The 253,489-nt window shown below is 44.5% G+C and overlaps 1 protein-coding gene across 3 annotated transcripts; it reads right to left on the bottom strand.

The window, feature by feature from the left end:
• Positions 1-42,861: 42,861 nt before the first annotated feature.
• DAPK1 (death associated protein kinase 1) lies at positions 42,862-252,571 on the bottom strand. 3 transcript variants are annotated; one of them, XM_060014994.1, is made up of 27 exons: positions 252,248-252,571; positions 251,224-251,393; positions 147,382-147,603; positions 108,786-108,924; positions 106,936-107,065; positions 106,718-106,766; positions 106,605-106,631; positions 105,740-105,892; positions 105,337-105,382; positions 104,098-104,187; positions 102,421-102,513; positions 100,007-100,126; positions 99,450-99,548; positions 98,513-98,611; positions 96,612-96,710; positions 95,515-95,712; positions 93,980-94,177; positions 89,975-90,073; positions 82,404-82,481; positions 68,710-68,932; positions 62,849-63,037; positions 60,588-60,785; positions 58,939-59,077; positions 57,691-57,811; positions 55,205-55,393; positions 44,136-45,364; positions 42,862-43,680 (listed from the first exon to the last, which is right to left on the bottom strand). In XM_060014994.1, the coding sequence occupies exons 2-27, from the start codon at positions 251,283-251,285 to the stop codon at positions 43,647-43,649; spliced, it is 4,323 nt and encodes a 1,440-aa protein (XP_059870977.1). In that variant the 5' UTR covers positions 251,286-251,393; positions 252,248-252,571; the 3' UTR covers positions 42,862-43,646. The 3 variants fall into 3 exon arrangements, with proteins under 3 accessions (XP_059870977.1, XP_059870979.1, XP_059870978.1); XM_060014996.1 differs by lacking the exons at positions 42,862-43,680; positions 44,136-45,364; positions 55,205-55,393; ... (2 more) ...; positions 60,588-60,785; positions 62,849-63,037 and adding an exon at positions 66,334-66,555; XM_060014995.1 differs by lacking the exons at positions 42,862-43,680; positions 44,136-45,364; positions 55,205-55,393; ... (2 more) ...; positions 60,588-60,785; positions 62,849-63,037 and adding an exon at positions 67,345-68,149.
• Positions 252,572-253,489: the final 918 nt, after the last annotated feature.

Below are 253,489 nucleotides of genomic sequence, written 5' to 3'. Positions count from 1 at the left end.
AGTTTAGGGGTTCCCGCTTATTCCACAGCAAAGGTGGGGCGGGCTGGAGGAATGCGGAGCAGTCAGGCAGACGCCTTACCTCCCGGGCTGAGGGTGGTACAAGCTGGGTTTGAGAAGAATCAGAGCGGAAAGGCAGTTCCTCAAAGCTCGGGACGCGCTGGTCACTCCCCAAATCCCGGGAGGGAAAGGGGATGGGCTGGGTGGGTCTCCAGAGAAGGCATGGCATTTTGTAATGCCCCTTTCCTGTCTTCCCGGTCAGGGGTTCCTCTCACCTCTCAAGCTTTCCTCAAAACCAACAGAAACGAGTTATTTACAGAAAAATTTAGTTTAAAAAAAGGAAAGGTGGAAAGTAGAAACTGTTTTACCTTCCCACACTCGACATTAAGGATTGTTATGTCTTCCTTAGTATCTAAGGTGCTTTTCTTGAGATTTAAGAAATTTAACTTTTACTTCAGTGAGTTCTACTTTACATTTAATGTCAGGATTTAAATGACAGTTAGTGAAACGTTTTAAATGGAGGAAAATAGATTTATATATTAAATATTAATTTATATAATTAATAATTTAAGGAACACAAGCCAGAAAAGTTGTGCATGTTTGTCCTTTACTACGTAAAAATATATTCATTGTAGAAAATACCTTTTATAAAAAAATTATCATTACCTCATGTCCCTTTCCACATTACCTTTTTTCTCTGCATATTTTGAATTTTTAAAATAAAAATGTAGTCATGGTTCACTGGCCTTGTAAACTAATTTCTACTTAAGATTAAATGGATAAGCGTTCTGGAAGCACAATCAGACACAATTTTACTGTGTTAATTTGTACATAACATAAAAATGTCTATTTTAACCATTTTTAAGTGTGCAGATAAGTGGCATTAAGTCCATTCACATTATTGTGCAACCATCACCGTCAGCCATCTTTGGAAGTTTTTCATATTCCCAAACTGAAACTCTGTACCCACGAAACAATAATTCTGCATTTCTCCCTCCTCCCAGCCTTTGGCGACCACTATTCTAATTCTGTCTCTCTGAATTTGACTATGTACCTCTCATAAGTGGAATCATCTAATATTTGTCCTTTTATGCCTATGTCACTTCACATAATGGCTTAAAGGTTTATTCAGGTTGTAACGTGTCAGAATTTCTTTTTTTCTAAAGGTGAATAAAATTCCCTTGTATGAATGTACCGTGTTTTGTTTCTCCAGTCATCCCTGGATGGATATATGGGTTATTTCCACATCTGACTATTTTGAATGATGCTGCTGTCAACGTTGTTGTACAAGTGTTCAAATTCCTGTTTTCAGTTCTTTTGGGGATCTACACGGAAGTGGAATTGCTGGATATGGTAGTCCTATGTCTAATTTTTTTCTATGTTTTCCATGGTGGCTGCACCATTTTACATTATACCAGCATTGCACAGAGTTCCAATCTTAAATATTTTCTTAAATTCTCTGAGCTGCCTTTCCGTAAAGTCAGTACTGTCTTTTGGTGCACAGAAGTTTTAAATTTGGATGAAGTCCAGTTTACCTATTTTTTCTTTGGTTGCCTGTTCTTTTGGTATCGTATCCAAAAAATTATTACTAAACCCAATATCAGGAGGCTCTTCCCTTGTGTTTTCACCTAAAGTTTTATAGTTTTAGTTCTTATGTTTGCATCTTTGATCCATTTTGTGTTAACTTTTGCATATGGTGTAAGGGAAGGGTCCAATTTCATTCTTTTGCATGTGGATATCCGACTTTCCCAACATCATTTGTTGAAAAGACTATCTTTTCCCTATTGAATGGTCCTGGCAACCCCATACAATTTAGAAAAATCAATTCGTTAAATATTTTAAGATCTTTGAGGAAATAGAAACTTTTCTTTCTCAGACAGGACTAGAGGCTGTAGCTCTTAGGTGGTTACAAAAGCGTGTTGTATTATAAATGACTGGAGGTTAAAAAATTTTTTAATACACCATGGAGTTCAACACAATCATTCACTCAAAAAATCTAAGTACATAATCTAATATATGGGTTTTACAGTTGCCCTTGGATCACAGGGTGGAAAAACCTGCCACTGCATGACCATGAGTACCTGGAGCAATAGCCTCTCTGGAGGCTGTTCCGAAGAGTGGCGGCTACTTTGTTTCTTGGAATGTGATGCAAATGCATCAGAGAACACTGGACTTTTTAAAATACTGAATGTGCCTCAAATCTACAATTAGACCAAGAAATATCTAAATGCCAGAGAAATATGGGAGAAGGCCATTTAAGCAAGAAACTGCAACATCTATTTATACAAAATCTGTTAAGTAATGTATTACAGAAAGACATTAGCTTAGCCATTTTGTTCTTATTTCTACTCTTCTATCTCATTTCTTTGCCAAATAACTTAGATGAGTGCTCATTATTAAAATGGTCACAGTTTAGTCAAGTGACCAATCCTTAACTCTGCCTTTGATAAAATGCAGTTAGCAGAACTTCCTGATTCCTATTTAAAATGCAATACCTGTGAAAGTATATTCTTTTTTTTTTGAATTATATTTTATTTTCTTATACAGCAGGTTCTTATTAGTTACCTATTTTATACATATTAGTGTATACATGTCAATCCCAATCTCCCAATTCATCCCACCCCCACCCCACCCCCCCAGCCACTTTCCCCACTTGGTGTCCATACGTTTGTTCTCTACATCTGTGTCTCTATTTCTGCCCTGCAAACCGGTTTATCTGCACCATTTTTCTAGGTTCCACATATATGCATTAGTATACGGTATTTGTTTTTCTCTTTCTGACTTACTTCACTCTGTATGACAGTCTCTAGATCCATACACGTCTCTACAAATGCCCCAATGTCGTTCCTTTTTATGGCTGAGTAATATTCCATTGTATATATGTGCCACAACTTCTTTATCCATTCATCTGTCGATGGGCATTTAGGTTGTTTCCATGACCTGGCTATTGTAAATAGTGCTGCAATGAACATTGGGGTGCATGTGTCTTTTTGAATTACGTTTTTTTCTGGGTATATGCCCAGTAGTGGGGTTGCTAGGTCATATGGTAATTCTATTTTTAGTTTTTTAAGAAACCTCCATACTGTTCTCCATAGTGGCTGTATCAATTTACATTCCCACCAACAGTGCAAGAGGGTTCCCTTTTCTCCACACCCTCTCCAGCATTTGTTTGTAGATTTTCTGATGATGCCCATTCTAACTGCTGTGAGGTGATACCTCATTGTAGTTTTGATTTGCATTTCTCTAATGATTAGTGATGTTGAGCAGCTTTTCATGTGCTTCTTGGCCATCTGTATGTCTTCTTTGGAGAAATGTCTATTTAGATCTTCTGCCCACATTTGGATTGGGTTGTTTGTTCTTTAATATTGAGCTGCATGAGCTGTTTACATATTTTGGAGATTAATCTTTTGTCCATTGATTTGTTTGCAAATATTTTCTCCCATCCTGAGGGTTGTCTTTTTGTCTTGTTTGTAATTTCCTTTGCTTTAGAAAAGCTTTAAGTTTCATTAGGTCTCATTTGCTTATTTTTGTTTTTATTTCCATAACTCCAGGAAGTGGATCAAAAAAGATCTTGCTGTGATTTATGTCAAAGACTGTTCTTCCTATGTTTTCCTCTAAGAGTTTTATAGTGTCCAGTCTTACATTTAGGTCTCTAATCCATTTTGAGTTTATTTTCATGTATGGTGTTAGGGAGTGTTCTAATTTCATTCTTTTACATGCAGCTGTACAGTTTTCCCAGCACCACTTATTGAAGAGACTGACTTTTCTCCATTGTATATCCTTGCCTCCCTTATCATACAGTAGTTGACCATAGGTGCATGGGTTTACCTCTGGGCTTCCTGTCCTTTTCCATTGATCTATATTTCTGTTTTTGTGCCAGTACCATGTTGTCTTGATTACTGTAGCTTTGTAGTATAATCGGAAGTCAGGGAGTCTGATTCCTCCAGCTCCATTTTTTTTCCCCTCAAGACTGCTTGGCTCTTTGGGGTCTTTTGTGTCTCCATACAAATTTTAAGATTTTTTTGTTCTAGTACTGTAAAAAATGCCACCAGTTATTTGTAGGGATTGCATTGAATCTCTGGATGCCTTTGGGTAGTGTAGACATTTTCACAATATTGATTCTTCCAATCCAGTAACATGGTATATCTCTCCATCTGTTTGTGTCATCTTTGATTTCTTTCATCAGTGTCTTATAGTTTTCTGAGTACAGGTCTTTTACCTCCTTAGTTAGATTTATTCCTAGGTATTTTATTCTTTTTGTTGCAATGGTGAATGGGATAGTTTCCTTAATTTCTCTTTCTGATCTTTCATTGTTAGTGTATAGGAATGCAAGAGATTTCTGTGCATTTATATTGTATCCTGAAACTTTACCAAACTCACTGATTAGCTCTAGTAGTTTTCTCGTGGCATCTTTAGGATTCTCTATGTATAGTATCATGTCATCTGCAAGCAGTGACAGTTTTACTTCTTCTTTTCCAATTTGTATTCCTTTTATTTCCTTTTCTTCTCTGATTGCCATGACTAGGACTTCCAAAACTACGTTGAATAATAGTGGTGAGAGTGGACATCCTGTCTTGTTCCTGACCTTAGAAGAAATGCTTTCAGTTTTTCACCATTGAGAATGATGTTTGCTGTGGGTTTGTCCTATGTGGCCTTTATTATGTTGAGGTAGGTTCCCTCTATGCCCACTTTCTGGAGAGTATTTATCATAAATGGGTGTTGAATTTTGTCAAAAGCTTTCTCTGCATCTATTGAGATGATCATATGGTTTTTATTCTTCAATTTGTTAATATTGTGTATCACATTGATTGATTTGTGTATACTGAAGAATCCTTGCATCCCTGGGATAAATCCCACTTGATCGTGGTGTATGATCCTTTTAATGTGTTGTTGGATTCTGTTTGTTAGCATTTTGTTGAGGATTTTTGCATCTGTATTCATCAGTGATATTGGTCTGTAATTTTCTTTTTTTGTGGTATCTTTGGTTTTGGTTTCAGGGTGATGGTGGCCTCATTTAATGAGTTTGGGAGTGTTCCTTCCTCTGCAATTTTTTGGAAGAGTTTGAGAGGATGGGTTTTAGCGCTTCTCTGAATGTTTGATAGAATTCACCTGTGAAGCCATCTGGTCCTGGACTTTTATTTGTTGGAAGATTTTTTTTTTTCTTTTACGGTACGCGGGCCTCTCACTGTTGTGCCCTCTCCCGTTGCGGAGCACAGGCTCCGGACGCGCAGGCTCAGCGGCCATGGCTCGCGGGCCCAGCCGCTCCGCGGCACGTGGGATCCTCCCGGACCAGGGCACGAACCCACGTCCCCTGCATCGGCAGGCGGACTCCCAACAACTGCGCCACCAGGGAAGCCCTGTTGGAAGATTTTTAATCACAGTTTCAATTTCATTACTTGTGATTGGTCTGTTCATATTTTCTATTTCTTCCTGGTTCAGTCTACCTTTCTAAGAATTTGTCCATTTCTTCCAGGTTGTCCATTTTATTGGCATAGAGTTGCTTGTAGTAGTCTCTTAGGATGCTTTGTATTTCTGTGGTGTCTGTTTTAACTTGTTTTTCACTTTCTAATTTTTTTGATTTGATTCCTCTCTCTTTTTCTTGTTGAGTCTGGCTAAAGGTTTATCAATTTTGTTTATCTTCTCAAGGAACCAGCTTTCCGTTTTATTGATCTTTGCTATTGTTTTCTTTGTTTCTATTTCATTTATTTCTGCTCTGATTTTTATGATTTCTTTCCTTCTACCAACCTTCTACTTGTTTGTTCTTCTTTCTCTAGAGCCTTGAGGTGTAAGGTTAGGTTGTCTCTTTGAGATTTTTCTTGTTTCTTGAGGTAGGATTATATTGCTCTAAACCTCCCTCTTAGAACTGCTTTTGCTGCATCCCATAGGTTTTGGATCATCGTGTTTTTATTGTCATTTGTCTCTAGGTATTTTTTGATTTCCTCTTTGAGTTCTTCAGTGATCTCTTGGTTATGTAGTAACATACTGTTTAGCCTCCATGTGTTTGTGTTTTTTACGTTTTTTTCCCTGTAATTGATTTCTAATCTCATAGGGTTGTGGCCGGAAAAGATGCTTCATATGATTTCAATTTTCTTAAATTTTTCAAGGCTTGATTTGTGACCCAAGATGTGATCTATCCTGGAGAATGTTCCGTGTGCACTTGAGAAGTAAGTGTAATCTGCCCTTTTTGCATGGAATGTCCTATAAATATCAATTAAATCTATCTGATCTATTGTGTCTTTTAAAGCTTGTGTTTGCTTATTAATTTTCTATCTGGATGATCTGTCCATTGGTGTAAGTGAGATGTTAAAGTCCCCCACTATTATTGTGTTACTGTCGATTTCCTCTTTTATAGCTGTTAGCAGTTGCCTTATGTATTGAGGTGCTCCTATGTTGGGTGCATAATATTTATAATTGTTATATCTTCTTCTTGGATTGATCCCTTGATCATTATGTAGTGTCCTTCCTTGTCTCTTGTTACATTCTTTATTTTAAAGTCTATTTTATCTGATATGAGTATTGCTACTCCAGTTTTCTTTTGATTTCCATTTGCATGGAATATCTTTTTTCATCCCCTCACTTTCAATCTGTATGTGTCACTAGGTCTGAAGTGGGTATCTTGTAGACAGCATATATATGTATCCTGTTTTGTATCCATTCAGCAAGCCTGTGTCTTTTGGTTGGAGCATCTATCCATTCACCTTTAAGGTAATTATCGATATGTATGTTTCTATTACTATTTTCTTAATTGTTATGTGTTTGTTTTTGTAGGTCCTTTTCTTCTCTTGTGTTTCCCACTTAGAGAAGTTCCTTTAACATTTGTTGTAGAGCTGGTTTGGTGGTGCTGAATTCTCTTAGCTTTTGATTGTCTGTAAAGCTTTTGATTTCTTTCTCGAATCTGAATGAGATCCTTGCCGGGTAGAGTAATCTTGGTTGTAGGTTCTTCCCTTTCATCACTTTAAATATATCATGCCACTCCCTTCTGGCTTGTAGAGTTTCTGCTGAAACATCAGCTGTTAACCTTATGGGAGTTCCCTTGCATGTTATTTGTCATTTTTCCCTTGCTGCTTTCAGTAATTTTTCTTTGTCTTTAATTTTTGTCAATTTGATTACTATATGTCTCTGTGTGTTTCTCCTTGGGTTTATCCTGCCTGGGACTCTGTGCTTCCTGGACTTGGGTGGCTATTTCCTTTCCCATGTTAGGGTAGTTTTTGACTATAATGTCTTCAAATATTTTCTCAGGTCCCTTCTCTCTCTCTTCTCCTTCTGGGACCCCTATAATGCAAATGTTGTTGCATTTAATGTTGTCCCAGAGGTCTCTTAGGCTGTCTTCATTTCTTTTTATTCTTTTTTCTTTATTCTGTTCCACAGCAGTGAATTCCACCATTGTATCTTCCAGGTCACTTATCCGTTCTTCTGCCTCAGTTATTCTGCTATTGATTCCTTCTAGTGTATTTTTCATTTCAGTGATTGTATTGTTCATCTCTGTTTGTTTGTTCTTTAATTCTTGTAGGTCTTTGTTAAACATTTCTTGCATCTTCTCAATCTTTGCCTCCATCCTTTTTCCGAGGTCCTGGATCATCTTCACTATCATTATTCTGAATTTTTTTTCTGGAAGGTTGTCTGTCTCCACTTCATTTATTTGTTTTTCTGGGGTTTTATCTTGTTCCTTCATCTGGTACAAAGTCCTCTGCCTTTTCATTTTGTCTATCTTTCTGAGAATGTGGTTTTCCTTCCACAGGCTGCTGAATTGTAGTTCTTGCTTCTGCTGTCTGCCCTCTGATGGATGAGGCTATCTGTGTGAAAGTATATTCTTGTGTGCATCTGTCTAGATTTCTTTTGCTTACTAGTTAAACAGGATATGATTCTTTACCCCATCTCTGGAAGTTTTAAACCATAAGGGAGTGAACAAATCTCATGTGGTGGTATTCAACACCCTGAGACCACTTAACAGCTCTGCCCAATATAACAACTCCCTCCAATTTGATTAAATTTAATGAGCCGAGAATTATGCTTAAGAAACAGTATCCAGACAACTGTCCATTTGTAAAGTGGTTTATTATCACTTATAATTTTATGGAAAATAACCTGTTTATGACAACAGACTGTTGATATTTATATGAAGCCATTTATGAAACAACTTACTTTTCTGAGCTACTGTAACATTGCTTTTCCTGTAGGGTTAAACAGTCATCCAATTCATTAAATCAATCAATCAAAAAGAATTAATTAAGCTCTGACCTTCTGCTCATTCTCCTTTGCTTGGTGTAGTTTGAGAATTTCTATAGAGACAATCTACATGTTCCTTCCCTGACAGTTTTCTCAGACTCAGCCTCTCCATTTTAAAACCTAAGATTCCCACCACCATCCTGATTTTACAGCAAATGGGCACAGAGCATGATGGATATATATCAATGAAATTATGGCAAGCGTCTTGGAGCAGTAGGTAAACTTGTGACCTTGTGTCACTTTCCCCACATTCCTCATCCCTACTCCCAAGTCTATAAACAACCCTCTGAACACAGGAGGATCTCTTCTGCAAATCTGACCTGGGTGTTCTGCCATCCACTTAACTTCTCCTCCTAGAATGAGAGAATATCATCTGGGCACAGGGTGCTATTAATAATAAAATGCATTTAAAAGAAGCAGTTGTGGTTTCCTTCAACCAGAACTCTGTGTTCTCTACTGAACTCTTACATGCTATTTCATCTGGCCATGTTAGCAGTGCTCCCCAAGAACGATCAGATTTTTTATTCAGAGAATAAATTAGTTCTCAAAAATAGAGGCTGGGTTCCTCAGTGGAGTCTATAGATTTGAGGATAAAGTTTAGATATGCTTGAATCCACAGCTACAGGTCTGCTTCGAGGCTGATGAAACCAGGATAGGGAGGCAACAAGCATTAGGCGTTGAGGGGGGACATACAGGACACAAGGAAAAACAAAAATAAGCCACACAGTGGAGTCAGTAACTCAGTCAAACATCTAAAGTTTACATTGAGAAGATATCCTTTGTTTTGGTTTTTGAGGTAATCATACAGAGAATTGGGGATGCTTGATTACACAGTTGTTTTTCTTTTTTGTGGTCTTAGAATTTTTAAAAGCATGTTTCAGTGTGCCTTTAGAATTGGTGAATGAATGAACCTCATTTTTTAAAACTTGAGATTATCATTGGAGGTAAGTTGCAGAGCGTTTGTCACCAAGAAATGATCAAGCAAAAACACCCAGGAGGCACAGGGCAAAACACCTTCCTGGAGGCCGATGGGGTGGGAAGAGGCTCAGCCCAGGGCAGGCAGCATGCCTTCTGTGTGGCTCACCTGTCTTTTCCTCCTTTCACGTGACACCAGGTAAGTCAGCACTGGCACTGAAGTCCAGAGCCTGGCCCTGGGGAGCTTTCGTTCTTTATCTCACCATGTCCTCAGTGCTCATGTTTCATTCTTCTGGTGCCCTCTGGCATCCAGAGTCCAGTTTGCCAAATGAGTGATGGGGGCTGGGGCGTGAGGGATGAGGGCAAAGTTCCCAAGGCTCAGATTCCTTTTCTAAGCTCTGCTGGCCTGAAGCACATTTATTTTTTCACTTTAGAAGGGAATCTGGCACCACCCTTGATTTTGTTATTTCCCACTGCTGTGACCATCTTCCTCTGTAAAATGGGGCATACAATAGCACCCATCTCCTGGGGCAATGGTTCTCCAAGAGGGTCTCCTGACTGGTAGCATCTGCATTACTTGGAAACTTGTTAGAAAAACAAATTCTGGAACCCCCTCCCAGACCCACTGACTCCGACACTCGGGGGATAGAGGTCAGCAATCTGACCCTGAGGTGATTCTGATGCACCCTCAAGTTGTAGAACCACTGTCATAGGGTTGTTGGGAACAGTAAATGAAGGAGCACATATAAAAAGCTCAGAACATTGCCTGGCACCTGTGTTATTTAGATATGGGAATCATGATTATCATCGCAGGAATCTTTTCTAATCATGCTGTAATTTCCAGGAGTACCAGGTACTCACAGGTGGAGATGCCCTTCCTGTGGAACAAACCCCAGGGCATTTATATACGCAAGTTCTCCCCAAAACACAAAGATTTCCTCTGTTTGACTACTTACCTTAATGATATAGGAATTGAATTTTACTTATGTCCTATTTGTTTTTTAATATATAACATTATTTTAACATATAATCCACCATTTTAAAGTGAATATTTTATAGTTTTTTAGTATATTCACTATGATATGCAACCATCACCACCATCTAATTCCAGAACATTCGCATCACTCCAAAAAGAAACTTCGTACTTATTAGTCTCAGTTAGTCCCAATTCCCTCCAACTCCAGTTCCCATAATCTACGTTGGGGCTCTATGGATTTGTCTATTCTGGACATTTCATAGAAATGGAATCATGAAAAATGTGACCTTTTGTGCCTGGCTCCTTCAGTTAGCATAAAGTCTTCAAGGATTTTTCATATTATAACATGTATCAGTACTTCATCCCTCTTTATGGCTGAGTAATATTTCAATGTATGAATACACCATCTTTTTAAAATTCATTCATCAGTTGATGGATGTTTGAGTTTTTCTCACTTTTTTGGCTATTAAGAATAATGTTGCCATGAACTTTTGTGTACAAGTTTTTGCATGAAGGTAATTTTTTATTTCTCTTGGGTATATACGTAGGATTGGTATGTATAATTTTCTGAGGAAATACCAGACTGTTTTCCACAGTGGCTACATCATCTTACTTTCTCACCAGCATCATATGAGGGTTCTAATTTCTCCACATCCTCTTTAAGACATCTTATTGTCCATTTTGAAATGGTGTCCACGCTAGTAGGTAGAAGTGATAGCTAGTGGTTTTGATTTGCATTTCCCTAATGAATGATGATGTTGAATATCTTTTCATGTGCTTGTTGGCTATGTGTATATATTCTTTGGAGAAACATCTATTCAAATCATTTGCCCATTTTTAAAATTGGGTTATTTATCCTTTTATTGTTGAGTTGTAAGAGTTCTTTATATATTTTGGGTATTATGCATTTATGAGCTGTGTGATTTGCAAATATTTTTTCCCATTCTGTTGTTTGGATTTTCACTCTTTTGATAGTGTTCTTTTTCAAAATTGTGGTAAAATACACATAACATAAAATTTACATTTTAACCATTTTAAGTATACAGTTCAGTGGTAATAAGTACATTCACATTTTGTGCACCCATGACCACCATCTGTCTCCAGAATTATTTTCAACTTGCAAAACTGAACCTTTGTCCCATTACATAATAACTCTCCATTCCTCCCTTCCCCAGCCACTGGCAACCATCATTCTAAATTCTGTGAATATACTACAAACCACTGAATTGTCCATTGTAATATGGTGACTTTTCTGATATGTGAATTATATCTCAATTTAAAGAAAAGCAAGGAACTTCCCTGGTGGTGCAGAGGATAAGACTCCATGCTCCCAATGCAGGGGGCCCAGGTTCAATCCCTGGTCAGGGAAGGAGATACCACATGCATGCTGCAACTAAGAGTTCACATGCCACAACTAAGGAGCCTGCCTGCCACAACTAAGACCAGGCGCAACTGAATAAATAAATAAACATTAAAAAACAAAAAGAAAAGAAAAGTGAGAGAGATTGATTGAAATCATTGGACATTTTATGATGTCTCATAATGTCGCTATTGTCTCGTGGATTTTACTAAGAATTGTCTGCCCTTCTCCCAAGAGACCCCCTACCGGGATACTGAGGAGGAGGAAACAGTTTGTGGAAAAATGGTAAAAATGAGCATGGAGGTAAGACTCATCTTAACCAAATGTCTCATCTAATGATTTCCACGTGTACCAGCATAATAAAATCATTGGCATTTACCCCTGCTGAACACCCTCCGGATCTAGGCACTGAACCCCACAGTCAATAAAACCTGTAAACACAATGGGAAGTTTTCACCTCAGAATGGATAGTTTGATCATTTGCCCAGTGGATGAAAGGGCAGAAAATTGGGACTTGTTTGAACTTTTATTTCTGTTTTATCTTTTTGGTTTTCCTTTTGGATTGAAGAAGCAGTGAAAATCATTTATGCTTTCTCTTCTTCCTGTTTATCATTTTGATTGAGGTGGAAGAAAGCATTAATAAATAATCATGTTTTGCTGGACATAGTAAACTTTGAAAACACAAATTACAGAGCATCCCAAGGCTTCTATTTCAAAACTTTTCTATGTTACTGCCATGTTTGCATTAAAACAATCACAGAAAAATGACAAACCAACAGAAACAACAATTTTTATAGCCCTTGACTTCATGGTTTTACCACTGATTGCACTGGCTTTGAAACATAGATAACTCCAATCTCATCTTTGGTAGTCATGAACTTTGTACAAATAACTTATCTTGGGACTTCCCTTGTGGGTCAGTGGTTAAGAATCTGCCTGCTAATGCAAGGGACACAGGTTTGATCCTTGGTCCGGGAAGATCCTACATGCCGTGGAGCAACTAAGCCCGTGCACCACAACTACTGAGCCCATGCACCTAGAGCCCGTGCTCCGCAATGAGGGAAGCCATTGCAATGAGGAGCCCGTGCACTGCAACAAAGAGTAGCCCCCACTCGTAGCAACTAGAGAAAGCCCGCGCGGCAATGAAGACCTAATGCAGCCAAAAATAAATTAAAAAATATAAATAAATAAAAAAAAAAAAACCCAAACCCCAAATAACTTATCGTCTCCAAGCTTTGGTTTCATCCACTATAAAATGTGGATAATACTAATGACCGCATAAGACTGTATTAAAAATTAAATGAGATAACATGAGTATTGATATAAGCAGCCCCTTACAGAATTTCTCCCTCGAAAATGGACATATCCTTGAGAAATGACATTCAGTCCAAAGGCACACTATCATTGCAGTGAGCTCTGTTGCCACTGTCTGTTGATCATGTCATTGCTTTTACCATTCATCTAGAACCCTACTGTAAGGCAGTAGAGAAGTTTGTAACTCGATTCAGGGAAGCAGTCCTCAATCACCATAAAACCATGGGAGCTGGCACCCTTCCCATTCAGCGTGGTCCTCTGCCAGATCTCCTCCATTTTTTCCACATTATTGTCCTAGTCTCCCTCCAGGGACTCATGAACCTATGAGTGGATTTGAAATACTCTAAGAGGGCGATAGACTTGTAAAGTATGCTTCCAGTTGAGTGGTAGGCATGAGACAAAGGCTATTGAGGAGTTAAGGCCTCATGCACACAGCACTGGCCTAGAGTGCCAGGCCTGTGTCTAGAGTGACACGAATGACCAAGCATTGCCTTTACTGCCAGCCCTTTAGCCAGATCTGTAGGACTGGGTGTTGGCTCCATTTCCTCTCCACTCTGTTCCTCCTGCAGGTACTGTATAAGGTGTTGGAATGGAAGGGCAGGAGCCTTGGGATAATAACAGCACAATGGCTAGATTCAGGAAGTGATGTTTTGCTATTCATTCTAGGAAACCTTGCTGAGTCTGCTTTATGTCAGGCCCTGTGCTGAGGAATCAGTGATGAACAAACACTGATATTTCCCTACGCTGGAGGAGCTCACGTCCATGCAGTAGGCATGAATCAAATATTCCCTTTGGATAATATATAGACTTGCGCTTCCTTTCTTCCTCTATTGACCTAACAATCTGTCACTTTCTCATGTTGTGCGTCCCCAAGTGATGAAGTTTCCATGTAGCCATCCCATCCCCCTGGTGGAGGGAGGCTCAGAATGTACGGCAGCCTCCTCTTCTCCGGATTTCATCAGGAAAAGGAGGAATCCAGAACGACGTTTAATAAAAGACCTTCTGACCTAGTGCCCTTCGTTACAGATCAAACATGCCTGGAGGATTCAGGTGTCTCTGCCGTAATCACAGGGCCCAGCATCTGCCACCTGGCTCTGCTCCAGCTCACCCAGTTGTGACCTGATGTTTGGTCTCAGTCTTCAGGGAGTCGTCTGACTGCACCATTGACCCTCAGGCTGCCCGCATGGTGTCCCTGTGGTGACCTCACTATTACCCTCTGCAGGTGCCCCCGTATTAACAGAGAAAACAAGGGCCAATATTCCAATCAGAGAGGACAGGTAGTGGTGGAATGGTGCAGCCTCACCACTTTGGAGTTATTTCTCAGGGGGGCAAAATGTTTATTTTAACAGAATGGGTAGGGAACCCATCCCCTGTCCACCACTGAGGTATTATCAATACGTCTAGGATCATAAATGGCATCAATAATACAAACACTTCTATTTTAGATCCAATACTATACCATGGATATCTTACCTTGTCAATACATACAGCCTTCCATTGTTCAACCGTAATTCCCGTAACAATCTCCTTTTTACCTACTGATGGACAGTTAGATTATCTTTCGTTTTTTCTTTTATAACACTGCAGTCGATACCTTTGCACATATATCTTTGTAGATGTGTATAAATAGTATTATAAAATTAATTCCTGGAAATGGAACTACTCGCTGAAAAATGTTATTTCAATGTGTAATCCCACCTGTAGTGAATTTCCTCACAACTCGTAAACCAGCTCTTTTAATAGGCAAAATGTGATCTAATTTGCATATCTTTTGGGGGGGGGTGTTCTAATTTCAACTTTCTTATTATAAAATCAAAGTATTATTATTTTCACCATTGTGTTTATCATTATCATGGTCATTACCCTAAATAATTGATGTAAACTGTATTTACCATGTATTGAGAACCCATTCCATGCAGAGTTGATTTAATATAATTTAATTCGCTCCTCACAACAATGATATGAGGTAAGAGTTATTCATTGTACAACTGAAAAACAAAATGTGAGTTACTTTGTGCCCTTAGGCAAGTAACTTTAATTCTCTGTGCTTCTATTCTAAGAACAGAAAAAGGGAAATAATATCTTCCTTATCTACTACATAGGGGCGAAATATTTTTACAGTATTAAAGTACTATATATCTGCCAGACATTTTATGGTGTCTGTGAATTGTTCGGGTGACAACATGAGACTTGATATGTTCACAGTTTAAAAGTGCTGAGAAAGATGGCAGAACAGAAATAAGACTGAAAAGACATGAGGTCTGAGTGCTGGGATGTGGCCTAACCACCAGCAAGCTGTGTGACGTAAGTCACATAATCAATCTTTCTCTGGACCTCCTTTTCCTCATTTCTTTTTCTTTCTTTCTTTCTTTTTTTTTTAAAGCAGGCACAGCGTTTATTAGAAGCACAGTACTTGTGGGAGAGCACATGGGCAACCTTGCAGAGTGAGTTGCGCACTTCCTCATTTCTAACATATAAAATATAAAAGTAAGGAGTTGGACTAGATGGAGTTCAACTTCTTCAGGGTTAAAATGTCTAGAACTATTAGCTGGCTTAAATCCACAACTGGGCTTTAAAATCTTTTTTTGAGCAACATGGATAGACCTAGAGATTATCATACTAAGTGAAGTAAGCCAGACAGAGAAAGACAAATATCATATGATATCACTTATATGTGGAATCTAAAAAAAAAAATGATACAAATGAACTTATATACAAAACAGAAATAGACCCACAGACATAGAAAACAAACCTACGGTTACCAAAGGGGAAAGGTGTGGGGAGGGATAAGAGTTTGGGATGAACACATACACACTACTATATATAAAATAGATAACCAAAAAGGACCTACTGTACAGCACAGGGAACTCTATTCAATATTTTGTAATAACCTATAAGGGAAGAGAATCTGAAAAAAACCAGGTATATATGTGTGTGTAACTGAATCACTTTGCTGTACACCTGAAACTAACACAACATTGTAAATCAATTACACTTCAATAAAAAGAAAATCTTTTTTTATTGTCAGCTTTGAGGTATCTTTCACAAACAATAAACTTCATCAGTTTTAAGTGCACAGGTTGATGAGTTTGACAAATGCATCCAGTTGTGTAGCCACCACCACAGTCATGATACAGAACATTCCCATCACTCCACTAAGTTCCCTCCCGCCCCTTTGTAGTCCATCCCCTCCCCCAAGCCCAGCCCCTGGCCCTCAGTCATCTGCTTTCTGGCACTGTAGTTTTGCCCTTATTAGAAGTTTATATAAATGGACTCATACAGTACGCTTTCCCTGTGTCTGGCTTCTTCCACTTAACACTATGCTTTTCAGATCCATATCTTTTTTTTTTTTTTTTTTTTTTGCGGTACGCGGGCCTCTCACTGTTGTGGCCTCTCCCGTTGCGGAGCACAGGCTCCGGACGCGCAGGCTCAGCGGCCATGGCTCACGGGCCCAGCCGCTCCGCGGCATGTGGGATCCTCCCAGACCGGGGCATGAATCCGTGTCCCCTGCATCGGCAGGCGGACTCCCAACCACTGCGCCACCAGGGAAGCCCCATATCTTTGATTATTAGTGCATTTTGTTATAATTTGTATAGGTTCTTTGTATTTCATCTAAAATAGACTGTTTACGTCTTTGCCCATTTTCTATTGGCTCATTGCTCATTTCATTGTAAATTTATAGAAGCACATTTTTTAAAAGTCAGTGAATAACATGGGAGTTGATTTTATTTATCTAAAGCTTCTTGAGTGTCTTTTTCCACCCAATGGCCTACTTGGAGCAGCGATGGCCATAGATGTCACGTTCTTTCTCTCTTCTGCCACCTCTGGAGGTGCTTCCTCCCTTCCACCTCCCAGCTACCCACAGAGGAGCACGCGCTGCCCATGTGGGACTGAGGGGCCCTGGAAGGGGAAAGGAGAGGACAGAGCCCCTGCTTCCACCCATCACTGCTCCTCGGCGCCCGTCTGGGGTGATGTCCCAGCCGCAGACTTCTATCTCCCGACCCAGTTCGTTGTCCCTGAGCCTGGGCACCTGGTCCTGGGACCAGACACCCCGCATGGCCAAAGCCTGGATTTGCTCTTACCTGCAGCCAAGCCTCCTTTTAGTCCTGTGCAATAGGATGAACCAAGGGGAGGAGGAGGGACTGTCACCCTCATCACGTTCTGCCTCATTTTCCCCCCAATAAAGACTCAGAAAACCTCCGCAGGGAGGGGCGTTCTCCACGTTGGCCACTTCCAAATCCTTAGCGAAAAGGGAAGGCTGGGCAGGTGTACGGGGCTGGGGAACAAAGGGTGGTGGGAAACCTACTGGGATAGACAAGGTCACTCCAGCCGCACTCAGCCCGAGGCCGCCTGGATGCCACTCCCATGTCTCCTCTTTCCCAGGCTGCACTGTCGTGTTGCAATGATGGGAAGAGCCCGCCATCTCTTGCTGCCCCGAAGGCCTTGATCTATTGCACTGGGACATGTGTGTGCCCGGCTTCCAGGGAGACCTTGCTGCCCACAGGGGTGAGGTTCTACTGGGTACCATCAATGTGGCACCGCCTCAGGTGTACCCAGGGTAGTGAGCTGTCCTGTACCAGCCTCAGTGCCTAACCACAAAGCACTTGACACCTGGGGGAAAATACGACTTGTTTTCCAATCAGCCCATTGGCCAAACACTAAGGGCACACGACCTGCTTATAATCAGGGGTTACCCTGTTTAAATCTCATAGAAGGCTTAAGAGTGCTTCTCAGTCAGGCATAGGTGCATTTTGTTCAGTGTTCCTTTTTATTCTGACTCTATCTAGTTCAAGATGGAATTGAAGAGGACATACTGTAGCATGGAGTAATTCAAAATGAGGATGGTGACAATGGTGAAAAAACAGTCTTGATTCAATTCCAATGCCCACCTAAAACCTCTTTTATTAAAAACTGTTAGCTGGAAAATATGTACATAACTGTCCTCCTATGATAATTTCAAATGTGTTTTTGTCCGAGAATTTCTTTATGGAACTCTCCAAAATTCCCAACTCTTAACTAACTGAATCTTCCTTAGAATCTTCAAATTCCCCAAGTCTTTAGGGATTTTGATGGACCTCGTAAAAGGATTCTGGAGTTTTCGACTCAAGAGTCCACAAAGGCCCTCCCAAACCTTTAGTCTGACTCTTGGCTCCCTAAAGAGACTGGGAGCCGTTCTCAGCATCTTTCTGTGGAAGGACAATCTGCTCCATCCTCTGCTGCAACACAAGTAAACATTGTGAAGCTCGATGGTGAGTTTCAATGAGTATATTTTACCACGTGTGACCCAGGTAGGCTCGGACTTAACAGGTATGTTTGCGCTGTTTCATATTCAAATGCACAGTTCCAACAGTTTAGTTTATAAGTTGTATTCTTTGTCTTCCTTGTATTCTGTCAAGCACCAGGTACAGTGTCATCCCTGTGTGGGTGCTCTGCAAACACTAATTGGTTGGTGATCAGGAAAATGATGTTGACAAATGACTCCGTGAAACTGATGAATCATTTGGTGGACGAGGCCAGGTACAGCAATTATGTATTGTTGCTTCACCCAACAGGTAATGTTTCATAACTCAGAGCAACATAGAATATTTTGCCTGTCAGTGTCTGGTCACTATTTCCAGTCGGAGCCAAAAAGGCTTCTTTGTAGAGTAAAACTTTTCAACAACATTGACCCTGTAGGCAGACTTTTAATATGAGATATAGCTGTTTCCTTTGGTTCAGGCTACTACCAAAACCTGGCTCCCTCATACGTTGGCAATAGAATAAACAAAAAGATGAAGCAAGAAGTTTGAATCAGCTAATGAAAACAATCTAATCCATGTGAGTATTAACACTTCAATGGTACTGTTCCCATCCCCCAACCCCGCGGAATGATCTGGACTTTTTAAAACAAATTGGTTGTGGAATAGACAAATTTACAGAAAAACTTTTGATTTATCCATATGAGATTGTTGATATTCGATGACTTTTGACCTTCAGAATGGCAATTTCAAGTGGTTCAAATTAATAAAAGATTTAAGAATTCTTGCTTTGTTTAAACCTCTAAGTCTTTTCAAATGTTTTTTCACCCTATATGACATCTCTCTTTCCACCTTTTCTCTAACGAATACATTTGTATTTATTCTTTAATACCCAGTTGAAATGTCACCACCCTTAGAAGGCAGTTTATTTTTTTGCTTTCCCGTAGGTCATAATGCAAACTTCCATTGCAGGCACTTATTACACATATTATTGATATTTTATTTATGTCTATTACTCAATTATGTTATGAAGTTATGCAGTAACTGGACTAAGTTTTGTAATTGTATGAATACTTTATTAAATGTAGGTAAAATATTTGCAAAATTATAAAGCAGTATTCAAATTGTAAAAAAAAAAAGAGAATTCTTTTACTCAGAATATATCTATATAAACATAAATAAAGACTAAAGTAAAGAAGCAAATTCTTAATACTTGCTTCATGGACTTCCCTGGTGGCTCAGTGGTTAAGAATTCACCTACCAATGCAGGGGACACAGGTTCTATCACTGGTCCGGGAAGATCCTGTGTGCTACGGAAAAACTAAGCCCGTGTGCCACAACTATTGAGCCTGTACTCTAAAGCCTGCAAGCCACAACTACTGAACCTGCGCGCCTAGAGCCCATGCTCCACAACAAGAGAAGCCACCACAATGAGAAGCCCGTGCACCGCAACGAATAGTAGCCCTCCTCGCTCGCTACGACTAGAGAAAGCCTGCATGCAGCAACGAAGACCCAATGCAGCCAAAAGTAAATAAATTAAAAAAAAAAAAAAGAAAACTTGCTTCCTGGCAAATTCATAATTACTTTCAGTTGATCTTCCTTTTCAGGTCTAAGTGAGGTGAAAAAGTACTTTATGTGTTTTCTTTTTTTTTTTTTTAATTAAAATAATATTTATTTTATTTATTTATTTTTGGCTGTGTTGGGTCTTTGTTGCTGCATGAGGACTTTCTCTAGTTGAGGCGAGCAGGGGCTACTCTTCGTTGTGGTGCGCGGGCTTCTCATTGCGGTGGTCTCTCTTGTTGCAGAGCACGGGCTCTAGGCACATGGGCTTCAGTAGCTGTGGCACGTGGGCTCAGAAGTTGTGGCACATGGGCTTAGTTGCTCCGCAGCATGTGGGCTCTTCCTGGACCAGGGCTTGAACCGGTGTCCCCTGCATTGGCAGGCGGATTTTTAACCACTGCGCCACCAGGGAAGCCCACTTTATGTGTTTTCTAAACATTAAGTTTTATGTTAATTTTGAAACAAAACTCAAGACAAAAACTTTAACTTAAAATTTAAAACAAGAAAAGAATTTAGGAAAAATTTAGAATTTTAAACATGAGGACTTTTTCTACAGAAGCGCAAATCTGGTACTTAGATGTATTTCTTTGGACAATCAGACTTTAACATTTTAGGTCAGGGACAAGATATTGGGTCTGCACAATCATTAACACTTTAAAAAATGTGAATCCTTTAGATCAGGGTGGCATCCTGCACTCAACAAAGGCCTCACCACTCTCTACTGTTCCCCTTCAGCATTTATTTACATTTTCCTGGGGGCCCTCCAAGGCATTTCGATTTGCAACCTCTGTCTTGGATGAATTTATGTCTCATCGCTTTTGCTCCTCTGATGTGATGAGAACATTCTGAGTCAAGGAGTTCAGAGGAGAGACCCTGCTCCCACCATAGATTCCATCTCATGACCTGTCTTGTTCTCACAGTATAAGCAAAAAGAGATGAAATACCAGAAGGTGCTCACTCTCTCATAATCCAGGAGATGCAAATTAAGATCTTTTTCTATTTTTAACCTCTCAGCTATGTGAAAGTGTAAAAGACTGATGATATTTACGGTTGGTGAGAGTGTGGAGAAATGGGTCTTCTTGTTTGCTTTTGTAAATTGATACAATTTTTGGTTCAGCTACTGGGAAATCTTCATCAGTTTTTAAATGTACATACTTCACATATTCAAATATTTTTATTGTAGTACTGTTTGTGATAGCAAGCTTTGGAAGATAAACTAAATATTTGTCAGTTGGGGATTGTTTAGTTATGTTGACATGTGTCCAAACATGGAAAAATGTCCAGCATTTATGGCTGAGTACAAAAAGCAAATTCCAGAACAATGTGCATAGGAAGATCCCATTAAAAGCCAACATAAAATAAAATAAAATAACTGTATCTATGTATTTTGATAAAAGAATATAGGTTTATATAAAGAGAAAATCTAGGAGAATATGTAGCACATAGAACAGTTACCTGTGGCAATGAGAAAGAATGGCCTATGTTGGACACATCAAGTTTTTACTTCATGTTCTTTTTTGTTATTCACCATTATTTGATTTAAACAAAAATTTGAGTAACTTTTTTACAAAAGTCACATACTGAGACCTTTCTCCACCCCCAAATATATGAGGGTATATAGACAAAAGTTTTCTTTCATCTCAGTCCCCATCCCACCCATGTAAATCTACTGTTCATTTCTTATGCATCCATCTGGAATTTCTTTATGTATATGAGAACACATGAAAATATAGATTCTTATTCTCTCCTTTTCTTTTTCCACAAAAGGTAGCACATTATGTACTGCTTAACATTTTATTTTTCTCACCTTCAACGGTATACACTTTTGTACTCTTTGAAAAAAAACATTTCATAGTGATACTGATTCCTTTGATATTAAAGCCTATAAGAAATGTTGGGCCTTGTGTGGAATGTGTGGAAGGGAGTTGCCGTTGTAGGGTGGGATTAGTCATCTTTCATAAAGATGGCCAGGCCACCTCTAGCAGCTGGAAAGCTAAGCAATATTCCTAAAACTGAGACATAAACAGCTATTTCAAGCAAAGAAGCGTATATCAGTAGATCTTGAATTTGCCCTCTATTGATTTTGCTCTACTTAGAAGCACCTTTTCATATCTCTAAACAGTTAGGCACCGCCTGCTTATCTTGAAATACCTCTATGAAGGCAGCCTGTGTTCTTTCTTCACGTCTGTCTTGAACACTTCTCTGCAGTGTGAGAGTGGTGTACAGAGAGACTCAGTATGTGGGCTCAGAGTCAGGGCTGGGGCAGAGCAGCCATTCTAGCTGTGGGGTGGTAGGCAGCTTATGTAACTCCCCTAAGCCTCAGTTTTCTCACTGAGGAAATGAGGATACAAATTATATATTTTTCATAGGATTGTTGTGAAGATGAAGTAAAGCATTAGCTTCTATAGTAGGGCTAATATAATACTGTTTTATTGTGAGGTCAAAAAATCCTTCCAGAGGTCTTGCTTAATTCAGAAAACATTTATGCAAGGATTTGATTCACGGACAATCCCTACTTACCTCTTTACTTCCTATGAGCCAGGTTACTAAATTAGTGAAATGAACCATAAACTATAGCGGTAAGTAAGCCTATATGTTAAAAGCCAAGGTACAGTTAACATTATTAAACTATACCCCCCCAACTGATAAAATCAGGCCTACATGTCCTAAGACTATACCCACAGAACTTAAAATAAAATCCATGGTCTCATATGTTTGACCTGTATGTTACAGATAACTTTACTTGCCTTATTAGAATTTAGGAGGTCCTTTGAAGGGGGCTAGGATGGCTTAAGTTTTCTTAAAAACTGTATGCGATTACAGTGAGATGATATTTCATACCCAGCAGAAAGGATACAGTTCAAAAGGAGTGCAATACTTATTGTTGGTGAGGATATGGAAGAAGTGGAACTCTCACACATTGCTAGCGGGAGTGTAAAATGGAAAAAACCCCTCTGGGAAGGTATTCACTAGTTCCTCATAACATTAGCCATACACCTATCCACTGACTCTGCAATTCCAGCTTTAGGTATCAATATTTACCCAAGTGAGACTGTTCATAGTAGTTTTACTGATAATCGCTCCAAAGCAGAAACAGATGAACAGGTGTCCATCCACAGGAGAATGGATAAACACACTGTAGTATATTCAGACTCAACAATTAAAAAAAGAACAAATTCCTTTTACATGCAACAATATAGATGAATCTCAAACACACTATGTCAAGCAAAAGAAGGCCTATGTAAAAGGACATATTATATAATTCTATTATATGAAGTCCAAGAACAGGGGAAATGAATCTGTAGTGATATCAGAACAGTGGTTACCTCAAGGGGAAGTATTGACTGGAAGGGGACCTGAGGGAACTTTCTAGGACTATGGGAATTCCTATATCTCGATCTGGGCATAATTCCATGGGTGTATGCTTTTGTCAAAACTTAAGGAGCTCTACATTTAAGATGTGTGAATTTTACTCTATGTAAATTGTACAACCTCAAAAGAAACTTTGTTAGCATAAAAATGTCAGAGATCAAGGCAAAAAATGTTACATTGTAAAGTATAGAAACCTGTATCAAGATATTGGGCAGATTTCTTCCTTTTCTCTGGGGAAAAAAAAAGCACATCTGCATAAAGTATCCAAGAATCTTTCTATTGATCCTAGAGCTGTGCCCAAAATAGGACTACTAAATATCTGTGCTTGTTGATGCTTAGAAAAAAGGGGGAGACAGTAGGCCTCCCTCTGAAAAGCAGCTGGGAAAGGAAAGGTTGACCTTCAACTCCTCCCCTTCACCAGTGCCTGCAGCTTGGTTTCACTGAAAGCCACGGGGCTGCCACTCCAGCAGAGCAAAGCTGTCTGAACTCAGGATGAGCTGTTGAGAAGCCTATTTACCAATCTGGCCTTACTTTCTTCTTCTTTAAATTATTCTAAAATACTCAGCTGACATGGGGTTTAAATAGCATTTTTTGGCCCTCATTTACAAATAATAAATGCTGGAGAGGGTGTGGAGAAAAGGGAACCCTGCTACTTTGTTGATGGGAATGTAAATTGGTTCAGCCACTGTGGAGAACAGTACGGAGACTGAAAAACTAAAAATGGAGCTACCATATGATCCAGGAATCCCACTCTTAGGCATATATCTGGAAAAAATGAAAACTCTAATTTGAAAAGATATATGTACCCCCATGTTCATAGCAGCACTATTTACAACAGCCAAGCCATGGAAGCAACGTAAGTGTCCATCAACAGATGAAAGGATAAAGAAGATGTGGTATGTATATGTAATGGTATATTCTCAGCCATAAAAAAGAATGAAATATTGCCATTTGCCACAACATGGATGGGCTTAGAGATTATCATACTAAGCGAAATAAGTCAGACAAAGACAAATATTACAACACTTACATGTGGAATCTAAAATATAATACAAATAATCTTATTTACAAAACAGAACAGACTCACAGACATAGCAAACATACTTATGGTTACCAAAGGAGAAATTGGGGGGAGAGATAAATTTGGAGTATGGGATTAACAAATACACACCATTATACATAAAATAGATAAACAACAAGGATTTACTGTATAGCACAGGGAACTATATTCAATATCTTGTAATAACCTATAATGGAAAAGAATCTGAAAAAATTATATATATATAAAACTGAATCACATTGTCACCACTTTTCTGTATGGAGAGTTTGTTTCTCTGCTCTGCTGGGAGGGACCTTGTCTCTACTAAACTATATGCCCCAAGCCATTCCATACAAAATAAACACTTTCAAAGACTTACAGTGTTTATCCCTCTGGGGAAATCTTTCTTTAAAAATGTATGGTTTCAGTCACCATTTATTTAGGGTAGTTATCTGGTCTAGTACTCCAAATTTTTTTGAGTAGATATAATTTTTTTCCCTCAGATTAGATTTTAAAAAAAATGGTTAGTGTCTAGAAATTTGATGTTTGATATTCATTTAAACTGCTAATGTCTAATTGAATTCAACATTATTTGTTGATGTTAGTTGAAAATAGATTAGGAAGTGAAAAGTTCAGAGATGTCTAGTTTAGTTCTTTTTTCATCTTAGACTAGTAAATTATTAACCATATCTCTCTTTAAATGCCTAAATAGAAATCATTATTTAAAATTAATTTTTATTGCCTTTCCAACAGGAAAAAACTCTTCGGTAACCCTGTGCCTTGGCTAAGAGAAATATAAACAGAGAAGAACTGGGTCCCTCCTTCTCTTCCCTCATTCTTCTGCATCCTCAGGGGGCCTGTGGGCAGGTGGCTGCAGGGAGAGAAGTCTGAGAGGTGCAGTCATTTGGAGGCTCAGTGAGGGCAGAGAAGGAATGGTGGCCCAAGTGCTAGGGGTACACTGGTGTTTATAGCACTGTTTCACCGGGTGCACACCCTAGGTCAGCCCACGTGAACTTCCCAACCACCCAGGGAGGGGGTCAGTCATTAGGGCAGATATGACTGTTTGTACTTTCCGAGCAAGGAATCCAAAGAGCTTCCATGAATGACCATATATTTCTTGTCTTGAGTTGGTAACATATCTGGGTCTACCCACCATGGCTTCTGCCTCAGTCCAAAGCTCCTTCCAATTTGTGATGTTGAGAATGAGAGCTATGAAGATTGAAATGGCATCTTAATCAATAAGAATATCAGCTACAGCACCAGAATGGTAGCCTTAGATGCTACCTTTCCAATCACCATTTCCCATTGAACATTTCTGGGCCCAAACCAAAAAATAGTGTCTTCCTTTACCGCATTCAGTTCTTCACTTCTGGAGTGGAGTTAATTCCACCTATCCCAGTGCATTCTGAAGGCAGCAGTGTGATTACAACTTGACAGAATCATGTTAGTAATCCTTTTACCTTCCCATTCCTCCACTGACTATACCTCCTTTATAGATTTGATGAACAAATGTGGCTTAGCAAATACTGTCATCTGGCCCCTCTGCTGGGATCTTATGGGCTTTTATCATTTTTTCTGTCCTTTATTCTAAAGCAACATCAAATGAGATAGAAGTGCCAGCTACACAGCTTTTCTCCCGTTACTGTGTTGGCTCCTTCATTGAAAAAGCATAGGAGGGCTTCCCTGGTGGCGCAGTGGTTGAGAGTCCGCCTGCCGATGCAAGGGACACGGGTTCGTGCCCCGGTCCGGGAAGATCCCACATGCCGTGGAGCAGCTGGGCCCGTGGACCATGGCTGTTGAGCCTGCGCGTCCGGAGCCTGTGCTCCGCAACGGGAGAGGCCGCAGCAGTGAGAGGCCCGCGTACTGCAAAAAAAAAAAAAAAAAAGAAAAGAAAAAGCATAGGAAAGTTGTTGGGTTTTACAGAAAGTCTTAAACCATTTGGAATGAAGGTTACAAAGATACAAAATTGGGGCAATAAATCCCTTCTGAATTAGGAGCAGCAGAGAAGAGATAAAGTATCTTGAACTAAACACCTTAGCAATTTAAGTTAAATCTCTATTTGACCAACTAAGAAAGGTAAAAGCTGTTAATGACTTAAAGACTTCACCTCGATCACCTTCCTCCCCCAAAATACATCAGAAATACATCTACCTGTGGAACAACTCCTACAGAACACCTACTGAATGCTGGCAGAAGACCTCAGACCTCCCAAAAGGCAAGAGACTCCCCACGTACCTGGGTAGGGCAAAAGAAAAAACAGAGACAAAAAAATAGGGACGGAGCCTGCACCAGTGGGAGGGAGCTGTGAAGGAGGAAAGGTTTCCACACGCTAGGAAGCCTCTTCGCGGGCGGAGACTGCAGGTGGCGGAGGGGGAAGCTTCGGGGTCACGGAGGAGAGCGCAGTAACAGGGGTGCGGAGGGCAAAGTGGAGAGATTCCCGCACGGAGGATCGGTGCTGACCAGCACTCACCAGCCCGAGAGGCTTGTCTGCTCACCCGCCGGGGCGGGCAGGGGCTGGGAGCTGAGGCTCGGGCTTCGGTCGGAGCGTAGGGAGAGGACTGGGGTTGGTGGCGTGAACACAGCCTAAGGGGGCTAGTGCGCCATAGCTAGCCGGGAGGGAGTCCGGGACAAAGTCTGGACCTGCCGAAGAGGCAAGAGACGTTTTCTTGCCTCTTTGCTTCCTGGTGCCCGAGGAGAGGGGATTAAGAGCGCTGCTTAAAGGAGCTCCAGAGAGGGGCGCAAGCTGCGGCTACTAGCGCGGACCCCAGAGACAGGCATGAGACACTAAGGCTGCTGCTGCCGCCACCAAGGGGCCTGTGTGCGAGCACAGGTCACTATCCACACCGTCCCTCCCGGGAGCCTGTGCAGCCCGCCACTGCCAGGGTCCCGGGATCCAGGGACAACTTCCCCGGGAGAACGCACGGCGTGCCTCAGGCTGGTGCAACGTAACGCTGGCCTCTGCTGCCTCAGGCTCGCCCCGCACTCTGTACCCCTCTTTCCCCCCCGGCCTGAGTGAGCCAGAGCCCCCGAATCAGCTGCTCCTTTAACCCCGTCCTGTCTGAGCAAAGAACAGACGCCCTCAGGCGACCTACACACAGAGGCGGGTCCAAATCCAAAGCTGAACCCGTGGAGCTGTGCGAACAAAGAAGAGAAAGGGAAATTTCTCCCAGCAGCCTCAGGAGCAGTGGATTAAATCTCCACAATCAACTTGATGTACCCTGCATCTGTGGAATACCTGAGTAGACAACGAATCATCCCAAATTGAGGAGGTGGACTTTGGAACAATGGTATATATATATATTTTTTCCTTTTTCTCTTTTTGTGAGTGTGTATGTGTATGCTTCAGTGTGTTATTTTGTCTGTATAGCTTTGCTTTTACCATTTGTCCTAGGGTTCTCTCTGTCCGTTTTTATATTTTTAAATTTTTTTTTAGTATAGTTTTCAGCATTTGTTATCATTGGTGGATGTGTTTTTTGGTTTGATTGTTCTTTCTTTTTTTAAATTATTTAAAAATTTTTTTTGATAATTATTTTTTGTTTTTTATTTCAATAACTTTTTAATTTTTTCTTATTTTATCTTTTTCTTTTTTTCTTTCTTTTTTTCTCCCTTTTATTCTGAGCCGTGTGGATGACAGGCTCTTGCTGCTCCAACCAGATGTCAGGGCTGTGCCTCTGAGGTGGGAGAGCCAAGTTCAGGACATTGGTCCACCGGAGGCCTCCCAGCTCCACGTAATATCAAAAGGCGAAAATCTCCCAGAGATCTCCATCTCAACGCCAGGACCCAGCTCCACTCAACAACCAGCAAGCTACAGTGCTGGACACCCTCTGACAGACAACTAGCAAGACAGGAACACAACCGCACCCATTAGTAGAGAGGCTGCCTGAAATCATAAGGTCACAGACATCCCAAACCACACCACCAGATGTGGACCTGCCTACCAGAGAGACAAGATCCAGCCTCATCCACCAGAACACAGGCACCAGTCCCCTCCACCAGGAAGCCTATAAAACCCACTGAATCAACCTTAGCCACTGGGGGAAGACACCAAAAAACCAGGAAATACGAAGCTGCAGCCTATGAAAAGGAGACACGAAACAGAGTAAGTTAAGCAAAATGAGAAGACAAAGAAACACACAGCAGATGAAGGAGAAGGTAAAAACCCACCAGACCTAACAAATGAAGAGGAAATAGGCAGTCTACCTGAAAAAGAATTCAGAATAATGACAGTAACGGTGATCCAAAATCTTGGAAATAGAACGGAGGAAATACAAGAAATGTTTAACAAGGACCTAGAAGAAATAAAGAGCAAACAAACAATCATGAACAAAACAATAAATGAAATTAAAAATTCTCTAGAAGGAAACAATAGCAGAATAACTGAGGCAGAAGAATGGATAAGTGACCTGGAAGATAAAATATTGCAGAACAGAATAAAGAAAAAAGAAAGAAAAGAATTGAGGACAGTCTCAGAGACCTCTGGGACAATATTAAACACACCAACAATCGGATTATAGGGGTCCCAGAAGAAGATGAGAAAAAGAAAGGGACTGAGAAAATATTTGAATGGATTATAGTTGAAAACTTCCCTAATATGGGTAAGGAAATAGTTAATCAAATCCAGGAAGCACAGAGAGTTCCATACAGGATAAATCCAAGGAGAAACATGGCAAGACACATATTAATCAAACTATCAAAAATTAAACATAAAGAAAAAATATTAAAAGCAGCAAGGGAAAAGCAACAAATAATATACAAGGGAATCCCAATAAGGTTAGCAGCTGATCTTTCAGCAGAAACTCTGCAAGCCAGAAGGGAGTGGCAGGACATATTTAAAGTGATGAACAGGAAAAACCTACAACCAAGATTACTCTACCCAGCAAGGATCTTATTCAGATTTGTTGGAGAAATTTAAAACCTTTAGAGACAAGCAAAAGTTAAGAGAATTCATCAACACCAAACCACCTTTACAACAAATGCTAAAGGAACTTCTCTAGGCAAGAAACACAAGAGAAGGAAAAGACCTGCAATAACAAACCCAAAACAATTAAGAAAATGGTAATAGGAACATACATATTGATAATTACGTTAAATGTAAATGGATTAAATGCTCCCACCAAAAGACAGACTGGCTGAATAGATACAAAAACAAGACCCATATATATGCTGTCTACAAGAGACCCACTTCAGACCTAGTGACACATACAGACTGAAAGTGAGGGGATGGAAAAAGATAGTCCATGCAAATGGAAATCAAAAGAAAGCTGGAGTAGCAATTCCCATATCAGACAAAATAGACTTTAAAACAAAGAATATTACAAGAGACAAAGAAGGACACTACATAATGATCAAGGGATCAATCCAAGAAGAAGATATAAGAATTGTATATATTTATGCACCTAACATAGGTGCACCTCAATACATAAGGCAAATACTAACAGCCATAAAAGGAGAAATCGACAGTAATACAGTCATAGTAGGGGAATTTAACACCCCACTTTCACCAATGGACAGATCATCCAAAATGAAAATAAATAAGGAAACACAAGCTTTAAATGATACATTAAACAAGATGGACTTAATTGATATTTATAGGACATTCCAGCCAAAAACAAGACAATACACTTTCTTCTCAAGTGCTCATGGAACATTCTCCAGGATAGATCACATCTTGGGTCAGAAATCAAGCCTCAGTAAATTTAAGAAAATTGAAATCATATCAAGTATCTTTTCTGACCACAGCACTATGAGACTAGATATCAATTACAGGAAAAAATCTGTGAAAAATACAAACACATGGAGGCTAAATAATACACTACTTAATAACCAAGAGATCACTGAACAAATCAAAGAGGAAATCAAAAAATATCTAGAAACAAAGACAATGAAAACATGACGACCCAAAACCTATGGGATGCAGCAAAAGCAGTTCTAAGAAGGAAGTTTATAGCAATACAATCCTACCTTAAGAAACAGAAACATCTCAAATAAACAACCTAACCTTACACCTAAAGCAATTAGAGAAAGAAGAACAAAAACCCCCCAAAGTTAGAAGAAGGAAAGAAATCATAAAGATCAGATCAGAAATAAATGAAAAAGAAATGAAGGAAACAATAGCAAAGATCAATAAAAGTAAAAGCTGGTTCTTTGAGAAGATAAACAAAATTAATAAACCACTAGCCAGATTCATTAAGAAAAAAAGGGAGAAGACTCAAATCAATAGAATGGGAAATGAAAAAGGAGAAGTAAAAACTGACACTGCAGAAATACAAAGGATCATGAGAGATTATTACAAGCAGCTATATGCCAATAAAATGGACAATGTGGAAGAAATGGACAAAATCTTAGAAATGAACAACTTTCCGAGACTGAACCAGGAAGAAATAGAAAATATGAACAGAAAAATCACAAGTGCTGAAATTGAAACTTTGATTAAAAACCTTCCAACAAACAAAAGCCCAGGACCAGATGGCTTCACAGGCGAATTCTATCAAACATTTAGAGAAGAGCTAACACCTATCTTTCTCAAACTCTTCCGAAATATAGCAGAGGAAGGAACACTCCCAAACGCATTCTAAGAGGCCACCATCACCCTGATACCAAAACCAAACAAAGATGTCACAAATAAAGAAAACTACAGGCCAATATCACTGATGAACATAGATGCAAAAATCCTCAACAAAATACTAGCAAACAGAATCCAACAGCATATTAAATGGATCATACACCATGATCAAGTGGGGTTTATCCCAGGAATGCAAGGATTCTTCAATATACGCAAATCAATCAACGTGATACACCATATTAACAAATTGAAGGAGAAAAAACATATGATCATCTCAGTAGATGCAGAGAAAGCTTTCGACAAAATTCAACACCCATTTATGATAAAAACCCTCTGGAAAGTAGGCATAGAGGGAACTTACCTCAACATAATAAAAGCCATAGATGACAAACCCACAGCGAACATCTCCTCAATGGTGAAAAAGTGAAACCATTTCCACTAAGATCAGGAACAAGACAAGGTTGCCCACTCTCACCACTATTATTCAACATAGTTTTGGAAGTTTTAGCCACAGCAATCAGAGAATAAAAAGATATAATAGGAATCCAAATCGGAAAAGAAGAAGTAAAGCTGTCACTGTTTGCATATGACATGATACTATATACATACGGAATCCTAAAGATGTTACCAGAAAACTACTAGAGCTAATCTATGAATTTGGTAAAGTAGCAGGATACAAAATTAATGCACAGAAATCTCTTGCATTCCTATGCACTAATGATGAAAAATCCGAAAGTGAAATTAAGAAAACACTCCCATTTACCACTGCAAGAAAAAGAATAAGATACCTAGGAATAAACCTATCTAACGTGACAAAAGACCTGTATGCAGAAAATTATAAGACACTGATGAAAGAAATTAAAGATGATACAAATAGATAGAGAGATATACCATGTTCTTGGATTGGAAGATTCAACATTGTGAAAATGACTATACTAACCAAAGTAATCTACAGATTCAATGCAATCCCTATCAAACTACCACTGTCATTTTTCACAGAACTAGAACAAAAATTTCACAATTTGTATGGTAACACAAAAGACCCCGAATAGCCAAAGTAATCTTGAGAAAGAAAAATGGAGCTGGAGGAATCAGGCTCCCTGACTTCAGACTATACTACAAAGCTACAGTAATCAAGACAGTATGGTACTGGCACAAAAACAGAAATATAGATCAATGGAACAGGATAGAAAGCCCAGAGATAAACTCATGCACATATGGTCATCTTATCTTTGATAAAGGTGGCAAGAATATACAATGGACAAAAGACAGCCTCTTCAATAAATGGTGCTGGGACAACTGGACAGCTACATGTAAAAGAATGAAATTAGAACACTCCTTAACACCATACACAAAAATAAACTCAAAATGGATTAAAGACCTAAATGTAAGGCCAGACACTATCAAACTCTTAGAGGAAAACGTAGGCAGAACACTCTATGACATAAATCACAGCAAGATCTTTTTTGACCCACCTCCTAGAGAAATGGAAATAAAAACAAAAGTAAACAAATGGGACCTAATGAAACTTAAAAGCTTTTGCACAGCAATGGGAACCATAAATAAGACGAAATGACAACCCTCAGAATGGGAGAGAATATTTGCAAATGAAGCAACTGACAAAGGATTAATCTCCAAAATGTACAAGCAGCCCATGCAGCTCAATATCAAAAAAACAAAAAACCCAATCCAAAAATGGGCAGAAGACCCAAATAGACATTTCTCCAAAGAAGATATACAAATTGCCAACAAACACATGAAAGAATGCTCAAGATCACTAATCATTCGAGAAATGCAAATCAAAACTACAATGCGATATCATCTCACACTGGTCAGAATGGCCATCATCAAAAAATCTACAAACAATAAATGCTGGAGAGGGTGTGGAGAAAAGGGAGCCCTCAACACTGTCGGTGAGAATGTAAATTGATAGCCACTATGGAGAACAATATGGAGGTTCCTTAAAAAACTAAAATAGAACTACCATATGACCCAGCAATCCCACTATTGGGCATATACCCTGAGAAAACCATAATTCAAAAAGGGTCATGTACCACAATGTTCATCGCAGCTCTATTTACAATAGTCAGGATTGGGAGCAACCTAAGTGTCCATCGACAGATGAATAGATAAAGAAGATGTGGCACATATATACAATGGAATATTACTCAGCCATAAAAAGGAACGAAATTGAGTTATTTGTAGTGAGGTGGATGGACTTAGAATCTGTCATACGGAGTGAAATAAGTCAGAGAGAGAAAATCAAATACCGTAGGCTAACACGTATATATGGAATCTAAAAAAAAAAAAAAGGTTATGAAGAATCTAGGGGCAAGACAGGAATAAAGATGCAGACCTACTAGAGAATGGACTTGAGGACGTGGGGAGGGGGAAGGGTAAGCTGGGATAAAGTGAGAGAATGGTAGCGTATATATGGACATATATACACTACCAAATGTAAAATAGATAGCTATCGGGAAGCAGTCGCATAGCACAGGGAGATCAGCTCCATGCTTTGTGACCAGCTAGTAGTGTGGGATAGGGAGGGTGGGAGGGAGGGAGACCCAATAGGGAAGAGATATGGGGATATATGTATATGTGTAACTGATTCACTTTGTTATAAAGCAGAAAGTAACACACCACTGTAAAGCAATTATACTCCAGTGAAAACGTTAAAAAATTTAAAAAGAGACTTCATCAAAGTAATCTCTTCTCAATTTTGTCTAAGATATCTACTTGAGGCAAAGATAGTTTTCTATGGTACATTGCTTGCCAGTGTTTACATGCCTGCTTTAAAATAGCCAGAATGCTGTGTAAGTGTCTTGTAACACATTCTGCAGCCTTGATGATTCATCCACTTAACTATTATACGTATCCATTGTTAGTTTCCAGCTGCAGTCAGTTATATAGGTACATTTAAATACTTTGGCCAAAGAAGATCAGGCACTAACAACATCCAGAGAGGTTAACTAAATTTGGGTGGATTGTGAAAGGGACATATTTTCCAGTCTAGACATTTTCTTTGGGCCATTCAGCACAAGTAGTTCTCTCCAGATGATGACACCAGGATTTGTCTGCCTCTCCTTGGCTGTGTAAGTTGTCAGGATGGTGTCTGACGCAGCTCCAGGGACCACTGACCATAGACCAAAAACACTGGATGTGGTATGGGATTCTTAAGAGTGAGATTTTAAAATTCACACTTTATTGTTTTATACAATATACATTATAGTTTCAAAGAGTTCACATCTTCTGAGTAGCACCAGAAAGATCCATTAATGGAAGAAGAAATCCTTTCCAGGCAATTTAACAGGAAGTGGAAGAAGTGCTCACATGACCACTTGTGATGTTACTGGAGCCGGCAACTTCCTTCCAACCTTTATAGGATCCGGGCAGGAAGTGTTTTATTTGGCATGGTATAAAGTGATAGCAGCTGGTTTCTGATTGATTTTCTGTGGCTGTTGAGCTACTCGGTTCTTCACAGTGTCATCGCTGGGCTCTTTTGTTCCTTGTATCTTATTCTGGTGCACCATCTCCATCATCATCACCTTCCTGCGCCCTCATAACTGGCCCTAAATGGCCTTTCCAGGCTCATCTCTCTCTCTCTGCCATGAATGGTACGCTCCAGGAATACTGCCCTGACTACTAGATGTTCCTATGAGGAGCCCTCCTGTGCCTCTGTACCTTTGTCCAAGCTGTTCTGTTCACCTGCAATGCTCTTCCTTCCCATTTCACCTCTTTAAATGTCTGGTGAAATCCTGCTCTCCCCTCAAACCCCCTAGCAAATGCCAGTAAATGGATTTCCTCTCTGTGCTTCCATAGCCCGTGGACCTTAAAAGCTATGAGAGTGCCTGCTACAGTGTTTTAAAATTTTTTGGCCGTCTTTGCTAGGCTGAGCTCCTCAAAGTCATGCTCATGTCTAATACACCATTGAATCCATCCATGATCTCAATGACTTTGTCAGTAGGTGTTTGATTAGTAAGTAAGGTTTCATACTGCGTGGAAAATGTGGGCAGCAGAACTAAACTATGACTTCCAATTGCCTTAGATTTTCATGTTTTTCTGATTTGAAAAGTACATCCATTCATAAAATTGCTCTCATTCTGGTCATTTTAAAAATGAGAAAATGAAGTGGAAATATTCACATTTATGTCTACATTTTTTCTGTTTTTTCTTCCCCCCAGCTAATAATCTGTGATAATTCAACCAGGGCAGGAGAAGTTTTCTTCTATACTATATATGAAGAAAGATCTTCATGAATATATGAATAGTCAAACAAGTACAGGAAATGTCTTTGAATTCTTAAGAAGGAAAACACACTTACATGTTAGTATTATTATTATCTGCATTCAGATGACCAGAAAATTACAAGTATATCATCTAGTAATTAAACTAATCCCTCTACTTGATTTCTCTCTATCAGCAACAAGGACAACAAAAACAAGTTACTTGAAACGGTCAACTGAAAAACACACATAACGTAAGAGCAATGAGTTTCAGTTTTATTCAGGGACCTTACTGAGGGCTAGAGCCCAGGTGACAGTCTCTCAGCTTTTTTGGCTGGGAAATACAGGTGGTCAAGCATCCATCTTGGTAAAAGTTTACTGCTAATCACAAAAACCAGATACCTCAAGTTAGTGATGTTAGTGCTTTTTCTATGTATGGAAAGAATCTGGGATCACTGAAATTCTTCCTTAGATACGCATCTTAACTATGTAGGGGCCATATATCCAACATGCAGACTGCTTCATCCTGTATTTTTCTATCCTGAATTCCCCTCAGGGTGCACTGTCAGTGCACGGGTGACTGTAGTGGGTTAAGACATAACACTTTGTATGACTGAGTGATGAGTAAGATTCTCTGTTCTTTTTGTTTACAAAGCTTTCAATTCAGATATTCTACAATTCAGGAAACCATCATCATTACCTTGGTACAGACAACTAACAGTGTGTAAGATATTGTTAATAATGTTGTTTTTTTTTTTTTTTTGCGGTACGCGGGCCTCTCACTGTTGTGGCCTCACCCGTTGCGGAGCACAGGCTCCAGACGCGCAGGCTCAGCGGCCATGGCTCACGGGCCCAGCCGCTCCGCGGCATGTAGGATCTTCCTGGACTGGGGCACGAACCCGTGCTCCCTGCATCGGCAGACGGACTCTCAACCACTGCGCCACCAGGGAAACCCTAAGTGGCTATTTTGGATGACAATCAAGATTTCTATGTAACCTGGAAGACAGAACAAGGATGGCAAGTGTCAGTGCACTTATGAATCAAAACCTGCTTTTGTAATTCTCCAGCCCTGGGGCTGTTGGAGCAGAGACCGACTGGCCCTTGGCCATTCCTGGCGGGGTCATGCCCTGGCCAAACCGCCTGACTTCCAGGTTTCTCCTAATGCTGAGATCCTGTGACCTTCTTTCCAGAGCAGCCAGAATTTCCATGCTTCCTAAAGCCTGGCCTTGCCTGGAGAACAGTAGGTGAGTTTTATAGTTTTCAGGGGATGGAATCAACATGGCCTTGAAATATTTCACAAGAAGGGTCCTGTGGGGCTCTCCCTGCACTTCTATACACAGCAAAGAGCCAAGGCTTCTGGACAAACAAAACAACAAAAGCCACACTGCCCATGACCAACTGGTCACTAGTCTTCTGACATAAGGAGAAAATAAGGGCCACTGGATGATTTTTTTCCCCCTAAGATTAGATTATTCAATGGAAAGAAATGTCCTTTGTTCTAAGGCTCTAACTTACCTTCTTTTCTTTTCTTTTTTTCGACATTACAATGTTTAAAAACTTTTTTTGCAATGACTGATGGCATCATTTGGTAGCTGTTGCTGGTTCTAAGTGGTCTTACTTTGCAAAACAAAGTGTCAGGCCCCCATGACCTTTATGACATTTTACTAGTGCATGAAATTCTCAAAGTGGAACCACTGACACAATAATGCAGGGTTCAAGAGTCAGTAAAACGAAAAGCTACTTATTATGGGAAAACAGCTTCAGGCTACAGCTTTTGGGGACAGAGAGAAGTAAAATTCACTTTCATTTCTCATTTGCAGGATGGCATTCTTGCCAAAATGATGAATGAGAATCAAATCAAGTCTGCCTTTGTCCGGTTTATGGAAAGATAAGTAAAATGTCATGAGGCGAAAGCAGTCAGCTAAATTGACAAATTAGAACCTTCTACAAAATAACCGGATTTGCATGTTTGCCCTGGGGCTGGGTGTTCTCTGCATGAAAGGGTCTTTAGTGGGGATCTTCACTGTCTACAGCCTGTTTTGACTGATAAGTTCGTCCAGTAGTTTCCCAACATGCTGGACAGAGACCCAGCTGGACGGCTGGCTCCCAGGGTCAGTAATGTCTGTTGGCTGGAGAACTGGGACCCCTGAGCGGGATGGCAGGGGGGCCACACAAATAGAAGAGACCAGAGCACCAGGAAGTGCCTCTCCACTGACAGAAGCCTGCACAGAAACTCAGGACATCAAACCAGACGGAGAAGTATGTCCACCATGACAACTGGTTAATGAGTGTTTACAATTGCACGAACATATAAAATAAGTTACTAAATGAGAAAAGTCAACATGTCAGAAAATCCTACAGCTCATATGTGTATATATATATACTTGATAGAGGTTCCCCAGATTTGAAAACAATTCTCAAAATGTATATGGCATTAACTAAAAATGAGTTTTGAAGCTGAGAGTTTTCTAAACAATCAATAACTATAATTATTAACTAATCATTTTCGTCTCTCATGATGGTGGAAAGATCGAATTTTCTTTCCATTCTTGCTAAAAGAATGATATTATAAAAGCTGTTATAAGCAGCAAAAAAAATGTAGTAAGAAAGCATCATGAGGTTGGTAGATAAAATAACGTTTTTCTGGGAAAATAGAAATCTAGACATTAGATTTCTATTTTCCCAGAAAAGAGAGCAACACAAATGCAATTTTTTGCTCAGCAATAAATGCTTCTGTCCTTGGATTTTTAATTGTCATGTGACCACATCCCACCCGACCCCCAAATGTTTCATGTCTAATCCAGAATGTAGGGGGAAAAAAGTACCAAAAGATGTTTATCCCAATTTTATTTATAATGGGGGAAATGTTTGAGTATTTATTTATAATGGGGGAAAATGTTTGAGTATTTCATGGTAAGGAACAGTTAGTTCAATCGGGATATGACACTATTTGAGTATTATGAGCCATTAAAACTAATGTTTCTGAAGAGCTTCTAGTAACATTGAAAAAGAGCCGTCATGTTACATTAAAAAAAAAAAAAGCAAGTATACCAGAAACTAATAGGATATTATACATCAGTATACTTCAATTTTTTAAAAAGCAGCATATAAAATTGTACATTTTGTATGATTTCAGTTCCATTAAAATATTGTATGTCTAGGAAAAAGGTGAAAGGAAAAAAAAAACTTTCATTGCATTGCAATTGCCCCGAAAGCCAAAGGGGCACTGTTGAGCCCCAGGTAGGGCTGGCAAGGAAGGACCTGGCTTGCTGCCTTTCAGCACAGAGGTGGGAGCATGGACTGTCAGTAATAAATGCCTGGCTTCTCCTTCCCATGCGAGTACTGGTCACAGAATCACGTGATTTAGAGGAAACAGCCCTGGCCTCCCTCTTGGGTGACTGGCCTTCCCTTCTCGGAAGACAGGAAGCTCATCACTGACTCTGGCTGTGATGTAACCTGAGGGGTGTGCAGAACCCCATAGGGCTCACACTGGAGGATGGCATGGGGTGGGGGGTAAGAAAATTCTCGTGATGCTCTGTTAGTCACCCCGGTTGTGGGAAATGGGCACTCATGGCTGAATCAGTGGCAATCCAGGCTCTTGGCCAGAAGAGCAATTCTTTATGGCCAGGGAATCCCTTACCTCATGCATCACATATACATACACACACTTATACACAATACACACATCACACACATACACACACACACTTATACACATATACACACATGCATACACTCATACACAAACGTAAACATGTATATACACACATACACTTACACACATGCATATACAGTTACATGTATGCGTGGGCACATGCACACGCCACACACATACACATATACTTACGCAATACACTGGTGCACACACACACAGTATACACACATACACATGCACTCACAACACACCCACTACATTACAATATAAATACTTAGCAGAGGAGTATAAAGGGCCCCAGTTGTGGTCAGAGGGCCTGACATTTAGTCTAAATTGTTAATAATTGAACCGTGCTGTTTGGTCTAAATCTCTTAAACTCTTTCCTTCCAGCCTCCAAAGAGCGTGGTTGAATCACACCATCTATAAGATCTCTTTTCATTGTAAAATTCTGTGATTTCGATGGGACAAGACACATTATTCACCAGAAGCTTGTCCCGGTCCTTTTGCTGTACTGCTGACAGGAACCCCACAGGCTGGAGTCACAGCCTTTGGCGCCTGGCCAGGCCACCCTCACCAAGCGTCAGCCCCTAGTGACGGGCATCAGAGTCCGAGCTCAGGGAAGCCTCTACTGTAGGTACCTGTGAAGCTTCTTTCCTGTCCCTCCTCCCCACTCCCACACACTTCTTCGATTCTTCTGGTCAAAGAATTGCCTTGTGAACAAGAGTCACGGGCAACCTTCTGAGGCTGGGCGTTTCAGCCAGGACTAGCCGCCGTTTCCTGGGGTCATTTCCTGCTCCGCCACACGCATTTCCAGAGATGCAGATGGAAGGGGGCTGACGACTCCTTCAGTCCCCTTTCAGAGGCACCTCCCTGACCAGGCATTCAGTGGGAACAGAAGTTTCTGTCCCTGACGTGGCCCCTGCCTGGCAGCTGCTGAGTCCTCTCACCAGCATGTGACCCTTGGTTGCAATGATAAAAGTGACCTCAACCTCAGGTGGCCATCCAAAGTACAGTCACAGTCCCTGAAAATAGCCCCCTGAGAGCAAATTCCTCGGACAGTCGAGTTGAGCCCCAAGGCTGGTTAGGGGAGCAGGTTCCAGCCCACCAAGCTTTGAGTCCCTGCTGTGAGCGTGGAGCTGGCACCCATGATAGGCAATAGGTGCTCAGCAAACGTCTGGGGAATGATGAATCAGAGCATGTTGCCCTCATAAATGGTGTGGCCTAAGTCGCCAAGAATCCAAAGTCCTGGGGCTTCCCTGGTGGTACAGTGGTTAAGAATCCGCCTGCCAATGCAGGGGACACGGGTTCAAGCCCTGGTCCGGGAAGATCCCACATGCCACGGAGCAACTAAGCCTGTGCGCCACAACTACTGAGCCTGCTCTCTAGAGCCCACGAGCCACAACTACTGAGCCTGTGAGCCACAACTACTGAGCCCATGAGCCACAACTACTGAAGCCCGTGCACCTGGAGCCCGTGCTCTGCAACAAGAGAAGCCACCACAATGAGAAGCCCACACACGCAACAAAGAGTAGTCCCTGCTCGCTGCAACTAGAGAAAGCCCACGCACAGCAACAAAGACCCAACATAGCCAAAAAAACCAAAAAAGCAAAAAGAATCCAAAGTCCTTAAAAGACTATTGGTGCCATCCAAGGTATGAATTTGAACGAAAAACAAACAAAAAAACCCCAAAACACTGAATAAACAAAAAAAGAAAAGAAGCCAAACAAAATTCTCACTTCTTCCTCCCATGATAACCATTTTACAGGTTCTTTTAAAATAAAAAAATATCAAATCTTCTTAAAAGCAATCCTTCATTAAGCAATCCTTCTTAAAAGCAATCATTCCCCCCCCATAGTGGGGGGCACAGGCTTTGCTGGGCTGCTGTGAACACATGGGTAGTACTGTATATTACTCAGCAAGCTTTACGGTTACCTGGATAGTTTTAGGTTCCAGCTTTCTCTTTTTTCTCTTGTTCTTAAAAAACTGTGCTAAAATAAATATAACATAATTTATTTTCATTTTAACCACTTGTAACTGCATAGTGCAGTGGCAGTAAATACATTGACATTGGCGTGCAACCGTCACCACTATCCACCCCCAGAACTTTTTTCACGTTGCGAAACTGCAACTATCCTTTTACTCTTCATGAAGCTTTTCAGCTCAGAGCTACCCTTCGGTTTTACAGCCTGGCTGGCATCTAGCTGCTGTTGAGGCAGGAGTAGCCAGGCCCAGCCTTTCATTTTGGAGTGGCTTTTCTGGGATCACACCATCAGGGTTTGCTAAGACTGGGGTAGACTCTGGACACTGATAGGGCCAAATGTAGTTTTATGGTTTCAGGAAATCCTGTGGTTTTAATTGTAAAAAAAAAGACCACCCAGAGTTCTGATTCATTTCCGAAGGTGTGGGATCCAGCTTCTGGACACAATCAGAATTCTCGGAAGGGCCCTCCAGCCCATGCCAGGGAGGCTTTGGGTCCCTGGGATGCTCTTGTCCATAGGGGAACCTCAGGCACCCCAGGGTAGCCACAGCTCCCAGGGGATGAGGAACATGTTGCCCGAGTGCATTTTACAGCAACTCTAAGAAAAAGGGTCCATGAAAGGCCGCTTCTGGCTCCTAAGAACCTGTACCTTTTGATTCCCACTGTGGCTGCAGGAAGTGAGCTATGAATGGCCTGGTTTCTCCCCTTCTGCAGGAGGCAGAGCCGGCTACATATGCTGGGGCTTTGCCAGGCAGTTTCAGCCTAACCAGAGTTCACGGCACTGAAGACTCCGAGATGCCGCCCGGAATGACCCCACAGCAATTCCCAGGGCAGGGCAGTGAGCTCAGTGGAACTTAAACTCTGCAAATTTGTGTAGTAATGATTCCGAAGTATGGCTTCAACATTTCAGGAGCTTAGGTGGCCCCATAAGCTTATGGACAGGCACCTGCTTAAAACAAAAGTATAAAGACTCCTGCAGTCCTCTGCTTCATTTGCACAGCATCCTCCCTCTGCCCCTTTCTCCTATTAACAGAACTCCCTTCTTGGGCGAAACTGCTCCTTTCCCAACACTGTCCTAGGGTGCCCAGGGCCAGGCCAATCTTGTGACTCTCTCTCTCCCAACCACTGGGATGGCTCCATGATCCAGACTGGAGCAGTCAGAATCCTTCTTAGGGATTTTACTTACTGAGGCTGCCAGAGGCAGCCCTTGCCTCCTGGGTCCTAGGTCCTGGTGCCAGATACCGTGATATGAAGCACTTCTGAAGCAGGAGAGATGAAGCTGACGTTCAGGAGGGAGTTGACTCACGAAAAGCAGGTTCTACTCCTCTAAGGCAATCACGATTTCAATGTCAGTGTCATCCTTTTGACGCATATTTACGTGTAGCTTTTAATTTTACTCCATTAATATTTCTTTTCTCCTTATAAAAGTAAGTCATGTTTATTACAGACCATTTAGGCAAAACAGAAATGAATTCTACTCCCACAACCGTAGAGAAAATCACCCACATCACTGTAGTCTTTTTCATTCCAATCTTTTTTCTTTGCCCATTTTTTTTTAAACCAGTCTTGAGATTTTACTAAAAATGGGTTTTGTCATTAGAGCTTTTGTCACTTACAGCTACCATGCAGGTCAAAACTAGGGTTTCTAGTTGATGGCCTGCAGCAGTGTGGTCTAAGTAAAGATGGGCGGGAAGGTATGTATCTTTTGTAGCAAGTTTTCTCTTGTTCTGCAGGAGCTCCCTCCACCTTTGTATAGGAATAGAAAGCTTCCTCTGTTCCCCCATTGCTGAGCCTGAATGATCCAATTTGGTTTGGGGGTTCACCCAAGGAAAATGGAAGGGGCCTCTTTTCCTTAAAGCAAAAATACACGTGCGGGGCTTCCTTGGTGGTGCAGAGGTTAAGAATCCTCCTGCCAATGCAGGGGACACGGGTTCGAGCCCTGGTCTGGGAAGATCCCACATGCCTCGGAGCAACTAAGCTCGTGCGCTACAACTACTGAGCCTGCCCTCTAGAGCCTGCGTGCCACAACTACTGAAGCCCGTGTGCCACAACTACTGAAGCCGCATACCTAGAGCCCGTGCTCCGCAACAAGAGAAGCCACCACAATGAAAAGCCTGTGCACCGCAACGAAGAGTAGCCCCCGCTTGCTGCAACTACAGAAAGCCTGCACTAAGCAACAAAGACCCAACGCAGCCAAAAATAAATAAAAATAAAAATAAAAAAATTAAAAAGAAATACATGTGAAATCATCTGAGTTCCTTCTGCTTCCCCACACCATTCCCAACTTTAGTAATAATTCAGTACCTAATAAACTGGGTTGATTTCCACCCCTGAGAGTTTAGGTTTAATCACTTTCTGGACTGGTTTGTCCCACGAGGTGGGGTACTGGCAAATGAAAACAAAACAAAGAAAAAGAATCCCTTTTGAATTAAACACCAACAAACTAATGCAACAAGCAACAGTTTATTTATTAAAAAAAAAAAAAAAGGAAAAGAAAAAAAAAGAACTAAAAAGAAAAGAAAACCTTTTTTACTACATCTTATAGATTAAGTAAAAATACCTGTATTAATATATATGTATATACATACTGCATATATATATATACATATGATATAACATTAAAATTACATGCTTCTCAGGACAGAAGAATTAGGACATGTTCCCTTATTTCGATTTAAAACTCTATCACAATTTAAAATCACTGCAAGAAAACTTGCTTCCTTTATTTTCTTTTTGAGACTTCAAGTACAGGAAGTTATCAAACCAGGATCTAAATGTGGAGAACCATCTGCTATGCACAAATGACAACAAACTGCCACAGATCATGAGTCGGGGGTCTTCTGAATTCTCACACAGGTCTTGGCTCCCTAAAACAGTGTCAGCCTTCTACCTGAGATGACAGGGGATGATGAAGCGTGACAGTCTGCAGGTTCCACGTGGATGTTCACACGGACGTTGAAACAAAAGCAAACACAAACATGTCTTATCGTAGCAACAACACTGGCCATGAAATTGCTCTAGAGGAGGTTTCTTTCTCCCCTTTCCTTGTCAAAGGAAACACAAAAATTGCCAAAAAAAAAAAAAAACCTCGGGTGCAGCACCTCTGGCGATGATCAGCATACAGCAAGAGACAGAGAGGGAGCGTTTCTTTCGCGACAGCTCCGGGCTGACTTGGATGATTTCAAACACACCCTCTTCTGCAAAAGGCACTCACATATTGTCTGTTTATAAATCATACAGTGGGATTCCTTACATGGGAGTTTTTCCTACAAATATAAAAGAGATAAGCTGAGGACATGGTATAACAAAGAAAAAAGTATAAGAAATACACATTTTGGATAAATGTGCACTTTTTTTTTTAAAAAGGACAATCAATATTATAGTTTAAAAAAATTTCATTGAAAAGTTAGGAATTCCAGTAAAATTATCAGTAAGAAGCAAGGAACTAGAGGATGAGAGATGGAGGGCGGCTAGCTTTTCAAATGGCCAAAGGAAAGGATAGGGTCTGCTCTTAAACTAGAAAGACCCTTCACACACAACGCAATGTGTGAGAGGAGGGAGGTAGTAGCAGAGAAATAGGTGAAGCGGAAGGGAGGGTGGCGTCCTTCAGGATGTGGGCGTAGGAAAGGACGCACCAGAATCTGCAGTGGGACAGATGGGCTGTGTCCCCCTTGCCTCTGCAGTTGGAAGAGACCCTGCCCAAGCCAAAGGCTGCCCTCACCGGGACACGACCGAGCTAATGGAATTATAAGACGTGCCACTGTTGCAGCTTGAGGCGTAGGCCTCCTGGCCGTTGCCGTCGAGGTTGATTTTGAACACAGAGGACGCCTTCAGTAGGAAGTCCGCCGCATCCCGGCGCCCCAGCTCCCTCAGTTTGGACATGAGGATGCCGACCGTGCTCTCGGGGTAGGAGGTCCATTCCCGGAGCAGGGCGTGGACCGGGCTCGGGAGGAACTCCTTGGGAGACCCGTTATTGGTGTTGTACTTTGCCACAAGGTCGGGGAGACCCAAGTTCATGGCGAGAAGGCACCAGTCCTTCCCCATGGGATCAGGTGGGTCCAGCAGGCGACTGAGTTTCCTCCGGGTCAGGAGGTTCAGATCTGACGCATGGATGTCCATGCCCAGGCTGGCCTGCGAATAGACGTCGTGACAGCCGAAGCACATGATGCTGCTGAAGCTCTCCCTGTACCCGCCCATGGTGTTAGTCAGCGAGGTCTCCTTGAGGGTCTGTGCCCGGAAGAAGTCTCGCGGCTGGTAGATCATGACGGGCTCGTGGTGCTCTCTCAGCTGCTGGGGGCTCAGGTAGTGCTTCACCGTCAGCAGCCCGGGCAGCGTGGTGGCCATGACGTTCTCGATGGTGCTGCACACCGAGTCCAGCAGGAGGCAGCACTTGATCTTTTCCGTCTCCAGACCGCGAACCTGGACCTCGATGCCCTGGCCGTGGTTGACCAGAAGCACCAGCAGCTCGGCCCCACGGTTGGCAATCTTGCAGCCGTTCACCCACAGGCGGATGTCCGCGTCTCCCTCCGCGCTCTGCTGGTGGATCCACCTGCACAGGTTCACCTGCACCTTGTGAAAGATGCCGCACGGGAAGGGCGTGAGGTGCTCCACGGGGACGACGCGCACGCCGCCGTAGACCCGCACCTCGTCCTCCTCATCCGTCCAGGACCGGTGCAGGTTGTCAGTCTTGATCAGGGCGGGGATGTCCACCATGGTACCGCTGCTCAGGTCCCGGGCGCAGATATCCATGGCATCGAGAATCTGCAGCAGCTCCTCCACGTCGCTGTCGGGCACCAGGCGCTGGACGTCCTCCATGGTGTAGCGGCCCCGGTAATGGTGCAGGGCCCGTGGGGTCTCGACGGAGAGCAGCTTCCCCAGAACGTTGGAGCAGAGCCAGCGGGGGTCTAGGAGCAGCACGTCCTGGACGGTTTCACTCTGCATGATGTTGATCTGCCAGAGGGGACAACGGGAAGTCACTCATAGGAACCTAAATGGCCAGATGCTTCAGCTGCTCAGAGCACTAAAGGGCCTGAGCAGGGATGAAATCTGTGCAGATATTGTAAGGAATGACTCAGCACATTCATATGGACAGATCTCAAAAATCAATACTAAGCCAAAAAACCAGCTTGGCAATGTCAGAAGGGAGATTCTGAAAAGACTACCTTTGACCCTTATAAAAGGTCAATGTAATAAAAGACAGAGAGAGAGAGAGAGAGAGAGAGAGAGAGAGAGGGAGAGAGAGGGGAGCCAAATGCAATGGGTGAGTTTTGACTGGATTCTGAGTCCCCAGATAAATACACAAATGAATAAAATTAGCTATAAATGAAATTACTGGGACAAGTGGCAAACACTTGAATGAGGACTATAAATTCAACAATAGTATTATATCAATGTTATGTTTCCAGGAAGTGATAATCAATTATATTGTGGTTATGTGGGAGAATGTCCTTTTCCTTAGGAGGTACAAGCTAAATTTTTTAGGGGTGAAAGGTCATGATGTTTGCAAAGCAAATAAAGAAATAGAAGAGAAAGAGATAAAGCAAAGGTAGCAAAATGTAAACAACTGGTTAAATTAGGTGTCGAGGATATGAGGAGATATTGTACTAGTCTTCTAAGTTCTCTGAATGCTTGAAATTTTTCAAAAAAGATTCAGAATGTTACAATATTAGACTGTTAGGTAAATTTTTAACACACACACATATAAAAAAGGTCTAGAAAGATACGCTACCATGACAGTGGTTGGCCCTGGAGTGGGGAGAGAGGAAAGTGGCGAGAGGTGGCCAAAAGGGACTTAAGCTTTTCCTGTCACATTCATTTCTTTAAAAAGCAGAAGTCAGAAAGAAAAAAGTGGCAACTTTCCCCTTCACGGAACACTTACCCCTCCCTCCCTTCCCTCCCTACTCTGGGCTAGTTCTACAAAGAATGGTGATCCAAGGTGGACTCCGTTCTCACGTGGAGGCTGAGACCCTGGACCTGTTTGCACCAGAAGTACTTTTCTCCCCACAGTCTGGTTTAAATCTTTGAGATGCCTTGTAGATATGATTCTGTTCAAAATTGAGACTTCGAGTGTACATTTCTGGAATGTAGAGCAGTGTCTACTTAATTTTTGATAAGGCATTTGGTGGAATACTGCCTGCAATTCAGTCCTAGACACAACTATCTCCTCAGGGTCACAAAAGACAGACTGATAAACTGTCCCGTATTGGAGGAGACTAAGGAGACAGATGACTGAGTGCCGTGTGGGATCCTGAGCCGAAAAAAGACAGGACAACTGATGAAATCTGAAAAGATCCTTAGATTACTTACTAGAGAGCAGGAATAGTACTGGAGGAGGGGCTGGAGGCCAATGAGAATGGGGGCCACCTGATTTAGATTTCCCTTCTTTTTCATTCTGCCTTCATTTACTTATTAACGTCTCAAGGGCAAGGAGGGATGTGTTGTCAAATAATGTGGATTAATCACTATGAGCTAGAAAATTACTGGCAAATGCCACAAGGCAAGAGAATACTGTATTAAAAAGAGTGAGTTTATTATTATGGTTACAATATATATTTTTATATCTAGCACTATATTACAAGGTAAGGTTTGATCCCTTGCTTATCCCCACCCTTGGATTCGATCATTTAAAGTACCGCTGGAGAGACCTTCAAGATGGCGGAGGAGTAAGACATGGAGATCACCCTCCTCCCCACAAATACATCAGAAATACATCTACATGTGGAACAACTCCTACAGAACACCTACTGAACGCTGACAGAAGAGCTCAGACCTCCCAAAAGGCAAGAAACTCCCCCATGTACCTGGGTAGGGCAAAAGAAAAAAACAGAGACAAAAGAATAGGGACAGGACCTGCATCTCTGGGACGGAGCTGTGAAGGAGGGAAAGTTTCCACACACTAGGAAGCCCCTTCACTGGAGGAGACAGGGGCTGGGCGGGAGGGAAGCTTCGGAGTCACGGAGAAGCGCAGCAACAGGGGTGCAGAGGGCAAAGTGGAGAGATTCCCGCACAGAGGATCGGGACCGACCAGCACTCACCAGCCCGAGAGGCTTGTCTGCTCATCCGCTGGGACAGGTGGGGGCTGGGAGCTGAGGCTCGGGCTTCGGAGGTCAGACCCCAGGGAGAGGACTGGGGTTGGCTGAGTGAACGCAGCCTGAAGGGGGCTAGTGCGCCACAGCTAGCCGGGAGGGAGTCCGGGAAAAAGTCTGGACATGCCTAAGAGTCAAGAGACCATTGTTTTGGGGTGCACGAGGAGAGGGGATTCAAAGCACCGCCTAAACGAGCTCCAGAGATGGCAGCAAGCCGCGGCTATCAGCGCAGACCCCAGAGACGGGCATGAGATGCTAAGGCTGCTGCTGCAGCCAGCAAGAAACCTGTGTGCGAGCACAGGACACTATCCACACCTCCCCTCCCGGGAGGCTGTGCAGCCCGCCACCGCCAGGGTTCCGTGATCCAGGGACAGCTTCCCCGGGAGAACACATGGTGCGCCGCAGGCTGTTGCAACGTCACGCCGGCCTCTGCCTGCCGCAGGATGGCCCCGTATTCTGTACCCCTCCCTCCCCCCAGTCTGAGTGAGCCAGAGACCGCTAATCAGCTGCTACTTTAACCCTGGCCAGTCTGAGCAAACAACAGACACGCTCAGGCGACCTACACGCAGAGGCAAGGCCAAACCCAAAGCTGAACCCCAGGAGCTGTGCGAACAAAGAGAAAGGGAAATCTCTCCCAGCAACCTCAGGAGCAGCGGATTAAATCTCCACAATCAACTTGACGTACCCTGCATCTCTGGAATACCTGAATAGAAAACAAACCATCCCAAAATTGAGGCGGTGGACTTTGGGAGCAACTGTAGACTTGGGGTTTGGTTTCTGCATCTAATTTGTTTCTGGTTTTATGTTTATTGTAGTTTAGTATTTAGAGTTTATTATCATTGGTAGACTTATTTATTGATTTGGTTGCTCTCTTCCTTTTCTTTTTATATATAGATATATATATTTTTTTCCTTTTTCTCTTTCTGTGAGTGTGTATGTGTATGCTTCTTTGTGTGATTTTGTCTGTATAGCTTTGCTTTTACCATTTGTCCTAGGGTTCCGTCTATTTTTTTCTTTTTTAGTATAGTTTTTAGTGCTTGTTATCATTGGTGGATTTGATTTTTTGGTTGCTCTCTTCTTTCTTTTTTTGAATATTACTTAAACTTGTTTTAAAATTTTTAATAATTTTTTTTATTTTAATGACTTTATTTTCCTTCCTTCCTCCCTCGCTCCCTCTCTCTCTCCCTTCCTTCCTTTCTTTCTTTTTTTGTGCCTTTTCTTCTGAGCCGTGTGGCTGACTTGGTGCTCCGGACTGGGTGTCAGGCCTGTGCCTCTGAGGTGGGAGAGCCGAGTTCAGGACATTGGTCCACCAGAGACCTCCCAGCTCCACATAATATCAAACGGCGAAAGCTCTCCCAGAGATCTCCATCTCAACGCTAAGACCCAGCTCCACTCAATGACCAGCAAGCTCCAGGGCTGGATACCCTATGCCAAACAACTAGCAAGACAGGAACACAAACCCACCCATCAGCAGAAAGACTGCCTAAAATCATAATAAGTTCACAGTTACTCCAACACACACCACTGGACGCGGTCATGCCCACCAGAAAGACAAGATCCAGCCTCATCCACCAGAACACAGGGACTAGTCCCCTCCACCAGGAAGCCTACACAACCCACTGAACCAACCTTAGCCACTGGGGGCAGACACCAAAAACAACAGGAACTACGAACCTGCAGCCTGCGAAAAGGAGACCCCAAACACAGTAAGTTAAGAAAAATGAGAAGACAGAGAAACACACAGCAGATGAAGGAGCAAGGTAAAAACCCACCAGATCAAACAAATGAAGAGGGAATAGGCAGTCTACCTGAAAAAGAATTCAGAGTAATGATAGTAAAGATGATCCAAAATCTTGTAAATAGAATGGAGAAAATGCAAGAAACGTTGAACAAGGACCTAGAAGAACTAAAGAGCAAACAAACGATGATGAACAACACAATAAGTGAAATTCAAAATTCTCTAGAAGGGATCAATAGCAGAATAACTGAGGCAGAAGAACGGATAAGTGACCTGGAAGATAAAATACTGGAGATAACTACTGCAGAGCAGAATAAAGAAAAAGAAAAAAATGAAAAGAACTGAGGACAGACTCAGAGACCTCTGGGACAACATTAAACGCACCAACATTCGAATTATAGGGGTCCCAGAAAAAGAAGAGAAAAAGAAAGGGACTGAGAAAATATTTGAAGAGATTATAGTTGAAAACTTCCCTAATATGGGAAAGGAAATAGTTAATCAAGTCCAGGAAGCACAGAGCGTCCCAAACAGGATAAACCCAAGGAGAAACACTCCAAGACACATATTAATCAAACTGTCAAAAATTAAATACAAAGAAAAAATATTAAAAGCAGCAAGGGAAAAACAACAAATAACATACAAAGAAATTGCCAAAAGGTTAACAGCTGATCTTTCAGCAGAAACTCTGCAAGCCAGAGGGAGTGGCAGGACATATTTAAAGTGATGAAAGGGAAAAACCTACAACCAAGTTTACTCTACCCAGCACGGATCTCATTCAGATTCGACAGAGAAATTAAAACCTTTAGAGATAAGCAAAAGCTAAAAGAATTCAGCTCCACCAAACCAGCTTTACAACAAATACTAAAGGAACTTCTCTAGACAGGAAACACAAGAGAAGGAAAAGACCTGCAATAACAAACCCAAAACAATTAAGAAAATGGTAATAGGAACATACATATCGATAATTATCTTAAATGTAAATGGATTAGATGCTCCAACCAAAAGACATAGACTGGCTGAATGGATACAAAAACAAGACCCGTATATATGCTGTCTACAAGAGACCCACTTCAGACCTAGTGACACATACAGACTGAAAGTGAGGGGATGGAAAAAGCTATTCCATGAAAATGGAAATCAAAAGAAAGCTGGAGTAGCAATTCTCATATCAGACAAAATAGACTTTAATATAAAGACTATTACAAGAGACAAAGAAGGACACTGCATAATGATCAAGGGATCAATCCAAGAAGAAGATATAACAACTGTAAATATTTATGCACCCAACATAGGAGCACCTCAATACATAAGGCAAATGCTAACAGCCATAAAAGGGGAAATCAACAGTAATACAATAATAGTGGGGGACTTTAACACCCCACTCTCACCACCGGACAGATAGTCCAAAATGAAAATAAGTAAGGAAACACAAGCTTTAAATGATACATTAAACAAGATGGACTTAATTGATATTTATAGGATATTCTACCCAAAAACAAGAGAATACACTTTCTTCTCAAGTGCTCATGGAACATTCTCCAGGATAGATCATATCTTAGGTCACAAATCAAGCCTTGGTAAATTTAAGAAAATTGAAATCATGTCAAGTATCTTTTCCGACCACAATGATATCAATTACAGAAAAAATCTGTAAAGAATACAAACACATGAAGGCTAAACAATACACTGCTAATCAACGAAGAGATCACTGAAGAAATCAAAGAGGAAATCAAAAAATACCTAGGAACAAATGACAATGAAAACAGGATGATCCAAAACCTATGGGATGCAGGAAAAGCAGTTCTAAGAGGGAGGTTTATAGAAATACAATCCTACCTCAAGAAACAAGAAACATCTTAAATTAACAAGCTAACCTTACACTTAAAGCAATTAGAGAAAGAAGAACAAAAAACCCCAAAGTTAGAAGAAGGAAAGAAATCATAAAGATCAGATCAGAAATAAATGAAAAAGAAATGAAGGAAATGATAGCAAAGATCAGTAAAACTAAAAGCTGGTTCTTTGAGAAGATAAACAAAATTGATAAACCTTTAGGCAGATTCATCAAGAAAAAAGAGGAGAAGACTCAAATCAATAGAATGGGAAATGAAAAAGGAGAAGTAACAACTGACACTGCAGAAATACAAAGGATCATGAGAGATTACTACAAGCAACTATATGCCAATAAAATGGACAACCTGGAAGAAATGGACAAATTCTTAGAAATGAACAACTTTCCGAGACTGAACCAGGAAGAAATAGAAAATATGAACAGACCAATCACAAACACTGACATTGAGACTGTGATTAAAAATCTTCCAACAAACAAAAGCCCAGGACCAGATGGCTTCAGAGGCGAATTCTATCAAACATTTAGAGAAGAGCTAACACCTATCCTTCTCAAACTCTTTCAAAATATAGCAGAGGGAGGAACACTCCCAAACGCATTCTACGAGGCCACCATCACCCTGATACCTAAACCAGACCAAGATGTCACAAAGAAAGAAAACTACAAGCCAATTATCACTGATGAACATAGATGCAAAAATCCTCAACAAAATACTAGCAAAGAGAATCCAACAGCACATTAAAAGGATCATACACCATGATCAAGTGGGGTTTACCCCAGGAAGGCAAGGATTCTTCAATATATGCAAATCAATCAATGTGATAAAGTATATTAACAAACTGAAGGAGGAAAACCAAACCATATTAACAAACTGAAGGAGAAAAAAAATATGATCATCTCAGTAGATGCATAAAAAGCTTTTGACAAAATTCAACACCCATTTATGATAAAAAACCCTTCAGAAAGTAGGCACAGAGGGAACTTAGCTCAACATAATAAAAGCCATAGATGACAAACCCACAGCCAACATTGTTCTCAATGGTGAAAAACTGAAACCATTTCCCCTAAGCTCAGGAAAAAGACAAGGTTGTCCACTCTCACCACTATTATTCAACATAATTTTGGAAGTTTTAGCCACAGCAATCAGAGAAGAAAAAGAAGTAAAAGGAATCCAAGACAGAAAAGAAGAAGTAAAGCTGTCACTGTTTGAGGATGATATGACACTATACACAGAGAATCCTAAGGATGCTACCAGAAAACTACTAGAGCTAATCAACGAATTTGGTAAAGTAGCAGGATACAAAGTTAATGCACAGAAATCTCTTGCATTCCTATATACTAAGGAATGAAATACCTAGGAATAAACCTACCTAAGGAGACAAAAGACCTGTATGAAGAAAACTATAAGACACTGATGAAAGAAAAAAGATGATACAAACAGATGGAGAGATATACCATGTTCTTGGATTGGAAGAATCAACATTGTGAAAATGACTATACTACCCAAAGCAATCTACAGATTCAATGCAATGCCTATCAAACTACCAATGACATTTTTCACAGAACTAGAACAAAAAATTTCACAATTTCTTTGGAAACACAAAAGACCCTGAATAGCCAATGCAATCCTGAGAAAGAAAAACGGAGCTGGAGGAATCAGGCTCCCTGACTTCAGACTATACTACAAAGCTACAGTAATCAAGACAGTATGGTACTAGCACAAAAACAGAAATATAGATCAATGGGATAGAAAGCCCAGAGATAAACCCACGCACATATGGTCACCTTATTTTTGATAAAGGAGGCAAGAATATATAATGGAGAAAAGACAGCCTCTTCAATAAGTGGTGCTGGGAAAACTGGACAGCTACCTGTAAAAGAATGAAATTAGATCACTCCCTAACACCATACACAAAAATAAACTCAAAGTGTATTAAAGACCTAAATGTAAGGCAGACACTATCAAACTCTTAGAGGAAAACATAGGCAGAACACTCTATGACATAAATCACAGCAAGATCCTTTTTGACACACCTCCTAGAGAAATGGAAATAAAACCAAAAATAAACAAATGGGTCCTAATGAATCTTAAAAGCTTTGCACAGCAAAGGAAAACATAAACAAGACGAAAAGACAACCCTCAGAATGGGAGAGAATATTTGCAAATGAAGCAACTGACACAGGATTAATCTCCAAAATGTACAAGTAGCTCATGCAGCTCAATATCAAAAAAACAAACAACCCAATCCAAAAATGGGCAGAAGACCTAAATAGACATTTCTCTAAAGAAGATATACAGATTGCCCACAAACACATGAAAGGATGCTTAACATCACTAGTCATTAGAGAAATGCAAATCAAAACCACAATGAGGTATCACCTCACACCAGTCAGAATGGTCATCATCAAAAAATCTACAATCAATAAATGCTGGAGAGGGTGTGGAGAAAAGGGAACCCTCTTGCACCGTTTGCGGGAATATAGATTTATACAACCACTATGGAGAACAGTATGGAGGTTCCTTAAAAAACTGAAAATAAACTACCACACGACCCAGGAATCTCATTACTGGGCATATACCTTGAGAAAACCAAAATTCAAAAAGAGTCATGTACCACAATGTTCACTGCAGCTCTATTTACAATAGCCAGGACATAGGAGCAACCTAAGTGTCCATCGACAGATGAATGGATAAAGAAGATGTGGCACATATATACAATGGAATATTACTCAGCCATAAAAAGAAACGAAATTGAGTTATTTGTAGTGAGGTGGATGGACCTAGAGTCTGTCATACAGAATGAAGTAAGTCAGAAAGAGAAAAACAAATACCGTATGCTAACACACATATATGGAATCTAAAAAAAAAAAAGAAAATCGTTCTGAAGAACCTAGGGGCAGGACAGCAATAAAGACGCAGACGTAGAGAATGGACTTGAGGACATGGGGAGGGGGAAGGGTAAGCTGGGACGAGTGGCATGGACATATATACACTACCAAATGTAAGGTAGATTAGCTAGTGGGAAGCAGCCGCATAGCACAGGGAGATCAGCTCGGTGCTTTGTGACCACCTAGAGGGGTGGGATAGGGAGGGCGGGAGGGAGATGCAAGAGGGAGGGGATATGGGGGTATATGTATACATATAGCTGATTCACTCTGTTATAAAGCAGAAAATAACACAGCATTGTAAAGCAATTATACTCCAATAAAGATGTTACCAAAAAAAAAAAAAAAAAAAGTACTGCTGGAGGGGCCAGTAGATTAGCCAGTAGTTTCATTGGAATTTAAAGACTGACACAATCACTGCTTGAGGCTCTAGTTTTTAGGGTCGCTGGCTTCTTGATTCAAGTAGAATTTCAAACCTATGTAATCCATGGCCAAGGGCCACACATGGCACCTGAGACTGGGCAGGGAAGCTTCTGGTTTGCAAAATTCCTGGAACTGCTTCTGGTTTTTCATAATCAGAACTGTCTTAGCCCATACTAGCTTACACTGTCTCCTGATTTCACATGATGGAAGAACGTGAAGGCTATGCCCCGTTGAGAGGAACAGGCAGCATATGAAGCAATTAGAACAGGGTTCCCAAACTGCACCCCAGAGCTGAACCAGGAAGAGAGATTCCTATCTCTTGGTCATTTCTGGGGATCACTGCTTGCCGTGTCTTAGTGTCTCCACACGTTCTCTCCCTGAAGATACGTCACTACTATTTCTTGATTGTCTGTGAGCCCAAGAGGTCTGTTTGGAGCTGATACACTCCATGGAGAGCAGCCATCCTGAAGGCTGCAGGAATCACAGCTAAGCATCAGCTGCCCCAGGGAGAGAGAGGAGAGGCCCCGTCACCCAGTGTAGCAGGAACTGTGCTCCCAAACTAAGAGAAGCCGGAAAACAAACCAACCAAAGCAAGACGAAACAACAGCTCTTAAGGTGAACAGGAGAGCAAAGAACCGCAGTTCGGGGAATCACTGGAGCCTTCCTGTGATAGTCGCACGTCTGGAAACATCATGGGTAGTGGGCAGTTGCCACTCGGCCTCCGCAGCTCAGCCCACTTCTCAGCCCACTCAGACACTGGAAATGCATCCCAGGGCCCCCTCCCAGACCCTTGCCAGGGCTGGAGCCCTCACCTCGCCGGCACTGTGGAGCTGCTGGGCGATGCGCCGGAGGTCCACCTCGCTGGCCAGGGGGTTCAGCTGGTCCTGCACGTCGTACACAAACTGCTGCAATGACATCAGCTGGTTGGGCCCGTTGAGCTTCCTCCAGGAGGGCAGGGTGGAGATGATTTTCTCACACAGGTGAGTCATTGGAGGGCAGACCTAGAACATGCGGTACAGGCAGGTCAACGCACAGCTGTGGGGACTCAGGAGGAGCCGGCACAAAACGATGCCGCTCACATCTGCACTGTTGCATGTAGTTCTTCGGATGCGCCAGTGATTTTTGGTTAAGTACTGGGGCAGTTTTGTTTTTTCAGTGTTGCCTTTAAGCAGAATCTATTTAACAAATATAAAATTTTATAGAGGCTTTCATTTCCACTGCTCGTCTTAAATAGATGGCAAGGATTCACAAAAAATGGCTTTGGCATTGTGGACTCAATTAACTAACGTTCATGAAGTCCTAATGTTTTCCTCCCTCCCTCTCTTGGAGTGAGGGTTTCAGCCAGGTGATGGCCGCTTTATGAACAAAGAGACAGGAAAAGAGCGTATCATTATCAACATTAGATGGCTTTTTACCAGTAAATTAGGTATTCATGGGGATTACTGTTGAAATATTTCAAATTTGATTAGTTCTTGGTAATTGGCTTGAAATGAGTTTTTAAGCTCTTAACTTGGTTAAATAAATCAGTCTATGTTACAGACTCATAATCAGCACACTTTCCTAGTTAAAAACGCCACGAGCCATACACTGCACTGCATCATTAATCAGGCAGTCCCTTCTCGAATCTCATCTTTTACACCCCCTAAATTCCACTCCCTATTCAACGAACAATATTCCCAGGGATAAAGGCAGTTTGTTTGGTGAGCTTCATCTGCCTGACCACAGAAGTTGGGGGTGTGCGGGATGTGAAGCAGACATCATGCCACACCCCAGCTCAAGACTCTTCAGGGAGCACAGGCCCTCATCCCACCTGGTGAGCAGGCGCTGAGCCAGCCACAGACCACTGTTCCCGATCGCCACCCACTGGTTTCCGCGACCAGGTTCTCCAAAGCCCTCTAGGCTTTACCCTGCCCACTGACTCTGCCGTAGTGTACGTAGTGTACTCTCCCCTTTAGAGAGCGAGGGTCAGGCTTCATGAGAGAGGAGAGGGTTCCTGAAAATTCCAAAAGCATGTCTAGAATTGGAGCCTGGTATTGTAAGCACAGCCCTTCTATCAGGCAAACGGTGAGTTATTACTAAAGACGGCACCTGCCATGCAGGGGAGCGAGAGCCATGTCCTCCTTGTTACACTCGAGCTTAGAAGCAGGAACAGTCCCTGGAGCATTTTGTTTTAGGAGTTTTCCATTGGGATATTTGCCCATTTCTTACCCATTTCAGACAGCTTTTTGAATATTATGGATAGCAACCTTTTATATGCCAGGTGCATTGAGAATATTTTTTCCCCAATCTCTCTCACCTTTTAACTTTGTTTATGGAATTTATTGGCCAGAAAAATCTTCTATGTTGTCAAATGTATTTGACAAAATATTGGTGTATTTTCTTTGAAAACTTCTGAGGTTTTCTAACTTGGCTGAAAAGGTTTCTCAAAGCACTTCTAAGTTATTTTAAAAATAAATGATCTTGCATTTCCATCAAGATATTACTTTATTTTTTACATTTAAAAGCTTTAATCTGCCTACAGTCTATTTTTGCGCTATGTAGTAAGCAGGAGTTCAACCTCATTTCCTTCTAGGCAAACAGCCAGGTGTGCCAGATCATTTATTAAATAAACATTTTCTCCATTAACTTTAAATAACATCTATGTTGTCTATTAAATTTCTGCAGATGTTCTGATTTACTTCGACACTCACTAATCTATTCCAATTATTTATTGGTTTATTGATTACAGAGCCTTTATAACATGTTTCATTTATTCTTCTATTGAAATTTTAAGACAAAAACCCAATCTCCTCAACCCCATTCAGATGCTGACTGGAACTGTATGAAGTTTATATAACTTGGGAAAATGAAACACTTAGTAATAAAGTCTTGCCATCCAAGAACACCACCTTATTCCATTTGGACAGTTATTATGTTATGCTCTTCAGTGAATTTTGTTGGTGACTGTTTTCTTACTTTTCTGCATTTCCCAAATATTTCACAATAAGTCACTTTTGCATTGCTTTTGTAATTTCTAACAAACAATTTTACTTTTAAACAAACAACCCAAACGGTCAGAATTTCATATACTCTAACCTTGCCCATAACAACGCTTCATCTCATGGCCATCTCTCCTTGTTTCTCTACTCTTCCTTCCTTACCCCAGGGTAACAGGATAAAAACATGGCCACGCAGACACCGCGTACTGGGTCCCATGAAAATCAGACCAAACCCAGAGGGCCACACAAAGAGGCCCAACTCCTGGGTCACTGGATGGTCCAGGGGAAGGTTGGGTCCAGCCCTCCCCAGGTATACTCACCGAAACGATCTGGCTCCGTATTTCTTGCAGGTGATTTCGAAGTACCTTCATGTCCTTAGACCCAGAAGCCCCGGCATCCAGAACGAACAGCTTATTTGAAATGTGAAGATCGTTCCCAAACCTAAGGAAAGAGCAGTGACCTCCTCAGAGTGACACAGTCTCACCGGGTGTTTCCACAGAGGGCCAGGCTCCTCCTGGCCCAAAAGGTTGGTGGGAGGCAAGGAAGTTCTGGTGGCCTTGTAGAGACACCCCACACCTGCTGTTGGCTGGACTCTGTAACGTCACCCTGGGGTGGAGGCCTGGGGACACCGCCTGCTCCGGGTGCAGACAGGTGCCCCAGCTTCCACAAAACGGGGGAAACAGCTTCCCCCGATGCAGGAAAGGGGAGGCCTAATGCACTCACTTTACACGGCAGAAGAAGAGATGCTTCTGCAGGTTGATGGAGTGAGAACAGAGGGATGAGTATGAAATAACACCTTAGATCTAAAATATTAGTAGAAGCCCTATTTCTCACATCAGGAAGATAACAGAGAAGGGTTGTCAGTTGATAAACCAAGAATTCACATTACCAGCATATTAAATAGAACTGCAGGTTCAAACTGTTTTGGGGATAGACACTAAGTAAAAATAGATACGTTTACATTGTGATTCTGTGCACATCCATATTTATAAGTGAAAAAGAAGTTCTCCAAAAATACTTGATACAAAATGCACTCTGATACTTTCCATCACGTCCTTCTCCCCTCCACTCCACTCCAGACCTCCTAAATGAATTTCATGATCTACTAGCAGGTTGCAAGTTACATTCTGAGAAATACTGATGGATGTTCTCACCAAAAAAAAAAAAAAAAAAAAAAGATAAATGGGTGAGGTGACGGATACGTTAATTAACGAGATGGAGAGAATCCTTTCACATTGTACACACACATCAAATCGCCGCTTCATACAATTTAAATATCTTACAATTTCACTTGTCAATTATTCCTCCCTAGAGCTGAAAAAAAATACATCCAACAACTAAAAGGAGTTACCTCTGGGCAGGGGTACTCGGGGGCGAGGACAGAAGTGAGAAGGCTGCTGGTTTTTATTATGTGCCCTTTACTTCTGTTCGATTTGTTATTATGTGTATTTGTGGCTTTGGTGAAAGAAATTCGACCAAGCCAAAGAGGCCTTTCAGTCCTTTAATTCCTTTCTCTGGGTCACATGACTTTGGCTGTATCACCCCTGAAGATGCAGCAGCCGACTTACCTGTTCCTGACCTCTTTCAGCAACGAGGTGTCTTTGTCATATCCGAACTCGCCTCCAGCTGGACGAGGAATGTTCATGATGTCGGCGTGCGTGGCCACCAGGACAACTCGGAGTGGGTTCTTCAGCTTGCCGCCAAAGGCTGAGGGCAGAGAGCAAGCCGTTTCACAGGTGGGTCCTCTAGCCTGCCCAGCTGAGGTTGCGTGCTCTGCCTGAGGCCTGGGCCGTCTCGCCAGGTGGACATGCAACTTTGCCCGCAGACCCGAGGGCCCCAGGCCTGCTGCTAGGAGTGACCTCTGGAAGGCCTAGGCCTGGCCCAGAATGGAATGAGCCTATTTCCTGGGCCTCCGGGAAGATTGCTCAGAAGTGGAGTAGAAGCGACCACAGGGCATAAGGCAGCTTCTCAGATCTTCCTCCAAATAGGCCTTGTTTGCATGGTGAGGAGATGACCAGGGGGACACCCTTTACGAGACGAGAGCAAGCCCGCTGAATGCAGCACCAGCACAGAAATGGCTCAGAAGGGAGACTCCTGCAGTTCACACAGGCAGAGAGCCTCTCACTTATGGGCATGTTTAAAACGAAAACATGAAAAAGAGTGAGAAAGAAAGAGGCAAGGGCTTCCCTGATGGCGCAGTGGTTGAGAGTCCGCCTGCCAATGCAGGGGACACGGGTTCGTGCCCCGGTCCGGGAAAATCCCACATGCCGCGGAGCGGCTGGGCCCGTGAGCCATGGCCACTGAGCCTGTGCGTCCGGAGCCTGTGCTCTGCAATGGGAGAGGCCACAACAGTGAGAGGCCTGCGAACCGCAAAAAAAAAAAAGGCAAAATTGGAGGTACCCTGAGGGGAATTAGCCCAATTTATTTTATTATTGTAAGTTTTTCAAAAACAAAATGACTGCTGAGTTTTGCATTTCATCAAGGAAGGCTGCTTCTTGTTTTGTATGAAAAGATGAAAATAAGTCTGTCCATGCTGTCTTTTCCTTTAGGGATAAGGCTAAGATAATGCATTCAGTTAACACGGTTCCTTTTCTTTCTTTCTTTTTTTTTTTTTTTTTTTTTTTGCGGTACACGGGCCTCTCACTGTTGTGGCCTCTCCCGCTGCGGAGCACAGGCTCCGGACGCGCAGGCTCAGCGGCCATGGCTCAAGGGCCCAGCCGCTCCGCGGCATGTAGGATCTTCCCGGACTGGGGCACGAACCCGTGTCCCCTGCATCGGCAGGCGGACTCTCAACCACTGCGCCACCAGGGAAGCCCCCTTTTCTTTCATTTTTGATGGAACTACAGAACGAAGGAGAGCTCATTCTATTAATTATGTACCCATTAGGTAAGGCACAGTAGCTGTCAAAGAGGTATTCCACTTTGCACCTAACAAAAATGACCACAGCCCTAAAGTATAGAAAGAAAGCAAGAAATGGCTCTCAAGGAATTGCTCAGAATTGAGTCTTTGTGGCAGAAATATGCAATCATGAAACAACTGCTTGCAGAACAAAAAAAAACAGCTGAGCCCTAGGAAACTTCCAGAGTTGAAATCTCCTGATAGGAAGGAGGAACAAGGGTGCCCGCAGCTGTTGGCCACAAGCTGTTGGATCCGGGCGTGACCAGGGTGTGAGGTCAGCAGGAAGGGCACGCCCTCCCTGAGGGGCACCTCGGCTTACCTATGGGTTCTTCAACCGGGACAAGAGACTTCAGAAAACTGAGCCAGAAAACCACTTGATTCAGCTGGATCTCATAGGGTTCTTCTAGACTGAAAACGATGACATGGATGGACGTGGGATCATTTGCAGCAAAATAGTCATAACAGCAGAAGTATACAGGATTTCCAGAGAACTCCCACACACTGAAATCGCCAACACCTACAGAGAAAAAGAAAAAGATTATGATTGTGAAACACCACCACCAAATTTCAATCACAGTTTTTCTCAGCACTTTAGGGATGACGAGTAGGGACAGTGACATTCATCTATTTATTTATGCATCTACGTAAGTATAGATCTACATACGGAATATTTACATTTCCCTATTTCTTATGTCTATTTTTACATCCATGCCTTTTATAATATCTATATCCATAAACCTACTTATATCTGTATCTGCTTATCAATTTTCCTTAATGCCTTCATTATTGTATCTGTATCTCTCTCTCTAGCACATCTACTTATAATACCGCAGAGTGGTACACACAAACACACACACACACACACACACCCAACACCCCACACACGTGTGTGTATATGCACGCCTATAAGCATACATGGAAAGGTGTACGTGGACACATATATTATGTTTTTCACCCCCAAATATTGGTATATTCACTATGAAATGTAACCTTAATTTTGGTTAAATGGTCACTAAATTCACCTTCCACAGGTGAGTGAGAGACCTGTTTTGGCCGGTCAGAAGGGAGCAGGGTGCCGTGCACAGGTGTAAGGTGCAGTAATTGATGAGTGGCTTTGCACAGGAAGGATGTAAGAGGAGCTGTGAGAAAATTGGGTCCAAGAGGCCACTTCTGCTGGGGAGGTGGCCGAAGGGGCGGGGGGAGGAAGGCTGTGGGTGTGGGTAGGGGGGCAGCTACTCTCCCACACAGGAGCTCTGGGGACGGCTGCTTTTCCCGCAAGTCTCATGGGTGAGATTCTGACCTGGAGTTCCTAGGCACCCGGAACCTCCTGATGACTGTGCAGACACATGGACACAGTCACCTCTACGCTGCCACATCCCACCAGGTCAGTGACCACCCACCCACTGGCCTCCGGGAAGCCAGGCAGGACCACTTATGTTATAGGATTTCAGGCTCCCTTTCCCTAATTTTTCCCCTTGGTGCTTATCCTGTGCCAGAAATTCTGCAGTTGAGAGTCATTTTGGAAGATCCATAGGGCTTTTCTAGAGCACAGGCGCTCCTGGGGAGCATGGCCCTCTAAGTCCGGCAGCTAAGGCCTTACTGTGAAGAGTTCTGGAACACAGAAATAGGCCCTTTGAGCTTGGGGAGCACTGCGAGGGACGTGGGACGGGGATAATGCCAGGGGAGGACGAAGGATGAGGGTAGGGGTGATGGGTGCTCTCCCTATGCTGCGGGGCCAGCTTTGCTCCCGGCAGCTCAGAGAACACTCAGCTTTTAAGAGAGCAGAATGCACACGGACTTTTATTCTATTTCCTTAGGGTCCCTGGCCCAGCAGCAGCATCACCAAGAAACTCCCCAGATGGGATGAATCAGACGCTCGAGGGCGGGCTGGCAGGTCTGTGTTTTCACATGCCCTCCAGGGGATTTGTGCGTATGCTGGAGTCTAAGAACCACTGCTTTAGGTAAACATCCTGAGTATTCTATTTTTCACTGGGTTTAGTATAATAAAAGGGCCTTCATGAAGATGCTCCCAATTTCCACTTTTTGAGAGCCTCTCCCTGCTAGACGTCATACTAGGACCTTCAATAAACACGAGCTCGTAAAATCCTCGCAGCCGTGGGAACTCGGCCTCAGAGAAACTGCTCTATCCCTGCTCCGGACCGTGTCTCGAAGAGGCTTGTGTTCCAGTGCCTTGGGCCCAGCTGGGGGCCCTGGGAGCTCCGGGGGAGCAGCCCTTGTGTTTCGAACTCGAGTATGTCAAAAAGCTAGTGGGACCGTATTTTATGAGATTTCCCATCCAAGTGGAAGTTCGGCAGTACTTTAAAAAATGTACTAATGTACTCAAGTCATTTATTAAGCACCTCTGTGTGCCCAGTGCTTTGCCAGGTGCTGGGGACACCAGGGGGTTTAGTTTTACTTTTTGGGGCTGTTAACCGGCCATGCTTCAGCCCTGGGTCACTCCCAACATCACTCTGCGCTGGCCCTTCTTCCAACCTTTGTGCGGCTGTGATGGACGCCCGCTGGGCCAGGCTCCCCGGGGGAAACTCGAGGTTCTTCCCATTTGGGGTGGGAGAGCCATACCGTTCAAATAGGCGTTCTGGATGTCGATGGCCTTTGTGGACTGGTCATCGGCGGAGCAGTGCGGGTGGTGGGACGGGGCCCCGAACACCTCTAGCATCCCCTTGGTGAGGCCCGGCTCGAACATCATGCTGCGGCTCCTGACGTTCACATTCTCACAGCCCGGGTACAGGTTGTTGATGCTCACGGACACTGCAGGCCAGAGAGCAAGCACGTTAGACCTTGCCCCCTGCCCTCCTTCCCAGACTTTGCCCTCTGCCCTTGCCCCACCCCTGCTTCAGCCTGCTTTGTGCGTGTGCCTCTCGCGTATGCTGGGCAGCAATGTTTCCCAGGGACCCTGTGTTGATTGTTTGCTTCACCTCCCGCATCCTTTCCTGCGCTGCTCTGTGTCCCGAGAGGCTAACCCCATGGACTGCATCTCCTAGGCTTGCTTGCCATTTGCCTCCGGTGAGGGTCCACCAATGGGAAGCACTGTAGAGGCTGGGAGGAGAGAAAGGTCGAGGTATATATTTTCCCTCCTCACTGCCTGCTGCTTTTCTGATAGCAGTTGTGTCTCTGACCCTAGACGCCCTGGAGGCTTCTCCCCTGGAGCTCCAGCTTTCCCAGGATCCTGACTTCCTCCTCTTGCCTTTTCAGCCTCAGGGGTGGTAACTAATGGCTCCCCTCTGTTTCTAGCCTCCGGATGCTTCACCGTCTCCTGTATGTTCTTGTGAATTGCGCCTGTGACTTTGAACTTCCATTAAATCTCCACCAGGACCCTGACTGATACAGATGAGATGAGTACCACTCTGGTACACGAGATTGTTAGGTTGAATGCAAAATGCATGGCATTAAGTAATGCTGAATCACACAGTGAGAAGGCCATTCCTTTATAAAATCCCCTTGAAGGTCTTTAAATTGCTCTAGTAGCAAGTCTCAATGCGTGACATTAAGTTTTTAGCATGTCTTCAATCCTTGCTAATCTTCCCTTTTAATAAGAGGGAGTGTAAAAAACTATACCCCAATTAAAAAAAAAAAGAAAAAGATGGAAGCATGTTCTTCCTCTTTCTAGAAAAAAAAAAGAGGGAGTGGGCAACAGTATATAGCTAGATTTTAATCACATTGCTGTTCATTGCACTTATTTTTATTTATGGGTAGTAGTGATATGGGTTTTCCATTTATGGTAAGGACATTAGCGATTTCACTTTCAAACCTATGTCTTTTAGTAAATAAAAAGAATCAGTTTTTAAAATTTTACATAAATAATAATGGTAGAACTTTGTGGGGCAGGGGAATCAGCTGAATAACACATTTGGGTCCCCTGGGCCAGGAGCGGTGCCCTGTGTGCCCTTGGTCCTGACCTCCTTCCGGCTTTTGCCCGTCTCTCGCAACAGACCCCCGACAGCACTGTGAAGGCAGACCTGGCCTCTCCGCTTCAGGGCTAGAACTTGGGTGGGCACAGGGGGAGGCTCCGTGAGTGCATCAGGGAGGGGCTCAGTGAACCGAATCGCACCATATAGTTCGTACCTTTGGTTCAGAGTTAATAGTGACAGTCACTGCAAGAGACTAAAGAAATGACCATTTCACCTGAGCCACCTGACTTTTAAACTTGGTGATCCAAACACAAAGGTAGCCCTTGTTCAAAGACCAAAGACTTCAGACTGAGGACAGGACAATGGGAATATCCAAGGGGTTGGCAGGGAGGAGGAGAAAACTGGAGCTCCCCACTGCCCCGGGTTATAAAAGTAGAAAACTTGGCAAACAGAAGTGCAAATTAGAAAACAAAATGACTCAACTCTCTAGGCCAATGTGATGGACATTTTAGTGTATTTCTTTAGAGATTTTTAGTCCAAGTCTGAGAAAAGCCATGCGACTTCACAAGAATGGGTTTGTCCATTTCCCTGTGCGTGGAAACCTGGGGACGACCCCTGTTGGGAATAAGCTTTGTCTTAGTGGCACTGTGGGCTGGGGCTTGCTGAGGGAGACCAGAATGGATTCGGTAAATGACAGGCGCTCCGGCACCTCACGGACAGTTTTTGTTGGGAGGATGAAAGGTTAGGACAGAGTTTGTATACGGTATTATTAAAATAACAATTTCACAGGGAAACATTAAAATCATAGGAGGAAAACTTTTTTGCTAACCACTGACCCCTAGTGGTAAAAAGTGGCAGGCCCCGAGGGAGAAGCCGCTTTTGCACCCAGGTCAGAAGAGACTTCCTGCAAACGCTCCTCTCTGGTGAGCAGGCAACAGCCTCCTGCAGTGATCTTCCTGGCTGCGTGCTCCTCCACTGGCACCGGGGGTTTCCTTCCTACCGCAGAACCACAGTGCAGCAGCTGTGGCCACAAAGGCAGTGTGTGCGTGGTAGCCACGTGCTGTGAGCGGCTGCCCCCAGGTCCCCACACCACCCCATCCTGTCTCCTGGCTGGTGGCTCAGCCTTTAGCCTCCAGTGCAACGCAAAGCCAAGTTTCTAAAGGCAAACGACCTTCCTGCTGCCTGAGTGATGGAAATGTGCCCACGTGGGCACCTCTCCCAGGGAAAGGAAGAAGGCCTGACCATTCTAGCAGAGGTCAGGGGCGTCCAGAGCTCTTGCCTAGGACACAGCAGAGCATGGTCCCCAGGCACTAGCAATGCCACTGTGAAGGGACAATGCTGCTGTTTCTGGAGACGGACTTCCTTCCCTGGAGGCCACACTCCGGAGTAGGCTTTCCTCAAGTGCCTAACAGAAACGCTGCTCCGTTCATTCCCCTACGGCACACGAGGCCCCTAGGACCTGCCAGATGCCTCTGGCTGGGTCTCCCGCAGGTGGCCCTCCTGCCGCTTCCTATTTGCGCTACGCTGCTTTTCCCAGGACTCCCTTCTGCTGTTTTGTTAGGGCCAGGCCCAGTCGAGGACTGGCGGGGTCCAGGCCCTGCAGGCGGCTGCGCTCCCTCAGCCCAGGGTGTGCTCGCCCCGCGCTGGGCAGGGCAGGGCAGGAGGAGGGCCTGCTCCGGAGCCTCCTGCAGACACAGCCTCCTGGCTCTTCCCAGCGTCAGGCAGGACTAGAATTAACTGAGGACGAATCTTGTCACCTGCAGGGGTTGTCTGGATAGAAACTTCACCCACCCCCTTGGAGCAGACCGGCCACCTGGGCATGAAGCAGCGCGGGCCTCTTCCGTCCTTGCCCAGGCCCTGCGGAAGGCTGCCTGGCTCTGGCCAGACAGCTCTGGGATGAACTAGGTGTGACCTTAGTCCAGGGGTCACACACTCCAATGCACTCCTGAAATGTCATTTCTGCCACAGGGCAAACCTTCGGACACGGGCGTGGAGGGGTCTGCTCCTGAGCTCTCCCGCCTGGAGTTAGGGCGCTGTGTGAGACAGGGTGAAAGGCAGAGCCAGGGCCCCTCTACATGGGGTAGCCGCTCCTCTCCACTAACCGGCTCCAGGTGGAAATGTGAATCCAGTGTGGCCAGAGCTACCAACTTGTTACAAGAAACCAAATAGCCAACTTTTTAGGTGAGACCTCTTGATTTTATTTATTTATTTATTTTTGGCTGCATTGGGTCTTCGTTGCTGCACGCGGGCTTCTCATTGCAGTGGCTTCTCTTGTTGAGGAACACGGGCTCTAGGCTCGAGGGCTCCGCAGTTGTGGCTCACGGGGTCTAGAGCGCAGGCTGAGTAGTTGTGGCATAAGGGCTTAGTTGCTCCGCGGCATGTGGGATCTTCCCGGACCAGGGCTCGAACCCGTGTCCCCTGCATTGGCAGGCGGGTTCTTAACCACTGTGCCATCAGGGAAGTCCAGACATCTTGACTTTTAAACGTTGGAAGCTAATTCAATGTTTCTCCTTCCCCTCACACTACACAACGCTGCAGCTCACCAGGCTGCTGACCTCTGACCTTATTTCCCAGCGCCTCGAGTTACTTTTCTCTCTGCTGAGTGTAGTGGGGGAGGTTCTCCTGGTCCAGAGCACCTGTTGTCCTCGAGAGAATCTTGTGTCAGGCAGCCCCATGACCCAAGTCTCTCTAAGCCCTGGCTGAAGGACACAGTGAGATTTGCTGATAATGCAGCCATCCTGAGCTGCATTTTATCAAGAATCTACTTCTGGATTCTTCCAGATGTGGGAAATTGACCAGAAGGAAGATGAATGGAGACATTACTTCTGAGGGGTGAGGGTTGAGCCGTTCTCCCTCCGGGGGAACCCAGATGTCACTTGATTTGTGGCTGCTTCAGGTTAGCCCATGGGCTCCCGAGGTATAAATTCATATCCAATACGACTTATAAAAATTCCAGGTCACAGATCTGGATAGCTCTCATCTCTTTGTCTTTCTCTGTCTCTGCTCTTTGTCTCTGTCTCTCTGGCCCCCTGCCGCCCCCCCGCCCCGCCAGAGTCAGACTGGAGTGACCTTAACCCACAGCAGGAGAGAGCTGGTTCCCTCTAGGGGTGACACGAGGAACTGCTAGAGAAGCTCACTTTGAACCTTGAAGCAATACTGGTCTGGCCCACACATGAGAGGCTCAACTTAATCATGAAACCTGGAAAACTATCGACTTCTGAGAAGGGGTAGACCTATCTTACATACTGAAATTGAGCAAAATTACAGTGGAAAATGGAAAACATGAGCACATATATGCCCCAAGGCAGACGGAGTTATAAGTATCATGAATAAGCCCTGGCTCAGAAGCCAGACACTTCCTGAATCACCAGCTGTGTGACTCCGGGCAGTCTACTTGACCCCTCAAGGCTTCAGCAGAAGGGTGGTAAAAATGCCAATAAGTCTGTCACGTGGATTAAATGAGGGTCACACATACCACATTCTGCCCAGCTCCTGGCACGTCGTTAGTACTCAGTACGCATTAGCAACACGTGTTAGCAATACTGTAATCATTCTAATTGTATATCCATTTTGGTTACACTTCTCCCCCTAGTTTCAATTCTATTGCTGTGTTCGGAGGGGAGAAGTGGAAAGGGGCATGCAGATCTCGGTCAGCTGTCCCTCACTCCAGCTAATGCTGCCCAGGCATCCTTCCTCACGGAGACAGAAATGACATAGAAACACAAACTTTAAAACATTTGTTTTCATCCTAGGGAACAGATATGGCACCTTCGTAATACGTACAGAAAGTGAGTCTGGGGCACAGAGTTTCAACACTGACATTGTTTAGGAAATTCTCTGAAGGTCTCTATTCTTACCTTTGAAAACCTTAATTTCCTCACTCTAAAAGGGTGGGTTTAGGAAAAATGACACCCCAGACTGCACCACTTCCTCTTGCTCGCTGCAGGTGTTTCTCCCTGGGGAGGGACAGGCCACCCTGGAGTTCCGGGTGTGAACCCGTTGATAATCGCATCTGTGGGAGGTGGAGGCAGACGGCAAAATCGTCTTCCCGACTAGGGTCCAGGTGAACAGACGGGCTGACCGAAAAGCCATAAAGGAGCCTTTCAAAGCCACCACCCCACTTCCAGATACACGAGGACGGGCTTCCCCGTGCACCCAGCTTTGTGGCTCTGTGCTCTCGCATTCCTGGATGTGCCCGCAGCATTCCAAGAAGAAAGCATAAGGGGTGAGGACCCGTCCTGCGGGCTGATATTCCATCCGTGCAACCTTGAACCTATGTCAGTCCAAACAAGCTCTTTGTGTCTTCAAGGGCAGAGTCCCCGAGCAGAACACGACTGTGCCATTTTGCACGTTCGTGATTGCGGACCGTGATTTCAGTGAGGCCCTTTCCTCGCTAGCACCAGGGCAGGGTGCACTCACTGGCCAAGAGCCAGGAGGACCACACCTGGAAGCCACCAAGGCGGCGGGAACCGGTCAGCCTCAGGCCAAGTGCTCCAAACAAAGCCACACCTCCTCCCAGACCTTGACCTTGGAAGTACCCAGTGGAGAGACAGGGGCTGGTGGGGTGCCTACCTGCCGGCTTGGAGGCCAGGGGTGAGGGTGGGAACCGGGTGGAGTTGGTGGAGGACAGCCGGGGCCGGCGTCTTCGGAAGAAGCTCCTCAGCAGCCCACACTTGAGAGATTCCACCAGGGTGGTCTTCCCAGACCCCGAGTGGCCGAATAGCTTCAGCTTGATTCTCGACTGCAGGTTCTGTGTGGGTCTCAGTTGCTGGATGAAGAGTCCTCGGTGCGTGTCCTGAATATAGATGAGAGAGGGACTGTTAGTCACAGGAGAAGTGCAGCCCCGGAGCAAAAGGCACACGCTGATTCCCACGGTTCAGGACCGCGCTGCTGCATCCTTCCGGTCTGCGAGTTTTCTTTGCCTTTTTAAAAAAACTGAGGTTATAAGTGACCTATAACGTTCTATTAGTTTCAGGTGTACAATGTAAATGATTTGATGTCTGTATATATTGTGAAATTATCACCACAGTAAGTCTAGTTACCATCCATCACCACACATAGCAACAATTTTTTTCCTTGTGATGAGAATTTTAAAGATCTATTCTCATCAACTTTCAGATGTGCGGTACAGTCACCATGCTGTACGTTACATCCCCAAGACTTATTTAACTTATAACTGGAAGTTTGTACCCCAACCTGCAATTTCTACCCAGGTGGCAGATATAGTCTGTTCTATTCCCACTGCATTAAAAAAATTTAACTGTAAAATAAACATACAATTCACCATTTTAAAATGAACCATTCAGAGGCTTTTGGTGCGTGTACAATGTTGTACAACCATCACTGCTATCTGGTCCCAGAGTGTTTTCATCCCCCCACAAGGAAACTCTGTGCCCACGAGCAGCCACTTCCCAGGCCCCTCTCTGCCCGGCTGTTGGCAACCACCGATGTGCTCTGTCTCAGTGGATTTGCCTTCCTCCATTGCATTTTGATACACAATGAATTGGATGGAGCAACTCCTGCCAAGTGGTCCATTTAAAAGTGAAATGGGGTCAGCCCCGTTAGACAGGTCAGGTCACCTCCTCCTCCTGGGTGGAGGGGTCTTGTTCCTTTACGACGCTCTGAAGGTACGAGATGATGAGAAGAAGGGCATCACGTGGTACAAAGCTAAATGCTGGGGAGGGGCCTGGGGGCCATGACAACCTTTCCGCTTTCTTCTTTCTCAGCCCTACAGGGGAGAAGCAGGAGTCTCCGCAGCCCTGGATAATTCACACATTCATCATCAAACATTTATGGAGGACCTCCCGTGTGCTGGAATGGGAAGGTCTACACCCGCCCCAGATCCACAGTTTTGGGGGGACACAGACATGCGAACAGTGTGACATCAAATATAACATGGGTGCTTTTGAAGGGATGGTGCTGCTGAGGTGCTCTGTGCCCCCAGAGAACCCACCTCAAGGGCTACGTGGGGGGGGGGGGCATTGATCACGCCACCCTGGCTCCATCCCAGACTCACACACCCGGCCCGCTTCCCAGCTCCTAACCCAGTAATAACAGCCTGTCAGAGCTGTGGCTTGCAGCCTGAAGTCGAGCCCTTCTCCCCTACCCACGATGATCCCCTTTGTTTTAGCTTGTTAACTTCCACGCATGCCAGGAGACCTATCTTGCTGTGGCCTCTCCAGGAGGTTTCCTCACAGGCAGGCTCAAGCGCACGTGTGGCTCTCCATCGTCACCCCACTAGACTGTAGGGTAATCATGTGACACTCTTCTCCTTTAGACTCAAGGGCCAGACCTTGAGGGGAGAGATGGCATCCCCAGCACCTGGCACAGGTAGGATGCCCGATAAAGAGGTGTTGTGTCAATGATGTACTCAGGGGGTGACCCACGCAAGAGCGTTTCGGAGGCAAGTGTCTGCCTTTCCCTTTCAGTGTGACCTCAGACCTGGCCGGACCACTGCTTCCAGACCCAAATCCTGGGAGGCGCTGATTTACTGCTGATCTCTTCCAGCTGAGCCACCGTTACTTTTTTCCACCAACGACCAAGGACGGGAGCGTGCTCAATAACAAACACGGCTCTCCTGAGTTCCTACCCCCATTTTCTCTTGGTAAACTCTGACCCCTCTTTCTCAGCAGGGGCAACACTGTCCCCTAGCTGGCATTTTGGAAATGGACGGTAGCAGCTTTAGTTCTCAGTGTTGGGGGATACTGCTGGCGGTGGGTAGGTGGGTGCTAGGGGTGCTGACGTGTACATACAATGTCCTGAGCGGTAAGCATTCTCTTGAGTCGGCCTGACTTCTGAGTGTCTGCTGAGCATTTATATAAGAGAAAAACCTTGTTTATGATCATCTGAGCTTAGGACTTAATTGCTTTTACATATGACTCAGAGGGTTTTAGGAGGGCTTGGATTAATACATAGTGACTTTCCCAAGAACGCAACTATTTTATACGCTGGTGGAATTACATATACATGGGTTTTTTCCCTAATCTTTCAGGAGCTGTGATCCCCACTTCTGAAACGTCAGCCTGTTGCTGCTGTATTTGAGTTGCCATCCCTCCCACATCCGTGGCATCTGTAGGTGTTACATTCAGTGATTCTGCAGATGGGTCCAAGTATCTGCCAATTTCACAATGTCTCCTCTTTGCCTGTGCTCCACATTTACATACACATTCTATTATACTATATATATTCCTTCGATGTCTTTGTTATATTATAGTTAGGGCACTCTATTGATCTTTTATTTTATTTGTATTTTTAAAATATTTATTTATTTGGCTGTGCCAGGTCTTAGTTGTGGCATGTGGGATCTTCAGTTGCGGCACACGGGCTCTTAGTTGTGGCACGCGGGATCTAGTTCCCCGACCAGGGGTCGAACCTGGGCCCCGTGCATCGGGAGCACGTGAGTCTTAACCACTGAACCACCAGGGAAGTCCCTCTATTGATCTTTTAAAATTACCTGTGTAGGTACATTGTTACCTTTGAATTTTATTTTGGGAGAGTAAAGGGGCAACACAATATGTACATTATAAAGTATTGGGTCGGCTAGGGTTGGAAACCATGGTTGGGACAGTGATCTGGTTTCTTTTTCTAACATTAAGCACTGCATTGGGTGGAAGAAGCTGGGGCATCTTGCCAGCAATTTCCCTGAATTATTACCCAAGTCAGCACAGAAGCTGAAAAGTTCTATCCTGAGACAGTGACTCACTGGGGTGTTGCTGAGCAGGCATGAAGAAATCGGGTGCTGGCATTCTCCCCCATGCCATCTACTGCTGCCGATGAGTCCATGACCCCCTGAAAGAAATCTACCATTTCTCGTTCTAATTTAATCTCCGAAACCAGCCCATTATCTTCCCTCTAAGTCAGGGCCCGCTACACCTCCACCCACCTCACGCTGAGTGTCTGAACTGGAAGCATCCCCTTCTGCTAGGAGTACCTCACCGAATAAATTAAAAACTTCTCCACCTATTTCATGACCCACAGCCACCTAATACGCCCAGCCCCTTTGTGTGAAGCCAGTATCTGCTTCTCCCGACACAGTGCAAAGGCACTGCTTCAGTCCCGTCATTAGGTCTGGACGCACTGCGCAGTGAATCGCTCGCTGCTCTCTTCTGTTTCGTGCCTTCCTAGTCCTGGCACTGTGAGTTTGGCCAACATGTCTGTCCCGTGTGAAGGAGTGAGGGCACTTCTGCCCTTTCTGCACGAGTCCCCGCAGGCCCTTCCTCTCTGAGCAGACATGCACCGAGGGACCCGATGGACACAGGTGCTACCCTGCGTGCTTCCAGCAGCAGCTCTGAACCAAGATGGGCTTGCCCTACGCAGCTGACAGACGGTATGTCTCCACTTTGCTCAGGGTCGCCTGAGCCTGAGAGCCCCGCTCACTCCTCCCCACTCCACGCAGGGCAGTGGCGGGCCGGCAGTGGCTGGCAATCTGTTTGTCTGCTTCCCGGGTCAGCCCCAGAAATAGGGGCAAAGAGGGACGAGAAGCCAGCGACAGTGGGCTGTGACCTTGGTCCGGTTAGTCCAGGTTAAACAAGAATCCTGCAGGGTCACGTTTACAGAAAATCCCCCACCCCTGATATCTGAGCAAATTCTTCATGCCCAACCTTGATACCTGATCACCCTGGCGCGCCTTCAGCAAGAATCCTGATGACTATTATAACCTTTAAAACTTCCTATTTTCCCGCTGCCTCAACATCCCTGCAAACAGGCTGTGAGTGCCGGCCTAGGTGCACCCGTCTGCAAGGTGGCCTCAGCCACAAGTTCCCCTTCCTACCCTCCCAAGGGTGACCCCGTGACGTTCAAACGCACCAGTGACACTGCCCCCCGCTCCCCCTGCCTTTCCTCATGTACCCACCTTGATCCCTAGCAAAGGCACTTGCCACGGGGGCTTGCAGCTTGCCCCTGGCTTGAGTCTGAGCTCTGTGGCAACGCTCTAACCCCTGTCTCTCTGGGACCTATGATATAAAAAGCTATGTTTTGCCCTGAGCCTCCCCTCTGTCTCCTCTTGTGGCCACAACCGGCTGACCATCTCATAAGAGAATCTAAAGCACTCAATCCAGCAAGAAGCCTCCCAGCCTTTGGGTTTCCTCTTAGCAATTTTCCACCCACTGACCTCCCCCCACCCTTGCTCCTTGGTTATAAATCCCCACTTGTCTTTGCTGAAGTTGGGGTTGAGCCAGTCTCTTTCCCCTGCTACACGCCCACTGCAGTACCCCTGGAAGGGTCATGAATTATTCTTTCACGAACGGAGGAGTTGTGACAGATGCATTTCCTGTCTGCAGGAGTCACTTCCACATTTGTATCTTCCAGCTTATGCTGTCTTTTCACTCACATCCCTTATTAAACCTCAAAGAAACCTTTGTGGTTAATGTGGTCGTTCTCTGTTTCAGATGTGGAAACCAAGGCTCAGAGGGGCCAAGACACTTGCCCAAGGCAAAGACAGAACTCACCACCAGGTCTCTTTTCTACCACTGCTGTCAGTGAAAGGGAGGTGGTGGGTTTCTCAGAAGGGGACTGGGGAGCAGGGAGCGGGAAACAAGGATTTGCAGATCGAGAGCAGAATCTCAAAGTGGGGATGTCTTGAGTTACAAGCACTGTGAATATCCAAGGAGGGCCATTTCCAGTTTGTCCCACTCAGAAGACACTTCCCAGTTAGTGCAGGGTCCCGATTTAAAGTAAGATTTATCAGTCATTGCGACGATAAAGGCAAGTAGAATGAGAAGGGGCCCCCCTGCTCTGGATTTGCATGGACAAAGGGCACATTTCGGCACCTCATTTTTCCTAAGCAAATGAGTTGGATTGCTGGCCCGTGTTAACAGGCTCCACATCCTCGGGGAGCCTCAGGGAGGCTTCAAGTTTCTTTTTTTTTTTTTTTTATGAAATTGCAGATTGAGCCTTCATCTGGAGGGGCTGTGCTCATCTCAGAACCCATCACTAGCTCACATGTTGTTTCCCCAATAATAACTGTCCTCAGGAAATCTTTTGTCCAAGAAAATACCGCTTCACTGGACTGACAGCTCGGCTTTTACAATGTCCTCAATTCCAGACGATCATACGAACACACGTGCATTCTCACCTTTCAAGTGGAGGTGAATGGCGGGCAGATGAGAAAAATAATTCGCAGGCCAAAGAAAGGGGTACAGGGGGTGCAAGCCATCCCACGTTCCTGCCCTCTGCCCAGGGCCTTTGCACATCTCCTGGCCCTTCCTTTCCCCTTCCACCAGGACCTGCTGGCCTGGGCTGGGATGGACTCATTCACCCTTCACCTTGCCCTTGGGAAGATGAGCCAGGAAACTTCTCTCCATCAAGACTGACAGAATCCACCATTACCTTGAAAGGCAAGGAAAAGCAAGATATACTCGAGATTTCCTGTCTAAGGAAATTTAACCTCGTCCTCGGGGATGACCCCTCTTCGTGCTCACTAAGAACTTTGGAGAATCTGAACACAACTGAATTTGATATAGCAACCTGAGACAGAAGTTTCTGAAATCTCTTCCCTCCTGGTGGGTGATGCGTTTCCACTTTTCACCACTAGATGTCGCAGCAGGGACGCATCCAGACCGGGGTCCCCGGGAAGGCAGCTTGCATCAGCCTGAGCGTGTGCTCTCCGAGGCAGACTATGGTTTTGATGCGGACAGGGGCAGAGGAAGGTACGGAGTGTGCTCTTGGCTAGCTCTAGAAGGTGGTAGGATATCGATTTCTTTGGAGGGGGAGCACTGAAGTCCATCCGTGGTCTATATTTAACAGAAGCTCTAAGACCCTCCCTGTGCCTGGGCTGGTCAGGTCCTCACTGGCTGGGCCGGGGAAGCATGAGCAGGGACACTGCCCGAGGGAGTGGAGGGTTCTTTGTTACCCAAGTCTTGGCTCATGCGTTGAAATATTCTCGTGTCCTGTCCCCCTCTCCCCCAAAGGCTGGCGGATGTGGCTGGGACGTGGTGGGGCCTCTTGCAAGCGGGCTGGGAAGCTGGGGGGAAGCAGCAGTGAACCCCGAGGAATCAGAATCCTAAACCAGAACCTGGGCTTCCAGGTGCTCACAAAGGTGCGTCTGTGAGAGTGGGAGGCTAGAGCACATGTTTCCCTGTTAGCTTTAACTATATACTTTAAATATTTACACAGGAAAGTGAGCTCCCTTTTGTATTCTTGCCCAAAGCTCACAGAGTAACTGAGCCTGGACAGCTCTGGTCCAAGCAGCTGTCCTATCTCACCTGGCTGCCAAGACCACCTTCTATCTGGTCTCCTGGTCTGAGCAGAGGGAAATTCCTAACCTACTTACTTAACGCACTTGGACCAATACCCAATCACCTTACCAAGATCTGTAAAGTTGGGCCTATCTTTCAGATCAGATCTCCTCGGGCATCATTTTCTGCCCCAAAGACCGCACTCAGACTCTGCTGCTAACCCCATCAGCCCCTCCTTTTTGATCTATTTCCTAGAAGGCACCTGACTCTTTACCGCCTCAAGCCCTTTTCACTCATTCCTTCTGCCTTCTCCCAGCCCTTCCTCCGGTCGGCTCCTCTTTCTTGCCTTTGGGTGTTGGTTTAAATGTCACCATCAGAGAGGCATCCCCACACCCGTAAGTGGAAAGCAGCCACCACCTGCCATCCCCTTACTTTCTCTCATTTCAGCCCATTTGAATCCCCTACACTTACACCAGGGGGCAGCAAACCTTTCTGTAAAGCACCAGGTGGTCTCTGTTGTGACTGCCACGTGCGTGTCTAGAAACCAGCCAGAGACAGGAGTAAATGGAGGGGTGTAGCTGTGCTCCCATAAAACTATATTTACAAAAACAGGCGATGGGCTGGTTTTGGCTCTATGACCATTGTTTGCCACCCCCTGACCTATCTGGCATTTTCTTATTTGTTTATTGGCTGGTCTTGCCTCTTTTGTTCGCTGTGGTCTCTTTGGGGCCTAGAACAGTTCTTGGCCTATAGTAGATACTGTGACTATCTTTTAAACGAGTATTATTTGGAAACTGCATTGCTTTTTGAAGGCCTGGTTAATTTGGGTTTCTAGTTTCCTTTCTTCCAGCACCTTTTGCCCCCTGGCAATTTAGCTTTCACTTTCTCATCTGCAAAGGTAACTAAACGTCAGCAGATTGACAGGGAGGACCATCTCCAATCTGGGAAAGCCAGATAAGAGCATGGAGAGATGACATGGCTTTCCACACGTGGCAGGATGCAATTAGACCCAGCAGGATGGGAGCAGCAACTCTTAATTATGCAAATGCAGTTTACTTGTGGTGAATTTTAAATTCTGGGCAAACTCCCAACTTTGTCCTATTTTTCAAAATATTCCTGGGCATGTTTCTTCACTGTCTAGTCTCAGGCTTAGGAAAAGCAACTACTTTTAATATCAGTTTACAGAAAAGCTGATTAGAAGGACAATCAAACAAAATAAAAATAAGCCAACTCCCCAAACCCCCTTGAAAGTAGTATTTTAAAATCAGAATGGACCTTGCAGTGATAGTAAAAATGGATGCCAATGCAAAATCTAAGTGCAAGCCCTCCCCGCCTGTCACAACACGCACCCCTCCTTTCTCTAGGAGAAGGAGAAGTGGTTTGGCTAAGTAACAACACAGTTCTTGGGCAGGTTTGGAGGGCCGGAGGGGGCTTTTTTTAGTAGTGGGGGTGAGCACCGGGGACAGTAGAGGGTGCAGCTCCTCTTTGTAAGAAGATGGTGCCTACAATGCAAGGTGGAATTGTGGGAGCCTCCAGAGACCCCGTAGCAATGGTGTGCTGGAAAACCAGCTCATTGCAGGGGGCTTGGGGCGGGGGTGGGAAAGGCCTGATCTGTAGTGTTTGCTGATTCCCGTGGTGGAAATACCACCTCCACGGCTGGTTTCAAGCCCCGAATGTGGAAGGCACTGGACACGCAGTTGGGGAGAGATGTGTATGGGGGGCTCTCCCAGACAGTACCTGGGGCCCCAACATGCCACTACCCCCAAATCGTCTCCTGCTGAACTGGATCAGAGAGGAAGATGGACTGTGTTCTTCCTACCCTCACAAGCCCCAGCTCGGCCGCCCTCTCCCCGCACCTGCCCAGATGTGCTGGCTGCAAGGGTCTCACTTCCCCGAAGTCAGCCCCCTGCTCAAAGGATCAAAATCTTCTCTCAGTTTCCTCTGGCCCACCCTCTGCTGTCCCAAGCTGGTCAACACGATGACTTTTTTTTTCTTTTTTTTCCAAATTTCTGATTTCCGTGATTGGAAAGAGTCATGCATTCACTAGGGAAGAACGGACTAGAGAGGAAGATGAAGAATAGACTTTTAAACACATCAAGTTTGTGAATCATCAGATGGAGATCAGAAGATCTATGGACATGGGCTTCCCTGGTGGTGCAGTGGTTAAGAACCCACCTACCAATGCAGGGGACACGGGTTCGAGCCCTGGTCCGGGAAGATCCCACATGCGGCAGAGCAACTAAGCCCATGTGCCACAAGTACTAAGACTGTCCTCTAGGGCCCACGAGCCACAACTACTGAGCCCGCGTGCCACAACTACTGAAGCCTGCACACCTAGAGCCCGTGATCCGCAACAAGAGAAGCCACAGGAATGAGAAGCCCGTGCACTGCAACAAAGAGTAGTCCCTGCTCACCGCAACTAGAGAAAGCCTGCGTGCAGCAACGAAGACCCAATACAGCCACAAATAAATAAATTAAAAAAAAAAAAAAAGATCTATGGACACGCAGGTGTGGGCTTCTAGAAGGAGATGAGGGATGGAGGGAGGGTTGGAAAGTCCTCAGTACGTGTCAACAGTTGAAGTCAAAGGCAAAGATGACACTACCCACTGGGAGGGGGTTAAGAGTGAACAGATGAAACCCTGGGAACGTACCAACACCTAGATCAGGCAGAAGAACAAGATGACTTTGGTTCTATTTCCAGAAGGGAAAGCTCCATGGCTTACCCCTAACAAATGTTTAAAAATATGTCCCTAGACTTGCCAACTGATTAAAGGTGAAAACACAGGGAACATTTCTGTTGCTAATTTGGCCCTTAGAAACCAAATGGCATAGCAAGGCAATTTAAGGCCAACCTCCCTGCTGTCCCAGATGCAGACTTCTCCCCATGACTGTGCTTAGGATCCACGTGGGGTGGGTAGGACTGAGGGTGGCAACACCCTAAGGGGTGTTAGGAAAGGTGCAGAGGCAGGTTTTTTGGTTTCCACAATGAATGGGGGAGGGAATACCTTAGACATTAGACGCTTGGGGGTCCTCGCATCCTCCAAGGACAGGAAGTTCCACCCACCCCAAATGCTGCTTCTGTTAACACTCTGGTGAGAAACAGTGGCAAATACGGGGGAGACAATGACATTGAAAGGAAATGGTGATAAGATGTCCCTAAGTATAAATTACCCTCTTCCCGTTCCCCTCACCCATTGTACCGGGTTGTGGACAGTCTCTTCCTGCAGATGGTCCAGGTTATGATTGCACATAAATCTACTTTCTTGGCTTTCTCTGCAGGTAGAGCCTGCTCCTTGAGGCAACCGCCCACAAGTCCTCTGCGATGCGTTCTCCAGGGATGCCCTGGGATATCGCGATCATTTTCAAGAATCAGGTTCCAGTGCTGGGTGTCCCCAAATCCCAAGCAGTTATTTATTTGGGGATTTATTTAAAAAAAAAAAAAAGATAGAGGGCGGTTAGAAATGCTTGGCAGCCGACTCCTCCCTTTCTGGAAACTCAGAAAGCTGAGGTCTAGAGCCGTTTGAGGGAATGACAAAGGCAAGCGAAAACGCACGTCTCGCTGAACACAGAGCTGGGGAAAACTCTGCTGAAGGCAATGGGGCTCTGGGTGACCCCGCGGAAGGCGACCCATGCCTGCCACAGAGCACGTGAGCTCACTGGGGGAAAGGACCGTCCCTGGCTGGTGAGGATTCAGCACCGAAGAAGCCCTGAGCCCCTGATCGAGCCCTGAAAGCAGATACTTCTGTTTTGGTCTGGACCTCTGCTCTGCACTAATTAGTATGTTGCTTAACCTTGTGGAGTCCAGGTTTCCTGCAGGAACATCCCCATCGCAGGGGTGTAAAATTACTGTGCTGCCACACATACCGAGGAGTAAATGGTGGCTGTTACTAAAAGTGACTCTCAAGTGTACCCTGCCACATTTGCCATTGCTGACGCCCCAACATCTGCTCCTGGGGGGGTGGGTCACAAGAGGAGCCTCAACATCTGCTCCTGGGGGGGCGGGTCACAAGAGGAGCCTCCACGGAAACCTCCATGTTTCCCCGGGACTCAGAGAGTGGTCCACAGGATGCAAGCAAGGGTGCCGACTGTGGCAAACACATGGTGCTTACTGTGTGCAGGCAATGCTCTAAGGACATCATTTACATCACCCATCCGACCCTCATCACCATCCCGTGAACAGCACTACATTCAGCCCATTTAACAGACAGGGAAAGTGAGGCCCAGGGCTGTTAAACTGGTGGCTAGTTCATCCAGCTAGGTGGCAGCGTGGGGACTCCTGAGTCTGTGCTCTCTCAGCCTTTACCCCATATTTTGCCTCTCAAAGCAAAGATGAGAGGTGAACTTTTAGGTAGGTTGTGGGCTCTAACAGGGATGACGTACTCTATTCACAGGCATTGAAATGACTTTCTTTGTCTCCTTACAAAAACCACAGGATAATGGTAAAATACTAAAGGTTGTCATATTTCCTCTTAAAAAAAATCTAGACACCAAAAAACAAAGTGCAAATTAATGGAAGAAAGAAAAAAAGGGAAAGCCAAACTGGGACCAGGCAAGAACCCACGCCACCCGGAATTCAAAATTCTGGTCTGGAAACAGCCACCCTTCCCTGAGATGCATGGAGCGGCACCTCCTCTATACGTTCCTAATTATAAAAGCAGTCGAAACATATTACACCCATCCAATCCACCCAACCTCAGCTACTGTGTTAGGTACTCTCCTTCCTGTCTTTTTTTCTGGGCATTTATCCGTTGTTTCCAATCTGCCATAATAGATATCTGGGTTTGCACCCAGCGTAGCAATCTGTTTTTAAAGAAAAGGAAGGATCCTCCTAAGGCGTAGATGGGCAGTAAAACACAGCACAGTCCAAGGAGAAGCCTCGTCCCTCGGCCAAGGGTGACCCTCAGACCACTGGAGATCGTGGTTTGCAGTTGATTTTTGCTTAAAGATGAATAGACTGCACCTTCCCCTGGGGTCACTGCCGTATAACAAGCATTTCTGAGGTGGTGAACAGCACTCCAGGAAAGTATGCGGCAATGGGATTGTCCAGAGTGCTACACTTGTGAGGGGGCTCCCCGCGTGCCAGCTGAGCCCACAAAACACCCGCAAGGACAATGCTGGGGCTCCGATCAGGACGATGGTGCCGGGAGTGGCAGGTGGGCTAAAATCCCCGTCTCTGGAATTTGGGAAACCTGAGAATACCTGACTCAGCATGTGTATAGACCTGCTAAGGTGTTAAGCCTGATAAAGTGTTGCTTTCTACCAGTGGTCCATACTAGAGGCTAAATAATTAACTGTAAAAACGTGTGCGCATCCAGCCTGTGGACCAGATTTCGTTTCAGTTTCTTTCCTCTATGGATGAATACTATAATGGGGAATCAATTTAAAACAGCTCTTATATTGTGACACTTTGTCTATGAACGTAAGACTCCACACACACTCAAACGTGGGGCTCCCTACTATAAAATCCAGCAAAAGTCAGAGGTTGCAAACCGGTGGCCTGAGGTTGTGTTTCATTTGGCTGAAAATAGCTTCAAATAAAGTGAATTTTAAGATTAGGAGATTTTATGTGAAAGTTCATTATTGATTTGCTGACAGACTCATAGGCTCCCCTGTACCCCCCTTGTTTTGCCTGTAAACAAAAAGTTTTCCCTTGTTTTTCTAGTTCAAATTCTCCTTCACAATGAGACAGTCTGTGGTGGTACAGAGTAGGAGAATTCGAAGCCCAGAGTTAATTTAAGTCTTTCCTGTAAGAACGTGTGAATAAGGAGGGATCTCTCTGTAGAACCTCTAGATCAAAGGGGAGACTGAACCCCTGCAGTGGCCTGGGGGATCTCAGTGTTTATCAGTTCACAGGATCCAAAGCACAAAGGTGTGAAAATGAATTATCTTCCCCAGGTCGACTCCGAGCACTGGGGAAGAAATCATTCCAACCTACGGATGTGTCCCTTCTCACTCCCCCCCTCAACCAGGACCAGGAGACCAGGGGACCACTATGAAAATTCAAACTTTCAGTAGCTGTGAAAGTTACTGTGATTATAAGACATTATAATCCCTCCCCCAGGCACTTTTCAATTTATATGGCAGGATCTTTGTAGGATACCCAAGCTTATTCTGGACAATACCTTTCCAATGAGCACTTAACTGAGCAATTTTTTTTATTCCTATAAAGTTTGTCTTTTGAAAAATTATTACATGATTATTATAGGAAATTTGGAAAAAATACAGTAATGTTTAAAGAAGAGTGTTAATTAAAAAAGCAAAATCCAAAGACACCACTGTTACCCTTTTCTTTCCATGCATTTTAAAAAGACATAGCTGAGATTACAATGTGCACATAATATATCTTCTGCTTTGAAGCCCAGGAACATCCTAAGCAATAAACTCCTGTTACTAAAACCTCTTCAAAAACATTTTAACGGCCCCAAACCACTCTCTTTTATAGCTGTCTGTCAATTTACTAGACTTCATTGTTGGTCATTCAATGTTTCCAATTTTTATTACTGTATTATAAATAATACTGCAATGGACATCTTTGTGCATAGAACTTTTTTTCTCTGCGTTTCTTCCATTTCTTCAGGAGAGAGTCACAGACATAGAATCCCTAGCTTAAAGGGTTTGACTATTTTGAAGTCTCTCAGTACATACTGCTATGATGTGGGCTGGAAAGGTACACCTGCATTTACTTATTTTTGTCATGTTTCCTCAAACCTTAGAGCAACAAGGTTTGATAAACTGGAGCACAAGTGATATCTTGGAGCTCGAAACATTAAGAAAGAAAGAAGCAGAGTCAGCTTTCTCATTTCCCCTCTACTTCACGGTGGGGAGGGGACAGGTATTACAAAGCGGGTAGGAGGGAAACCAGGCATAGCGACTGCAAAGAGGCCAATGATTTCCAAGTCTCGATACAGAAGAAGAAATCAGAGAGGTAGCCAATGTGTTCATGCAAATCGATATGCAAACCACAGCACAGGACCAGTGCCTTTTGGTACCACTTGTGTGTCCAAAGCCTCTTTTGTTCATCCTCATAGTTTACAAGGGAAAAAACAGAATCTTCCACATAAAAACAGAGCACTTCAGACCACAATTTCTCACCTTTCGGAGTCTTGTGAGGAGACCTGCTACCTGTTCATGCTGTTCCGATTTAGCAAGATCTTCTGCTGTCTTTCCATCCTGTTGGAGAAAAACGATTAGTATTTTCCTTCACGACAGAGAGCTGTGTGTTCCATACACCAGTACTGCCATCTGAGGCAGAAACAGGCATCAGAAGCAAATAAGGTGAACAAAAGACCATGTCCTGGATTATTTCCCTGTCTGTGGAATCCTTATTTCACTTGATTGTCCAAAAAAGGAAGATAAGAGGTAGAAAAAAACGTGCATCGGTGCTTTGAGGTCCAATGGCGAGATGTCTCAGGCCCACAGGCTTTAATCAAACCGGGCACCTCGTTAGCGGGCAGATTACCCTGTGTCCTGAGCCTCCTCTCTTCAGTTAGGCCAACGATAAAGACTGCCATTTGCTGGCGAATTCTAGTTAGTGTAAGCTAACATCTTAAAATCCTTCCATAGGGCTTCCCTGGTGGCGCAGTGGTTGAGAGTCCACCTGCCGATGCAGGGGACACGGGTTCGTGCCCCGGTCTGGGAAGATCCCACATGCCGCGGAGTGGCTGGGCCCGTGAGCCATGGCCGCTGAACCTGCGCGTCCAGAGCCTGTGCTCCGCAACGGAGAGGCCACAACAGTGAGAGGCCTGCGTACCGCAAAAAAAAAAAAAAAAAAAAAAAAAAAAAAAAATCCTTCCATAGACAATCTGTAGCACTCATATCAAGCTAGTTACTGTTAATTACTGTGCATTTCAAAGGAAAGGCTGAGTTTTACAATATTTATCTGAAGATTTTCGGTGAACATAAAAGGAGGAAATAAGGGTCCACAGCACCTTGGTGTTTGCTTTTTAATTAGAGAATTTTCACAGGGCTGCAGTTTCACACTGAACGAATTCCTTTCTGTTTCCAGGCCGTGAACATGCACGATGATGGCTAACATTTGTTGAGCGCCTCTTAATATCTCAGTGTGTCCTGTGCAGTAACCTCAGAGCCACTCCAGGGCGGCAGGAACGCCGGCTGTTCACGCACTACCAAGGAGGGAACGGAGGCTGAGGGATCTTTCTGCTGCAGTTTTAGGAATTACTACAAATTTAAAAGTAGAAAAGATGGGAGGCAACTTCAAAAGAAATAAAAGCAGTATTTTTTTTAATAAGAAGACTAAGGGGACTTTGGCCCATCTCTCAGTGTTCACCAGTGACAGTTAAAGTTCTCTTCCCCGGGGAGGCTGGGGGAATGCCCGGATCTGACGGACAGCACACCTGCCAATCTCTCAACCCAGGTCACAATCCCTGCCATCAGATCAGCTTTTCTCAGCCTCAACACTACTGACATTGTGGCCAGGCCGATTCTCTGCTGTGGAAGGCTGTCCCGTGCGCTGTGGGATGGCTAGCAGCATCTTGGCCTCCATCACTAGACACCAGTAGCATCCCCCTTCCACCAGCTGTGACAACCCCGTGTTTCTGGACATTGCCAAACGTCCCCTGGGGGGTGAAGCTGCCCAACTGAGAACCACAGCCGTAGGCTGTGGTCGAAGCTCAGGTGGGCACTCCGGAGGAGGCGTGCTTTACAGTCATGCCACCCGCCTCTCTCTGCCCCCCCCCAAGTCCTGAAATGGCTCCAACGGGCAGACGAAAGCTTCTAGTTTGCTTTGGGGTGAATTAGGTAATTTGTCAGACATCACATCCAAACCAGGGATGCATGCCAAACTGTCTAGATCCTTCCTGACGTGATAAGAACAAGCCTTAGTTCCCAAATCTCACAGCACGTTGGAATCACCAGGGTCTTTAAGAACTCCTGCTGCCGGGCTCCCACCCGTATGCTCTGCTTCTACCTCTCTGGGGTGCGATCTGGACATTAGGGTTCGAAAGCCCTCCCACGTGATTCTATTGTGCAGAGAAGTTTTGGGACCGTTGCCTTAGTTGGAAGCAATCTGAGCTTCGACTTAAATTTTCTGTCCTCTGGTGTGACTGGCCATGAATTTCTCTTGAAGACCTCAGATCTGCATAGCACACAGACAGAGGATGTTCACTGGCCAAGTTACTCTCCACTGTTAAGTCTCTCAAATGTCAGGAAAACAGCCATCAATAACAATTCCTTACGTTTGCACAGCACTTCACAGTTTGCAAAACATGTCGCTCTAAAGGACACTGTTTGGGCTTCCAAAAGCAATGTCTGCCAGTGTAGTGGAAAGAGTTTGAACTTTGGAGTGAGAAGGACCCAGGTTTAAGTCCGGATTCTGCCCCTCCCCAGCTGTGTGGTCAGTCACTCGGCCTCCCGAAGCCTGGGTTTCTTCATCTACGGCATGAGAAATGACACCTTGACTGCATAAGTTCTTGAGCAGATTAGAGAAAACCAAATGGAAAGAACCAACAAAGTACCAGGTGCAGAAAAAGCAAGCAGCAGTAATCACCAAAGAAAAAAAAAAAAAAAGAGCTGAGAGTGTCCCAAAACTCCCTGACTTTCTGTCCAAGAGGGAAAAGGGTAGGAGCTGGATCTCTTCATTCTGGCCCTGTGCTACCATGCACCCCTGAGCAAGGTGCCAGGTCTGCAGCTGGCCCACGAGCGATCCTAGCACTCACTGCCCTGCTTGTCACACACAGTGGTCTGGGAGGTCTCACTGAGAAGGTTATATATATATATATATATATATATATATATATATATATATATATATATATATATATATATATATATTTTTTTTTTTGTGGTACGCGGGCCTCTCACTATTGTGACCTCTCCCGTTGCAGAGCACAGGCTCCGGACGTGCAGGCTCAGCAGCCATGGCTCACGGGCCCAGCTGCTCCGCGGCATGTGGGATCTTCCCGGACCGGGGCACGAACCCGTGTCCCCTGCATCGGCAGGCAGAGTCTCAACCACTGCGCCACCAGGGAAGCCCGAGAAGATTATATTTGAGTCAAAACCTGAAGGAGGTGAGTGAGCAAGACATTTGGATACCTGAGGAAGTCTTGCAAAGAACAGCAAGTGCAAAGGCCCTGAGGCAGCAGGATGACTCTCATGTTTGAAGAACATCAAGGAAGCTCGTGTGACTGGTGCAGGCGGAGCAAGGGGAGGAGGAGGAAGAGATGGGGGACAGGGAGGCAATGCAGATCTTTAGGGACGTCCCCATCACAAGGACTTTTACGCTGAAGGAAGGTCTGAACAGATGAGGGACATGATCTGACGTATGTCTGCACAGGGTCAGGCAGGCTGCTGTGTGAGGAACAGACTGTGGACAGGGCAGGATGGGAGCAGGGACACCAGTTAGGAGACCAGGACAAGTTACACGTGATCATGGCCAAGGGCTCACAGCCTCATGGGAGAATCAGCAGTCAATTCCAACAGAGCAAGAAAGGGGGCAAATCACACCCACTGAAGGGGACTGGGAAAGAGGAGGCGTCCTGGGGCTCCAGTTGGATACTGCAAGACGACAAAGAGTTAGTGTTCCGGAATCTTCCTGACACCAACATCACGCACTACTATGTGCCTGGGTGCCTCCTAGGCACTGAAAGGCTCTCCCTGTGAAGGCAGAAGCATGTCTTATTGCCTCATGGCAGGGGTATGTGTGTGTACGTGGGGGCACTATGTGCAAGGGGTGGGGCTGGAAACAGAGGAGGTTCCAGAGGGAAGGAACAGCATGTACCAACTGGCTGAGGTGGAATGAGCGAGGTCCCCGGACCTGCAAAGAGTCCTACTCAGTTTGGTATAGCCAAGGGGGTGCAAGGTGAAGGGTGAGGTGGGCAGTGGGCAGGGACCAGGCCACGGAGGGCAATCCTGAGGGCAACGGAGCCCCGGGATGATTTGCAACTGGAACCCACTGCAGACTGGCTTTTCCAGAATGATAAATGTGGTGCTGGGTCAGAACTGTCAGGAGGACCATGAGGCTACAGGTGAGGGACCAGTTCCGAGGCAGAGCTGGTCCTGGGGGAAATACACAGTGAGATTTTAACCAAGTGGAGGCAGAGGATGAAGAGCTGTGAGTTCGAGAAGAATCCAGGATGTGGCCACCAGCGTGATGCCAGGGAAGAGAGCATCCACACTTCCTGGACCAGACGCTTGGATGTACGCAGAAGGCTTTTGCAAAGGGCAGACACTGAGGGAGGAGAGCAGACCCGGAGGGTGAGGATGCAGCGTGGAGGCGGGGGGCCTTCCACAGGTGGTGTTCACCAGGCTGGGTCCCAGCGCACTGCTCAGGGAACAAGTGGGGCCGGAGACCCGGACGTGGACCTGAGTTCCTAAGTGCAGCTGCAGCCCTGGGGCTGGTGAGAGGAGCAGGGGGCAGAGAATGGGAGGGCAGCCGGCCAGGGGGCGTGGAACAGCAGCAAGAAGCCTTGGAGCTGGAGGAGGGCAGCAGAGATGGGAGGGGAAGCAGGGGCCAGTAGGATTTTCTTACCCAAGGCCGGAGAGAGTGTCAAGGAAGTATTGCGTCCTGGAGAGATAACTAGACATGACTGCTGGCACTCAGGTGAGCAAGACAACAAAGAAAGGTAAGGAAGGAGGTGATAATAGTACAACAAAAGTCAGAGTGGGGCTTCCACTGGGGGCAGGGGTGGGGGTGAGCTGCGGCTGGGACAGGCCACCGGGGGTTTCTGGGGTGGCCTCGAAAATTCTACCTCTTGACCTTAGTGGGGTTACAAAGGTGTTTGTCAAATCCACCAAGTTTTACTTTTTGCTTATGTCCTTTCCTTAAAAAAAATGTTTTATTTTACAATAAAAAAATTTTGAAGGCGAGGTGACTGGGGCTTCTGCAGAGTCGAGGGAATTCCGGGAGTCGAGGACGGACTGTGGCGGGAGGAGGAGAGGTGGGAGGGAAGGGAAAAGAGGACCGGACCTTCAGAAGACTCTTCTCAGTTATCCCGGCTGAGAACAGACTGGGAGAGGCAGGATAACAGCTAGAGGAGCTGTAGGGTCGAGGGAGGTGGTGCCCGACGGGAAGAACCCTGCGGTCAGGCAGAGGGGAAAAGCTGGCTCACGAAGAGGGCTGGGCTGTGCCGTCCAATAAGGCGGCAGCCCAGCCCACACGCGGCTCCGCGGGGCTGGAAACGTGGCCGAGCTAAGATGTGCTGTGGGTATAAAATGTACCCAGATTTCCAAGACTTCAATCAAAGAACTGGAAGTATCTCAATAATTTATAAATACTGATTACAAGTCAAAATGATAATATTTTGCATGTTATTGGGCAAAATACATTACTTTATATGTTACTTTTAACATATGAAAATATCAGTGAAATTAATTTCCTGTTTCTTTTTCCTTGTCAGATGTGGCTACTACGAAGTCTAGTACGACACAGGCAGCAAGCTGTCCTTCCGTGGAGCCGGCCTCAGCCCGCAGCACGGCGCCTCTGTGATGACCCACACCCTGCGTGGAGCCCACGTGGCTTCCCCGCCCTAGGAGACCCCCGTCTCCACCATGCCCGCTGGGGGGCCATGCACATCCAGCCCCACCTTGGCCGGGCCAGTCCAGGCTGCGCTCCAGCTCACTGTCCTTCCAGCTCCGTCGGCCTGGGCCCTTCCTTCTCTCTCCACTCTCTCTAAGGAGTGGTCCTGACACTCCCGGAAACGTCCCTGGGGACTCTGGCTCTTAATTCTCACGGGTCCCATCCAGTAGCTGCGACCCTTGGGTCTGACTCTCTCCCATTAGACTAGAAGTTTCCCGAGGGAGGGGCAGCTTGCCTGACTTGGCCCCTCTGTGTTCGCTGTTCTGTGCCTGGTGCGCAGTGTATGCTCAGTATCTGCTGAATGAATAAATGACTGAGGCCCCGTGGTGGACTTGTAGGGACCAGGGAGAAGCGCCTGCAGTGAGCTGGGAAGGGTGGGGAGCAGAGTTACACCCGAGGGCCTCTTGAGGGGAGGCCAAAGGCACGGGGAGATGACCGCGGGCTCACAGTGGTCAGGGGGCAGACCAAGGACCCAGCAGAGGCCGAAGGTCACACATTTGAGAGGTCCCGGCCCACACTGCCGGGTAGGCAGTAGCAGCTGCTGGCATCTGCACAGCCGTCCTCGACAGTTTACTTTTTTTTTTTGCGGTACGCGGGCCTCTCACTGTTGTGGCCTCTCCCGTCGCGGAGCACAGGCTCCAGACGCGCAGGCTCAGCGGCCATGGCTCACGGGCCCAGCCACTCCGCGGCATGTGGGATCTTCCCGGACCGGGGCACGAACCCGTGTCCCCTGCATCGGCAGGCGGACTCTCAACCACTGCGCCACCAGGGAAGCCTGACAGTTTATTTTTTATGAGGCAACATCTGTAACAAAAAAGTACTTCTCCCCATCAAAATGTACATCAGTGCTCTATCGTGGAGTAGCTGGACCGAGTGCCAAGGCATGGATGGTCAGGGTTTGATAATGGCTCATCAGGTCATTGCACGGCGGTAGGTGGGTTTGTGATGGACGAGGAGGTGCCCTAAGAAGGGACAACCCCAAGTAGAGCGCTGGTAAGCACTGGGCCTGCAGAAGAGCCCAGCTCGGGGCTCAACACTGCAGAGAACAGACCCACTGCTTGTGGGGAGGGAATCACATCCCTGTCACATTAGCGCAGCCAGGGAGGCAATGTCCTAGGCCAAGAGCCAGTACCCATTTTCTGTCAAGGGCCAGGTAGCAGATATTTGGGGATCTGAGGACCATAGGGTCTCTGTTGCAATCGCTCGTCTGCCCTTGTAGAGTGAAAATGGGCACAGACAATGTGTAAACAATGGGCGTGGCTGTGTCCCAGTAAAACTTCATTAAAAGAAGCAGGCAGCAGGCTGAATTTGGCCTGTGGTCCATAGTTTGCCAACCCCTGTATGACTCTCCAGCCTCAGAGCCCTGATTTTCCCAAGGTTGGCCACCATATTTCAAGACTCCGATGGGTCTCCTTAGAGAAACACTTTATGTCAGCAAAGTCCTAGTGAGTTTTAGGAATCACCCACGTGAGCAAATGGAGACTCAATCCACTGTTGGGCCAGAGACAACTCAAATGATAATGTTTCACCGCAGCGGTAAAAACAGCAACCTTATCTCTTAGCGGACATATTTTTCCTCTTTGGTATTTCTTGAAATGTGAAACAAAGGGTTTCTTCTGCAGGGAGGTACCAGGTCTGGAACGGGGAATGTCGGGAGTGAGACATTTAAAGAAATGAGATTTAAAGAAATCTCATTTTAAAATATGTTGTGGGCCTAAGAGCAAAGCCGGACTTTTTTAAAAAAGAGAGAACAGCTCTTGTCACCCGTTTCCCCAACGCTGGGGGGCCTTCCTCCTCCCTCCCTGGAAGGAGGGGACACTTTTAGAAAAGATAAACACACAACCTAATGGAAAACACAAAGGCCTGTTGCGTAACGCAGGAAACGAAAAGGCCAGTGGGAAACAGCAGGTGTTCCTGGCAGTGCAGACCTGGTGGAAGAAGAGGATGAGGCATTCTCGGGATCTTACCCCGGGTTTGTGTGGGCAAATGTTTACGTAACTGCAGTGGAGGAGCTGAAGCTTAACGGCAGCCTGTCTGCTCTGGAGTGCAGCTGGCAAGCAATACATTTCCCCTCCTGCCCTCGAGGCCTGAGGGGTTTGCAATTGCTTTCTCCTGCCAGAGGGCTACTCACCGAAGTCAGCGCCTCCACGTTGGCGCCTGTCAGACAGAGGTAGCGGACCACGTCCAGAATCCCGTTGTTGGCTGCAAGGTGCAGAGGCGTCCGTCCATACTGGAAGAGACAAGAAAGACCCAGGAGAGTCCTCACGGCTGCTGCTGAGGAAGACGTTTATGGAGTGACCTCACAGGGCCATCACTGGGGGATCTGGGATCCTCCAAGAAGAAATAGGAGGCGAGGTCTCCCTTCTCCAGAAACTTGCCATCTCCTTGGGGAGGCAAGCCAAGCAAAACAGTTTCAAGTATTTCTCAGTTGAAAGAGTAACTTTAAAATAAAACTTAAAAGGATGAAAGAGTGGGAGGCTTATCATAAGATAACTAAATTAAGTCTCCTGCTGCGCCAGCAGAAAGGAGGCATGAGTCAGGGCTCAAGGGCCCCAAAGTTCCGGAAAGATCCGCACCACAGTTCAAATTTAGATACAGCGAAGGGAAAAGGCATGGAAGCACAGCCACTGAAGACACTCTAATGAGGTGACATTCCAAGGCCATACCCACCATTTTTTATGCCTGTGGGTTCCCAAACCCAAGGCATCTGGAGGCACTACAGTGAATTCATGGGGTGCTGAGGAACATTTTAAATTTTTGATGGAACCAGCAGGTTCAGACACCAGGGAAACTACCAGCTCCAGGTAGTTCAAAGTCTCAAAGTAGCTGGTACTGCCTTCCTTTCAATGACATCATGTATGCACAGCAGGGGGTTGGTCGCTGCTGTGATAAGAGGCAAATATCTTGAGAAAATCCACGTAGAATAGGATATAAGGGTGGTGGTGTCCACTCTGAGTCCAAGGTTTGAGGAGTTATGAGGTGCCCAACAAGCATACACATCCCATTAATATACAACTGGGGTTAATTAAGAATGAAATAAAAATAGTTTTCTTTCAATTTATGTGGATCATTTATTCCCACAGCTACTAAGTTGTTAGGACATACATACTAGGTTGTTTGGATTGGACGACTTAACAAACAGAACTTTAGGTATTTCTTTTGCTCCGGGGGAGCCATGAAAAAGATTACTAAGACACTATGGAAGATATGAATTGAGCAAGTGTGGGTATCTCTGCTTTATACTGTTTATGTGCAAATACAGGTTTCTGCTAGAAAGTTAACACATGCTCAGGTAGAAAATCCAAACAACACAGAAGGAACTATGGGAGAAAAATGAAGCCTCCCTCCCCCTCCCCCTCCCCCAAGTTCCCCTACTCAGAACTAGCCCTACTCAAACCTTCCAGGCTTTTCTCTATGAATCCATAAATGGAGAGAAATAATCTGAAAAGCCAAGACATTAATCACACTCCACCTTCTATTCTGTCCCTTGCATTTTTCACCTAACAATGGGTTATGAATAATTTTTCATGTCTATAAGGAAATCTATTACATTCTTTCAGACACCTGAATAATATTCAATATACGGCTATATCATCACTCATTTAGCCAGCCTGCTGAGGATGGACACTTAAGGTGGTTCCACTTCTTGCGATTATAAATAACGCTGCAACGTATGTGCATATTTATGTTTTGTTTACTGTTAGCTTCTAGAGTGATTTAGAAAGCAGATACGAAGCTTTCAAATACCCTAGAGTTAAAGTGCGAAGGAAAGGAGGAGGTTTGGAAGACCTGGATGAAGAGTTTGGATTTCTGTGTAAGGAAGATAGTCTTGGTTACAGGATGCATAGTTTTAGAGAAGGGAAGAAGGTCAATGAAGAGACGTGTGATGAATAAAAGGGACTAGGAGAGTTTACACTTTTGATGGCCCCCAATGATTGACAGAACAAAACCCAAACTCCTTAGCATTACACTCAAGGTCTTTCACCATCTGGATTCAGTGCCGTTTCTAACTGCCTCCCTCCTCTTCTTGAAATATGCTTTCCCCTCTTCTTCATCTGTCCAAGTCCTACTCATTTAAAATGATCACCTCTGAAAAGCTTTTCCCGGTTTCTTTAATGTCCAGATGTCCATGTTTCTGGAGCACCTGTACCTCTATCACAGCAGTGACTGCAATATGAGATGCTGTTATATTGAAATGTCTGTGTGTCTGTCCAAAAGCAGCCTGAGGGCAAGAACCATTCCCTGCCGTCCATACCCTGCCTAGCCCTGCTCCCCACCCGCGCCTGGCACAGTGTTGTCACAGAAGGGCATTCATCAATGCTTGGCAGGCACGGAATTCTCTTGCAGGCTCCTGGATGTGTGTGCGCATCTGTGTGTGTGCGTGCACACACACGTGTGTATCGACATGCTTTTTCTACTTTCGCCGATGAGAAGAGCCAATCCAGAAAGGAACAAAGGGTTAAGGGCCGTGCACTCTGCATCATCTAGTTCCTCTCCTCTCCTGCATTTCCCGATGTGGCCGAGTAAATAGCCACTCTCCGGATTTTCACATGAGAAGAATGCAGAAAAAGACATGTCTGTTTCACTGCAATGAGCGTCAAACATAGTGACAAGTTCCTGTCACGTACTGCTGACAGGGGTAGGATCTGAATGAACATTTTCATCTCCGGGGGAATTGAGTCCAGGTAAGGAAAAGGCAGGACACAGCATGGGAAAGGAGTGACAGTCTGCCTGTGGGATATGGGCCATCACTGTGCCACCTCCACGCTGACAACCGGTTACCAGGGTGAGACCATGTAAAGGCAGATGTGCTTTCTGGAGAAATAATGCCTTTCTCTTACTCTTCTGTGCATCTTTTAAGCTCCCCTACAGCCCCCAGCATCTTTCCTAAAATAAACAGCGAAAAAATGAACAGGAAAACAAGCTGACACCAACCCTTCTGAAGAAGGCGTGAGACCCACAAAGTCGTGGTGTACAATGGCCAAGTCAAAGGTATTCAAATGAGTGCCACGAGGTTCCTAAAGCTGCTTTTTATTCATTTAAAGACTCCTGGAAGGAAAGCCTAGGTCTTGATGCTGCTTAATATTACATTTAGCTTCCTCCTTAAGTCACTTATATAACTGACTTGGCAAGGTTAGAATAGGATAAACTAAGAAAGCAACCAGCAGCTAATGGTTAAGACCTAGTATATTGTCTTTTCATATTTCCAGAATATGAAGATTACCAATTTCAATTCCCATTAGAATTAATCACATAATACGCAAGAGGACTATTTTTTTTGATAGAAGCAGCATTTTCCAGTTGTTTCAGATATTAATTCCTTTTACCTCAAACAAATCATAATAAAATTCTGCTGGTATCATGTCTACCATTTATAAACAAACATTTCCTGCAATTAAAAAATTAATTCTACCTGGACTTTGTTTTTAACATAATCGTAACAGAATAGTGCTTGCCTTTCCTACAGTTGCAGGGCTGAAACCACATGAATATCCAACTGTTCTATCATATTTGGTAATGAAAATCTAGATGGTGTTCAGGGAAAAGAGATGGTGTTAGCTAATTTCTAGGAGTCAGCATATGGGGATTTTTATTTCTTTATCATTCACCAAATGATAGTATCCCCTTGGTCTTACCAAACTTATTAAGCACAAAAAAGATGTTATGAACTTTTGACCATAAAACTCTCAGTGGGGGAAACTGGAGAAATCTGGCCCCAGGAATTTCAATCACATCAGAACTCATTAGGTGTTTCCCTGAAGACTTAGTGTTCCAGGAAGGTGCCCCAATTTGTACCATGTTCTCTGATTCCTCTACAGGAGGGGGCGTGCGTGCGTGCGCACGCAGGCACACACACACGCACACACACTCTCTCTCTTTCTCGATGCCCATAAATGGTAAGCCAGGCTTAGCAGGAAGTACTTATTAATGTAATTTTCTGTTACTCTAGGAAATTATTCAAAAGTCAGATGTAAAATATACTTCAAGTGGAGAGTCCTATAAAAAGGAACAGGTTCATATAAGCAATACTGACTTCGAACAACGAAAAGATGCAGAGAGAAACTTGCCCAAACCCGGAAACACGTGGACAGACAGACACAGACGGACTCTGCAGGGATCTTCCTTCCAGCTTTACCTTGTTGGAGAGATCCAAATTGCAGTTGGCTTCACAGAGGGCCACCACAATCGGCACGTTGCCATCTTTGCAGGCCACGTGGAGGGGGGTGTTGCCATGCCTGTCTTGGAAATCGACGGAAGAGCCCTGACTGATGAGAGCCTGGATGACCTCCATCTGACATCGTCTCACAGCAAGATGCAGAGCTATGTGTCCGTCCTGCAACAAACACCGGGGCCGTGAGCGCTTTCGCTTGGGCACGTGGGCCTGCCCGCTTGCCTTTCCGGCTGCACTGGGCCAGGTTTAATTGGCAATGGGACCATTACTGCAAAGCCTGAAGGAGGATTAAAACCGTGAACTTTACTCCTGGTGGGGTCGGGGCGAGGCCCCATACATCTCACTCTGAATAATCACAGACCAAGATGAACGTCAGCTTAATTAACCGAGGCTTGGCCAGTACCTTCGGGTAGGAAGACTCCACACTCCTTTTTGTCTCTGAATTTATAGGACTTCAGTTATGTTTGGTACTCCAATGGCCTCTTTTATCAAGTATTCGAAAAACACTTTTCAAAACATTTGCTCAGCAATGTTTACTAACTTCCTAAGGAGAAAGTTTATTATTTTATTTGACACCAGGAGAAACTGAGAGAGCAAGGCGACTTGCTGTCATGGATAGGAGCATCAGTCCGGGAATTCACCTGCTCTAGAACCCCCGGTGAAGAAGCGTGTTGAGTTGTAGGAGCTGGGTAGAGGGAGTGTGGAAACATCTCTGTAACGTACTTGTTCTAGGGTTTGCTTGATGTCAGCACTACTGACATTTGGGACCTGTCCTGGGAATTGTAGGCTGTTCAGCAGCACCCCTGGTCTTTATCTTCTAGATGCCCCACCCGGGCTGTGACGACCAAAATATGTCTCCAGCCACTACCAATGTCTCCTGGGGGCAAGGTCACCCCACTTGAGAGCTACTTCTCTGTACCCAGAAAATACTCCACAAGTGGCAGTTCCTAAATTAACCACAGTGTGCCAGATCTAACTATACACAGCAACATCACAGCCTCATTGTAAGTACGAGTTCACTATAAGAACAGAGTACGCTGAATGTGCTTAATTAAAAAAGGAAAACCTGGCCTGGAGTTGAGATTGCCAAACAAATAAGACTAGTTTATTGTTTTTCTACAAAATAGCAGGTGATGGAAGTAAATAAACCACCTATTTCTTTGTCTATCTACAAATTAATAGTGTGTTGCCAATTTCAGTCCTAAGTGAGGATTTGTCTTGGGCTCTGTGATCATCACTGTACCTGCTGCAAAGCTAAAAAGGCTAAAAATAGAGACCCGAGTCATCTGACCAATTCATAAATTTTGTTACACCCCACAAATGAACATTAATTATTAAACAGAATCTAGAATCACAGAATCTTTGGAGAGGAGAAAGGATGATATAACTTGTTGCACTCAAGTTTGTTATTTTAGGGTAAAGTCACTGAGAAGTCTTGTGGTCCCTCCAGCCTCCCAGATCGCTTTTCAGCAAGTGGGATATATTGACCCACTAAGCACCTTGTCGGATGCATTAAGGTCGGCTCCGTGCTCAGCCAGACACTCCACAATGTCGTGGTAGCCCCTGGCGGAGGCTGTCAGGAGGGGGGTCTCTCCTTCTCGATTCTTAATGTTCACATTGCAGCCGGCTTCGCAAAGGACTTTGGCCACAGAGTAATAGCCGTGCCAGGCAGCACAGTGCAGGGGCGTTTCTTCTTCCTGGCCAAGGAGACAAGTACATAGAGGAGGAGAATGCAAGACTATGAAAGAAAGTACAGGCATGGTGAGAGTCCTGGCCAAACCTGGCAGCAAACTCAAGGCAGCGGATTGAAAGAGCTCGTAGCTATTGGAGCAAAACATCAATGTGAAATAACGGGCATGGGTCTGACGGCTTTCCTTAATTCGAATTCAGCTTTCTCAGCATTTTACTGACAACTGACTTTGCGGAGCCCACTGGAACCATGGCTCAGCTCTTCTGAACAATAGAGCCTCTGCGTGGGTGGATTTATATCATCTGTCTCGTAAAAGTGCTGTCTGTCCTTTACTTCACTGGAGACTACTAACCATGGGACAGCACTTCTCTGAGCAGGAACTCTTCGAATAATCTTGATGCCCCAAGATTCCTGTCATGTATATAGCATAAAGATGAGTCACATAAATTGATTACTGCTCTGGCAAAGAAGGGGCCAAGACAACCAAGCTTTAACAAAAATGGTTGGTCGTGAGGTCTACATATTCATGATCGACATCATTAGACACATGTATCTGTCTATGAGGGGCGGCTGTACTGTAGTGGTTACGAACACAGACTCTGGAACCAGACCGGGTGGGCTTGAGCACTGGCTCCAGCACCGTTGAGCTGTGTTACCTTGGGCAAGTTCTTGAACCTCTCTCTGCCTCAGTTTCCTCATCTGTAAAATGAGAATTACAGGGTTGTCCAGAGGATTAATGAACGGATGAATGAATGTTAGTGCTTTTGTTCGAGTCCCTGCCCTCTGTAATCTAAGCAGAAAACCTAACTTGGATAGAACTCCGTAAGACCCAGACACATCACCTGGCTGCCTGTATACCCGTGCAAAAAGCAGAAAGAAGTGAGGACATCAGGTACCATGACCCACCTTGTCCTGGAAGTTGGGATTTGAGCCAAAGCTGCACAGTAACTGAACCACGTCGGCATGGCCATAGCGAGCTGCCACATGAAGGGCTGTCTCTCCAGACTGCAAAAGACACAGCCAAAGATTCAGAGCCCCCTGGGAGCCGTCCCACTCCCACCCATGCCTGGCTCCACCTCCTCGCCTGAGGTGGTACCTGCCCCTCTCAGGCCAGATGCCCCTTTGGTGACTGGGCCAAGGACCCTGGGGTGGGGCACCCACTATGTAGCTAGCGTTAAATCCACACACCTGGCTCATCCTGTGTGTGATAACCCTCCCTCCCTAAGTAAGAGTGCATTCCCTTTTTTGTGATAGCTGGTCTCAATTCTCATTATATACTGACGCTTCCAGCTATGTGATTTTTTTTCAAAACACAAAATTCCTTTTTTAATATTAAGTTCTTTAAACACAGGGTTTTATTTAATACCAAGTTTCTGATTTCATTTTGTCTATGTTTAGAATGTCATTTCTTACATTCTCAGAGATTTTAAAAAACATTACCATTAGCCCATACAATAACATTCTATGAATTAGTCATAGATGCAACTTCCTTAAGATTTTTTTTTATATCTGCCATGAAACTGTCAGAATAAACTGATCTAAAAACATAACAGAATGAGATACTTGTTGCCACCCGGCAGAAAACTGTTATAATAAATGTATGTCGGGACTTCCCTGGTGGTCCAATGATTAAGAATCTGCCTTCCAATGCAGGGGATGCAGGTTTGATCCCTGGTCAGGAAACTAAGGTCCCACATGCCATGGGGCAACTAAGCCTGCACGCCGCAACTACCGAGTATGCGAGCCACAACTACAGAGCCCACGTGCTCCAGAACCCACAGGCCACAACGAAGAGCCCGTGCACTACAACGAAAGATCTCAAGTGCTGCAACAAAGACCCGATGCAGCCAAAAATAAATAGATAAATATTTAAAAAATAATAATAAAAAAATAAATGTATGTCTTTAATGTAAATGTCCTCCCTTAGATATGGTGCAGTGCACAATACATACAACTGTATGTGGCAGCCCTGACTGAACATGACAACTCAGTCTACTGGTAGTAGAATCAGAGAGGGGTTGCATAATGGAATACATAACAGATGAGAAAATAGGAATCTTAAGTTCAGGTCCCAGCCCTGCAATGAATTCACAGGGCCGCTGTGTGGACTGAATGAAACATGGGTACGTGAAAGTAAGGTATCTTCCTAAACCAATCATTTTGATAACATCTTTACCCCAAAAGCCTTACTTTACTTGCATTGTCTCATTAACCCTTCTAGTGCCAGTGATCGTAAGGTCAGCACCGTCAGTCAGTCACATCAAAGAGGAAGAGAATGGTAGAGATGTGCACATGGCGGGTCAAGAAGAGGACCAGGACTCAGGTCACTTTCTGGTTGTCTTTCTGGCTGAACTGAGTTTTCATGTTATGGGGAAGATAGTTCACTGCTTATATAACATGGAAAACCCTTGGCAGATTTCAAGTAAAATCAGATTTTATTTATTTATATTAAAAAAATTTTTTTTTTTTTGCGGTACGCGGGCCTCTCACTGTTGTGGCCTCTCCCGTTGTGGAGCACAGGCTCCGGACACACAGGCTCAGCGGCCATGGCTCACGGGCCCAGCCGCTCCGCGGCATGCGGGATCCTCCCGGACTGGGGCATGAACCCGCGTCCCCTGCATCGGCAGGCGGACTGTCAACCACTGCGCCACCAGGGAATCCCCCTGATTTTAATATTAGACTAAGCCACCAGCAAAAAGAAACTTCTACTTAAATTCTCTGTAGGAAGATTTTGGTCCTTGTTCTTTGGGTCATGATGCAGAAGGCATGCCTTTTATTACTTTCCTTAAGAAGAGAAGTGGCCTTACCTTGTCTTTAACATCCAAAGGGCATTTGTTCTCATTGAGAAATTTCAAGGTATCTACGTGGCCATGCCGAGAGGCCCAGTAGATGGCATTGGATCCACCCTGTACAAAAACCAAGGCAGAGTCACATTCCCAGACTGGATCTGAATGCAAACATCACTCAGTTGCTATATTTCCCTTCCTATGTGATGACAACCTCCAAAGGAGCAACTCCCAAGAGGAATAAAACCCCATTTCGCTTTTCAGTTTGACAAAGGGACCAAGGTTATGTAAGACGTTAACATTCCAGGAAGCTGGGTGAAAGGGATAAGGGAGCTCTCTATACTATCTCTGCAGATTTTTTTTTGGTAAATCTAGAATTATTTCGAAATAAAAAGTTGTTTTTCTTTTCCTAAAACCTTCATTTCAACTTCTGGTTAGAATTCCCTATATTGTCAAGGGCCAGATCTAGTCCCTTTACAGCTCAGTTGAAAGTCTATGGAAGCTGATGACAGACCCGTTGTAATGACGCTTAGCTGATCATCACTTGTGTCTACACTTCCAATGTGGTCTACGCCTCAAAGCATATCCTCCTTACTCTGTTGCCCTGATTAATGTGCGGGCAAATACATTTCTGATGAGATTAATTGGGTAATTAAAACATTTTCAATGTGACATCAAATAACACCGCTGAGTAAATATGATCAGTAAGGAGTCAATCTGGGGCAGGACACAAAGAAAGGATGATGCAGAGCAACTGAGCCACGAGGAAGATGAATGTTTTCCTTTTTCTCTGTAACATGTTAGACAGGAACAGGCTATTCAAGTAGTTCATCTTCCTTTATAGGAAACTGAGAAACGAAGTAGGGCATATGTGTTATTTTTCTCTATTACCTTTCGATTAGAGACATTTGGAAATACTTAAAAAATTAATTCCTTTGCAATAAAACAGAATTATGACCTTATCCTGGACATCGATTCTTGAGCCTCTTTTAATGAGCAACTGTAGTATTTGAATATTCCCACAGCCAGCAGCAATAAGTAACGGTGGTGTCCCATGCTGGAAAAGGCAAGAAAAAAAAATACCTATTTTTTCAGGTTTGGTAGGAAAGGAAAAGCCCAAACTAGCCCTGCTGCCCCAGATACCTTCCTGTGTCTCCACAGACACAGGACACATTCCTGTCCTGCGTGACAGGAACGGAAGACAGTCAGAAGGACACAACATCTTCCTCTTTTGGATTCACAATCCAAAGTGACATTTTCATTTGCACGATGAGCACATTTAAATTTTCATGGTTAGAGGCGAGTGCTAGGTGCGTGTAGAAAGGCCCTCAATGCAAAAAGACCTTATTCCTAACTCAGCTCACTTTCTAAGCAGAAGTGATTTTCCCCACAGTATGGAGCTTACAACAGTAAGGGAGAATGAAGAGCAGATGGGGTCTTTCCACCTTGGACTTGGAGGTGCCCAATCACCATGACCCCCCGACCCCCACTACCCCTGGCAGGACAGCATCAGACCTTGTTGGGTTGGTTAACGTCATAGTTGGACAAGGAGCCCAGGAGGTGCTGCAGGCCTGGGACGTTGTCATCGTTGATGGCGTGGATGATAGCTTTCATCACGAAGGAGTCTTCCTCATCCTTGAGAGAGACATGGAAGAGGCAAAAAGTGTTAGACTGTTGGTCATGCTGCTCCTTTTACCAACATCAGAGAAACCAATGCTTATTTATTAAAAGGAGTGTTCAGGGGAAAGTAAGCCATTTAATCCCAAAATCCACCTGGTCATGAAGGGAAGCAGGAGGTCATTTTTTGCCCCTTCACCTACTATTTATCAGTGTCTTTATGCTGCCTGCATTATTACCCAGAGAGCAAACATCTCTTAAGATTCAGATTTAGAACAACGATTGATGACAAACTACACTTTGTGTTTACCTTAGGAATCTTTAAAAACATATAGTCCCAGAAACCACTGTAGAAAATTTCAGGTGTAACTCAGATTCTAAAAACCATAGAACCAAGGAAATGATATCTTTGAATAAGAAAGTCTTACTTTGTAATTTTTGCAATTACAGATTGTCATTTTTTGAGCACTAGAAATTCTTCATTCTCTAGGTATTCTATAACATAGCAAAATTCTCTGAAAGCTCGTCACAATTATTTTTAAAAAAAGGTATGAAAAGGGGAGAAATGTAAAAATAAAGGCCAGAAATGGGAAAATGGAGGCATTTCATTTACAAAGAGAAAATAACTAGATACTGTGGAACAGTAAGTTTGTTAAATTTTTGCTACTTTGTTAAAGTACTTTCTTAAATATAAATAATAAGAAATTTGCACAATATGGTAAATTAAAACAAAGGAAAATAAGCTAGAAAAGTCCCAAACAAAAGTTTTGGACTTACAGAGGTACTGCTACTAAAATTTCAAATCTGGAAAAGCGTACCTACAGAGGCTGAACCTCTGCCTATGGGGGGTGGAATGGAGAAGGCGTTTCTCTGAACTCTGCTTTCTCTTCTCTATAAATCTGAATCCAAACAAGCTTCATGAGAGACATAATAATATCTGCACAGAGTACATGTTTAAGAACACCACTGGTTTTGCTTTTCTATCACAATCCGAGTTGAAGACTAAGAGACATTTGACTGAAAGTGAGAGTGACAAGAAATGGGAGAATGGGAGGAATAAGCACGTTGTTGTAACACAGCCTCACGATCAGCAGGACACTGAGATGATGAGAGAGAGACCCTGAGGGCTGGGGAGGGTGGTCTTCCCACCTGGAGCTTCTACACAAGCCCTGTCCCTCTCTTACCCTAAACTCTTCATTGCAACAAACTGTCTCCCAACTGATTATTCAGGGCAATTTTAATTTGTAAGATTTCATTGTTCTCATCACCTTACTTAGATTAATAGTTTATATCTTGTCCTGGTTCCACGGCCACCCTCAAACAATTCCCCAGTCCAGCTTTCCTCCTCTTTCTCTCCCTTCTCCTCCTAACTTGCTTCTCTCCTACTTCTTTATTTCTTTTTAAAATTTCCTATCTCTTTTCAGGCTATAAGGTTAGATCTGGAACTTGAGTAAAACTACTGGCTTCAGGGAGTAAAAAAAGAGCTGGTGTCTGCTGATGTGTGATCCTGCCCTTGGAGTTCCCGGATTCCACTCAGGAAACACTGACTATTCAGTTACAGGAGCAGGCTGGTTCCCACAGAACCACCCTTTCTGCCTTTTCTGGAGTCCCCTTTACCTCCAGGATTCACAAAGCCCCGTTGTCTGACTGTTGGGGAAAGTCTCGTTGAATTCTGATGTGTCCAGTCATATCTGAAGAGTTAATCTGTGATTAGGTTTCAGTTTGGATTAAGGGAAAAAAGTCGTGGAGTTGTTCTCAAGAGCCTTTAGAAATCAATACAACATCAACAAAGTGAGTGGGTTTAGCCTTCTGGTCTACCACGAACTATATCAGCAAATTCCACGGCATTTCCCCTGATTTTCTGGTGTGTTTGTGTGTGTGTGTGTGTGTGTGTGTGTATGTGTTCAGAAGGAGGGTTGTCTGCCCCTTTTGTACTACTACAGTCTAAGATTCTCCAAGGTTGGTGGAAACAGAGGGCTCTCGTTTTAGTTCATGAAAATTAGAATATGATCTTTCCTCTTCTACTGGCAAGCCTCTCTTTTATCAAACCGTGTTGGGGGTGAGAGGAGGGTGGGAAGGTGGTAGTGTTAGAGCTAGTAGGTATAGCCAATCAAAACAAAGAGGAAAAAGGACGAAACAGTAACAGAGTAGATCCAATCAGCCACCCCAACTCCCCCACTCAAGAGGAGGAAGAACAGGCCTGATGTTTCCAAGACTTCAGGTTTTCTGGGTTGCTGAACAAATTAAACAACCTAAACACGGTAAATACACAGTGCTAAGAACAAACCTATCTGGGGAAAAGGTTTGCTTACCAGAGTATCATCGCTTCTGGCAACACTCATGTTACTTCTGGACAAGAATGACCTGGATAATCTTTGGCACAGTGATATCAAGCGAACAGATTGCTTTAAAAAAAAAGAGAGAGAGAGAGAGAGTGAAAAAATGCAGGGGGAGAGGAGGAGAGAGAGCTTACATAACAATACTCAAATTAGTGCAAATGACAAAGCCTTTGAGATAGCATTCAAGGCTGACAGCGTGTATTATTCTTCAGGGGTGGGCGATCCCACAAGCAGGTTGGATCATATTTTTTTTTATTTTTTATGGTACGCGGGCCTCTCACTGTTGTGGCCTCTCCCGTTGCGGAGCACAGGCTCCGGACGCGCAGGCTCAGCGGCCATGGCTCACGGGCCCAGCCGCTCCGCGGCATGTGGGATCTTCCTGGACCGGGGCACGAACCCATATCCCCTGCATCGGCAGGCAGACTCTCAACCACTGCGCCACCAGGGAAGCCCGGATCATATTTGCTTAAAGAAATTTGTAAAGGTCTTATAAATCAAGACAACAATAGAGAGAGATTCTCCTGCATTTCGTTATTAAGCTGCAGAACTGGATGCATCCCTTCTCTCTCCATATTCACTCTCTACTCTTTGAGGAATGGGATCTTACCCTAACAAAGCCCTTGCACGTCTCCCCTCAGAGAAGCATGGTATGCAAGGGTCTTGCCCTGTGTCCTCGGTGCCCAGGCAAGTTGGTAATGGCAGACAGTGTGACTCTCAAAACTCATCCAGTTGTTGGAAATGAGCAGGTTGGGGACTCTTTAGCCTATAGGACAAACACCTCTGCACTTACTCTCAAAGGCAGAAGCAACAGGTAAAGAATGTGTGTGTGTGTGCGTGTCTGTACATGAATGAAAGAGAGGGAGAGAAAGAGAAACTTATGGTGGTTCACTCTACATTTTAAGCCTTATTTTCAAGGCTTCTTTGAGACTAAGAGTCAAGTCTTGAGTAACCCATGGCTGTGGTCCTCCTCATCTCTATCAAGCCATCCCCAGCCTGATGAGTACAATGAGGTACACTTCTGGCCCAGTGATGAGGAGACATGGCAAGTACCTGCTTCCTCTGGGCTTGACATGACCCTGTGCACAGGAAGCCATCCTGTCCCCTTCTTAACCCTGAATTTTCATTTGTTCAAGTTTGGCTGGAATGCCCTTTAGAGCCACATCCTACTCAGCCCCTGCAGAAACCATCCGCACTGAGAAGGGATCACATCGCAGACGCTCATGGTCACACCTCACCCCCATCCCAACCACTCACAGACCCAGGCTGGATTTAGAGAACCATTTACACAAGTTCTGGTATAATCATAATGCTATGGTGCCTACCACAAGAAACAAATCTATTTAAAATGTGGCTTGTTGCCTTTAGAAGAAGACGGCACTATAATTTTATTGTACTGATTTAAAAATTTGCCTTGGGAATGGTTTTAATTTAAAAAAATGCAAAATTACATGTGAAAAGATGAGTTAATAGGACTGAAATAGTATTTTTGATTGTCTTTGAAAATAGGGCAACAGTGCAGATGACTACAGAGTGAATTTTTAAAAAGGATGCAGTTCTGCACTGCCAGTATCAGAAGAAGTGAGCCCTGAACAGAGGGAGAGCCACAGGGGACACAGAATTAGTTCATCCCTTCAAATCAAACAATCTTACTTTCCATTTTTTCCGGGCTGCGAACTTCTTGAATTTCTCCATGTTTACTGCCGATGCTTTTCTACTAAGTGCTTGTTGGGTATCTTTAGGCTAAAATGAAAATCCAAGAAAGACAATTTAGAGCTCTCAAATTATAGAAATGCGTTACATGACAACTTTTGAAATCCTCTCATTATTTGGGACGCTTACATATTCACCTTGCTAAAGTAACAAAACGAGTTGGGATGATAGGCCTGATCCAGGAACCTAGTCTCCAGAGGCTAAACTCTTGTGGCTAAGGGTTTGAGCAAATCCATGAAGACTGGATCTTGAGGGAAAGTTGAAAAGTTGAGCTTGGACAAGCTGAATTACAACTTTCCATAAGAGAATCTGGGAATGGCATGATTCACGGTGAGGCCACATTGCGAGGCATGTGAACTTAACATCATCAAGTCATTTAGAGCTGCTTGGGACCTCAGATGTTAGCAAATTCGGTCTATCTTACAGCATTAAAATCCCTCCTACTGCATTTTTTCAGGAGGCCATGCAACTCTACCTCTGAAGGAAGGAGACACCGTTGCCTTCTAGGGAAGCCCAGGCAAGTGCTGGGAGCTGGCACAGACAGAGGTCTCCAGCTGCCCCAAACCTACTTCTGCAACGCAAGTTACTGCACCACAATGGTTCCATGATTTTATTCTGTAACTGCCATGCTTCCCCACCCTTAGTCCTTTCTGGTCTAGCTGAAACAACTTCCGTTCTTTAACCCAAATGCTGACAGGCGCCAGGCAAACAGTGTAAAAGTGTATATACATCGGGGGTGGCTGCTGGCCTGGTACAAAGGCAACTGGGCAGAGTTTCTGGCAGCCTTGCAGAATGAGGGCTCAGTGTTGATAGATCTTCAGATTTTTCAAGAGAAGCTGGAAATCCAGATTTGATGTGATACTTAAATGTTGGAAGTTAATTCAAGAATTTTCAAAAATATTGTTTGGGCTAATATCCCACAATCAAACTCGAGGCTGTGGAGTGGACCTGCCCTTCAGTTCCTCATCACAGTCCTGCACTGTGGTAGCTCGCTCCTTTCTACCTCCGTCATCATGAGGATTCTCTCAGCTGTCAGCTGTCTTAAAGTATAGCACCAACAGCAAACACAAGACTCCAGACGTGACCGTGGTTAGAACCCATAGTGCCTAGTGATACCCTAGGACAAACGAATTCCAGGTCGCCCTATAATCCCCAAACCAATTGCAATATGCAACTTACCTTGATCCAGGGATGCTGCAAACTATCTTGAATTGTCATTCTCTTCCTTTGTGGGGGGAGGGGAAAGAAAAAAAAAGCGGTGACCATAGAAGCAAACACTAAGGTTGTTTCCATGCCGGCTGGGCCTACCAAGGAGATGCTCTGGAAAATGCAGTTCGGGGCCTGCTTCACGGAGCCGAAAACAACATCAGACTTTGTGTGATTATTTCACTGTGCCCGCAGGGGCTGACTGAGCAGGTACAAAGGGCCCTGCCTGCATTTTCTGAAGCGTTTCACACAGCATGCTTCTCTTTGCCAGGAGGAAACAACCAGGGTCGCATAAACGTGGCCATGTGCACAGGACAGGTGCTCTCGTCTAGCTGAGGCCACAGCTGGGCACCTTTCGGGTATAATGGACACTCACTTTGGATCCTTGACGAGGAGTCTTCTTATGAAATCTTTGGCTAGGGCACTGGTATTACTGAAGTATTCTTCCTCAAATTCGTAGTTGACAGCAGATACGTTCGCTAACGTTTCTTGTTTAGTGTCTCCAAGAAATGGGGATGCCCCACTTAGGCTGTTAATAAAACAGGGCACAGAACGTGAGTAAGTCCCTCTTGTGTTGTCATTCTGTTCCTACAATATCTGATAAAGGGAGCGAGGAATAACATTATAATCTGGTGCTTGAGCGGTCACTTTAGAATTCAGTTACATTTTATAGGGCATTTAATTGTCATGCACAAAAGCTTCAGCTTAATGCAAAGGACAGTTAATTTAGAACAGCATTTAGTAGTTTAAAAAAAAGAAAAAGAAAGCCTTTCCTATTTTCTCAGCAGTAATAGACAGCCATGCTTTCTTTCAGTGATTATGCTGCAGTTTCTGATGACTCATTTCAAATTAGGAGAAAATGTTTCATTAGTATAAACTAAACATGTTGTGGAGGTGTAAAATGAATATGTTTAAAAAGCATAGGGCTTCCCTGGTGGCGCAGTGGTTGAGAGTCCGCCTGCCGATGCAGGGGACACGGGTTCGTGCCCCGGTCCGGGAAGATCCCACATGCTGCGGAGCGGCTGGGCCCGTGACCCATGGCCGCTGAGCCTGCGCGTCTGGAGCCTGTGCTCCGCAACAGGAGAGGCACAACAGTGAGAGGCCCACGTACCGCAAAAAAAAAAAAAAAAAAAAAAGCATACATAAGCTGAACTGATCAACACGACACATAGAATGGTCAGTAAAACATACGGTCTCAAAGAAAAAGGAAAAGAACATGAGCTGTGGATTTGGGTACTTACAGAATATAGGTTATTACCCCAATACTCCTAGACACAAAATAAAAAGAAAAACAACATCAGAAGAATAGTAAAATAAATCAGAAAGGTGACAACATCAAGAACATGCTCCTTACCACATGTCTGCCTCAAGACCAAGAGGTTCATAGTTGACTATCTCAGGAGCTAAGAGGAAATGAACGCACATTTAGTTAGGGAAGAAAGTGAACCAACAGATTCTAATCTTCATGTATAAACCAGAAACATGTACCAGGGAAATGATGCTGCAGCAGGGTGAATTTTGCCAGCATAAGGTTTATGAGAAATGAATGACCACAGGAATAAGAAAACTTACCAACAAACTCTGGTGTCCCAAATATGTTCTTGAATTCATTTCCAAAGTCAATTTTATGGGCCAACCCAAAGTCGATGATCTTGATCCGAGGTTTGGGAACATTTCTATCCAAAAGCATTATGTTTTCAGGCTTTAAAAAAAAGAAAAATAGTACAGCAATGTCCATAGGTGGAAATAACATGATGCCCATCAGATGAATGGATAAACAAAACGTGGTCTATCCATACAATGGAATACCATTCAGCCTGAGAAAGAAAGGAAATTCTGACATGCGCTACAATATGCATGAACCCTGAAGACACTATGTGAACTGAAATAAGTCAGTCACAAAAGGAGAAATAGTGCGTGATTCCACTTACATGAAATACCTAGAATACGCAAAATCATAGTGACAGAAAGTAGAATAGTGGATGCTAGCAGCTGGGGGTAGGAGGGTTGGGGAGTTAGTGTTTAATGGGTACATAGTTTCAGTTTGGGAAGATCAATAATTTCCAGAAATAGATGGCTGTGACGGTTGTACAACAATGTGAATATACTTAATGTCACTTAACTGCATACTTTGAAATGGTTAAAATGGTAAATTTTATATTATGTTTATTTTTCCACAATTAAAAAAAACCCTATCATATGTTATGCTGAAGACAAGATGGCAGGTAGTTCTTCCTCTTCCCTGAAAAAACAACCAAAACGTAGGGATGAAAGAGTAGTTGCAAGAGAACACTAGGAAAAATAAATGTCTTGGTTTAGATTCTCCCAGGAGCAGACCTGTGACATGGATTTGGATGCAAGCAGCTTATGTAGGAGGGGACTCCAGGGAATACTTGGTAGAGGAATGGGGAGACAGGAAACAGAAGGAAGGAAGCTGATACAAAGTGTCTTATCAAGGTAGGAGTGACTGGAGCACAATCCCTTTGGAGGACTTGGGGAGAATGGGCAGCACTCAGAATTTTTCAACTGAAGCACGAGGGAGTTGGGGTATTTATCCACCTTCTCCCCAGCTGCACTGCTAAGAGCTGCTTCAGTAGGCATTTACTCTTTGGCATTTCCAGCTCCCAGCAGCAGTCTTTGGGGTGTGTGTTAGTGAGTGTTGGGGGATCCAGATGGGGTCTTGACGGCTCTGCTACAGTAAGTATGGAGAAAATCTTCCCTCCTCTTACATCTATCCTAGCTCCAATGGTCTGAATCACTCACTTGGCAATCAACCCCACACTTTTTGTGATAATCTTCTCGCTGCCTCGGATTGTACCTGAATCTTACATTGCCACTTCTGTTGCTCATATGTATATCTTCCCCTCTCAGAGAGACCATCACCTCTGTGATGGATGGGAGTAGGATGTGCCTTTTTATGTCCGATAATGCCTTGCCTCCAGCCAAGCAAAGACCACAATTAGCCAGTCTCAGAGTTTGGTTTGATTGATTGCCAGAGACTGAGTCAGCCCAGAAGGCTTTGCATCAAGAGGGAGAGTAGAGATCAAGACACCTTCCATCTTATATGCCTTGTAGCCAGAAGGGGAGGGAAACTGGGCAGCCAATGGGTACTCTAGGTTGAAAATACCCCATAACCAACAGCAGCCCCCTTTCTTAGAGACCTGGCTGGTAAGACCCCTTGATTCTTCCCCAAGAATTCTCAAATGTAATCATTCATCTTAAGCCTCTATCTCACACATTGGTTAGGAATTCCTGTAGTAGGCACGCATTATACACTTGCTGATTTATATTGATAATTTCATTGGTTAAACCCCTCTAGGAAAAAAACGTGTATCTCTTTGGGATGCCCTCAGTTTTTCTTAGCAGACAGCAAATGCTGTGGTACGTGTAAGCTTTTATCTGATTCACACCAAGCAACATACCTTGAGATCAAAGTGGGCAATCTGAAGGGAATGCAGGTAGTAAACACCATTAAGAATTTGTTTGAGAAATTCAGTTGCTTCCTCTTCAGTCAGAGATTCCTTTTCAGCTAAGAAGTCAAAGAGTTCACCACCTGCAACACTGAAAATCAAGAGGCAGACGTTATTGATGACAGTTCTGTCTCATATTGATTTGTTCTCTCATAGATGATTTGCACGCTCAAGTGTCTGGCAAGAAAATAGCATTGAGGACATGCTGAAACTGCTAAGCAAGGAATCAGAATTCTCTGTGCTTCTCCCTGTTGGATAAGAATTCTGCATTCAGGTACATTTGTGCTTGAAAGCACTTGGGTACTGCTTTCCTAATGTGCTAGGTTCACAAATAGGGGAGAGAGTAGAAATGTGATGGGGAAAAAAAATTAATGCATCCTTCAGACATCTTAATTAAACATGTTTAGAGAGGAAGTCTTAACTCACTGATTAAAAAAAAACTACAATCCAACTTTGTATAGACTTTATAGACTATATCTTCCTAGCCCAAAGAGAGACACCTGGAAAATTCAAAATCTCTGTATTAGCCATTTTTTTTTAAAACACAAATCACAATATATGGCCTGACAAGGATTTTTTGTTTGTATGCTTTGTATTTGTATATATGTAAATACTTCTACGTTTATAAAAATCACATTTAGTAATGAACTTAACAAACACCTTAACAAATAAGAATAAACATACACAAAATCGAAATGCCCGTGGTTGTTGGGGATTTGATGAATCTGTCTCCCTGGGCAGACTGTAAAGCCCTAGAGGGCAGCGGTCAGCTCCTGGCTGCTGGCCCACTGCGCGCAGTCTCCCCATCCTTGCACAGGGCCAGCCACGCAGCAAGAATGAAAAAACTTTTAATTAAGTGGATAAATGAACACACTCCCCTAAAAAAATCCATGGTACTGATTCATGGCAAATAACAGGGAACTTTTAATAAGAGTTTTTATAAGTTAATCTTTATCGAGTTTAACCATATGTTCACAACATAATAATTAACTGCAATTATGCACATAACCATATGTGCATAATCTTTCTTTCAGCAAGACAGCTCCATAAACATACCTACCACATCTACATCCAGAATAAGAAAACTGGTGTCCTTGAGATGAAATTATAATGACAAAAAAGCTATTTTTGTAAAAGAAGAGTTTCAGATCCTGCACCATCACCCTCCAAGTGGGTGTTTTTCTTAGCCTGGCTCAGGATCTCCTGGCACCAGAATTGCTTGGGGTGTTTTCAATATGCGGACCCTGGGCCTCACGTCCAACCTGCTGCATGAGTTTCTAAGAGTGGGGACCAGGAAGGCAGCATTTTAAACAAGCACCCCAGGTGATTCTTAGCACACGAAAAACTGAGGATCAGTTTTCGGAAGCCTTAATTGCATCCTCCCGCTGCAAGGCCTCCCTCTGATATTTAAATTCAGGATGTTTATCCGGAGGGGAGGGCGAAGGGACTCCTCCACCTCCCGGGGCCCAAGAGCGTTTCTGCCACAGAGCCTGAGCCTTGCCTGGGGGGCAGAGGCCTGCAGCTGATGCAGCAACGCCCCTCCACCAACGCACCATCCCGCCTTGCACCCCTGCACTGGCTCCCTGCCCAACTCCGTGCAGCCCTTTGCGTCGCACATTTTGTCTTCTTTATTCCTCTTAAAACCAACAAAACAGGGAGAGGGAATCTTTCAACTCTAGGGAACAGAAAGAAGGAAAAAATGGGAAGTTGTGAACCAACTAACGCTGAGAAAGACGCTCTATCATCCGTTTGCTTCTCTGCTCTCTGGCCCGCGCGGCCATTCCTTAGGTAAACTGTGGCATCACGGCCGCACGGTGGGGAGATGGTCCAGAGCTGGCACATCCAACGCAAACCTTGATTCTGCGGCCAGAAGGTTACTCCTTCTTGCTGAGCCTCGTTTTCTTATCAAATGGGAATCATAGGACCCATTCCTCTGAGGGTTTTGAGGACTAATGATAATAAATATATGTAAAGCCCGCGACAGGCAGGTCTAGCTTTAGGCTGAGGCCCAGTAAGGGGAACCGGTACTGTTATAAAGGAAGAATCCATGCCACCTGCCTAAGGGCGGGCTCCATCATGAAAGTCCCCTTCCTGCCCTGCTTCTCCCCTCTCCCCCTTTCAAGTCCATTGGTCTGGCTTAACCACTGTACTTCCGGTCAGGGGAGCATTACAGGTGCTCCTGTAAATATGGTGTCGGCCTTTCCTCTCTTTGCCTCCCCTTCAGTGGCTTCCCCACTCCCCCTTGCTCACACAGCCTGCTTGTGCCTTTACAACATTGATAAGTTTCCTGACAATAAGAAAGGGCTGGGGTTTGGTTGCTAGGAGTTGGGGCGAATCTTCCAGTGTCCACACAGCTGGGCCCGATGTGGAGGCATGAGTCCTTCCCAGGAACCTCACGGCTGCCCCGGCCAGGCCTTTGCTCCCCTTCCTTCTATGGCTGGCTTTCCTCCCTCTCGCCCAACCTGAGCTTCCCTCAGGCCCGTGACAAGAAGCCTATTTCATCTTCCTGAGACCTGGCGGAGGGTGAGGAGAGCCCGGTTCGAATCCTGCCCAGTTACCCAATCTCGCCACACCTGGGATTCCTCTTTTGTGAAATAAGAGACACCCCCTAGAGTTGTTCTGATGTCCCAGGATATGTTGAGTGCCTCAGCAATCAATCAGTACTGCTGTCTTTCTTCTTGCCTTGCTTCAAATCGTAACCCCCGCTGCCCCGACCACGGCAGCCATGGTGTGCTGGGCCATACTTAACAACCGGCTCTCTGGGGTTGGGCTGGGGCAAAGCCCATCCCCGAGGTGTCATATTCCCACCATGGTCATTTCAAGCCACCCTCGTGATGATGGCGACTGTGGAGGTGGGAAGGATGTGCTCAAACAGCTCCGAGACCCGGCCCACTGAGGCACTGTGGATTTTCCAAAGATGGTGCAACAGCACTTCCCGCCCCTGCTCTGTGCTGTGACCTTGCATCTGAGGCTCCACCCCCTTGAATCTGGATGGGCCCCATCATAGCTTTGACCAATAAGACGCAGCAGAGTGATGCTGTGTCACCTCCGGTATGCTTTTTCATGGGCCCAGGGCTTCCACATCCTGCCTCTTGAGTCCCTCCTGTAAGAAGTGTGATGATCCCGAAACCATACCGTGGCATGGAGAACCCCCAGAAGATGAGATGCCCCATAAAGAGAGAAAGAGGCAGGGCTTCCCTGGTGGCGCAGTGGTTGAGCGTCCGCCTGCAGATGCAGGGGACACGGGTTCGTGCCCCGGTCCGGGAAGATCCCACATGCGCGGAGCGGCTGGGCCCGTGAGCCATGGCCGCTGAGCCTGCACGTCCGGAGCCTGTGCTCTGCAACGGGAGAGGCCACAACAGTGAGAGGCCCGCATACCACCAAAAAAAAAAAAAAAAAAAAAAAAAGAGAGAGAGAGAGAAAGAGGCAAAGGAGCACTGAGTGAGGAGGGAATCTTGGCAGTGAACCCTCCAGCCCAGATGAGGTCATGGAGGTCAGACTGTCCATCTGAGCCCTTCCAGAGTTCCTGACCCACCTAATGCAATGGTCATTTTAATCCGCTGTGGTGGACACCATGAGCACTGCACACATTCCCCTTGAGGAAGGACCTGCTGTCCCCAGTGCTGGGCATGGAAGCAGCACAGCCCTCAGCCCTCATCCAGCAGGGCTCACCTCTGCTGCAGACCCACTGCCCAAGGTCTTGTCCTTTCCCTGGAAGCCCACAGCCAATGGCTACTGTGGAAGCATAAAGCTGAGGTCGACTCACTTCTAGAAATGGCAAGATATTTAATAGTTTAGGCTTCGTGGGCCATGCAGCTTCTGTCACAACTACTCAGCTCTACGCAAGCAGCGTGAAAGCAGCCTTAGATCGTACGTAAACGAAGAGGTGGAACTGTGTTCCAGTAAAACTTTATTTACAAAGAGAGGTGGCCACCTGATTTGTAAGACATGCCAGTTTGCGAACCCCTGATATAAAAGCCAGGTCATCTCAGCCTAATGTGGGGCAACTCTCAAGAGTCATTCTGGCTCCAGGACTCTGTCGGGCCAGCCGGGGCTGTCACTGAGCTGCAAGACAGCATGACTTTCTCTGCCCACTCCTACTGCTTCTTCTCCCTTGGAAGACTTGATTCTAAGAGTAGTTCTTAAGGAACATCCTGCATGCTCTTCTCCAGCTCATAGTCTGCTTCCCAGAGAACCCACCCTGCCCCCCATTAAATTTGGGGGTAGTTTGTTATGCAGCAATAGCTGACCAGAACACTCACCATCTTGACTGGGTCTGTTTACTCAGTTCAGTCAAAGATCAGGTTTGCCTTTCTACAGGCTGGCCACCTCGTGCCCTGTCCAGTCTTCCTGTCCCGAGTAACTTAACTCCAACAGTGCTTCCTGACAAGAGAAGTGGTAACTGGGAACAACCCTGGAGCCCCTGGAGTGAGGGGCCAGACTGCAAAGTGGCAGTGCCTGACCACAACTGAGGGGAAGGAGGCAGGCGTCATCTCTGATTTTCTCCATCTACCCTGCTTGCAAGCCCTGTGCAAATCCCATGCTGTTCACGATGAGGTCCACACCATCGCTTGTGATTTCAGCAAAGGTTGGGGAGCGTGATAAGTATCCTTTGTTAATTTACCCCCGTTTGTCCCCCAAACTCAGAAGGTAGACAGTGACTTGAAGATTTTTTTTCATGGGAACTTTCACATACATGCTTAGAATCAGAACTCAAATGCTTACAATGCAGCTGCCACACAGCAGAATACTGTTAACAAAAAGATCAGTCAAAACCCTAGTATCTTCACTCTTTGTTCCAAATTTTACATTTTGCTCAAGAGAAGGAAGATTGATGGAGGGAGAGATGAGCAATTTGTTCAGCAAATTTAGAAAGCTAGTTTCACCTCCTTTATTAGGTCTTTCAGTCAGTGTTTTAAATTATAGCATCATCATGGAAATTGTGTGGAATGCATGCTAATAAGCATTGGCTGTTTTCATCAAGAGCTCTGGAAAATATGAAGTTTCCCTCTCCTCCCCATGCCTTTCATTACCACCAAGGCCTCCCCTACAAGCTAGCTCTATCGGAATGTCATTAGGACACATTACAGCTTTAAAGATAAGGTAGGCCTGCAGAGTGACATAAGAGAAATTATTATAGGATTCCAATTTCAATATTAAAACACTATTCCGGTTCCCCGACTCTTGCTAGGAATGTCCAAGATACAACAGGACTTGATTCTGGACTAGATCTGGTCATAATCTAAACTGCAGGGGACTCTTGGTTATAAACTGATGAGACTTTTCAGGGAAAACGCTGTGATTCTACCACACTGGGCTGGATTTCCCTGTTGGTGTCTCAGAGCAAGTATGTGTGGTTGTTGAATTGGGGGCCAAGGCTACAATTCAGTAACCGAGTACGCTCTGCCAGGGCACACCATCGGGGTCCTGGCCAGCTGTGATGCAGAACCCTGGGAGGGGCGGCAAGAGGACTGGATGGGCCTCAGCACACAGGTCCCCAACTCCAGCTCTGGCCTCAGGTTGTGAGTAGCTGGAAGGGAAGTATGGAGGTCACGTCCTTTCTCTGGACCTCAACTTTGCTATCTGTACAGTGACAGGGTTGAACTGGTAAGCGACTCTCTAACCTTAGTGTACATAACAAGAACTGGGGGGGATTTGGCAAAAATCAACTGGCTAGAACCCACTTCCTGAGGTTCTGACTCAGCAGGTGGGGCCCCAGAATCTGCATTTTAACAAGTCCCTCAGGTGGTCCTGATGCTGGTGGACCACACTGGGAGAAGCCGATCTCTCATGTCCCTTCCAGTTCTGATAATATAAGATTCTATCAGCCAGCGTGCGAATGTAGCAGAGCTATGCTCCCATTACACTTACCTTTTCCTCCTGGGTGCATAGCTAATCTGCACTTCCCAGCTCCCTTGAGTCAGGGACTAGTTCTAGCCAGTGCAACGTGGACCAGAATGACGTGTGCCCCTTTCAGACCCAGCCTCTGAAATATCTCACATGATCTTCCACTCTCTCTCTACCCTTTCTCTTTGGCTACCTGAACACAGATGACCCAGCAGAGGACCCCAAGGAGGACCGGGGACAGCAAAGACATTAGGTAGAAGGAATATGGATCCCTGAGTCAATGCTTGTAGGAGAGCCACCCAACCTGTAACATCCACATTGGACTTTGAGTGAGTGAGAAATAAATACTATTAGATTAAATCATTGAGATTTTGTGGTTATAGTCTGTCTTCTCTAAATATAAAATTATTTAGTCAGAAGTAAAAATTCAATCCATTTTTTAAATTAAAATGAAAACACCTAATGCAAAGCACAGAGTACATGAACTGCCCCAGACATCTACTGCTGTGTAACAAATCTCCCCAGAACTTAGTGGCTTTAAATATGTCAATTATTTTGTGGTCTCTTAAAGCTTCGATGGGTCAGGAATCCAGGAAGGGTTGGACTGGGCAGCTCTGGCTCAGTGTCTGTCATGGGGGTGCAGTCAGATAGTGGCTGAAGCCGAAACCGTAGGGTTGCTGGAGCATCTAGGGGCTGTCTGGGTACCTCTCTCCATGTAGTCTTGTGTCTCCATGTGGTCTCTCCATTTGGGGTAGTATGGGCTTCCTCACAGCATGGAGGACTCGAGACAAGTGGACTATTTACATGGCAGTTCAGGGCTCCAGGGCAAGTGTTCTAGGAAACAGGGTGGAAGCTGCCTCAGAAGTCATAGAACATCAAAAGGGAGTCACAGCCCATCCAGGTTCAGGGGAGGGGATTTAGAATTCACCTCTTTTTTAAAAAAATGTATTTATTTTATTTTTGGCTGCGCTGTGTCTTTGTTGCTGTGCACGGGCTTTCTCTAGTTGTGGCGAGCAGGGGCTACTCTTCACCGTGGTGTGCGGGCTTCTCATCGCGGTGGCTTCTCTTGTCGCAGAGTACCGGCTCTAGGTGCATGGGCTTCCATAGTTGTGGCATGTGGGCTCTAGAGCACAGGCTCAGTAGCTGTGGCACACGGGCTTAGCTGCTCCGCAGCATGTGGGATCTTCCTGGACCAGGGATCGAACCCCTGTCCCCTGCATTGGCAGGTGGATTCTTAACCACTGTGCCACCAGGGAAGCCCTAGAATTCATCTCTTGATGGGGGAATTTCAAGGGTCTAGACAGACACGTAGGACAGGGGCTGATCTTGCAGCCATCTTTGGAAAATATAATGCCACGCTGACTATAACAGATGAACAGAAATTCTCAATCTTATTTATCCTACATGTGTATTTTATAAGGGTTAGGTACAGGTAGCTGTGTTAGTTTACTAGGGCTACACGAACAAACTGTATGGCTTCAGATAACAAATCTACGGTCTCACAGTTCTGGAAGCTACAAGTTGGAAATCAAGGTGTCAGCACTGCCTTGCTCCCTCTGAAGGCTGTAGGGGAATCTTCCTTGATTCTTCCCAGCTTTTAGTGGTTTGCCAGCAACCTTGGGCTTTCCTTGGTTGTTGATGCAACACTCAAATCCTATACCTGCACATGGACTTCCTTCTCTCTGTGTCTCTTCACATCATCTTCCCTCTGTGCATGTCTGTGTTTATGGCTCAATTTTACCCTTTATATAAGGACATCAGTCAGGTTGGATAAGGGCCCACCCTAGTGGCCTCATTTCAACCCGATTACATCTGCTAAGGCCTTATTTTCAAATAAGGTCACATTCTGAGGTATTGGGGGTTAGAGCTTCACCATATCTTCTTTTTTCTGGGCGCATGGGGCACAGTTCAAACCATAACAGGTAGTAATTGCTCACAGGCTGCAAACAAAGCATTACATACGGGATGTCTAAAGCAACTCAGGAAAAGGAGAGGATGCAACAGAGAGAGACGATAATTAGAATCTACTGATGTTTTTTGTTAGTCTTGCTTTCAGATTCTCCTGTGAAGGAAGGGTTCATCCGTGCACTATTATAAAAACTTTTAAATTCAGGTCAGAAAATGTGGGAGAAAAATGCATATCTGATCCCATCCTGAAGTAATTTCCCCAACACTTTGAGATGCGTCTTCTTTGAAACCTAACTCTCCTGGTGGACCGTGCTGTGAAGGTGTGAGGGGAAGTACCCAACCACTTCTCGGCTCTGCCTCTAAATAAACCCCAAATTAAAACCCAATGCTCCACTGTCATCACCAACTACTGAACACTCTTTCTTGTTAATCTAGGGGAAGTCCTGAAGGGTTTTCACATTCTCACCTCTCACACTCTAAATTTCCTGGGTTACTGAGGACTTTGAGGAATGCAAAACTGAAGCTGGAGAATCCAAAGGAAAGATGCAATATGACACCTTCCTTTTTGCATCTGTGAAATAGGTGTGAATTTAAGGTCAAAGTAGATTAGGAGTCTGCGAATAGCATTCTTTGATTATATACTGTTGCCTCAAATCACATAAATAATATCAAAGGAGTCCTAACCTTCATGCCTCCTCTTGAATTAGTGCAAGCCGTATCTGTAAACACATTTTCTGTCTGTTTTCACTTCAAATTTAAGCAACAACTTAAAAGGAGTTCTGGGGATTCTCAAGAAAAAGAATGCCTGGCACTCAAAATTCATGGGGGAAGTGATCTTTCATTTCACTCTGGGAGGTTATGCAAAAAGCAGGGAGAAGACTTCTGAAGACTTCTAGAATGAAATCCCTAAAGGAAAAATATGGCTCAGGTTACAAAGCATTGGAGGCAGGCATTCTGGGTTTCAGTCTGGACTCTGTGACCTCAGATAGGTTAAGTTACTTTCTGAGGCACAGTTCCTTTGCTTGTAGAATACGAATAGTAACACCTACTGTTCATTATTACCTCTGGGGATGAATGGGGATAATATGATGTAGGATGAGTGTGTCTGCCACATGGTCAGCGGGTCAATATTCCATGCAGCCATCCTGGGCCTTCACTCCTCTTAACTACAGGCGAGGAAAACCCTCGAAGCTACTCTCTGTGTATCTCTTGTCCAGCTGCCATCGTACGGTGTGGGCTTCTGATGTGGCTGTCATGCTAACGGTACAATGAGACCACACATTCGCCTATGGTTAAACAGAAGAGTTTTCCTGAAATGGGTGGACATACCTGGGGCCAAAAATCTGGGGAAGAGGTGGGTTCCTAGACATGAAATAGGTAAGTTGGAAGGGTGCCTCGGCCCAGTTTCCTTAGGTCTAGACATAGAGGAGTCTAGATGTGCCTGAGAGCAGCCGAGGGGCGCAGGGATGAGAGCCCGGAGGGGGAAGGTGGGAGGGGCGGGCAGAAGGCAGTGCTGGTAACCTCAACCCAATAGGGTCCATCTAATGTGACTCTGGTGCCCTCGCTCCTGGCCAGCCTCAATCTTGCAACAGGAAATTAAGGACAAAAGCTTTTCCTCGCTTAGGCAAAAGTGTTAAGAGAACATTGAGGCCTGGACGGAGGTGAGAGAGAGAGAGTCCTCAAGGGAAGTTCAAGCTCATGGGCCAAAGTCAGCACCACTCACACACCCCTCCCAAGTGGTCCCCGCATGGCCAACCTGGTAGATGTGGGCTTAGCCAGGGAGACGGCACATTCCCTCACAGAAGCCCTTCCATGTGGGGAGCACCGAACTTTAACTTGGTCTCTTGAAAATATTATACAAGAAATACATAAATATATTCTCCTTAAGAAAAATTAAAACACCCACATACAAAACTAAAGTTCCTTCTATCTCCCCTTCTCCCCAGTCCTGGCCCTCTCCCTCCCTACACCCTCCACAAAAGTACAGATGGTGCCAGTTTGACTTACGATTTTCCAACTTCCTGATGGTACAAAAGCCATAAGCATTTGGTAGAAATGAAATTTGCATTTTGATCTTTTCCTGGGGCTAGTGACGCCTGGTACACTCCTCTCCCGTGTTGCCGGGTTGCAGCAACCATGCGATCACGAGGGGAAACGACCAATACTCTATAAGGTACCATGTTGCCAGCATTCACTGTGTATTGTATTTTGTGTTTCAAATCCCACCATGTCTACGAAATGTCCATCTGTGTCTCCTGCTTCTGGTGAGAAGAAGGGGAAGGTAATTACTCTTGAACTTAAACTCAAGACAACTGCCCAACTGTAGGCTGATGAAAGTGCTCTGAGCATGTTTAGGGGAGGCCAGGCTAAGCTACAGTGCTCGGGAGGTTGGGTGTATCACATGCATTTCCAACTTATAATGGGTTTATCAGGACATAACCCCAACATCCGTCAAGGAGCACCTGTGTACACTATTATGGTCTATAGGCCCCTGGAACTTTCTAGGGATGTTCTACGGACTACGCAGCATTCTTTCACCTCCATTTTAAGAACATAAATGGTACTCGACTGCCTGAGCCGTTCTAGAATTTGCTATCTCACCTCAGCAATGCCCGTTGGTACAGAGCTCCTGTGTCCTCTTTTTCACTGCTGCCTGGCGCTCGTAGGGTATCTAGATCAGGGTATACTTAGCTATTCCCCGACCGAGGGGCTTTAGGTTGTTTCCCATTTTTCACGACCGCAAACTACAAGGCGGATGACCTTTTTGTGTCCCTGCCTCCTCTGAAAATGTGAGGTTTTTTTCTAGGCCCGATTTGGAATTTCTGGGTCAGCGGTTACTTTGTAGACATGATGGGATCTGAAACATGAAACACAATATGCAATACATGCTGGCAACGCGGTACCCTGTAGAGTGTCTGTCCTCTCCCTTCGTGTGGCTGACTGGGAGCTGCCCGGCATCATGGGAGAGGACTGTACCACGTATCACCAGCCCTGGGAAAAGATCAAAATTCAAACTTCGAAGTATGGTTTCTACTGAGTGCTTACTGCTTTGGCACCATCATAAAGTTGAAAAACCATTAAGTTGAATTCGGACCATCTTTACTTTTGGGGAGGTGGGGGAGGGAGGGAGGGAGAGGGCCAAGGTTGGGGAGGAGGGGAGATAGAAGGAACTTTAGTTTTGTATATGGACGTTTTAACTTACGTTCTTCCAGCTGCAGTCAACGAATGTGCTCTGATCACAGCCTCACTTGCTTGGTATTATTACTTTGGGCCAATTTGATGGATGAAATAAATGAATCCCACTATTATCCCATTATTTCTCTGCTTAGTAGTGAGGCTGATGTTCTTTCATATTGAAAGGCTAATCATCTTTCTTACGTTTATCAGCCTTTCGTTTTTTTTTGTTTTGTTTTTTTTTTCTTTGCGGTACGCGGGCCTCTCGCTGTTGTGGCCTCTCCCCCTGCGGAGCACAGGCTCCGGACACGCAGGCTCAGCGGCCATGGCTCACGGGCCCAGCCGCTCCGCGGCATGTGGGATCTTCCCAAACCGGGACACGAACCCGTGTCCCCTGCATCGGCAGGCGGACTCTCAACCACTGCGCCACCAGGGAAGCCCCTTCGTATCTGAGTAGGTATACACTACCTACTGTATGTCCACACCCTTTGCCCATTTTTCTATTGGACTGTCTTTTTAATTTTAATTGATTGATAGGTGTTTTTTACATCCTTTCGACATTAGGCCTGGATCTCTTAAGATTCCACATGTTTTCTTCCAATCTGTCATTTACATTTTACCTTTGCTTAAAGTGATGTTTTCTTAAACGGAAGTTCTCGACTTGCATGCAGTCCAACCTATCACTCTTTGTAGAAATCAAGATTTTCTAAACCAAATGTGAGGCAGGAAATGGCAGGTGGAGTTTAGCAGCTGTGTAATCCAGGGCACGGTACGTAACCTTTCTGCGTTTGCAGATGCTAACGATGGCTGCCCAGAGAGGCAGATGGAATGTCAAAGGTTTCCCAGCACTACTGTTCCTCCCTGCACACCTGCAGCTCTCCGCATTGGGAGCTACTTGAGGGCAGCATTACAGAGCATCGATCCCCTGAACCCATCACAGTGGTAAACTGGAACACTCCTGCAGCCGATTATGTGCATCTCTTCCCAACTCCACCTTTCGTGACATCGTGCCAGAACTGAAAAGTGACCACGGTTTTCAGCTGTGACCACGGTGGGATCCAAAGAAACAGACAAACATTACACATCAGGGTTTTTCTTCCCTGGAGAGCCGGTCGGTACACGTTTACCAGCACACCACTGACAGCAGCATCCTAGGCACAGCTCTCTGCCTGCGTGGCCTTCAGCTGAGAGCTGCTGTTCCTGCACGTGGACAGCTCTAGATAGAAAATTCTTACGTGGACCTGAAATCTAGCTCTGCTAACACAGTGCTGACTCTGCCTTCTAGAACAAAGGTCCACTAACTTTTTCTGTAAGAGGCTTTGTGTGCTATACAGTCTCTGCTGCAACTATCTCACTCTGTTACATATTCTTCTTGCTTTTCTCTTCAACCATTTAAAAATGTCAAACTATTTTTTTTCTCGAGGGCTACACATAAACCAGGTGGCAGGCTTTGGCCCGCCGGCTGTAGTCTGACAAGCTCTGCTCACGAACAATACAGGATGCAGAATGTAAGCCACGCCGTGACCTACACAACCAGCTTTCCCGTATCTAAAAATGGTTCTCACGTACCCCTGGGTCTTTTCTTCTCAGGCCTAGGATTCTTCCAGGGATGTTCTTAAAGTCAATTCCAAACAAAGGTGAAGTGATTTAGGAATGTTTCTAGAATCTGCTTCACTGGGCATTGACACTACAGGCCCAGTTCATGGCAGGAAAAGGTACAGATATCTGGACTGAGGTCCGTCAGGTGCTCTGGGCACCTCGGGGAGTGTCACAGGATCTAGAAGACGCAGAGCACAGGGGACCTGTCAACGTGCTAGCTGTGTGATCCAGGACAAGGCACTTAACCTTTCTGGGCTCGTGGAGGATAAAGGTGGCTGCCCGTTTTTTGCCACTACCCACTGAGAGCTGTGGCCTCGGTCTCCTCGCCTCAAACCTGAGCATGCTCTGTGCTTGACCGATAGAAGATGAAAGAAGTGATGTTGTGTCAGTCATAAGACGCTGACAGTTTCTACATCCCGTTTGGAATTCTTGCCCTTGGAACCCAGTTGCCATGCTGTGGGAGAGCCCAAGCCGCCCTGCGGGGAGGCAGGCACACGTGGAGCAGAGCCAACACCCCCGGCTGAACTCCCAGCTGACGGTCAGTACCACCTGGCCCGTCAAGTGACAGAGCTGTCTTAGAAGGGGGTCCTCCAGCCCCAAGTAGTCACCTGCTGATGCTACAGGGAGCAGCGAGGAGCTGGCGCCACTGATCCCTGCCCACATCAGAGGGTCATGATCAAAACAAATGACTGTTGCCATTTTAGGCCGTTAAGCTTTGGGGTGGTTCCTTATGCAGCAAAAGACACCCAGAATGGGGCCTCAGAACACTACCTCCTTGGGCTTTTGTGTGCTTAATTAGCTCAATGCCTGGCACATAAGAAGTCCTCAGTAATGTCAATTACTATTCAGAGAAAATACAGCTGCTTGAGTTCCCTTCCGGGGATAGGGGAAATGTTTTACTTCCTTATCTTAGGGGGTTTGCTCCTAACGCTGAGCTTTCTAAAGAGGCTGATGACTTTTGTGGCTTCTTCATTAAATGAGATTCTATGAAAAGCACTTAGCAGAGTATGGCATAAAGTAGTTGCTCATGAAACATCAAAAACCCTTCTGCTTTGGTGCTCGGAAACTTTCACACAAGCTCTAGCTCATTTCACATCTCCACTCCCAACCCACCCTCCAGCCCACCATGCAACCACCACACCTGGGCAGCTCTGCCTGGTCTTCTAACTCTTCAAGAATTAACAATTTCATTTCAGTTTCTTTGCATCCCGGTGGACACGGCACCTCCATGATTCAAGAATGACTGACTGAAGTAACTGGCAAGAAAACCTGAAATGGTATTAAATAAATAGCGAGTTGGTCTGTGTGCTTTTAGGGGTGTACACTTTGTGCAAGAGGCACCAAACTTGTTGGCTCTGCCAGCTGTGGCAAGAAAAGGAAGATTCCAGTCTTGTACAAAGACATACATTTGGAAATAAGCTGGGGTCCCCAAAAGGTCCCTTGCCTCAAAAATCTGGTCTTCTATTGTCAGGAAGGACTAATCTGTGAAGCTGGGTTAAAGTATGACTTCTGTGAAGAGATGAAGATTTTAAAGCAGTCACTTTCATTCATGAATGAAAGAGCAGAATTATGACTTTCTTTCAGTATCCAGGATGGAAATAGGATGCTGGACTGGTAAACAGAAAATGCATCATGATTTATCAATACAGCAGGCACGATGCACAGGGCCAGGCCACATCACTCAGCTGTTAAGAAGGTGGCAGTAGTTGTGGACAAAGTATAATGAGCGATTGTGCTCCAGTCCGAGTGGTCCCGGGTGCGATTATCCAACCCCCTCACTTAAATGACCACAGGCTCAAGTTCAAGGTCGAAGGAGAGAGCCGCAGTTTGCTGAGGCAGACTTTCAAACAGGAGGCTTCAGTTCTCAGCTGGACATGGTACTAAAAAAAATCCCTCATTATTTTTTTTAAATTGAAGAAGCTCTATGTGGAATATAATGAGGCATTTGCAAAACAAGCCAACAAACCCAAACCAGTTTTGTTTCTTTCTTCCTCTTTCGGGAATCAGAATCTACTTGCCCTCTGCCACTGACTAGATCAAAATCATCACGACTCTTGAAAATATGGTACCGGTTCAGAGACGTGGTTTGTTACTGCAGGTCTCTGGAGAAGAAAACCTTGATGTCTGTTTTTCGGGTGTCAGGGCCTGCTGCTCAGGCAGTGGGGTGACACATCATGCCGCAGGATGTCTTATTTAGGTGCTCATCACACCTACAGTAGATTCATGTAAGCCACAGCCCTCCCACCCCCAACCCTGAGCACTTCCTCATTTTCTGATCCCCTACTTGCATTTTTCCCCCATACTGGCTAGGGAGTAAAGGGACATGGGAAGGAGAAAGGGATGGGGGAGGGAACATAAAAATATGCCAAATAGATAAAATCAGTTTCAAGTTTCCAGAAACCTCCCAGAAACAAAAAATGATGGAGTATATCCGTTTAGGAGGGAAAAAGGTATAAGACAGCAAGAACAAAAACCTCTGTAGAGCAATGGCTCAGCGTGCTTTCCCGATAATTCCATGAGACCGAAGGATGCCCTTGGAGAGAGGGAATAGTGTGCGAGAAAGGGCCGTGTTGGGAGCCCAGCATGCCGTCTGGAGAACCTTGCATTTCTGAGTTAGGGTGAGGTGCAGCCCCAGATCTGGGGGCACCCGGGCCTCTGTTCTAATGGGGGTGGTGGGGAAGAAGAAAGGGAGGGTGGAGAGGGAGAGTCAAAAGTGTCGGCTCCGGGTGAAATTATAAAAAATTCAGATGAGAAAAAGCAGATGCTAGCACGCAAGGAAGGGAACCAGCGTCAGAGGAGATCCTCGGCCACTTGTGCTGGGAATGCACGGTGGATTTAAAACCTGAAGACAAGTGGTTGCCCATCCGTCCACATCCTGAGGAGAGCACACAGTCCCAGCCCTACATTTCAAGAGAGAGACAGAGTCTGGAGGATCCTCAGGAAATGCCACGCCGACAGTGAGGGCGATACACATGAGGCGACATGATACACACAAAGACTGCTCAGCCCTGAGGAGCTTAGGGAGGTCAGGAGATGCAGGAAGACCGGACACAGGTGGCCCAGGAATGCAGGAATCCCAGCTGAGGTGGTTCAGGCAAGAAGCTCGCTAGAAAGGCCACATGTAGCCTCCTGGGCATGGTGTCCCAGAGTTCAGTGGCCGAACCTGCCAACTGGGTTACCACAGGAGGGGTACAGAGGAACAGAAGTAGAGGGGTCCCAGCCTTCAGGTGTCTGGATGGGGCCCAGAGGTGCCCATCTGAACCTAAAGGATGGTCACCTCCAGCCACGAACAGCCTCATCGGTTTACCCCAAACCAGTGTCACATGACGAGGGATGAGCAGTACTGCTGTAGGCTGGGGGCTAGTAAAGAAGGCGCTGAAAGACAGACTGGTCCCTCCTTTCAATATGTCCATGCAGATTTCTTCAACAAAAGAAGGTACTCACGTAAAGCGACACGAGAAACTCAACAGCAAGACTGACCACAGCATCTGACAAGCCTCTTTCTACTTTAATGGCTCCAGAGGTCAATCAAAAGTGGGGCAAGGGCTTCCCTGGTGGCGCAGTGGTTGGGAGTCCGCCTGCCGATGCAGGGGACACGGGTTCGTGCCCCGGTCCGGGAGGATCCCACATGCCGCGGAGCGGCTGGGCCCGTGAGCCATGGCCGCTGAGCCTGCGCGTCCGGAGCCTGTGCTCCGCAACGGGAGAGACCACAACAGTGAGAGGCCCGTGTACCGCAAAAAAAAAAAAAAAAAAAAAAAAGTGGGGCAAATGGAAAAGTCGGGCAGCCAGACACCTCTTCAGCCTGGGTCATTGTAACTGGTGCGAGAACAGAAGGCCAGTGGGAAGTAAACCACACTGGAACAGCCAGAGATGGAGGCTGTTTCCAAAATCATTCTGGCTCGTCTAGTTGCAAACAAGGCAAGGCTATTATCTGGGGAAGCACAGGGATCCATCTCCTCCAACTACTCCTTGATCAGCTTCATTCTCTATGACAATCCATCCCTAAGGGCTCAGACGAAAGCTGCTGACTATTGCTAACGACCTGGAAATCACAGGATGAAAGACCAATGGCCTATCACATAGGTGGCACCGGCCAATCGGAAGTACGCACGGTGTGGGCCAGGCTACCCGCGATGTGGAAAGCTGTGATTTTAAATAGGTATAGAGCAAAGTGGTCTTTCCCTTGAGTTTGAGGATGGATTTGAGGAAGAGGAATAAGAGTTGGAGTAGGAGGAGGTGGAAAAGGTGAGGGAGTTGATAGTCACTCAGCAGGTGGGAGGCTCTCAGGTCATGCCCTACCTTGGCTTCCCCCTGAGAACGCCAAAAACATGGCCACCGGCAGAAGGTGGGGAGTCATGGGTAGAGGAGTGGCGTGGAGCTGAGCGCCTCCTACTGGCCACCTTGGTTGGTAAACGGAGGGAAGGAAAGGGAAGCCTGAAACCTGCTCCTTGGAAGAGGAGGCTGAGAGCAGAGAGTCACCCCCTCAACCGGAGGCCTCGAAGAAAGATGGAGATGGGATTTGGATCTCTTTTCCAACAGCATGGTCAGCCTAGGACCATGCCCGGGTTTGAGAAGGGCAAGCTCTATGCAGAATGCTATAATGGGCAAGGGTGACTTTTGATGGTCTGAAAAGCTTTCTTTTTTTCATTTGCATAAATGTTTATTGAGTACCTGCCATGTGATGGGATTATTATACCAGATGCCAATGACAATCAGCAGCTTTAATTTTAGCCACCTACCTCTGATTGTCATTGGCGTCACAATGTCAGGCATATTTTAGGTTCTCAATTCCTGACCCTCGGAATCCCATCAACTATCCTTCTATCCTACTCTTTACTCATCCCATGCACCCAGCTTAAACATATGGTCCTATTCAGGCCCAAGATAGAAATTAGCTAAGGTGACAAACTGCTCTATTCTCAGGAGAGAGGGCAACTTCCACAGGTCACAAATGAAGCACAGCTTTTGGCTTTGTTAATTCTTTTCATCCCCACTGTCGTAACGCTAGAAAAGCCACTCATCGCTGTTCATCAGCATCTCCCTGCTAGTCTCCTTAACTGAATTCAACTTCAGCCGCTTTTACCGGGCACTGCCTGTGCACTAGTATTTATGCCCTCTTCTAGGGGCTTGAGATGGAAAGACAAGTAAATAAAACACTAGCATATCTCCCGGAAAGCTCACAATCCATTACAGGGGAACAACACAAAAAATATATATAAAAGTATATACAAATATATAAAAAATATAGTATGGTAAGTACTATAATCAACACACTTCTCAAAGGCGACGAAAACACACAGAAGAAAGCAATTAAATCTAACTGGGGCAGACAGGAAAGCCAAAGAGAGAGGGTGATGTGTGAGCTGAGCTTTGACAGATGGGTAGGAATTCTCCAGGTGGACAAGGTATGGAGTGAGAGGCAGAGGGGGCAGCATAAACACAGGTTGGGGGCGCCTAGAAGCCTGGCAGAATCTGAAAAAGACAAGAGATTCTCTGTGAATCATGCATCAGGGGCACAGGCAAAGGAGTGCAGGGGAAGTGGCTGGATATAAGGAGGGGACTGGACATGGGTTCAAAGATCCTACACCATTCTATGGATTGTGCAGGCAGGAGGGAGCCATCAAAGATATCTTCTAAAGCTTTCTTGAGATATGACTTCCTATATAACTGACTCTTTTAAAGTCTACAATTCGGGCTTCCCTGGTGGCGCAGTGGTTGAGAGTCCGCCTGCCGATGCAGGGGACACGGGTTCGTGCCCCGGTCTGGGAGGATCCCACATGCCGCAGAGCGGCTGGGCCCGTGAGCCGTGGCCGCTGAGCCTGCGCGTCCGGAGCCTGTGCTCCGCAACGGGAGAGGCCCCAGCAGTGAGAGGCCCACGTACCGCAAAAAAAAGAAAAAGTCTACAATTCAATGGTTTTTACTATATTCACAGAGCTGAGAAGTTATCACTACAATCTAATTTTAGAACATTCATATGGTCCCAAAAGACACTTCATGCCCATTAGTAGCCACTCCTCATTCCCTGCCACTGATACCCCACGTTCTTGAGGCAACCACTAATCTACATTCTGTCTCTACAGATTTGCCTATTCTGGACATTTCATATTCATCAACCATATGATATCTGGTCTTTTGAGCCTGGCTGTTGTCACTCAGCATAATGTTTCGAAGATTCATCCACAGTAGCATGTATTAGTACCTCTGCCTTCTTTATTGCCAAATAACAGTCCATTGTATAGATTTTTGTTTATCCATTTATCAGTTGATAGACATTTGGGTTGTTTTAACTTTTTTGGCTCTTGTGAATAATGCTGCTACATACTTCATGAATAAGTTTTTTATGAACATATATTTCCATTTTTCTTGGGTACAATCTGAGGAGTGGAAATGTTGAGTCATATGGTAACTCTATGTTGAACATTTTGAGGAATGGCTAAATTGTTTTCCAAGTAGCGGAACCACTTTATATTCTCACTAGCCATGTAATTATGTTACATTACATTTTAATTACATTGCAATGTTAATGTTTTGGAGAATGTTCCAATTTCTCCAAAACCCCACCAACATTTGATATTGTCTGTGTTTTTTTTATTATGGCCATCCTACTGGATGTGACGTGGTCTCACTGTGGTTTTGCTTTGTAGGAATACCTAATGATGAACATATTGAGCATCTTTTCACATGCTTATTCACATCAAAGATTTTTAAGCAAGAGAAGTAGCTGTTGTATAATAAATCTGGGGGTGAGGTGGACAGAAGAGAAACTAGAGGATGTTGTAATAACTCAGGAGAGAGTTAATGAGATCCTGGACCAGGGAAAAAGTATGAGCATGGTAACAAAGAGAGGGATTCAGGAGCTCTTTCAGAAGCAGCCCCCACAGGATGTAATGAAAGATTGGCTGTGTAGGTCAGTGGGGAGCGAGGGGAGAAGGAAGCGGCAAGGGTGGTGCCAAGGTTTCCAGGCTGGGCAACCAGGACTGTGGTGATGCCACGAACTGAGCTAGAGAAGGAGAGGGGAGAAGTAAATTGGGGAGTGCAAGATTATGAGTTCAGTTAGGACATGTTAAGTTTGGGGAGATCCATTTGGGTAGACATCGAACAGGCAACTGGAGAAGCAATTGTGGGGCTGCAGAGAGACTGAGAGATATAGCTGTAGGGATATCAATATATTGGAAGGTGATAGTTGAGTATCATGGGTTGTATATAGATTAAAGAATTTTGCGAATTAGAAAGCTTCTGCAAGAGTCCTTTCAGTGGCAAGTAGAGAAATGGAAGGTAGATTAAAGTGATCTGAAGAGGGAATGAGAATCACAGGAAAGAAGATACAGAGTGCTTCCCATCTCCACGGAAATACTTCCCACTGCCGCCATTAGACACATGGATGACAAGGAGCATGAAGACAACTCCTGTCCCTTCAGAGAGGGACACAGCACTCAAGGGGTAAGAGAGGCAGGATGAACACAACTCTCCTGCTGGGTGAGTTACCCTGGCAAAGGAGAACTACCGCCTGTCAAAGAGCCAGGACTTCGAGCCTTGCCCTCCATGTCTCCACCTCATCACTCCAATAGAGTTGTTTTTTTGTTGTTGTTGTTTGTTTGTTTTGCGGTACGCGGGCCTCTCACTGTTGTGGCCTCTCCCTTTGCGGAGCACGGGCTCCGGATGCGAAGGCTCAGCGGCCATGGCTCACGGGCCCAGCCGCTCCGCGGCATGTGGGATCTTCCCGGACCGGGGCACGAACCCGCGTCCCCTGCATCGGCAGGCGGACTCTCAATCACTGCGCCACCAGGGAAGCCCCAATAGAGTTTTTAATAAAGTGAAAAACGGGGAAAACAAAAGGGAGTCATGCTTCAAAAAAAGTACTTCCTTTTTACGAATGTGTGATGGGTACACAGCCTTTGATAAAAGAGGGCATGAGATCAAATGGACCCTAACCATCCAGTGACAAACTGGTATTTTTCAGGTCTGGACAGATTTCATGAGGGGGTGCCAGGAAGTTCGGACTGTAACTACTTAGTGTCAAAAGGATTAGAGAATCAAGAAGAAAACCCCTCTAAACCCAGAGCAAGATTATTTTCTATTTACCTCTCCAGGTCCACGTTCTACTCTTCTCCATCCACTTCTGGGTGCAGGGAGGCTGCTCACTGAGACTGAATGAAAAGGTTCCCTTGTCAATTGGCTTCAGGTTTGGTTTGGTCAATAGGCAGCATCAACAGGGAAGGAGAGTGAGATCAACCCTGTTTCCCCTGCCAGGTTGCCAAGGAAGGGCCGAGTCCCTCTACTGAGCGCTCAGCTCAGGTCAGGTGGTTCTTCTCTCCAGGAAGTTATCCTTTCCTAAGTCACTCCCTCTCCTCCCCTTCAGATCTAAGGGTGGTGGGAGCACCTTGCTATCACTAGTTCCAGGGTGCTTTCCCAGTACTTGTTTTCTTTAACCCTTGGACACACCTTTATTAATTGTCTTTTTATTAAATGCTCTTCAAATATCCCTGCTTGGGTGTGCCATCTGCTTTCTGGTAGAATCCAGACTGACTCAAACCCTCAGGTTCAAGGTTTTATTCCTTACCCTCTAAGAAACTTAGTCAAGAGTACTACGTTTGGGCTTCCCTGGTGGCGCAGTGGTTGAGAGTCCGCCTGCCGATGCAGGGGACACGGGTTCGTGCCCCGGTCCAGGAAGATCCCACATGCTGCGGAGTGGCTGGGCCCGTGAGCCATGGCCGCTGAGCCTGCGTGTCCGGAGCCTGTGCTCCGCAAAGGGAGAGGCCACAACAGTGAGAGGCCCGCGTACCGCAAAAAAAAAAAAAAAAAAAAAGAGTACTACGTTATCTGAAGCCCAAGCAAGTCAATCAGCATCTCACAAAGAAAAATGTCTCCGTCAGTAGTCAGCTGGCTCTTGAGCCACACGTGACCCCTTCCATCATATCGTGATGTTCTTCTGACTCTATCTGGACTTTGCATACATTTATTGGGCCAAGAACAGTCTTAAGTGCTGTGGGACCCAAAGCAGGATATGCTCTTGCCCTCAAAGAAACACATTGAGGGGGGCAAATACACACACCAGGGCCCTCACAAAGCCGCCCTGGACACCTTCATTCCCATGGGGACACTAGGACGTTTTCTGCTCTCTCCCAACATCGTGGAAATACAAAGAAATGAGGGGGTAAGAACAACATGACTGTCGGAGAAACAGAAACAAAGAGAGAAACAGAAAGGTTCTCAAGGTCCAGATTGGCTTTCAAAAGCTGCTAAGTCACTGCTTTGAAATTGAGAGGAGCAAATACGGCTCAAGAGCCACTGGAATGTGAGCATCACTGCCCTTGAAGGGCATGGTCAAGGTGACTGCAGCCCTAGATGAGGAACAGGGTGAGGGGGCAGACCGGGAACACCCTCCCTGCTCCAAGATGGTCTTTTATTTCATTCACCCTCCCCGCAACCCCCAAAGATGACGGCTTAGCCTTCTCGGCTAAGTCCTACAGGGGCTCAGCAGAACTTCAGGACTCAAACAAAAAATTTCCCTCCCTGAGAAGCTGTCTGAGAGTTAGAATCCCCCATCCCTCTATCAGGATTGGATAGGCACAGCTTTCCAAATCTGGAGGGTGGTGACAATACCACCCTCCTGGGCTTGTGCCCAAGGACTAAATGAGAAAACATAAGGCAGGGGCCCCGCAGAGACTGACTGACCCAAAGACTCAGTGAAGTGCAGCTTCTCTTTCTTCTCCAAGGAAAGCCTCTCTTGTCCTTTATTCTCTCTCTCAAGGAAGTTTATATAGAAAGATCCACACCGACTGCACATGACTAAATACAAGTGAACATTCTACCCTGTGTTTCTGAAACAATCAATTCTACTTGAATTTTATCATCAAAATATTGGGGGAAAATATTCTGTCATCTAGGGAGAACGAGGTCCTTTAGCCGATGTTTCACTTACACCTGATTTCATCAATAGAGCAGCATTCACGTTTCACTGTAGCCATGACTGGTAACTACATTCATTTAGAGGCTGGAAATGAAACTGACATTTCAGGATGGAACAAGCAAATACCAACTGCTGAGGTTCCTCCTCTGCCTTAGAGTGATTTCGACCATAATGAAAACAAGTTAGACACATGATTAAAAAAAAAAGAAAGAAGCATAAGAAAGTAAGGTAATATTCAGTTACTTGGAAAGACAAGTAAGGGAAAAAAGCAATATAAGGTTGTTTTTAGAACTATTTCTGTTTGTTCTTTTTTTTAAAACATCTTTATTGGAGTATAATTGCTTTACAATGTTGTGTTAGTTTCTGCTGTATAACAAACTGAATCAGCTATATGTATATATATATTCCCATATCTCCTCCCTCTTTCATCTCCCTCCCGCCCTCCCTATCCCACTCCTCTAGGTGGTCACAAAGTACCGAGCTGATCTCCTTGGGCTATGCAGCTACTTCCCACTAGCTATCTATTTTACATTTGGTAGTGTATTTATACATCCATGCCACTCTCTTACTTCATCCCAGCTTACCCTTCCCCCTCTCCGTGTCCTCAAGTCCATTCTCTACATCTGCGTCTTTATTTCTGTCCTGCCCCTAGGTTATTCAGAACCTTTTTCTTTTTTTTAGATTCCATATGTATGTGTTAGCATACGGTATTTGTTTTTCTCTTTCTGACTTACTTCAGTTTGCAGGACAGACTCTAGGTCCATCCACCTCACAACAAATAACTCAATTTCGTTTCTTTTTATGGCTGAGTAATACTCCATTGTATATATGTTCCACATCTTCTTTATCCATTCATCTGTCAATGGACACTTAGGTTGCTTCCATGTCCTAGCTATTGTAAATAGAGCTGCAATGAACATTGTGGTACTTGACTCTTTTTGAATTATGGTTTTCGCAGGGTATATGCCAGGATTGCTGGGTGGTATGGTAGTTCTATTTTTAGTTTTTTAAGGAACCACCATACTGTTCTCCACAGTGGCTGTATCAATTGACATTCCCACCAACAGTGCAAGAGGCTTCCCATTTCTCCACACTCTCTCCAGCCTTTATTGTTTGAAGATTTTTTGATGATGGCCATTCTGACTGATGTGAGGTGATACCTCATTGTAGTTTTGATTTGCATTTCTCTAATGACTAGTGATGTTAAGCATCCTTTCATGTGTTTGTTTGCAATCTGTATATCTTCTTTGGAGAAATGTCTATTTAGGTCTTCTGCCCATTTTTGGATTAGGTTGTTTGTTTTTTTGATATTGAGCTGCATGAGCTGCTTGTAAATTTTGGAGATTAACCCTTTGTCAGTTGCTTCACTTGCAAATATTTTCTCCCATTCTGAGGGTTGTCTTTTTATCTTGTTTATGGTTTCCTTTGCTGTAAAAAGCCTTTTAAGTTTCATTAGTTCCCATTTGTTTATTTTTGTTTTTATCTCCATTTCTCTAGGAGGTGGGTCAGAAAGGATCTTGCTGATTTATGTCATAGACTGTTCTGCCTATGTTTTCCTCGAAGAGTTTTATAGTGTCAGGCCTTACATTTAGGTCTTTAAGCCATTTTGAATTTATTTTTGTGTATAGTGTTAGGGAGTATTCTAATTTCATTCTTTTACATGGAGCTGTCCAGTTTTCCCAGCACCACTTATTGAAGAGACTGTCTTTTCTCCATTGTATATTCTTGCCTCCCTTATCAAAAATAAGGTGATCATATGTGCGTGGGTTTATCTCTGGACTTTCTACCCTGTTCCATTGACCTATATTTCTGTTTTTGTGCCAGTACCATACTGTCTTGATTACTGTAGCTTTGTAGTATAGTCTGAAGTCTGGGAGCCTGATTCCTCCAGCTCCGTTTTTCTTTCTCAGGATTGCATTGGCTATTCAGGGTCTTTTGTGTTTCCATACAAATTGTGAAATGTTTTTTTCTAGTTCTGTGAAAAATGCCATTGGTAGTTTGATAGGGATTGCATTGAATCTGTAGATTGCTTTGGGTAGTACATTTTCAGAATGTTGATTCTTCCAATCCAAGAACATGGTATATCTCTCCATCTGTTTGTATCATCTTTAATTTCTTTAATCAGTGTCTTATAGTTTTCTGCATACAGGTCTTTTGTCTCCTTAGGTAGGTTTATTCCTAGGTATTTTATTCATTAGTGTATAGGAATGCAAGAGATTTCTGTGCATTAATTTTGTATCCTGCAACTTTACCAAATTGATTAATTAGCTCTAGTAGTTTTCTGGTAGCATCTTTAGGATTCTCTATGTATAGTATGTCATCTGCAAACAGTGAGAGTTTTACTTCTTCTTTTCCGATTTGGATTCCTTTTATTTCTTTTTCTTCTCTGATTGCTGTGGCTAAAACTTCCAAAACTATGTTGAATAATAGTGGTGAGAGTGGACAACCTTGTCTTGTTCCTGTTCTTAGAGGAAATGGGTTCAGTTTTTCACCATTGAGAATTATGTTGGCTGTGGGTTTGTCATATATGGCCTTTATTATGCTGAGGTTCTCTATGCCTACTTTCTGGAGGGTTTTTATCATAAATGGGTGTTGAATTTTGTCGAAAGCTTTCTCTGCATCTATTGAGATGATCATATGGTTTTTCTCCTTCAATTTAACATGGTTTATCACATTGATTGATTTGCATATATTGAAGAATCCCTGCATTCCTGGGATAAACCCCACTTGATCATGGTGTATGATCCTTTTAATGTGCTGTTGGATTCTCTTTGCTAGTATTCTGTTGAGGATTTTTGCATCTATGTTCATCAGTGATGTTGGCCTGTAGTTTTCTTTCTTTGTGATATATTTGTCTGGTTTTGGTATCAGGGTGATGGTGGCCGCATAGAATGATTTTGGGAGTGTTCCTCCCTTTGCTATATTTTGGAAGAGTTTGAGAAGGATAGGTGTTAGCTCTTTTCTGAATGTTTCATAGAATTCGCCTGTGAAGCCATCTGGTCCTGGGCTTTTGTTTGTTGGAAGATTTTTAATCACAGTCTGAATTTCATTGCTTGTGATTGGTCTGTATTTTCTACTTCTTCCTGGTTCAGTCTTGGAAGGTTGTGCTTTTCTAAGAATGTGTCCATTTCTTCCATGTTGTCCATTTTATTGGCATATAGTTACTTGTAGTAATCTCTCATGATTCTTTGTATTTCTGCAGTGTCAGTTGTTACTTCTCCTTTTTCATTTCTAACTCTATTGATTTGAGTCTTCTCCCTTTTTTTCTTGATGAGTCTGGCTAATGGTTTATCAATTTTGTTTATCTTCTCAAATAACTAGCTTTTAGTTTTACTGGTCTTTGCTATTGTTGCCTTCATTTCTTTTTCACTTATTTCTGACCTGATCTTTATGATTTCTTTCCCTCTTCTAACTTTGGGGTTTTCTTGTTCTTCTTTCTCTAATTGCTTTAGCTGTAAGGTTAGCTTGTTTATTTGAGATGTTTCTTGTTTCTTGAGGTAGGACTGTGTTGCTATAAACTTCTCTCTTAGAACTGCTTTTGCTGCATCCCATAGGTTTTGGGTCTTCATTGTCATTTGTTTCTAGGTATTTTTTGATTTCGTCTTTGATTTCTTCAGTGTTCTCGGTTATTTAGTAGTGCTGTTTAGCCTCTATGTGTTTATATTTTTTACAAATTTCTTTCCCTGTAATTGATATCTAGTCTCATAGCGTTGTGGTCAGAAAAGATACTTGATACAATTTCAGTTTTCTTAAATTTACCACGGCTTGATTTGTGACCCAGGATATGATCTATCCTGGAGAATGTTCCATGAGCACTTGGGAAGAAAGTTTATTGTGTTGTTTTTGGATGGAATTTCTTATAAATATCAATTAAGTCAATCTTGTTTAATGTATCATTTAAAGCTTGTGTTTCCTTATTTATTTTCATTTTGGATGATCTGTTCATTGGTAAAAGTGGGGTGTTAAAGTCCCCTACTTTGATTCTGTTACTGTTGGTTTTCCCTTTTATGGCTGTTAGCATTTGCCTTATGTATTGACGTGCTCCTATGTTGGGTACATAAATATTTACAATTATTATATCTTCTTCTTGGATTGATCCCTTGATTATTATGTAGTATCCTTTTTTGTCTCTTCTAATAGTCTTTATATTAAAGTCTATTTTGTCTGATATGAGAATTGCTACTCCAGCTTTCCTTTGATTTCCATTTACATGGAGTATCTTTTTCCATCCTCTCGCTTTCAGTCTGTATGTGTCACTAGGTCTGAAGTAGGTCTCGTGTAGACACGATATATACAGGTCTTGTTTTTGTATCCATTCAGCCAGTCTATGTCTTTTGGTTGGAGCATTTAATCCATTTACATTTAAGTTAGTTATCAATATGTATGTTCCTATTACCATTTTCTTAATTGTTTTCGGTTTGTTACTGTAGGTCTTTTCCTTGTCTTGTGTTTCATTCCTAGAGAAGTTTCTTTAGCATTTGTTGTAAAGCTGGTTTGGTGGTGCTGAATTCTCTTAGCTTTTGCTTGTCTGTAAAGCTTTTGATTTCTCCATAGACTCTGAATGAGATCCTTGCTGGGCAGAGTAATCTGGGTTGTAGGTTTTTCCCTTTCATCACTTTAAATATGTCCTGCCACTCCCTCTGGCTTGCAGAATTTCTGCTGAAAGATCAGCTGTTAACCTTTTAGGGACTCCCTTGTATGTCATTTGTTGTTTTTCCCTTGCTGCTTTTAATATTTTTTCTTTGTATTTAATTTTTGCTAGTTTGATTAATATGTGTCTTGGCATGTTTCTCCTTGGATTTATCCTGTATGGGACTCTGTGCTTCCTGGACTTGATTATTTCCTTTCCCATATTAGGGAAGTTTACAACTATAATCTCTTCAAGTATTTTCTCAGTCCCTTTCTTTGTTCTTCTTTTTCTGGTACCCCTATAATTCGAATGTTGGTGTGTTTTATGTTGTCCCAGAGGTCTCTGAGACTGTCCTCAATTCTTTTCATTCTTTTTTCTTTATTCTGCTCTATGGTAGTTATTTCCACTATTTTATCTTCCAGGTCACTTATCCATTCTTCTGCCTCAGTTATTCTGCTATTGATTCCTTCTAGAGAACTTTTAATTTCATTTATTGTGTTGTTCATCATTGTTTGTTTGCTCTTTAGTTCTTCTAGGTCCTTGTTAAACGTTTCTTGTATTTTCTCCATTCTATTTCCAAGATTTTGGATCATCTTTACTATCATTAATCTGAATTCTTTTTCAGGTAGACTGCCTATTTCCTCTTCATTTGTTTGGTCTTGTGGGTTTTTACCTTGCTCCTTCATCTGCTGTGTGTTTCTGTGTCTTCTCATTTTGCATAACTTACTGTGTTTGGGGTCTCCTTTTCACAGGCTGCAGGTTCGTAGTTCCCGTTGTTTTTGGTGTCTGCCCTCAGTGGCTAAGGTTGGTTCAGTGGGTTGTGTAGGCTTCCTGGTGGAGGGGACTGGTGCCTGCTTTTTGGTGGATGAGGCTGGATCCTGTCTTTGTGGTGGGCAGGACCATGTCCAGTGTTGGGTTTGGGGGTAACTGTGACCTTATTATGATTTTGGTCAGTCTCTGTGCTAATGGGTGCTTTAGTGTTCCTAGTGTCTTGCTAGTTGTTTGGCATAGGGTGTCCAACACTGGAGCTTGCTGGTCGTTGAGTGGAGCTGGGTCTTAGCATTGAGATGGAGGTCTCTGGGAGAGGTTTTGCCATTTTATATTACATGGAACTGGGAGGTTTCTGGTGCCAAACTCGGCTCTCCCACCTCAGAGGCACAGGCCTGACACCTGGCTGGAGCAGCAAGACCCTGTCAGCCACATGGCTCAGAAGAAAATGGAGAAAAAACGAAAGAATAAAATAAAATAAAATAAAGTTAATAAAATAAAAATTTAAAAATTATTAAAAACTTAAAAATTAATTTAAAAAAAGAAAGGAGAGCACCCAAACCAAAAAACAAATCCACTAATGATAACAAGTGCTAAAAACTATACTAAAAAAAAAAAAAGGGGCTTCCCTGGTGGCACAGTGGTTGAGAGTCCACCTGCCAATGCAGGGGACACGGGTTTGTGCCCCAGTCCTGGAAGATCCCACATGCCGCTGAGCGGCTGGGACCGTGAGCCATGGCCGCTGAGCCTGCGCATCCGGAGCCTGTGCTCTGCAATGGGAGAGTCCATGACAGTGAGAGGCCCGCATACTGCAAAAACAAACAAACAAAGAAAAAAAACACACAGACAGATAGAACCTGAGGATAAATGGCATAAGCAAAGCTATACGGACAAAATCACATAAAGAAGCATACATATACACACTCACAAAAAGAGAGAAAAGAAAAAAAAATATATATATCTATATTAAAAAAAAAAGGAAGAGAGCAACCAAATGAATAAACAAATCTACCAAGGATAATAAACTCTAAATACTAAACTAAGATAAACATAAAACCAGAAATAAATTGGGTGCAGAAAGCGAACCCCAAGTCTACAGTTGCTCCCAAAGTCCACTTCCTCAATTTGGGATGATTCGTTGTCTATTCAGGTATTCCACAGATGCAGGGTACATAAGTTGATTGTGGAGATTTAATCTGCTGCTCTTGAGGCTGCTGGGAGAGATTTCCCTGTCTCTTCTTTGTTCGCACAGCTCCCAGGGGCTCAGCTTTGGATTTGGCCCCACCTCTGCGTGTAGGTCGCCTGAGGGCATCTGTTTGTCGCTCAGACAGGACGGGGTTAAAGAAGTAGCTGAGTGGGACTCTGGCTCACTCAGGCCGGGGGGAGGGAGGGGTACGGATGAGGGGAGAGCCTGCGGCGGCAGAGTCCGGCGGGACGTTGCACCTGAGGTGCACCATGTGTTCTCCCAGGGAAGCTGTCCCTGGATCACGGGACCCTGGCAGTGGCGGGCTGCAAAGACTCCCGGGAGAGGAGGTGTGGATAGTCACCTGTGCTTGCACACAGGCTTCTTGGTGGCAGCAGCAGCAGCCTTAGTGTCTCATGCCCATCTCTGGTGTACACGCTGATAGCCGCGGCTTGTGCCCGTCTCAGGAGCTCGTTTAGGCGGTGCTCTGAGTTCCCTCTCCTCGCGCACCCCGAAACAATGATCTCTTGACTCTTAGGCAGGTCCAGACTTTTTCCCGGACTCCCTCTTAGCTTGCTGTGGCGCACTAGCCCCCTCCAGGCTGTGTTCAGGCAGCCAATCCCAGTCCTCTCCCTGGGATCTGACCTCTGAAGCCCGAGCCTCAGCTCGCAGCCCCGCCCGCCCCGGCGGGTGGGGAGACAAGCCTATCGGATGGTGAGTGCTGGTCAATACCGATCCTCTGTGCGGGAATCTCTCCTCTTTGCCCTCCGCACCCCGGTGGCTGCGCTCACCTCCGTGGCTCTGAAGCTCCCCCCTCCGCCACCCGCAGTCTCCACCCGCGAAGGGGCTTCTACTGTGTGGAAATCTTTCCTCCTTCACAGCTGCCTCCCACTGGTGCAGGTCCTGTCCCTATTCTTTTGTCTCTGTGTTTTCTTTTTTCTTTTGCCCTACCCAGGTACGTGGGGAGTTTCTTGCCTTTTGGGAGGTCTAAGCTCTTCTGCCAGCGTTCAGTAGGTGTTCTGTAGGAGTTGTTCCACGTGTAGATGCATTTCTGATGTATTTGTGGGGAGGAAGGTGATCTCCACGTGTTACTCCTCCGCCATCTTGAAGGTCTTGACCTTCTGTTTGTTCTTTAAACAACATTTTTCAATGACGAGAGGCAGAAGGGAGGCTCCCAGGGAGTCATCGATGCTCTGGAGAGATTGTTACTGATCTACTCTAAATACTAGCCTAATAAGGGAATCCCACCCATGACCTGTGATCTGGATGCTCTCTCTTCTGTGGCACTTGCTCGGGGGGAGTCCCCCCCAGCTTCTTGTTCCCGAAGCTGATCCCAACCACACCCCAGAATTCTGGGCGCCGTGTGCCTAGACGTGGGTGCTGTATGAGCAGCGTGAGGCAAGCCAGGCAGAAGGTCTGGACTGAACGTGGACCACCAAACCAGCAGCCCTCGACCTGGGAGGGACCTGGGCTCTGGGGGCAGAAAAGAAGCTGAGCAGTGCAGCGAGGCTGTGATCGTGTCCAGGACGGCCCCCACCTCGGACGGACGAAACCAGAGAGGCAAGGAGAGGGAGCAGAGCAAGAGGGGAAACCAGAACGCCTGAGGGGTCATTTGAAGCCACAATTCTACAGAGTAACCTGTTGCATGCTCTTGAAGTGTTGATTAGGAGAATGGTTAACCAAGACAGGAAGAAGAATGAGATCTGTGACATGGCTGTGAGATTCCAAGAGGAAGTGTGAACAGTTCCCAGGGACTTGGAGTACCCCAGAGCATCATAAAGTAGAATCTGTGGTCCCTGAGGAGGGATTAATAGCCCATCACTGCAGCTATGGAAGTCTCTGAGGCTGGCAGGCAGCAGTGTTACCCCAGTTTACCAAACCTTAATAATTATACACCTTTCTTGGAGATAAGCAAAGATTTCAAATACTCACTATCTATAACTTACATATACAGCACAGAGTAAATCGAGCCAGATATTAAAATTATGAATATATGATAAAAACTGCACATCTATGAGCTCACAGATACTACGTGTGATTTTTTTTTATGATTTTTATTGTCCCAATTTTTCTAAGACCATCTGGAAATCAAATAATCCACTTAAGTGAATAAAAATGCCCATTTAATAAACGCCAAGGAAACACTTTCAACCAAATTAGCAAGAAGTAAGAGCATGGGGGAAGACATACATACAGGGTTTTATTTCTCAAGAGAATGCCTGAGTGGAAAATAACCTATTCTACACAAATTTAATTCTGTTGTGACTGTTGCCAAATGCATTTCAGTTCTCTGTTCTTGCCTAATAGTAGATATCTGAGGATCCAGAAGCCAAAAGTGTAACCCAGAACAGTTCTTGAAATTACCTTTGTGAATAAAAACAAAGTTCAGAAAGTCAAAAGAGCTGGCTGGAGCTCAGAGAAGAGAGAACAAATGTAGCAGCAAAAAGGAAAAACAAAGAAGGAAGGAAGGAAGGAAAGAAAGAAGGAAGGAAGGAAAGAAAGAAAGAAAGAAAGAAAGAAAGAAGGAAAGAAAGAAAGAAGGAAAGAAAGAAAGAAAGAAAGAAAGAAAGAAAGAGAGAGGGAGAAAGAAAGAAAGGAAGGAAGGAAGGAAGGAAAGCATTTAAGCAATCTTAATGTGTTTTTGTGTCTTGTGAGGACCAGGAGAGCAGCAGAGAATGGGGGTGGGAGACTGAAAGGCCCCTGGCGTCAGACACGCCTCATTTACCAGCATCACTTATGTCCCTATAACTGTGTTCAGCTTAGTACAACTTTGCCACTTTTAAGGTACCCTGAAACCATCACTTTAATCACTGCATTTGCTTCTTGAAAGGCCCTTGCAATTCTGGATTTGCTGTCAGTGAAGCATGAACCTATCCACATACATCCACTGTGCTGATGTACAATGAAACCATCATATTTATATTCTTATGAGTCTGCATCTCCGTTTGGCTACGAGAGAGTGAGCCAACTTAACAATGATCCCGCATAAAGTGATCTAATATTACACAAATATCTGAATACAACTCGGCAGTTGTTTGCAATGAACAAACTGAATTCCAGAAATTATTAACTTAGACAAAGTCAGAAAGAGAGCTGAAAAGGAGAGTTGTTCTTCCATTGGTATAGAGTTTCCATTTTGCAAGATGAACAAGTTCTGGAGATATGTTGCACAGGTGAATACGTTATGCTACTGAACTGTATACTTAAAAATGGTTAAGATGGTCAACTTTATGTTATGTGTTTTCTACCACAGTAAAAAAGTAATAAAATTTACTTTATTAAATAAATAAAAATAGAGTGCATTAATTCCATGTCCTGCACCTGGCTACAACCACTGCATACTGCACTAAACTGAATTTCCTACGAGAAAGAGAGAGAGAGAGAGAGAGGGAGGGAGGGAGGAGAGACTACTCTAACTTAAAGACCTGCTTTAAATTCCAAGCAGAACAAATAAAGGGGAAAATTTAAGGTTGGAGATCCAAACTGGCTTGATTTCTTTGGAACAATCCACTATGCCAAGTTTACATGGCAATTCTAGGATGTTTACTTTATAAATCTTAACAGGGTAACCTTTCAGACAGGTCATCCAAAGCTCAGGTGACCCTCCTGAAGCAGGCCATGACAGGGTGATGTCCATTCCTGACTTAAGGTAGACCCAGAATCACCTACCCCACTCCAGCCCTCCTCTGCGCAAGCTTCCTGCAGGGAGGAAGGGTCACGCATCCCACTGTTTCTTGGTTGCCTGATGGAAGAACTACCATGATTAGGTGTTTTATTTTGTTGTGAACTGGCTCACAGAGTTTTTGGTTAACACATGAGTGGGCTCGCAGTCCAGCAACGGGTAGTTTTCTATTCTAGTGCTTCTGTATTAGTTTGCTAAGGCTCCTGTAACAAAGTACCACACAATGGGTGGCTAAAAACAACAGAAATTCATTGTCTCACAGCTCTGGAGGCCAGAAGTCTGAAAGCAAGGTGTGGGCTGTGGTTCCTTCTGAGGGCTCCAATGGGAATCTGTTCCAGGCCTCTCTCCTAGTAGCCTGTAGATGCTACTATTGCATCACTTCAATCCTCCATCTCCACAGGGCCTTCTCCCCAGGTCTCTGTCTCCACATGGCCTTCGTCTTATAAGGTCACGTGGGATAAGGAGCCCGCTCTACTCCAGTGTGACCTCATCTTAACTAATGACATCTGCAACGACCCTATTGCCAAATAAGGGGACACTTTGTGATAAAGGGAGTTGGGACTTCAACCTATCATTTTGGGGGAGACACAATTCAACCTACTACAGTTTCTCAAAAGGTGAACCCTAGACCAGCAGCATCGGCATCACCTGGGAATTTGTTTAAAATGTCAATTCTTGGGCCTTACCCTAGACATAGTGATTCAGAAACTCTGGAAGTGCAGCCAAGTAATGTGTATTTTAACAAGCCTTCAGGAGATTCTGAAGCACGCCAAAGTTTGAGAACCACTGTTAAACCACACTGGACATTTAAAAAATCATTTTGTAATGCTAAGTGTGTATCTTGCCTTTCCAACAGAATTGCTAGCCTTTTGGGGCTGTCTCTGACTGTATTTATCACATGCTGCTAATACTTATTGCTTACATAAAACAGGCTAGAATCTGGAGTTCTGTGAAGGCCACATGTGACCTTCAGGAAGGTTTTATTTTGTCTGCTCATGAATACTATGAACTGCCGAAATTAAAAACCTAGATACCAGACTTTTCTTGAAAAAGACTGCAGGGTCTGGCAACACTGGATCCAAAATCCCACATGGCAACAATCAACTGAAGAGTGGCTGAGGGTTCAGTTAGCCACAGTCCCCACCATTCCCTGATGCCTCCCTGATTCTGAGGCTTTGTGTAGACCAACCTCACTCACTTACATCACCTGTCCAGCCCCTAAAGGCATTTGGGTTTGACCCATGTCTGGGGAGAGGGAACCTAAATTATCCACAGCTTGAAATACTTAGCTGTTTCTGAGCACCAAGTTTAGGAACAGAATTCTAGAAGCCAGTGTCTCTGATTAGCACTGACTCTGTTTGGCTTCATTTTTCACCAGGTAACAGGGCAAGCTATGAAATGACTCATGCACTGAAGATCAAAGTTTTGTAGTGGCTTGCCCATGTGACAATGCATGGGTGAGCTGTAACAGAACAAAGAGATTTTTGTATGACTTCATTATGGAACAATGGGATGTGGAGGACATGGAATTGTGATTTTGAGACATCAGGTTTGTTTCCTTGGTGTATACGCTCTGCTGAGCTGCAATAGCAGATAAGGTGTGGAAAGATTCTTTTCCAGAGAAGCATGTGGGGGAAATAGCATTCTTAAAAACTACTTTCAGGGCTTACAGAAATTTTAAGTCAAATCCTGGAGTAGGATTTGACAACTGTGCCTTTAACACAGACACCAAGTAGCTTCTGTACAAAGAACGGAAAAGATATCGTTTCTGTATCTCGCCCAGATCATTAGGGGCAGCTCATGAAATAGTGCATGGAGTGGCAGTTTGGGGTCTCTGTCTCAGTGGTAAGGACAGGGCCAGATGTGGGAGTGAGAACTCACACATCTACGTGGAAACAGGCTTCAATGAGGAAAGTTTCAATAAGGGAGCAAGCTTCATTAGTAAGCCTGAAGGAAGCTCTGTTGCCATGGAGTTCATCCCAAAGCAAAAAAATCAAAAAAATATATCCACTTAAAGATTTCTGAACCAGAGGATACAGACAAGGGGCCACTATTAGGTCATAGGGCTATTTTCTGACAAACTCTTACATTTTATTCTCTCCTTAACCACCACTGTATCCCAGCATTCTTAAGAAAGGAAAGAAGAGATGGAATATGTCACTGATGACTAAATCTTCCTTTAAAGCTGTTAGAATTTACAACAACAATAATTTTCTCAAAGGCAAAGATGACTCTTTCTCCTGGGCAGACCTAATATTTTGAATAGTCTATTAAAAATGAAAACACCTCTTCATGGCAAAGTAAATATAGATATAAAATGGGACAGACTTGTGATGTGAAAACAAGGGTGCACTTTCCCTCCTTAGCCTTTGGTACCACTGTATGAGTCAGGGTTCTCCAGAGAAACAGAACCAAAAGGATGTACAGATATAAAGAGAGAAAGAGATTTATTTTAAGAAACTGGCGCATGCAATCATGGAGGCTGACAAGTCCCAAGACCTGCAAGGGGAGTCCACTGAACCCAGCTGGTGACCCAGTGGGGCCAATGTATCAGTTTCAGTCTGAAGACAGGAAAAAGCCAATGTCCCTGCTTGAAGGCCGTCAGGTAGGAGGAATTCCTTTTTATTCAGGGTAAGGTGAGCTTTTATGTTCCATGTGGAACCTCAACTGATTAGATGAGGCCCACCCCCATTGGGGAGGGCAATCTGCTTTACTAAGTCTACGATTCAAATGTTAACCTCATCCAGAAACACCCTCAAGACACAACCCAGAATAATGTTTAACCAAATGTTGGGACACCCTGTGGCACAATTAATTGACACATAAAAGTAACCATCACTACTCCCCACATGCCCGGTGGGTGAAAAGGCTAGGACAATCAGCTCACAGGGAATGCTGGAATCTGTAAGGAGCAAATACCCAGGGAAGACAAACATGCATCTGACCCTGTGGGGGAGGGGCCATCTTCTAAGATTCCTCCTGCTTCTTCCACCTAAGAGCTGCTCTTTGTGAGCTCACTCAACTTTTTTTTTTTTCTTTTTTTGCGGTACACGGGCCTCTCACTGTTGTGGCCTCTCCCGTTGCGGAGCACAGGCTCCGGACACACAGGTTCAGCGGCCATGGCTCACGGGCCCAGCTGCTCCGCGGCATGTGGGATCTTCCCGGACCGGGGCACGAACCCGCGTCCCCTGCATTGGCAGGCGGACTCTCAACCACTGCGCCACCAGGGAAGCCCCTCAACTTTTATTCAAGGTCTCCACATAATGAACTGTGTAAAGCTGTGCGCCACTATCCACCTAACAGCATGGCTACAATTAGAGACAAATATTGACAATACAAAGGGTTGATGGAGCAACTGGAATGTTCATTCATTGCTGGAAGGGCTGTAAAGTGGTGAGGCCACTTTAGAACACAGTTTGGCAACTGCTCGTAGAGTTAGATGTACACTTACCACATGGCCCAGCAAACCCACTCAGTGTTATTTACCCCAAAGAAATGAAAACTTATGTTCACACACATGACTGTTTATGGTAGCTGTATGCACGATCACCAAATATTAGAAACAACCCAAATGTCCTTCAATGGGTGAGTAGATAAACAAACACCACACAAGGGAATACTATTCAGCAATAAAAAGGAGCAAACGACTCATGCACAAATCTCAAAAGCATTATGTTGAGTGAAAGAAGTCGGTCTCAAAAGATTGAATACTTTATAATCCTACTTATATAATTTTTGAAAAGACAAAACTACAGTAATAGAGAATGGCTCAGTGATTGCCAGAGAGTAGAGGGAAGAAGGTGGGTGTGACTAGAAGGGGAGAGTACAAGGGAGTTTTGGGGGCAACGGGACTATTCTGAATCCTGATTTGGGTGGTGGTTACACAAATCTATACATGTGTCAACTTTCATAGAATTACACAACCCTCCCCCAACATCAAATTTACTGTATAATAATTTTAAAAAAATTTAAATCAAGTGGTAAAAAAAATCTGTATGTTATCCATTCTATGCACAGGATAAATGCACCTAGTGGAAAATACCTACGAACTGGGAGTCAGTCAACAGAAGCTGAATCCAGAATATACACACGCAGGTGGCAGTAACTCCCCGGCATCATTTGTACATTCTGATATACAAAGGGAGCAAATTATATTCTTGACTTACTACGCGTGACCTGGTAATTCTCTGAAAACGCAAAACAGTTGGGATCTACATAATTTCTTTCCCAGGAACTTTGCATTCATGGTCTCTGACAACAGCCTTAAGGGAGGAAATTTAGGCTTAGAGATAGATGGTAAAGGATTTGCCCTGGATTTTGATCTTGGTTCTGTCTGGTTTCCAAGTCACCATATAAAGCCATAGAAAGGATTACACTCTGATTCCTGTCTTTTCTCTGCTGAACCCTGAGCAGGCCCCCTTAATCCTCCGTGCCCTTAAAACCCTGCTCTTCCTTTAAAGCAGTGGTTCTCAAGGAGGGGGTGGGGGGATGGGGAGGCGGGTAAGGGGAGAAAAGAATCTGCCCCCCAGGGGATATGTGGAAGTGTCTGGAGGCATTTTTAGCTGTGACAGCTAGGGAAGAGGATGCTATCTGGTGGGTAGAAGCCAGAGATGTTGCTAAACATCCTACAACACACAGGATGGCCCCCTGAACAAAGGATTATGCAGCCCAATATGTCACTAGTGCAGAGGTTGAGAACTTCCCAGAAACATGTATTAAACACATCCATGAGCCAGACATGTTTACGTTCTCATCTCATTTATCTCCTCAAAACCCTTTTGAGGTAGGTATTATTGACCCCAATTTATAGTTAAGAAGGTTGTTGCTCAGACGCATAAAGGTATGTGCCCAGAACCCAATGGTGAGGCAAGAGGCAGTGGGCACCCCAGGCCCTTGTGACAGCAAAGCGCAGGTCCCCATAGTGCAGTGCCCCCAAGGCTGGGCTTCCTCTGTATACCTCCCTTCACTTCCATCTCCCCTGGTCTCAAAAATCACCTCTTAGCCCTAAGAGATCTGCACATTAGGGGGAGCTGCTGGGCTGGCAGAAGGACACATCTTAATTCGAGGCTCCAGGAAATGGGTGGTTACTAAGAACCACCCAGGATTGCTCCATCCATCCCTCCCTCTGCCCTCAGGGTACTAATGTGTGTCCTCCATCCGAACAGCCCAGAGACACTCCCAGTGGCGTGTTCTTGATGACTTCCTCTCCTCTCCTCTCCAGCCAGCCCATGTTGCTGGACTCATGACCAGGAGTGGGGCCCTCAGGCAGAGGGCCAGGGACAGGGGGACGCGTCACAGAACATCACGCTACAGTTTCCCACAATAACATCCGATGGGCAGGGTGTGCCTGAGAAAATCAGCAAAACGCTTTAAAAACAATCACTCATCCTGAGTGATTCTGGTTCACTTTTACCCTTTCATATGAGTGTTGACAGTTCCAACAGTTAAAAATGGGGTGTGGTAAGACAGAGGGAAGAGAATAGAGAAAGAAAGAGAAAAAGAGAAGTAGGAAAACAGAGGGGAGGCAGAGGAACAGCGTGACAGGAGGGAAGAACGTAAGCCTAAAACTTAACATGAAACTCAAAACGCAGACGACCTCAAGACAAACGAGGAAGAACCCCAAGATTGGGGATGCGCCTGCAGATCAAGTGGGACCACATCAACGGAAGTTGCTGCAGAATTACTCCAGATAACTGCAGCCGGCCTCACAGCGCACCACCCACTGCAGTTCTTGAACTTGGCAAAGCCAAGTCAATCCCTGACGAGGCTCCGGGGCTGGTCACTGCGCTGTCCAGCTGCCGGGAAGCCTGCAGCCCACCCTCCTCCCCACCCAGCCACAGCACTCACAGTTCCAGGATCAGGATGACGTCCGTCTTGTTCTCATAAACCTCGTGCAGGGTGATGACGTTGGGGTGCTGGATCTCCTTCAGGATGCTGACCTCCCTCTCGATATCCTCACGGCTCACGCCCCGCCGGCTGGATTTGGTCCTCCTCTTCTTGATGAATTTGGCGGCATACTGTAGACCGGTGCTTTTCTCACGGCATTTCTTCACAACTGCAAACTGCCCACTGAAGAGAGAAGGCAGAAGAGGTCCCAGGTCATTTATACATCCTTTATTGTTCACTAAAACCCAGGTTTGGGCAAGGATGTGGCCCCATGCCGGTGGTGGTGTGGGGGGGGGCGGCGGGGGGAGGACAACAGGATTACAAATAGGAAAGTCCAAATTGTGGGAAATTAACAAATTCACCAGAGAAATCTCTTCTATATTTCAGTTCCATTAAGCCTGTCTCTTTATGAACATTGTTGCAAAGAACAAAAATTTATTTTCTTGAATTAAATGTTATTAATTGGTAATATGCCCCCGTTTCTCTGCTCTCCTCCATCTCCCCCATTTCAGATTCAGGGGCCACAGGAAGGAGCTCCCTCCTGTCTGACCTCATTTCCTTGTTCTTATCCTGTATGTCTAGGAAAGCAAGGGATTGGGACCGATAGAAAAATATATAGGGCCCTGCCTTCAATGACATATTTCTAGCACCAATATTTGTCAACTGAAACGCTCAAAACAACAACAAACAATACAGGTATACCTCATTTTATCGTGCTTCACAGATATTTTTACAATTTGAAGGTTTCTGGCAACCCAGTATTGAGTAAGTCTGTTGGCTCCATTTTTCCAACAGCATTTGCTCACTTTGTGTCTGTGTCACATTTTGGTAATCCTTGCAATATTTCAAACTTTTTGATTATTGTTATATTTGTTATAGTTATCTGTGATCAGTGACCTTTGATGTTATCCCTGAAAAAAGATTACAACTCGCTGAAGGCTCAGATGATTGTTAGCATTTCTTGGCCATAAATTATTTTTTAACTAAGGTATCTACATTGTTTTGTTTTAGATAAACTGCTATTGCACACCTAACAGACTACGGTATAGTATAAACATACCTTTTATATGCATTGGGAAACCAAAAAATGCCTGTGACTCACTTTATTGTAATATTTGCTGCATTGCCCGTGGTCTGGAACTGAACCTGTGATGTCTCTGAGTCTGCCTGTGTATATTTTGTTCACACTTCAGGGACTGATAAGTCACATGACCTAAGTGAGACCTTTTGGAGAATGTGAGACAAAGATTTTTTCTGAGACACTTTGACCCCCCAAAACTGCTGCCAGTCATCTCATGACCACTCTTGATCTAAAGTAGAGGCAAAGCTGGTAAAAGGAAAGAAACCAGTAACACTGCAGTAACACTGTGGAATGGCTGGATCAACCTTAGCCTGAAGGTATCTGCCTTTAGATTTTTCAGCAACATAAGCCAATAAAATTCCCTTTACCACTAAAACCAGTTTGATTTGGGTTTTTTATTTCTTGCAGAGGAAAGCATCCTAAATTCGACAGCAAGCAACCAGAGTCTCCTATCCACATATAAAAGAATATAATAACAGAGCTTGACAAAATATAGTAAAGTGACTATGTAAGCGGCTGAAATCTTGAGAAGCAAGTAGGCTACCCTGAAAGTAATGGAAGGATGCTTCCTGTGTCAATGGCGGCACCTTCACTTCCTCCCTAACACCCTAGTGCCCAGGGCCCATCCACCCATCACAGGATCTGTATATTTCTTGGCACCTTCTAGGGAACTGCTATGTGGAGAATTATCACAGTTATTTCTAGCTAGCTTTATTCTCCTCACATGAAGACAAAAGGGAGATAGAAAAATCAAATTAAGGTTAATATTTTGATGTTAAAGAATCGATACTTTAAAACGTTACTCATTTACTTTGGCAGCGGGAGGCCAGTGAAGAGAAAATACATAATGAAGGATTATTTTTACAGCAGCGTCAATTTTTTTGCATGACAGCTTATTAACACCATTTTTCCCCCTGCAGCAGGATAGCCGAGAAGCTGAAGAATAAATCACATCGGAACCCTAGCACCTATTGCCCGTAAACTCACAGCCTTCAAGAGCCATGGGATCTGTTACGACTTTATTACAACCATTTCCTGATTTCTTTGGGGAGTGAAGAACTGGGCTTTCTCTCTGGTGGGGGGGTGGGGTGGGAGGTGAGCAGCAGAGATGGGGCTTATGGAGGAAAGAGGAGAAACAGCCTGAATACAAAACAAAGTTAGTTACTGCTTTACAGAGGCCAGTGAAGTGGTGCGTGTATCCGCTCTCCTCTCAAAGACAGTACCATGTCCCCACTGAGTGCTCTCAAGGGGCCCCGGGCCAGCCCAGGACCCCCAACCCATAGCAACCCATGCTTCCAGGAGCTGGGCCTTGCACGTATCTTGCAGTCACAGACACTTGTCTCGGGGGCTGTAAAGGCAGACTCAAGGCAAACTCAGTGGTTTGAATCACTGCTTTAAAAAACAAAAGCAAAGAGCCAAAAGCCTGCTGAATGCAAGCCTAAACTCAAAGACTATTCCGAATGTGTTTTCACTGCCAAATGTTCCATGCTGACCTTTTTTTTTTAAAGTTTTGGACATTCTTTTTTTTTTTTAAGCTAAACTTTAAAAAAAAAAATTATTTATTTATGGCTGCGTTGGGTCTTCGTTGCTGCGCACAAGCTTTCTCTAGTTGCGGCGAGTGGGGGCTACTCTTCATTGAGGTGTGCGGGCTTCTCATTGCAGTGGCTTCTCCTGTTGCGGAGCGCGGGCTCTAGGCACCCGGGCTCAGAAGTTGTGGCTCGCGGGCTCTAGAGCACAGGCTCAGTAGTTATGGCCCACGGGCTTAGTTGCTCCGCGGCATATGGGATCTTCCCGGACCAGGGCTCGAAGCCGTGTCCCCTGCACTGGCAGGCGGATTCTTAACCACTGCGCCACCAGGAAAACCCTTCACGTTGACCTTTGATGCTTTTAATTATGGGAAGTGAGAGCATCAGGCCTCCCAACCCTAAGGGCTGGGTTCAGGCATGGTTCTGAACGTCCTATGTGTCGAGGCCAGTAGTGTGTGCACAGATCTAAGCTGACCATGTTGCCCAGGTTTGCGGCGAAAACATCTGGAACCCATCCCCTCACCAAATCATTGATCCCCCACTCACACTTCAGGGTCCCCACGTGAGGGGTGCTGGTGGGAGAGGAGGGGCCAGCAGGTGGGAAAGGCCCCCGCGCAGGAGAGGATGTGATTCTAGTGGCCCACGGCAGCACGCTAGTGCTCTGAATAACCCTGGCTGCAGAGGGTCAGACGAGGGTGTAGAACAATTTTGGAAAACACCTTTTAGACTTATCTCAATGCTGTCTCTTTAAAGACACTTCTCCTTATTTATTGCCAATTCTTGAACAATCTGCCTCCCCACTCCCTTGCTCCAACCAGTGCTCCACCCCTGAGTCCACAGGGAACCTCATACCCCTCTGTGGTACCTGCTGTTTCCTGTTTCTTGCCCATTTCCACCCCTCCCAAGACCGTAATCCCTTCAGGACCGAGGGCTGTCGGGTGCATCTTCTATCCCCGAGGCCCTTGGTGCAGAGCCCCGCCAGGAGCCCATGCACAATGCTGATGTCCTGCTCTTGAATTCCGAATCTATAACCCTAAAAACCAGAGGTGCTAAACTGAAGCTGCCTCACTGTAATTCCATAGAGCCGTGGAGCCGCGAGGGGCTCACACTGCCTGTATTTGAATGCCTAGTAGCTGCGTACCTGTGGGCTTACTTAACCTACTTAACCACTCTGCCTCACTTTCCTTACCTGTAAAGTGGGTACAGTAGCGTGCCTACCTGGGAGGGATGTTGGGATGGAGGGAGCAGGGATAAATGAGCTAAGATGGGTCAAGTGGTTAGAACAGTTCCTGGCAATAGTAAAATCTTCAGTAACTGTGAGCCATTTTCTTCCAAAACTGGAGGATTTTTTGTTTTTTTTTTAATTTACTTTTTGGCTGCATTGGGTCTTCATTGCTGCATGCAGGCTTTCTCTAGTTGCGGCGAGCGGGGGCTACTCTTCTTTGCAGTGCACGTGCTTCTCACTGTGGTGGCTTCTCTTGCTGTGGAGCACGGGCTCTAGGCATGTGGGCTTCAGTAGTTGTGGCACGCAGGCTCAGTAGTTGTGGCTCACGGGCTCTAGAGTGCAGGCTCAGTAGTTGTGGCACACAGGCTTAGTTGCTCCGTGGCCTGTGGGATCTTCCAGGACCAGGACTCGAACCCGTGCCTCTGCATTGGCAGGCAGATTCTTAACCACTGCGCCATCAGGGAAGTCCCCCAAACTGGAGTTATTGTCATTAGCTCACGGTTGCTCAAATCTCAAAGCGCTGCAGTATTTACCCCCAAAATGTCACCTCTCAGGACTGCCTGGGGGAAGAGACCCCTAAATGGAAAAGCAACACAAAACACACACACAGCAGGGCGATACTCTGTTAAAGTATGTAAAACTGCTGCTAAATCTGGAGGCTGGCTCCAGCCTTCCAACACAGCGTCCTGTCCCCCTTCTTCTCACTGCCCCACCCCGAGGGAGAGGAGCTGCTCAGGACTCCTGGTCCCTGAAGCTGGCTGCACTCAGTGCCTGGGACGAGGATGGAGCCCCAGCTGAGCCACATGCAAGACCCACAGGGAGGGGCTTGGTGTGACTCGGTGATGCTCGTCGGGCATTTCCACAGGGCCACCTCCTCAGGCGACCAGCAGGCTGAGGACAGACTCTTCAGAGAAGACATTCTTCTCTAACACAGTGATTTGCTTTGCGAGGCCTAATTCCAGTTGGGCCGTTGGTTAACTGCTGCTGCCATCCTTCCCTGCCTGGGCACCTGGCCCCCGTCTCCCTCGCGCCCACATTCCACCCTGCATTTGGCCACACTGGGGGAAAGTCCTCTTCTCCAACATCCCCCCCCCTCAACTGAAAGACAATTTGCTTGGGATTTCTGTGGCAAGGGCTTTTAAATTGTGGGCTCCCAGAGCAACATCCTGCTCCAGCTTCCAGGGTGAGCTCTGGGCAGGAGGAGAGTAAGCACACACAGAGAAGCCAGGCCACCACTGCTGCCCACTTGGGGGACTGCTTGTCGCTCCAGCCCCTCTCCCGTGACAAACACACGAGGCTTCTCAGTGAATGACGCCCACACAGGCTGTGGTGACGGTTCCGTGGATGGGGAATGTACCTTCCTCACTAGAAAGCAAAAACTCACTGTATATTATCATTTAAACTTGACAAAACAGAGTACAGGCTACCCTCAATTTTTGTGGGATCCATATTTGTGAATTCACTTACTCCCTAAAATTTATTTTTAAACGAAAAAATCAATACTCGCAGTACTTTTGTGGTCATTTGTGGATTTGAATAGCCAGATGTGCATGCTCCCAGCTGTGCTCGGGCAAGGCCACACTCTGCCTTCCTTTTTCAGCTCTCACACTGTAAACAGTGTCCACTTTACAGTCTGTTTAGTGCCATGGTTTTTTGTTTTGTTTTGGGTTTTTTTTTAAATTGAATTTTGTGTTTTTTGTTTGTGGTTTCACTATTTAAAATGGTCCCTAAACATGGCTTTGAAGTGCCGTCCAGAAGCATGGACGCTATGGTGCACCTTACAGAGAAAACGTGTGCTAGATAAGCGGTGCTGGCTGTGAGTTCACTGTTAGTGAATCAACGATATATATTAAATAAGGTACCTTTAAAAAGAAACACACATCAAACAAGGTTATGCATTGATCTGTGGATGAAAATGTGACCAGAGGCTCACCGGTACCTAACCCTGTATGTCCTCCAGAACCAATGGTTCAGTATCCATTAATTCAGTGTTTGTGATGAATTTATAGAACATACCACAATGAGAATTAACTGTGTGTCATTTTAAAAAACTCGACTAACATTCCGTCATTTAATAACTGACAGTTTGCTGCACTAGGTACAGACAGCCACACTCATTTTAAAATGAAAACTTTCACTTCAATGTAATAAACATTTATTAAGCTCTACTGGTCAAATGAGTATAAAAAGAAGGAGACCCACCCTTGCATTAAAGAATTACCTACTTAAAAAAATGTGTTTTTAAAAAAAAAAAAAAATGTGTTTTATACATAATCACAAATTTTATTAAAAAGAGAAAAACTTAGAGGGCAGACAGCAGAAGCAAGAAAAACTACAATCCTGCATCCTGTGGAACAAAAACCACGTTCACAGAAAGATAGACAAGGTGAAAAGGCAGAGGGCTATGTGCAGGATGTAGGAACAAGATAAAACCCCAGAAAAACAACTAAATGAAATGGAGATAGGCAATCTTCCAGAAAAAGAATTCAGAATAATAATAGTGAAGATGATACAGCACCTCGGAAAAAGAATGGAGGCAAAGATCGAGAAGATGCAAGAAATGTTTAACAAAAATCTAGAAAAATTAAAGAACAAACAAACAGAGATGAACAATACAATAACTGAAATGAAAAATACACTAGAAGGAATCAATAGCAGAATAACTGAGGCAGAAGAACGGATAAGTGACCTGGAAGACAGAATGGTGGAATTCACTGCTGCAGAACAGAATAAAGAGAAAAGAATGAAAAGAAATGAAGACAGCCTAAGAGACCTCTGGGACAACATTAAACGCAACAACGTTTGCATTATAGGAGTCCCAGAAGGAGAAGAGAGAGAGAAAGGACCTGAGAAAATATTTCAAGAGATTATACTCAAAAACTTCCCTAACATGGGAAAGGAAATATCCACCCAAGTCCAGGAAGCGCACAGAGTCCCAGGCAAGATAAACCCAAGGAGAAACACACGGAGACACATAGTAATCAAATTGGCAAAAATTAAAGACAAAGAAAAATTATTGGGCTTCCCTGGTGGTGCAGTGGTTGAGAATCTGCCTGCTAATGCAGGGGACACGGGTTTGAACCCTGGTCTGGGAAGATCCCACATGCCACGGAGCAACTAGGCCCGTGAGCCACAACTACTGAGCCTGTGCGTCTGGAGCCTGTGCTCTGCAACAAGAGAGGCGGCGATACTGAGAGGCCTGCGCACCACAACGAAGAGTGGCCCCCGCTTGCTACAACTAGAGAAAGCCCTCACACAGAAGCGAAGACCCAACACAGCAAAAATAAATAAATAAATGACTAAACTCCTACCCCCAACATCTTGAAAAAAAAGAAAAGAAAGAAAAATTATTGAAAGCAGCAAGGGAAGAACAACAAAAAACATACAAGGGAACTCCCATAAGGTTAACAGCTGATTTCTCAGCAGACACTCTACAACCCAGAAGGGACTGGCATAATATACTTAAAGTGATGAAAGGGAAGAACCTACAACCAAGATTACTCTACCCAGCAAGGATCTCATTCAGATTCAACAGAGAAATCAAAAGCTTTACAGACAAGCAAAAACTAAGAGAATTCAGCACCACCAAACCAGCTCTACAAAAAATGCTAAAGGAACTTCTCTAAGGGGGAAACACAAAAGAAGAAAAGGACCTGCAAAAACAAACCCAAAACAATTAGGAAAATGGTAATAGAACATACATATCAATAAGTACCTTAAACATGAATGGATTAAATGCTCCAACCAAAAGACACAGGCTTGCTGAATGGATACAAAAATAAGACCCATATATATGCTGTCTACAAGAGACCCACTTCAGACCTAGGGACACATACAGATTGAAAGTGAGGGGATGGAAAAAGATATTCCATGCAACTGGAAATCAAAAGAAAGCTGGAGTAGCAATACTCATATCAGATAAAATACACTTTAAAGTACAGAATCTTACAAGAGACAAGGAAGGACACTCCATAATTAATGATCAGGTGATCAACTCAAAAAGAAGATATAACAATTATAAATATTATGCACCCAACATAGGAGCACCTCAATACATTAGGCAACTGCTAACAGCTATAAAAGAGGAAATCGACAGTAACACAATAATACTGGGGGACTTTAACACCTCTCTTAACACCAATGGACAGATCATCCAAACAGAAAATTAATAAGGAAACACAAGCTTTAAATGACACAATAAAGCAGATAGATTTAATTGATATTTGTAGGACGTTCCACCCAAAAACAGCAGATTACACTTTCTTCTCAAGTGCACACAGAACATTCTCCAGGATAGATCACATCTTAGGTCACAAATCAAGCCTCAGTAAATTTAAGAAAATTGAAATCATTATCAAGAATCTTTTCTGACCACAATGCTATGAGATTAGGTATCAATTACAGGGAAAAAAACCGTAAAAAACACAAACACATGGAGGCTAAACAATATGTTACTAAATAACCAAGAAATCAAAGAGGAAATCAAAAAATACCTAGAGACAAATGACAATGAAAACACGAAGATCCAAAACCTATGGGATGCAGCAAAAGCAGTTCTAGAGGGAAGTTGATAGCAATACAATCCTACCTCAAGAAACAACAAACATCTCAAATAAACGATCTAACATTACACCTAAAGGAACTAGAGAAAGAAGAACAAACAAAACCCAAAGTTAGTTGAAGGAAAGAAATCATAAAGATCAGAGCAAAAATAAATGAAATAGAAACAAAGAAAACAATAGTAAAGATCAATAAAACCAAAAGCTGGTTCTCTGAGGAGATAAACAAAATTGATAAACCATTAGCTAGACAAATCAAGAAAAAGAGGGAAAGGACTCAAATCATTAAAATTAGAAATGAAAAAGGAGAAGTTACAACAGACTGCAGAAACACAAAGCATCCTAAGAGACTACTACAAGCAACTCAATGCAATAAAATGGACAACCTGGAAGAAATGGACACATTCTTAGAAAGGTATAACCTACCAAGACTGAACCAGGAAGAAATAGAAAATATGAACAGACCAATCAAAAGTAATGAAATTGAAACTGTGATTAAAAATCTTCCAACAAACAAAAGTCCAGGACCAGATGGCTTCACAGGTGAATTCTATCAAACATTTAGAGAAGAGCTAATACCCAGCCTTCTCAAACTCTTCCAAAAAATTGCAGAGGAAGGAAAACTTCCAAACTCATTCTATGAGGCCACCATCACCCTGATAACAAAACCAGACAAAGATACTACAAAAAAAAGAAAACTACAGACCATTATCACTGATGAATATAGATGCAAAAAACCTCAACAAAATACTAACAAACAGAATCCAACAACACATTAAAAGGATCATACACCATGATCAAGTGGGATTTATCCCAGGGATGAAAGGATTCTTCAATATATGAAAATCAATCAATGTGATACACCATATTAACAGATTGAAGAATAAAAACCATATGATCATCTCAATAGATGCAGTAAAAGCTTTTTTACAAAATTCAACACCCATTTATGATAAAAACTCTCCAGAAAGTGGGCATAGAGGGAACCTACTTCAACATAATAAAGGCCATATATGACAAATCCAGAGCAAACATCATTCTCAATGGTGAAAAACTGAAAGTATTTCCTCTATGATCAGGAACAAGACAAGGATGTCCACTCTCACTACTATTATTCAACATAGTTTTGGAAGTCCTAGCCACGGCAGTCAGGGAAGAAAAAGAAATAAAGGGAATACAAATTGGAAAAGAAGAAGTAAAACTCTCACTGTTTGCAGATGACATACTATACATAGAGAATCCTAAAGATGCTACCAGAAAACTACTAGAGCTAATCAATCAATTTGGTAAATTTGCAGGATACCAAATTAATGCACAGAAATCTCTTGCATTGTTATACACTAATGATGAAAAATCTGAAAGAGAAATTAAGGAAACACTCCCATTTACCACTGCAACAAAAAGAATAAAATACCTAGGAATAAACCTACCTAGGGAGACAAAAGACCTGTATGCAGAAAACTATAAGACACTGATTAAAGAAATTAAAGATGATACCACAGATGGAGAGATATACCATGTTCTTGGATTGGAAGAATTAATATTGTGAAAATGACTATACTACCCAAAACCATCTACAGATTAAATGCAATCCCTATTAAATTACCAATGGCCTTTTTTACAGAGCTAGAACAAAAAATCTTAAAATTTGTATGGAGACACAAAATACCCTGAATAGCCAAAGCAGTCTTGAGGGAAAAAAATGGAGCTGGAGGAATCAGACTCCCTGGCTTCAGATTATACTACAAAGCTACAGTAATCAAGACAGTATGGTACTGGCACAAAAACAGAAATATAGATCAATGGAACAGGATAGAATGCCCAGAGAAAAACCCACACACCTATGGTCAACTAATCTATGACAAAGGAGGCAAGGATATACAATGGAGAAAAGACAGTCTCTTCAATAAGTGGTGCTTGGTAAACTGGACAGCTACATGTAAAAGAATGAAATTAGAACACTCCCTAACACCATACACAAAAATAAACTCAAAAAAAAAAAAAAAGAGAGAAAAACTTTAGCTAAAAGGAGCAAAGCTTCATATAAAAACACCTAACCTAATTTCCAATGTGATTTTTTTGTCTAATTTACCAATATATGTAATTTAAACAGTACCCTTGTAGTCACTCAGTGAACTGTATCCAGGATGCTATGCAAGGCATTTTACACATATTATCTTATTAATAACCACAACTATGAGATTCACATTATCACTGTCTCTTCTATCAATGAGAAAACCAAGCCTCAAAGAGATTTTAAAAATTGCCCCAAATCATTCAGCAAGTAAATTGCATAATTGAGAAATGAATTCAAACTCAAGTGCATTTGCCTCCAAAGCTCTATTCACTGAGCACAGTTGCTGTGCTGGGCTTGTGTCCAGTTTGTCTGAGATACAAGCCACTCCCGTAAAGTCACAGACAGGACTGGAGTATCATTCAGGAAAGAGTTTTGTGAGGGCAAGGCAAAGAGAGGGGCCTTGTGGTTAAGTAAGTTTGGGCAATGCAGCCTCCTCCTCCCCACTGAAAACTCAGACAGTGTTTTAATTAGCTGAAACCATGGCTTTAACATGCTCAGAGGGGCTCTTCAATAAAAAGAGAAGCCTGTTTGTATGTGTGCTTAGGAAGCATGATACTAACAATAAGAAAGAACCACAGAAGGTTCATTCTCAAGGTCAGCACACAAGGATCACACACAGTTGGGGAAGCATTTGTGTATATTTCACTGCTCATTAAAAATAAACTTATTGGGCTTCCCTGGTGGCGCAGTGGTTGAGAATCTGCCTGCCGATGCAGGGGACACGGGTTCGTGCCCCGGTCCGGGAAGATCCCACATGCCGCGGAGCGGCTGGGCCCGTGGGCCATGGCCGCTGAGCCTGCGCGTCCGGAGCCTGTGCTCCGCAACGGGAGAGGCCACAACAGTGAGAGGCCCGCATACCACAAAAAAAAAATAAAATAAAATAAAAAAATAAACTTATTGTGGGACTTCCCTAGTGGTCCAGTGGTAAAGCCTTCCAATGCAGGGGACGCAGGTACGATCCCTGGTCAGGAAACTAAGATCCAACATGCTGCAGGGCAACTGAGCCAGTGCACCTCAACTAGAGAGAGAAAACCCGCATGCCACAACTAGAGAGAAGCCCGTGCGCTGCAACAAAGAGCCCACGTGCTGCAACGAAAGAGCCTGCATACCACAATGAAGATCCCACGTGCCACAACTAAGACCCCATGCAGCCAAAAATAATACATACATACATACATAAATAAACCTGTTGAAGTTTGTTTAATCCAGTAAGGATTTTATTTTATTTTATCTTATTTTATTTTGGCTGGGTTGGGTCTTCGTTTGCTGTGTGCGAGTGGGTGCTACCCTTTGTTGTGATGCGCGGGCTTCTTATTGCGGTGGCTTCTCTTTTTGTGGCACACAAGCTGTAGGCGTATGGGCTTCAGTAGTTGCAGCACGTGGGCTCCATAGTTGTGGCACATGGGCCCTAGAGCGCAGGCTCAGTAGTTGTGGCACTTAGTTGCTCTGCGGCATGTGGGATATTCCTGGACCAGGGATCGAACCTGTGTCCCCTGCACTGGCAGGCGAATTCTTAACCACTGCGCCACCAGGCAAGTCCCCAGGTTTTGTTTTCAAATTTATCTCTCTGTGGCAGTTTTGCTCTCACTTGGGGAAAGACTGGATGGACACACAATGTTAGAGAAAATGCTGCATTTAGAATGAAGAGCAAACTGGCTGGAGTGACAATTTTTTCTACATTATGGGTTGGTACCTACCCTAGGGCCTGACATTTTCATCATCGACCTTGATCCAGACACTACATTTGAACGAGCTCCCACCAAGGAAGGTGGGTGCGGATTCAAAAAGAGTGACTAAAACAGGGTGTAATTTTTTCTTTGATTTTAAATATGTATCTACCCAGTGCATATGACAGTTAAAATTATTTTTGGTAACTATTTATGATTGTGACTTCCCCACATTAATGCTGGAAACAGATCTGGATTAAATCAAACAGCTGATCAGTTCCATCTCTCCCCTCCTCCCAAGATTTGCAAAAAGGTTTTTAATTAACACAAAATAATTTTTACTTTTGAATTCATATATCAAGCCCGTGGCAAAATTTTAGTGCTGGTTTATGGGTCATCTATTTCTCTTGAAGAACTGCATTCTGAGAGTGGCATTGACTCAAATCCTGCTAGAATACTGAAATTACAGGTCTTATATAAGAGGTGAGGTGACAGAAAAGATTTTTCAAGGATGAGTTAACATTTGATAATAATTCACATTTATGGCAGGGGATACAAACCCCAAAGGGTTTATAGAATAAGGGAGGGAGAAAAGCATGTAACGCTATAATATGGAAAGGGCCACAAACAGGACATAGCCACTCAGGGCCACTCCAGGCGAGAGGGTGAGGTCAGGAGGCCCAGGCTGTGTCCTGAAGGCTGGGCTCCAGCCAGGAGAGGAAGAAAGTGTGTGTTGGAGGGACGCTTCCAAGAGCAGGAAGAGCGTGACCCGAGGCAGGGGGGCATGAAAGAGCCTGCATAATATTTCTGAGGGAGGAGGAAGTGATGGGGGAGGTATGAGGGATCCCCACAATCATGGCCCTGCCCAGAGTGGAGCAATGCCAGCCCCAACTCTGCCAACAACATGGGAAAGCAGGGAACTGGCTGAGCCTCAGTTTCCACATCTGTGCAAGGGCAACGGCCTCAGTTTCCACATCTGTGCAAGGGCAACGGCAACATGAAAGGCCACTCATGTGAGTGCAGCACACCAAGCACATGTAAAGAATGAAAATTAGTATGCTGTCTCAGCTTCAGATTTCTCAAAGAAGCCAAGATGGTAGTATTTCAGAGGCTGAAAAGCAGCACCTAATTTCTTCTTGGCATTTTTCTTTCCAACATCTTTGAAATCTGAGTGTTAAGTCTCTACATTTTTTTTCCCCATTAGGACTCAACAAAGCTATTTTCATTTTGGGTGGGACCTATTTGATTTTTACCCCCTTGGTTCCTAAAGGATCTTGTGGAGTTGTTTGTATGCTGAAGTTTTAGCCTGTGGGTAGGTGATGGGAAGCAGATTGCATTTTGTAAACACGGCCTCAGCCATATCTTCTATCTCACGTGCTCTTCCGCAGTGTGGCCCTGCCTCTCCCATCATCTTGGTCCCCTGGAATCTGAGCGTTGCTTGATCACTAGAATGAGGCAGAGTTGATTCTGGGGTTTCTGCCTGGGTTGCTCAGCATGCACATTCTTTGGAGCTCCCTCTGGGAACCGAGCCACCATGCTGGGAGAAGCCCAAGCTCTTTGGAGAGGCCATGTGGATGTGTTCCCGTCAATAGCTCCAGCTGGGCTGACAGTAGCTTTAAAAGGCCAGCCGGGAGATTGGTTTAAGATGGTGGAGTGGAAGGATGTGCACTCACTCCCTCTGGCAAGAGCACTGGAATCACAACTAACTGCTGAACAATCATTGACAGGAAGACACTGGAACTCACCAAAAAAGATACCCCACATCCAAAGACAAAGGAGAAGCCAAAATGAGATGGTAGGAGGGGCGCAATCACAATAAAATAACATCCCACAACTGCTGGGTGGGTGACTCACTAACTGAAAAACACTTATACCATGGAAGTCCACCCACTGGAGTGAAGGTTCTGAGCCCCACATCACGCTTCCCAATTTGAAGGTCCAGCAACGGGAGGAGGAATTCCTAGAGAAACAGACTTTGAACGCTAATGGGATTTGATTGTAGGACTTCTACAGGACTGGGGGAAACAGAGACTCCACTCTTGGAGGGCACACACAAAGTAGTGTGTGCATCAGGACCCAGGGGAAGGAGCAGTGACCCTATAGAAGACTGAACCAGACCTACCTGCTAGTGTTGGAGGGTCGCCTGCAGAGGTGGCAGGGGTGGCTGTGGCTCACCATGGGGACAAGGACACTGACAGCAGAAGTTCTGGGAAGTACTCCTTGGCGTGAGTCCTCCCACAGTCCACCATTAGCCCCACCAAAGAGCCGGCTAGGCTCCAGTGTTGGGTCGCCTCAGGCCAAAGAACCAACAGGGATGGAACCCAGCCCCACCCATCAGCAGACAAGCAGATTAAAGTTTTACTGAGCTCTGTCCACCACAGAAATACCCAGCTCTACCCACCACCAGTCCCTCCCATCAGGAAACTTGCACAAGGCTCTTAGATAGACTTATCCACCAGAGGACGGACATCAGAAGCAAGAAGGACTACAATCCTGCAGCCTGTGAGGAAAAAAAAAACACATTCACAGAGAGATAGACAAGATAAAAAGGCAGAGGGCTAAGTACCAGATGAAGGAACAAGACAAAATCCCAGAAACACAACTAAATGAAGTGGAGATGGGCAACTTTCCAGAAAAAGAATTCAGAATAATGATGGTGAAATGTTTCTTGTAAACAAGAAATGTTTAACAGAGATCTAGAAGAATTAAAGAACAAACACCTAGAAAAATTAAAGAACAAACAAACAGAGATGAACAATACAATAACAGAAGTGAAAAATACACTAGAAGCAATCAGCAGCAGAATAACTGAGGTAGAAGAATGGATAAGTGACCTGGAAGACAGACTGGTGGAATTCACTGCCACGGAACAGAATAGAGAAAAAAGAATGAAAAGAAATGAAGACAGCCTAAGAGACCTCTGGGACAACATTAAATGCAATAATATTCACATTATAGGGGTCCCAGAAGGAGAAGAGAGAGAGAGAAAGGACCCAAGAAAATATTTGAAGAGGTAGAGTAGAAAACTGCCTTAACATGGGAAAGAAAATAGCCACCCAAGTCCAGGAAGCGCAGAGAGTCCCAGGCAAGATAAACTCAAGGAGAAACATGCTGAGACACATAGTAGTCAAACTGACAGCAATTAAAGACAAAGAAAAATTATTGAAAGCAGCAAGGGAAAAATGACAAATAACATACAAGGGAACTCCCATAACATTAAAAGCTGATTTCTCAGCAGAAACTCTACAAGCCAGAAGGGACTGGCATGATATACTTAAAGTGATGAAAGGGAAGAACCTACAACCAAGATTACTCCACCCAGCAAGGATCTCATTCAGATTCAACAGAGAAATCAAAAGCTTTACAGACAAGCAAAAGTTAAGAGAATTCAGCACCACCAAACCAGCTCTACAACAAATGCTAAAGGAACTTCTCTAAGTGGGAAACACAAGAGAAGAAAAGGACCTGCAAAAACAAACCCAAAACAATTAAGAAAATGGTAATAGGAACATACATATCAATAATTACCTTAAACGTGAATGGATTAAAAGCTCCAACCAAAAGACACAGACTTGCTGAATGGATACAAAAACAAGACCCATATATATGCTGTCTACAAGAGACCCACTTCAGACCTAGGGACACATACAGACTGAAAGTGAGGGGATGGAAAAAGATATTCCATGCAAATGGAAATCAAAAGAAAGCTGGAGTAGCAATACTCATATCAGATAAAATACACTTTAAAGTACAGAATCTTACAAGAGACAAGGAAGGACACTCCATAATTAATGATCAAGTGATCAATCCAAAAAGAAGATATAACAATTATAAATATTATGTACCCAACATAGGAGCACCTCAATACATTAGGCAACTGCTAACAGCTATAAAAGAGGAAATTGACAGTAACACAATAATACTGGGGGACTATAACACCTCGCTTAACACCAATGGACAGATCATCAGAACAGAAATTTAATAAGGAAACACAAGTTTTAAATGACACAATAGACCAGCTAGATTTAATTGATATTAATAGGACCTTCCATCCAAAAAGAGCAGATTACACTTTCTTCTCAAGTGCACACAGAACATTCTCCAGGATAGATAACATCTTGGGTCACAAATCTAGCCTCAGTAAATTTAAGAAAACTGAAATCATATCAAGCATCTTTCTGACCACAATGCTATGAGATTAGGTATCAATTACAGGGAAAACAACATAAAAAACACAAACACATGGACGCTAAAAAATATGTTACTCAGGCTTCCCTGGTGGTGCAGTGGTTGAGAGTCCGCCTGCCAATGCACGGGACATGGGTTCGTGCCCCGGTCTGGGACGATCCCACATGCCGCGGAGCGGATGGGCCCGTGAGCCATGGCCGCTAAGCCTGTGCGTCCGGAGCCTGTGCTCCACAACGGGAGAGGCCACAACACTGAGAGGCCCACGTACCGAAAATAACAAACAAACAAAAAAATGTTACTAAGTAACGAAGAGATCATTGAAGAAATCAAAGAGGAAATCAAAAATTACCTAGAGACCAGTTACAACGAAAACACAATGACCCAAAACCTATCGGATGCAGCAAAAGCAGTTCTAAGAAGGAAGTTTATAGCAATACAAGCCTATCTCAAGAAACAAGAAAAATCTCTAATAAACAATCTAACCTTACACCTAAAGGAACTAGAGAAAGAAGAACAAACAAAACCCAAAGTTAGAGAAAGGAAAGAAATCATAAAGATCAGAGCAGAAATAAATGAAATAGAAACAAAGAAAACAATAGCAAAGATCAATAAAACTAAAAGCTGGTTCTTCAAGAAGATAAACAAAATTGATAAACCATTAGCTAGACAAATCAAGAAAAGGAGGGAGAGGACTCAAATCAATAAAATTAGAAATGAAAAAGGAGAAGTTACAACAGACACCACTGAGATACAAAATACCCTAAGAGACTACTACAAGCAACTCTATGCCAATAAAATGGACAACCTGGAGGAAATGCACAAATCCTTAGAAAGGTATAAACTTCCAAGACAGACCAGGAAGAAATAGAAAATATGAGCAGAGCAGTCACAAGTAATGAAATTGAAACTGTGATTAAAAATCTTCCAACAAACAAAAGTCCAGGATCAGATGGCTTCACAGGTGAATTCTAACAAGCATTTAGAGAAGAGTTAACACTCATCCTTCTCAAACTCTTCCAAAATATAGCAGAGGGAAGAACACTCCCAAACTCATTCTACGAGGCCACCATCACCCTGATACCAAAAGCAGACAAAGATGTCATAAAGAAAGAAAACTACAGGCCAATATCTCTGATGAACATAGATGCAAAAATCCTCAACAAAGTACTAGCAAAGAGAATCCAACAGCACATTAAAAGGATCATACACCATGATCAAGTGGGGTTTATCCCAGGAATGCAAGGATTCTTCAATATATGTAAATCAATCAATGTGATACATCATATTAACAAATTGAAGGATGAAAACCATATGATCACGACAATAGTTGCAGAAAAAGCTTTTGACAAAATTCAACACCGATTTATGATAAAAACCCTCCAGAAAGTAGGCATAGAGGAAACTTACCTCAACATAATAAAGGCCATATATGACAAACCCACAGCCAACACCATTCTCAATGGTGAAAAACTGAAACCATTTACCCTAAGATCAGGAATAAGTCAAGGTGGTCCACTCTTACCACTATTATTCAACATAGTTTTGGGAGTTTTAGACATAGCAATCAGAGAAGAAAAAGAAATAAAAGGAATCCAAATCAGAAAAGAAGAAATAAAACTGTCACTGTTTGCAGATGACATGACACTATACATAGAGAATCCTAAAGATGCTACCAGAAAACTACCAGAGCTAATCAATGAATTTGGTAAAGTAGCAGGATACAAAATTAATGCACAGAAATCTCTTGCATTGTTATACACTAATGATGAAGAATCTGAAAGAGAAATTGAGGAAACACTCCCATTTATCATTGCAACAAAAAGAGTAAAATACCTAGGAATAAACCTACCTAGGGAGACAAAAGACCTGTATGCAGAAAACTATAAGACACTGATTAAAGAAATTAAAGATGATACCACAGATGGAGAGATATACCATGTTCTTGGATTGGAAGAATCAACATTGTTAAAATGACTATACTACCGAAAGCAATCTACAGATTCATTGCAATCCCTATCAAACTACCAATAGCATTTTTCAGAGAACTGGGACAAAAAATTTCATGATTTGTATGGAAACACCAAAGACCCAAAAAAGTCAAAGTAATCTTGAGAAAGAAAAACGGAGTGGGAGGAATCAGGCTCCCTGCCTTCAGACTATACTACAAAGCTACAGTAATCAAGACAGTATGGTACTGACAGAAAAATACACATCAGTGGGTCAGGATAGAAAGCCCAGAGATTACCCATGCACATATGGTTACCTTATCTTTGATAAAGGAGGTAAGAATATACAATGGATAAAAGACAGTCTTTTCAATAAGTGGTGCTTCAAAAACTGGACAGCTACATGTAAAAGAATGAAATTAGAACACTCCCTAACACCATACATGAAAATAAACTCAAAATGGATTAGAGAACTAAATGTAAGACTGGACACGATAAAGGTCTTAGAGGAAAACATAGGAAGAACACTCTTTGACATAAATTACAACAGGATCTCTTTTGATCCACCTCCTAGAGTAATGGAAATAAAAACAAAAATAAACAAATGGGACCTAATGAAACTTAAAAGCTTTTGCCCAGCAAAGTAAACTACAAATAAGATGAAAAGACAACCCTCAGAATGGGAGAAAATATTTGCAAGTGAATCAATGGACAAAGGTTTAATCTACAAATTATACAAACAGCTCATGCAGCTCAATATTAAGAAAACAAACAACCCAATCCAGAAATGGGCAGAAGACCTAAATAGACATTTCTCCAAAGAAGACATACAGATTGCCAACAAACACATGAAAGAATGCTCAACATCACTAATCATTAGAGAAATGCAAATCAAAACTACAGTGAGGTATTGCCTCACACCAGTCAGAATGGGCATCATCAGAAAATCTGCCAACAACAAACGCTGGAGAGGGTGTGGAGAAAAGGGAACCCTCTTGCACTGTTGGTGGGAATGTAAATTGATACAGCCACTATGGAGAACAGTATGGAGGTTCCTTAAAAAGTAAAAATAGAATTACCATATGACCCAGCAACCCCACTACTGGGCATATACCCAGAGAAAACCATAATTCAAAAAGACACATGCACCCCAATGTTCATTGCAGCACTATTTACAATAGCCAGGTCATGGAAGCAACCTAAATGCCCATCGACAGACGAATGGATAAAGAAGATGTGGTACATATGTACGATGCAATATTACTCAGCCATAAAAAGGAACGAAATTGGGCATTTGTAGCAACGTGGATGGATCTGGAGAGTGTCATACAGAGTGAAGTAAGTCAGAAAGAGAAAAACAAATATCGTATATTAACGCATATATGTGGAAGCTAGAAAAATGGTACAGATGAACTGGTTTGCAGGGCAGAAATAGAGACACAGATGTAGAGAACAAACGTATGGACACCAAGGGGGGAAAGTTGGGGGGGCGGTGTGATGAATTGGGAGATTGGGATTGACATGTATACACTAATATGTATAAAATCGATAACTAAGAAGAACCTGCTGTATAAATAAATAAGTTAAATTAAATTTAAAAATTCAAAAAAAAAAAAAAAAGGCCAGCCAGGTGAGTCTTCAGATGGCTCAAGCCCCAGCCAACATCTTAGTGCTACCATGTGAGAGACCCCAAGCAAGAACACTCAAGCAACGCAGAGAAGCATGAGCTCATAAAAAATTGTTGTTTCAAGCTATCAAGTTTTGGGGTGTTTGTTCCACAGCAATGGATAAGTGGAACAGCCACTATTTTTGTTTTTTAAACAGATGACCCCAGAAGCTACATGAAGAAAGGATTCAGTACAGAAGGTGAGGCGCCAGAAGGTGACCAGTGCTGCTGACGAGCCTAAAGGGAGAGCCTGGGAAAGGAGTGAGAGTGTCCAGACCATTCTGAACGCAGGTCCCCCTGGGGTGGGGTAGGGCCTCCCACAAACAGCCCCCTCGTTACATCAGCACGTGTGGCCTCACTTTTCAGGTTCTTTGCTTCTCATCTTGGCAGCAATTCCCCCTCTTTCAAGAAAAATGCTGCATCACTTACGAGGGACCTCTGTGCCAGAACCCCAAACCGATGACAACAAAACCCGAAGATCTCCCTGAAATGCTTTCGCAGATGTCTGCCTGAGCTGTGCTCATCTCCAACCTACCTTTCCCAGTCTCTCTGGTGAAGCAGGTCTCCACTCTGGGAAACACACAAGAACCAAACTCTCCAGCAGGACCCAGTAAACATATGACTGCTAATCTCCATCCTGACTGCTCTGAACGTCCAGGGCCTACCCCTAGTGACATCACCTGGAGGGGTCTCTGGTGAAGAGGAAGCACTTTGTCCTCGTTCAGTGGAAACCTCCCCTTCCATCCTAACCCACCGGCTGTGCAGATTTCAGAATATGATGATGGCTAACTCAGTATGGGAACCTGGTACTTCAGCACCAAGTTAAATTCCCTTGGAATGTTTCCGCGGTGCAGCCCACACTTGGAAACTGCTCTCTTTCTGCCTTTTGAGAAGCTAGCTACATGTGACAGCAAGCGAAACCACTTTTTTTTTTTTTTTTTTTTTGCTGTACATGGGCCTCTCACCATCGTGGCCTCTCCCGTGCGGGGCACGGGCTCCGGACGCGCAGGCTCAGCGGCCATGGCTCACGGGCCCAGCTGCTCCGCGGCATGTGGGTTCTTCCCGGACCGGGGCATGAACTCGTGTCCCCTGCATCGGCAGGCGGACTCTCAATCACTGCGCCACCAGGCAAGCCCGCGAAACCACTTTTTACAAAAAAACAAAACTGGTGATTTATCACTATTATTAAAAAAAAACAACCCTCCAAAAATTATTTTGAACTGCTGCCACGGGTCAGTTAAAATGGCACATGATCTGGAGAACAACAGTTCCCCCACCAGTGAGAAAACAGAGCAGGTTGCCAGGGTACCAACAGGGAGAAGCAGAGTTTGCCAAGGGGATAAACAGCAGCATGTCACCCCAGGAACCGGGACAACACACGCAAGTCAGGAGTGAGATGCAGAACGTAAGTGCTGCCGGAGGGTATGCTGGGAGCCACATACTGGGCAGAGGAGCTCGGACCAGAGGCCACCCCGTTGGGGAGAGCATCCTCCCAGAAGACAGGACACAGAGAAGTCCAGGAGAACAGGGCAAGACCCAGGACCCATGGCAAGGGCAGGCAAGGGTCTCACTTCCCACCCAAGTGTGGTGCTGCCAGTGGGTCAGAGAAACCAAATACGCCGAGTATCGGGTGGCTAGAGCAGCCTCATTATAATTAAGAAATTAGCAAACCAGAGCAGGTGAAGACTCAGAAATAAGGAGGATCAGAAAGAGGGCAGTGGATATCTTTGTTCACTCCACTGGTCCCCAGGATACCTCTTTGGAGGGGGAAGGTCTGAGATCCACCTGGAAGAGCATTTCCCAGAGTGGGTTCTCTGGAGCTCGTATCTGGGATTAGCAGATGCAAACTATTACGTATAGGATGGATAAACAATAAGGTCCTACTGCATGGCACATTACACTATATTCAGTATCCTGTGACAAACCATTATAGAAAAGAACATGAAAAAGAATATATATGTATAACTGAGTCACTTTGCTGTGCAGCGGAAATTAACACAATATTGTAAATCAACTATACTTCAATAAAATTAAAAAAAAAAGGCTACTTGGAGAAAGAGTTTCATGGCTAAGCACTTTTAGGGAAAACTGGGTCAACAGAGTCACAACAGGCCTCTGTTGTGAAGGACCCAGCAGGCGGGGCACAGGATTCAGCGCTGCAGCAGGTTGGAGGGTGCTGTTCACCACTTTTTTGTCGTGAAGTCCAGTTTTCTAATAGAAGTTTGCTTTGTTCCTCTCTCCCGGTTAATGGTCAGCTTCTTAAGAGCTGGGACTAGACTTAGAGAAGGAACTTATGGTTACTGGGGGGAAGGATGGGGGAAGGGATATTTAGGGAGTTTGGGACTGACATGTACACACTGCTATATTTAAAATGGATGACCAACAAGGACCTGCTATATAGTACGGGGAACTCTGCTCAATGTTATGTGGCAGCCTGGATGGGAGAGGAGCTTGGGGGAGAACGGATACATGTGTATGTATGGCTGAGTCCCTTTGCTGTGCACCCGAAACTATCACAACACGGTTAATCGGCTACACTCCAATATAAAATAAAAAGGTTAAAAAAAAGAGCTGGGACTGACTCTGAATGCACCGTTTCCTTTTCCTTTTCAATCAAGAGCTGCATTTTGAGGTGTTTCCTAAGGCACGACATCAGTCACAGGCCTGGGTGGAGCTGAGTGCAGAGCTCGATGGAGGTGTCCATGGGGGTCCAGACCCTTTTGGGGCTCTGGCCTATTAGAAGGGTGGGGACCATCCGAGTCACGCCTGGGAGAGGAGGCCACCTGCTGCCTCGGACCTGGGGCTCCCCGGCCTCCTTCTGGCTGCTGGTCTGGGTTGCTCACAGGAGACAGGCAAACGCATGACGGCCTCGGTCCTAACAGAAGCCCAGTGCCACTGGAGACCAGCAGGGAATTTTGTGTTTTCCTTTTCTTTCAGACTGTCAGTTGGGTTGGGTATTTACCGTGGCAACTGAGAACAGGCTGAGTAGGTGTGGAGAGTGGGAGCTCCAAGGCAGAGCGCAGTGATACTTGCTGGATGGTTTACAGGTGACGTGTGGAGCCCTTGCCGCCGCCTTGGACCGTGAGCACCAGCCCTGAGAGGAGTGTGGTGGTGGAAAGGAGCCTGGATCCTGTGGAGCCCTTAAAGTGAGTCCTGAATGGCCTCCCCCAGCACTTGATTTTCAGGAGCCTAGAGAAAACATCTTGTTCTCGGTGCAGTTCCTTCAGTTTGCATTACTCATGCCTAATCATCTTGCCTGATTCAGATCCGGTCTGTGACTTAAGGAACTTACAACCCACAGGGATTAACAAGACTTTATACATTTCTCTATGACAGAGCTGCGCGTGCTACGTGATGGAGGTGTGCAGAGCAGGTGCGTGCCCTGCTCTAGCTGAGGGCTGAGGGGAGCTTTATCCACTGCTGAGCACCACTCCTGGTACCGAACTCAGAGCACAGACATGGTGTTTGAGAGCTGTTTGGTTTTGTTTTTAAAGCCAAAAGGGAAAGGAAAGAAGAAAACAAGTACTGGAAAAGTGTCATTTAATACAATCTAAACAATGCTCCAATGGACCAGACAAAACAAACAGCAATACTCCAAATGTTTTCTCCAAATAGTAAGTCCCACATCGGAACCAGGATTGCTCGTGGATCCAGTTTTATGGAGAGTCAAATGCCTTTACAGACAGGGCATCACTCCAGGGTCAGCTCGCCCATTTAATGAATGGTGACCACATTGGGGGACTGGCGACTGGGGCTTCCTGCCCCAGACAGCTGGAGCTGCAGGGGGCCCTCCGGTTGTCCCATCGAGACTCAGAGGGGTCCGTCCCTTGTTTGATCACTCCAACTTCAGCAAGCTACCCCCTGGGCCAATGCCATTATTTGATCATCCTGACTTTGTCATGTAATCCCCTTCTAGCTATTGGACTAAAGGTAACTGGGCCATAAGGTACGATCTGTTCTTAACTCAGCAAGCCGTTCTCAGGGGAAAAAAACAAAAAGGGAGCAGGAGGTTCATATAACTTCACAGGGAGAGAGAAGACAAACGAGGAGCTGAGCTGAAGTTCCTTATGTCTCAGCCAGAGAGAAAGATTCGTGCAAGGTGCTAGGGTTCAAGATGAGGGAACACGCTCCAGGGAACGAGAAAGGACCAGTTCCGCAATCTGATGGGTATGGGTTGTAAGTGCGCAAATACTGTATTGAGTTGCATAGACTAAATGTAACTTATAGGAACTGTGGGATGACCCCCGCCCTCCCATATGTACTCTGCCCAGTTCTGGAGCATTCGAGGTGCTGAACAAAGATGTTTGACTATTTTCATGTCTTCCCTCTCAGTTTAGGTAGAAATACTACTTGCCTGCGTAGTATCATGAGCAGGTTTGGGACCCTCTGTCACACTTTGTCATGGGAAGAATCAGCTCTATCTTATTCCAGGAAGTCGGGTCTATATTAGTGAAGAGTTTGGACTTGAGTGACTTGACAGAAATTCAAATACGCTTGGCATTACACGGCTTTTAGTGCAGCCATGGACCGATGCTCTTTGGAGACACTGCTCACGAGCCTGTCTGGCTCTGGACACTGAATACAGCTGGGGCAGTGGCTTCCTGAGGGTTTGCCTTCTCTGGGGCAGCAGAAGTCGCAGGCCCAGGTCTCAATGAGGCAGCCAATTGCTGTCTGGCCATCAGCCTAGCTGGGAGGAGTCCTTTCACAGCGCTCTTGGCCAAGCCCTTTCCCATGATGTCTATGGACCTGTCACCTTGGCTCTGAATCAGGAGGGGACTCACCTCCCGGAGGAAGTCTGGGGAGAGGAGAAAACAGGTAGAGGACCGAGGGGGTCACTTCAGGCCAGGCAAGGAGAGGCTGGCAGGGAAATTCACTGCTGGAGTTACCTGAAGAGAGAGCCACGCAGATAAAACTGAAAGATGATAAGTTAAAGAGAAACCAGAGCTCCCGGGAAGGCTGAGTATTCCCTCAATGGAAGCAGAACTCCCTGGAAGCCCGCCACGTGGGCTGACCTCACCCCTGCGCCCCGACCAGAGCAAACATGAAGCTTATCGCTGGAGGCCGGGAGGGCTGTAAACAGCCCAGCCCAGAGCCCGAACACACGGATGACGTTTCTTCTCCCGGGAAGGGAGACTTCTGAGGAGCAGGTGCCCCTTAGCAGGTCTTAGGTCAAACATAAAAGAAAATGAAAAATAATTCACGTGTATGAGGTATGAAAGTGATTCTTCCCGAAGCAGAGGCTTCAAACCCCAAGGCCTTTTCGTGACATGTCGCTTCCTAAGCAAATGTGGAACCTGCATTCAGGGAGACTCAGAGTGATCGTGCGCAGGGGCTTCAGAAGCTGTGTCTGCTGGAAACTTCTGGAATGGCCCCTGAAGAGGTGCAGGTGAGAAACCCTTCTCCCGCTTCCTCATCTGCAGTGTGGGGCACTGAGGGGCTCTGCGACCCCACCCCCGCCCCACTGATGGCCTTGGACTCCACAGAGCTGAGTGAGGCTGCCGGAACACCTCCCCGGAAGGTCTACACTGTCTTGTCACCCGATCAAGAGCCTGTGCTTATCTGCAGTTTCGTACAAACACCTGGGCCAGACTACTTGCTTTCAAGATCCACAACCTCGGGCTTCCCTGGTGGCGCAGTGGTTGAGAATCTGCCTGCTAATGCAGGGGACACGGGTTCGAGCCCTGGTCTGGGAAGATCCCACACGCCACGGAGCAACTAGGCCTGTGAGCCACAACTACTGAGCCTGCGCGTCTGGAGCCTGTGCTCCACAACAAGAGAGGCCGCGATAGTGAGAGGCCCGCACGCTGTGATGAAGAGTGGCCCCCGCTTGCCACAACTAGAGAAAGCCCTCGCACAGAAACAAAGACCCAACACAGCCAAAAATAAATAAATAAACAAATGTGGGGTTTAAAAGAAAAAAAAGAATATTAAAAAAAAAAAAAAGATCCACAACTTCCGGGCAGGTAATGAGGCCAAAGGAAACATGGCTATAGGCCTGGAGCAGTGGACAATCTAACAGGAATAAATACACTCGTGATGCCCTAGGCGGGCTCACCAGAGGTTACGTGCAACACTCCAGGCCACTTGTTTAGGCCTTACGGTCTAGGGGCTGACTTCTGGGGGTTCTAGAGCAACTTGAGAAGGGAGAGCAGCTGGACTCAAGTGTGGCTAGGTGGCTTCATGGTGACAGTGGCTGTAGAAGTCCAATATACACAATTTGGAATTAACTTTCCACTTAACAGGCAAGTGAATGGCACAAAAGTAGAACCCATTTTTCTAGCTACTCTGTGACCTGTTAGGCAACCATGAGAGATACACCACTATTTATGACATTTAGAACCACGAAGAAGTAACACTAGAAGAATCGTCTATTATAGAGTCTGAATTTTAATCCCCTTCACAGTGATCTACCAATATATTAACTTCTAAAATATTGTTTATATCACATTTGTATATAAGATCCTTCCTGAAAACTGAAACCACTACTGATTACCAAGAGACCAACATGTTACATTCAGTACAATTTTGGAATTAATACATGTTGACTCAATCACCTTACAGGTCACCCTAAATTTATATGCTGACTACTTAACTGTTTAAATTGTTTCCACTGACCTTCTGGACATGGAAAAACAGTTGTTCCAGTATTTTAAAATATCACACAAGATGTCTCATCATTAGCTTTAGGAACTTCCTGGCCCTAGGCAGTCCATGTGCATTTACTTTTCTCCAAAATTTACTGGGCTCCAGCCTTGTGCTAGGTCCCAACTGGCCCCCCAGGAGCTGCCCACCTGCCTTAGAAGCTGTCAAAGGGGCAATCAGTGCATTTGATCTTGTACATTCATTTAAAAAGCAAAGGTGTATTAGGGTTCTCATAGGGCTATTGACAATTCTCTGAATTCCCCCAGTCTCCTTGGGGCTAAGATCTCCTTAGGGCCAAGTGCTTTTCCCAAGCAGTTGCCTTAGGCTATAACTTTAGGTAACTGGGTAAATCCCCTAACTGAAGCACAATCTAAAGATTTTTTAAATAAGAATTGCTCATAGTCATTAAGCAATTTGTAACTGGCCCCTGAAAGGCCAATGCAATTTGCAAACTCCATGAGGTCAGATTTCTGAAGAAGGGAAAATGAGGAGGTTAGGTTCATGCTCTCATATGCACCCAACAGGAACCCTAAATGAGCTAAGATTTGGGGGAAAAAAACCCTCAAAAACTTAACAGACGATGGATAGAAAAGGGCTACAAACGGCTGGTCAGAGTCGACGGTGTAATAGACATGTAGGAAACAAAATTAATTCTCTTAAGCTTTCATTTTTTTCATGTATGAGGTCAACGGTCAATGGTCTTCCCTTAGGGAAAACACTGGTAAAGTGGAACCGAAGCTTGAGTTTAGAAAAGACATGGTAAAAGATTGTCTGGCTTGACAAATAAAAGAAATTCCAATCCACAGGTCTGGGAAAGTTAAACCTCAGTGTGGCAGAAGCAATCTCTATTGCTGGTAATCTCGGACAAATGTTAAGGAGTGATGCTGAACTGATGTTCAAAAGAGGACCCACTCCCTACCTAAGATCAATTAGCTTGTTATTAGTACCCAGCAAAAACTGAGGATCAGTTATCGTTCAGATGAATTAAAAACAGCAAGTGATCAATAGCATAACCAGCAAGAACTTTCCCACTGTCCCAACTGGGTTCTAAGACAAGCAGAAATGGGAAATGCTACAGACAAGAAAATGTTTTGATTTCAGCAGGGCCTGTGACATAATTTTTCATGACATTTTTGTAGCTGAAATGGTGAATCACCATGTGGCGGATTTTGGCAGGCCATAAGACTCTCGAGTTTAGCGCTGTTCTAGACATTTTTCAGAGTATCAGATGAAAGCATACTTACCACATTTTAAAATAACTAGTCTAAAAGTAATGGCTGTATTTACTGACAGAACCTAGAGTCTAAATTATCCCAACAGGCTGAATAATAAAATTCGTAAGAGAAATAGATATCCCTAAAGTTAAGTTCAAGGAAATGAACCTCACGGGACAGCAGTTCTTATAGAAAACAGACGATGGTTCTATCTGACCACACATGACACAAGCACAGTGTAACCTCACTGTCCATACCATGCACTTGGTCCCAGTGTGCTGAAGGGGTGCATTGCTCCTGCTCTCAGCGCAAGCCTGGGCCTCATGCTGGGCACTTGCACTTGGTAGGAAAGATGCTGGCAGTGTAGGTGGCAGTCGGGGGAGGACAAGGACAATAGGGAGGTTTTGCTTCTGGTCATAAGAACTGTCACTATCTGAAAAGCTGTCAAGAGGAATCAGGCCATCAGCCAAGAATGAGTGGGAGGTTGGACGATGGTCTCTTAAATTCCTTCCAACCTTAAGATGCTCTGTTTCTAGGGGTTGCAGAAATCAAGACTCTGGCTTGCTATACTCCTCACTTAACTAAAAGAAAACATATTATTGAGTATACCTGAAATCCTATGACACTATTTTTTCTTCACACATTTTCTGAATCTCTGTTATATTAATGATCTTCCCAGACTGAAACTCAAAATCAAATCCATATTTCCATCAACTTCTCTAGACTCTCTTTGGAAATACATTTTATGCATCTGCACCTTGAGATTAACTCTCCAAAGTGACAGACAGTATTAACAACCTGAGTGGAAATGCATTGCGGGGAGGGAAGAGAGCTCAGCCAGGAGGCAGCTGACCCCACTCTCCCATCTAGCAACAGTGGGAACGCTGATACTTTAGTACCCTTCCTGAGCCTTAGCATGGTCATTTGGGAAATTAAAAAACACACACACACAACTGAGATTAAAGATGCTTAGCTTATAGGACTGTTGTAAGACTAAAAAGAAGTAAAAAGATGTGATTGTGTTTTATACACTCCATACTATCACACAAATACAGTGTTAATAATTGGAAATATTTAAGTGATATCACAGCTGGGAATAAAACCTCTGTGTCCATGTCCAAAGATCCCTAATAAGTTCAGGTCAGTCTCTAATAGGGGATGACAAGGGAAGGAAAGAATTCTTTTAAGCAGGATTTAGAAACAGCCCATTCAAGTCTTCCAAAATGAAAACTTAAAATAAATATCTAGACAGACAGATCTGCATGACATCATGTATCTCGAACTTTGGAAAGAGAGGGCCTGGTTTCGAATCCTGGCCTTGCCACTTACAAGCTGCATGACGAGAGCATTAAGGAGAAAAGAGAATTTTTACTTTTATGAAAAAAAAAACCACATTTCTGTTACTCTTTGGATTTCTTGCAGTTAGCAAAAACAGGTACTAACGTAGGTTTTTCATAAAAGCAAAGTGGTATAAAATGAACTTTTGGAAAGCGGGGGATACTCTTCACTTTATGCTATTTCAGCTTGGGAGAGGCTTCATAGGAATGCTCTACTTTTGGGTAGTGGGAAAAACCTGTGCTATTATTGAATATTGTTGCTTAAAACCATCTGCATCTCTTAGACACATGTCAAGCCTCTTACATTGTCTTACTAGAGAAATAAGAGAAGGAAAAATTTATGCAATTTCTTTCTCACCCTGTTCTGGAGACGCTGTCTTGAGCGTGGGCTGCTGAGTGGATCTCCCATGAAGGCTGATGGCTTCAGAACACCTTGGCATGTGGGGAAGGTGCTAATCACTTGGACTTATGAAATACTGAAATATTCAGGGTGAAGAGACAGAAAGCATGAGAACAAAAGTGGCCAATTTTCACACCTTGGGTCCTTGACTAAAATCATTCTGACATCTTTCTGGCCTCATGGCCTCAGGAGTGACTGGATGGTCAAATTCTGTGGGGCAACCTCACCCTGGGACAATTATAGGTCCATCTCTTGGACAGCCACGGAGGAAAGACGCTAACTGAGGCTGTTTGAGGCTGTTTCTAACTCGAGTTTACCTACGTTCAAAGAAGCCTCAAATTTCTCAAGCTAACAATTGTGACTTTGATCATTCAAGACCAACATTTATCATGCACAAGAAAAATAAGATTAACATTTTCTAACGCACAGACACGCTCTGTGTAGGTAAACAAAGCATTAAAAAATTAATATAGAAAGGGAGTAGAGAAAGATCTGGCCTTGTTTCTTCTTCCATTATTAATAACGTAAATGTGAAATATTATCATCTACCTGCCATGAAGACAGGGAACACTGAGGAAAGCTTCATGCCTGGGAGCTAGCTGTAACTCTGTCCCTATAAACCCGACAGCGATGAACTCGGCAACCTGTAGCTACTGGAACATACCGTGTGCTTTTGAATCTATGTCTTTGGGTCTGTCTACAAATCCCTGAACCTTACATGGTGAGGGAGAAGAGGAGTTCCAACCCTGCTAGGACACCTCATCTCCCTCTTCCTCTCAGCAAATGTTTGCTGAATGGGTGGATGAATTAATTTGTTTAGCCTTGGGCCTTGGCATTCCAAGCTTCTCTTGTTAATTTTTGATTCACTAACCCAATTAAAGAAAATGTTAGATGTTTTTCATTGTTAGGTCCATGGGATATGATAAAGACATATGTAAACAAACTGAAGAAAAAGACTTTTAGGACGTTGAATGAACTTTAAAAATTCTGGGTGTCATGTCACTATATAACTGGTTCAGAAGAGTTAATATTTGTGGTTCAGGGCAAAGCAAACGGAACTGAACTTTGCACTAGTTCCAGAATTCTAACCTCTCTTAAGCAAACATACTTAGAATAAAATTTCACATAAAAAAAGCTTTAAAAGCTTGCAATTTAACTATATTAAGGTCAATTCAATTTACATTAATCTATTTAAGTCCCAGTGTCAATTAATATGTCCAGAAATGTATCTAATAGTTTTTTCCTACAGTAATTGAATTACAAATATGTAATCTTATATATTTATATAAGATTTATATATTTACATAGTTATAAATAAATATGTCATCTTCCTAATTAGGACATAAATATAAAATTAAGTTTTAAGCAATAAACATTTATAAATTAAAACATGACTTATTTAAGACAGAGCTGTCCAACAGAAATATAATAAAAGCCACAAATGCAAACCCCATGTGCAATTTAAAATTTTTGAGTAGCTACATTAAGAAAAGTAAAAAGAAACAGGTATAATTAACTTTAATAATATATTTTATTTATCTCAACATATCAAAACGTTATAATTTCAACATGTGATCAAGAATTAAAAATTATTATGACTTATTTTACCCTTTCTTGGGTGCTTGAGCTCCAATGTGTGCTTGACACCCACAGCGCACCTCAGTTGGGACAGCCACACTCCAAGGGCTCTATGGCTACAAGTGGCTGGTGGCTACTGTGTCACACAGCACCGCTTCAGGCTAATTTTATAGCCATAATATAAAACTGGGACATAGCGTGATTATTTTATTTACAGAAGGGAGGTGGAAAGGATACTTGTGAAAGCCCTAGGAGGTGAACCATTGCTAATTTAACACATTAACCATTGGAAGATAAAGATATTACCGCTGACCTTATTAGAAGAAGAATAGAGACCAACATTCTCTTGACAACCCAGACCAGGTATTCTGGATATTCTTCTTAAAATTATGTGAATACGTTTTCAATTCTTCAAAGATAGTCTTCTTTGTAAGCGTACACTGCTGTTTAGAGTACAGGAGTCAACTGGACAACCTGCGTGCTTTAACCAACTTTTATGCATTTGAAGGCATTTACTAAGACTCCGTACAGCCTTCTCTAGCAAATTCCTGCTATCATGAACCACTGTTTGGTGTAGACAGTCTTATGGCTCCAAAAAGGCAAACGTCAAGATTTCTAAGCAGCATACTACATGAGGCTGCAAAAATACATCCACCCCAGTGAGAAACACAGAGATTATGATTCAGCTAACTTTAAAAGTTTGACCCTATTCGGTAAATTGATTTTGGATATGATCTTATTTATTTCAGTTACCCCCTTCTCCTACCCAAGGACTAAAGTAGAGAAGAATGGTGATGGATATGGAACAGTGGTGGATGACTGCAAGTTTCCAAGGAGGCCAAAGAGTATCTATGGTGTAAGGGGTGGGCTGGCCAGCGGGGGACGTGCTGTGAGAAGGCCTGCTTGGAAATGGAGATATTGGTAGAGTCTCTGGTGACACCATGAAGCAGAGGAAGAGGATACTGGAAACGAGGGGGTCAAAGGAAGTAGGAGGCAGGGTAATGGTTATATCATCATCCACAGGGAGGTTAATGCAGCTGACAGGATGGCAGGGGAGGGGTGAAAGGGAAGCCTGCAGGCCCGGATTTTCATGTTCACTGACATCTGCCCTCTCTATGCACCATATTTCTCAAACACAGGTCTGATTCATTTCTCCCTCACTTGTGAGAGATCACAGTATTGACATCCATTATTTCCCCTTGCTTGGGAAAGTCACAAGAATTAACAAGCCTAGCACGCAGGACTCACTAAATCTGCCGTAGGCATTTATGTACAGTGTGCTTAGCGTTCCTGCCAGATGGCAAGTTTAAATATGCTGAGAAAAACTGGGGTCTCTGCCTGAATTCCAGGTGATTGTTATTTGCATGCATCCATTCACTCATTCACTCACTCAGTGAACACTTCTTGAGCACCGTCTGTGTGTCAGGCACAGTTTGGTGGGAGTTTTTTCTCCTAAAATATCACAAAAGGGGGGAATCTGTAACAATGAAATGTTATTCTTCCCTTGCCTGGCTGAGAATTACATCTCTAGGACTCTTTCTCCCCATTTAGGGAGAAGCAACTGAAGTAGAATGTCAGTCTCAACAAACTTGCCAGCCACTCCTGACTACATTTTAAGGACTCATACTTCCGTTACACTGAAGAGCAGTGAAGACTGTCACTGAATGTCAACCATTACTGGGCCCCAGAAGGCTACAGTCCCAGAGACTCTAATGACTGTTGTTTCTCTACTGTTTTCTTCATGACACGTCCAGCCTTTTAGCTCATTTCACCGCATTAAGGGTTGAATGTTTGTGTCCCCCCCCCCAATTCATATGTTGAAGCCCTAACTTCCAGTATGTTGATATTTGGAGGTGGAATTTGGAACCTTTGGGAGAGAAGTAGGTTTAGATGAGGTCATGAGGGTGGGGCCCTCATGATGGGATTAGTGCCCTTTTAAGAAGAGACACAGCGAGAAGGCAGCCATCTTCAAGCCAGGAAGAAAGTTCTCACCAGAATCCAACCATGCTGTACCCTATTCTTGGACCTCTAGTCTCCAGAACTATGAGAAAATACATCTCTGTTGTTTAAGCCATCCAGTCTATGGAATTTTGTTATGGCTGCCTGAGCTGACTCATATATACCTCCAACTTCACTTTGCTTTAAATTATTTGGTACAATCAGAAAAGCTGCCAAGATTGTAGCAATTCTTTCAGTTTTACTTTGTGTACACTTCATTCAGATATCGCTAGATACTCTACTCATTAAGAAGGGAATCAGAGGAGAAGGACCTACCTGGTAAGGGGCCACATTCCAGCAGAACACAAAATCTATCTTCGTTGAAAACATAAAGTTGATTGTTTTAAGTGTATAGCTCTGAAGGCCTTCTAAATTAGTTTTCTTTTGAAACGTTTAGTCATTTTTTGGTAGAATACTGAACTCTATATGTGAGGCCCTGTTCAAAATTTCAGTTACCTTTTCTTATGACATTAAGCCCAGAGTTTCAAATGAAAGAAAATGAGACGGAAGAAATGTTGAAAAATACATATGACCTCTGGGCACATGATCTACTCCAGGTGAAGGGCATAAGATGAATTGCTGGTTTGTTTCCTGGCCACGACCCTCTACCCCTGTGGGAAGTTTCTCCAAGTTTCCAAACTGGTTCAGTCAGGCAGGTTTTAAGGCTGGCTCTGTTTTGTAGGCTGGTCATGTGAGCACATTGCTTTCGACCCACAACAGCTTACTGTCCACATGGCCAAGAGGGAATTGGGAGAAGAATCAACTTCTAATTTCCACCCTGACCTAGCCATAAACAACATGTGGATCTCAAAACGGAAATGGGCTTAAACACCTCTGAAAGCACAGGACCTGGAATCAGCTTATTTATTATTGATAAGGATAACTACGCAATTTAAAATCCATTTTGATTGCAGAATATTGTTTAAGTAAAATTAGCTAAGGGCTTCCCTGGTGGCATAGTGGTTGAGAGTCCGCTTGCCGATGCAGGGGACACGGTTCGTGCCCCGGTCCAGGAAGATCCCACATGCCACGGAGCGGCTGCGCCCGTGAGCCATGGCCGCTGACCCTGCGCGTCCGGAGCCTGGGCTCCGCAACGGGAGAGGCCACAACAGTGAGAGGCCCGCGTGCCCCCCCCCAAAAAAAAAATTAGCTAAGTTTTTTAAAAAGTCACAGCTTGTTTCCATCATCACGATTTGTGCTCTGGCAAAGCTGAGTCTATCTGCCTACAGACAGAAGAGCTTTAATGACAGATTAAGGTAACTCCCACCACTCACTGCCATTCCCCACTCCTCCCCTCAGAAGGAAAAATGGAAACAAAGGCACAAAAACTATGCAATTTAAGGATTACAGCTGGTGTGCAAGGAAGCTATGTTTTTGGAGGCTGGTCTGAACAGCTGAGTGAAACTGCCTGCATTGTGGTTTTAGATGATGAGTCTAAAAGTGGTCAAGGAGACTGAGCGGGTAGAGAGACCACTCAGAGAGGTCACCTCTGACTGGGGCACGCAGTCCCTCTCTGCTGACTTTTCTTTTAAAAAAAAAAAAATTATTGGAGTATAGTTGCTTTACAATGTTGTGTTAGTTTCTACTGTACAGCAAAGTGAGTCAGCTATACGTATACATATATCCCCTCTGTTTTGGATTTCCTTCCCATTTAGGTCACCACAGAGCACTGAGTAGAGTTCCCTGTGCTGTACAGCAGGTTCTCATTAGTTATCTATTTTATACATAGTATCAATAGTGTTTATATGTCAATCCCAATCTCCCAATTCATCCCACCCCTCCCTTTCCCTCTTGGTATCCATACATTTGTTCTCTACATCTATGTTTCTGTTTCTTCTTTGTCTATACCAATTTTTTCAGATTCCATATATTACTACAAATGACCCAATTTCCATTCCTTTTTATGGCTGAGTAATATTCCATTGTATATATGTACCACATCTTCTTTATCAATTCCTCTGTTGATGGACATTTAGGTTGTTTCCATGTCCTGGCTATTGTAAATAGCACTGCAATGAACATTGGGGTGCATGTATCTTTTTGAATTATGGTTTTCTCAGGGTACATGCCCAGTAGTGGGATTGCTGGGTCATATGGTAGTTCTACCTCTCCGCTGACTTTGTAGTAGGGGGAGTGAGGATAGCATCCCACAGAGGTCTGTGTCATCTCCATTTTACAGTAGAGTCAACACCAAGTTGTATAAAGGCCACACACTGAAATAATGATGATGTGTTCATATTACCTGTCCTCACGCACTGTTGGAACCATACTGAGTACTGCTTCTCCCTAAAACTTCCAAAATCCTCTTCAGAAGTTTAACTTTGCAGTCCTACCTGGGAGAGCCATACATGTGCTACGTTTATGGGGCAATCAGATCACTACTGGGACACCACGGAGGGCTGAGATGAAGGGAGTCTTAGAGCAGGTGGTAAAGTCATGCAAAGCAAGAGCAGGTATCAACCTGTGTAGTTACTCTTATGTTAGCCTTGTATACAGTAAGTGCCAATAACATCCAATAAACTAAACTTCGGAGCGAAAAATTCCTCCCAAGATAAAGGGATGGAGGATAGAATTCATTCCTGTGTAATCTGCTATGGAGACTGTACCTTTCAAACCCCAAACCAGGATATGTAGTATAAAAAAGTAAAGTATACTTATGAGGACAAAATATTTGAGATTGCTTCTGCACTGGAACACCCCACTCCCCACGTTAGTTTCCTACTGCCATTTCTGCAAAGTCCCCTTTACCAGGTTCCAGGGATTAGGAGGAGGATATCATTGCTGGCCATTATCCAAGCCTACCACACCTGTAAAATGAGCTAAACATAACCATAGACCTTCTTACTTATTTATTTTTTAAATTAGGAACTAAAAGGAATTGTCGGGAAGAAGGAGCAGACTGGGCAGTTCTATCTATAACCTGGAGGTTCTCTTACCCACAGTTAAAGCTGCTCCCCGCCTGCCCCTTCAATCACTATTTACATGCAGTAACTACTGTCTTTGAATAGATTAGGCCTTATTATTGGCTAATTTTCTATTTGTTTGTCATAATGTCCAGTTTAAGTGAAAAAAAATCTGCATATGCCAGTGAGTCCACACCAGGCCACTCCTAGGCCTCTGGATACACAGCACACACTCGTGTTGTACAGTATTGCAGTGCTTCAGAAGACCATGGACCACAGTGGCTGCTTTCTAGTAGTAGGTGTTCGATAAATTTGTATTGGAAAGATAGATGGGTGGATGGATGTATGGGTGGATGAGTGGGTGGATGGGTGAGCGGGTGGATGGGTGGTGGGTGGCTGGATAGATGGGTGGCTGAGTGGCTGGCTGGCTGGGTGGGTAGCTGGCTGGCTGAATGGGTACGTAGGTGGATGGATGGATGGGTAGGTGGGTAGATGGATGGATGGGTGGGTAGATGGGTGGCTGGCTGGCTGGCTGGCTGGCTGAATGGGTGGGTAGGTAGATGTATGGATGGGTGGATGGATAGGACAGAAGACATCCAGGAGCCTTTGGGATAAAAATAAGGCCATCAGTCTGTTTCTGCAGCATCAGTTATCTGATTTCCCTAAACTGAAAAAGAGGAATCCCTTTGCAAACAAATAGAAGAGAATGTGTAAACCTGTGGCCTTGACCCTGGAATAGAAGAGTTCAATCCTTCCTGCCCTTGTCTCTCCTGAACTTCCCCACCTCTCAAATAATGCGAAGTTCTTGAAATTCACCATCAGCTGGGTCTCTAACTGTTATTCTTCCCAGACCGCAGATGCTCTAAGCTTGAATTCAAGCTGGCACGTAGTTGTCTACATTTCCGAAAGTAGAGCACCTAGGGTGTGAAGGTGCCGGAAGCTTCATGAATTACAGCAATGATGATTTATGACTTCACCAGCACCCTTCCAGCACAGAGACTTTCCTAGGAGGTCCCAAACCTAAAGACAAGTTATCTTGGTTTTATCTACATGGCCTTAGCCATTGTTACAAGTTGGGATGGCTGCACGATGTTAAGTGTGGATAGTGGAAATGTTCTCGACCTCTTCCTTCACTGAAGCAAGGCACATTCAGTTTAAAAGGAAAGTCTACAAGTATAAGTTATTTGGTGCTTCAAGCAAATATCATTTGTCAAGGAAGGCCAAGAAAATGAATTCTCTGATTCCTTCAGTTGAGGGTCCTTAAAAGACTTCCCTACATGATGCACTATAGAAATGCACTTGAAGGTGTGTGTGTGTGTGTGTGTGTGTGTGTGTGTGTTGGGTGCAGATGCAGTGTCCTTCTGCATTAGATGACTTACACCTTGGTTGATGATCTACAATAATTTAACTTTGACTGTAATCTGATGTATGCCCTTTGCTGTCATATCTCAGAGCACTTATTAAGGGTCTCTTGAGGGTACTGTCCTAAGTGTCTTCCTGGTAAGCTGGTGTGCATGGCATGAATGGGTTCAAAGGTACAAAGGCAGTGAAGATGAAGCCCAGATACAGTGAGGATGGAGCTATAAGAGAGCAGAGTTGGAAATTCCAGATGGTCTCAAATCCCAAGATAAGATGAAAATTCCCAAACCAGTGCTGTCAGACGTTAAAAGATAAACACGATCCAAAAGATGAACGAGAGGAAGATAAGACACGTGTTTAGAAATCTGTGACCATGTCCACAGAGAGCTGCTAGACAGCAAGAACACGACCACCTGCCTCAGCAAAATGACAAGTTTTGTTTGTTTGTTTTGTTTGTTTAGATAATAACCAATGTTAGCAAAAGTACAAGCAAACAGAACACTTTCAGAGAGTAGCAGTGAAAACGGCACAGCCCTTTTGGGAAACGAATTTAGAACTAGGTAACAAGAACTTTTAAAGTTTAACTTTTGGCTCAGTGAGTCTACTTCTAGGAATCTACCCTAAGGAAATAATCAGAAAAACAAGGACTTATTTACAAGGATATTTGAACTTATCCTGGAAAAAAAGGAATGGAATTAACCAGAGTGAAATGGCTGAGCCAATTACAACACATCCACAAAGTGCAATTTGATGCTGGCTTTGAAATTCAAAGAATATCATACAAAATTATCATAATATAATGTTAGGTAAAAAAGCAAGATAGGCAGCTATACATACGATCCTAATTTCATATTAAACATGACATATAAGTGCAAGACTGGAGGCTCATACAGCAACATGTTAACATTTAATGGGATCCTTGGAGGAATAAGATTATGGGGTATTTCCATTTTCTCCTTCGAAGTTTCCCAGGTTTTTTCAAACTTTCTACACGAGCATGTGGTACATTTAAAATCAGAAGACTTCCATCAAAACATAGCAGAGGGCTGTAGGAATGAGGCAAAGGCAATGGAAATTTTCTGTGGTCTGTGGGTAGCATCTCACCCACTCCCTGTGAGCCCCTCTGAGCTCATGTTACAATTCTTGCCCTAATTCCAGCATCCCACCCCAAAGAGTAGATGAAGGAGGAGAGAAGAGGAGGTGGGGAGGGGAAGAGGGAAGGAGAAAGAGAGAAGATGAGATGGAAACTCTTTAGAGCAGAAATTTTTTAATCCTGGCACACAATGGAATCACCTGGGAGACTTTAAAAAGTCCCCATGTCTGGGTTCCACCCCAGACTCCCAGCATCACAACCTCTGGGATCAGGGCCCAGGCGCAGGTATTTAAAAATGCACCTTGGGGCCGGATGTGGGGGGTGGTGCAGTGGTTAAGAATCTACCTGCCACCGCAGGGGACACGGGTTCGAGCCCTGGTCCGGGAAGATCCCACATGCCATGGAGCAACTAAACCTGTGCGCCACAACTACTGAGCCTGAGCTCTAGAGCCCGCAAGCCACAACTACTGAAGCCCGCACGCCACAACTACTGAAGCCCACGTGCCTAGAGCCCATGCTCTGCAACAAGAGAAGCCACTGCAATGAGAAGCCTGTGCACTGCAACGAAGAGTAGCCCCCACTCGCCAGAACTAGAGAAAGCCTGTGCGCAGCAACAAAGACCCAACGCAGCCAAAAATAAATTAATTAATTAATCTAATAAATAAATAAATAAATAAATAAATAAAAATGCACCTCAGAATTCTCAGGTCCAGCAAGGTCCGAGAACCCAGATGTAGAGAGGAGTGGTTCTCAAAGGTTAGTATACATTCAAATCACCCAGAAGTCTGGTTAAAACGCAGATTGCTGGGCTCTACTCCCAGTTCCCAACTGACAAGTCTGCGGTGGTGCCTGAGAATCTGCATTTCTGATGATTTCCCAGGCGATGATACTGTGGGGCTGAGGACCACACTTCAAGAGCTACTGCTGTAGAGCAAGAGCTTCTTGGATTTGCCCCAGGGACCTTGAGTCCCATAGCAGATTCTCAGATAAATTTTAGTGACAAACCAGATTATTATTTTTTCCTCTAAACACTGACCGGCAGGTTTTTTTTTTTCCAAAGAAGGCATAGGTCCAGAAAATCAAAACAAAGAAAGAAAACGCCCATTCACTGAGCAGCTGCAGGGAACTGGGCACTGGGCTGGACCCTTCACATCCTCTAGAGCTCATGCCATCCTCCTGTGAGGAGGCACGGCCATCTCTATCATAGGAAAATGAAAACTGAGATCCAGGGAAACAGGGTCATTTGCCACGGATGGGCAGCTAGTGAAGGGTGAGGCCGAGATGCAACCGAGGCTTGTCAGATGCCCAAGTCCTGGCTTTTCTCCCTCGGAGAACATACACACATGTTACTAGATAAAACCTTTCCTCTAAGCAAGTATCATGCTGCCTGAAAAGTCATGACCTATATAACATAGGGAAAATGCAGGAGCAAATGTATGAGTTCATTATGCTGTTTTTAAATTCTTACAGTTATTAGTACAGGAAAGCAGCAATGCATTCAGTATAAGAAAACATCTGCTCAGCCTGCCTTTAGCACAAATTCAAACGCATTTTCCATGTGTATGTCTGTGAAGAATGAGCCCATCAAAATCCACTGAAGTTTGGAATACACCGGACACTGATGTTAAAGAGCATTACACTAAAGCAGACATCCTGAGTAGTCGGTAAAAGCAAGCCGTCAAGTCATGGAAAGCATCTGTAAGAGACGTGTCATTTGTCTACTTTGGTTTCAGGAGGTAACTATATTCACAGCCTCCCCCTGCAAGGCATGGCCAGGTCTACCCACACCTTCTGTTCTGCTCTAGATTCCACTTGTCAGGGGAGCTCCTTATTACCTGTGTGACGATTGCCTTGTTCCAACTGTCTGGAATGATTAGGTTTAAGAAATGTATTCTTATTTTCCCACCTCTCTTGGCCATTCTCTTCTAAAGAGAAAACTTTGTGTTTGCTGTTAGGCAAAAAGAGGGGTGGGGGGGAAGTGAGGTGTTAACATCCATTTATGGGCTATACAGAAGTTATCCTAGGTATTTTCTAAGAACAAGGCAGAACATTCTAGAAAAAACACAGAATGGCCCACTCAGTCGTATACTATCTGAGGAAATCTATTTAACTATCAATGTTCAAATAATATGGATGCCACTCCTCAAACTGCTTCTTTGAAACCCCCATGAAGACTGACATCCCAGGTACCTCTAGATCTGGGCTTTCATTTTACACAATAAGGATCTCAGGACCCAGACACTCCTTAAGATTCACAGGTTCTATCATGCTCCAGAAAGCACCCAATGCTGACTCAAAACAACCATCCCTTCTGGTGCTAAGACTTGGTCCATTTTTCTCTTCTTTCCGTGGTTATAGTTAATCTTTTTGCCCAGCTCCAAACATATGAACAAGCAGTTCTAGCAAGCTGAAGACGGCATCAGGGGAAATGCTACCAATCTACGAGTCTTGCCTTCTGCCTTAAAGCTTTGATTACTGCCAGCAACTCTCTCCTTAAATCTGCATTCCACATCAGCCCTAATTAATTAAATTATTAAATCATAATGAGTTGAATAAAAGTATAATGGCCAGCTCTGGCTCCTCTTGGAGGAATGCCTAAGAGATCCAGCATAACCTCAAACCTCCTGTGGTATATAAAGTGGCTTGGAAGCAACAATCTGAAAATCTGGTTCTAATTCAAACACTACTTGGGTTTGAAAATGACCTTAAGACCTTGGTGAGGCATGGCCAGTTGTCTATCCTAATATTTGATCTTTCCTTTGTCTTGAGTCCTAGAATTATCAATTTTCAGCTGATAATCAGGCCACCTTGATATAAAGACTACATTTCCTAGCCTTTCTTGTGGCCATGTAACTACCTAGCTGTGGCCATGTAACTACATTCTGGTGAACAGGATGTGAGCAGAAGTATTGGCTGCAATATCAAGGAATGTCCTTCATGAGAAAGGGCACGCCCTTCTTTCTTCTTGCTGGATGGAACGAAGATGTGATGGCTGACGCATGTGCAGCCATATTGGCAGAGTGACATCATAAAAGAAGGCAAAGTGCTTGATACTACAGAGCTGCCACAGCAGCTCTGGACTACTACACAAGATAGAAATAAAGTCCTATTTTCTTTAAGCCATTATTATTTTGGGTTTTCTGTCAAACCCAAGCAGCCAAAACTAATCCTAACAAATATTCAGTAATGAAAATATCTTCAAAACTCCAAATGATCAAGGGTCAGCTTGGGTTAGAGTCATAGAGATCAGGGGCATGAAATGAATCCTGTAGGACCATTTCATAAGCTTGCTGAGTTCCTGGACACTTGGGGAGATGGAAGCTGTGCAGAAGTGACTAGAGAAGGTCCTGAGGCCACAGGACGCTTGCATAAGGTGCTGGCTAGAGCTGGGAGCACTTCCAGAAGTCTGAGCCTTCCTGGTCAGGGATGGGCAGCAATGATGCAGCCATGCCGGAGAAGCCCCCAGCTGCGCTGTTCACCTCTGCAAACACACCACACCTCCTTCGGAGCCACTTAGCCCCACTGCCCCGGCACCAGCCCCCCGTCCTCCTCACATCACCTCCTGATGTCGTATTAATAAACGGCTGTGTGCAAGGACAGAACTCGAGTGTCACCAGCTCTTCAGGGAGCAGTGTTTCCATCTTGCAGAGACAGAGCCTTAGTTGTGGTGCCACCTGGGAGAAATGTGCAGCACACGATAAGCAGTCCAGGCAGGAAGACCAGCTCAGATCATGCGGCGGGAAGTGAGGCCCATTCCTCCCGGCAACCAGGGTGGTTTGCCAGCTGTGCAGATCCGGCAAGAAGGAAAGAAGATGGGAACTTGGGTGCACATTTCAGCACGTGATACCAGTCAACGTTAAGTCACAGGTAGTGTGAGGAACAAGTGTGTTCCAGATCCCAGGAGGCTAGATTCTCGCGTGTGATCTTGTATAGATCACAGCCGCTCTCAGGGCCACTGTTTGCTCATTTTATAAAAGTAAGGCTGGGGTCTTAAGAATCAGCATCTCAAAGGTGGAAGGGAAGCTATGTGTTCCAGAATCTCCGCGCGATTCCAACGATCAGCCAGGTTTGGCAATCTCTGACTTAGAAACTTGCCACTCAGAGTGTTCCGCGGACCTGCAGCATCACACTCATTAGAAATGCAAGCTCTCGGTCCCCACCCACACCTACTGAATCGGAATCTGCATTTTAATAAGATCCTAGGTGATCCACGTACACACCAAAGTTTGGGAAATGCTGGCTCAGGTCCATGATGTCATGATTTCATGGAGAACATAACACATTTAGCCATTGTCCTGAGATCCAATCTCAATACTTGCTTTTCATTTTGTTTCATTTTTAAAAATAAGAACCACTTATTGTAAGGATTATAAGTGATAATGCTTATACATGTTATGGTATAGTATAAAAGGTCAAAAAAATTCTAGTTTTGTTTTTGCTACCACTATTATTAGCTGTGATATTCACTGGTCTTGATTTACCAGAACTCAAGAGAACCACTGGGGGAAGAGGAATTTCAAATTCTGAAGCAACTCTTTTTACTTGAGACACTTTATTCCCAACCCCTGGCAAGTCAACATTCTCCCCAATGAACCAAAAAACATTCAAAATCTCAGTCTTGGCCGATACTCCAAAGGCAAAAGAAAACAAAATGTCCTGGGACTCGGGGTCATCAACCAAAGTGCTGGCTTTAACCAACAGCAAAGCCAACTCCTTAGGCACTCTCGGGAGGAAAGAGACTTCCTACCCCGACATCACCATTCAAGGAGGTACAGTGTCATCATATTCATGTGACAGAAGAATCAAGGGACTGCCACCATCTGCCTGAAAAGCTGATGCCCCCCCAATTCTCACACTGGCACATACTCGTTGCCTGCCTATAACTGAACAGTGCGTAAGTGCTTTTTAAACAGATTTAACCAAAGTTGAACTGCTGGCAAGCAGATGGGCAGCCACATGACTGATACAAGCTTCAATGTGTGTCACTGGGGCTTTTGCGAGGAAAAGGCAGATTGAGTGGAGGAACCAAACTCTCTCTTTTTCCTTTTCGGTCTCCCCCTTCTGCTTGACATCTGGTCTTTGTCGGGGGACTTGGGGCCCGATGCCTGATCTCTTCCGAATAAGCCTGGTCCCCACTTTGCCACATTCCTCTCAATTGTAAGCACCAGGAGAAACCACTCTACGGGTTACAATTTCAAACGCAAACAGTGGCCACAATGCAAACATTTGCTCTGGGGTTCCCAGCAACGCTGACTTTTGTAAAGAGTGAAGCAGGGTGAGCAGAAGCCTGGGGTCTCCCATCTTGTCCCCAGGTAATAGCTTTTGTTCCCAGGGCACAATTAAGTCACTGTTCACTTTTTGGTGTGTGGACCAAATACACAATGCCTTCCATTCTCAGGGACTAAGGAAAACAGGAGTTGGCATGAGGTGTCCACATTTTCCTTAATGAAATGAACAGCCCAACCCGAAATTCAAGTGCTAAACTTTCAACAGCAAACAAAAGGCTCGTGTTCCAGTCCGGTTCACTGAAACCAAGTGACTTTTATATCAGCCTCGAACCTTGGGAGTGTTTACTTACTTATTCTTCTCTTATCAGCACGTTTAGGGGTCAGTTCCACATGTAAGCAAGGAAAACAAATTGAGCAAATGACACTTAGGATGAAAAAAAAATCGCTGAGACGCATAACCAACACCCTATGTGTTCCTGAGTAATTTCTCTCCCTCTTCTGTCCCCCAAATCTAGGGAATCAGGTATTTCAGACATTTGAACAGAAAATTCAGTCTTTGGAATAAAATCTCCTAGGGTGGCTGCCGTAAATGATGATTCCCTTCCTTCAAGAAATTCCTGAGAAGAGGATATGCTCAGCGAGGTTTTCACTCCGTGCACGCAAGGTCTTTGGTTGTAGGTGTCCCACGAATTCTAGCTCTGCACACAAAACCTGTATTATTTACGCTGTGTGCAACTGGCTGTTCATTTGCGTAACAAAATAAGAAGAAGAATGGAAAAGAGCATGGCCCAACTGGAGGGTAATATCCTTGGAGTTAAAGCAAAGCACTTGACAATATATAAAAAGATACATACGGCAGATTTCCATCAAAGCCATTTTGAGATGTAATAAAATTAGTCCTAAACCCAAGTTTTCTCCCCTTTTCTGATCAACTCAATAGTAGTATCTCAGAGTGTTAATAATTAGACAAGGTTGGAATCAGAAGGGAAGTTTCTAGTAGACAGAGAGGCTTAAACGGTCAGAATGAAGTGCGTATCCTGTAGATACAAGAGGGAAACGAGGTCAGGAGTCCATACAGGCCCAGGTGATATTTGATCTGCCGTGTTTGTGCCTTCTGTCTCCTGGACTGCAACTCACAGAAATTCTGCTCTTATCACAAAAGAACAACAAAAATTATATTAGCAAGTGACTCAGTTATGCAAAGACCAACACTGCACACACAGTGCAAACTTCAAAATGAGGGGTGTAAGAATCAGATGCGGGAAAAACAAACTGCTTTTGTTTCATAAGCTCTTCTAACAACTTAAGACCCAGAAACACAAATATTATATCGCCAGCTATAAAATCATGACATTCAGAGTTTCTGAAGTTGTGTTTTATGGTGATTTTTTGAATCAAAAGAGAATAAGTAAAACTTTATTTACATTATTGGTCAAAAGTGTGTTCTGTAATCTGAAAGAGAACAAAGCAAGGGGACAAATAGCTCTCAGCCCTGCATTTACAGCTGTTTGCCACCATTTCTACAAATGACACAAGATCAATGGGCTGGAAGACCTCTCACAGGGAAAGCCTGAGTTTAACCAGAAGCCCGGCCTGGTGCAGTCCTCACTGCCCCCGCTGACCCCACTCCCCAGCAGTTAAGAGTTAGGCAGTCACAGCCTTTGTGCCTTAACTGACATCTGTTTCAGGAGATCTATTTTCACCTCAAGTGCTTGCCAAAGTGGGACACTAAAGTATTTCTATTTATTGGTTGCAAATGGCATCTCTGTGTGTGTACTTGGGTGCCCACAAGGTAGGGGGTGGTTTACAAAGGGCTGCTCAAAACCTAAGTCAAGGATCATCTGGGGTCTTTAAAAAATAAAGAGTCCAGGGCCTCCCTGAGGTTCTTATTCATTGGACAGGAGAGGCGTTGCAATGCCCATGTTAACAAGCCCCCCGGGCTCTCTGATGCTGTGAAGTCTGAAACCCCCAAACCTGGAGTAATCGTTCTCAACCAGAGTTACAGGGAGCCGTAGAGAATGCAGGTGCCTAGACCAGACCTGGACCAGTTAAATCTAATCTTGGAGGCTGGGCCTGGGTAGCAGTGGTTTCTAAAGCTCCCAGGAGATCCCCCAGAACCCCTGAGACTAACGCAGACTGGTGCCGCTTATGCAAAATGAAGATGGCCTAAGGCGTTCCCTATATCAAGAGAACCCCCCAACCCCCATATTTTTTCAATCACTCCTGCTAGGTTGACACTTCCTTTTTGGAGCTGACTCTATGTTCCTCTAAACTCCTTTCCCAGTATTAAGTCTGCTCATTACCTCAGCCCAGGATTACACCAAGTCCCTTCCTGTGGCAAGATCCTCCTTCCAACACAGGGCGTGGGTGATTAACAACTGCAATTTAAAAATGGATCTGCTCTGCAACAGTTCCAAACTATAAACTACAGCTCAGACAGTCCTCTTCCCCCTTTCCAAGGATTTTTGGAAAATGTTTTTTTAATGACTTCTGTGCATCCCCCAAGGTAAGTTTAGATAGCCTCCCCTTCTGTACCCTGGTGGGCAGCCACCTTGTGGAGTTTAGACCCCTGGATGGGGGCAATACGGTTAAGCTGCAGGGTGATGCCATGCATACTGCATCTCATTTTCAAACTCTCTTTAGCCAAGATTTGTTGAAGCTGAGGGACTTAAAGCAGGCTCAGGAAGGTAGTGACGCGGATGAAAAAACATCTCCCCCATGGACTGCATTAATTAGAAACTAAATTGCTTCAACAAACTCTTTTAAAAGGCAAGTACCCTCAAAAGAAGCGAAGCCTCATTCACCAGGGAATGTTACTTTAATCCACTGATCAAACTGGAGGGTTGTGGGGATGACTGTTGTTTGAGCCACAGAGTGTGAAAAGAAATGAATCCATTGTCAATATTTTAAAACGAATTCTCAGCATTGCCTAGACTTGGAAGAGCTGGCAGTGCTGGCCCAGTCCGCACATACAACCATCACACGGTGAATAACGGCAGCCCCCTTGGGATGGCCCTGTGCTCTCCAGCTGGACACAGGCCTCACTGCTCCCTATTGCCTGGTACCCGGTCAGCTTCACACATTTGCTGCTAGGAGCAGAGGCCCTGCTGACATCTGAGTTGGCAAACTCTTCTTTACTCAACGACTCACCCTAAAGTGACAGAACTGGGGATAGGATCTGCATTCACATTTTTGGTCTCCTACTCCTTAGCTACGAGGTCTTAGATGGTCACAACCTCCTCCTGGGATGGAGCCTTAGTTTCTCTAACATTACTATTCCAATTGAGTAGTGACAGCTTCCTGGGGTGGCTATGAGTATTGAAAGGAGCTGAAGGTGAATATGAAAGTGTTTGGAAACTAAAGTAGTAGGCGCATGTAAATGACAGCTGTCCAATCAGCTCAAGACTGCTGCTGGGAACAGTTGAATCATGCTTGGGTGGGAACGCTATGGAGGGCAGTTGGGGGCAGGGGCGGGGGGGAGAAGAGACTGGGCTCATGAATTAATGTGACGGCAGGCAACCTGGGCAATCCAGGTGCTAGCCCCCTGGGGGCAGAGGCCACAGCCCTCACCTGGAAGAGCGCAAATCTGACCAGGGCTTCCACCTCGGCAAGCCGACCAGTGGAAACCAAGCCAGCTGCTGAGTTCAAATGAAGAGACTAGTTTGGGAGGTTGCAAAACGTAGTCTTACAACTGAGCCTCCTAGTTGCCCCATTACTTCGGGTCTGACCCAGCATCTCCAATTGAGACCGGGGTCTCCTGAGGCACACCTGGTCTTTCTCTAACAGGAAGAAATACAGGCAGAAGAAAGACAAAGAGGAGCTGAGAAGACAGTCACTTATTCCTACCCCATCCCCCCACAGACCTTATCTTTCCCTTTATTATCAGTTTAGTAGGTTATTTGCATTTTGGCAGGATTTCCCTTTCCCAGGGCCTATCAACTGAGTCTGGAGGAGACGGCAGATGGCCTGCTACACAGCTAATCTGAGTACATATTCAAGACAATAAACAGCTACAGATTGACTTGGCACCAGCCACAGGGGGTGGGGGGTGGGGGACGCCAAGCATTTCTCAAGTCCCCTCGACTTTGCCTTTACTTGCTGTGTCAATAGAAAGAGTATATTTTAATCTCCTAATAATTTGTTTTGGAAGGAACTCTATATTTCGTAAGTACCAACTATATCTTCAGATGAACCACTAGCACAAATTCTAGGGCACCTCTCTTTGCATTGGTAAACCTGATCAATCCGCGTTCTTGCTGTCTTGATTTCCAACTAGTCATCAAAATGTACAAATATCTTTTCAAACATACACACCGTACACTTCCAAACATACACACTGTACACTTCGAAACATACATGCTTTTTCCATATTGACCACAGGATGTGTCCCAGGTAGGAGTCAAATGCCCTGCTGAAATCCGCTGTGTGCCAGGACCACACTTCTCTGTTCCCGCAGCCCAGTCATCTTTTCAAATAAGAAAATAAGGTTAGCCTGATACAACCAGCTCCCCAGTGTTCACTGCTTTCCTTTCATCCTTCTAAGAAGTCGATTAATGTGTCCACCCCATCCTTGTTCTTCTTCAGGACACCGGTCTACACAATTTTTTTGTTTTGTTTCTGTATTTAGTATCTGTCAGAATCTAGGCTAGTTCTGTAGTCAACAGTACTGATATAGTTCATTCTCCCCACCTTATTTCTGGTAGATCCTTTAAAAATCTCAGCTTATTTAGAACACTCCTTTCCCAATAAATATTTATCTCCTTCTACCGTTGCTCTTCAATTGGAGCACCCTCAAAATGATCAAGCTCACTTTATTTGCCGTATTCTGTGTTCTACGGCCATCAGCACTGATATTAAGACTCATCCCTATTAAGTGTCCATCAACGAATTCATGAATAAAGATGTGGTGTACAATGTACAATGAAATACTACTCAGCCATAAAAAAGAAGGAAATTTTGCCATTTGCAACAACGTGGATGGACTTTGAGGTTTATGCTAAGCGAAATAAGTCAGACAGAGAAAGACAAATACTGTATGATATCACTTATATGTGGAATCTAAAAAATATATCAATAACAAACTAGTGGATATAACCAAAAAAGAAACAGATACAGATATAAAGAACAAACTAGAGGTTACCAGTGGGGAGAGGGAAGTGGGGAGGGGCAACAGAGGGGTAGAGGATTAAGAGGTACAGACTATTAGGTATAAAATAAGCTACAAGGATATATCGTACAACACAAGAAATACAGCCAACATTCTATAATAGCTATAAATGGAGTAAAACCTTTAAAATTTGTGAGTCACTATACTGTACACCTGTAACTTATATAATATTGTACATCAACTGTACTTCAATAAAAAAAGACTCATCCCTGTTTTTTTTGAACCACTGAGGACCTCTGTAACTACTGACTGTTGTTCTTGGGCACCTGGGTTATCTTATGGCCTTGCTACTCAAAGTGTGGACTGCGGGGGCTTGTTAGAAATGCAGACTCTTATACTGCATGCTAACACACATATATGGAATCTAAAAAAAAAAAGAAGGGTTCTGAAGAACCTAGGGGCAGGACAGGAATAAAGACACAGAGAATGGACTTGAGGACATGGGGAGGGGGAAGGGTAAGCTGGGACGAAGTGAGAGAGTGGCATGGACATATATACACGAGCAAATGTAAAATAGATAGCTAGTGGGAAGCATCCACATAGCACAGGGAGACCAGCTCGGAGCTTTGTGACCACCTAGAGGGGTGGGATAGGGAGGGTGGGAGGGAGACGCAAGAGAGAGGAGATATGGGGATATATGTATAGCTGATTCACTTTGTTATAAAGCAGAAACTAACACACCATTGTAAAGCAATTACACTCCAATAAAGATGTTAAAAAAAAAAAAAATGCAGACTCTTGGCCCCTCTCCAGACCTACTGAATCAGAGCCCGCGTTTTAACAAGATCCCAGGCGATCACGTGCACATGGTTAAAGTGTGAGAGGCACTGCTGTATGATATCCAGTTATAGTCAGGACTCGGCAGCCATGTTCCCACTACCAGTGCAGTGCCCACCCTCACAAAGGAGTTATTCTCCACACTTTGTCTCCCAATGGACTGCCACATCCACTGTGTGTCAGGATCTGAGTAGAGGCCCAGGAGTCAGTGAAGGAGAGGACAGCCTCTTCCCCTAGGAGGTCAGCATCTATCTAATGGGAGATACCAACCTGTAAACAAGGAACCACAGGACAACAGAGAAAGTATCAATAAAAGACACGTGTATCGAGGGCTCCAGGGGAACTCAGAGAGGTACCTGGATCTTGCAGATAGGACAGAAAGTTCCGAGAAAGGAAGTGAGGGGCGGGCATTCTAGACTGAAGGGACAACACGCCCAAGGAGGAGCCAAAAATCACATCATGTTGGAGAATGACCAGAAGGTCCGTCTGGCTGGGTCAGTGCAGGGACTGGGCAACGGTCAACCACTGGGCACAAAAACCACCCCAAGCTTAGTAGTTCAAATAACAATAACTGGCTTGCTCACAGTTCTGATGGTTGCAGTATGGGCTGGGCTCCACTGGGCAGGTTGTCCACTCCTCATGGTGCTATCCGGGCTCATTCACCTGTTTGCAATCCAGTGGGATTGGCGGGGGCTGATGGCCTCGCTTATGTGTCCGGTGGCGCCTGCTGGCCGTCAGCTGGGCCCCTCCCTCCACGTGCCTCTCATCCTCCAGGACGTTACCCAGAGAGCCCTTATGTGAGGATGACGTGTACCAAGAGAGCGAGGCCCGGCCTTGGAAGTCACAACATCCCTTCTGCAGGATTCTGTTGGCCAGGACAAGTCACAGGGCCAGTCCTGATTCAAAGGGAAGGGAAGAACAGCAATGCCGAACTGCCAGGGGGTGGGTCACCGAGAGGTTCCTTAGCGACCATGAATATTACGGTGCAACCCAGAACAGAAAGAGAGATTATTAGGGCACGAGTTTATACCTTCTCTGCGGGGCCCTTAAATTCAAAAGCACTCAAGGAGCCTAAAATCCTATTTACCTTTGTAGCCCCAACTGCAACGCCCGTAGTTCTCTCCACACAGTGGGTGTTTAATAAATTCATGTGGACTAATTAAATTGTCACAAATACACATAATTATAAACTCAGGAATTGGAATTTATCAGCAGAGAATTCCCAAAGGCCCAGTGAATAAAGAATAAAAAGTCTCTCTTGCTTACAAAAAACGTTGAGACGACAGAATAAGAACGTGACGGTTTCACAAAGAACATGAATGTGCCCCGAAATTCACCAGTAGCAAATCTCCAGGGAGACCGTTGCTCTCCCTCCATTTACCAACCTTTGCTCCAAATCCCATCATGTGTCACGATGGAAGTAAAAAAGTTTAAGAGGTCAGCACCTGCTTTAGGTTCCACTGAAAAAGCAGAGCAGTCATCACGTCTGGGCGGAATCCTCTTTAAGTCACCCTTTAAGCTTAATACACGGCAAATTGTCTTTCCTCGGCAGTAACAGCAGACCGCTGTTTCAACCCGTCCTCCTAATCTGGACAGCTGACAAGCTATCATTCTATGGGTTAGACCTGGCAAGATTTATTTCCTTCTGGACATTGTGCTTGAGATTAAGCTAAATGGTATGGTAAGGTTATATGGGAATCTCAGCTTTCTTCAGGTATAAATAATGTAGGGACTTGGATTAGCAAATGACCCAGTTCCTGACCCCTTTTCTGTAAAAATGTAACTCTTTATTAAAATAACTACTGTGGCAGTGCTATTCATCACATATTTCAGGGACCTTTCCGGTCAGGATACGGTAGGAGGGCGCCCCCGATGCTCTTCAAGTTAGGCTTGGCCATGTGACTTCCTTTGGCCACCAAAGTACTTGCCTTGGATGAAAGCTTCAAGAGCCAGTCCTCAATATGCCACATCCTCTTCCCTACCAAGGTGACTGTCATTTTTCAGATGGTAGAGCTTTGGTCCCGTGGTCAGGACGTGTGAGACAGAGCCCCCAGCTCGCTCATACTGGGCATTGGCATTGTTCGTTACAGCGGCATGACTTTGCCTGTCCTAACTTACTATAACTACGCTGAACATGTAAGTATCCTTAATTGCTGGGAGGAAGAAAGTGATAGCCCGTTTAAGCAAGATGACTCCTGGTTTTAGAGCAGTTTACGTGCTCCTCACTTCCCTCTGCCTAATGGCTCCTACTTCTCTCTCCTCGCCTGCCTGGAATGTAGGAAACTGCTTTACTTCCTTTCTTTGCAGGAAATGCACAGAAGTGACTGGGTTAAGGGACAGAGCTTGCAGCCTATCAAGTTCCTCTCTGGCACGGGATCTTGGCTTTGACCCCTTTGACAGCATCCCCAAGTCTAGATCATAGGGTCAGAGGATATTCGTGTTGCCCATCGGGGCCATTTCATTCACAATCCTGACCCTGAGTAGCAAAGAGTGAGCCACTTGCCTAGAGTAAGTAGCAAACCCAGGTCTGAAACCCGGCTGTTTTCCTGGGCTCACTGCTGACTCATAGACTGTCCCCCCGACACTAGTACATACACTGTATGGAAGCCAGTTCCTGCCTGTCTTCTCTTTCCCCTGGAATCTGACTTGCCTTTTCTGCCTCTATACAGCTGGTCTGAGGGTTCCGAGGCTTGAGATTCCCCTGCTTCCCCAAGAGCTTTCTTTTCTCTGGTCCCACAGCTATATCGCCTCAAAGGCCAGCCCCTGGATGCCCAAAGCCTACCACTTCTGTTCACAGCGACTCAGCAAGGAAACCCTGCCCAAACTCCCCAGCACTCCCGCTGAGCCCTCCAGAGTAGGGCCTGGAACCCTGACTGCCCTGTTCCTACTTCACTCCTTCGAGGAGCCAGGACTTATGACAATCTCCACACTCCCTGTGCCCCCTTCCTTCACAGGCCCCCTGTGAAGCGCGGAGGAAGAGTAAATTACCTGTCTGCTCAAACCACGAGGGTATCTGGGCAATCGCAGTCTCTGCAAACCAGCCTCAAAAACTCTCCCCCATCCTTTCTAACAAAGACCTAATCGCTATGAATGAGTGTCTTTATTAAGCTGCAGTCTGATGAACCATCGTCTGAAAGAGACTTCTTTAAGGGGACAACCCTTTTTTCCCCTTTCACATTTTAAAACCCATTTAAATAGAAGAATTTTAAAACAGACCCATGCAGAGGAGACCTCACAGGCAGCTACTTTATCCCACACTTCTCCGTGACCAGACGCACAAAGAAACCAGACAGGGATACAACACACCCTTTTCCTCTATTTTTGGAAGAATTTAGAGCCCGCACTCACAAAGGGAAGCTGGCCTGCTCTAGCAGCAAAAGAAGCAGACAAATGCCTCTAGTATCAAGGGCAGGCCATTTGAAAGGGGTCTGTGCCCCCAATTCTTGGTACCATAGCCTGAACCCCAAGAGGGTGGATGCTGAAGCCACCAGATGAGCTGCTGGCTGCCTGCCCTATGTCCACCCGCTTCTGTCTTCCCAGCAGAATCAAACTTTATTCACGGCAGCCACGTGCCTTGCCTCCCATGCTCCGGCGGTGGGGCCAGGGTACCGTGTGACACAGTCTGGCTGATAAGCGGACAGAGCCTCGGGTGGCACCTCTGGGACCCTTTACGCTTCCCATCCTCTTGCCTGAACCATGGGCATGGTGGATGGAGCTTTGGTGGCCACCATGGAACCTCACAGATGACAGTGACCCCTAAGGATGGCAGGGGAGAAACCCAGGGGTCTGTGTCTCCAATGGCACCGAGGGGCCACCATGTCACACTCGGCCACTTACCTCCCCACTTTTGTAGGAAAAAACAATTAACTCTTTAACAGGTCAAGACTACTGTCACCCAACATACCCAAACATTACCCCAATGCAGAGCCTCTCCAACCTACTATCTGAACAGGGTCATACCCTAAGCAGACCTGGGGAATTTCTTTTTTCTATGGAAAGTCAATGACCCAGAGAAATTAAAAGTCAACAGGAGGCTTCATTAGACTAAAAATCCACTTTTGGCAGACACATTTGGTACATCTTGGGGTGATGCTGGGGGGAGAATAAAGGTTCGGCACTTGCTGCTCTTAAAATATGAAATAAGTACAAACTGCTCCTCATCTAATACAATAATTGTCTAGATATTTTAATTACCTATTATATTTGGAGGGAAATGGGAGGGAAAGGAAGAAAAGATAAGATGGAAGGGCACCTAAATATCCATCAGTGGATGAATGGATAAAGAAAATGTGAGATACATTCAGTGGAATACCATTCGGTTCAAAAGGAACCTCTAGGCCACCACAGTGGACAGCACAGAACATATCCATAATTGCAGAAAGTTCTAGCGCACAGCATCGGTATAGACACTACTGTATACTATACTATACAGTAATGGGAAGAAGCCTTCCTGGGACACTGGGAACTTGGGGGGTACCAGTGATGACACACAACCTCTCTCTGCCTCAGTTTCCTCACGTGTAAAAGGTATTACACCTAACATATATATATATGTTATACATAAGTTATAGTATTAGCATGTAACTTATAGGTCTGTTAAGCGGAGTAAACGAGATCACACCTGTAAGGCACATGGTAAGAGCTCAATGAATGCTAGGTATTATTTTGGGGAAGGGCGCAACTAGAATACAAATGCACACAAACACACATACATGTGGGACTCCCTGCAGCGAGAGAGCATGAATGAGTCATCTGTACACCTTCCCCATCCACAGAAAGCGTAACAGATTCTGATTAAACAACTGAAATGGACAGCACCTCCAAGATGGCCCACCAGGTACCAGGCACGGTGACCAGGTGCAGGGAGGTCTGGTCTCCCTTCTCCCACCTGCCTAGCAGGAGTCCAACCAGAGGGAATGAGGGGACGGGGACCACAGGTGGGAGGCCACGTGGGTAGGCGCAGCCCAGAACAGGCTCTGACTGAGCCCCCACTTGGCCCCAGCAGGCTGTTCAACAAGGCAAGTGAGGGATCCACAGAGGAAAACTGCTGCCCGTGTCAACAGGAACCCCTTTAATCACAGCCCTTCCTTCCAATGACTCTGCAGGATAGATAGCAGACACCCAGGGACCAGCTGGTACCAGGAATTGTTCATGTCCCTCAAGAGGGGCACTGACATGCAATGACCGTCTTGCACCTTGCCTATCTGCTACTGTGTACGTGTTTATGTGTGTGGACATATATATGTGTGCATTTATGTATGTGGAGCATATATTCAAGTGATTCCAAGCTCCTTTACTTATTTAAGACTTTTTCACGGTTATAATATATCCCTTGATTTTATAGGCTTGCTTGTTTTATTTTCTCCCACTAGTCTGTGGGTTTATTCTCAGATTTTGTAATGCTGCCCGTTGGTTTACTCATGACAAAAGGATACGACCCATATTGTTTAGTATCTTCCTAGGAGCCCTCAAGGACGGTATGGACAGGCCAAGACACCCAGTGTGCAGATAAGACATCAGCCTGGGAGATTCTGTGACCATGATGTGAAGCCAGACAGATCACCTGTATCCTGCACTTGGCTTCCAAGGGGCTGGCAAGATGATAGGACGTGTGACGAGCTAAGTACCAGTTACCACGTTGGGCTCTCACTCAGGATCCTGATCACTGAAGTTAAAATTAAAGACAGATCATGGTTGGGTAAGTGAAAGAAGGAAAATGCTCTAAGGATTAATAACTGGCTCTTCCAAGAGACACACTTGGCTAAAGGATTAGGTATTTTTAAAAACCCAACACATTTTTCTCTTAATAGATAACTTCTCAATAAGTAATGGTTTAAGTAATAAGAGGAGGATTCTGTAGGAGACAGAAAAAAAACTCTAATGACTAAAGTTGTTTGTCAATAAGAGCAATGGCAATGAACATGGGGAATTCCTTGGCGGTCCAGTTGTTAGGCCTCTGTGCTTTCACTGTCAAGGGCCGGGGTTTGACCCCTGGTGGGGGAACTAAGATCCCACAAGCTGTGCAGCACGGCCAAAAAAAAAAAAAAAAAACAATGAATACTCGCTATTTTTTTATATTTATTTATTCATTTATTTATTTACTTATTTTTATTTGGTTGCACCGGGTCTTAGTTGTGGCATGTGAACTCTGAGTTGCGGCAGGCACGTGGGATCTAGTTCCCTGACCAGGGATGGAACCCAGGCTCCCTGCATTGGGAGGGCAGAGTCTTAACCACTGTGCAACCAGGGAAGTCCCTCGATGTTATTTTAAATTTGTAATTTCTTAATCTGCATGGCTTTAGAGCTCACAAAAGAGGCTTCTTTGAGTCACAGAAGGAAAACGAATATTCTTCTCGAATACAGCGCATCAGAGGCACGAGGAAGGGGCCAGATGTAGTGAACAGAGGGCAGGACAAAGACGAGAGGTGATTCTCCCGAGGTCCCGCCACGGAGGAAAAGGCAGATCCCAGGCTTCTGGACTCTTCTCAGGAGTCCCACGCGTGCCTCAGAGGGCTGCCTGGCGCGTGTGGGGCTGCCCGGTAACACGCTTTGAACAAAGGGCTCGAGACCAAAGAGGATTTGAAAACCACTGGCCTCACAAAGCCAGACACTGAGCTCCGGCGAGAAGGGAGGTGCTGGCCCTCCGGGAGGCTTCCTGCAGAGCGGCCTCAGGGAGGATGGGGTTAGAGGCCAGGCCTCCACCTTCCTCTTTCCTTGACCCATAAAGGGCGTGAGCAGCTGCCGGCCAGACGGGAAAAGCTGAAGGTCCTCCATCCACCTCCACCACCAGGTCCGAGGAGCTCTGCCCGCCCGGCTTCCGCCTCTGGGCTGGCCCCTCGGGAAAAGCAGCTCAGACGGCCCAAGCCCCCAGCCTCTGGGCCCTACCTCGGTGACCGCACCCCATTTCAGCCTGGAAGTCGTCCTCCTGAGGGGCTGGGCGCCACACAGGCCTGGGCCAGAATCCTCACATCATGTTCCGAATACCTTGGCCTTGAGCAAACGACTTCACCTCTCAGAGACCAAGGATGCCCTCCGTGGAAGGGCGGTGGAGTTGCTTCACCGGGTTTCGGCGCGAGAACACGGTGGCCCTACCTGCCGCACCGCCGCCAAACCCTCCTCCCTACCAGATCACGGGGTCATGCTGTCCTGTCCACCGAGGTACCCCAGGGGCCAAACGCTGACCAGTGTGTGGCAGCTTTCCCATCAATATACGGTGGTAAATCAGTGAGCCAGAGAGCAAGCTGGGCGTCGTGAGTAGCTGAGAGGGTGTGGGGGCACACGTGGGCACTTAACCCGGCCCTGCCACCTTTGACAGGGAAGCTCTGGCAAGCCCTCCAGCTCCCTGCCTTAGCCTCCTCACCCGCAACATGAATATGCAAGGACTGCAAGGATTAAAACGAGATAATACGTGAAAAAGCACTTGGTGCAGTGCCCGACCCTCACAGCTGCTGGGCCACACAAGTTGCTGTTAATGAAATGTCCACCCCAAATTGCCTTCTCCTGTTTTTGGTCCTGCCTCACCAATGAGTCCCAGTGACCAAGACTAGAAAGGAGATGAATGGCTCTTCCTCTGCTCCTCGGCAGTAATTATGATGGTCACATTCGCACTTGCTCCTTCATTCACAATACTTAATTTTCTCAATTGTCTTTTTAAGAATAAAACAGTATCTCCCGCAGTGGCAGCACGTGACTACCTCCATTCCTTTCAATAATAATTTTTCTGTGCACTGCTTCATCATATTGACATGGAACTCACCTACTTTTTAGTTAGCCAGTAATTTTACAATAGTGCACGCTGCATACTTGTGCTTAACAGTAAGTTTTAAGGTGTTTCTAGGGCTTAGTTTTTTAAACTTGGGGCTTAAATTTTTTGTTTTGTTTTTGTTGTTTGTTTACTAATATTTCCCAAGGAAAGTACCAGATGACCCCAGGGTATCAGTCCCAGCTTCTCCCTGTGTCCATGAGACAGGAGACAGGCTAAAGGGAAGGACAGATACATTGCTTTAGAAGGTTAAGACCAGGCTTAGCTCTGATCTAATTGCTTCCTGATTTAACATCTGCTTAAGCACATGCTATATTAGGGAAATGCTCGAATGGGACAGCTAGATCAGAAACTGGGTCTTCTCAGAGCAATGAGGTTCAGAAAGAAGGAACTTACTTAGCTGAGAAAAAGGGATGTTATGTAAACCCCCAAGTCCTTAAAAGTTATACTAGTGAGGCTGCCCTGAGCACACAGCTCTCCTGTATCTGCTTTGCTGCGGCTCTGGGAGGCCGGTCCACAGTTCCTCCTCTATTCCAGCAAGTCACTTGGCTCCCTGACCCATCTAAAGAGGCATCATTACAACAGCACTCCAGGTTCTGGTAGAGAATTTGTCACCAGCTGGGCTTCTCTTTAAAGACCTCCTGGAGAACCAGCTGAAGCTGAGAGCAGAAACCCCCTGCTCCAGGTGTCCAGGGGAGGTGGTGCAGGAAGCCAGGGCGGGACCAGCTGCCTCTGTCCCTCCGAGTAGTCAGCAAGCCCAGAACAGTTGATGGGCTTTGCTTACTTGGATCCAGGTTGCCATGGAGATCAGGAGTCTCCCTGGATGCCCCCACTACAGGACCACTGGAGGAAGCTAAGTGAGCACCCCTAAGTCAAGGCAGTGTGTGGGGTTGGAGGGGGATTGTGTGCAGAGTTGGTAGGTTGGGCCCCCCAATGTCCCGCTGAGTCAGAGGGAGTGTTCTGGCTTAGTCACTGTTATGTCTGGAGGGACAGGATTTTCTTCTTTAAACTGAATTTTCTAGATGAAATGAAGATGACTTTTTTTTTCTAGTATTACATTTTACTTTTATTGCTTCCAGTATTCCACAATTATTTAATCATTACTTAAATTAATGATTGCTATTGAGCTTAAAAAAGACCTTGCGGGGGACTTCCCTGGTGGTTCAGTGGTTAAGAATCCGCCTTCCAATGCAGGGGAGGGGACACAGGTTTGATCCCTGGCTGGGGAACTAAGATCCCACATGCCTCAGGGCAACTAAGCTGGAGCACTGCAACTACTGAGCCCTCGCGCTCTGCCCAGCAATGAAGATCCCGCGTGCCGCAAAATAAATAAATAAATATTTTTAAAAAATGCCTTGAGGCATTGCACAAGACGGGAATAATAATCATTTTCAAAATGGCAGTCAGCAACAAGAACGCTTAAAAGCATCGGTGTGACCGCATTTGAGACTATCCTCCTTTGACTCCCTTGCACTCATTGAGGGCAAAACCTAGGGTAAAATTTTAATGCGTCTGTAGCTCCTTATGAACTAAACTACTTACATGAAAATAAAAATTCTATTTTTTATGCCTCAGGACAGGATTTCTGACCTGCAGGTCTGTGAGCAGGCTATGTGTTTGAGTATTTGAGGGCATTTTTCTGAGAAAGGGGTATATAGAGCTCTCAACTATTCTCAGAGGAGTTCCCCAAAATGTTTAGAGTCTACTTAATCGATAGCAAATCTACCCAATCCAGTTCCTTTTATTCCCTTGAACATGTCAGAACTTGGCGGAAGATACATACGGGGATGTTTTCCTGCCTCCCCTTTCTGCCCACAAGTTACACACCTCATCCTCTCTCTTCTTCCTTTTCTTCCTCCTCTCCTTGTCACCCTCATCTGGAGAATATTTATAAATAAATAAATACTGAGCACCATGTGCTGGACATAGTGTTCAGTGTTGGAGATACAAGGACAAATCAGACAGGGCCCACGTTCTCAGGGAGCTCAGAGTCAGATGGAAAAGAAGGACACACAAATAGATGATCTCATCTATGCAATGATTATTGAGATGCATACGAACAGAAAGCTGGGGGAGGTTCGGAGATTGCTCTGTAGCTGTCAATTTCCAATCCCCAACCCCACCCTAGGTCACAGACGAAAATCAAGGAAGAACATATTCAAAGAACCTGATGAATGAGGTTTTGTTTGGTTTCTTGCCTAGTTGGCTGGCTGGAAACTTAAGTACTGATGAAATAAAATTCATATTTTACGGCAAGATGAGAAAAATTTAAACATAAAATTTTTCTCTGCCTCTTTGGGCCTCCTCCCTCCCTGTTAGTGTGTGTTGTGCACCTGCATTATCCAGACCTCCTTAGGAGATAACATTCCTTCTTAATCTCATCAAGGGTCACACTACCCAGGAGATAACCTTCGTTCTTAATCCTGTAAGAGGCCAAGATGACCCATGACCCACTACTCGCTTTGTACATGTAGGCCTGGATTGTGTAGACTGTCAACAATACTGTCATTTGATGGATAACCCTTTATCTCAAATACTTATTATAACTGTGCTTTGACCTCTAACGGTTGGTCGCAGTCCTCAGAGATTTCTGAAAGACTGTCTCCCGGGTTATCATCCTCAGGGTGGTTTGAATAAAATTTTCCATTTCTTTCTTAGATCAACTATTGATTAGTTTTTTTCGTTGGCAGTATCAATAAAAATGTCAAGGATGAGCTCAAGAGCAGTCTTAGATTCAGAGACAGAAAGTAGAATGGCTAGGAGGAAGGTTGGGAATGGGGAGTTGGTGTTTCATGAGTACAGAGTTTTCACTGGGAAGATGAAAAAGTTCTGAAGACGAATGAATGGTGGTGAGGGTTGCCCAACAATGTGAATGAACTTGATGGCAATGAACCGATCACTTAAAAATGGTTAAAATGGTAAATTTTATGGAATGTACATTTTCCCACAATTTAAAAAGAAAAAAAAAAAAGTAGTGTTGATTTTTCTGTATGTGATTGGCAAAAAGAGATGCTACTGGCACCCATTTCTGCGGGGGTGCTAAAGAAGATGAGTCTGCTGGGCCCAGAGTCTCACAAGCCCTGATGCGTGCCAGGTTCTTTCTTAGGCAGCGTCCCTGTCCACGCTCAGGCCGACACTCCCCTCCTTTCTCTCCTCTGGGACGTTCTCGGGGTTGGAAAGGAAGCCCTGAGCATCCCTGACCAGAGCTGCGGTGTCTGGCAGCCTCATCTGACCGAGTCCCCACACTCGGAATGGCCACCAGCTGCAAGCTCTCCTGCCTGCTCCTGGGCTCCCTGCCGGGGCCCAGAGAGTGGACCCCGGACAGCATCACGTTTCCGTCACTAGCAGCCTGAAAAGTGAGCTGCTTGTGGGGAGAGTTACATGGGCCTCCTGGTCATCTCAGAACTTGATCTTGGTTATCACAAAGCCCCCAGGCTTACTGGCAGCTGAGATTATCTGGAGTGCAGTTCATCTAGATTGCCCGTGGATTGCCATCCCACAGAGGGATCTGAAACTCCCGCATCAGCTTCAGGCTCGCATGTCTATCGCTGCAGGGAGATGACTGTACAGGCAGACGCTTATCTTTAAGATCCGCCGTCAGGGTTCTACACCCTCTGGTTTCGTTAAGGCTTCTCTGTGCTGATGTATCAGGCACCTGAGCTGCCTTGGAAGCGTGCAGGGTGCTGATCGCTTGCTTCCCCATGGCAGGATGCAAGGGACATCCTGCTGGGCTGGCCCCCAAGGATGCCCAGGGAACTCTGTCCCCGTTTCCCTGCAGCTCTGGAGGACTTCACCTTCTTCTCTGTCCTTCATCAGCTGCCAGCAGAGGCCTGGGGACTATCTCCCCACCTCCCTTTGCTCTGCTGTCCCAGTAACACCCTCAGCCACTGGGTCTTTAGGGACTTCATTACTAACTTTAGAGTGAGACCAATAGATCCTGGCCTAGGATCTAAATGAAGGGACATGAAGATGTCACCCACTTTTAAGAAGGAGGGTCTGTGGTTTGTAATTGCTGCCTCCCAACTGGACTGTATCCCAGCAACACTTTCAGGCTGCTGCCCACAGCAGATGGGAGTGGGGGTGGGGGAATCCACCAGCTGGGGTCCTCTGGCCTGGAGAGGAATGTCCTTCAACATCCACCCTTCCATCCTGAGTCGGCCCCTCTGGCTTCTCTGTGGGTGGAGCAACTTCTCCCTCCCAGGCTCTCTAAGAGTTCTACCTTGGGCACCAGGCTCTTCTGCACAACCCTGAAAAGGCTTTTATTTATTTTTATTATATATAAAAATATAACACACATATTTTTTTGTCTTTGCCTTCCTGAATATTGCTGCTTCTGGACGCTGAGGCATCTCATCCTTGTTCCTGGTCCCAAGTCCCTGAGATGACACAGGGGTTCGGACTCTCCTCTGACTGTCTGGATGAATGAGTTTGAGCACATTTTCATATATGTGGATAACTTCATCTATGTAGTACCTCTTCAAGTCTCTTTCCTGATTGTCTTTTTATTGTTGTTTGAATTTGTAGAAGGTTCTTATAAATTCAGAATACAAGTCCTTTGTAACTTATATATGATGTAATACTTTCTTCCAGTCTGTGCCTTTCTTTTTTTAAAATTTATTTTTGATTGAAGTATAGTTGCATTACCATGTTCTGTTAATTACTGCTGTACAGCAAGGTGACTCAGTTATACGTATATATACATTCTTTTTCATATTCTTTTCCATTATGGTTTATCACAGGATATTAAATATGGTTCCCTGTGCTATACAGTAGGACCTTGTTGTTTATCCATTCTATATATAATTGTTGAAACTCTCATTGTTAGTCAAGTAGAAACTGACTTTCTCATTATTATTTCACTGTATACTTTCTATGCTGTTAAGGAACATTTATGGCCAAATGTCAATCATTCTACAGGAGCCATTTTATGGCAAGTACGAAATTCACTTGTTTTTCCACTTTCCCCAAGTCTGCAGAGCCAATATTCAAAGGTTACTATGGTTACTGTCCTACAGCTGACAGGACTTGACATTCTGGGGAATCCTCCATCTCTTGGTTATTATTGTAGAGAAATGTAGAAGGAAGCTATTTTCTTCAAGATTATTTATTTACTCTATTATCTTCATTCCACAGATATGGAAACAGAAGCCCAGAGGTTTACTTCTGAATCTCAGTAGGTTACAGCTGGAAGGAGATAGGCCATCCATTCCACACTAGGTCTACATCCAAGAGAAACAAAGGCGCAAGTCCACAGAAAGACTGGCTCAAGAAGGTTCCTGGCAGCTTTAGTCACAACAGCCAGAACTAGTGCCCACCAACAGGACAGTGACTAAGCGAACTTTAGTTTACTTTTGTGATGGAAAACTACTCATCAACCAGAACAAAGTACTGACACATGCAACAACCTAGGAGGCTCTTTCAGTCATTTGTTGGGGTTCTGGGCAGAATTTTTTAATTAATTTATTTTCATTTTTGGCTGTGTTGGGTCTTTGTTGCTGCACATGGGCTTTCGCTAGTTGTGGTGAGTGGGCTCTACTCTTCATTGCAGTGCACAGGCTTCTCATTGTGGTGGCTTCTCTTGTTGTGGAGCACAGGCTCTAGGTGCGTGGGCTTCAGTAGTTGTGGCATGTGGGCTCAGTAGTTGTGGCTCGCAGGCTCAGTAGTTGTGGCTTACGGGCTGTAGAGCGCAGGCTCAGTCATTGTGGAGCACGGGCTCAGTTGCTCTGTGGCATGTGGGATCTTCCAGGACCGGGGCACGAACCCGTGTCCCCTGCATCGGCAGGCGGACTCTCAACCACTGTGCCACCAGGGAAGCCCCCCGATTCACAATTTTTAAAGGTTATACACCACTTATAGTTATTATAAAATACTGGCTGTATTCCCATGTTGTACAATATATCCTTGTAGCTTACTTTATACATAATAGTCTGTACCTCTTAGTCTCCTGCCCCTATGTTGCCCCTCTCCCCACTGGTAACCACTAGTTTGTTCTCTATATCTGTGAGTCTGCTTCTTTTTTGTTATCTTCACTAGTTTGTTGTATTTGTTAGATTCCACATATAAGTGATATCATAGTGTTCGTCTTTCTCTGTCTGACTTATTTCATTTAGCATAATACCCTCCAGGTCTATCTGTGTTGTTGCAAATGGCAAAATTTTCATTCTTTTTTTATGAGGGATGTCTATTCTTAATAATCCTGAGGATAACCCAAACCAACAAACCACATAAAAATTAAATTCACATTCACTGCTGAGTTCTCACAAGTTGTGTCCTGTATAGCCTCGTGTGGAGGCGCGGCATTGACAGAAGTTCCGAAAAGCAGAACCAGCTACTGAAACCTGATGGGGAGATTCCAACGGAGAACCTCAGAGTGTGCACACCAGGAGGAAAATCAGTACCATGCTCCCCAAGACGGCAGCCAAATATGGGGAACTGGCTCAGAGACAGTTACTTAAAAAGAAAACCTTACACAAATAAGAACAATGCCATGCTTTCCTCTGTGAGTAAGCGAGGTAATTCTGAATACGTAAGTTTAGTTTTTCCTGTATAATCAAAGAAGCAATTCCAGCATTTTAGTATTAAAGGAAAAAATAATGTAAATCAGTATAACTCTTTAATAACCAAATGCCTTTTACCGATGACATTTTCAAGCTTATATTTTGCAGAACAGACACAGCAATAAGAAAAATGTAGTCCACAAAATGATGAGAGAGAGAAATGCAAACAAAATGTTAAGACCCTCCTTCCCCTCAAAAAAAAATGCAAGGGGAAAGAATTATCCTTCCTATATTACATACGATGACACAGAGGTTCACAGATACTCAGTGACATACACATCACACAGCTATTTAAGGGGCAGAACTAGGGTTCTAACCTAAGCCTTCTGACTTCAGCCCCCACGAGAAAAAAGTCTGATGTTTAGAAAGCAACTCTGCCCCTCAAAGCTAGGGGAGGCTCAGTAGAGGTGGTGGTAAAGCACGACCTCTGTAGCCAAGCTGCCTGGGTGTGAATCCCGATTTACCAGCTGTGTGACATTGGGCAAGTGACTGACTAGGTGCTTCCGCAATGTTTCCTACAGAACGTACAATAGCACTTATCTGGTGGAGCCCCAGGTGAAGTGTCTGGCACATGACAGGCAGAGTGTCCTTACATGTGTGCTGTCCAGCACTGTGGCCACCAGCTGGGGTGGCTATTTAAATTTAACTTTAGGTGAGCTAAAATTAAAAATTCAGCTCCTCAATCTCACTAGCTGCTTTTCAAATGCTCAATAGCCATGTGTGGCCAGTGGCTCCCGTACTGCACAGTGCAGATACAGAGATTTCCATTCAGAGAGCTCTCTTGGACGGGACTCCTCTAGGAAAGGAAAGGAGCCTTTTCCCTAGGAAGCCAGTGGCTCCTAAGTAAAAATCTGCTAAGATGGCAGGGAGGGTCTTGGCTTTATTATCATTGTTGTTACTGCTATTATCATTACATCAGGTATTTAAACCCCTCCCCGTGAATTTTTTACTTATAAAGGTAAAAAAGAACGCAGATTGCTCTAGTCAGTGCAGCTGTTTTTGGACTTGGTCTGAATCTTCTGGTAAAAGGAAGGGCGAGGAAAACAAAAAGAGATGAGGTAGAAGGCAGAGAGAACAGGGCAGAAGAAAGGAAGCGAGGTGCATAGAAGCAGGGTGTGGAAGAGGGGGAAAAAGGATGTGCCTCTTGTCATCCCAAACCAACACACTGTCTGCATCAATCATGCCTTTTTATTTTCTATATTCTGATGCTTTGCTCTATTCCAGGACCTTGCAACCCAGGAAGGAACGCTCTCCCGGGACTAAGCAGTTCTTAGATAATAACACACCTGCCAGTGTACCTTTCATATTCAAACCAGCCAATCCAGAGCCCAGACCACCCCGCCCCGACCATCGCTATTAGGCCCTCACACTCTGGGCCAGTATCCCTCAGTCTCACTCCAGGGTCAGGTATCAGAGAGCTCAGACCACTCCTGTACCGCAGGGCCTTCTGAAGCTACTCAAACTAGGCAGTCTGGCCCATTCCTCTCTGCGGAAACCACAATATAGGCTCTTACCCACATTTTCCCCTCAGTCCTTCTGCCTCCTGACCACCCGGTGCTTCCCCTGGTGGCCCCCCCACCAAACGTGGTGTGCCCCCTCCTCTTGGGAACCGTCAGTAATAAACCACCTTTCCAGTGGCAGTAGTCTCCTGACCTGTTGACCTCACCATACCTGAATAATAACAAAATCTACATCTGGAAACAGCTGCACCCCACCACACCCAGTCTCACCACTGGAAAACTCAAGTTTGTTTAACTGAAAATCAATTTCCTAGCCAAAGAGCTGGAGTGTGTTATTCAGCTGTGCTGCGGGAAGGACTGAGGATATGTAAGTTCTGCAAGACAAACAAAAAAAGAAACAAAGCAAAAAAAAACAAAATACCAAATCAAACCAAAAAGCCAAAACAAAACTCTTCTTTTATAGTTTTTTTGGGACGCAGCAAAATGGTCCATCTTACAGGACCATGTGCAGTCGCTCAAACCTAATTGTCAGATGATCACACAAACACCTTTATTTTACAGCTGGAACGTCTCGCCCAAGGTCACCAGCAGGGGCAAAGCTAGGATTGGATCCTAAATGTTCTGACTGATGTCTGTCTAGCATATTTTTCTCAGTCTGGTCCACACTCACCTAAAATGGAAAGAAACTAATAAATGACGTAGACTCTTGCTTGCGGTTGTCTAATCCTCTATATTATGTATATTTTCATTAAGCAGCCATTAAGATCTATTCATCTCAAGTAACTGCTGGAGTTGAGATGATTAATAAATAGTTTAGCTGTGGGTTCAGGAACCATTCTCAAGCTAAGTCCTTCCTAACATCTCAACAGGGAGCCTGCTCTGGGAGAAGCAGGGAGACCATGCTGCTGGGGGCCTCTGACTTTCTGAATAAAAGGTGGTAAGCCCTTCAACAGCTGGTCCCACAGCCTCTGCTCTTCAGGAGTTCTGTCCACGCCTGCGAAGTACAGTGGTAGCTGACAATATCTTCCAGATGGGAAGCAGATTTGAAAGCAAGCAGTGAGATGCTGAAAGCAACCTAGGGAGTGTGAGACCCACACACACAGTGTGCGAGGTGCAAGAGTGGGCCACAAACGTGCAGAAAATCGTTTACCTGCCACAAAGCAGAGCTGTTTTGCCAGTTCCACCCTGGGGGAGCTGGGAGCGGGGTCGGGCAGGGACTGAATGAAAATCTTCACTTTTCTATTTCATCCTAGAGAAAAATGCTCTTTTTCTTCCTGCATTTTGGATACCTGAGGGGAAGTTAACTTTATGTCAATCTTAAACTCTCATTTAAAATTCAACATTTTCAAGTCGTCCTGCCTTCCCTGTTTGAAGTGGGACATATAGAATCCACCTTGCCAGGGAGAGCTTGGAGGAGAGCACCATCTGTAGGGACCACCCAAATCTTGCTATGAAAAATAAATGATATGGTCACTAAATACAACACAAAAATACTTACCTTCATAAAGATGTAGATTGTGTTTTGTAAGAAATATTAGACAATTTCCTGAAACGTGTGTACGTATATGTATACATGGATACACATACCTCTGTACACACTCAGATTCTCAAGTACCATATATTCTTGAGTAAGGTATTTATAAAATTTTTCTCTGCTCATGCATGCAATATTTAAAAATGAAAATCTGGTGAGCTCACTGTTTTATCTTTATTGTCAACAAGCATTTATTAACTCAAAATCATGACAGAGCTTTATTGAAACAGTGGAGCTGTGGGTGAATTTTCTTCTGTTTTTCAAAATTTGGATAATGAATCAGGTTCCTTGTATAATTTTTCCTAAGACAATAGATTTATATATTTAATCATGTATATTCCTCTTCTGAAACATTATCTGAAATAATTTTTTGGATAGAACCCCTGCCTTCTGGAGGATTATATATTTACAACTGCTATCTTTATTATATCATCACAAGTTTGTTTAAAATATGACAGATCACTAATTCAGGCTGCAATCGTCTTCTAAGTCCTCAATCCTTAAACCTACGGTACAGTGTTACAATAAACAAATTCTAAACACATAAGACTATACTGAATTTAATCTGGATATTTAAGTGAGCCTTTTACATTTTTCCCAAGTTTATACCACTTCATTCAACTCACAATCTGTATTACCAAATAATGCAATGCTTAATAAAGCAACTGCAGAAAAAAAAAACCCAGATAGGGATAAATGATAAATACGCAGAAAGCGCCACGAAATGAAAAGATAATCCTTAGAATCATTTAGGCTGATTGTGTTGTTTTTATTAACTATGTCAGAATCCGCTTATCTACCACCAGAAAACATTTATTAACAACAGTGTATTTTAAAGAAATTGGGTTCAAAATGATTAATAGTTATATTTAATTGGTGAGCAAAGGATATTTTCTGCATGAAAAGCGATTTTTAAGAGATGAGCATTGAGAAAGATTCAACCTTATGCCTGTTAAGGAGGCCACCATAATTTTGTTTTTTATAAAGGTTTCCTGCCCCTCCCCCTCACCTTCGGGGGCTAAGGCATGTTCCTTATCAGATCATTTGTTTTAGACAAGCAGAACTATCAAGACAAGAGTTACATATTTTGCACATAAATGTGCAACCTTAAATAATACTTTTAGAACCTCCTTTGGGCTTCCCTGGTGGCGCAGTGGTTAAGAATCCACCTGCCAATGCAGGGCACGCGGGTTCGAACCCTGGTCCAGGAAGATCCCACATGCCGCAGACTAAGCCCGTGCGCCACAACTACCGAGCCCGAGGGCCACAACTACTGAAGCCCGTGCTCCGCAAGAGAAGCCACCCAATGAGAAGCCCGCACACTGCAAGGAAAAGTAGCCTCTGCTTGCTGCAACTAGAGAAAAGCCCGCACACAGCAACAAAGACCCAGTGCAGCCAAAAAATAAATAAATTAGTTAATTAATTTTAAAAAAGAACCTCTTTTATGTTAACATTCTCTAACTTGTTCTATATAATATATGCCATATTTTAAATATTTATTAAAATAATTCCTACAAAATGTCTACATGCTTCACGGTAGAAGCAACAAAAATTTATTTTCTGATTTGTCAACTGTCCAGTCACATTAGGATAATTAGTTATAAAATGACATGCTAACAATACGCCAGGTTATTTGAACATCTATTTAGGATCCTGATAACATTTCCCGTATTTGTCAATGAACTCTGTGGTGATAAGGGCTAGCAAACCTGTGCAGGGCATCCAATCATTTGGATGAGCCTTGGGGAGTGGCTCTGCGTTGACTCTGAAGCCAGCCCTGGGCAACGGCAAGGGTGTTACACTTGACTTCAGACAGACTTGGGTTCACTTTTCACTGGCCATCTGTCTTTTGGTGACTTAGCCACAAAGCCAGTTTCTTCATCCTTAAAATGGGAATGATCCTTCTAACTGCATAGGGTTTGGCGAGGCTTCAAAAAGTCACTGAATGTAAGTCAACCAGCAGGGTAGGTACTTGATAAGTACTCATTAACATGCATAGGAAAACCTAGCTGCAACCCCTGCAGCACAGGGTAGGTCTGGTGAGGCAATGACATGTGCATTGCTTGCAGGTTCATATGCTGGACTGCTGACAAAGTTAGCAATGATGGGTGGAGCACAAGGTCTGGGACCAGGAGGCCAGACACACCTGGGCTCAGAGTCTGGCTTTATCCCTTACTCTCTGTGTGACATGGACAAATCCCTTTACCTGTCAAGCCTCGGTTTTCTCATCTGTAAAATAGGTGTAACAGCAGCAACCTCTTATGATTGTTGTGATGTCTGTGGGATAATCTGCAGAAAGCACTGCTAAACACTAACACTGTCTTGACTTGTCTCATGTTTTCAGGAAATGCTACCCATTATTATTAATAAGTAATTTTTGCACCTTATTAATTTTTTATTGTTAGTCTCGGATTAAAGTGAGCTAAATCATTATGAAGGGACAGATTAGCACAAAAGTTTGCTGACAAACCCTATAAGTTATTTTTTTTTAGTTTAACTAAGTCCCTGATTCTTTCTTACCAGAGCAAAGCGCTTATAAATACTGCTGTAGTCCTTAAAACAACCTGCTGATTTCAATTTCTTCAAAAATTCGTTTAATTCTGTGTAGTTATCGATACCACTTTAAAAATGAGCAAAGACATTCTCTGACCTGAGAAACAAGCAACTGCTGAAAACAACAAAATCCAATTGTAACAAACAGGAAAAGCATAAATACATACGGACTACACAGATATGTGATAGATATATAACAGAAAAATGAATCAATCACATTAGTAACAGGAATGGCCCTACAGATCACGATAGCACCTGTGGGAATGTGATGTGTGATTGTAGTTAATGAAAATATATTCTTGAGAGGTTCTAGCTCTTCTTACTACTATCTTCAGTTTAAAAATAAACCTCCCATTTCCCCTTTTGCATTTCTTCATTGGTTAACCACAGTGTTTTGAGGAAGTTTTCAGAAAGTCACAAGTTTCCTCCAGTGGCATGCAGTTTGCTCTACTGCCTTTCGTTGTCTCTTGTCATCATCCTTTAAGCGTTAGAAGAAGAATCACTTATACTTGAGCTGGTCATAAACTACACAGGAATATATAAGCATTTACCAGAAATGGCTGATGGAGGAATAAAAGCAGTAACCAATATTCAATGTTTAGTAAAAGGATGTTCTATTTGAATGTCTTGATGTTGTCTTTACTTAACTACTTCTGATAATTTACACATAATAATATTACTATTTCTTTTTGAAAATCTGGAATACTTTAATTAAAATGTGGGAAAGTATGAGAATGCTCCTGGAAAGTCTTTCAAATTACTTTCATTTCTGTGTGAGGTTGAGATCGACATGGAAAACTGAAACAGATTTCTGTGGGATGTATGTCACAGTCCAAATGAACTTGGGTAAAGAGAAAGTTCAGAGAGAGGGTCTTTCATTATTTCAACAATTATTTCTACCTCAAGTACATGTCAGCCCTAGGAATTAAAAAATGATTACGACACAGGTTTCACTAAGAGTCTCACAGTTTAGGAAAGAGACAGATAAGTGAGCCACTACATTGTCATATAATGTGTATAATAATAGAATTAGTTCCTGTGGTCACACTGATACTCCTATTATCAACTACAATTATTTTTCCTATTAAACTAACTTAATAGCAACCAGGAAAAGGTTACATCTAGCTTTTACCAGCACATATAACCTATACATCTTAAATTATACATGTATACATCTTAAGTCTATATAAAATCTACACATCCTGAACTTCAGTAACTGTCTTAATGTAAGTCTTATCACTTTTAGGACACTTAAGCTAACACCAAGAGTTTTCATAAAAGGCCTCCAAATATATATCAATATATAATCCAGTTAGGGTGTTTAGCCCACTGTTTAGAGTACAAAGGCCTTTACTGTCTAACAAGTACAAAGACATCACAGCTAAAGACTCAAAACCACCTAATTTTAAAAATTGTTAAAATTAAAACAACAAAGCCAATAAAAAACAAAACAAAACAAAAACAAACAAAAAACAACAAAGCCAACAGTTTATAAAGCTATACTAATTCATTGTTGTTTTGTAATTTAATTTTTTTAACATAGGTAAATTTAACATTTTTAATTAATCAGACGTAAGGTTGGTTTTGTTGTTTATTTATTTATTTATTTATTTTAATCTCTCACAATGAATTTTTAGTCATATAGGCAATTCCTGTAGAATGAGCCAGCAACAAAACATCTGGGCAGAAAGTCAGTCTTGCTTAAATATTGTATCTTGTACATTTCAGGATTTTAAAAGAATTCTGTTCAAATATTTGTTCTAACAGCAGGTCTCCAGGACGTGTGAACTGTGACATACTGGGGATTTCAGATAAAGGCCTTTTAAAGGGAGACAATAATAGAATCTTAAGTTGAATGGAAAGATATTGGCCTTTAACTGCAGACGTGCGAAACAAACCAATACACATACCCCTACACAGCCTCAGACGTCTGCATTTATGATTGGGAAATGAGTGAATATTTACAATGATTTTCTTTGGGTGGGGGGGATTATAAGTGATTTTTCTTTTCTTTCAGGGTTTTTTTTTTAATGACCATTTATTACTTTTATAATTAGGAAAGAAAAAATTCTTTTTTTAAAAAAAAATGTACTCCAAAAGGGCAGATCCCTAAACCATTCTTTAGTGTAATTGTTTGGTTCAGTTATTAGTATACTACACTTCTATAGGAAATTAACATCTTAAAATGTCTTTAAAAAGATTCCACAGCTATAGTCTTAGTGAATTCATTTAAACAATGACATTGAGATTGTAGCTTTAGCTTTCATTAGAATCCCTTTAACTTTACAGTAAAAATGGGAAGATACTGAATTCTTCAAGCCATCTGCTGAATTACAAAGCGTTTGGGACCAGTAAAACAGTTGTAATTCCTATAGGATTGTGGATCAAGCTGGCAGCCACTGCTTTTGTGAATGAGAGCACATTTCAGCCCCTGGGTGGCCTGAGGCTCTATCTGATGTTTATAGTTTTAAGCGGTGGATGTTAAGGGGATGCCCCTTCTCCTTCTTGGGCCTGAGAACCAATCTGGTCCTCAACAACATTTTCTTCTAACTTTACAGCTGCACATTTTATTCCACCTGCTGTTTCCTGAAACCCTTCTCCCTCCATTTAGCAGAGCGTGAGAACACATCCTTTATGGCGTCCACTACTCCTGACGAGAACACACAGACACACACCTTACACATCACATACTACACACACGCACACACCCACACACATGCATCCCATATACCACACACATATACGCAGACCCTACCACACCCAGGAACATCTCCCCGGACCCCCAGCCTGTCCAGTGGGGGAGGTAAGACAGTGCTGTATCACAGGAGACGCTGATGTCCTCAACAGGACTTCCAAAACACATCAAAACCTCATCTCTCATCAGTATCAATTTTTTCTAAATACAATTTAATTAAATTAAATTGTCTCCACACCCATGTCTCAGCCAGTGAGGCCACAGCATGGTGACAGCAGACTACCCTTACTCCTGAGCTCCTACAGCACCTGGGGCTGACCTGAGCAGTAACCTAACCTAGAATGCAGTCAAGGACACCAGGTAGAACCCTGAGGTGACTGCCATTGATAACAGTGCATTGTATAATGGACATTTGCTAAGAGAGTAGCATTTAAATGTTCTCACTTAAAAAAAATTTATATATATATAAAAATTATATACACACACACATATACACATGAAGTGATGGATGGAACTAACTAAATGGGAGGAATCCTTTCACAATGTATTATCAAATCACCATGATGTCCACTTTAAATATCTTCAAGTTTTGTCAATTATACCTCAATAAAGCTTAAAAAAAAATTCATGTGAGTCCTGCCTCACTTGGGAGGGGAGAAAAGCTGAGGGGCAGGTATAACTGACTTTATTAATAATAAAAAAAAAAAGTAAAGTATCATTTTGTTCCATTTTATTAGGTAAAACATTTACTGTAGAAATCTTAGAAAACCGATGAGCAAAAGGGAAACAAAAATCACCAAAATGCAGTTTTCTACGGAAAGATAACCACCACTGGCCTTTGGTTTATATGTCTAACCCTTTTCTTCCCTATACGTACAAACATACTAAGTTGCCTTAACAGTATGTCTTAGGCAAAAGACCTTTACTATATCAGCATCTATTTTATTAAAAATAATAAACAGTTTAATAATTTTGTAAAGAATTGGTGAAGCAAATTTATGGATCTGGAAATACTCTAAGATACCCTGAATTATGTTAATTATGTTATGATATAAAGGGAAATAAAATTCTAAAGGACTATGTATCTAAATTAACTAAGGTAAGACTATAACCTTGCTTAGAGAAAAAAATCATATTTATAGACAGTATTACATTAAAAATATATTACATTATATTTGACATCAAAGGAGACCTTCACACGTGAGAACTCCACGTTAGGATCAACTGAACCTCCTTGTAAGTTATTCTTAGTGTCTGTAATTTACAATATAAAATGCTGATCCCACAGAAGAACCAGTTTCAAATTTACAGGATTTGTTTAAACCATGCTCAAAAGTTAGGACTTATAATTTTTATGTAAATCAATATCAAAAAAATTAACTTCATGTCACTCCTAGGATTGAACACTAAAATAAATCTAAGAACACTGGGGATACAGCATGTTCACAAGCATCTCTCTGCTGATTTCTGCTTGATGCTGTTGAGGAAACAATAATCCAGAGTCAGGTAAACCCAGAAAACGGGAGTTAATGGAAAAGCAGTTCATAAACCACGGTGAAAACACAACAGGGGCCATTAAAAGAGGTTAGCCGGGGGCTAGAAACACACAGAGAACACGAAAAAGAGATATGGTCTCTGTGTCATCCAATCATTTACATCACGTAATTTCCAGCAGCTAAGAGCTGATGAAGATTTTTTATTTATTCTTTTGTGTGTGTGTGTGTGTGTGTGTGTGTGTGTGTGTGTACTCCCTTAGTGGATTTCAATCATACAATAGCAATATAGTGTTATCAACTATAGTCACCATGTTATACATTAGATCCTCAGACCTTATTCATCTTGTAGCTGAAAGTTTGCACCCTTTTGACAACCACTCCCTATCTTCCCCTGCCCCCAGCCCCTGGTAACCACTTTTCTATCTCTTTTTCTGTGAGTTTGACTGGGTTTTGGGGGCAGTTTTTTTGATTCCACATAATATAAGTGATACCATGCAGTGTTTGTCTTTCTGTGTCTGGTTTATTTCATTTAGCATAATGCCCTCAAGGTTTGTCCATGTTGTCACAAATGGCAAGGTGTCCTTCTTTCTCATGGCTGAATAATATTCTATACCACTTCTTCTTTATTCATTGAGACATTTAGGTTGTTTCCATATCTGGGTTATTATGAATAATGCTGCAATGAACATGGGGGTGCATATATATCTTTGATATCCTGTTTTCATCTGCTTTGGATATACCCAGAAGTGGAATTGCTGGATCATATGGTGGTCCTATTTTTTAATTTTTGAGAAACCTCCATACTGTTTTCCATAGTGGCTGCACCAATTTACATTCCTACCAACAGTGCACATGGGTTCCCTTTTCTCCACATCCTCACCAACATTTATCTTTTTTATGACAGCCATTCTAACATGTGTGAGGTGATATCTCATTGTGGTTTTGATTTGCATTTCCCTGATGATTAGTGATGTTGAGTATCTTTTCATGTACCTGTTAGCCATTTGTATGTCTTCTTTGGAAAAATGTCTATTCAGTTCTTCTGCCCATTTTCTAATCAGATTGTTTGGGTATTTTTGCTATTGAGTTATATGAGTTCTTTATATATTTTGGATAATAACCTTTTATTAGATATGCAAGTATTTTCTCCCATTCCATAAGTTGCCTTTTCATTTTGTTAGTGATTTCGTTTGATGTACAGAAGCTTTTTAGTTTGATGTAGTCCCACTTGTTTATTTTTGCTTTGGTGTCAAATCCAAAAAATAATTGCCAAGACTGATGTCAAGGTGCTTACCCCCTATGTTTTCTTCTAGCAGTTATATTCAAGTCTTTAATCCATTTTGAGTTGATTTTGTGTATGGTGTAAGATAGGGGTCCAGTTTCATCCTTGTGCATGTGGATATCCTATTTTCCCAACACCATTTATTGAAGAGACTGTCCTTTCGTAAAGTCTTGTCTCCTTTGTTGAAAATTCACTATAAACATGTGGGTTTATTTCTGGGCTTTCTATTCCATTCCATTTTTTTATGTATCTGTTTTATGTCAGTACCATACTGTTTTGATTACTATAGCTTTGCAATATTGTTTGAAACCAGGAACTGTTTATTTATTCCTTAATCTTCTGAATAACATGTCTTCCAAAAAAATATTCTTCATATTAACAAATACATTTGCACAAATCAAATCGACTATAGAAAACAAATCAAGGAAGAATACAACACAAGGAAGAACATAATTTTGAAATAATGGTCACCAACAGAAAGGTATTTCGCTTGTTCACAACAGTATCTACTGACAAGAACACCGAGTGTGCCTAAAGTTATTTTTGCTGATCCTTGAGTCAGAGATGGAATCAAAACTAAGTCATCCTATCAATAACTCAAAGTCAGTTTAAAGTAAACATTACAAAGTATCTGCACGAGGATCAACATTATGTTAAGGGCCTTAGAAGGTTCGATTAAAAGTCCAACAGCGTACGGGAGCCCTCAGGGAGCAAAGATTGGGAGGGGCAAAAACTGTCAATTAAAAAACTTCTAAGCCAAACCAGTTGGAACAGCATTATAGCATTAAAACAAAAAACAATTACCAAAATAAGCCATCTGTATTTTGCCACATGTGGTGTATAGCTCCATGTACATTTACTGGTAAATAGGCTGTGGTGTTTATTACACAATTTTCCCTAAGAACTCAAATCAATTTGCAAAAAAAAAAAAATTCTCCTAAGAAATTGGGATAATAACCCCCACGTGATCATAGTGACGGCTAATACCACCCATGAAAAGTGCTTTAAAATTTGTAAAGCGCTATGCAAACGCATTTAAATAGGCCGTCAGGACAGGGAGCTGAGAAGCCTGTGAGAAAATGAATGGACATAATGAGTTAGTTAAAGATTAATTGTTCCTGTCCAAAAGGGCTTCTCTGATAATGTTTCCTCACTGGTCCTTCAGGTAGCAGGTTGCCTAATGCACTTCAGACTTTCCCCCAGGCACCCGGCTCTGCTCCCCAGAGCGCTGCTTGCACACGTAGACACAAGCACATTCTGGACTGGCTGGCTTCTGATCCTGAAGGTAGCGCTCAACCCATCTGAAGCCGCCTGGAACACACAGACACCACTTTTCCTGCCTCGTCCCACTCCTCGGATGCTCTCCTGAAGCACAGCCAAATAGGTTCGGGCAGCACTGCAACACAACTACAACTTCAGGAGAGCTCAGGCTTCTAGAGGACATGCCAGCGAAGGGCAGGGAAGTCGAGGCTGCCCTGGCGGTGCCACGTGGCCTGGCTAGAAACAGGGCTACCCACGTGTTTCCTTCCTTAAAACACATCTGCCCCCAGTTTAGACACTCAGCATGGCCTTGTCTCTGGCATCTTTAATTTCACAACACTGTCCTGGTGTCCGGGCACAGCTACACATAGTTCTTTCCCAGCAGCTGCCTCTGAATAAGCTTCCCTAAGATTCCATTACTTTAAGGACAATTCTTGTCCTTTATTTTATATGTAGACATACATACATATATACACACACATGTATATGCACACACAATTTTACAATGTGTGTGTGCGCATACAAACACACACAAACACATGTATTTTTTTTTAAACCCAGGCTTTAATTACATTATCTCTTCCTGTTTGCTCCTATCTGCTTTTACCACCTCCCTTTTATTCCATTCTGAGAATGAAAACATTCCACACCCTCCTGGTTATGCCTCATCAACAGTGGAAATAAAAGCAACCCATAGTTGAAATGTAGTAACATATGCAACTTATTTTAAAATGCATTGAAAATAAGGTACACTGATGGATAGATATAGGACAGAGGAAATAAAGCAAAATGTTAGCAAATGCAGAATCTCAGTGGTGGGCATATCAGTGTTCACCGCATAGTAAATTTCTCTGCATATTTGAAATTTTTCATAATAACATGTTGGGAAAAAAGAAGGGGATGGAAAAGGAGGGATGAGGCTTTTCTTCTCTTAAAGCATCAGAGCGTTCGGTTATGGACACCTGGCTCTGTGTATTCAACAGTTTCAACATTGAGTCATTGTCTGGCATTTTCAGATTTTTATAGGGGGCATGAAAAGTGCTGTCAAAACAAAAATGTTACATTATAATGTAAGTGGGATTAATTTAATACATTTCAGATCTCAAAATTTAAACAACAGGACAACAGTACAACATGCACAGCCCAATGATGTAAACTAGGGATTGAAAACCTTTTTCTGTAAACGGCTAGATAGTAAGTATTTTCAGCTTCAAGGGCCCCAGATCTCTGCCACAACGACGCAACTCCATAGCATGAGAGCAGCCGTAGACCAAATGTAAAAGAATGGGTGAGGCTGTGTTCCAATAAATCTTTATGTGTGGATATTGAAATTTGAATCTCATCTAATTCTTACATGTCACAAAATATTATCTTCTTTTGACTTTTTCCAATCATTTAAAAATTTGAAAACCATTCTTAGCCTGTGGGCTGGACAAAAAGGCGTTGGGCCAGACTTGTCCTTCAAGTCATCTTTTGTGACCCCTGATATAAACCACAGTACCCTGGCCACTTCTGGCCCCAGTTATCCACGGCATATAAGGGCTTACAAATAGGAGGAGCTCAAAGGATGTCATTAATGCCCATGTGGCCAGACAGAGAGCAGGCCCAGCACAGCACTAAAGCCCGTTCAGGAATATGAGATGGTGCCTCGAAAAAGGAAAATCAAGAGCCAGGAACACTCTCAGCACTACCTGTAACAGATCATGGGGCAAATGCCCACGGGACGCACAGGGGGAGAACTGCAGAAATAAGAGAGTCCAGGGGATTGCTCTGAACTGATACCCATCTTTCAGGCCCCTCCCCCCCACTTCCTCACTCCAATATTCTGTAACTCTCCTGTAAGCCAGAGAAAACAATAACAGTTTAATTTTAAGGTAACTAGCTTTTAAAACTATACATAATATCTAGTCCTGTATGAAATCCTGAAGGATTCCATGCCCTCTGCCAGAGAGGGGGTGGCTTTTTCTTAGCATTAAACAGAAGTGATGACTTTTTTCTACTCGTCCTGGGTCACTAATCTTGCAGAGGTTTGCACTGGCCTGAAACCCACCAGTCTTTGCTGCCCAGTGACTGTGTCCTCGCCCCACCTCTCCCTCTTAACAACTTACAAAGCCTTCAGATGGTCTCACCTCATGACCCTTCTTTTTGCTATTTATTCTGTTTTCCCCAATTATAATACAACATATTACATGCTCAGTAAAGAAAATGCAGGAAAGCCCAACGGGAAAAAAAAAAATCAGGCCAGCTTTCAAATATTGTTTCTTCTTTGAACAACAGGCTGGAGGCTGGTGGCCCAGTAATGCACTCCAGCAGAGGGCATGGGGCACAGCCCTCCACTCGGAGGGGACCGTGCACAAGAGGACTTGTGAACAAGCCACGATCCATCATGGGGTGCAAACGAGAAGCACACGGAACCAAACCCACTGCGTGCAACCCAGAACTATCAGACGATATTTTCCCTAAAAAATGGTTCTGTCTCTTCTCTCCCTCTCCTCCCTTCCCCCATCTCCTCCACAAATGCACCTCTCTCTAGCTTTCATTCGCACGCTCTGGCTCTCTTCCCTCCCTCTCCGTCTCCTTTGAGGGAGAGGGTTAGATAGACAGATACTTTAAAATATATCTATGTCTCTACTTGACTTTCTAAAGGGTAAGCATTTCTTAAATTCATCGGTCTCTATCTTTAAAAGGCCTGATGCTAATCCTTGGTTCACGGCTGCTCTGTCCCCCTGGGGAAGGAAATTACTTATTTGAAGGGGAGATCTGCATGAATATGAAGAGGTCACGGATCTGGGCCCAATGAGTATCTTTGTTCCAGGCAGCCTGACCTTCAAAAGGGCCCCTTAGAGATATCCTTGGATGTCCTTTCCCACTGGCCACGAAAGCTCCCCACTGCACATCTTTTTCATGTAGCAACACCCAACCCAGTTCATCCAGGCTGTCCCCGAATGCCAGAATTCCATTGGAAAGTCGAGTTTAGAAATGAAATAACATGTTTACCTTTTTAAAGAGCCACATTAATATTCCTCAAATAGAGGAAAACTGCTCTGGAATTTTCGAAGAAATACAGTGGATGAAAGAACTTTTCGTCCGTTATTAAAACTAAAAGGGAGGGCACGCAGCTGCCTATTAACTGTCTCTGCTAACTTCCAAATGGGTGCAGAAAAGCAGACCTATTATCTGACCCTCAGAGAGATCGAGGCTGTTAACGTGCTGAATATACATTGTACATACAAAACAAACTTGAAATCAACTTGCAAACTGAAAATCAAGCTACCTTTAAAAGACTAAAGGCATGAACTGATAACACAACCTATGTTGGTAACACAGGGTCTCTGAGGTTGATGCTCAAAGTCAAAAGAGCTCTCAACTGCTTCTCCTAGATCTCTGACAACTGCACAAAAGTGACAGTCTCAACGTTCAGCTATTTCTCACATTCTGGAAAATGCTACGTTGCTATGGCATAAGTTATGCTGAATGGAAGAATAACAGAACACAAGAGAAACCATGTAAGTTACTTTTTTTTTTTTGAAAAGGCGCTTATATATATACATATTTTAAAAAAACATCTTTATTGGAGTATAATTGCTTTACAATGGTGTGTTAGTTTCTGCTTTACGACAAAGTGAATCAGCTACACGTATACATATATCCCCATATCCCCTCCCTCTCGTGTCTCCCTCCCACCCTCCCTATCCCACCCCTCTAGGTGGACACGAAGCACCGAGCTGATCTCCCTGTGCTATGTGGCTGCTTCCCACTAGCTATCTATTTTACATTTGGTAGTGTGTATATGTCCATGCCACTCTCTCACTTCATCCCAGCTTCCCCTTCCCCTTCCCCGTGTCCTCAAGTCCATTCTCTACATCTGCGTCTTTATTCCTGTCCTGCCCCTAGGTTCATCAGAACCATTTTCTTTTTTAGATTCCATATATATGTGTTAGCATACAGTATTTGTTTTTCTGTTTCTGACTTACTTCACTCTGTATGACAGACTCTAGGTCCATCCACCTCACTACAAATAACTCAATTTCATTTCTTTTTATGGCTGAGTAATATTCCATTGTATATATGTGCCACATCTTCTTTATCCATTCATCTGTCGATGGACACTTAGGTTGCTTCCACGTCTTGGCTATTGTAAATAGAGCTGCAATGAATATTGTGGTACATGACTCTCTTTGAATTATGGTTTTCTCAGGGTATATGCCCAGTAGTGGGGTTGCTGGGTTGTATGGTAGTTCTATTTTTAGTTTTTTAAGGACCCTCCATACTCTTCTCCATAGTGGCTATATCAATTTATATTCCCACCACCAGTGCAAGAGGGTTCCCTTTTCTCCACACCCTCTCCAGCATTTATTGTTTGTAGATTTTTTGATGATGGCCATTCTGACCAGTATGAGGTGATGCCTCACTGTAATTTTGATTTGCATTTTAGAGAAACCATATAGGTTCTTGTTGGGGAAAACAGGAGGGCAAGATTAGGCTGTGCTTTTTAATTCTAAATACGGATGGTAGCAGGGAGGGAGCAGTGAGCTTAAAAATTAATGACAGCACTGCAGTAAGAAGCTATGGACATTCTTTCATTTAATGTACACAGATCTCTAAGGCAGTTCTTAGGATCCTATTTTGCAGATGAGGAAGCAGGAGTTCTGAGAAGTGAAGGAGACATCAGATACTCCACCACCCCAGATATTCTCATAAAACCCCAAATTTAAAGGGCCAGAGGCAACAAGGAAGAAACTTACAGCAGGAGACCAGATCCCAGTGCAACAGAGGGGATCTGCCCTGCACTAAGGGGCAGGCGACCAGGACCCCTCCTCCTGGGCTCTCCCGGGCCAGCCTAAGCCTCTGGGGCTGGCAGCTTCCTTGCTCCAGGCAGCCTCAATGTAGTCAGTTATCCAGCAGGAAAAGGGATATGGGCTGCAGCCCATGTAGTGTTAAAGCTCGGTCTCCTCCAATGCAACCTGGGCCTTCCCTCCAGCTCTGCGGTCAAGAAATTAAAACAAACAAATAACCAAATAACTATGCCATTCATCCCCCCATTCATGCATGCATTCACTCCATCACTTTTTATTGAGCACCTACTATGTGTCAGGCAGGTACTGTTCTAGATGCCTAGGACAAAAGAGACAAAGATCTCTGCCCAAAGAGTCACAGAATAAAGAACATCCTTAACTTTAAAAAGGTAAGGCTATGTTAGTAGTATGTTAGAAAGTGCTAAGTGCTGGGGGAGAAGTAGGGCAGAAAATGGGGTACAGTGTGGGGTGAGAGGTGATTTTAATAGGGTGGTAAAGTTTGGCTTCGTTGAGAAAGTTACACTTGAGCAAACGCTGAAGCAGGTGAGGGTTAACATGTGACTCTTGGGGGGAAGAGCATCCCAGGAAGAGGGAATAGACATCGCATTCCAACAATAAGCTTAAATGGATAAAGCGTCCATATACTGCTGAAGTACTCGGAAGAATGATTAATGTAGAACAGTGTTCAACCATCTGGATATTAGGCTTACACGGCACGTTCGTGTCAGTGTCACCGGCATTCTCTGCACAAATGTGGCTTACTATGTTGATGAACGTATATGATGAATTCAAACTACCTATGCATACAGGAGTATGAAATAATGTGGCCTGCACAGCGCACTGGGAGTGCTTCTGAAATCTAACTTTCCACTTCAAAGTCACTAGAATGCAGCAGCAAAGGAGGACTCGAGGTTTCTGCATTCCAGTCGACAAACGATCACTTGCAGATAAGACCTCAGCCAGAAGATCCCTTCCAGTCCTTGGATTTTTTCCTGGCTTAACATCGCGTGCTATCAAAGGAGAAGTATTTTAAATGTCACTTGCGAGAAGAGGAGGATGTGAAATAACCACCTGAGGTAAGTCCCAATAATTCAGCCAGTGACAACTCAAAAAAAAGCTCAGTGTTTGGAAATGACCCAAAGAAAACATGAAGTTTGTGTTTTGGAAGACAGTATTGCAGGCACATCTATAAAAGGGATTTTCAAAGGCTCTGGGGATCTTTTGCCAGATCACCTTCCTTATAGGCCTGGATTCAGAACGCATCAGAGAAGCTTCCAGGGAAGTTCCCAGGGGGAGCAAGCTCTCTCTGCACTCTGCTAGGGGGGCTTGGCCAGCCCAGGCTTGTCCTACGACAGAGCATTCCCCCCACCGCCATGACTGGTGAGCAGTGATGGCAGCGGGGGCTTCCCCGTGGTACCGAGCTGTTGTTTCTGGACTTGCAGACCCAGCAGATGCAAAGAGCCAGTATGTGCTGGGCTCTGAGAGGGTGAGATCAGTGTCAGAGACCCAGGAGGCCCATCCCCTCCAAGCCCCTCATTCTAGCAAAGAGGAACTGGAGGGTAGGTGAGCCACCCAAGGACACACAATGCTCAAGAGCACACAAGTCAAGGTCAAAAGATGAGTTTCCTCAATTCCCTTCTCGGATTTTTTTTCAGTCACTGGGAGATCAAGACCTAGAGAGGCAGAGGGTTGCCCCAAATGAAACAGCGTATCAGTGAAGTATGTAGACCCCAGCTCTCCTCACTTGAGTGTGCAGCCGCCTACTACTAGGCTTTGGTCTCACAGAATGTTTGTGGAATGCTTGTTCCATCAGCTAAGTAAGCACAGACAACTAACATGGCCTTTGGCCCTCCACCCTTCAGGCATCCACTTTCACAGCCTGCTTGAGACCAGTGTGTTCTGTTCAGGTGGTTCTTTCCATCCCCTCCTCCTTGGCCCCACTGCCAAGAGTCTTCTCTGTTCTTATGGGAAGGAATTGTGTCGAACTAGCCGCTCACTGCCTTTGAAGCAGAAAACAGCATATGGACCTAGTTTAGTTTGGGTTCTGAGTTTTTCAGAGAAATGCCTTTATAACATTTCTAATTGGCCTCAACATCAAAGAAGGCATGTCAGAGAACAGCAGAGAACAATTAAGGATGGCTGAATGGTGAGATGTCAACCAGATTTGGGCAGTGACACCACCATTACCATCACCTTAAAGGACCATTCAGTGCACAATTACACAGCGGTGTCTTGGGGAATGTCTTCGAAAAAGATACCAAACATACTTGGTTAGGACCACAATGATCCTCTAGAAAGCTTCCCACCCACTAGCAAATGGAGTCAAAATGCTAACACTGGAAAACCCCAGATGTCCTTCAGTTGGTGAATGGATACACTGTGGCATGTTCATAGGACAGGGTACTACTCAGCAATACAAAGGGATGACTGATACAGCAACAACTTGGATGGATGTCAAATGCATTATGCTACCCAGACTTAAAAGGTACACATGCTATGATTCCATTTCTATAGCATTCTCGAAAAGGAGAGACTAGAGGAACAGAAAACTGATAAATAGCGGTCAGATGCTGGGGACAGTGGGGGTGTTAACTACAAGAGGCACAAGGAAATTTGAGGGGATTACAAAACTACTGTACCTCGATTGCAGTGGCGGTTACATGACAATATGTATTTGTTAAAACTCGTAACACTGTACAATATGAAGTCTAATGTTACTGCATGCAAACTATATCTGAAAAAAAAGGCCCCCCCACAAAAAAATCTAGTAGTAACCAGGAAAAAGAGCAAAACCCAACAAAGAATTTAAATATTTGCTGTTTCTAGGTGAGTTCCACTTTAATATTTAAAAACAAACTTACTGGGGGAGAATGGATACATGTGTACATATGGCTGAGTCCCTCTGCTGTGCACCTGAAACTATCACAACATTGTTAATTGCCTATACTCCAAGATAAAATTAAAAGTTAAAAATAAATAAAAATAAAATAAAACATAAAACCAAACTTGCATCTCTCTGTACATTGGTGGCTCAACTGACTGGCTGTGTCCTTCGGAGCAGCTGACTTCTCACCCCGTGGTGGGAGCAACAGGGACAGGTAATTAAGCTCCTCAAACTTTCAAGCATCCAGTAGGAGTCAGGTCTAGAGAGAGGAGCTGGGCAAAACGGAGATGCCCCAGTGCCAGGCCTTGGAGAGCTCACAGGGGAAGGGGGAGGTAGACCAGAGTTCCCAACCTGCTGCTTTGGCTGCTTTGCAAAAGAAATACCACACACACACACAAAAAAAAAAAAAAAAAAAAAAGAAATACCACAGGTTTTTCTGGAAGTTGACATCACATCGTTCATTAATTCAACTCATTTTTGAGTTAAGCACAGTGAAAAACAGAGATGCAGAAAGTCCTGGAACTCACCCCCACATATAGAAAGACATTCATCCACCCCAATTGCTTCCACTGGGCCACCACAGGCTTCCACGGGATAAAATGGGACCCTGGGGAGACTGCAGGGCACACCATTCATACAGCTTGGATGTGAATGTCTGTGACTGGTGTCCCCTGGAATTCTGTGAGGAGGTGGTTCTGGCAGGAAACTCACCCCAGCTCCACCTGCAGGCTTCTGAGAAAGATGCAAGTTCAAGAGGTCAAGTCTGTGCTTCCCAACCTTTCTATCCCACCTCATGGACCATATAGAAAGGATATCTATGCTTCTTGCAGCCTGAGATAACCAGCCAGGGGGCTCCAATGACCCCAGGCGCTGCCTAGTTACTCTGAGAGTGAGGGCGCCGAACCACAGCCCAGTCCACCTGGAACGTGAGGGATGCTCCTTGATCCTCCACTCGAGGAGTCTGGGAGGAGCCAGAAGGGTGCTTGCCAGTGGGTCTAGAGACCTGGGAAACTGAGTTCTAGTGTTAGGGCACCTCTGGCCTACTTGGAGCCTTTGCGAAACACGTGCCCCCTCTTCCAGGAAGAGGTCCCAGAGCATCAGCTGGACTACAGTCCTAACCCCACCCCTTCTCAGCCTGCTGCAGAGCCTTCGGCAGGGTACAAACTGCTCGTCCTGCAGGATGGCCTTGCCTAAGAGCCAGAAGTTCTGTCCTGTGTGCTGCACATATCCTATCCACCTCTGTCAGGGGGAACAGACCGTCTTTCAGCAAATCCAAAGTACTGACTAGCATGTCTGTGATTTTTTTTTTTGAGGATAGCAAACATAAATACCTAGGAGTTCATAGTTTCCTACAATTCAATTTCCTCAGTCTAGGTCAGGCTTAACTTCTGAAGTCTCCCACGCTCACATGGACGGCTCAAAGTGGCTTCCTCTGCTGCTTCCCTATAGCTACCAAGAACCGAATCTAGCTAGTCCTCAAACCTGTCTGATGGCCAAATGGCAACCAAGGAGCTCCCTATCTGGAAAAAGTACACTTGGAGTCATACCTCACACTTTATACCCAAAGGAATTCCAGATGGATGACAGAATTTAAACATAAGTACTAAACCATAAAAGTACTAGAAGAAACTACAGAAAATATTTTTTAATGAACTCAAAATGAGCAGAGACTTTCTAAATGTGATACAAAACCTAAAAAAGATGAAAAAATTTTGATAAATTTGACTACTTTAAAAAAATATCCAGGCTTCCCTGGTGGCGCAGTGGTTAAGAATCCGCCTGCCAGTGCAGGGGACACGGGTTCAAGCCCTGGTCCGGGAAGATCCCACATGCCGTGGAGCAACTAAGCCCGTGCGCCACGAGACACAAAGCAGCCAAAAATAAATAAATAAAATAAAAAAATATCCGCTTGGGATGATGAAAATGTTCTGGAGCTGGACTGTGGTGCATAACCAATGTGAATGTACTTAATATCACTAAACTGTACACTTAAAAATGGTTAAAATGGTATATTTTATTTTATGTATATTTTACCATAATACAGAAAAACATATCCATGGGGGGGGAAAGACCAGAAACAAAGTCAAAAGACAAAGAACAACCTAGAGAAAAGATGTCTAAATCATGCCACAGGCATAAAGCAATTTTTAATATATAATGAGTTCCTACAAATTAATAGAGGTCTAAAAAGTTATTGAAAAATGAGCAAATAGTATGAACTGAAAGTTCACAGCAAAGACAAATAGTTCTTAAACACATGAAGAGAAGCTTATACTCATTCATATTTAAAAATTAATGAGGGAATTCCCTGGCGGTTCAGTGGTTAGGACTTGGCGCTTTCATTGCCGTGGCCTGGGTTCAGTTGCTGGTTGTGGAACTAAGATCCTGCAAGCCATGCAGCGGGGCCAAAAAAAAAAAAAAAATTAATGAAACCACACCTATCAAAATAGAATGCACCAAGAAGTTTTAAAAGAAGGTAGAGAAATCAGCTCTCTCAATTTTGGGTCGTTGGGTTGTAAACTGGCTTATCTTCTGTGAAGAGCAACTTGGCGATATCTACCAGAAGGACAAATGCTCATACCCTCTGACCCAGCTATTTCAGTTCTAGGAATTTATCCTACAGATAATTTCAACCTTTTATACAAAAGTATTCACTGAAGAATTATTTGTAATAAAAAATTAGAAACGAACCCTAAAAGTTCATAGATAGGGAGAGAGTGAAATAAATTACGGTAAACTCAAAGAACAGAAAGAAGCCTTTCTCCTTCTGCAGTAATGGGATGATTTTCAAAATATGTCGTGAAGTGAAAAAAACCAAGTGTAGAACAATGCATATAACATTATACGATCTCAGTAAAAACATGAAAATATGCATACGCTTACTGACTGAAATATGCACAGGCTCTACCTGGAAGGATCCCCAAGAAGCTGAGGAGCTGGTAGCTGGAAGACAGAAGGAGGGGCACGACTTTCCCTGCATGTTCTCTCTGACGTCTGTGTTGTGTGAAAGGTGTGACCCATTTCATTTTAGAAGACGTAAAGGGATCTATATGTCTCTTGTTCCCCATAACTGGTTACCCGCATCGGGTACTGATGACTAGGGCAAGTCCCTACACTGGTAGACAAGAAGGCCCTGCCTTCCCTAGAAGATGGGGAAGAAAAATGCCAGACTTAATAAAGCTGGAAGAAAGGGACACAGAAGGAGATGCTGTCCTCTCTCCTCTTCTTTGTGTCACTGCCCGAGCGCTAACATCCCACCAGAAGGCAGGGCTCTGTCAGGCAGTTCTGATGGTGGAGATGGTCTCTGGTGCCTCTTCCTTCCTGAGCTCCCTCACTGTCCAGCAAGGACCTTGTCCTCATGGGGTGCAAACTGGAGTCCCATGAACTGGCTGCTGGTCCCAGCTTTGAAGTCTCACTCATCCATGTGATCAACACTTTCTGAGTCTCCAAGCACACATCTGGCACCAGCCTTGGAACTGGGCTCAGCAGTGAGTAAGACAGGTAAGCAGTTGCCTTTTCAGACAACTGCTTAAACACGGAGCTGGGGAAGCGCTCCAGCCAGTCCGTGCTGCTCATGAGAGCCTACTGCTCATTTTGCAGAAACTTTGTGAGCTGCGTGTTACACATAGCCACTGTTAAAGAATACAGAATCCAACAATGTCCCAATCCCGGCAACAACACCAAAAGCAAAAAAGATAGCACTACTGCAATCAGCAGTGCTGAAGTTGAAAGAGGGTTCAATTTACTGAATATAATTTGTACAAGGGTGAGAAATCGTTGGACAGTAGATCACATGCCAGATCGAGCGGCAATCAATTTACTGGGAAAAGAATTAGCAGATGGGGACGCCTCTCCATTTGTCAAAACATCATCAAGCACAGGTTGACCACAGCAAAAATTAACAAACGCATTCTGGCTATATACATGGAATTTATAATCATGAATATGGATATTTTGTGATTATTTGTAAATTGTTACACATCCTTTACATTAGTAAAATTTACAATAAATGTATGTATGGTACACATATACATGTGTACATTGTATGTATGTGTGTATATATATATATATATATATGTATGTAAGTATATACACACATACACGCATTTCAATTCACACTGAATTGAACTCTGCTACCTTGAGATTAACTTCTCTAAACTCTGGTTTCCCAATCTGAAAAAGCAGCATAAAAAACCCACTTCCCACCTGCCTTCAAGGATCAAAAAAGAAACTTTAAGCCATAAAGTTGAATCCTAGTTGTCTCCAATATCCTGATTCTTCCCATCCCACAGTGGCTGATTTTTAAATACCTGTTCGCAACAACTGTCCTTGGCTTTCGAGCAGCTGTCTTCTCGCCTGTAACCTCTTTATTACCACAAGAAGGAATGCTACCCGAGAAACAAGAGCTGCACCGCCTTGGAAACTGCTCTGGCTCCAGATGTCCCTGCCCCCTCAGAGCAGGGCTCCCCCAAGCTGGCAGTCCCTCCACTTGCTCCCTGAGTGGGAAGGCTAACTGACACCTTGTCGTAAGGCTGGCAACGCTCCCAAACCCTCAGCAGCAGGAGCCCACTTTCCCATCAATCCGTTTACAGGATTCTACCAGAGCCCTCTGTTTTTTCTCTCTGGGTGCAACTCCAGCACTTTCTAGAGAATTAATTTTACATCATAATTAAATCCTATCTTTTAAGAACACATGATACACCTTTCTACTCGCACTAGAATCAATTAAAATTTACTGGGGAAGAAGTCAATTCTATACTCAGACTTCCTTTTTGCTTTCTGAAGCCCCAGTTTTCCAGCATCGTAAAAAAAAAGAGAGCAAATTTGATGGTACTGAAGAGACTGCCGACTGCAGAAAGGTTTAACATCAAGTCCCGTGGTTTTCACTTTTAAACTGCAAATATTCCAGGGCAAACAGTTGTGCTGTAGAGGCTGTGTTCACAGACTCAGCACAAACAGGTGCTGCTTTCTCTAAGAACCACGCTAGCTGTGACATGGGCACATCAACAGCTGGTGCCTATTGCCTCTAGTACCTTTCCCTTCAGTAACTGAGAGGGGGTCCACCACAGTGTATTCCCACTAGACTCCCCCAGACTTTAAAATCAGACAATGAGAATAGGTAACATGGTAAAAAAAAAAAAAAAAAAGTACCAATAGATTTGGGGGAAATCATCAGGATTTCTGCAATGGAAATTATACAATGGAAAGGATATAGCCGTTTTGTCCATATCCTACTCTCCAGCTAGCAGTTGAAACTGGGACCCACTCTGGACCTTTACAGGGCTGTCGCTACCCAGGGCTATTCCAAGGATGAAAACATACTATGCATCTTAAGGAACTTTTTAGTGATTACTTATCCACCTTTAAAACTCATAGGAACTATGGTACAGTCCTTCATTTCAGTATATTGTAATATGACCAATTAAAACAACAGTATTTCTGGAATACTTTCTCTGTGCAAGATGCTGGGAACAAAAGAACTATGACACCTTAAGGGGCTTACAATCTAGGGAAGATAAACACAGACACACACACACACACACACACACACACACACGCAGGGACGGCCAGCAATGCAACACGGAGAGTCTAAATGCTGGATGACTGTGCCAAAGAGGAAATATCCAGGAGTTTGCGAGAGGAGGGAACATTTTGAAAGGGGATGGTCAGGAGTGACTTCCTGGGAAAAATGGAATATAAATCCAGTATTCAGAGTAGGGAGGAGGACCCTGCACACTGAGAGTACAGATTCTGATCACCTGCACCAACAGAGGGGAGCAGTTCCATGGCAAACCCAGTGCTATTTCACAGCTGTCACTAGTGGACGCCCCTCTCCTGGTTACTCTCCATCTCCTCCATCTGTCCACCCCCCCTCCCCACCCCACCCCCAATCTGTTCTTCACCGTTCTCTGCCCAGCTGGAGGCTGCCCCATATCCTGCTCCCTGGGGGGCGGTGGGGGCGGGGGGGGGGGGTAAGAGGAGGCACTGGCAGAAAGGAGGAGGGAGAGGTCAGGGTGTGTCTTCCCCGAAGTGGCATATGTGCTGAAGGCCCTCCTCAGTGGCCCCAGCTCAGCCCTAGGCACAGTATCAGCTTCCCAGACTGTGTGTACTTGGCCGTCCTTCACGTTGACCATCAGGAGTGGACTCATTTCTTTTTTTTTTTTAATTTTATTTATTTATTTTTGGCTGTGTTGGGTCTTCGTTGCTGCGCGTGCGGGCTTTCTCTGGTTGCAGCGAGTGGGGGCTACTCTTCGTTGCAGTGCGCGTGTTCTCACTGCGGTGGCTTCTCTTGGTGCGGAGCACAGGCTCTAGGCATGCGGGCTTCAGTAGTTGTGGCACGCAGGCTCAGTAGTTGTGGCACATGGGCTTAGTTGCTCTGCGGCACGTTGGATCTTCCCAGACCAGGGCTCGAACCCGTGTTTCCTGCATTGGCAGGTGCCACTGTGCCACCAGGGAAGAGGAGTGGACACATTTGTTGCCAGCACCCCGATTGACCCATTTCCCTTCCCCACCGTGCCCTCCAAATCAGCCCCTGTCCTTTCACACCCTCCACCACTGACAAGCTTCCCCAGGTGACTTCCGTATAAGTGCCCCTCCCCCAGGGAGCTGGGAGAGGGCACTCTTCACGCCTCCTGCCACATCCTGAGACCTGACTTTTCACCTTTAAAAGCCCCCTGCTGGAAGAGGGGATATTGGAGGCAATAACTAAGCTATATGGGTTCCCCACAGTCACACAGCATGCTATGCCATCCAGCCTGCTGGAGAGGCAAGATCTGGGGCCTAAGAGAATGAAAAGCGAATAAAAAGCAAGGAGTTATCTAGCTTTGACTAAAAATTAGAAATCAGCATTAAAAAAAAACACACACAAAGCTATTCAGCAGGTTAAAAACAGAGTCGTGGAGATGGCAGCAGAAGGCCCCCCTTAGGAGACAGGAGGGTGGACTGAAGTCTGGCAGTGATGCGGACCCAGCCGAGCCATGACTCAGAGAAGCCTGCTCAGCAGGATGGGGCAAGGCAGAAACTTCGATGTTGGTCATGGGTGGCTACCACACTGGACAAGCGACATCTGGAAGTCTCTCCAGGTCTTACTCATTGTCAGTGCCACCCCACGCCTCTGGGAAACAGCAGACACACCCACTCCAGGGACAGTACATAAAAGCCAGACTAAGACAACACCTGCCTCAGACCTCTGGCTCACACCATCTGCATCCTGCTCTCTTCCTTCCTAAGCTCTGGACACCCAAGGTCAATACCTTCCTTCAGGGGCACTTTCTTTGCTCACTGGGTGCAGGATCCTCCTTGCCTACTACCCGCTCCAACCCCTAGGTCCATGTGTTAACACTTCCCTGTCCTGATACTGTAGCCCAGTGGTTCTCAATGGGCTGGGGCAGGAGTGGGGGCAGATGTTACTAGCATGCAGAGGGCAGAAGCCAGGGATGCTGTTAAACATCCCACAACCACAAAGAATCATCTCTACCAAAATGTCACTAGTACCAAGGTTGAGAACTTTCAGTTTAAAGGAAGGAAACATTGGGCTTCGCTGGTGGTGCAGTGGTTAAGAATCCTCCTGCCAACGCAGGGGACACAGGCTTGAGCCCTGGCCTGGAAAGATCCCATATGCTGCGGAGCAACTAAGCCCACGAGCCACAGCTACTGAGCCCGTGTGACACAACTACTGAAGCCTGCGCACCTAGAGTCTGTGCTCTGCAACAAGAGAAGCCACTGCAATGAGAACCCCACGCACTGCAACAAAGAGTAGCCCCCGCTCGATGCAACCAGAGAAAGCCTGCACATAGCAACAAAGACCCAACCCAGTAAAAAATAAATTAATTAATTAATTAAATTTATTTTTTTTAAAAAAAGGAAGGAAACATATATTGAACACATTGTATAAGCCAGGCACTGTGCTGGATGTTTTAAAGTTCTTTAAACTTCTCGCTTCCATGACAGGGCAGAGAAACAGGTCACAGAGTAAGCCCTACCACCCATCACCCAATCTCCAGTTGTGACTTAGCAATTTTGGGTGTCCAGTGGTTGCCTCCACCATCTTAAACACATTATCCAAGGCCAATGTCTTTCCGAACCTCGGTTTTCTCATCTGTAAAATGTGGATTAAATACCTCCCTCCAGCCCCTGGTCTAAAATGGGTTCCCAGTAAATCTTAGTGCCCTTGTCTCCTCCTTCACGTCTGAGTTCCAATTTCTTCCAGGGAATAAATGGGCAGACACGTGCGCGCACACAGATCCGCTCAGGCACCCACCTGCTTATGTTTTTCTGTCCCCACAAGAATCTGAATGAATGAGTGAATAAATGAATGAACCCTCCAATTCAGAATGGCCTCTTCTCGCCTGAACTCCAGAAACAGTTTTTCATACTGAATTCCTCTCACTCCTTATTTAGGTTTTCTATTATCATTGGTTGTATAAAGTCTGTCTGCCCTACTTGGTTAGGAACTTGCTGAGATAAACGGTCCTGTCTGACACCCCAGCCAGTGCCCTATCATTCAGAAGTCCAATCAACCCTGGACGAATGAATATGTGATGGACGCATATCACAGTTCACACGACACTTCTGTTTAACGGTCTATTTATGTTGCCTGTTTATAGTTAGCATTGTCAACTCCCTGATATTTCTCTTGAATTTACCTTATAAACCCAATTTCTGGGCATTTTCCTTTGCAAATTTGTGAGCATCTAATGTCACTTTTATAAACTACAGATATCTCTGCTCAATGGCCCAAAGAATAAGGAAGCATCCTTTAAAGGGGCCTCTGGTGCGACCGCCATGCTCCTTGAACACATGGGCCCCCAGTCCAGGAACAAGGATGCACTCAAATGCCTAAGTGGGCATTCACTCCCAGCAGCTGGCAGAACCTCGCCATTAAGTAAAACCTAACAATTCAGCCTTTCAGCCACCAACCTAATAGGCTTTTCTTGGCACAGGCAATTCTGGCTTGGCCAAACACTTATTTTCACATCTTAAATCAGTACGTGTCAGAACTGAACGGAGGCTCAGACCTGCCGTACGTCTTGCCTTCTGCAGCAAGTTCATCTCAGAATGGAACTCACACACTCATTCAGATCCCTTCTTCCATAAAGATCTGTAAGAAAAATCAATGATTTGTTCATCTGATCAACTTCCTAGTCTCTTATTGGGCTGCTTAAGACAGGTTTTTCATTTAAAAAGCAGCTAGAAAAATGAAATTGACTTTTCGGGAAGTTACAGTACACCCTGTTGAAACATAAATTTGTGTGCTGACATACCTCAGGTTCTTAATGACGCCAGGATGACCGTCCCTCTGAGCATTTCCGAGCAGCTCTCTCCCGGCTCTTGTTCAGCTTTTAGTTGTCCTGGCTTCCCTGAAAGCATGTTTTCCCATCTTAATAGACCCTCCTTGACATGAGCTCCTCCCTCCCTCGTCCAGGGGCGTCTGGGTGCACTTTGGCAATGGCATCCCTGTAAGCCCCATCTCCAGCAGCCCGCTTTCAAATGCATGGCTAAATTCCTGGCTAACTTGTTTCTCAGGAGCTCTGCAAATCATTGACCACGCTACTGGGCGGACCCACCAGGGAGCCCAGCACATAAACCGAGTCCTGGGCCCGAGCCAGCCAGAACAGGCAGCTAGAAGGGCAGATCACATAAACGACGTCAAACTTGGTAGAATGAGCCCACCCCGCAGGCTGAGCCAAAGATGGGGAGAGAGACAGAGGAGAAAAGAAGAGAAGGAGGAAGGATGGAATTGAGGAGAAGAGGGCCGGCACCCCCACCCTGCCCCTGGGAGACCAGGTCAGAACCTGGGTGGGGAAATGAGGAACTAACAGAAAAAGGCAGGACCCCAGTGACAAGGATCCAGAAGCATATGTTCAGTCTCTCCTGCGCTGTGTTATTAAACAGCGGCCCCTTCTCCAGCACTTAGAGTGTGCCTGCTACTGGGCCAAGTGCCTTACACGCATTACGTGTGTCTTCACAACAACCTTACGAGGGAGGTATGCTTATTATCCCCATTTCACAGATGAGAAAACTGAGTCTCACAGAAGTCAAGTGACTTTCCCAAGGCAACAGCTAGTGCACTGTGGAGTCAGGGATTTGGGTCAAAAGCTCTGAACCACATTCTAATTTCTGGACACGTACCTTCATAAGGCAAATAAACAAAGCCTCCTGTGGGCTTAGCTGAATCCCACCCCATGTAAGAGACACAAAAAGCCATGTTTTCTACTCTCAGAAAACTCACAATTCAGAGAGAGCCAAGAATCACATGTACAAGCCAAGTGTAAAATAATACCAAGTGCCCAGTTATTTACCGCACATTGTTAAGGGATATAGGAAATAAAAGAGAGAATCTGCACGACTAGCTGTGGACGTGCTGCACAGAAGCCTGCAGGCCGAAACAGGCCAGCTCACTTTGCATTCGCTTTTTAGTTCTCCAGGTTAAAACTTGTCTCTAATACAGATAATTTTTTTAATTAAAACAATTTTTTTTTGCCACCCACCCAGCCTGTGCCGGAGGGGAGGAGGCTCGGGGTCGGCGAGGACACCGGCCTCGGCGCCGCCGCGTTGCTCCTCCAGCACGCCTGGGCGCGTGGGTCGGTCAGGACCCCGGCCCCGCGGGCGGAGGGCGGAGGGCGAAGGGCGAAGGGCGGAGGGCAGGCTGCGCCAGGGGACGAAGCCCTGCAGCCTCCCCGCCGCCTCCCCGAGCGGGCGCCCGGCTGCGCCGCAGCGTTTGCACAGCAGAGCGGTCCCTCAGGTCGCTGTGGGCCCCTCCTCCGTCGGCGGCTTGGTTCAGAACACTTTTTTGGATGGGGTCAAAGGGCACATTGGGGCGCGGGGTCAGGCGAGGGTGCGGGGAAGGGGCGCCAGAGACTCGGGAATGTTGGGAGCCCAGACCCGCCGGGACGCGGGGTCCTGCTCCGCCATTGCTCTGCCTGACCTTGCCCTGTGGGTGCAAAAGTTTTTTTTTTAATGTTTTTAATTATCTGCATGAAAGAGAATGTTGCCTCTGAAGAGCAGGCCTACAAAGGACGGTCCATATTAATTGGTAACATTAATAAAACCGGATACACTCATTCAGTGCCCGAAGCATGTTTAGCAAAACCGAGGGACTTCATGCTTCTACACCACCTCGACTTACCTTGCCTGTCCACTGCCGTATTTGCCAAGCTTTCCTATCTCTGTGTGCCATGGGAGGGGTGGGGAGGAAAGCAAGACCGATAAAGCTTCATCCTGGAAAATATTCCACTTGTTCTAATTCACTTCCTCTCCGAAACAATTGAATCAGCTTCCTGAAGCTCCTGAGGGGGGATATCGGCCAGGTGCTCAAACCTTATCCATTCTAAACGGGGAACTGTAAATATCTTCCCTCCATTCCAAAGCTAGTTTGAATTACATGGCAAAGAAATTCCTAGAACAAGGTCTCAAGCAGTCATTTTATAAGTTCTCCACCAAATGGGATGACAGGTGAGGATTCTCCTCCACTCCGATTGTTCAATGTGGAAATAGAGACACTAGGGAGAAAACGAGAGCAGAGGTGCCTTACATCAGCCAGGCCTTGTCCCGAGCACACGGGTGCCACTGCAATTATGGTCTGCAGAGAAGTGTAAGCCGGCCACGAAAGGGGAAGGAAATAAACCTGTGATTATCCAAAGACAGGGGAGCTCCTGAGGATATTTTGGTGGAAGTTTCTGGCATTACAAACAGCAGTTCACACGCTGATTCTAGACACTCTGAGGGGCAAGGACAACATTTAGAAAGACAACTTTCTATATTCACATTCCAAGTGTACATCAGAAACCCCTTGGCAGGATCTGGCTTCAATTACACTGATTTATGTACCAGTAAAATAGTATTTTTAAGATAACAAATAACTTCTTAGCTTTTTTTGGCTTACCAAATTTCTCAGGACAGCTCTTCCGGGTGTCAGGTGCAATTCAGCATTTCCAGCTCAGCAGTTAGCTGTGAAAAGTCTATTCTCTACAGTATTCGTATACCTACAGTGCCCATAGCTTTGTTTTTGTAAAGGGAAGCAGCTTGCAATTCTCAGTCTATTAAATATCACACTCAAAAGGTTGCAGTCTTTCATCACTCTCCCAGAGACACATATTTCTGCCACTTACCCATAAACCACAGATGGAAAAAAAGTAAATAAATTGCGCTCTACCCAGAGAAGGCAAAACGATTTAGAAGAACTTCTCAAAGGAGGGAGGAAACATTAAAACAGAATCAGCACTAACTACTGACCTCTTCTCCCCCAAGCCACTCCATCTATGTGCCAACGTATCCCTCTGTCACTATCTTGTCCTATCACCTGAGTCGTACCTACCCTCCTGCATATACAGCCTGGTCGTAGACGGTGGTATGAGTTGCTAGGCGGACATGGAGACAGGCAGTTCAGAGGGAAATCTGACCCTCTTCATGATGGGACCAAAAAAAAGGTACTGATTACCTCTCCTACACTTCTTTTGCAACTGGAAAATTCCACACTGGGGGGCCAAGGACAAGGGCATGGAGGACCAAAGTAAGGTCTCGAAAATCCTGACAATTCTTACAAGTTAAAAAGGGAAGGGTTGCATGGTTTCAAAAGTAGAAAACAATGAACTACAGAAAAAACTAACAATGGAAAAAAAAATGGAAATTCACTCATTCCTTATACGTGAAAACTTACTATATCAACTGTACTGGAGATATCTGAAAACCAGCCCCATTCATCACATTATATCTAAGAAAGAGTAATCAGACAGTTTTGACCGAAAATAGAATGTGTCCCACAAGAGTCCACACACAGAGCTAAATTTCCCAGCTGAAAGCCATCCGGCTTATGAATATAAGCACCATCAATATAAACCTTTCAAACACCAGAGATCGGCAGTTCACAGCATTCATTTGCTCAAACATTACATTCCTCATCCAAAGTTGAATGCTTGATAAAGGGAAAAATCAACAACTTTCTCCCCACCTCCTTCCCCTCCTGACATCTCTGAATGTATCAATACATTATAGTACTGAATAAAATTTCTCCAGTTGACAATTGGAATGCCGACAGGTAGGACATAGGGGAAAGCCCCGTGGTCACGCCTCAGAGGTTAGCAACATTATACTTAAATGACGGCAGTGTGGTCTGTAAGCCACACGAGCTCTCAACGTCACCTCCAAAAGACAGAAGCGATAAACAAGAGTCACTAAGGATCACACCTGTCAGTTATCACCAGAGATTAGTTACCAGCACATGACTGGTTTTGTTTTGTTCTGGACTGGGATTGAAAATAAGACCAACTATTTCAGGTTTCAGACTCCTTCCCTGTAAAAATCCTTTTAGTACATTAAACCTAGAATGGGCATATGACACTTTCTGTTTTACCTAAGGAAGATGTACTAGTTAGACAAAGTTTTGTGTTTGTTTTTTTTTTTTTTTGCGGTACGCGGGCCTCTCACCGCTGTGGCCCCTCCCGCCGCGGAGCACAGGCTCCGGACGCGCAGGCTCAGCGGCCATGGCTCACGGGCCCAGCCGCCCCGCGGCATGTGGGATCCTCCCGGACCGGGGCACGAACCCGCATCCCCTGCATCGGCAGGCGGACTCTCAACCACTGCGCCACCAGGGAAGCCCGACAGAGTTATTTTTAAACCCATTTTTGTTAGATGATGTAGAAAAACCAAAGGTCAGTCATTTTTTCCTCTACTCTCTCCTAACTGTACATTTACAGGAATTAATTTAGAATGTAAACAAAGTGATAGACTGGATATATTATAAATAATTATACTGCCACATAATCTCTCTCAAGGCCGAGGGTTGATGCATTCTGTTGTGATCACTTACCACAGCAAACCAAAGCAAAACAATTAAGTAGCACCTTCCACATAAAGCCTCAAACAATCACACCCCAGCCTTAAACCAGACAGACTAGGGCCACTTAATGAAATGAGAAACTGTCTTTTAGTGGGGTGGCCTACTGGGCAGAGCCACGACTCTTATCCATTCCATGACTCAAAGGTTAAATAACGATGAAAGTGTTCTGTGAACTTTCTAAAAAGCTAAATTATGCACTTTGGCACTTGGGTAAGACTACGGCACGTACTAGCACCATTCATAACTGTGGGGCACGAGCCATTTGGAAAAGGCAAGAAGGTCACGTGTGTTGTCAAGTGCCCACGAGAGTTCTGAACTCAAGCGTCAGCCTCTTCATGGGGTGAAAATGGAAACCCACCATGAAGCGGTTACTAGTTACTCCTGACCATCCCCTCCAAGCACGTATTAAGATGGATAGGCACGAAATGCCTGCCCAAATCACTTCTGTTCAATATCAACATTATCTGGCTTCTAAAAAAATGAGAATTGCCAAATCCTAAGTAGTGTGAAGAATATAATGAAAACAGTCCTGCTCGGGAGTCTAGGTCCATCTCTTGCTACCTGATAGCCAGCTACCTTGAGAAAGCCACTTGACCTAAGGACTGATGGGATGAAACAAGAAGGAAGGACTCACTGACTGCTCAGCTTCTTCTAGGTCTAAGTGCCCAAGGGTCCCGGGCTACCCTTCACCAACAAAAGCCCCTCCCCTCTACCAGCAGGTGGCATTCTTTGTCTCCTGATCAGAAATATGTTTCCATTAAAATCATGCTTTATTTCATGCATATAAAATGCCTGATTAGGTTAGGTTAGGTACACATTGCGGCTGGGTAGAATTAGGGGTGAAAGTTCATAATTCATTCCCCTACAGGGTGTCCCAGAGGTCAGACCACCTAATCTTGACCTTGTCGCTCCCCCGTCATTCCCCCACCACACCACCTCTGAAGGTATCCACACACCCCCACCCCAATGCCTGAAGGAAATGGTCTCTACCTTTCTGGGGTTACAACTTTGCTGGGAGACCACAGGATACGTCTGATAATGTCACCTCTTCTGATATAACCCTGTATTGCAATTACTGAGATTCACCTGACCACGCATCTCTGTAAGCTTACTGTGTTTTTCACAGCTTTGCAGGGGCCTGCCAACGCTATGGGGCCTTTAGGTTCCTAAGCAGCTGGGTGAGACACAAGCCTAGGGTAAAAGGGCACAGGAGGACCAAAAAGGCCGCTTCAACGTTCCCTGGCTTCCCCATCAATTAGCGCCTCCAAACCCAACGTTCCTGATGGTATGTCCCGCCAGGTCCCAGTGAACCTAATTTCTACATCCCCAGGTGGTCCGGAGGCGCATTCCCAGTGCTGGCAAGCAAGCATTCAACCCAACTGCCCCTCACTACTGTCACCGTGCCCTCCCTTCGTATGCTAGAATGCACAAAATTTTAAAATCCCTGATTGTTACCTCTAATACATATATTTGAACTTTATCTCTCTTAAACCTTTGCAGCCTTTCCCATCAGAGGAAACAGCTGAGGGCACACAGAAGCAGAAATGAGAAGAGAAAACTCACATTCAGGGAGGTCCTACAGGATGATCTCACTAGTCAACCTTGTGAGCCCGCGAGTCCCACTTCCAAGGAGAAAACACGCTGGGAAGTCTCTCCCTCTCCCATCCCCACGGGATTGCCAGTCTTAGGACTGATTCCTGCAGTTCACAGTAAACCAACAGAAAGATGTACTCAGACTGTCAGGGTTTATTACAATTCCTCACGTCAATTAAAATGCCTCTGGATTTTATGCCAAAATGAGAGTGTTTTAACTTTAAATTATTAGCTTCCAGCAACCATCCAAACAAATGTAGAATACTTAATGCTCCACTTTGTTTTGTTTAAAACTGATCTTGTGCTTGGATATGCTGGCTGCTGTGCACCTTAGCCACAGAACGCAAAAGGAAAAACAGCTTTTATTTTGCTGAGCTGCAGCCTTCAATATCCTAAGTTCACCCCCACCAGAGTCATCACTCATTGAGGGCCATATACATGTAACCATATATAGGTGCATGTGTGTGTGTACATGGTGCTTTACAAATATTAATCCATTTATTCAATCCGTCAGCATTTATTGAGCACCTACGTCATGCACCTCATTAGGCATAAGAGATAAAAAATGACAAGCAAGTCCAAGGTCACAACCCTGTGACAAGCTGTGGCGAAAGTAGATAATCCAACAAGTAATGAGTATGCGTTGTGGTAAATGCTGTAACGGGGAAAAGAGGTTATTAAGAATAATATCTGAGGCAGCGACTATGTGTGAGATGTTTACAGCCACTGCCTCTAATTCGTATAGCATCCTGCAAAGGTAGGTGTCTCCCCACTTCCCAAAGGAGGGGGCCGGGCTGTCCCACACCACACACCACCTCTCCATCGGCCTCAGCACCCGCATCAGCATCTGCATCTCAAATCCCCATTCTGGTGTCAGTATGGTACCTGCCGGCCTGCATTTGCCGATTCAGGCATCGATGAAACTTTTGCCCAGAATGATACAGCACTTGCACACCCACAGGGGAGAAAAGAGCCCACAGCGCACCCTGAAGGAACTTTTAAGCCGGCTACATGGAGTCATACAAGAATATTAACAACACAAAGCAAGGATGGAGCATGGACGGGGCAGTCTGTGGTCATGACCAGTGGAGTGCTTCAGAGAGCAAGTCATTTGGCTTCTGAAAGGGAGAGATCATTGTGGAGAGATTTATTCAGGAGGTGGGACCCAGGTCTTCAGATCACATAAGGTCAGACGGTGTAAGAGAAAGAAGGCCAGTTCTCAGGAAGGCGGTGTTCACAGAGGTGCCAAGAAGGCTCGCAGGTTAGGCTGAACCACAGCCAGGGATGTAACTGGAGTGCGATGGTGGGACAAGCTGGCCTTCAGCTGCCCCGAGTGCCAACTGATAAGAGATGCTAAGGCACCTGGGGCATTAAAATGACCCAGTGTAACAGCACATGGAGAAATCCGCATTTAAAAGAACCCCTCCCAGAAACCACTACATGTGACAGAAGCAGTTCTTCGTTCTACCTCCTGGGATAGAGGGTGAAACCCAAAGGGCCTCCTGAAGTCAACACAGGTCACCAAACAATATTCTAACCATGACAGTCCTTGTCACCGCAGGGACTTGTTTCTACTTGAAGGGTGTGCAAGTTCAAGGCCAGAGCTGCATTATTCAGAATCAGAGTGGAGAGGCCAAGGGCTGTCAGCAATGGGTCTCCCCCATGACCCTTTTCCCACAGGACCTCCCTTCCCCAAATTGGTAAACAGAAAAAAGAATATCAAGTTGCAAACCAAGTTATTAGCATGCCTGGAATACTCACATGTCTCAACCAGTCCTGCTGATGATATCTATATTTGTTTAACTCTTGACGACTGATAAAATTCTTTTACTTGGTATTCACAACAGCCATGAAATAAGCACTAGGTCTCTCATTTTATAGATGAAGATCCTGAGGGTCAGAGATGGTAAGGGACCTATTCAAGGTTATACAGCTAGCAAGTTCTAGGGCCAATTCTGGACCAGAATATGTGTCCAGTGGTCTGTCTGCTCTATCACTACTACAAATAATCATACTACTTTATAAAGTTCTTTAGAGTTGACAGCTTTTACAGTACACCTGGGCAGTACACACACTAATATACATAGACACACACACACACACACACACTCTCACCCTTGTACACACACACACTTTCTGTTTTCCTAAAAGTAAGGTAACAATAGTAATAATCAAAATACTATATCCTACTTGTTTAAAAACCCATCCTTCCTCCTCTAGCTATGGACTTTGTCTTAGACCATTTATAAAGTAAGTGAGTAGCTATTGTGTAGATTACTGCTAAAGATATGTGGATGAAGTTTTAAATCATAGATGTTGGTTTGTTTACAACTCACTGCTTAGAACAAGCTTGCTTTTGTGTTAAACATCTGCCCATTTTCATTTGCCACTACTAAGCTCCTGCCTCTACTCCCAATCTTCTCTCAGTGACACAAGAAGCAGCATCTTTCCTATATGTCCATCTTATGCCAGGATCTGTTTTCAGGAAGTGGCTATTTCCTGGCAGACATAAAATTCACAGGACTTGAAAAACACATTGAAATAAAAAAATCAACCATTTACTGCATTTTTAAACAAAAGAAAAAGACCTATCAGACAGATCGGCCTGGATATTTTATTTTTAAAAATTCCCAACTCCCAGTTTGTCAAAGCACTTCTTTCAAATTCACAGGTCACACAAATTAAATTATTCAATAAACAATTTGTCAATTAGTCTTGCACAGTGGGGAGAAAATTATACACAGAAATGTAGAATGAGCCAAAATCAAAGCAAAATCTAGTGACAAATGAGCAAACTGCTCTCCAGCGCAGAGGCAGAGAGCCTGTCATCCCACCCACGAAATAAAGATCACAAACTCCCCCGCCAGCCACAGGGAGGCCTCATTATTTTTCCTTCTCATAACACATAATTCTACCAAAAGATCTTAAGGAAAATAAGGTCAACATACTTAATCTATAAAGCAATCATCTCACCTACTTTTAATCATCTTTCTTTATAAGAGAATTCATATAATCAGGCCACCCTACACAAACAGAATTTAAACATACTTTTTTGCCTTTTTCCCCTGCTCCCAAAGGAAAACACCACGTACCACTCATCTTGCTAAAAACCACAGGAATAAAGTGACTTAATTCTAGTTAATTCTAGTTAAACCAAGTATTTCAACCACATACCCTTAAACCTTAACATTAAACATATCCATGAAATATTTTTGAGAGCTTTCCTTCTTACTTATTCACTCAGTAAATCTCCAATATATAGTGAGCTCCCCCAAGCACAAGTTCCCAGTGATGTTCTGAAGCCATACTAAATGTATACAGAAATATTTTGATACAGTATCTTTTTAAAAATTGCTTTTGTTCTGAACTATTACTTGAACTTGAAAAAATTTTAGTTAAACTCAACTTTCACAATTCTCACAAGGTCATCTAGGGTGTGGGTAGTTTTGAATTTCCTTTTCATGGGGAAACAGGAAGCACTGAATCAGGACATCAGGTGTATACGGAAAAATACATATTTTGATACACATGTAAGCAAATACATACTTTTTTGTTGGTTTAAGGATCCTTTTGTCTACTTGACTCACGATACAAATACACTGTAGTCAAATTTCTTATGATGAATTTAAATGTAGGTGTGAAAACTGGGTTTTCTGCTCAAGTTAGACCAGAGCATAACACACCCTGTCAAATCCCCAGTCAAGGGGAAACCCATCCAGCCCTTAGAGGCCCCCAAAGAAATCATTCTTTGTTCACCTGGCACTGAAAGGCTTCACATTCAGAATCACAGCTCCTGCAGCAATGGAAGTATGCTCTGAATCCAGATAGCCATATTAGACTCTCAACTAGGGACGTGTTAAAAATTTAACATCGTGAATGAAACCAAAGCAACCACTGACACCAACTGGGTAATTAAACTCCTGGTTCAAGGAAGTTTCAAAATCCAAACCCAACATCAACATCTGGCAAGTCTCCATGTGTGACCTACCGATACTTGTGCATGTTATTCTGAAAATTCCGAAAGAGGGAAAGTATTAAGCCTTTAAAAGCCTATGAATTAGTTTGTACTCTCTGTACACATAAGGGCTAACTCACAGTTAACTGGAGCTAACTCCAGTTTCAACTATATCTCAGCTTTTGCCTCACTGTCTCAGAAGGGCAAAAGCTGACAAGCGTTACTGCAGACAACTAAATCTATTCTTGTCCAGGGGTCTTGATCAATACACTCTGCATCATAATCTAGCACTGAAATAGCTTCTCCACCGCCAGCTCCTTGTTTTAGGTAGTTTATTTCCGGTCCCTAGTCCTTGCTGGGTTAGTTAACTCTTTTCTCTATAATTTGCACATCTCCTGGAAGGACGAGGGAGACGCCTGAATTCAAACTGCATTTGTTTACCGCCCACTGCCCGCAGTACTGTGCATTCCCACAACCCAGAAACGTGCGCTTCCGGCACCCCCAGTACCTGCCAAGTTCCTCGCCGGTGTCGTAGTAATCATCCACGTTTTCCTGCCTGAACACGGTCATGATAAACTGTCACGCCTCACGGAAGCCCAGCGCACTTCAGCTCCGCTTCCCAAACCATCACCACCGCTCCTGCGCCTCCGTGGGCCCCTCATGCATCAGTCAACAGTCCTTTAAAAAAAAAAAAAAAAAGGCAATAACAACAATAAAATGACAACCCAAAAACGAAGTACCCCTCCCGAGGGCTAAGACTCGCTCGCTGAAGACCACCTCTCCGGAGTTGCCGCACCCCGCCGGCTAGAGAGCAGCACTCTTTGTTAAACCCGGGCCAGGGACGCCCCCAGCCCCGCATCGCCGGCGCACGCGTGGGGCCGGGAACAACCGCACCCCAAGGTCCGCGTCCCCGAAAGCAGGGCGCTCGGCACGGATCAGAACCCGCTCCGGAAGTGGCTGGCCTCCCCGCCTCCCCTTTCTCTGCACACACGCCCACCCAGCTCCCCACCTCCAGGGGCGCAGCGGAAGAATGAAGCCCTCGCCGGGGCCGAACGCGCCTAGCTGGAAGCATCCCTCTCCTGCCTGGAGCGGCGGTGCAGCCCCCGCGCCACCTCTCGGCTCCCGCACCTCCCCGGCCGCCTCAGCCACCTTCTCTCCTCCCACGAGCCAAACAGTCCCCAGAGGCACATTCCTGGCGACTCCAGCTCCGTTACCCGGCCGACCCGGCGTGCGGCCGCCCGGGGGAGCAAGGGAGGGAAGGGAGCGGCCGAGGGAGGCGCGGCCGCCCGCTCCCGGTCTCCGCGTCCCGACACAAAGCGCCCGGCCCGCGCCACCTGTTCCCACCCGACCCGCGGGGCTGGGGTCATCTCCTGGCTGCCATTCCCCTTTTCCCCTCAGTCAAGTGTACCCCGCCTCGGCCTTCCCGGTTGCCCTGGGCGCTGCCCGGGCCAACCCCGCCGCGCCGCGGCCGTGAAAGCAAAAGCAGGCGGCGGGGCCCGGGAGGAGACGGGGAGCCGCGAGCGGCCACTCACCCGGGCGCCCGGGAGCTGCCCGGGTCTCTCCGGGGCGCTGTCGGAGGTCGACGGTAGGCGCCAGCGCCGGGGACAAGCGGGGCGGCCGCGGGAGCGCAGGGAGGCAGCGAGTGGGGGCGCGGACCCCGCGCGTCCGTCCGGCGTCGGCTCGGCCGGGCTCTCCCGCTCCTGCTCCGGAGCAGCCCCTCGGCTCCTCGCCGCCTTCCGGGCGGAGGGCGGCCGGCAGGCGGCCAATGGGGACCCCGCGGGCGGGCTGGCGACACGGCCCACCCACCTCCGAGCTGCCCGGCCGGGCCGGCGCTGCGGGTGCTGCGCGGCGCTGGCTGCTCCTCCCCGCTCGGCGCTCTGGGCTCGCTGGCGCGCTCTACCGCGCACACCCCCGCACACACCCACTCACCCCACACCCGCGCCAGGAGCTCAGCCAGCGCGGCCGCGCGCAACATGGGCGCCCCACCTGTGACACGCTGCTACGCTGCCCACTTCGGCGGGGCTCCAGAGAAATGAGATTCCTTCATCCTGCAGAGGTGTCCTGAGCGCCCCGCGTGGTCCAGGCACGGTGCTCGGCACCGGAGAATCACAGAGACCATAATAGGTTTAAAAAAATATCCCTGCCCTCTTGAAACTTACATTCTGGTGGAGAAGCTAGACAATCAATATGTAAACGAATAAATGAGATCATTTTAGAAGGGATTGGTTCCATGGAGACAATACTGCAGGGTAACGGGATAGAGAATGACAGGGCGGGCGGGAATGGACAGCATTAGAAGGGATTTCTGTTCAGGATAGGTGTTTTGAGCTGAGATCTGAACTGTAAGAAGGTATGAAACCAGAGAAGAAAGGTTTGAGGTCTCAGAGGCCCAATGCAGCAACAGAAACGAAGGGTTGATGTGTGCAGTATTGTCCATTGATGAGTTGAAATGTGGTTAGTCCGGAATGAGGTGTGCAAGAAGTGTCAAATACACATGGGATTCCAAGACTTGGTATGGAAATAAGGATGAAAAAATCCCTTGAATATTTTTTATATTAATATGAAATGCATGTTCAAATGATAGTATTTTGTACATATTGGGTTAAATGAAATATATTATTAAAATTAATTTCGCTTTTTACTTTTTAAAATGCAGATACTAGAAAATGTGGTACCTATGTGGCTTACAGTTACATTCCTGTGGACTGTGCTGGTCTACACTGGAGACCCTTATCCATTCTCTTTACTTCTTACCCCAGGCCCCCACCAAGCCC

This window comes from Delphinus delphis, chromosome 6 (assembly GCF_949987515.2).
Source record: "Delphinus delphis chromosome 6, mDelDel1.2, whole genome shotgun sequence".
Classification (NCBI taxonomy): Eukaryota; Metazoa; Chordata; class Mammalia; order Artiodactyla; family Delphinidae; genus Delphinus; species Delphinus delphis.
The sequence above is the reverse complement of the archived record's forward strand: the minus strand, read 5'-3'. Positions and strand labels throughout refer to the sequence as shown.

Excerpts from the sequence above, each read along its gene's own strand:
- DAPK1 (XM_060014994.1), bottom strand. The coding sequence starts at position 251,285 with ATGACCGTGTTCAGGCAGGAAAACGTGGATGATTACTACGACACCGGC. Across the intron at positions 106,632-106,717 it reads GGTCTTGAGGCAGACATGTG|GAGTATTGGGGTAATAACCT; the intron begins GTAAGGAGCATG and ends TTTTGTGTCTAG. Across the intron at positions 100,127-102,420 it reads CCAGAAGCGATGATACTCTG|GATGAGGAAGACTCCTTCGT; the intron begins GTAAGCAAACCT and ends GTCTCTCTCAAG.